Here is a 282,816-nt window from a genome sequence, read left to right as displayed (position 1 = left end):
CAGGTGGAGATCTCATTCAAGCCTATATGATGGAGAGGTGTAGCTAGCAAGAAAACCGGTATGAATGTGTATACTTATTTTTTATAAGAACATTTAACTTGAAGAATGTATTTTAATGATATTAACTTTTTCAATTTAAACCATCAGCTCCTTTATATAATTAATATATATATATTTTAAACATGTTCTAAAGTTTTGGACGTCTAAAGCAACGCGTTCTTATATAGTTTGTTCCTATCAACCTAAATAAAGTAAACAAAAGAATTTTTTTTCTGCGTCTATGACATAATTTTCTCTCTTTCTTCATAAAAATTCCCTGTAAATATCGCCAGGGTATTTTTATTAACTACATTTAATATAGCCAGAATGTCACCAATTGTTTCCAGGACGTTTACCTTTGGGACAAACCCACACTACACAAGAGACTCTGGAAACAAGGTTGAGAATGCCATGTGTTCAGGAGTAGTGATATAAAACACGTGTGCAGTAAAAAATCACACTTGTTCTCTCCAACTTATCATACATCAAAAACTGCTAAGAAATATATATCACGTACCGTACGTAAATTACAGACCCCTGAACATAAAGATGAAACACGAACCACGGTGGCTTCCTGTTCTCTTATATATCACATTAGCCTACTTAATTTTTAGGTTTTAACATACATTCAAACTTTATTATTGACTTTACAGGAATTACTTCATTACATTTTAATTTCATGCTTTCCCCCTTTCTGTTCCAAAATGCAAACGATGCATATTTCAACATAAAACTGTCTTCAGAACATTGAGTTTATGAAAAGTCATCTGTATCTCGACAATTTAACAACAGAAAACTTCTTGGGATAACCAGAGATACGTTTAGAGACAGTCCACTAAAAGCTTTTTTATTGATTTTTGACCCACATTCACAAATTAATTAACATATCAACTAAAATGACGTAGGCTAATTTAAACAGCTAGGGGTAATTTTTGTCCATAATTAATTAAAGAAAAGCATAAAAAGGTTAATTTAATCACTAATTCAATGATAACGGTCATAATAAAACGTAACGTTCGTCATAATTGCATTAAACGGATGCGCGTAATTTATATTGAGTGGAAAATAGAGATCTGCGTTTGTATCATGAGAGTTAAAATGCAACCATCACATAAACATGCAATAACATCATCTCTTCTGAGGTTGCTTTCTGTGGTAATTTAAAATCTTAAAAACCAATCTGGAACAGAGGTATCAACAGTAGGCTTATGAAGTTCATTATGTGGTCGTGTATTCGATGTTTAAATCTTCTATATTTGTCATAAAAGAGTTTTCTCTACCGTTGGCTATAAACCACCATCGATCTCAGGATATGTAGTATTCTTCAATATAGAGGCTCGCACCAGCTTCATCATCAAATCAAAAAAAAAACACTACTACAGCCCCTGGGATTGAGATTGACTATGAACTTGTAACTTGGACCCATATTATTTTACATTTCTCCACAATTGAGTCTTTGTGTTTGTTCTAAAAAGGAATTGCGAACAAGGTGACATTCCCTGAAACGCGCCGAATGTATTATCGTATTTTTCAAATGCAGTCATAAGAAGATAGCTTTAAGTGTCATTTTTTAATCAATTTAATCAGTCATATCGGTCATATTTACATAAAGGACAAGTAAATTGATTTGACGTTTCATATCACGCCGATAAACAGAATTGACCTGATGATCTTTGTTGAAGTTTACATAGCTTATGATGATGCATGACACTGTTTGCACTGTCCTTAATCGACCGCCTCTGATGGCGATCTGTTACCAGTAGGCGTTATTATTCGGATTTTTTGTAGGGAGTAGAACTTTGGTGCCAACTTCGGTGCAATTTCATGCATTGTTTTTGCGAGGCAGAAACAACGTTACTCTTGGGATGAGGGAGAACATTTTCACCAACTCGAGCATGTATGTTTCAGATGACTCTCAATCTCCATCAGTTGCTACTTAGGGACAAGTTTCCGACGGTGGTTGCTTGATAGGCGAAAGTAACACAGTGAAGCCGGTCCTACCTAGGTTGCTATTTATTTGACATTAAAAAGTTGTCTGGCGGTCGCACCGGCGTGAGTATGATAACAACCACGTAAACGCGATGCTAATTTAAAGCGGTTTGAATTAATACACAAGTATTTTTCAGTGTGTGCCGAGAAATATTTTTCACAAGCAGCGTATTTGACAGATTAAACGCCCTGGGTTCTTATTGAAAAAGCAAGAAGTTAACAACGGCCATTTTTGAGTGTGGGCGGGTGTTTAGAAGGGGCGTTTATTCTTAACATTTTTGCTATGACCACGTGAAGTTGGCCATGCGCCTTATTTGCTTGCGCGGTCTTTGATGTGTAAGGACGACAATGACATGACTAAACTTTGCGTGAAAACCACAGCTTTGTGATTTGAGGTCCGGTTTCGTTGTTATAATGGATTTATCAGAGCCTAATTACGCGGATTCTTTTTTGAAGTTGTTATCTGATAAAGAAGGAAAAACATACGCTGAATGCCGCCACCAATGATTATTTGTCTCATATACAGCACAAAGGTTTAAAAGGGAACAGAAAATTTCAAGGAAATGAAAAAGGAAATGGTAAAATTATTTTCAAAGCAGCGTTAGTCAGTACGTTAAACACAATAAATAATCACATACGTTGTTAATATCTTATATATTAATTCCCTTGCGTGACTAAAACTGTGAGTCCACGACACGGAAATCACGGGTTACTTTCTTATGACGTGGCTGTACGCTAAAATTTAACTAAAAAGATTAGGGATGTACTTCATAGAAATCGCACATAAGGTGTAAATATATAACCCGCTGCTAATAACGATATAAATATATATACCCTTATGCCAAAAAACTCTATGTTAGCATATATATATAGGTATCGCTACATATGAAACGGTATTAGATATTCACAAAGCATACGGACTGTTAAATGAAGTTCCTAGCATAAAACGGAAATTGTGTTTACGAAAAAGATGGCTGTTCTTTTTGAGTATTCTCTACTCTTTCATTCAAAATAAATCTTTAAAAAAACATTTGAAGAAGAGCATGGTTTTATAAACTAATCATAGCAAGGTTCTGTAAGGTTTTTTCATGTTTTATTTTCAGTTTTGATTATATTATTGTTGCCAGACATGTTTTATAGCTAGCATCATAAAAGCCAACCACCACCAACAACTAGCTAGCTAGCTAGGAATATATATATATGTAGCCATGTTCTTTATACCTAGCTAAGTCTCCAGTTTATATTTAAGTGACTAGCTATTAGCTGCTGTAGCTAGCTAATGCTAGCTTTAAACTAAAGATTCCCAGTATATATATTCCCACAAAACCCATCAAACGTTATTAACCCTGAAGATTTTAAACATTTTCCTGGTTTTTTTTGGTTTGCGAAGTTCTTTTCCTCCAAATATTCTGAAAATAAAGTTCAGAAATTACTTATTTTTAAAATGTAAATTTAATTTCTTTCAAATTGTGGTTTTGACATTTTCATGTAAGAATTTGTGGGCAAACCCCTTAATCAGCATGCTAAAAGAACTGACTTTTCTTAATTTAGAATTACTAAACACAACCATTTTCTTACATTTAGTGTAAACTTTTGTGCGTATGGCTTATATTTAATACACCAAAAGAGCTACTTTGTTGATTTCAATTTTATACTCTTTGTAAGCTATTTTTTTCTTCTTTTTGACATTTTGAATTAACTTATTGTTGTAGAAGGCATATAATATACATGCATATAAAAAAATAGAATTTTGCAAATTTCTGTTTTACCACTCAATTTTTACATTTTATAAGTTATTTGGAACAGAATGGTATGAAATAGACCAAAATACCTGATCTTAGTTGTTTTTAATTTACAGGCTGTGTCTGTGAAACTTTAAGGGGAACATTTGGTTGAAGACAATGGCATGACATATACTGATAGAACTGATTTTTGTTGTGTTAGATGTTATATCTGAACCTTTTTGACATTTTATGTTAATTTTGCGAGGAAGGACCATATATATATACACAGAAGAAGAATTCAATTTTACACCTTGCAAGCTTTGTTTTTCTATATTTCGTATAAATTCTTACTGGGGAGGACTCCGTGCAATATATCGAAATGACTGATCCTTCTCGATTTAAATTTGATGTGTTCTAAATCGTATATATATAGTTTTGGAAATTTTGTGTAAGATTTAATGGGTAAGGGCTAGATGCAATGTGTCAAAAAAACTTTTTTTGTTGAATCAGAAGCACTCCCTACAACCATTCTTTTTTTTACAGTTTGTGAAGCTTTTGTGAGGAAAGAGTGTATGCAATATTATCGAAATAACTGATTTTTGTTGCAAACTGTTTTTCTTTGGCATTTTGGATTAAAATATTGTTTTAGAGGGCATATGCAGTAGATATATGTACTGAAATAGTGAAATTTTGCAAACTTTGATTTTGTCGTTACCTCTCATTTTTTACATTTTGATTAAACTTTTGTGGGAGACCGTCGGTATGCGAAGGACCAAAATAAGAGATTTTAGTATTATTTAGAATTTGTATTTTGTGTTGCAAAATTGGTGCAAAAATTGACATAAAATGAACTTATATACAGATTGATTGCTGTTGTTTGACTCATTATGACTTATATATATATTTTATGAAAATTTGTGACAGAATACTATGTGAGATTTGAAATTTTGTTTACTTTATTGATGGTAAAACAGCATGCAAATTGCTAAAAGGACTTTATTAATTTTAGGTTTAAACACCGTTATTTTGTTGGCATTTTGTCTAAAGTTTGGTGAGGAGGGACTGTATGCAATATATCAAATAATGTTTTATTGCATTATAATTTGTCCTTGCAAATCCCTTTTTTTACACCTTAGATAAAAAATTCTGTCAGAGGCACAATTTATTGTTTATTTTTCACATTGTGTGTCAACCTTTGGCAGGGTTTGCAATAAACTAACTGATTTTAACATATACAATGAGAGATTTGTGTTTGACATTGATCAGCTTTTTTGTATATATGTGGCGTTTTAAGTGATTTAAATTTTATGGGTGAGATGTATGTTGAAATGCTTTTGGAAACTTCTTTCCGAATAATTTTCGCATTTGTCAGATGGTCAGAGCAAGTAATTTTAGTAGATTTAGATTTTAAATGTCACATAAATACTGCAGTTGTTGAAAACCTTTAATTTTTTTGGTCATTTATATAATAATGCAGATGTAAGATGTGCACTGCTGTATTGTTTGTTTTTTGATGGACATATATCTGCTACATAAATTAAATGGAATACAGTGGATTCTTCCACGGGAAACAGCTAGTTGAGTTTTTAAAAGCATCAGTAATGGAGTTAAAAGCGCTGCAATGGTTTCAAATAACATTACATGCGCGTTCGATTTTCCTGATGCAAGCCCACAACAAATAGATATTGGAAGATCGAATCGATGGGAACTTGTTGTATTTTATGTATGTATTCGATTTCGTTGTGAACGTCTCAAGGAGGGGTCTTTTATGCTTGAAAACATTTTGTTAATTCACAAGAACATGCAGCTTAGCTTACCTCCTGTGTGACAGCAACTTGATTGCATTTGAAAGAGCTTGAAAAGTTGCCTATGATTACTTTTGCTAGGTTCTTAAGATTTTTGACTTGCTAGTTATGATAAGCATGGTATCATACAATTAATAATACGAGGTGCTGTATTCAAGGGTTTATCAAGGTATGTGGTGATGTGAATATGCCCGATCATGTGCAGGTGTGACAGAAAGATAAGCGATTAAGCTAAGAAAGCTTAAAATGTAAAATCTTGATTGTAGACAATATCAGTATTTTAGTTGGTATTCGTGTGACCTCCCAAGCTAACAATTCCGTTAAAGACAGCTATATTCTTATCATCGCGCTCATAAATATTTACGTCATAAGATATAAACAGAAGTGCAGGGGTACTGGGAAGCAAGTTTGTAAATAAAATCAAAAGCGGAAAAAAAATAACGTAAAATAAAAACACAATACGTAAGGCGCATTTCAGCTTATTCTTTAATTTAGGCCCCTATACTTTTGTACATCAGCTCATGATGCACCTTTTAGCTAGACGCTCTTTGCTTTGTCCTTCTTTTTTTAAAAAGAACGCTACGGGTGTTCCATTGTGGTCAACTTAATTGCTAGTCCTGTAATAAGGACGGAAAACTTCAATTTGTAAAACAAAACTCAATCGGGGAAAACAAAACTCAAATGATTAGGCTTATTAATAAGACCCGGCTTTCCTATTCACCAATAGGAAAGTTGAATCTTATCAAGTCAAAAGCTGAATTAGTAGATAGGCCAATCAAATTGTTATTGTACTAAAAAAAAAGACTTATAAGTTTGTGTCTCTAATAAGACAGACACAAACTGCGTCTGGCTGCGTGTCAGGCAAGTGCAAAAATTATTTTGAATGAACTTTATTTTTTGTTTGTTTGTTTCAGAAAAAAATAGATTATAAATTAAAAAAGAACCTAAGTGAAATGAATATCATTTTTCTTGGTTTGTTGGCAGTGAAATTCGGAATCGGCTCTACATACACGTGGACATATCGTGACTGGGTTAACCAAGTGTTGAAAAAATGGGGAAACAAACCAAGGCGAGTCGGACAAGGTATGCAATTGTATGACTGTGGTTTAATAAAAGCCTACTTCTTTTTGTTCATTTCGTTTCTTTACATTACGTTATTAAATCTAAAAGGTCTAAAAAAAAGAAAATCTCAAATATTCAGCCTCGTCCCAAGTCTTTTTACTCTTTTTCGAAAGAAATAAAGGAATAAGACAGTGCATTTCTTCGCGTCGCCTTACTCCTTCGCGTCGTTTTCGATAACAAAAAAGCGAAAAAAGAACCTGGAAACGATGTCGACATATATTTACACTTTCGTAAAAGAAAGATTTTGGGCTAACATTTTCAACCTGTCGCATTCGGTGCAATATAAAAGTTTGAATCGATCCTTTTTGCTTAACGTTCAGCATGAGAATAGGATTGATATCTTAGGCAGTTGTCTAGTTGAGCGGTTGCTGTGCTTGCACGGCTTCTGTAGCTCAATTGGAAACTTTAAATGCACTAGGACCCCTTCGCAGGACCCTCATTGATAACAGTTCCTATAGAAACTGAAGGGTAAATAATAGTAATAATAATAATATATTAATATATAATAATATATAAATATAAATAAAGAACAGAAAAAAGGGGGGAAAAGAGAGAAATAATGACCGTATTTACAGGCTCAGTGTAACGACTAAAAACATACCGTAAAATGCCATAATTAAGCGCAGCGCTTACCAACGGTGATAGTAGGACCTTGGTGCGCTTATCTGAGAGTGCGCTCACATACGGGTGCGCTTATTATCAAGTATAAAAAAAGGGAAAAGGAATGAATAGCTGAATAATTACTTCAACGATGTGTACTGCCCTATAAATTTCATATATAGTAAAATTGCTCTGCATACTCTAAAATCTCTCTCCTCCTTAATAATCCTTGAATTGATAATATATTTTAGCTGATATAAAATGCGAAACAAAAACATTCATGGCTGACAGTGGAGTGATTTACTCTCCTAACCATCCACTTCATTATCCAAACAATGTAAATTGTAAATGGGTTATCGAGACTCCAAAAAAGTTTACAGAGATTCATTTGCATTTTATAAAATTCAATGTCGAGAATCCGAAATGGTCTAGGATTTGTCTCAAAGATTACATTGAGGTATTTCAGTATACTGATGGAAAAAGAGAACGCAAAGGTAAATACTGTGGAAAGAAACCTGGGTACAATATTACCATTTATGGAAATAAAGCTGAAATTGTCTTCAAATCAAATAATCACAGAACAAGGAAAGGATTTCATATCAAGTGGAAAGCAATTTCAGGTTAGTTTAAGGGCACCTAATTGATCATATCAACAACATGGAAAATCTGGAAAATATGAGATGTTCGGTATTTTTCTATCCATGAGAGTTCTTTCATCTGTGCCCTTTTTAAATCTTTAAGTATTATATATTCTATATAATATTTTATATAATACTTAACGCCCCTATTTTTTTCACGAACCAAACATTAAGGCCAATATCAACACACGGAAAACGTTCCGCGGACCGGACCGGATCAAATCAAAACAAAGCTTTGCACATGCTCGCTGTTAGCTCATTACGCAATCGAAACAGAAAATTGTCCAGAGAGTTGAAATGTTTTCAACTTTTTTTCTAGTCCGCGGTGCAACTAACATTTTTGACCAATAACAAGCTAAAAAAAATCACGTGATATCAACAAATCACCAGCCTGCTCAAATAAAAAATCAACGTGCTGAAACAGAACGGAATGAAACAGCTTATTATCGTTATCCGGTCCAGTCCACGGAACGTTTTCTGGCCTTTATAGTTATTTAAATTTTCTTTTGCTTGTATGATCAATTTCATGTTTACTTTATTCATTCAAATCAGTCAAGCATTAATTTCTTTTGTTTTAATTTAAATTACGGTACTTGATTGGTTAAAATGTTTTATAAATTGGTTGAAGCGGGAAATTTGTGAATAAATTCTTTTTATTTTATTTCTGAAAAGACAGAGGTTTGATAGAAGAAAATAAACAATCTCCCTCAAACTATTTGTTAAATAAATTATATAGGTAAGAAATCTAAGCTAATAAAAGTTTTTTACCATTTAGGATGTGGTGGAGAACTTCAAGGTAATGCAGGAGAATTGCGACTTCCATCTGTTCCTTTAAACGACAAACGCGTTTACTGTGAATGGCGAATCGATACACCATCGATATACAATGAAATTGAAATCAGAATAAGCTCGCTCAGATTTGCGAGAAATTATACTAGCTGCAGGTAATGTTACCGTATGCGTTTAGTAAGGAAACTTCCTTGTTCTAATTTTTGTTTTATATCAAGCAACAAATCAATCATTATTTTATCCGGCTAAGAATGGTTCATTTTAGTTTTAATTTTATAGTTTGTTGGAACAATACGTTTTAAGGTTTAATCCTTCGTAATAAAACTTTACAAAAGCATTGATTTGCGAAAGTTTGTCAGATCTTTTAGTATATGTGGCTTATTTGCCATACCTGACGACAAAAGCAAAAATGTATGTTTCCTTGTGTATGTATGAATTTTCTTTATAAAAGTCTATGTTAAAAGTCTTAATATTTTTTTTAAAACTTTTTCAACCCTCTTCGACAAAAAGTGAAAAATTATTACTTTTGTTTTAGTAACGGTAATAAAACTTTTTATATCTCACCTCGTAATAGGAAAAGTAAAAGTCTAGTTATAAACCTAGAAAGCGAACATTAGTACTAGTAGCAGTGTAGTTTTTCCTTAGAAAAAAAATATACAAAGTCCCTGCGGGTCATGTACCCCAAACAACTTACAATTAGATTATTAAACTTGATGCAGTTGGAACAGTTGTAGAATGTCTTAATACGAACTCTATCAAGGTGAAAAAATTATTTAGATGACGTCACAAGGATCACAAATGACGTCATGCATACCTAAGATAGGTCATGCTACTGCATTCTTGATCTGGTCGGTATTTTAACCCTAGTACCCATATATGTCCTTAGCAACCACCTATTGGTAATATAAAAGAAATGCATTTTAAAACATTACATTAATTTTACATTAATCAAAGCACTCAAAATTTACGAAAATTACCTTTTGTCACAAAAATGCCATACTCCCTGCAAAGTATGTAAATTTCCATTCCATATTTTTGTCATCACAAGCCCAACTAGGTTAGCAAAAGTCAAAATATTTTAGCACTCAAACACGTGCCCAACAAATATTTATGCCCAGACAACCACCAGGCCGTGGGCTTTGTGTGTCCGTTACATTACACAAATGTTGAATTACGGGTATCCTATCTATTTAGACGAGGCTATTTATCAATATATGATGGAAATAAACAAGAAGTTGGGAAATATTGCGACTCCATTACGCCTCAAGTTATACGAATTAATGGAAATAAAGCGATAATCAAACTTAGGATATCTCGTAAAACGATACTTAACCAATTTGTAGCAGTTTGGCGAAGCTCAAAGAAAGATGAACTCAGCAGTAAGTTGCCTTATGAACGTCCTTTGCAACAACGGTTTGGCGACGAAGTTGCTTTATTTGATGAAATTTAAGCTTCTTAATTGAGTATTTTATAATTAATATTTTTTCTTTAGAAATTCAATGCGGTGTAGCAATGGCTGAGCACCACCGTCATAGACGACTTGTTGGCGGTGCACCAGCATTACGTGGAACATGGCCGTGGATTGCTCAGGTAAGTGGCTATTTGTGGCAAGTTGAAATTGGAATAAGTTTGTTTCGTTCATTATTATAACGATTCTGGGCAATACGAACAAAAAAGAAAACATAGAAAAAGAAACAGGTGGAGCGTGGGCTAATGGTTATGGAGTTCACTTCGCAATCACAAGGTCCTTGGTTCGGTCCACAGCGCGGGCATGTTTAGCAAGTGTCTTTACTACAGCTATCGGTCGACCATTTCCATATGAGGGAAGTTGGGTAGGCAATGCCGGTGTATACCTAATGTATACATTGAGGATACGGGACTCACATTAATGCGGTGTTTCACACGTTGAAGTGGTTACCCTGTATAAATATTCGGGATAATTATAATAAAAATAATAATAACAGCGAAAACAAAACTACAACCTCAGACTAACTGTATACGTCCTACTTTTCTAGTCTCCGTCAATTTTTTTGTGAGACACGTGTTAACGAGAAAGGTGTCTAGCTAAATGTTTAGATCAAATTCAGGGACATTCAGGGTCACTTACTGAGCAATATCGTGATTTTTAAGAGTTATGTTTGTTTTTTCAGGGTCTTAAATGAAGATTTTGACTCTAAAAAATTCTTTACACAAAAGACTGTAATAAAAATGCCATCATATCTGAAGTAATTTATCTATGAAATATCTCACTCAAACCTGTGATAAAAAAATAGTGGTTTGTACACCTTAATTACTAATAGTTCATTCCAATAGTTTTTTAAAAATTTGTCATCAAAATATTTTTAGGGTTTTTAGTTTTTTTAAAATCTAATCTCAGTTTTAGCGTTTCGTTTCTTCAAATTCAGAGATTCCAAGGTTTTCGGAGCCTGCTACCACATTCTAGACTTAATACGGGGTATTAAGTCTAGTATGTGGTTTATCAAGTTATATAAAAGAAATTAAAAAACATAACAAAACAAATTTTTATAGTAACAGATCATACGTCTTTTAAAACAGGGTTTATTCAGACATACATAAATCTTGTTACTAAGTTACGAATCATCCAGAGTGAAATCAGAGTGCATAACATAGTATAAAAAAGTGAGTTATATCGTATTTTAGATTCGCGTATTAGAAATGAATCGAAATTTCCGTTCGAGAACTGTGACATGTGGCGGGGTAATTGTTTCGGAGTGGCAAATATTAACAGCAGCTCATTGCTTGATCCGCAAATTTTCAGTTTTAAAATACGAAGTTCTAATCGGCGCCGTATCGGAGTACAATACGGAACGAAAAATCATCACATTCCGAGCAAACCAGATAACTACACATCCACAATACAATCGGAGTGGTAGAGGAAAACCAGTAAACGACATAGCTTTAATAACGCTGTCAACAAAAATGACATTTTCCTACGATATTCAACCAATATGTTTACCAGATTTAAAAAGCGAGCCTTCAAGTGATTGCGAATTTGCAGGCTGGGGAAAAACTGGCGAATCTAGTCGACATTCTCAACATTTGAACACAGTTAGAGCCACTACATGGGGTCATTGCGGGGCTTCTCCGTCTATCCTATGTGCGACATACCACGGTAAAAACAGCGGCGCATGCAAGGGGGATTCTGGTTCGCCTATCATCTGCAAAAGAAATGGAAGAAAATATTTAGCCGGTGTTTTATCTTTCGGCGCTACTACATGTCCATCTTCGGTGGATGGATACAGTGACGTGAGATATTACTTAAACTGGATACACAATGTTATAAATATGAAAAAATTACCACACAACAATTCATAAAAAAGGTTTTAGTTACTATTCTTATATATATATATATAATATAATCATGTATATATTTATTGTACACCTTTATATATTGTTACATAAGTTTGCGTACATATTTTTAAGGATTTCAAAATTTTATTTATTACGATACTTTTGGTGAAAGATATACCTTCTTCCGATTATTTTTCGCGTTTAATACTTTCGCGGAAGACCGTGTTAAGGTGAAATTTTCCTCCAACAAAATTTTTCGTGGAGCAAAAAATTTCCGTCAGAAGCATGAGCAGTTTTAATTTTACCGTTAAAACGTTGGATCATTTTAATTTTGGCGGAAAAATAAATAAATAAAATAAATAAAAATATATGCAACTTTGCATTTTTTTTTTCCGCATAAAGTCTTTTTGCATAATCGAATTAATATCAGAACAAAAGAATATTTAGCAGAATAACCAATCAAGTTGCAAATTTTATTAATTTGATTTGTGCTGTATATTGTTACACGACGCAAGGACGAATAACTTGTGTCGCTAAATGAGTTGCTTCCTCAATTTTCGGCGCTGGAATCTCTGACGGAACCTTTGGTAGTCGTGACAATTCATCTTCGATATCATCTAAACAAATTGAATTGCGCACATCACGTGACAAAATAATGGCAACAACTTGAATAATGCAACCTCAATAAACATCCGAAAAAGAATTAAACTTAGAAATGAAAACTCTACAACACAACAGTTTCAGCTATTTCGCGACCAAAAAAGTGGGCTACAATAGTTTTATACATAGAATCGGGATAATGTTTACATTTTGAGATAAAAAATACCTGATTTGCCAACTTCAAGCTCATTCAGTTCTCGTTCTAATTCATCCATATCAATATCATTGTTAAATTGCCTCAAACCTATAAAAAAACATTAATTTTATGCTACGGACTGCCTGGAAGAATGTGCGTATTAATCAACAGCTCTTGTTTAACACAATCTCTGTCATCACTTGGTCTGCCTGTTTTCCTTTTTAAGCAAGTAAAGATAAGTCAAATCAGGCTGGGAGATGCTTATCCGAAAAACACAATCAGGTTCCATAGACCCGATATGGGATTTACATGACATGAGATTTCAAACTGCTATAAAATAACGTTGTTCAGGTTCGGGTTTTTGTGAACTACACGTGCGCAATAACTTTCTACACATGCGCAATAACTTTCTACACATGCGCAATAACTTTCTACACATGCGCAATAACTTTCTACACATGCGCAATAACTTTTTTAACATGCCCAATGGGTTGTACACATACGCGATAGTTTCATTTCCTCCAATTTCGCCCAAAATGCATTATGAATTATATTTGGCTTATTTCTATTATAATATGTTACAAACACCAAAGAAAAGAGAAAGGAAAAACAGAGTATGGAGAAAATGAAATTTACTACTCTGTAGCAGAATTGATGGTAAACATATCAGCATAAATTTCATCACACTTTTTATCATAACAAAACGAATATTCCAAAAGCAACTTTTTTTCTATTAGCCTTTCTTCGAAAAATAAAAGCTGTTTAAAATTATCACAGTTTTTTTATTTTTGTTTTTGAGAGAATAATGTTGCCTCTGCTGTTTTGTTGGTTCACACTACAAAAACTAATGCAAACGTAGACAATCACAAGAAGATAAAAACCATTTTTCACATCTTCCGTCGAGCTTTTAAGAGGAATTTCACGGAGCGAATTATGAATGGCTAATAATTCAGCGGCGAATTAGCTACGAAATATCTTTTTGATTTTCATGTGGAACGAATAACATGGGACGAATTTAAAATACTGAATGTAAGCACTTCCTTTGGGTATTGAAAACCAGTTATTTTAAATTCTTTTCAGTACCGTAACGAATAAACGCCCACTTCTATTAAACGCTCCCCTCGAATAGAAGCCCCTCCTTTTCAGTCATTTTTTAAATAAACGCCCCTCTAATAGACGCACCTCCCTTATAAGGGGCGTTTATTCCAGGCGACAGTAAAAGTATACTTTCAAAAAAAGTATAGTTACTTACGTCTTTCTTAAATCTTAAGTTTAAGGTTGGAAATTTAGTTTTTCACTTTTGAAAATCATTCTCTTAAACATGTGAAGTGCAAAGAATTTAATACACGCCCCCTCTTTTAAACGCCCTCTCGAATAGACGCCCCAAAAAAATGTCAAAAAAATCTAATAAACGCCTCGGGCGTTTATTCGAAGCATTACGGTAATGAAATTTCCTGAGATTAAACACTGAATATTGCGTTTTCATTGGTTAAAAGTTTACAGCGAAATATTTTGCCGCTAAAAAGTAGGAATTTTTTCTACATTTCAGCGAGCGAATTTGTTAAAGCAAAATGAAAAGAAATAAAACTGCGTACGCTCAGATACATTTCGCCGTCCAATTCGCTTCGTGAAAATCTCTCACGCAGTGTTTTTCTTTGCATTTACGTTTGTGTCACAAGTGTGAACGAGCTTTAAAAACTTAAACATTACCTATACACTATATAGATAAGATTAAATGGTCAAGTTTTTTGAAACAGCCAAAAAAGTAAACGTAGCTAGTTATAATTACACAACGCCAAACAGTGTCATTTAAGCTTTAAAAGTCTACTTTAAATACCCATAACATAAGGAAACTACACATCAGAAGAAATCACCAAGGGTGAGCGGCATGGTCAGCATATGCTCAAAAATTTTCCCTATCTCAGCCTGAATATGCTTATAAACGTAATGCTTATAGAAAAAAGAACATGTGTATTTAAACACGACATCTCCAGCTTCTATCGAACATTCTACCATAGAGTAACAGTAACTTTACAATGAAAGTTTTCTCAGCTACTTTTTCATTTTTTTGGACAATATCATCATTATTACCTGTTGATATTGCTTCTTCGACATCGTTCCTTATTTCGTTAGCCTATCACGAGATAAAATAGAAATATAATCAACATAGAAAGAAAAAGGTTGGGGACAGGAGAAAAGTATTTAGTATAAATAATATGCAACCTCAGCAGTTCTTTCCATAACTTCTTCCACCGCATCTACTGTTAGTCCGTGTTTTCTGTAGGCGTGATTCAGCAAAGTAGCGCTCGAATCAAATGCATCAGTTATCTATACAAAGGGAAAAAAAGCATCGCTTAGAGTACGCGGGCTTATAGAAGTCATCTTAGTCACTTAGTTAATAACAAAACAGAACGAATGTCTACCATTTTATTCGTTTCAGATTCTTGCACAGTATGAAGATGTTCTTTGATTGAAAACAAAGCATCGTGCTTCAAATTCGCTGTTTTGGTCAATTTTTTCTTCTCTGCAAGAACTCTTTTAGCCTAAAAAGTAACAAGAACAAATTCTCAGCTGGGCATACGCTTTCGTATACCGTCAATTTAGCGTACTCGAACGCTCATTGGATATTGGTTCAAATCTCCATATTGACGTTTCAGAACAAGAAAGGAAAGAGAGACAAAGTTATGTGAATGAATTACACTTCGAAGTACAACTATTGATTTTTTAAACGTCGTGTGAAAGTTTGACGCGCGCACTTGGACAAAATTAGATATTTTTGTACAAGTGCGCCTACGATTAGAAAAAACTAGTCGTTAGTCAGCGGAAAAATCCACGGGTTTGCCCGTCCTTTTTATAACGTACTGCGTGCGTCTCGCTACTTGCGCAGCTAAGCTACTATTTTGCGTGACAGACGGACAGACGTATACGGGTATTATAATATAGACTAGTCGTTGCCCGTGGAAAAATCCACGGGTTCGCTCGTCCTTTATATTTACCCGTCGCAACAAAGTGGATAAAATATATCGCATTTGATATTCGTGTTTCCGTAACATCATTTTCTAACTGAGCGGGGGGGTCCGCGCAAAGACAGACAGACGTGCCCGTGGAAATATCCACGGGGTCGCCCGTCCTTCAAATTTACCCGTCGCAACAAAGTGGACAAAAATATATCGCATTTGGTATTGGTGCGCATTTTAAAAAATTCGAGTTTCCGTTACGGGACGCGGCTCTTGCGGACACAGAGACAAAATACGGCTATTATTAAAGAGATAAATAAATAAAAGAAATTTGTGTTTTAAGAATCTCACCTTGTCCTTTTCTTTGTTTTTTACATGATTTTGTGCTTGTGTTTGCAACCTGCAAATAAAATAAGACATTATCTAACCATTTAGGCTTCACCCCTTCTACAAGAACAAAAAACATCCCGAATATGATACTGTTAGTATATATAAGTTTTTGTGACGCAAATAGGTAACAGACTAACACCGGCCAAAAAAATGAAAATAGCTGGGTTTTTTTTCAATAATAGTTAGAATGAACAAAAATCAAATGGTTGGTTTTTTGATACGTAATATCATTTAACGAGAAAAATATTTAGCAAGTATAAAAAGCCGCAGATTATAGAGACGACAGGAATAAAGCCTTGAATAAAGCCCATACTGATATATCAGTTCAATGTTTCCTCATGTTCGTTACTTTTAAGCGTTCTATAAACTTAATCGTGTTAAACTCATTACACTCGAGAGAATTCACTTTCGCGGGCAGAAAATTGAAGGGCTTTTCTCATGCAAAAAAAAAAAAATTCAAAATGAAAATTTCGCAAATATAGCTGTTTTTTAAAATAAATAATAACATGCTTTCGAAGGTGCGGCGAAATTTCGTTACTTCGCGCAAGTAATACAGCACAAACAGCTCAACGAAATCATGTTTATTTAGCAAATGGTTACTTGCTTATCTGAACATCATACAGAAATAACAACCAGTTGCTCATTATAAACTGTTAAAAATATACAGAACATGCAGAAAGAATTAGATGAAATGTTATCATACGGTAAATGTAGAAAATCTAGCATAAAAATCACGCGAATTGGATTAAGAAAGACAGTAAACAAAAAAGATGCTAGGCGGATTGATATTCTTCGTTAGTTTCTATTATACACAAGGTAAGAGTCTGTTCAATGCAATAATGCTCCTTTATACCGCAGGTTTTCTCGCTTTAAAATGAACATTTAAAAAGCCAAATAATAAACGAATTCATTTTTTCAATATTATATAATGAAAAAGGAAAGTGAAAACAGATTGTGTGCATCACTTCGCATTAATGGTTTTAAAAAGGAAACATAAATAAAGCTAGAATCAATTCCTAGGGTTTATCTCTAATAAAAGAAGCGGGTACTAACAATCGAATGAATGACTGAATACAGGTGACTCAGAACTGACACATTTGAACCTTATCGCTGCATTGCTTACAAACGTACGTTAGAGAACTTCAAAAAAGTATACAGAAAAAAATGAAATAGTATATAGGAAATTATGAAGTTAATTTATAAATATTTTTCTAGCCACCATTGAGACAGTATTTAAAGAAAAGCTTTTGGATATTGGTAAGTTCATTGCTGATTTTTTTTACGTACTGTAAATACTTGTTTTAGGGCTGGGCCCACCAGAGGGGATGATTCTGAGGGCGGGGACTAATCAGAGGGAATGATTTTGAGGGGAGCAGCTAAACAGACGGAATGATTTTTGGGGCGGGGGCTAATCAGAAGGAATGATTTTAGAGCGGGGGTTAACCAGAAGGAATGATTTAAGGAGCAGGCGCTAATAAAAAGGAATGATTTTAGGAGCAGGGGCTAATAAGAAGGAATGGTTTTAGGAGTGGTGACTAATCAGAAGGAATGGTTTTAAGACCGGGGGCTAATCAGAAGAATTGATTTTAGGAGCAGGGGCCAACCAGAGGGAATGATTTAGGGGGCAGGGGCTAATCAAAAGGAATGATTTTAGAACTATAGGAATTATGGAAATTGTTAGATTTCCCAGAAAAAAATGCAAATTTTAGTTTCTTTAAAATGTTTAAAAGTTCAAAAAATTATATTTTTTTAGCCTGGATAGTTTGTAGTTAGGACAGTATAATAAACTCCTAAGGATACAGGACACTTCGTTTATTTGAATTGACTAGAGAAATTTTCTTTCGAAAATATATCTTTCGAAAGATCAAGAAATTATAGATGATATATTAGCTACATGAGAAAAAAAATTCCCAACCAAGAAAATACACCTTAACTTCACACTGTGAGTCCCCTCAGAAAAAATAACATTTTGTCACTATGCAGATATCGCTTTTCTCCAGTTTTCAAAAAAAACGCTCTACAAAAAATATAGCTACTTCTTCTCTGACGTATGCTTAAAAGTTACATTTTTTCGCTACTTTGAGGTAGTTACCGAAGTATCTCGCTGAAAACTGATATTTACCGCATTTCGTGTCTCGCTACTACTGCTGTTACCATTTTGCGCAGAGACAGACAAACGAATATAAAGAGAGAAAAAAATGTTTTCTCGTTTTATCCTACCTCCCGTTTTAGCTATTTTTTTAATTTTTTTTTTAAAAAATTTTTAAGAAAATCTTTTAATAGAATCAGATCTTCGACTGGAAATTAGGGATTAAGGGGTAAATCCTGGTTTGCATGCCCAGCTGAAAAATTAATATTATTGGACTACATCTACATATTTAAAAGAATTGGGGATTTTTTTCTTTAGAATGTGGCATTTACCACGGAAACATGCACAGTGGCCACAAAACAAACAATGAAAACTACAACATCCTGCAAGAGCAACATAAAAATCCCAACCACCTGGATTTAGACAAGACGTTAGTAAACAAACATTGGCCTTGGCAGGTTATCATTAAAGACAGTGGCGAATTTATATGTAACGGTCTGCTGATCAAAAAAAGCTGGGTACTAACAACAGCCTCGTGTCTAGGTAAGATTTCGAAGAGTTGCTTGATGTCAAATGTATATGTCACGGATTGTGCACACCGCCAATAATAATAACCAGATATATGAGCATTGTTTGACCAGCCTTTCTTTAGCAAACGGTAATGCAATAAATATGCCATTTAATAAAATCCCATGTTAGCAAAAAAAATTTCACGTCGCCCACTGTACCCGAAAGATAAACAGACAATGTTTATGAATCGTCTTCCGTAAAAAAATGTAAAAAAAAACGTAAATAAGCAACAGGCAAAAATATTTTTTGTAGAGACTTTCACACATTGTTTATCTTGGGTTCTTTTCTGATAAGCACAGCCTTTTATGGTACTCGGTGTCAAGTGTTTCTTCAGACTAACCTGGAAACAAAAGAAGCTAAGCAATTTATTATGTTGTTATTTAGAAAAAGCAGTGAAGCTTGAAATAGAGATCGAAGATGAAACCTATAAAACACAATCAATCTTTCAACACAGCGGCTTCGATGCATCGAGAACAAGAAAATTAGTGGGCGATGTAGGTATGTAAAAAAAAACAGACGCAAAACCACTGAAGAAGTCACTTGCGACAAAGTGCAAGAATGAACGTCTAAAATCTGTCATTCATATCTTTCAATACTAAGTCCTCGCTAACTCTGTTACATTTCGGAATCTAAGCTATTGGCGGTGCTTAGGGGAGAAAATAAATTTTCAGATTTGCAAAAATGGTCAAAGAGTTGATACTCAAGAAATTTACCAAATGAATTGCCTTTCTTTATTTTTTTCGTTTGAAAGTGAATCGAAAAATAGAGAACAGGCTTTCACAAACGTCCAGAGTTTTTATGGCAGGATAACTGCTAAGTGTCAAACTGTATTATATCATAGTGACTGGAGCTTATGGAAACTAGAACTTTTTCCATAAGCAATAAACAATCCCTCCTCTTTTATTTTGTGGTAACGCCCCTAATTTTACCAATGCGTGAAATTTCCTCTAAAGTAATTCTGTTTATTTTTCTTTGCCAGGTTTGATAAAACTAAGCACGCCAGTACCTGTCGAAGTGAAGGACACGATTACACCTGTATGTTTGCCCCGCTCCAAATCACAAATGAAACAAACCACAGAATGTGTTGTGTCATTTTTGTCGAAAGGGAAAAATGGAACGCAATCACATGCATCTGCAGGAAAACTTCTCAAAAATTCAGACTGTAAAAACTTCGCATCCAAAGTAGATGGCAGCACAGGTCCGCTGATGTGCATCGGGACCACAGATAAAATGCGCGATGATTGTAGCGACGCTCCCATCATGTTTTTCACGTGTAAAGCGTCTGGATTCTGGTCGGTGTTTGGATTAAGTAAATTTTGCAGTTTAGCGAAAACACCTACTTATAAGTATAGCTACGCTTATTTCGTTGAACTTTTGAAATATTTGGACTGGATAAAAGAAACGATTAAAAAGAATCACGGTCCACTGGAACAAATAAATTGATGCAACACCAACGACTTGTTTGTCTTGTTATAAAAACACCCAGGACTAAACGTAGCGGTTGCGCGCAATGCTTTATATATTTCATAAGGAGAAGATAAAGCGAGAGAAATTTGCCAAAGTAAAAAACCCACGAATTATTTAGGGTTATTTTCTCGAGCAGGTATTGAAAAAATTTAGCGCAGATTTTTTTTCGCGAATCCACAACCTGAAAAATTTGGGGAGGATAATTTTTGCGAATACAGTATTTTTAGCCGTCTAAAATAAATCGCACAAAAACTATTTTACAACAAGGATAGCATTGTTTTCTACGAGCGCTGTAAGTCCAATATACCATATTATTAAAAAAAGTCGACAATAAAAAAATGGAGAAAAAAAATTCGGCAAAAGAAAATCTTCTCGGCTAAACTTTTTCTCTGCTACGCTCACTCGAAACTGTATTTAAAAGAAGTTGAGCGCAGAGATAGATGCAATACTGTTTATTGTGTTCTCTTTATTACAAGCTCGTGAGCTTGTATTAAAACGCAAATGTGTCCTACAAGAATGGAAATTTTTGCCTCTCTGAGCACCGACACGGGAGTCGTCGTGTGTTCGAATCTTATCTTGGTAACTATTTTTACTTTTTTTTTCTTTTTTCTTTTTTAAAAAGATAAGACAAGTGTTCAAAACACTTGTTTAACTAACTAGTAAATAAAGGTGTTTCCACCAAACTTTTTAAAAGTGAATGTAGGCAGAATTAACTGAATTAATGAATTTCGCAAATTTTGGGGTTTGTGGGTTTGTGGTCTTTCTTTTTCCTGTCAGTCGGTTCACCCAAGACGGACCCATCGAAAATTAAAAGTTCGAGGAATTTTCCGTTCAGGAAGGTCTCACAAATCAATTTTGAAAAATAAGTGTGTAACAAATATTATTGCGTATCTGAATAGTAAAATATGTCGTGTCTAACTTCGTAACAAAAATCCCAATTTGATAGACAGCTTTTTGTAAACTTTATTCGCGAGGTTGTTTGCGTATATCATACGTCTTGTTACTGTTACGGTCTCATCAGATAGTGAATTAAAAAAAAACGGCAGAAAATCGGCAAAAAATGGTGAACGGCAAATACAAACACGGCAAAAAGTATAATCTGATTAAATAACCGACAAAAGTTGTTGGTCGAAAAAAAATTAGTCAGCAACTTTTTGCACTATTTTTTTTTAACTAATCAGATACTTCACCTTTCACATTCTGCGTCAATTTGCTTGCATTCAATTGAAAGTTTGGCAATTGCTTTTTTCAACCTAAACGAAAGATGAGTATAAAAAACTAATATCCATTACCACGAAACAACAAAAACTGTCACCTACTTTACTGTTTCAAAATCCGCCTCAGAAACAACATCAACAGTCTTCTGAGTTTTCTGTTTAAATTTCACAATCTAAAATAAAAAACAAACAATAACGACGCCTTTACTAAGAACCTCTTCTCCCTAACTTTGGTTAGGATTTAAATATATCTGCATGGTAAAACTCAGCAGATTCCAAACAACGTCCAATATAAAAAGCCTCAAAAGTCCTAGGGTGGAGGTTGAACAGATTCAGGGGTCAGATTGATCTAAAGTAGCCAAGCCAGGTTCTGGAAAAAAGTTATAAGTTTCTTTAAGAAACTGGTTTTGGAAGGGAGGCTTAATGTTTTTTACAAAATCATCAACGTTTCCAAATGTTTCTTAAAAGATTTTAAGCATTTTGAGTCTCGTGTTAAACACGTGTTTCTTATGTTACACATACGTTATCTGGTTTTCCTGCTAAAAAGCCTTTCTCCTTTCTGTTTAGCTAGGTTACATTTGCTTTTTATTTCCATGGCATACTTTTTTTGATAATATACATGTTATAACTTTGCAAAATGAAATCTTTCTTGTTTTGTTTCCAACCATCAGGCTGGAAATGTTTTTTATGAATCTTAGGTTTTTGATATTTTGAGTCTCATTTCTTAAATATGTTCTTTAAAATAAACCTTAAAAAACGTGTATCTAAAAACTTGTGTGAATTTTTTGCGTACCTTTGCAAATCAAAACTTAGGTATATAGTATAATATATGTTCTTATAATAACTTGAAAATATAATTTTCAAAAAAATATTTCCAAAATTTAACGCGAATTTAATATTGCCGACTGTTAGAGCTCACAAGCATGGAGTTTCTACGAATGGAAACAACATCGCACACGTCACAAAAATAAAATCCACACTAGGTAAATTTCATTTCCATTCAAACGGGTAAGTGACAACACCATGCAGCAAATAAAGAGAAAAGTCAACAACAGCTCTAACTTACTTTATCTCCATTCTCAGTAACTGCAACTTTACATTTACCACTGCGTTTTAAATAGCCAATAACGCATATAAGATCGTCTTCTGATATGTTTTTTCCACTTATTTTATACACAGTTTTTATCACGTTCCAAGGTACAATATTGTCAGTTTTTTCATATTTCACCGTTTTGTAATGAGCATCCAACAATGCAATAGCGTTCTCCTGTTATAACGAGAAACAGAATTGGCAATATATCTAAATTTGCCTATAAAATGTATGGAAAAACTAAGATTATATCGATACTAACAGATTTCAGAGCTTTTATAAAAATTCACTAATCACAATTTGTCAACATCCTCCTCAACTATCAATTTAATGCAAATTATGCCTTTCCCCTACAATAAGTTTACCACACTTGGGTCATATGAGACACAAGATTAATTTCACACATATAAGATACCTTGATCTGTTACGTAAACAAAAACAACACTGAAAAAGGTTGATTCCCCAAAACTCTCAGCTGCATTTAAGTCAGAATCATCCTATTTTATTTCCTAAATTAAGAAGTTTAAAAACATATCCTACAATGGAATGATACACTATAATCAAATTTTCTCCTTACCTCCAATAATTCTTTCATCACAAATTTTGTTTGCTCGTGAAGGCCACCATAAACCATTTTTCTCCAAAACCAACTTGTTGACTTGTGGGCTATGTTGTATCCCCATTGTCCCCAGCTGTCGTCAATAAGATATGAAAAGCCACTCATCAAACACAATTGACCAGTGTTGTAAAGTTCTCTTAGAACCACCATCAAACCTAAAAACAAGTGACAGGTTGAAGTTTTCAAAGACATTTTGAACCAGGTTAAAAAATTTTTGTACACAAGTCAAAGCTAAGCATTGCCATTAACACACAAAAAATAGTTTTTATTATAAAGGTCTTCGGTTATGAAAGTAGTGTGCAGCCCATTCAAGAAAATCATCTACATTGATTGATTGATTGATCAGCCGTTCATGTAGCAGAATTTGTGCAAGTGATTTCACTCGAACTAGTTTTTTGGAGTTTTCGACTAAAATAATGTGTTACTTTTATGTCAACAACTTTTAGGTCTACCTTTGACTCTTGCACTGCTGCACAGTGGAGCATTTTTTAAAAAGCTGCTTATAAGTTGCATAACCAGGCCTATCAAAAAGGGGAAAGTGATTGCTCTTGCACATGCAAAGACTCGTTATTCTAAGAAATGAGAACCTAGCTGAGCCATTAGCTCCCCCAATTTTACAAAAAAAATTCTGGCTAAGCAGTAGGAATTCATCTCACATGAAGATCAATGTTACCTTTCTTGTTATTTGCATTAAAAATAACCAAAATATATAAAAAAGACAAGAAAATAAATAAAAAAGATTTTTTAATAAAACATGCATTTATAAACTCATTCTATTTATTCAGATTGCTCCCTCAGTCTAAATTATTGTAACCTTAGGCAAGCGATTTATTGCTTGGGTGTTATTTTCTTATGGATAGGCTTGCTTGCTGGCGTCAGAAGAGCATGGTTATCCATGCTCATGTGACGCCAGCAACTACCTTGCTTGTGGACATCAATTTTCAGTTTTTTTGAGTAAAGTAAAGGAGTTGTAAAATTTCCTGGACTGCTATAAACAGCTAAAGTTTGTTAAAACAATGATTGCTGATTGACAAAATACATAAAGCTTTTTCTGTGAGAATTTCACCATCAAAATTTTCTCTTTTCTCTCAACTGAAATTACCACATGATACTTTATGATAAAAACACCCAGGACTAAACGTAGCGGTTGCGCGCAATGCTTTATATATTTCATAAGGAGAAGATAAAGCGAGAGAAATTTGCCAAAGTAAAAAACGCACGAATTATTTAGGGTTATTTTCTCGAGCAGGTATTGAAAAAATTTAGCGCAGATTTTTTTTCGCGAATCCACAACCTGAAAAATTTGGGGAGGATAATTTTTGCGAATACAGTATTTTTAGGCGTCTAAAATAAATCGCACAAAAACTATTTTTCTTTATATCAAAAATTAAACAACAAGGATAGCATTGTTTTCTACGAGCGCTATAAGTCCAAAAATACATAAAGCTTTTTCTGTGAGAATTTCACCATAAAAGTTTTCTCTTTTCTTTCAACTGAAATTACCACATGATACTTTAACTGCCAAAATTTAACAGCTTACTAAAATTTGCTGTAGCATGCACATTGCAAATGATTGGTTACAAAAAAAAAAATTAGGAAAAAAGTTTCCAATGCTTACAAAATACCATAGTGAACACACAAGAAAACATTGGGTAAACTTAATATATACTTGGATTTCTCAGAAAAAATACAAAGGCACTGAAATTAATTTTCTCAGATATTTTTCCTTTCTTTTCAAGAACAAGTTTTAGTGTAAAAATTTCTTTGTTTCTCTGAAATTCTTTCAGCACAACAGCCATACTTTCAGTCGCAATTCCAGCAGGCGTATTAATAAGGGGGGAGCAATTGCTCTTGCTCACGCAAATGCTCACCCAATTTTGAGAAATGAGAAACTAGCTGAGTTATTAATAGCTCTCCCAATTCCAAAAACAGTTATTCTGACTGAGCAATATCAATTCATCTCAAATGGAAATCAATGTTCTCTTTCTTATAATTTATAGTAAAAAAGAACCAAAGTATATAAAAAGTTAAAATATAAAAGACTTTGTGATAATATATCTGTTTATAATCATATTCTATATATTTATTTAGATTGCTCGTCCAGTTTAAATTATTGTACCCTTGGGGGAGCGATTTATGGCTCTGGTATTATTTTCATATCAATAGGCCTGTTCCAGACTCTGCATAGGTGTCTCCAGAATGGTAAAGTGAAATTTTTGGATTAGTGAATTGGTTTTTAACTTTGGTTCTGTGAAATGCACTTTTTACCAGCAGCTTACGGGTCTGCCTGAGCAGAAAAAGTACCTGATAAGTTTACCTGATTGGGTAATATTTACTTGATTGTGCCATACTTTTAATTGTAGCTCCTGCTTTTTCTTAACTAAAATTATTGCCACATGATATTCGTGACTTGAAGGATTTATTCAATCACTTATAGCTACCCCTCTTAGAAATTTGGAATATCATTATGCGCATTTTACAATTTACATTTTAATCGTGCTTGTATGACTCGTTTTAAGTGATGAAGGCATTGACACAGTTCCTATTTTACTACAGGTGATACAATAGCCAAACATACAACAATTAATATTGATTTTGCAAACCAAGGATGGTTAAGTGCAACATAGAAAGCAGTTAGCTACCAATTTCATAATTATTTACACAAATAATAAATACTTATAGGTGCGTTTCTTACCTGAAGGCGTTTGTTTACTGTCAGGATCACGAAACTTCTCCTTCAGTACTTCATAACTTAAGCATATATTTCCATCAAACCTACTTAATTTAGTAATTTCTGTCGACCAGAAATTAACTTTACTTTCCCAGTGCTTGGGATTAACATTTTTATCGGCAGGGAAAGGTGCATACAAAAATTTTATTCGATCTTTATCCTCCCTGTCAGTAACTGCATATGTGGAAGTAGCGTTCATTCCGAAAAACGAAAGCAAAATATTATCATCATGATCCGACCCGTGTTATCCCAAATTTGTTGCCCCTCGAGGTTTTGAATAATCGAGAATGGTCAAAACGGGTCGGCTTCTACCACCGCGGGTCAGGCACTTCTTTTCGTCCTGCGAAAGCAGTTATCACTAGACATGCCACTCTGCAAGTAGTATCCGTTATCTTGTGTTGTCTTGTTATTTGTACAGTGTTTTTAAGGCAGTTTTTTCAGCAGCGATTGATTGTTCCACCTATCTGATTGGTTAACGTTGTCAGGGGCGGATTCACACATTGGCTAACTCGGCACTCGCCTAAGGAGAAATTTAGCCTTCCCGCGCTTTCTAGAATCGTTACAATTAGATTCCGTTTTCACTTCACTTTTTTATATTATGTTGTAGCAGTGTCTCCTTCACGGTTCTTTGTCGAGTCTGTAAGATTTTTCCTAGTGCTACGGTACCGATTTATAATTTTTCCTATTTCATACTTCAGGCCTGTTCCAAGAGACTCCATAGGCTACCGTAAAATTTGGTAAAGTCGGCGAGAAGCAAATCTCGCCGACTGTGGAGTGCTTTTCGCCGACTTTGGGTAAATTTACGGCAGTTTTCTATAGGCCGAGAGAAAGTTCACCTTACAAAGACAATTGTTTATTTTAATCGTTGACCGTTGCATATAACAATCTCGGCAAGATAGGCTGAGATTTCCTTATTTCAACTGGCTTTGACTTTACAAAAATAATAGCATTAACTTGATGACTACGCTTTCAGGTACATCTGTTTACTTTTAATTCCATTGATCTTAAAGTAAGATACACAATTGCTTTCTATTGCTTTGGTAGCAAGTGTGAACATGAAACTAGTTTTGGGAGGAAAACTTTGACAAGACTTTATGATGTTTTGGTGTAAAATCTCGAGCCTCGTATCGAAATAATTCCTGGAAATGGTGCTAATTATATACAATTCGAATAAGAAAAAGGCATGGCTTTATTTAATGGATGAAATGACAAAAGTTTTTCACATTTTCACTAAAGAAGTTGTCTTGATGATAGACTTGAAAAATGTTTGTGATTCTACCAACATGGCGAACATGACTAAGAATATATACTTATTACAATCCTATCCAGATGGACACAAAAACGTGTAATAATGTAGTTAATGATATCTGTTTTTGAATGATTTTGTTTTGGTAAAAATTTGAAGTATTTATAGTAATTATTGCATACCAACTAAAAGGTTTTTTTAAGTTTGTTTCAACATTAAGAGTCTGAGCCAGAAATTGTTACCAAAAAATCCTGGACAAGGAGATTTCGGAGAATAGGAACGCAATGCACTTCTGCCAGAATTGTTTGCATGGTTTTCCAACAATTGAATCGAGGGACAAGCATTATAGGCACTGCATCGATCATGAAGGCAGTTAAGATCACAATGCCAACAGAGTCTGAAAATTGGCTATATTATAGGGATGGCCAGCAGCAATTCAAAGTACCATTTGCCATCTATGCAATTTTGGAGAGAGCCTGCTGGTGCCGGTGGAAGATGCCAGGAATACCAAGACGAAAAGGCTAAGCAAGCATGTACCATCCAGCTAGTGTATATATACAACCTTGGCCTATGGGGATGTACCAGTTCCTCTAACAGTCTACAGAGGTGAGGACTGTGTGACAAAGTTCGTGAATCACCTGAAGGATGAGGTGAAACGTCTCTACAACACACACCCGCAGCAGGACATGAAGCCCCTAACAGAGGTCCTATAAAGAGAACATGACGAGGCATCGAAATGTCATATATGTTTGAAACCCTTCGATGACAGCAAGAATAACCGTAAAGTCAGGGACCATTGCTACTATACAGGGAAATATAGAGGTGCATAACAGCTAACCTCAACTACAAGATACCAAGTCACATCCCCGTCATCTTGCACAACTTGTCGGGTATGATGCTGTTTATCCGGGAACTGGGTGAAAAATACCACACCTAAGACATTGGATGTATAGCTGAAAATGTTGAAAAATATATCAATTTTAATGTCAAAATCAAGGTACCCCTTGGAGGTATGGGATATGGTGATGCCGACACCTATAAGACTATAGAGATTAGGTTCGTAGATTCCTGTCAATTTATGGCATTCTCGTTAGACAAGTTGGCAAGCAACCTCATTGGTACAAACGCCGCAGATATGAAGTGTAAGCATTGTGTAGATACATGCCTGGAATTCCGGCGCATGGACGCCAAGTACATAGCAAGTTTTTGGTGCAAAGATTGCGACTCGAGTACCACCAAGAAGCTTCATCGGGACAGGGTAACGGCAAATGTGCCGTCTATGGCCAAATTTATCGACAAGGATGATGTCTTCAGGATGATGCTGAGAAAAGGCGTGTACCCATATGAGTACATAGATAGATGGCAGCGAATTGAGGAGTCGGAGCTACCTCCCAAGAAGACCTTTTGCAGCAAGCTGAATATGAAGGGCATAAGTGACAGGGACTATGCATACGCAAAAGAAGTATTACCCCAGAGGGTGATAACGTCACTATAGAGGAATACCATGACATCTTCTTGAGCATAGACGTACTGCTGTTGGCCGACGTCCTCGAGACATTTCGAGGTGTCTGCTTGGACAACTATAACCCATTTCTACTCCGCACCCGGATTAGCTTGGAAAGCAGCCTGGAATTTACCGGAATTAGGTTGGAGCTCCTCGCCGATCCCGATATGCTATTGATGTTCGAGAAGGGTATAATAGGGGGTATAACGGAGGCCGTACAACGGTATGCCAAGGCCAATAACAAGTATATAGGGGACCAGTATAACCGGGATAACGAGTCCTCCTACCTGCAATATCTAGATGCCAATAACCTATACGGGTGGGCGATGCGTTAGGACCTACCAACATATGGTTTTAAATAGGTATCGAACGTCGAGGCATTCACTGAAAGGCGGATGTGGAAGCTCGTTGAGGACAATAGGCACGCGTATATTTTAGAGGTAGATCTTGAGTACCCAGAGGCCCTTCACGACAAGCATAATGAGCTGCCGTTCCTGCCTGAACGAAGGACGGTCCATAAGGTCGACAAATTGATACCGAACTTAGAGCATAAGCTTAGATACGTGGTACATATTAGGGTCCTTCACTAGGCTATAAAACATGGGCTTGAGCTCAAGAAAGTGCACAGAGTGATCCGATTCAACCAACAGCCGCGGCTAGGGGGCTATATTTATCACAATTTACCAAAAAATCCATCACCTTCGACGACTATCGGCGATGCCTGGAAGAGGGCGTTCACGTCTACAAGAGCCAGATCTTGATCAAAAATAAGGGTCATAAAGTACACACGCAAGAGGTTAACAAGTTGGCAGTCAACAGGGCAGATGACAAACGTATCGTACAACCGGACCAGATTACGACGCTTGCCAGATGCTACAGGAGAATAAAATAGAGGTGTGCACACCAGTCGCTATGATCCTACCCTGTGCCATGATCGCATTTTGCTTCCTAAGATACAGACGTATAATAAAGAGAATGTCTGATATTGCACAAGTATTCGACAACGCCTCTGCAGAAACCTATAAGCGGATAGAGAAACCTATCGATAAGCGTCAGGCTTTAAAAGAGGCCCTTCGCAAAGGTAAAGGGCACCTTTTGCCAAAAAAATGTACCGAGGGGTTTGTTAACAAGGCTCCCGATGAGGCTATCGACAAGGTCCATACCAAGTATGTGCAACGGCAACTTCAGGAGAAGAGTGAGAAGACGGCAAGGGCACTGTCTACCCACGTGGTTAACTTGTAAGCAAATTTGATTGGAATTATAGTCCCTATAATCCGAGACTCTATGACAGATGTCGGGTATATCTCATGGTGTACTGTACCATTGGGAGGTGTTTAGTACCTTTGCTTGTAGCAGGCCATACGGCCCGGCATATAAGCAGGAAAAAACAGAAGGAGTTGGTGGTGAAGGAGGCGGATACTGTGGTGGAGGAGGAGACTGTGTTATAATAAAATGAGTGAAGAGGTACAAAAACAAGAGGAGATGGTCATTACAAAACCACCGAAGTATCCGGGAAGAGTTGCGGAGGGACACAAGCTAGCGGCACTGATGAAGAAGAGGAAGGAAGAAATGAAGCAACAAGAGGGTACTGTAGAGCCTGCAGTCAAAGCTTCTTCTGGGGCCAGTACCGTACGGTCGATGGACAGTGTCCACATCTATGGAGTTGGAGCGATAGCCGTGATTGCTATAGGAGTTGGTGTCTGGTATATGTTTAGCAGGGTGTAAAAATGGGGAATCCAACAAACCCCAAAACTCCGCACCAGAGCCCCAACAGGGCAAACATGACAAAACTCAGCCTATCCCCAGTATGCAATGAATTTTTTCAAAAAAAAATAATACTTAATAAATGGCAAGCAAACATGATGAAATATGGGTCCTAAAGAAACCATGATTTTTGACACCTTGTGGGAATCTGTTAGGCTGGTATCCTATACTATTCTCATAGCTATGGGCGATAAAAAGGCGTTGGGGGGTTCCAGACCGGGTGCTAAGATGGATATGAAGGACGGTCTTAAACTTGCCGGCTATATGAGTGCGGCGATTTTGTTCGACGAATATGCTATAAAACAAGGGTGGTATAAGAAGTCCCTGATATCTCCGAATTAGAGCGCATAATATTATTTCTATGTCTCACTGAGATATAGAAATATGGAAGAGAAAAAATGGATGTTCAAAATCCCTCCCCTTGAACCAGTTCAAGACAAGTGGCAAAGGCCAACTAACAAAAACATGCATTCCCTGCCTTGATCTAAGGAGAATTTCAAAGGGCCACAGCGAACGTCGTATCTATATGCAGCCACTATACGAATTGATAATTATGCTATAGGACCATATCCAGGCACAATTCTCGGAAGGCTATACCTGGGAAAATTTTGAAATGCACGTAAATAACAGGGTACGATTCAGATACGATGAAACGTAGTACAGACAATGAGCCAAGGACGAACGTTAACTCACCATTTTGTTGGTTTTTTGAGGGATAATAGAAATCCTTTAACTGCGGGGCTTTTTTGCTTGAAGCGATGAAATACTGATACATAGTATGATTTAATTCTCTCAGGCTTTTACCCGCTTTGAGTTGTAATTCCCTCTGCTCATCAAACCAGTCCAATTTAGCTTGCCGTTTTCGTATCCATTCCGCCTGAGCTGCATTGAGATTTTCAACAGCCTCATCGTGCCGTTTCCGTTCCGTCTCCCCATGCCCCTCAAGTTTAGAAAACAAGAGGTTAGTCCCGCTGAATGCGAGAGCATTTATTGCAGCTCCAGCCACAATAATAGCTATTGTCACCATATTTTTTTATTTCATCAATAATCCACACAGTCCAGCCTACCACCCAGGATATTCATCTGAGCGTCTTGCAGGAGGTATACGTAGCACTTAAATTCACAGGTTCCGTCAGCTTCCTTAGTGATGTGGAGGGTTATACCATCACTCAAGCGTTGCAGAGGTGTATCGCTACCATGTAGTATATCGTCCGGGAAGGTCTGGAAGTCCACAAACAGGGCACACCTTTCGTTAAAAAACTGTTCTATCGTGACACTTGAGTCGTGAGCTCCAAAGATGTTGACGATCTGTTCAAGGTGATCCTTCAGAAGCATATCATGGCTGCATAATTTGTTGGGCTCTCCCTCAACCGTAATGCTGATATTTTCAATTTTTGGGTTGTAAAAATTTTCATTGACGCCGGCATAGGGCTTCACTTTCCTGGGAGTAATAGCAGGACCCCTTTAAACGACTTGGAGGGAGAATCAATCTGGAGGTTGTATTCTAAGTACTCTTTCATAGGGCAAGGCCAATATTGCATACCGGGATATCATGGCACTTGCCAGGCTTTCATGAGTGATTTTGTCAAATTCGAGCCTTATATTCGTAATCTTGCAGGCAGCATCAGCCGCCTTGGCTGCCGTAGACCCTGAGGCTGCCGTCCCTGCATCTTTGATAACGTCACCGTAAGGCGCGAAATTGACTATAAATTGTAACCGGTCGTATAGTCCTGCTGGGTAAAATGGTAGATCCCGGGTCAAATCAAACATCTTTCCAATGGGTATGGAAAACGTGTTCCCATAGGCCGCAGCAATGGCCTTTTCTTCATCTGTCCCCACGTGCCCACTGGCACTTACCTGTAAAGCCCTAATGGTCCCTTCGTTGGGATTAATGCCCTCTAAAACAAGGTTGTTATCACGGTCAAATTTTGGCAACCACAAGTCCCGATATACGGCTAGGATATTGTAATCCAATATGTTTTGGACCTTTTTACCATTTAGGGTAACACGTAGGTTTTTCACCAGACTTTTGCCTATGTTCGACACGATCGTGCGCGTTGTATTTGTTCCTGTTATTGCCAAATGAAATAGGAGTTTGAGACTACTAGGGATCGTACAGGTCCTTGTTCTGGTTGATGGTTGATGGTGTATGCGAGATCTGGACACGTTGCCGACGTCCTTTAATGCCCAGTAGCTGCTTGGTTTCTACATAGGGATCCATCAAATTTTCATATGTATTCATTGTTGTTTATTTTATGGATGAAAGTGTTGTAAATAAATGGCTGAAATCCAGGATATGATTTTACAGATGAAAGAACATCGATATAGGTGAATATTTATCATAGCACATCCGTATTTCATTCTCAACAAAGAATGCTTCACCCCGATCAGACCTCTGATCGTGACGGGTGAGTATAAAGTGTGTAATTCATATTGAAGAAGAACTACTTTGTTCATCATTAACATAAGGATAAGGAGGATATATAACAATCAACGCAGCTACCTGGAACACCAGGAACTTCAACATCGGGACATCAGCAGGGAGAGGATCATGGCATTCCAGTGGGCGATGCCAGGTGGGGAATTTTAAAATCAAAAGTCGATGATCTATACACGCATATTAGGGATGTTCCGGGAATCGGAACACTATCCATGAAAAATTATCCTAATTTTAGTATGGAGGAAAATTGTGTTTTTTTTAAAGGGGAGGATATTACTGAAAAGATAATGTGGCAAGATCGTACAGGCTTCCTGGCCCCCCATACTGTCGTAAAAAATTTGAAGGTAGATATCGTGAGGGCTATGGGTTTTGAAGATTATACTACCGGATCACCCAACAAGGGGGGTATGGCAAGGGCCCAGAAACTTATACAAAAGGGGGAACATTTCAAAATGGATTCATTGGATGGGATTAGAAATGCAAGGATTTTCATAGACGAGTCGGAAAGACTTATTCAAGAATATGCTTTGGGGTGGAATATCGAAGGCCTTGATGAACGTGAGATAAATGGACTCCATCAGATATCACAAACTATTAGGGGCGCCCTGGAGGTACTGCAGGCAAGGCAGACCCTATTAGAACGGTGGGGGATAGATTGAAAGAGCTTGAGGAACGGTAGTTTAATTAAATTAAAAGTAATTTAAAGGAGACCGCCGAGGAATCGGAGGAAACGCAAATACTACAGATTTATAGCCAGCTGAGTTCCATCAAGGATATGCTAACGAAAATTGCCAAGGATGACACATCCTTGCTCGAGAAACTTAAGATTCTCTTTAAGGAGCAAAGTATAACCATAGCCAGTATAGTCATCGCTATTGAACCATTGATAAGCACCATTGTACTATCAGTTACGGGAAGAGGAGGTGCCGCTGCAGGTGCCGCAAGAGGAAGTGCCGCAGGAGGTGACGAAAAAAGTTTTGTGGAGAAGCACCTTGAAAGACTTGGGAACTTCCTGAAATACCTAGCGGGCAAGGCTGGCGTTGCATTGCCTGTAGTCATCGGCACCATAGTCTCCTTCCTCCTGAGGGCAGCACCAACAATCGTTGGATATGCCGCAAAACATCTGTATATGGCCATCGCAGCGGTAGCCGGCCTTGTCGTGCTATACGTGAAATAAGGCCTATCGTTTTAACCAAATATAGGCCAGGATGATCCCCACGCATGTTTTAATCATAACCATAATCTTGGTATCCTCGTGTTGATTTTGTGGGGATTGTTCAGGTATGGGGTCAATGTTGTGGGCCTGGGAGGTATGGATCAATGACGACATGACAGCCTTAGCCTTGTACAAAGCATTGGCATCCACACCGTATTCGCGACATATTTGGGCGTATCCGGAGGTTGAGTAGGAATTTTTGTACTGTGGGAAGCCATCATCATAGGGCATGGGTACTTTCATCCTAGCCAGGATACGACGCATGTGGTAATAGACATGGAATTTGAATATTGAGTTGATGAGGGGCACGGAACTCACCATGTGCTTGGTACAGATGCCTAGCCTGCTTTTGCGCAACGGGTAGCGAAATTAACCTGAATGTTCCAATAGTCCAGCGCCTGCCCTTTCCAACTCTGTTAAACAGGGTAATCAAGGTAGGTCGTTGGAACTCTGATGGCATATTTTGTGAACCTCGGAAAGAGGACGGAAATACGTGAGTCTGTAGACACGTGCAGGTCCTGGTGCTCCGAATTTGTAGCACCAAGTGGCCATTCTCCTCTGTTACTTTTATACTTTGCCGAGGGATTAGTATATATTCAAACAAAAGAATATGAAACAACTGTACATCACCGATATAGATAAACCTAGTATATTTGAGGATTACCTTGGGCAAGACACTTGTACAGCTCTGAGATCGATATCCATCAGGCCCGGATGGTTGAACCTATACAGCAGTAATGGCACATTACGATCAGGAAAGTGGGATCTGATTAGAGGGTGACTCGTATCGAGAGTATGAATGGATTGTAAAGGATCGAGGACATTGCAGCAATTGTCAACAGCCAGTCAGAGGACAAGATCAAACAATTTGTGCTAAAAAATGGATATTGTAGGCTCCGTGTCCGTGACGGGTACTCGGTGGTGATTCATAAGCCCCTGCAAGAGCTCTTGCACCTACCCTATGACCCCGCAAAAAGTATTTTATGAAGAGTGACTACGACGCCCTATATAGAACCGATACATACCATGATGGCAAAAAATCCAAAATTCTGGCCTTACTTCCCACCAGGGAGTTGAACGCTTAAGGGGATATGTTAATCTGGAGTTTTGCTACCCTGTCTACCTTCCACTAAAGGGCTCCACGGACCGTCTAGAGTTCATGCTAACGGACGTATATCACCATGAAAAAAATGTCACGTTTTTCAATGTAACCATGTGCATTCTGATAGAATAAAGATGAGCGATATCAGCAAACTTTACACGAGTTTGCCTAGTGCGCCTGCGCAAGGCCCCAATATGCAGGAGGAGAGTCAAGTATACAGGCTCAAAAAAATCGATGATATTGAAAAGCATATCTGGAATGAAATAAAGGAGCGGGACAAGCTTGCAAAGAAATTTAAGATGCATGGCACGTGGGTGCGCTTTTGCGACCACGGCCTGCTTGTTGTGAGCATGATTACGTCGGCGCTTGGCATTGGGGCTATAGCCTTGGGACTAGGGGTCCCCTTGGCTATTGCCATGGGGAGGGGCTCACTATTGTGGCCGGGATAGGTCAGGCCGGCCTTAGATATGCCTCAAAATCACTTGGGGTTAAGAGCAAAAAGCATGAAGGTATCAGGCTGCTTGCGGAGGCTAAATTAAACTCTATTATCGATATTATTTCAAAAGCTATGGAGAACGGTATAATCAGCGACTACGAGTATAGGCTAATCAGCAGGGAAAGGGAGAAGTATATGATACTAAAAGAACAAATGCGACAACGTTTCAACAGGAATGTGAACAGCATCAACGAACAGGAGCGTGGCCAGCTAGTTGCGAAAGGCCAGGATGAGGGCAGGAAGGAGATGCAGGATGAGATTTTAAAAAACGTTCGACCTGCACAGTATGTAAGCGGTACTTAGAGTCCCCGCCTGAGTATATACCCTAAGTTGTATATATTTTATAGGTCATGCCTAAAAAATATATGTTTTTTTAATCCTCAAGTAGCAACCATTCTTTTTTGAAGTCCTTATTTGCATTCTGTGGCATGTACATGGGGGTAGTAGTTTTTGCCTTGCACATATACCGATGAAATGCCCAGAATTGCACTGGCCTGGCATGGATCATTAAACGGTACCGGCATGCCGTAGAATTTGGTCGTTATTGCCCCATCATAGATTTTGAGTTTGGTATTCATATAGCTGTTCTTTTTTACAGGCTCCGTCGTCAATTTTTCGGAGATTAACTCTTCGATCTTTGACCAGATTTGACGATACTTCATTATCCAATCGGGATACTCCACGAAATCGAGGCTCATTGCTAGTGCTGCATTTGCGTTGTATTTTGTCACTCCATGCGGGGACCAGACCTCGGGCGTCTTTACCCTGACGGCTACCACGAGATCTCGTGTATGGTACCCTATAATATACCGATTATCCTTGCCCCCGTTACCAGGGATGAAATCTGATACCGTAATATAGTCTATATTGATATCATCGATATCTGTGAACGTAGCGGCAAATGAGTAGAATAATTCAGGTTTAACAAGCTCATTTTCAAACTTCAGCATTCTGTTTATTGTATATTTTAAACAACTTCAGAGAATTGCATGTCATTGTACATGCACAGTCACCCCCGGTATATATAATATATTCATAGCAGTAGCAGCACAACATTTTACCACTTACCACAAACCTACGTCCGCAGGTACATCTGTCGTATGCATCGAGTACCCTTTCACAGTCGTTACACTGTTGCATTTATTTATCACAGCTACAGGGACGATCATCCTCTAGGTCATCAAAACGTTCCCATATATCTTGAATCTTCTGTTTATTATACTTTTTCCTATACTCCTCTTGTACGCATGCTAAGGTTACAAGTGGTAGGGATAGACCAATGGCGGTAAGGAAGGTCATGAATGACATACTTTTCAAACTATACTGACAGTTAATGCACATTTCAACCTCGTTACACATATTCGAGCGCCCAGGGCTCCTTTTCAACAGCCTTGCTGCACATGTCCTGCGTTTTGAACTGATCTGGCACATGCTCGAGTAGCTAGGGATCCCTTTCAACAATCCCATTCCACATATCCTGGGTCCTGAACCTTTCTGGTATATGCTCAAGAATATGGAAATATTTTTCAATAGCCTTGTCATACATGTCCAGCGTCTTGAACCGATCCGGTACATGCATGAGCATCCCGGGAACTTTTTTAACGGCTTTATTGCACATGTCCTGCGTTCTGAGCCTGTACGGTACATACTCGAGCATATGCCCTGCGTCTTGAAACTCATTTATTATAGCAGTATTTTACGACATCTGTTGTAAAATAACGTCTTAGGCCAATGCCATGAATTCCTTTTGCGTCAAGTCGCCCCCAAATCTGACGAGGCGTCCACACCCGGAGCAGGCCTTCCTTTATATCGCCTTTTTTACAGCCACAGCGAAATTTCATGCGCACTATCATATAACTTTTGCTCTTCCACGTAAGCCAAGCAGCACACTTCTCCACAAAAGTAGCCTTCGTATAAGTACTCGCCACCATCGCTTTTTTTCAATGTTTTCTTTGACATGACAAAAGCCATAATTCGCTGTATGTTTTGTACTCATCTGTGGAGGGTTGTATCTTATTGGGCACCTGACTTTGTCGCATAGTTCTACGGAGCACCAGTAACAGAGTACCATTTTATATACGTTTCAAGAAGTACCGAGGATTGCCGAGATTTACTGCACATGCGTTGGATTTTAGGGAATTTTCCATGCGCGTAGAATATTATGGGAAATTGCGCTAGAAAAATTTTGGACCTCTTATTCTACCTTGATGACGCCACTACATTGTATTAATTAATGGGGAATAATGATGGCTAGGCATGGCATGGTACCGCATGGTACTGGATCTGTTGTTTTTGACCGTCCGCATAGAATATTATGGGAAATTGTGTTAGAATTTTTTGAAGTATTCCTTATTCTACTTTTGATGACGTCACAATATTGCAGTGATTATTAAGATTAAGTCTTGAATTCCATAGATTATTATGGTATTGTGCCAGATGGTACTGGATTAATAGGGGCTGTGCCGGATGGTACTGGGTTAATAGGGACTGTGCCGGATTTCCTGCGTGAGTGCGCGTTTTAGGGGCTGTGCTAGAAGGAACATTTCTCTATCTCTGCGCCCAGACTCCTCAAACCATGGTGGTATCAACCAAGCATATAACTGGCTTTTTTATTATAATGAATGTGCTTTATAAGAATAAGATAAAAAAATGCCTTAACCGGAATAACACAATATATTTTTATCTAAAGTATGTGTAGTGGTCCACTACTCACAAAATTTTTCGAGAGTTATTAATTACTAAGAACACTTGATCTTTTTTATGACCGGTAAGTCATTTATTCATCCTTGCCCCCGGGGTTTTCGCCGTCATCCATTATATTTCGAAAAGGCCAAAATGCCTGGGGACGAGGGTTGTCATTTATTGAAAAACTTTAATTATCAAAATCGACCTCAATCAATATTCCGGACCAGAATCAGGTCTGGGAATTTTTTGAGTTCATGGAAGAGAAGTGCTTCTTACTTTGGAAGAGAAGTGCTTCAGACGGAAGAGAAGATCCGGGAAAAAAAAGAAGAGAAGTGTTTTAATTAAGAAGAAAAGTATTTTTGTTAAGAAAAGAGGTGTGCCATGGAGGCCATCGTACTTGTAACCCCTCGAAGAAACTTCTTATTTTAACAATTAAGATATAACAGAAATAACAATAGCATTATTAAACTTCATACATATGTGAAATATAGCATTGAAAGATTTCGAAGTCAGGGAAGTAATAAACTGACGTTGTTAGGATCAGAAATGACGTTATTTCCCTTGTACCCAAATTCAATTTAACAACACAAGTATGTAAAAATCTTATATATTCTTACATAGGTGTCCGCAGTTCCAACATTCAAAAAAATACCCATACTTAAAAATGTAATACCCTCTGCAAAGTACAAAATTTTGTAAGGTAAAGTTACAAGCTTTTACACCTGCCAGGTAAGGCAGGGCTAAAGCCTAAAAAGTTTCATTAACCTTGCCCTTGAGTTTTTGTGGTTCTTTCATAATCCAAGAAAGAAATTTCTTTAGTTTTCTTATTTTGCTCTTTAACTGAACCTTTATCGTGTGTTTCAATTAACAAGATTGTACTTGCTACATTGCTGCATTCAAAAAATTCAAGATCACTGCTAGCATGCTGTGTCATTGCTGATATCAGCAACACGCAAGCATTAAATCCACCCATGGAACATTAAACAGTACCTGCAAGAAAACCGTACAGTGATGTCTTGAAATACTTCGATTAATAGTTGCCGCTTTACAAATATATAAACAACGACGTGCTGTTAAGTGATAATGGTTAAAGTAATGTCCAACCTTGTCCACAGGATTATTTTTTTTTTTCAAGTTTTCTTATAGTTTTGGGTGCCGTGGTCGAGATTGTTTTTGTAAAAAAAAATTTTCTGTCACGTTCTGTATTTGCAATTTATTTACTTTTAATTTGTAACTCGGATTAAACACGTTAAGGAAATCAGAAAGATATTTTCAGCATAATTTTAACACATGCAGCAGAAAAGTTGAGGATGCTACCTTCTTGGGAAACATGACGTGGGTTTGCAACATACACAGTCAGTTATATCCCGCTGGTACGTATTAGAAAAAAAAGCATGTCGCAGGAAGGACATTAACCTTGCTCTTGTGGTATGTGGCAAGGACGCAACTTCCTCGTCTCGTCAGGTTAAGGTTAGCCAGAATCTGTCTCGAGCCTAAGACCTTGCGTAGCTGTGAAAGAAGTCATTTGTTTCTGGTGACAGGGCTTAACCCTATTCGGTCCGGGGGGGCGGATTCCGCCCCCCCCCTGACGATTTTTTTAATAACTCCTGATTGCTTTCTTATATGGCTATGATACTTACTGAGTTTCAACATTTATCTATTAGACACCTGCATGCTAAATGTTTAGGTCCCATACCTTTCAGAGACTTTGATATTGGCCATTACTCGAAACTACCCCTAAAATCTCTATAAAATCCTTATAATGGGGAAAATATAATAACTCCTGTTAGAATTATCCTTAGAACTTGAAACTTGCAACACAACTTTGTTTCATCAAGAAGAATCATTTTGAATAATTTTGACACGTGACTAATCCGATTTCCCGATTTTGTCGGATTTTACCCGAAAATCGGAAAAAACGGATTTTCGGGCAATTTTTGGCAATTTTTTATCCGATCCATGTAAAAAGCGCAAGATATGTTGAAAAATTTATTTAGCTTTTAGAAACTTCAAACAGAATGTAAAAGTCGCTCTAGAACAAAAGTAATTATATTTTAAGCAGATAGTGGCATTTTTAACAATTTTTAAGCTTCTGATGACGTCACAGAAAATGTGCTGACGCAAGCAAAAATTTATTGCCGCCATTTTGTTCCTTTTATGACGTACTATAAGTGTGCCAAGTTTGATTCAATTTGAACAATCCTATGAAAAGTTATTGAGGGGGGGGGGGCGGAATCCGCATCCCCCCGGTCATAGTATGTTCGAAAAACCCCGGACCGAATAGGGTTAAATGGTTGATTGATAACAAACCGGTTATAAAAAGTTAAGGTAGTTTACATATATTTCTGCATTCAAAATTACACAAATGCTGATATCGTGAAAATATAAAATTAAAAATAAACTGTAGAAAGACTTTTCTTGAAACTTTACTTTTTGCCTTTGACATACTTAATGTCAGTACCAATGCGGATGACATTCTAAAAAAATACAAACAATGTTGATCAATGGAAATCTTGAGCAGGATTCTGAATGTATTATATAACTGATGATTCATTGGAATGAGTAAGTGTTTAATTTCTCTAGTTCTATTTCTTGTGACAAATATTAGAAGGGGGATAAAATCAGATAAAATAAAGAAAAGACGATTTTCTTACCTTTTCCAACTTCACGTCAAAATTAGTGAAAGCAATTTCATTCACTTTTGGTAACGGAAATCCCTTTTTAAGGATAGCTGCAATAAGAAATAATAGATTATATTTTTATTTAAAAACTTGTTAAACATAATATTAATAAAATGCTGCACTTACGGTTTGCTTTCCCGATTACTGTGGAGTCAAGTATTATTTTGACGAGTGGTGAATCTAATGGAATCTAAAGAAGGCAAATGTTTCAGTAGGTTTTAAAAAATGCCCACAGTTCAATGGTTTAACTTAAATATCTTACTGTTATCTTTCCAACATTTGATGATAAAACCTTTGCAGCGTAGCTATAATAAATTCACACATTAACTTTTTTATCTGACGTTTTTGCACTTTTTCCAATCACAGATTTTGCTGAATATGATTTCCAAACTAAAACCCTTAGGGTTTCAGTGTGAGAAAGTTTATAATCCTTTGAGACTCTCTTTAAAAGTAAAAACCGAAAAGTGTTATACATATTTTCATCTGTTTAAATGGTAAATTTCTATAGCTTAACTGACTTTTGATACATGTGAAAAGAATTTATAACAGCAGATTGTTGATACATACTCAAATGAAGATATTTTTCCACTGATGTTATCTCCCTGGATGCCAATCGAACCCGTTCCAGTGATATCCTAAAGGACGGAACAAAATTACTAATATTTTTTAGTTAGTATAGTGAAAACGCTATCCAAATGCAAAAGTCGTGTCTTACGAATCTGGCGGTAAAAACTTGGATGATTTTATTTGATTTATCTTTTACGTTGAACTGTGCATATGCATGTATGCGCAGTTTAAGTTGATCCTTTGCAATTTCAAATGTCGGAGGTTTGTACGATTTTAATTCTAAACTCATAGGTGCGTTTGGATACAATGATTGAAGCTAAAAAGTAAGAAGAAGAGAATACTTTCTTTGGGAAAGCAGTCACAATTAGAAACATTTCTACAAAGCACAAGATCTTGCTTACCTTTGGAAACAACAAAGCAAATTTTCCTGTGTTTAACATACTCTTCAAGGCTTGTGGAACCTATAACATAATTTTTTTAATTTCTACATACAAACCAAATGTGTTATTACTGCTGCTGTTGTAACGTTTAATTTTTCATAAGCGAGGGAACGTTCTACCACAAGGCTACCAGTCGGTGTCACAACAAAGACTCTCTACAATTAATAAGAGGAAGTCATTTTCTCCTTTACCTTTTCGTCCCATGCTGCAAATGATTCATCCAAACGTCCAGTTTTGTTGTACACTTCTCCAGCACTGTTCAAAGTATAATCTGTTATCCAAAAGTAAATCATACGGTTGTGATCGCTTGAGGTTGAAAATGTGGGGATCACTGACTGGGTTTCTGTAGGGTCTTTGACTGATTTGAATTCACCCTAAGTGAAAATGTTTGTAGTGGGGATCAAAAGATTGGATTATTTTAATAAAATCACGATGTCACAACATTGAAACATGGTGTTACATTATTTTAGTGTTAAAAACCTAGAATTTCGTGACAGACCTTCAAGTAAGCATCCATGTATTCAGATGTGAAAGCTGGTGCTTTTGTTAAACGGTAATCAATTTCGGCCCATTTATCAATTTTCTTGACAACTAGAAAAAAAAAGGAATATTTTTTGCTTTGCAACGAATCATGGACAAAGAATACTTTTTATGACAGCCTGTTATTGTACCTGGAAAGGTTGCAAGTTCACTTTTTGCTTTTGTGTTGATTTCTTTGGTAGCCATTTTGCAGAGCTAAAATATATTAGCAATAATTTTTAAAAATACAACCATCAGCGCGTAGGAAATTCCAAAATCCATTAAAAAATAGACAGACAGTGAGCATTACAATATCGATATTCTTAAGTTATAGTGCCACTTGAAATGAAATGAATTACCAGATCTCCAAATGATTTTTTCAGTTTTCTTCCCACTATTTTTCTAAAGAGGTTGTATAGCCATGATTTTCCTCCCCTGAAATGAATATCAATATCGCTGACGCCTGCAGAACATTTTTCAATTGAGATAGTTGGTCGACCATTTGAATCTGAACCTAGAAAATTAATTTTTTCTGGCAATATAAATGACATATCTTTGTTTTTAATATTTATTTTCATATAATGTTTTATTAATTCTTTTGTTTCTATTTAGTTTTATTAAATAGTTTTTCAGTCGCTAATATTTACCTATGTTCAAGGTCATATCAAAACGGATATTTTCCGCTTTCAAATCGATTCCAATAGTGTCGCTAAACTTGAACCACCCTTTTTTGTATTTGTACCACAATCTACCATTGGCTTCCAATGTTATGCCAGACACCTGGCCCCTCATACCTGTACCACTGACTGGTATTAACTCATACTTTTGAAATACGGCTGTTGTAATTCGCATGCTGAAAACAAAGCAAAGTATACAGAGTTGGGTGTTGCTTAGAAAAAATTCTTTAAAACCAAATAAAAAGGAGATGTCTTACTTTTGAACATTGTATTCCAAATTACCAGATTTTCCACGTGTGTTAATAACATCCTTCTTTAGATCTTCTTGCATAATCTTAATACCAACGTCGACAGCTAAACAAATATGGTAGCAGTTACAAAATTTAAATTCTTCTGTAACTCATTTTACGATCGTGTCATCTGTACGTTTATTTTATATTTACAGCACCCAATATTAAAAGGTAAACAAGTGATAAATGCGGAACAAAATAACAAACTAACAAATGCCTTATTGAAGAAGAACTACTTTGTTCATCACTAACATACTGCCAAGCAGTGAGCGGGATTCGATCGGCGGTCCCCAGAACTGGGAGCCGCAGACGAACCCACTACACTACGTGCGGCAATATGTTAGTGATAAACTCAGATTATCCGGATGGTGTGTATACATATAGGTGAATATTTATAGATGTGCTATGATAAATATTTACCTATATGTAACAAATGTCTATTAAGAAAGGTTTGTACTAAAAAAGTTTGACAAATTTAAAATTATCCTTCCTCCCTCCCTCCCGTCCTCCAGGAGAAGGCTTGACGAGTGTTACACTATGTTTTCATGATTTCAGTTTCTGTATTTTTAAAAGCAAAAAGAAGTCCTGGGGAAAATCACATTAAGTGTTTAAGAAAAGTATACGTAAACCTTACACAAGTAAGAAATTTTCACTAGAAAACTTCGAGAATGGTCGTCCTCGCCAAAACTTGGAAAGCATTGGTTGTTTTTGTAGATATCGGGTTTCTTTGAAAGAATGTAACTTTATCCCTTTGAAAAAACCCTTTAAGGTTATGTTGCATGGCTACAATACTAACTAAGTTTTAATATTAATCTATTAGACACCTGCACGCAAAATGTTTACGTCCCAGAGGCTTTAATATTGCCTATTACTTAAAACCACCCCTAAAAATCTCTATAAAACCCTTATAATAGGGAATAACTCTTGTTAGCATTGTTTCATCAAGAAGAATCTTTTTGCATGTTTTGTCACGTGATTAATCCGATTTCCCGATTTTTTTGTATTTTATCAAAAAATCGGAAAAAACCGGATGTTCGGGCAATATTTGGCAATTTTGCCTACGATCTATGTAAAAACCGGAATATATGTTAAATAACTTTTATTTAGCTTTCAGAAACTTCAAATAGAATGTAAAAATTCGCTCTAGTACTAAAGTAATTGAATTTTAAGCAGATAATGCCATTTTGAACAAATTTCAAGCTTTTGATGACGTCACAAAAAATGTGCTGGCGCAAGAAAAATTTTATTGCTGCCATTTTGTTCCTTTTGTCATGTAGTATAAGTGTGCTAAAGTTATTGAGCCCCCTCCCCAGTCATAATATGTTCGAAAAACTCCGGACCGAATTGGGTTAAAGGAAAACTTTAAACCCCGAGCCACCGTTAATATATCAAATAAGAATTGTTGTTTTAGAATGTTTTTTTAACAAAGGACGTTATTAAATATCTTACGAAGTTGACATAAACAGCGAAAAAGGTGAAAGCTAAATGTTATTGCAACACCACTTTTTGACGTCACAAACTATTTTTGAAACTTGAAACTATAGCAAATGGTGTGATCTTAAACTCTCAAAAACAAAATAGAAGTTTTGACATTGTTTAATTTTTATTTCAACACAGAGGGTTATTTCGCTTTGCACGACAAAAAAAATTAAAAACAGACCACACAAGTACCTAGGTCTTGCTTCATAAAACACGTCGTGGAGATGTCACGAGATAAAAAAGGGTTAAAATTTTAACGGAAATTAAAGAATAAAAGTCAATCCTTTTTAGGTATGGGCTTCCTGAAGTTTAGGCAGTTGTGAGAAGGAAGCTTAGAGTGCAACACTTTTTTCATAACAAAATATATTGTTTAGAATAGTTATATTTTGACTGACGTCAGCGCTACGTTTGCATCGGAGACTAAACCTAAAGAAACTTTTTCCTGATTCATCACAATTAAGAAGGTTTTTAAGGGAGTTAAAATTTATACTTCCCAGTAGAATTTAAGTTGCGTTTGCAGCGCAAAGTTAGATCAACGTTAGAGGTTTATGACTTTGAACACGAAGTAATTAAAACGAAATCTATTTACCATAGAACATTCCTTTCTTTGTCAAGCGTAGTTGAACGCCCCTTTTTTGAGATGACGCCCATGCTACCAATGCAAGCAAAGCAAAGACAAATTTTAACCAATCCATGTCACGGCAAAATGTAACTGATACTGTCCTTGCTTTAGTCTTCAAACACTGAAGTTTTTATTTCTTTCGTATTAAAAATATTATTTTACTTGATTTCAACAATGCACTGACGATTTCTGCGCTCCACCGTTTTTAAGTTCATTCGGAAATACGTTGATAATTTTAATATTAAACTAATGTATCCTCTGCGTGAAGTTACATCTAACGCAGTATCTGAGGAGGAGAACCGTCTCTGATACTCTCCTTTCTATAACTCAAGCATTATGAATCATTTAAATCATATAGAATGTGAAAGAAAAACTAATTAAAGTTGTTTTTCTTGAACAGAATATATCGAAACCACTACATCAATACGTCTTTCACTTTACTTGATTCATTAATTTAAATCTTTCATTCTCTATTTAGATGCCTTGTTTCGCGGCATATGAGAAAAGTGAGACCCGATACCCTATGTGATACCCGAGACCCTGACACCGATACCCGAGAGCCAATACCCTGATACCGATACCCAAGACCCGATACCCTGATCTTTTTTTTATTAGTTTTTTTCGGCGATGTTTTATTTCAATAAAAATCTAATTTTTTCGCATTATTTTCTTATTTTTTCAACCTAACATATCAGAGATGATATGTTAAGTTTATTCGAAGCAAGACGTACGTACGTTCGATCGAATGAAATTAGTGAGGAAGTCCAGATTAAGCATGTGAAAGTGTGTGTTCGATAGATTGAATGGGAAAGGAAAAAGCAAATAGTGAAGTTCATATGTTTAGTGAAGTAATAGTAATTTTAAAACGCGTTTTTATTATATTTTACATTCAATTACAACTACAATGGAATCTAGGTATGTTCTCTTTTAAATAGAAATTGTGTTTCGAATAACAGAGGCTATGTAATCTCACCCAATTTTTCTTCTAACAGTTACATTGTGAAAAAAGTGAAGTTGATGGAAGCTAGTTATTTTCCACATTCTTCAATCGCAAAGTGGCACTTTTTTGCCAACAAATGTTATATCTAGCATCTGTTACGATGCCAAATCTTGATGGAAATAAAAAAGAAAGAAAATAAGAAAGAAATAGCGAGTCAAATTTTCGTTACACAAAAGTACCTATAAACCCGAAGATTTACCAAATCAAGAGGTACAGCTTGCTGTTTTACTGACTTTGTGAGGCCCCCACCTGGGATGGCGAAAATTGTGAGTTCTCCAGCCTCTGGGTATAAGGAAAATGCGTTATGTTGTAACTTCAATATTTCTGGTTTAGGCGATCTGATGCTTGCATTGCTGAATCAGATGCTTGATAATGAGTTCCCTGGGGATCCCATGCCTTGATCTCGACATCCGTGATTTGTAAATCAAATCCTAACTATACTTTATCAAGTGCAACAGAAACTAGCATTGCAAAGCTAAATTTACCAATGTCGTAGTTATCTGCACAGATAATACTTAGATTTGTTTCTTACCTGACAGCGTATGTTTATTATCAAGGTCACGAAACTTCTCCGTCAGTACTTTATAACTTCAGCATATATTTCCATCAGAAATTAACTTTACTGCCCCAGTGCTTGGGATTAACATTTTTATCGGCAGGGGGGAGGTGCATACAAAAATTCTATTCATTTTATCTTACCTGTAAGTAACCTCATACGTGCAAGCAATGTTTATTTTGAAAATAAAAAGCATATTTTTACGCTGTGAATCTGGTTCCGACTTCCTGCGTCAGCTTCTTTTTGTATCTGTAAGGCCCAAAAATCAAGTTTAACCAACCTCGTAGGCACCAGATCACAACTAGATTGTTGAACATTTATGCACATATGATTTTTCCTCAAAAGATACTTCCCGCATCGAATAGACTTTCTTTATAACTGATTTAGTTTCAACCAGCAATGTTCTCATTCTCATTCTCATGCAATTTATCATCAACTGGCGACACAAAAATCGAGATCCTGGCTAGTATGCTGTGTCGTGTGAAGCATTAAATCCACCCCAGAAACATTAAACAGAAATCGCAAGAAAACCTTACAGTGATGTCCTGAAATACTTCGGTAAATAGTTATAAACATTTAAACAAAAAAAGCTGTTGAGCGATAGTAGCATAAAATTTCTGTTTCACACTTTCCAGCCCCATCCATAAACCTATCTTCTTTCTTTAGCGAGGCTGCGCTTTTTGAGAGTCAAAATTGATTTAGGTAAAATTCCTTGTTTTTGGTAAAATTCCTTGTGTTTGATATTCCGAATTTCAAATTTATTTACTTTTATTCGCAGCTTAAACCCAGGAAAACAGCTTCTTTTCCTTCTATTTTTTTTTTACTAACTTCTGAAACATACCGTGGAAATAGGATGGAAATTTGGTGACATTTCATAAGTTTTAATTAGCGACACAATATGAAGTCAGGTATGCTGTCATGGTGACTTATCGATAATTACATGGTTAGGTAGTCTTTTTTGTGAAATATCCTTAAAGTTAACCTCTCGCTTTTTAACAATTTAAGCTCAAAACGTTCACATAACAGTATTTAAGAAAAAGTTTTTGTTTTTTTTGCCTGATCTAATTTCTAAGATAGCATTGACACAAAACGAACAAGGTAAAAGCTACTTGCATGCAAATTCGATCGCCATCTTTAATAAGAGCTCCCCCCCCCCTCCCCCTCCCCCCATAAAGCGGCAAACATTACATAAATTTTGATGTCATTACCTTGCTCCTCGGCAAGATGATGGAAAATTCAGAGGACCTATTTTTTATACAATAGGTACCCTATGAGTTTTTATGTTTTTTAAAATTTTTACGTTAGGTTTCTTGCTCCATCCAAAAATAAATCGCTTAAAATAAGTTGGCTACCTGGTTTATAGATTATACTAGTACTTTTGAAGCAATACATGTTCTGGAAAGTAAGTTGTTAGGCTGACCAAGATCTTGCTTGAAACTAAGACCTTCCTAATCAGTCGTGAAAGAAATCATTCGCTTTTTGGTGGTGAGACTTGAACATTTGACTGCTTTTAAGTCAGGTATACCAATGCAAGGGAATTTTTAGTTAGCTACTGTATTTAAAAGTACACAAACACTAATATCGTTAAAATATAAAATTAAAAATAAACTGTAGAAAGACTTTTCTTGAAACTTTACTTTTTGCCTTTGACATACTTAATGTCAGTACCAATGCGGATGACATTCTAAAAAAATACAAACAATGTTGATCAATGGAAATCTACATCATATATGATAATATCAAGAGATGTTGTATGACTTTTATGACTATATGACAAGCGTCAGACACTGTTGCGCTACATACAAGGAGTAAATGTAGCGTTATTTGAGTTTTATTGCTTCTTAAATCTATGAAACAAAAATTTAACGTATGAAGACGATTCTTACCTTTTCCAACTTCACGTCAAAATTAGTGAAATCAATATCATTCACTTTCGGTAACGGAAATCCTCTTTGAAGGATAGCTAAAAATATACAAATATACTATTTTTTATATGTATATATGTATATATGTATATATGTATATATGTATATATGTATATATGTATATATGTATATATATATATATATATGTATATATGTATATATGTATATATATGTATATATGTATATATGTATATATGTATATATGTATATATGTATATATGTATATATGTATATATGTATATATGTATATATGTATATATGTATATATGTATATATGTATATATGTATATATGTATATATGTATAGATGTATAGATGTATATATGTATATATGTATATATGTATATATGTATATATGTATAGATGTATAGATGTATAGATGTATAGATGTATAGATGTATAGATGTATAGATGTATAGATGTATAGATGTATAGATGTATAGATGTATAGATGTATAGATGTATAGATGTATAGATGTATAGATGTAGAGATGTAGAGATGTAGAGATGTAGAGATGTAGAGATGTAGAGATGTAGAGATGTAGAGATGTAGAGATGTAGAGATGTAGAGATGTAGAGATGTAGAGATGTAGAGATGTAGAGATGTAGAGATGTAGAGATGTAGAGATGTAGAGATGTAGAGATGTAGAGATGTAGAGATGTATAAATGTATAGATGTATAGATGTATAGATATATAGATGTATAGATGTATAAATGTATAGATGTATAGATGTATATATATTTATATATGTATGTATACATATAAAAAATAGTACATGTGATTTTTATTCGAAAAGTTGTGAAACATATAGGAGCTGCACTTACGGTTTGCTTTGTCGATTAATGTGGATTGAAATATTAATTTGACAAGTGGTGAATCTAATGGAATCTAAAAAAGGCAAATGTTTCAGTAAGTTTTAAAAAAAGTCGACAGGTTTAACTTAAATGCGTTGTTAATATCTTACTGTTATCTTTCCAACATTTGATGATAAAACCTTTGCAACGTAGCTATAATAAATTTTTCACATAATTTTTTATCTGACGCTTTTTCGCTTTTTTGCTTTCTTGCAATCACAGGTTTTACTGAGTATAATTTTCAAAATATATGATTTTTTTGTGAGAAAGATTATAAACTTGCGAGACTTCCTTTCAAAGTAGAAAAGAAAGTGTGTTATATATTTGCATGTACGGTAATGCACAATTTCTGCAGCTCAATTGAACTTTGATACATGTAAAAAGAAGTTATAATAGATTGTTGAAGCATACTCAAATGAAGATATTTTTCCACTGATGTTATTTCTTTGTATGCCAATCAAACCCGTGGCAGTGATATCCTAAATACGAAACGCAATTATTAAAATTTTTTAGTTAGTGTAGTGAAAACGCTATGTAACTGTAAAACAATGACTTACAAATCTGGCGGAAAAAACTCGGATAATTTTATTCGATGTATCTTTCACGTTAAACAACGCATGCGTATAAAAACGGAGTTTTAGCTGATCTTTTCCAATTTTAATTACCGGTGGTTTATATGATTTTAATTCTAAACTTATGGGTGCGTTTGGATACATTTCTTGCAGCTAAAGAATGAAAAAAGAAGAATTAATTCTAAATAGAGAAAATAATCACACATCAGCAATACAGTATAAATGGAAGATATACCTTTGGAAATAACAAAGCAAATGTTCCTGTGTTTAAAGTACTCTTTAAATCTTCTGGTACCTATAACAAAATCTTATTTTGATTCTTACAAAAAAAGAAAGTGTGTTTTAACTGACGTTCTAAAGTTCCAGTTTATTATTAGTTTTATGAAGGCTACTTCGATACGCGACACCCATATTATCACTAACTGTTGTTATAAATATTTAACCTAAGATAGCCTATCAATCGTTATTGCTGCTGTTATCAATAGAGTTCTGCGAAGCGTTCCACATTTGAAACGACTATTTCAAGCGTACAATCGCAGTAAATGCTCCACTAGGCAACCACCTAAGGTATCAATCTTATTTCATGAATACTAAGCAGAAAATATTGATTGATTAACACTGGTATAGTCTCTCGTATGACCCTATCAGGGCTTGAAACCTCGACTTTCTGCACTAGAAGGGAAAGTTTATCACAAGTCTACCAGTGAGTACCAAAAAAGTGATGATAAAATGGTTATAAGTTACTGTGGAAAGTTTATCATTTCTTGAACATGATAGTTTAGTAGCGACGTTTCGGGAGATCCTTCTCCCATGATCGGGCAAAGTAAGATGATGTTGCGCATATATTTATATGACGAGCTGATAATTACAGTTAATTACGGTAATTAACATTTTCAGACCTAGATGTAGGTAACTACTTCTTCTGTAGGGCTGGTAACCAATTCTCAGAAAGTTGATACGATGCTGTTAATGTGTTTGTCACGTTCTACACTGTTGATGGTTTCTTTAATCTTCCTGGCCGTTGTTCTGGATTCTCTGTCAATGATTTTCTTCTCATCCCAATTAAACTGATGACTTCTGATCCAGCTGTGGTCCGCGTTTTCATTTTTCTTCACATCTCCGTTTCTCACTGCGCGCATATGTTCTTGTACTCGTTGCTTAAACTTTCTTTTTGTTGCGCCTATTTACACTGCATCACAATCTTTGCACGGGATTTCGTAAACAACATTGCTTTGTTCTTCCAGGTTTATTTTGTCTTTTGGTTTAGACAAAGTGCTTCTTAGGGTGTCTTTAGAGTTAAGAATGCATTTGATCTTGTGTTGCCTTAAAACTCGATAAATGATAAACTTTCCACAGTAATATGAATACTGAACAGACAAACCGAAATAATATCTTCAATAGTTAAAAGTTGTTTGTTCCTTTACCTTGTCGTCCCATGCTGCAAATGTTGCATACAAGCGTCCACTTTTGTTGTACACTTGTCCAGCACTGTTTAGAGTATAATCAGTTAACCAAAGGTATATCATACGGTTTTGATCACTCGAGGTTGAAAATGTGGGCATCAGTGACTTGGGTTCTTTAGGGTCCTTGACTGATTTAAATTCACCCTAGAAAGTGAGAATGTTGCAGTTTATCAAAGGATTTCATTATTTTAATAGAAACATTTAATGGCAGTATAAATCTAAAATTTCATGACAAACCTTCAAGTAAACATCCATATGTTCAGACGTGAAAACTGGTGCTTGTGTTAAACGATAATCAATTTTGGCCCATTCATCGATTGTACTGACAACTGGAAAAAACATAGAACACATTTTTTTTGCTGACAACGCATTGCAAAACAAATTTTTATCAATGTCTGTGATTTTACCTAGAAAGGTTGCGAGTTCACTTTTTGCTCTCGTGTTGATTTCTTTGGTTACCAGTTTGCAGAGCTTAAATATAGTAGCAAAAACTACAGTATTCCTTATTACGTAGATCCACGGAAACAGTGAGCATTGAAATACCGATAGCTACTTTTGGAATTATAGAACACGTATTCATTTACCAGGTCTCCAAAAAACTTTTTAAGTTCTTGTCCAACTATGTCTCTAAATATATTGTACAGCCATGCTTGTCCTCCCTTAAAAAGAATATCGATATCGTTGACGCCTGCAGAACACTTTTGAATTGCAATGGTTGGTCGACCATTTGAATCTGAACCTAGAAAAATAATAGTTGTGCAGTATAAATGACAACGAGCGAGGCTGTATTACCATTACACTTTATTTTATTACAACTATATTACAAAACAAAGTTTAGGTATAAGGAAAACCGTTTTAAGCAATTTTCTTTAGGGGAAACAAATTTAAAGTTTTTCTTAAAGATATTGATAATAACTATATAGGTTACAACTTTTGGTTAAGAATATTTCATCTTTAAAACTAGACTATCGCAAGACATAGTCAATACTATAGTGTAAAAAAATGTTTTTTGGAAAATTCGCGTCAAAGAGTTAGCTAGCTATATAAAAAATAAAGGAAAATAGGATTTTTTCTAACTTAAGAAAGTCGTTACAAACCTTATACAATAAACATTATTTTTTTCCCTCTGCTAATGATTTTTTGTTGTTGATTTCATTTGAATTTTTTTCGCCTTAAAAGACGAACTAAGTCCAGTGCATAACCAAAGAAGGCGAAGTATTTTAAAAACGGAATTTCTTTATCATCAATCTTAAAAATATCTTTTTAGTAAAAGAACTTTGTATTTACTAACCAGTAAAAAAAAATTGTCTATTTGAACAATAGACTGTCATTATTATTGTTATTGATGACTGCTAAGACAGGCAGAGTTGTTTGGTGTTGCTGGGATTTACCAAACTCCAAATAATATTCATCCGTTCAATTGTGAAGTCAAAAAAAATTTTCTTCGATTCATCAAATTCGAAAACGCTGCTTTGAGAATTCAGGCATGATGCATCACGTGTAATGTCGGCTATTTATTTGTTAAAGAGGCTACAAAACAGACTGTATAGTTTTTACTTTAGTGATTTACACGAAAGTTGAGCTATTTGCAGGGGAAATGGGTTTATGAGCAATAAGGATGAAAACAACATCTTTTTAATTCATCTTAGATATCACGTTCGATACGCAAGTAGGCCAGGCAGAGAGCGTTGAAGAGTTGCTAGTCACATTCTTTAGCACAACCACACAACGAAATAATTCACGTCGTGGACGTAGGCCCCGAAATTCGTGATTAATGGCCTTGCTGACGTCAGCATTAATTAACACAATTTAAGAAATTTGTATTTATCAAATAACCTAAGATCCGAAGTCCTAAGTCCACTCTGAACATTGACAAGTGAACATTGACAAGTGAACATTGACAAGTGAACATTGACAAGTGAACATTGACAAGTGAACATTGACAAGTGAACATTGACAAGTGAACATTGACAAGTGAACATTGACAAGTGAACATTGACAAGTGAACATTGACAAGTGAACATTGACAAGTGAACATTGACAAGTGAACATTGACAAGTGAACATTGACAAGTGAACATTGACAAGTGAACATTGACAAGTGAACATTGACAAGTGAACATTGACAAGTGAACATTGACAAGTGAACATTGATTTCTAATATAGAATGAGCCTACGCAATTACTTATGGTGGCGAACTTCGAACTTCGTTGTCTTGTCCCAACATATTGTAACCAGGATTGTAGCTAGTTATTTCTTCTAAATTCTGCACAGAAACATACCAAATTAATGCACAAAAAGCCAGTTAAAGAAACAACAATGACTTTAAAATCTTTTTAAAAGTACTGATTACCTTCTTAAGTTTATTTATAATTGCATTTTTAACAAATACACTCCCTAGTCTTGCATTGCTTCCCCATCAAAACATATTTTTGATTTTACTGTTTTGTAGTGCATTTTGCAGACTGCATCTGTATTTTACTGCCAAAACAAAAGATATCGAAAAATAATGTATCTGTTTCTGGAAAATATTAGCTATTGAATAGTAAAAAATCATAAAAAAGTAATTTTTCATTAACAGGTTGTCTATATTCTTGCAACAAAGTGGGTATAATTTCTTTTACCTTAACCTTCTCAAGTAGTCTGGTTATTACACAATGTTATTCAGAATCTATGGAGATGGAGATGGAGAGTAACATCAATGACGAAGATCTTACTTGAGCTGTTTTGCAGTCCCTTTGATATGATAGAAAAAAGACTATTATAGGTCTATCTGAAAGAGCTCTTGCACTAGAATGTCTATTTAAATAAGCGTACAGAGTAAGAATTATATATAGGGTGCAAAAGACAACTTTGAACTCAGAGTTCTTGTCTCTTGATTTGTCCCTTGTATGACGAAAAAAAACAAAAAAACATACGGTCAAAGTTGCTTAAACAGTTTATTTACGCAATTTCAAAATGAAAGACAGTAAAACCCCTCCATTGCAAACACCATCGGAACTTCAAAAAATTGTCCGCTGCAACAATAATATTAGTTAAAAGAAGAAGCAACCATCCAAGGAAACCTGGGTGCTTTAGAAAAAATCATTACGAAGATTGCAACAACAATGTTACAAAGAGAAATAGATCACTTTGAATGTTTTTTAGAAAACTTTGGTTGAAAAATCTGAATAGCTTTGTGAAGAACAAATGATAATTTTTCATTTCCGACAATGTATTTCACATGCCGGAAATAAATAAAAAAAATTTAATTAATACAAGTCTATTTTAGTTATAATTTGAACAAAGCAGAGTTGCACTTTACACTCTACTTATCTTCTAATAAGAAATACGGGAGAATTGTAATTCTTTTCTTCGTTGCCGGCACCTTAAAGCTTTAGAAACTGTCATGTTTACCTGGTTTCTACATAGAGTAGGACGTAGATTTATTGTTTTGCAAACAAAAGACACCTTTTCCTGCTCCGAAACCCCTAATATATTGATGCATATTTTTTGTGGTATAATCCTTAAAGAAATTTGTACATACCAATACTTAGGATAATATCAAAATAGACATTTTTAGCTTTAAAATCGATTCCAATATTGTCTTTAAACATGAACCATCCATCTTTGTATATGTACTTCAATCTACCATATGCTTCCAATGTTATGCCAGACACCTTACTCCTCATACCTGTACCACTGACTGGTATTAACTCATACTTTTGAAATACGGCTTTTGTAATTCGCATACTGAAATTCAAGCAAAGTGTACAGAGTTAAGTGTTGCAGAAAAACGATTCATTAAAATCTAATAAAAAATGCGATGTTATACTTTTGAACGTTGTATTCAAAATTACCAGTTTTTTCACCCGTGTTGATAACATCCTTTTTTAGATCTTCTTGCATAATCCTAATACCAACGTAAACAGCTAAAATGCAAGAAAGTAGTTGTAAAATTTGACATCTTTTTGAACCTCTTGAGGATCGTGTCATTTATTAAACCGAATACTCGAGCATCAGACAGGAAGGTTGTTGTTAAGCAAAGAACATGTTCAAAAAAGGTATCTGCTTAAAATAAGACAATTTTTATATCATCACACGCATCAATGTACCAACCAAAAGTCAGTCTCTGTCAAATCCTTTGATGACATGAAGCTACTTCGCCCCTCTTAGATAAGGCATTAAGTCTAAAAGTCCACCACTATCTCCCCCAGTTGTACGCCGATTTTATGCAGCAGCACAACTAATTCAAAAAATGGAATGGTAAAAAAAGGCTGCAAGGTGAATAAAATAAAAAATTGACTAATGTCAATTAAAGGCAAAAACAAGTAAGCAGAATTCATAAAAATATTTATCCTGACAAAAATGGTATAACGAGACCCGAGGACATTTGATGTTTTACGTTTCGCTACATAAAGTTAGATCTTGGAGGAAAGAATACGGAAGGAGAAACAACTTCATTTCTGTACGCTTTAAATGTATTGAATTTTCTATTGTTTTTAATTTCAAAAGAATCAGTGCGTGAGGTGCTCGACCGAGTCTTTTTCGCAAAAAAATGATCAAATTCCATATTCTCCTTTAATAGAGGCTAACTTTTTCTATTGAAATCTGACTGTAACACGCTGCAGGCACGTGATTATTGTATGGAAAGTGTGCCTAATATAAGTCGGTAAACATTGCTGTTAAAAACTTCAACATTACGTTTGGAAATAAGCGTTTAACCATGATATTAACCTATTTTTGCAGGCTTGAGTATACCACTTTGATCATGAAAAACAATATAGATAGATATGCGCCGGACGAGTGCCGACAAAATGTGTGCTGGATTAATGTTTATTCTAACTAAAGAAATAACTTCTTATAACAGAACGTCGTTTTAAAACGAGATATAAACTTTTTCTTTTTGTTTACAAAAGTGTCGAGCATGTGCTTCTTCGCTAATTATGTTAACATAAAAACAAAAGAAATTTTACTGATTTCAATATGGCTTCTTGTTTTGATAATATTATCAAATTCATCATCAAATTAACTTATTGTTTTTATAACCAATCATAGTTGCGAATTGTTATTCACGAATAATTTAGTCACACAACCGCCAAAATTTCAAATTAAGTTTCTATACAGACACCTGCTAGAACCTCACGCAGTGTTTCAATAGAATTAAAAGAGTTGTTTCTCCTTCCGTATTATTTCCTCCAAGGTTAGATTGAAAATAAAGTAACGAAAATGGAAACTTTTTACCATAAAACATTCCTTTCTTTGTCAAGCGTAGTTGAACACCTCTTTCTTGAGATGACGCCCATGTTACCAATGCAAGCAAAGCGAAGACAAATTTTAACCAATCCATGTCGACAAGAAATACTTCTCAGGCTGCCCTTATTACACTTTTCTCGAATATAAGTATTAGTTATGCTGGTTTCTGCACTCCACTGTTGAAGTTTAATTACCATTTACGTTAACAACTTTAATACTAAGTTAATGTATGCTCTACATAATGTAATACCTAAGTCAGTAGGTAAGGAGGAGAGCCTTCGTTGTCAATTGGTCTCCTTTTATAACTCCAATCATTTTAAATCAGAGATTAAAATGTTAAAGAAACATTAATTAAGGATGTTTTATCATACTGTACTGATCTTGAGATGAATAAGAAAAAACTTTCACTTGAGTTTACTTTATTGACAGCTTAAAAAAGGATGTAACAAGGTTGATAAAATGGTAACCGAATGGTATTAGTGCCTAATATGCACATAAAATGGATGCCTGAGATGTATACGACGATAAAAAATTCAAGCAACCGAATGTGTACGACGTAAAACAGCCTTACTAGTATGCATGAAAAATACTCATTGGCTAGTCAATCTGCACATTTTACAGTTGCCAGGTAACATCTTGTTCGTCAACAAAAATTAATTTCCGTCTGTAAGCAGTGGTAATTCGAAACTGGATGAAATTAGTAATGAAAAAAATGCGTACCAAGACAGAAAATTGTGGATTAAGTGTTCCTCTGACAAAATTATTCGTCAGACAACATATGCGTCACCAAGTGAGAACTCTTTTCCGGCGAGAATATCTTTTTAAATTCCTAAAATATCTTGTTTAAGTCATTTTCCGTATACGAGTAGGTAAAAATCTTAACACAACTACAATCCTGGACATAATATTATTGGAAAAGGTCGATTTTTGGCTATTTCTCGAACTGGTCAAATGAAATCGCCTTGTCAAAACTCTGCAGCCGGCAGGCTGCAAAAATTTTGCTTTGGGAGATGTGTAGGCCAGGTAAATAGCGTCGAAAATGCGCTACGCATTTCGGAACAATCCATAGGACGGCGCGCTAAGGTGCTAAAATTCCGGGAAACGGGGTGTGCTGACGTCAGCAATAATTAGTACGGGTTAAGAATTTGAAACTAACCAACTAACCTAAAATCCGATCATTGACAATTGAGCTTTGTAAAGTTCGTAATGCTCGATTTATATGTACTTATATGAGAAAAATTCATATTAGATTTATTTAAACTCATTTTATTTCTAGTGAAGGTTTAATATATTAGCCGACATCTCGGCCGTGCCAGACAGCCCGGGTAGTCGGACCAGCTTGCCTCATATAATAATCCTCTTAGGATCTCGTCGAAATTTTTAAACCTAAAACCATTGCATGCGCTTGCAAGTCGCATAACATGCACAAACCAATCTACCATTGAGGGTGAAATTTTAAAGCAAGAAGATTTTGTTGACCAACTTTTTAACAAAATTACAGGAATGGTGACACATCCGACTTGTAATTAGTTAAATTGCCAATTTAGCTTACCTTGGACGGAGTATTTTAAACCATTTAGAGCCATCCGCTATCCGTGGACGTCTTTGTGCGCCAGACATGCAAGCTTGACAAATTTTTCCCGACCCTGTAACGTATAATATTCAGAAATTTAATTTTTTTTTTGGTATTTACACGAAATGAGCACACAGCATCGCAAGGTTGGTGCTCTGCAGCTGTTAGGCTTCAAATGTTCCACTTCAACAGGGGTTAGCTCAAGTATCCAACGTCGAAAATGTACTAGTTGCACTATCTACAATGTCCACATGATGGACCAATATGCGCTACAACTCAAAAAGTTTCAAAATACCGTTAAATTTCCTATGTCTTAAGTCCGAAGTCAGTCCTAAATCTAAAGTTAGAACTGAGTACTAAGTTACCCTTCAACAGTGAATATGTTTAAACAAACCTTAACAAGTTAGGTGTGCAATTTGCATAGATAGAAACGGCGTTCTTAATTACGTGTGGTTGCGATCTTTAAAATTTCGCGTTCTTCCATTATATTATGACCTAGATTGTATCTCCCAGCGGATAACTTAACATGCTTACTTTCTTTCGGAAGGGAGGAAGAGCTAAGATTAGAATAACAAATGCAAATTCTTAGTACTCAATTACTAAATTTTACGTCAGTTCAATTTAACCTAGTTTATACGCGGTAATAAAAACCCGTGCATTTATTCATTTCTCAAAACACGAAAAAAAGTAAAAAAATTCTTCGTTTGGATGAGAAATTCTCATTGTATACACCCTCTACAGTGAAGGACCTCTCACAACAATCAATCACCTACAACGAACTATTTCCTACAGAAAATCATCGCCAACAATAAACCAGCGTCTGCTAAAAACCACCTGTTACCGCAAAATATCTTCCTTACCCCCTTGCAAAATATTATCTCTCATGTATCAAGCCTCTTACAATAGCCACAATGAACCAACTCAACAACAAACTACTCACAACCAGTCTCATTCTCAGAGCTCTTCTTCGCTTTCTGGTACGTGTACTTGCGCAAAAGAGCAGTACACCTTTTACGCGAGCCAAATATCGTTAACCTGCGAACAAGATTAATCCACAGCGGCAACCACCCACAATAACAATGAACTTCTGCAGTTAACTATCGCCTGGGGGCCCTAAGACTTTTATATTACGTCGCATTATATTTTGCTTATTTGTGCTGGTAATGTCAATAGCTACCAGGTTCATGCCTCTTTGCATTGCAAATCTTGAAGTATGGTACTTCAAGATTTCAAAATTTAACTGTACCTGCCTGCTGCAAACTTTAAAGAGAGTCAGAAGAATTTTTAATAATGCCGAATTTGATTTAAACAGTGACAATATAGAAAAAAACTTCTGTCATTATTGTTAAAGTTTGTTTGTACAATCAAAATTTTTCTAAACAAACGTTTTACCGCAGCAACGACCTTTGAGTCAGATGAAATACGTTAGAATTAGATGTTTCATCCGCAGTTATGTTAAATAAAATAATGGTGTGTAGCATATCAGAACGCTTTAGACAAACAGATATTATCTGACCTGCTAGTTTTACAGAGGACTATCGCTGAAAGAAAAACAAAAAAACATAATGAACTACAAAAAACCGACGAAAACAACTTCGAGCTCAACGAAAAGGTTCTACTGTTGTAGTCAAAAAAAAGGGGTGATATAGATAGAGCAGGACTGTTCAGAGAGTATTATATTTTTGTTTCATTTCTTGGAGCTCGTAATGGCGTTGCTAATTTAGTTTATTGTTGTAGAGACCTCTCTCTCTCTTTCTTTTGTATGTTTACTGAGCAGATCTTGAAATCAAAACATTCTATGTAATAGACAGAAGATTCTGTTTTTATGAATCAAGTAAATGTAGTGTCAATAATACCTTTTTTTCTCTAAATTTATTTATCCAATGCGCTGCGATAAATAAATAAAAAATTCCAGGATATGCTTGCCTATACGAAGCCTACTTACTGTGCTGAAAAAATCTGTGATGTTCCCTTCTGGAGATACGGTACTAGATTCTTTTTCAAAATTTGGGTACAATTTTAGGTAAACAAAAAATCTGAATTTATTCTCAGTTTCCTTTTTATTCTGAAGTTATTTTTAGCAGTATGTTACTCCGATTTTTGGCCCCGAGGCCAAAAATAGGACGAAACACATGCATTTCAGATTTTTTTATATTTTTTGTATTTCTGATACTATTAAGAACGTTACGTTAATAATTAAAATAATTTGGCTGAAAACTAACACTTTTTTTGTTTTTAACATAGAACCACTATTACTGCAGAATGACTACAGTTTGATTTGCTAGTAATTTAAGTTTTGGGAAACCCCCTTTCTTATAGAGTTGATTGCAAGACAAGCTCGTTTAACAAGATTTCGATTACTCAAAATTTTAATTATAAAATTCATTATTATTCGATGTAGCAAAACATTCTTCCGTGATTACTATTCTTTCACGCTAATTAGATTAGGGAGAATAATTGTCGCTTTGCTACTCAGGAATATTTACTGAAAACTTGAGTGCTATAGAAATGTGAGGGTAAAATAAGTGTGGAAAAATTTAGGGAGGGGTTATTTTGTAGTAAATTTTACTTCACTCCCTTTCATGGTTTAATAAGTGGGCACGTATCCTCAATTATTACATACAGAAAATTATGGTGACCAGTATCCCTTTAAAAATCCGGATTTCTATTTCTGGACTATATATTCAATATTTTCTATCAAATAATTCATGATATTCTACCCCTCCTTTTAACGAATCAAAACTGCTTATTGCTAATTTAACTGTTCTTTTGCTTTCTTTATGATCAATTTAATGTTGACTTCAATCATGCATATTGTCGAAACATTAACGTCTTTTCTTTAAATTGAACTATACGTCTGAATAGTCAGATTTATCCACCGCAATAAAGACAATATTTAACTCGGTTGGGCCTCGTAAAATATTGTTGTAACATCGAGTGGACAAATTCGATATTTAGCAAAATTACAGCAATATCTGCCAAGCATAATACACTTGAAAAAATGATCTTTGACATTTATTTTTAGAAATGGATTGCGGTAGGAGGACACCAACGTTATACATGTTTGAACTTGACGCTATCCCCCCTAATTATTAAATAATAAGCAAAACTAATTACGGTTTCATCAGGGAGTCACAGTGTAAATCGTTAATAATTGCGTTTTGATGAAAGTCAATTTGAATTTATGTGAATATGTGTTTATTTAAATATTTAATTCCCTTATCCTGCAATATTGAATTTTTTTAAATCTTTTTTCGATTCATGTGGGAGCCTTTAGTTCTAATATCGTTGTATATTAACTGTCACTGGTCAGTAATTCGTCAGTTCAAAGCAGAACACTACACCGATAACATCAAAGCAGTAAAAAAGGTGAGCTACTTCTTGTTGAGTTTGAGCTAAAACAAAAATGCGTTTAAAGTGTAATGGCTCTTGTTTCTGGCCTTCTTTTAAGTTTGCCTGCTATATTGATTCTAGTACTCTCTTTTAGATGAAGTCGATTCATTTAGTACTGCTTTTTGGTTTCGTTGCCGTTCTGTTTGCAGGTAATATACATGTCTTAATATTTGTAATTCGAAAATACTAGCTTTTGTTGTTTCACAGGAACAATTATTTGTTGCTAGTAAAATAACATAAACATCAAGTTTTTTGTTTTTTTTCAGCCCAAGATGGAGTCGATGACAATGATGATTTTGAATTAGATTCATCACCAAGAGGTTTGCAGAAAGATACTATTGAAGACGCAGACACAGAGGAAATTCCCGATGAGAATAAAGAGGAGGAAGAAGATTCAGATGATACAGAAGAAATTGATGACGATGACAATGACGGGGTAGAAGACAAAGAAGAAGAAGAAAAAGAAAACGACGCATTGCCGCTTCAACACGACGACAGCATTAAAGAGAAAGATGAGTTTGCTGTAGAAGAAAAGTCTGGTATGTTCTATACTTTTTGTAATCTTTAATAATTACATAGCTGTTTTCTTTTATGACGGTATATTTTTTCCTGTATTAAAATTATTTCATTTATTTCAGATCCGACGCCATTCTTGTTCTCACGGCGAAGATATTACCGTCGCCGTCGAGCTATGTTGCGACGAAGATATTACCAGCGTCGTCGATCTTTCCTGCGTCGTCGATCTCTACTGCGTCGTCGATCTTTCATACGTCGTCGATCTTTCATACGTCGTCGATCTTTCATACGTCGTCGATCTCTCATACGTCGTCGATCTCTCATACGTCGTCGATCTCTCATACGTCGTCGATCTCTCATACGTCGTCGATCTCTCATACGTCGTCGATCTTTCATACGTCGTCGATCTTTCAGACGTCGTCGATCTTTCAGACGCCGTCGAACAATTGGTTGAATGAAAAGCTTGATGTTAGGAACGCTTGTTTTTGTACTTTTTAAAAGTAATAAATAATCTTTGCTACATGTTTCTTATGAAGCTAACTCCTACAGTGTTACAACGTTATTTTTACAGTATGTCCTAGATTGACTCCATTTTTGCAGGTATAAAGATGAAATTTACAAGCCTTAATTACGTCAATATAATGTTCTTATCAAAACACAAAAAAATGCAGCAGCAAATCTGCTTTTTTCAGACAATCAATATAGAAAGTGTTGCGGAGAGGTTGCCAAGGCAAAGGCATTAAGCACGGCAAGGAAAGGGCAAAGGCAGGCAAGGAAATAGGAAGAGGAATCAGGAAGGCAGGGGTAGGCAAGGCTTGGGATCCACAGGCAAGGACAAAGTAGGCAGGCACCAGAAAAGGCATAGAAAGGGTAGGCAAAGAAAGGCACGGTCAGTGCTGGCAAGGCAATGGAACGGCAAGGCAGGGGTGCATGACTTTAATAGAAAATCTCCACCTTATATACTCAATATGTCTAAGTTAAGTATCATATTAGTCCAGGAGTATAGAAAATATTGAGGTGCAAATGTTTTAAATTCAATATCTCAAAAAAAAGTCTCAAATTTATCTCAGGTCAATACACAGTGAATCATAGCAGAATTATGTGCCATTACAAGTATTTAAACAATCGGTCATAACGACATATCATTTTTTGATAAATCTGAGATTAACTTGATTCCAATGACAACAACATTAAAAAGTCAAGATATAGAAATAATCAGAGAAGTCTTCGAGAAATGCAAAAAAATTATTAAAAAACGCCTTTTTTGGTTTCTTGTGCCTACCAGGTGTATCAACACAAAACTTTTTACCATAAAGTAGATCTATTACAAAAAACAAAGCACTTTTGGGCTCTATAAATGAAAGTGATAAATGTATGAAACTCCCCCCTCTACGACTCAAAGATTACCTATTATATGAAAACCTGGTTGTTGTAGGTGCAAGATAATTATGTTTTTCCTAGCCCTGTCCAGGATTTGAACCTGGATCTCTCATTTATAAGAGTGTCATAGCCATTAGACCAGCGGGGCATAAACATAATTATATATACAAAACTTTACAGGTGAATATTATATACACTTAGGAATTTACAGCACACAGCCTAGATAATTAAACTTTTGAGAAATGCTGGTTAAGCCACAAGTTACTGTGTTACCTGGCATAAAGCACTTGTTGAAACAATTAATACAAATTGTAAACTGTATCACACATTCAGGTGGAGCGCCTTAGTACAGGTGTGCACTATATCATAAATCGAGTGAAACACACAACATTTAAGGTGTGTCGGGTGTATAATTATACTTTTCAGATTCACAAAATATATATTTCCTTCAACTTTAGCTTGAATAAAAACACAATTTACATATTGTGCCATGTCATAACGAAAACTGTCAGCAAGCTTTTTTTTATTTTTCACAAAATGTTCCCGGTAAAACTTAAAATATATATGTACTTTAATCTGTGGTGCGCCATTAGTATAGGTAAACAAAAACTTTCAAAAAAACTTTAGCACAACTTTTGTTAAATAGAAACACAGGTTATAGCTTGTCGTTAACACTAGGCTGAGTGATTAGTACAAATATACTATGGCGCACATCTGAAAAACTTTGGTTCAAATAAACAGACAGTAAACACCCTGTTGTTATCCTACACAGCTACAACAATCATTCAGCAATTTTATTTTGCGGAAAAGTTTTTGTAACATTTAAAAATAAAAACACTGTTCAAAACCTGTTTTTACGCTCCTAAAAAAGTATTTTACAAGTTCACGTTTATATAGGCTGCGGGAATTACAATGAAAATTCATTACGTAAGGGTATATTCAAACTAAGGGTGACAATTTCTATAATAAGAGTTAGTAAAGGTTTCAAAAGGCTATTGATGTAACTTAAAATAGGTATGAATAATTAAAATAGTACTGGTGCGTAGTGCATACATAATTACAATTTTTAATAAAATCTGTAAAAGTATATACATATTTACAAAAGTTTTTAAAAAAGGACGTAAAGAATAATAAATTGAAAAGTTCTCTGCGCGGTCGAACTATTACAAATACAATTACATTATACTAACAGTAATAAATTAATGTAGCCCGCTCCCTTCTTAGTAATCAAAGCGGAGACACTACATCACAAATACAAACAGTTGAATTAATTTAGATATATACGGAACATAGGTACTCTAACAGATAAATAGTTTACAAAATGAAACTGGAAAATCTCTCAGTAAAATTAGCATAAAGGTAGGTTCTCCTACAATATGTCCAAAGCAATTAAGCTTGGTATAAATTAGGGTTTCAACACTGCGGTGGAGACCTAAGTACAAATTATCCGAAACACCCAAAAAAAAAAAAAAAAAAAAATAAAAAAATAAAAAATAAAAAAAAAAAAAATAAAAAAAATAAAAAAAGTAAAAAAAATATATAATAAATAAATGCAATTAAAAGAAAAATAAATTTATTTAAAGACAATACAAAACATAAACGATACACTGGACTGAACGTTAGTAATAATCATTCACATTTCGTTCGTTAAGGCGCGCAAAACTTTCAAGCTTATGTTGCCAAAAGGACTCCTTGCGCCTCAATGAATCCACAGTGTCAGCTCGGTCAATAAGTGTAAATGACCAATCTTGGCAACCATTATGACCATCTGAAGCAAAATGTGAATGGAAAGATTGTTGTGGTACAGAAGAACCTGAACTATGCTTCCGAAAGCAACTCTTGTAATTATTGAAACGAAGGCGAAACTTGGTACTTGCGCTACCTACATATTGTATATCGCAGGTTTTGCATTCTACCAAGTAAACAACCATTTCGGAGTTACAGTTAAGGTCCCCCTTCCTTTTATCAAATTTCTTGGACTTGCTTTTGTTCCCAAAAGAAGAGGTAGTGTTTATGTAGTTACATACATCGCAGCGTTTAGCACCACATTTTCTGCACCCGTTGGCTTTCTCCCTGATCTCAGGTAACTTTGCCCGCACAAGAAAGTCTTGCAAGCTTTTCCCCTTTTTAAACCCCACAATAGGTACATTGGAAAAAACTTTTCGATGTTCTTCATTTGGTGTCAAAAGCAAGTGTATTTTAGATAACGTTCGCCTAATATTCATCGATGCTGGGTGGTAAGTAATGTTAAAGGTGAATTTATTATCATTATTCCTAGTTTTGATAGTGTTCAGCAAGTCATCTCTCTGAATTTTCGAGCCCTAAGTACTTGCTTTCTCACCATCTTACTACTGTGACCTCTATTCTGCAACCATGATTCCAGCTCATTACACCTCTTATCGAAAAACTCTCCCTCTGAACAAATCCTATTAAGCCGAAGTGCCTGACTATATGCTATACCTCTGATGGAATGAGGAACGTGACAAGATGAAGCCTGCAGATACTGATGAGTATCAGTAGGTTTCACATATAGGTCGGTAATAAGGTGGTTGTCTTTGCGAATAACCTTTACATCTAAAAAATTAACACTATCTCTAGAAAATGAAAAATGCTCTTCAAACCTTCTGATTGTATCTTCTACCTTTGACGGATCTCCTTTCAACAACTTTCTTAAGTTCTTTTTCTTCTTTTACACCAGAACAGCTTCTTTCTTTTCCAGATGCACAACTAGCTTGACCCACCATTCACAAAAATTGTCCATATCAACAGTAGAGGTCATTTCATTCAAGTCTTTCCAAAACATTTCTTCAAATTTTAAAAGTTTATCAGCTATACCGAGACAAAGCGTATCCAACAACTGACATTCCGTCGACTTTATAGTACCTTCCCAATTAGCCTTAAAATCATTGTCATCAAAACTGATAAATGGATGTTTATCGATAGTTAGACCTGCTGGGCTCACATTGTGGTAAAGATAATATTGCAAGGTCGGAGGAAATTGATTTGTCGAAAATTGATGATATGTGCACTAAGGCGGATTGTATTAACGGTAGATACCATGGTAAGTTTGTTAGTCCAAACGTTGTAAATTTATCATCCAGAGAATTGTCTAGGGCTGAAATTTCCTTGTTGTCTAAGGGTCTTAAATTTGTTCCAACGCCAACTAATGTTAATAAGGCGGTTCTTAAAGAGGAACTCGAGGTTTTTGGTTGAAGACTTAGGCTTATGTGGCATTTTCGCAATAAAGAAAGGGGTGCAATTAACCCTTTCCGGTCGAAATCAAGGTTTAATCCTAAAGGAAAGGATTTAGGTATTGAAATGTACTTTAGGAGATTAGAAGAGGAGATTTCAGCCCTAGACACACAATTAAGATATTCAAATTTGACGAGAGATGAGCGTCACGCTTTGTATACTTTAAGAGATGATACTTCGATAATTATCAAGAAGGCTGACAAAGACTCAGCAGTCGTAGTGTGGGACAGGTCAGACTACCTTCGGGAAGCTGACAGTGAACTTAATGATAAGAAGGTGTACGAAGAGGTGCAAGGAGATGTTGTCAGTCCTCTTGTAAATATTATCAAGTCACATCTCAGTAAAGTTAAATTAAGAGGTGATGTTAGTAACGAAACGATGAAATATTTTTGTTGAAAATCCGAGAGTAGGAAGATTTTATTTGTTACCTAAAGTTCATAAGCGCCTGCAAAATGTTCCAGGCCGACCTGTTATTTCTAACTGTGGTTACTTTACAGAAAACATTTCGTCGTTTGTAGATTATTATCTACAACCAATTGCAAAAACAGGTCAAGTCATTCATTAAAGATACGAATGACTTTTTAAGAAAATTGAGAAACCTTCCTACTCTACCGGATGATGTTTTACTCTGCACGGTCGATGTTGTAGGACTTTACCCTAATATCCCTCATCAGGACGGGTTGGCAGCTTTGCGTAGGGTGTTAGATGTTAGGGAGGATAAGAGCGTCTCCACAGAAACCTTGATGGATCTTGCGGAGTGCGTTCTCCAGAATAATGTGTTTAAACACAACAATAGGTTTTTTAGGCAGTTTCAAGGAACGGCAATTGGTACAAAAATGGCCCTTTCATATGCCAATATTTTTATGGGTGATTTGCAGGAGCAGTTTTTGGAATCCTCAGTGCTCAAGCCTCTTGTTTGGTGGAGATGTATTGATAATATTTTTATGTTGTGGCAGCATGGAGAGGACAAATTGATTAAGTTCCTTGAACTTTTAAATAGTTGCCATCCCACCATTAAGTTTACCCATTCATTTTCTAGAGATAGTGTTAATTTTTTAGATGTAAAGGTTATTCGCAAAGACAACCACCTTATTACCGACCTATATGTGAAACCTACTGATACTCATCAGTATCTGCAGGCTTCATCTTGTCACGTTCCTCATTCCATCAGAGGTATAGCATATAGTCAGGCACTTCGGCTTAATAGGATTTGTTCAGAGGGAGAGTTTTTCGATAAGAGGTGTAATGAGCTGGAATCATGGTTGCAGAATAGAGGTCACAGTAGTAAGATGGTGAGAAAGCAAGTACTTAGGGCTCGAAAATTCAGAGAGATGACTTGCTGAACACTATCAAAACTAGGAATAATGATAATAAATTCACCTTTAACATTACTTACCACCCAGCATCGATGAATATTAGGCGAACGTTATCTAAAATACACTTGCTTTTGACACCAAATGAAGAACATCGAAAAGTTTTTTCCAATGTACCTATTGTGGGGTTTAAAAAGGGGAAAAGCTTGCAAGACTTTCTTGTGCGGGCAAAGTTACCTGAGATCAGGGAGAAAGCCAACGGGTGCAGAAAATGTGGTGCTAAACGCTGCGATGTATGTAACTACATAAACACTACCTCTTCTTTTGGTGCATTAAGTTTAAAAACCACTCGTGCTTTTTGAATAGTATTTCGTTGTCTCCAAGATTTCCCTGCAACTTTACCACTACAGGCTCCTAAGTTTATCGCCCGTCCTTTATATATCGCATTTCGTGTTTCCGTAAAAGGACGCGTCTTTCACGGACAGACAGACAGACGACGACTATTCTTAAAAAGATAAAACTTATAAACGCCTCAGCATTAGATATATCAGTGAAATGTTGGAAAGGAAACACCTTTTCGACTTTTAAAGCAGGGATATTCAGCTCCTATGACACGACAGGATACCTGGTACTCATGCATCCAACTTTTCGAGTAAATTTCTAATAACTACTATTCCATAGTAATCAGGGAAAGGCGGCACGTTTTGATGTGAATATTTCATTAGTTTAAATACACAGTTAAAAAAACAAAAAAATTGGATAATAATAACTTTTTTCATTCTTCTTTCTATGGAGAATCAGCGTGAGAATTATTTTTAAAATGTTCCTAATTATTTAGGAAATCCCAGCCTCATATCAATACAACTATCTAATTTAAGCCACATTTTTTTCACTAGTAAGGATTAATATTGATTCTTATGATGTCATAATCTAAAAAATTATCCTTGTTAGGTCGAAAAATTAACAGCTCTCAATGTGGTTGTGAAAGAAAAGCAAAGATCGTCTCTATCGTACTGATAAATTAAATTTGGCAGAGTGATGAGCGCAAACTCAATTCCGCTTTTTAAATGTATATGGACACAAAAAAATGAGTCATGTTTTTTCTGTCTAATCAAAATATTCAATCGAAATAAATTATAGGTATAAAAATGCTCAAAAGTTTACAATTAAATAGTTTTTTAAATATTATTTCCATAAAAGACATGCGTGATATAATCAAACATATACAATAATATAGAACCCATGGAGAAGCAGAAAAAGAATTAAATTTGCAAATTAAAATTATACATGGCGAAGAGAAAAAGTAAAAAATGAAACTTGCTAATTAAGCTTTACGTCAATCTATTTATTCTCCCCCGTAGATGCTACAAGTATAAATTGCTGTTAGTTATAAAACATCTTGCGTGAAATGCATTGGAGTTCTTTCTCTGTAAAGGCTCGTTTCCATTTGACTTAATTTTCCGCTAGAACGCAAAAAGCTTGAGTTTTTCTGTTTGCTTGTGCGCACTTTTTTCCTTAACTACTTATGTTTATTTCTACTTCATAATTTGGATCTAACAAAAAGAATTCTAACAAAAACAATCCACTGGACATCTTTCCTATAATGAAATGCCCAATCGTTCACATAATTTTCAAAACTAATTTTGATAATTATCAAATCTATTAAATCTGCTCCTAATATATTGTTTTCTATAACAATTTAGTTTATAATTTCTTTTAACCTCTATGTAGTGACAAAATACTATCATAAAAGAAATCTCTATTAAGAAGAATGAGAAAAAACGAAGAATACGAAAAGTATTGACGGTAAAAGTCTGAAGTAGGGGGCGTAACCAAATTATTAGGTTGCGACTTATATTGACTCGATTACTCAACATCTATTTTTAATTTATAAAGATATTTATGAGTGAGAAATTGGACTAGGCAAGCAAAAATGATAGATATAAAGTTAAAATAGAGATAGGGAAAATGTTAAAAGTGTTTTTTAACATTTAGAGTCGGTTGATTCTTTTTTCACGTGGATCATTTCAGTGTCTTTATCAATCCACAACTTCTCGCATCCAACATATCTACAAAAGAGAATTAAGAAATTGCACACACTTGCCACTGACAAAGATATAAAAACAACGAAGCGGTCCTGTATGTTAACGTTGAATCACGGTTAATATTTACGGATACTCTAAAGCCATAAATTTACTTTTAAAAATGAGATTACAACCTCTTAGACTGGGTGAAAATACATCTTTTGCAAAAGACTGCCATCTTTACCATGATCAACAATTATTATTAAACCTTTTTGAGAGGGAGAGTGAGAAGGATGTTCTCCTCCTCTTTTGTTAGGATGTGTACATTTATACAAGGCACACAAATAAGATGTATCCTATTAGCCACAGAAATCTTTACAGGCTTTTTTCTGCTTTCTTAAAGATACTAACAAGTAATTAAAAACAAACAAACATAGCACAGACATCAAGAAAGCTCACCTTTCTGTGTTCCACAATGGATTTACGGTTACTTTGGTGACATACCACGCGTTAGTTAACCAAGAGGTATGCACAAGTGTGAATTCAACCTTTGAAATTTCTCCTAAATCCTTATCCGTGTGTATGATCAAAGATTGAGTTTCGCCTGCTTTAAATAGACGGCTATAATAAATAATTATGAAGGTAAATGAAGGCTTACTAATACGAGTTACTTATATTTTTTAATTACATGCAAGGCCTCATCACAAGATGACTGTAAAATGTAATTGCATTCATAATATGCTCAAACACTCCAAAACAAATTGGGTACAAATGAATACAATATTTTTTTATAAAAAAAACTTTCGTTTTTCCCTTGCAAAAAAACAAACTAACCTTTCTGTTTCAGTATCAGCAGATGCACCTTTCATTCCATACAGTTTTACTTGAAGTTTTGCAAATGTACCAGAAAAAAATTTAGTGCCAGTAGTTACGGTTAGGAGATAGTGATGACCTGAAAATAGGACGAAACAATGCCGAAGATTTGAAATTGAAATTTCCTTTTTTTTAGTTTTAAGATTTGAAAAAAGGAAATAGTTTTTATTTGTACTATAAATTTTGAATCTGAAAAATAGTGTTGTTGTGGAAAGTCACAATCAATTTTTTCTAGTTATTCAGCATTTTTAAACAACATTTGTACCTGAGAAAGGGCGTTCAGCATTTGTCTTTAAAAAGAATGTTCCACTTGTTTTGTCAACGTGAAATCCCATATTGTTAGAAATGATTTTCCCATTATTTTCTTTACATGTGCCTCTCTTAAATCCTTCATAAGTGGAACATTGGTACGCTTCAAAGGCATCCTTGTTTAGTATGGATTCAATAAAATACTCAACAGCTCGGGCGTGGCTACATCCTAAATCATCAAGTCCTCCACCGCTTGCTAAAAGATCTAAAAGAATTACGTTTCTGTTACTTTAGAATATGCTGCTTCTTCGTTGATGATCCTAAATCTTTGGGTCAAAGAATAATTACATTGGGAAAATCACAAGACTTCCACAAAATACATTTTTTTACTAAATCTGTATACCTAAAGTTAGTCGTTGGCAACCAGGCTGAAAAAAGCCTCCGTTAGGATAGAAATCAATATTTCCAATTGCTTTTTTAATTCCAAGTCCTGCAAAATAGAATGTTCTTGTATCTGTGTGAATGATATCTACAAATTGAGCATCATCTTTATCTAGGCGGGAATCCTTTTCAGCTTTTTCAAAAAGAGGTCCAGCTGGATCTAAACCTAGAATGTAATTATACGTAATTATTAAAAGTGGACAGACGTATAATAATTGCTTTCACAGCCAAATCAATTTAAATTTCTAGAGTAAACTTTAAATTTGGAAGAATCAAACATAAAGTATTAACAAAGAGGTCTATGGGTGTGCACATATCCTCTACAATTAAAAAATATATCGTACCGGTTATTCTTCCTACTAGAAGACCTTCTTCTCTCAAGTTCTTTCCTGCAAATCCAACTAAATGTGCACCAAGACTAAACCCAATCAAATGAATATCGGAAGGTTGCAAAAGATCTTTCTGAGCCAGAAGCTTTTTTAGCAAGCTCGAGATTTCACGTCCTAAATGGAGATAAATATTTTAGATTTAAATAGTACCAATATTATATGTTGCAAGAACATTGTACGCTCTTAGCTCGCTCGCGCCTTACCACCAAAGGTGGAGAAGTATAACCGTGGCTTTTATCTTTTACTTGGTGCTACATATTAGTAAAACAGCTCTTCATCGCGTTTTTATTAGGTAATAACAGAAGTAGCGCGAGGCCAAATACTTTGTTTTTGAACTCACCAACTAGTCTGCTATTGGCAACCGCACTTGGGTATGGAGGTGCAGCCCCATTTTCCCAGTCAACCACGATTATGTTCATGTCCTCCACTCTCAGTAAAGCATTAACCATGGGTTGTATCCACGATTTACTTGAGTTTCCTATCACAAAAAGACAACTTTGAGATTCTCTTTCAAGGATAACAAATCAAGAGTGCGAGGGAAGGGGGGGAATTCTTTTATTATGGCCGACAATTTCACAGTTACGATTAAGAAGGACGGTATTTGGAGTTGAAAATATTGTACTCAGAAACGGTAGAAACATGCACAGTTACATGATGGAATTACTTGGACTTAATCTTAGATATTTGATATCTTACTTTCAATATGTTGTAATAAAATTCGCCATCTTCAAATATACTTTAAAAAATATATATTTCATTTTATTAAAAGTAAAAGCTTTTCGGCTTACTTTTAATACTTACCGCGAAAGCCATGACCAATTACTACCAATTTCTTCCTATCTACTAGAAAAGTTTCACTGCTCTTCTGTACAAGATTCAATTGAACAGGTGAAGGAGTGCTTCTTGTGTGCAACCAAAATGTTGTGTCCAGCGAGTCGGTAGGATTTGGCAATGTCCCATCTGTTTCAGATTGCATCGAGAGGCATTCATATTGTTGATGGCAAGCTAAATCTAAAAAGTAATTAAAAGGCGTGTTTATATTTTTAGCATATTCGTTGCAAAGAGATAGAAAGCTTGAAATATTATAACTGGAGGAAAGCGCAATATAAAGTTTTTTAAGCATTATCTCTGACATTCAAACTAAAGTGATATTTCAGCTAACTAGCTAATAGGGTGTTAAAAAATAGGAAAAAAGGGAGACATTTTCCAGCAAAACATCAAAACATACTTACTCAAAAGTAATCCAAAAAGAAGCGAGAAAATCACTCGTGCACTTGCCATGACTGTAGTTTATAAATGTTGATGTTGAAAACGGTTTGGTTGTGTTTTATACGTTTTGGAAGGTCAATTTTTATTTCGCTGTCACGCATAAAAGAGTCAGATAAAAGAAGCGTTAGACATTAATTTCGTCAGAGGAAATGATAAGGCGATATTTACTTGCAATTAGCTGGGATATCTTATTTCCGCTGAGAAATCGTTACCGTTGATTAAATAATTAGAAGAAGATGTCCTTGACAACGCTGATGCTTGATTGTACTGCGTAAGATGACAGTAAGCGAATTATAAAAAATAAAACCAATATCTTTGTATCGATAGCAAATTGTATTTTTTCATTTTTTATATGTAAAAATTCCATTCTAGAAAGTTTGGACCGGTTTAATCCTTTGTAAATCTGGAATGATACGACTTATCTATTTTAAAACATATTATCTTTGATGTTTCGTATGGTTTTCTTAATGTTTAACTTTGGATAAGGTGCAAAAAATCAAAATTGTAATCGAAATAACGATTGATTCGGTTACATTACATTTGCTTTTTTTTGGAAATGAAGGCGTGAGAAGTGGCAGTATGTGAACAGACTGGTTGCCTTGTTGTACAAATTTTTATCTAAGAAAAACCCAGCCTACATTTTGCTTTTATTGCAGTAGGTAGATCTCATGTGCGAGTCATTCCAGATGTTTTTAAAAATGCAAATCAATCCTTTCTGCCAATCATCCTATCACGAGATTAGACAAAAAGTATAAGGGTTGTCTACTTAAGTAGTTTCTGTACCTTGTGGTTTCGTGGCTTATATAGGAAATTTAAATGCATTAAAACCACTTGAGGAAGCGTCATTGATAAAAAAACCAACAAGCACTGAAAATATGTCCATGGCAAGAAACAACAATAGTGGGGAAAGAATTCATTCACCGTTACATGAATCCAATCTGTTATTGAATTTATTTAACTTTTTTTTTTTGAAACGATAAAATTGCTGACTGTTCTTGTCATGGTGGAGATCAGCATACAAAAATTTGTGTGTGTGAAAACTTTCAACGTGATTCGACCTTAGGAAGTACTGTGTTGGTGGGCATATCGTTACGGATGAGGCTTTCTTAATTGGTTGCAACAAAGGGCAAAGGTTACATAGATTAAGAAATCGTCGTTCTCGTAGCGTTTTTGTTAAACGGTATTGCTATATGCCGTTTTCTCTAAAATTTTTTAAAGATGGCCTCTCAAAATAAAAGTATGGGCAGTGCAAAAGCTTTCTTTAACGCTATTAGAGTGCCCTTTTAGAAAATGTACTGCGAAATTGTACCGCTATCGTTAATGACCCATTAGGCGGCCCCGGCGCTTATTTAAAATTTTGACTTTTAGGGTGAGCGCATGTTCGAGAGAAGTGGTAAATCGAGAGGACCACTATAACAAAATATCTCATTTTTGCTTTTTTTAAGGAAACTAACAGAAGATCCGGTGGAATCTCTTTAAATCGGAAACCATCAGTGTAGAAAAATCTTTCGCTTTAAAGAAATGCCCGCTTTTCAAAGATTACAGTTTTGGGCCGAATTTTGACCGACATATCACTGCTTTAGATGGTGTCTGCTTTAGCAGGATTCCGCTGTATATTAAGGAACAGGTATAAATGAAATTTCTGTTCAAGTGAATACATGAAGAAATTAAGAAGCGTTCTCAAGGCGAACTACTTAAAACAAATATATAGATATAAACAATTTTGAGTTAAAAATTCATGCTGTAAATGATTTTAAGAAAAACGCAGTTTTTAAGTAAGGGGGCGTGTTTTCTAATTTCAAAAATTAAATAAGCTCCAACTCTAGTAATAGATTAAAATAAAGTTACTTGGGCGCTTATTCAAAAGGGGTGCTTATAAAAGAGATAAAAAAGGGTTTGCGCTTATGCCAGAAGAGCGCTTATTCAAGATTTGGCGATTAATCGAGCATTAACGGTATTTGCAGTTTGTAACTTTTCATCAACTATCAGCATTATTTAAGCATGGCATAACTACATTTGTTATGGTGATTTGTGTAAGAAAAGTATTTTAAATGACATATTTTAACTTTTTTTATGCTCCAAACCTCTTTACTTCATTATTATTTTCCGATGTTTTACTATTTTATTCCAATTTTTACCATACTTCTTCATTTTGTATTAAAAAACAGTGGTGTTCAAATTTTCTCAATTCTAAGCCTAGCTATGCTTGTAAATGTTGTGCTTATCAAAAGAAAAGAATATATACTTCAAATTCAACATTCATACTTATCACATCGCCAACAAAAAACGTTTGTGAACATTTTAATGAAGAATGCAAGGCAAAATGTTTACCCCCAATTCGCAAACCTAATCTTATTTTCAGTCTTTAATTCTCTCTAAAATTTGGCAAGAATTCTGGTCCTGAATCTGCATAAAATACCATTTCGTAAAGTTTTTAAAAATTTTCTTGAAAATTGGCCTTTCCGATCCAATTCACAACCTTGCTTCTGTATCATTATTATTATTACTATTATTTACCCAGGATAGCCTCTTCAGTTCCTAATAAAACGGTTATCAATGAGGGTCCTGCGAAGGTGTCCTAGAGCATTTAAAGCTCCCATTTAAGCTACGGAAGGCGTGTAAGCACAACAGCCGCTCAGCTACACAACTGCTTACGATATCGATCCTATTCTCATGCTAAACGTTAAGCAGAAAGGATTGATTCACATTTTTATAGTCTGTCTCATCACTCCGCCGGGGTTTCAACACAATACCTTCTGCGCTGAAGGTAAATGTTCAGTCCGTTAACATTCATTAATCATATTCTATCATGTTTAACTCTTTTTTTCGAGCTTCCTGTGGAAAGAATGAGGTGTCTAAGAAGAACATAATTTCTTTTAAGATTTATTACACTTGTTGTACATCAAAATGGGATATAAAATGACAATCTTCTCCTTAGTATGTCTGCCTTTTCATATAAAATGGAATATTATGTAACAGTAAAAGACTGCAGTTAAAATGTGTAAAGTATTTATCGCCATGTTAAGTACGGAAAGAGGGATTGAGAATGAGACAAGACGAACACGTTCTCATAATAGTGTCCGTTTGAAGTAAATCAAGCTGGGGTGAGATTTAAAAGTATCATTATTCATCAAGATTGGATCTAGCGTTGATTATCACTGAATACACATTGTCACAAAAGGTCGAAACAACAAGGTGGGTAAGGACTATGACACTTTCTGTTGTTTAAAAAAATCATTTTTAGACAAATCACATCAAGTTTATTAAATTATGCTTGATGATTTCTTTCATTTGGTCTCTAAAAGTAAGTAACACCTAAGATTCTTTACCCATTCGGAGAACCCACATTGCATGAAGTCTTTGACCGTCTGGCAACTCACATTTAACTTGCTTTACCAAAGATTTCGGCTGGCTTTAGAACAATAGCGGCTTCCACCATAAAGCTGCCATTACATCAGAGGTGGAAGATGTGAATATCCAAACTTCTTTTTAAGGAGAAAATGATAAAGGCGGTAAAATTATTTATCTTCATTAGAAAGAATATACGTAGAGAATTAGTGACTGACGTAATTTCTATCAGTTGGGGACCAGACTTTACTGGAAACTGAGTGTTTAAAATATTTCATTAGAATAAAGATGTCCTAGGTTTAGTACAATATTAAGAGTTTTATGCGTTCTAGATATAAAACATACAGACAGGTAGAAAGTTTCATCAATCTAATTTTTTTTTAAGCTTGTTTGCAGAATCTATTAGTCGCCATTTGTTTTATACAACTTTCGTTTCTGAAGGACTTAATCTATGCGCACTTACAATGAGTATCAAAACATTGTTTGCTTTGTGGGTCTTAAAACATAAAGCTAATTTTTGATTTATCAAGAATCAGGACATGCTCACTTGTAAGAAAAAAGCAATGCTTTAAAAAATCTATTCAAGGCAATGTAATTGGGGATAAATAAAACACACTATCGGCAATAACCAAACCTGTGTATCTGAAAATCAGAATTTTTAAAAGATTCTTTAAAGACTTCTTTATATACATTACCCTCTTTGAATTATTTATTATTTTTTATAGCTATGGTTCTTTGTGAAAATCGCAACTAGATGAGAACTTATGTTGTAACATTAACAACGGATGAATTTAGTGTTTTATTAATTTTTTCTGTTTTTCTATTTTGCTTCAAATTATACTTTCCTCTGTATTTTATTTCTTACGACAATATTAAATTAAAAAATTGTAAATATTGATTAAAAACATAACTTCACAAAATAAATATTAAGCAATTAATTCACGTTTTTTCTCCTGTGTGTATGTTCTCAAAACAGTGAGACGCAACTCAAAAATAGTGAATGAATGCATATATCACCGTTACCACAAAGCATTTTTTTAAAAAATGAATTGGATTGATATATGGACCGTCCTAGCATGTCTGGTTGGAATGTTTTTACATATATTTGGAATTTCCTACCTCCAGCGTTTTAGTTTAAATGGAGCGAAAACCTATATTTTATTTGTCAATCTTTCTATTTGCGATATCTGCTTCAGCTTTCAAAACTTGCTCTGGATAACAGGCGAGCATGTGTACTGTAACAGATTGTTGTTGTATGTCACAGTACTTAGGTTTTCTATCAACATATCGTTTTATCCCAACATGTTTTATCTGGCAACTGAGAGACTTCTTCAGGTGTATTTCAACGAGAAATACGAACGCTCCTGGTTTGCTAGATGGAAAAGTGGATTCTGTATTATTGTATGGGTAATTTCAGTCTTGTTCTTTCTATCTTTATCTATATTTGCAGCACATCAACAAATTCAAGTAGCGACGTTAACAGACCTGGGAGATCAAATCTTATTGGGATGCAATGTTTTCATGATTGATATGATGTTGATTTATGGATATATATTTCGAAAAATAAGAAACGATCGTGAAGATGAACAATATGAGAATATGCAGCAGAATCGTCGAAGTAATGATACTATAATACCTTTATTGGTTCTTATTACATTTGTTGCATTTATTGCAATCCCTGACATTGTGGTTGCATTTGATAAAAAAATGTTAAGCTATGCTCGGTTTTTTTGGAGATGCAATGTGATTTGTGACGCTCTGGTGTATATTCTACTGCGCAAAGATGCGAAAAGACGCTGCCACTTTTTTCTAAAGACTAGTCCAGCTGTACAAAGGGACATTGCTATGGTGGAATTTAAGAATACATATTAAGCTTGGTTGCTAATAAATTCTTTGAGGATAGAAAAAAAAGCAAAAAAAACAAATTGAACAGCAGTTTTTGTGAAACTTCCGTTGCGTCGCTTTACTGCACATCATATGACTCCCTTAAATTCGAAACTGTGACTGTCAAGCAACTGTTGTACTGATTTTGATAGAATCTTTTATCATTATCAATTAATGTATACACGTGGTATTTCTTTATTTATAAAAAACAAAAAATACAAAAAAAATTATGAAAAAACTAAGTACTTTCTGAAATGTATGTTTTACAAGAAAAAATTGAAAGAAGTTCTATCGTGGGTTACATAGTCCCTAACTTGATCCGCTAAATGGAAACCGCCCTACATCGAACATTTTTCTCGGGAACGGATGTAATGAAGTCCAAACTCCCTTAACAAAACCTCTTTGTAGCGGACATCACTTTGTAGCGGATTTCACAATGTAGCGGATTTCATTTTAGAGCCCCAATCGGATACTGATCTCTCTATAGCGACACGACTAACAATTTTGGTAAAAAACTTTTTTATTTTTTTACGTAATCGTATAAATTATCTTTGCTAACCAAAAGCAAAATCTCACAGCTTTCTGAGCTTGTTTTACTTTTTTTTTATAAAGATGCATATTTACAATATATTCTCCGAAGACCAACTTCTTGGAACATGTTGTTTTTGATTTCATAATATCCGAGTACCCCAGAGTAGATTTTGGAGCTATATAATTTCGGAAAAGCCTCTATGTAGCACACGTGTCTATAACACACTCTTTTTTGAGACTTAAATTGTGTCCGCTATGAGAGGTTTTACTGAAGAAATACGACAAATGTTTTTCAGAACTTTTTTGAAAATTTTGTCTTTTATCTTTGAAAAATGTTTTTTTGTTCATGTTTTTCAAAAAGTAAGGAAAATAAAAAGTATTCGGCTACATGACCTGGTAAACCCTTATGTCTTTATAACAATTTTCAAACGCGTTCGATAACCTTGGATGGTCTTTCCAACGTGTTTGAGCGGCATGAACAGACTTTTAATTTTTTATATAAGGTTTTGTACAATTTTAGAACTTTTTTGCTGAAAAATATTTACTTTAATTTAAATTTCATTTTTCTTTAATTTAAAACTGAATTTTGAACCCATAAGACCGAAAAGAGGAGGGATTTTGAAGTTTTTTTTTGAAAGAAAGTGAAAAAAACTCAAATCATAAAGTGTCTGACAAAGTTGTTCGGGTCAGTTTTTAAGAGTCAATCGCAGTATTGTTTAAACCTTGGAGGGATTGTCCCAGTTTAAGGTAATGTTTATATATTAACCCTTCCTAGAGCATTTCTAGAATAATTTTTTTAAGTTCACACATTTTTTCACGCTTTCAAATAACTGCCCATGCTCGGATAAGCGACCAGGTTGATAGTTACAGATTTAGCCAAATGCCAGGGGTCGATTTTTTATTCATTTGGGTTACGCTAGATTTCGTATGAACTGGAATACAATGTATGTATACACAGTTGTTTCAGCAAAAGAAAAATCCTTAGATCTGCAGAGCTCTTTTCCGTGTATTCTGCGAGGTTAAGAAAAGAGGTTACGCCTTGGCTATTTTAAACAGATTGCGTATGTTGCAAGACGTGTGCAATTAGGCCTGGCACCAAAATGTTCACATTGCTGCTGAATATTTTTGCTGATAAAGTTGTTTAATGGAATGGAGCCTTAGGGCTCCACTAATATTTGCAGCAGGCGTTTCGGAAATAATAGTAAATAGAAAATGTCGAAAGATAACGAAATTGTAAGTCTTCCGCTCTTGATCCTTTCGAAAGAAGGAGCAGCGCATTACATCATAAACGTGACATAATATATATAGTTATCGTTTTTCAACACAAACAAACCCTTTGTTTCGCATTGAAGATAACTTTAAACAATAAATTACGTGCGAGAGATTATTTTGATTTCCATAGAGGGGTGCTCGTCGTAGTCAATTGTTCCAAATTCCAACTTATCTAGTTAACCATTTGCACTTTTCAAGCAACCATAAAAACAATTCCAAGGCAGATGGTATTTTTGGAAATATTAAAGAAAAGTATTTAAGCCACAACAAAATTACACAACGGGGAAGTATAAAACACAGAAAATAAAGCAATTGAATTTTTTTCATTATAGTTCTGTCAATTGGGAAGAAAGAACATTACGATAAAGAATATCTTCCAAAAAATTAATTTTTTTTCGCACAAATTTACTCGGCTCTTCAATTTTATCTTCAATCCACTCATAGACGGTATCATTAAAGTAATACCAGTTCAAATCGCTAACAGCCTGTTTCTTCAAAGTATTCATTATGACCAAAGAGCTCCTCAGATCTTTTAAAGTTTCATTTAAGTAAAAGTAATTTATTCGGTTGTGCTTCACATAATACGGTCGTGTCCACCCTTTTTCTCGCACTGTTGCCCATTCATCCCACCCAACGGCTTTTTCACGCCATCCGACCAAATGGAACACTTTATGGCCTTGAAACCTTCCATCCTGGGGTGTTATTTTGCGAGAGTACTCGTAAGTGAGTCGTATTGGTTCATCAAAATGCAAATATGTTGTTATCGATTTATGCAGATCCCTGTCAAATCTTCCCTTCTTTAAAACTGCCAAGCATAATGCAAGTGATGGAAGTCCTGCTGGGTACAGTTCACACAATGGTGCGTTATGATCATGCCTTGACCATCCCATTAATGCAATTCCGTTAATTTTTAACTTCTTTGTTTTTAAATCTGTATATATCTTTAACCATCCCAACGTGTTGTCTATATGATCTTGTATGGGTACTCTGTTCTCCCAGGGCATGCTTGTCCCTTTATAAGAACTAGCAAACCATACGTGTTCGAATGTCTCGTCATAGCGGTCCCACATATCTTTGGGAAACAATTTGTCAGGGTTTCTTTTATAGCTCCATATCATTGGTGTGATAAAACGGGATAACAGCTTTAAATTGTCCAACGACCACTTTCGGATCATGTCATCCCAGATAATGGCTTGAACTTGTTCGTCTAGCTCTGTTCGGAATGTTCGAACGTATTTTCCTAAATTTGTCAAAAATCGTGCATAAATCTCGTGCACCTTTAAATCATTCGCTTTACAAAGATCACATGATTTTAAAAAGCGAACTTGTTGTGCACCCAGATGAATCCACTTTGCTTTTGGATGAGATCCCAGTATTTGGTTTATCATCTCCTTCACTAAGCGAAGTGAACCTTCCTTAGATGGACAAATATAAGCCGTGGACATGTTAACCTCTCGAAGATCAGCGTATCTTGGGTGTTTCAGCGCAAAATCCATGTAACTAAAAGATGGGATATAAGGAATCACATCCAATTGCTCTTCGTCAGCTGCTTTCAGGATAAGTTTTATCTCTTCCTCGCTGTAATGATTATTTTTAGCAAGAGGTTCCAGCAACCCCTTCCATGGAAACATATTCTCATATTCCAACATCACCCCTGTACCACCCATGTACTTCACCTTTCGAATTATTCTCACCAGAAACTGCACTGTTGGTGGTGCACCTTTGAAGTCGAGATGCACGATTTTATTAGCGTCGAATCGGTCAAATTGTCGACCATTTATTTTTGCAATTTGATCTCGATGATCTTGCTCAATAGATATGACATCTTTTACCACTTTTTCTATCGTGTCCAACTTTTTTCCAAATGGTAGTAATTGATCCTTTTCCTTTATGATCAGTTCTCGTAGCTTGGTTTGAACTTTGTAGCACTCGACTAGCTCAGAAGCATGTTTATTCTTCAGCATTAGTTGTTCGTTATTGTAACTTTGTTCCATTAGCGAATATTTCTTGATTCTTTCTTGCATTGCCTGAACCCTTTGCTGTAACTCATAGATAGTTTCTTCTTGCTTGTACACAACTTTTTTGCAATCACATTCAGGTTTCTAAAAACGAAAATTGGTGTAATACTTGGCACTCGATTAAAAGTTTCCTACTCTCATAAGTGCTACAGTGTATGTTGTTTTTCTTCTTAGTTATTATTGTTGTTTGTTTGTGTATTGTTTGTTTTGTTTTTAACATTCTTAAAACTTGCTAAACGCCCAAACGGCAAAGAAATATAAAGCGACATTCAAAAGTTACAGAAAGTTTCGATTTACATGCAGATAGGCTTATCTTAACAAATTGAGAATCAGTAAAAGAACAAAACCAGATTGAGAAATGAAATTAAATCGTTTAAATTTATGTCGCAAGTTTTTCTGCATTTAGAGGCTCAGTATGTCAATAACAGCTTTTCTCACCATCTTCGTTGTTGATATCAGTGGTTGTTGGTGAAAACAGGTCCAGTAGTTGTAAAATAACACAGCATAGCCAATAATAATAGGAAACATTAGCGTCTTCCACCCACACATGTTGGGTAATTTCACCATATCTACCTGCACGAAAATATAAAATTATTATTTCGACCAAAAATAAGACTTGGTGTCTTCTAAAGCTTACTCTAGTGCTCTTAGAAGCGATAATTACAAAATCTTACGTAAAATATATACATATATAATTACCCTACCTTATCAGGATGTACTTCTCATAAATTAAAGAAATTTTTGTATCTGTTTTGACGATATTACAACGGCAACAAAAACAACAACAACAAATGAGTTGTGTTGATCACAACGACTATGGTTCTTCAAAACTTTTAAATCACTTACAAACTGCATAAAAACATTATCATTAAGGTTTCATGGGAAACTAATTATATTCTGCTTACAGCCAGAGCTAACAGAATCGCTTTAATTAAACAGCACGACGCAGAAAACAATTACATTCAATTAATATAATGTTTTTTCATAAATATTTTACGACTTTAATTAAATATACAATAAGCGTTAATTGTGGAGTAGGACTTCCAACTTCTAATGATATAGATGAAACACTGGTGTGAACACGTAATGAACTCTTCATTGTTTGGCTAATTTACATCAATTGGGTAACTGCAATGTTTTTCAGCATTTTGTTTCATGTATTTGCTGCTTGTCCAAAGTTTCAAATATTGCATACGTATTTGTTTCAGCTACAGAAAACTTTGTTATTAAGATAGAAAAATTACACACTCCATTGTACCAGCCGATTGTTTCCGTATCATAGATATATTGGGGTAAGCAGGCTTCTCTAAGATAACTTTCTAGATAGTACGACAATCGAAGGCAGTGGAAATATATATAAACATATACATATAATACAATGTTTTTTTTTTCTTTCACCAAACTCTACATTTTTTCACTGGATTCATTGTGGAACCAACTGGGCAGTTAAAAGCATCTGAAAACGATTTTAAATTTGACAACGGTCCAATGATTCTAAGAAAATAAAACTTTGACGTATAGTTGTTGCAATAAAAAGTTTTTTTTATATAGGGATGAAATAAACGTACCTGTATTTCGCAGGACTGTGGTAATCAATTTTTAATGCTCGTTTTATATATTCTTCCCGATATGCTCCACACCAGACCTTAAATTATAAAGAAACTGGAGTTTTATTCAAATATAATCATCTATAAACATTTTCCAAACTACATATTTTAAAAAATGTGAAATTTTGCTGCTTTGATTTGAAATCATATCCAGCATCATTGACTTGGTGTGTGTATAAATTCTTAACTTAATCCGACATGAGAAAATGTTGTTTTTGTGGTATTAATGTCATAGTTGAAAGCTTTTTAATTTTCACCTCGTACTGATAAGCCTCCTTCGAGTAGAGGTCGGTTAGTTTAATTTTAAAAAACCTGTAGCAGATTGCTTTGTTTGTTGTTGTTTTTTGCTGTAAATCTAAAAAGTCTACAATATATCAGGTTTAAAGCCAAGATTTCAAGTATCATTTCATGAAAAAGTGAAGAAAAGTTGCCGTAAAGGTTTATTTATCAGTTTCAATTTACTGCCATTAAAAACACGCTATTATAAAAACGTTATATATCCTTATGCTCCAGAAACAGAAATAGTTTTAATTGTAATTTTAAAGGCCACGGTCTTTCAAATATAGCGATATGTTTTGCATTACCTGTCCATGCGACACAAAAAGTAATTGATCCATTGTTAAAGGGATTCCAGGAAGTTTCTTCTCTTTTCCATGCGTTCTTTCCCATTCTTTGTAAGCCTAAAAAATCAACATGTTTTACTAAACTCTCACTTTCATTTTGTATAATAAAATAAGTGAAACAGTAAGCATACCAAATATGCAACTTTGATTCCACCATTATCTGCAATATTCTCACCCAACGTCAATCTGCCATCCACCTATCATAACAAAACATTTATCATATATCGGTTTTTTCTTTGAACTCCATTGAGATTTTGAAGTACTAAATATACTGGCATCAGATTCTTTGGTGACATCCTTTTTTTAAATCAATCAACAGCGATACGTGTTATTTATTCAATCAAATTTCGCACAAAGAGCTTGATATTGTTCGACAGAGAGAAGGTCAGCATTTTGTTACCAAAAGCAGTTAACGTGGTCAGAATGACGAAGATTTGGTAGAGTGCATACTTATGACGAGGGATAGCTTAACCTTCACTAATACAAGAGTAACACTAAGATCAAACCTACATTTATCCCGTACATGCTGTAGTTCGAGTACTGATCCATTATGCAGTCAGATCTTTTATAGAAAGCTTTCGAACTTTCATCTGTCCACCAATTTTTCTTTTCACCGTTGCCATCAAATTGTCTCCCTGTGGAAAGGAAACGTGTTTGGTGTAAAAGGCAAATGAAATTAGTTGTTAAAAGTAGAAATAAAAGGGTAAAGCTGGTTAAGAATTTTACCTAAGTCATCAAAAGCATGTGTTACTTCGTGTCCCACCACCAAGCCAAGCGCCCCATAATTTAACGCCCTAAAGATAGACAAGAGTATTTCATTGAATGTTATCCCTTAACCATGGTTCTTATGTCTAAAGTCAATTGCAACATGCTAACATATCTTACATTGGTCCTTTGGTATCGTAAAATGGAACATGTAATATACCAGCCAGAAACACTAGAAGAACATTAAGAAATGGTCAGCACAAACCTACAGGTGGAGATTAGAAATATGTCGAAAATAAAAAGCTTTACCCATTTTGTTTTTGTTCGGATCAAAATACGCTTCGACAAGTGTAGGTGGTAGATCGTAGCTGAAAAATATAAAAAACCGTAATAAATATTTTAGAACCTATATATATATATATCTATATTATAATGCCCGTATACGTCTTTCCGTCCGTCTTTCCGTCCGTCTGTCTGTCACGCAAAATGGTAGCTTAGCTGCGCAATAGCGAGAAGCACGCAATGCGGTATAAAAAGGACGGGCGGACCCGTGGATTTTCCACGGGCTAACGACTAGTCTATATTAGATACCCGTATACGTCTGTCCGTCTGTCATGCAAAATGGTAGCTTAGCTGCGCAAGTAGCGGCACGCAGTGCGGTATAAAAAGGACGGGCAAACCCGTGGATTCTTCCACGGGCTAACGACTAGTATATATATAATCATGTAAATATTATGTATAAAAAGTACAACATACTTTGTTCTGTCAACTGCCTCGTTTAACAACTTTAAGTTTGAAATCCGCTTTTGCTGGTACATTTTAAGAGCATTTTCAAAATAATACCTTCGATGCACATGAACCTAAAAAGATACAGAGCATTATGTATTAATTTACTGAAATTTTCTCATGCATCAAACAGAAATGCTATGACGGTGTGAGCCACACTATCTGTCTTCTTTTCACTCTTCACAGTTACGTAACATCAACATACGTTTTTGTACTTCCTGTTTAGATATGTTTCGTTTTTCACATACTGAGGGTAGCCAATGTTTTTCGCAATTGAATCAACCTGTAAGATAAAAAGACAACATAGAAAATACGTAGTCTGCAAACGGTTAGGTAGATTTCTGCGAGTTTTACTTAATTTAGCACCTTCTCGAATGCTTTAGCCTTTGTGCTTACATCCATCCATTCAACATTTACTAAGTTCTTTTTAAATTCTCGTGTTATGTTAGCTACAATCTCCGTTGCCTAAAAACAAAACAAAACAAACATTTTAATTTCTTTTACCTTGTTCTGCATTGCCATATCACAACAATCCCTGTAAAAATCTCACCAATCCTTTATCTTCATCTGTTAAAGCTTTTTCTACATACAATGAAGCTAAACCAAACTCCATAGTTTGTTCAATATCAATGATACATTTTTTCCATCTTTCCGGTCGTTCCTGTATTCCCATTACTGCACGTTGGAAGTTATAATCAGCTTCACGAAATGGTCCTGACACATACGAGCCAAACTTCCATACACAAACCCATATGATGTAGTCTTTGACTAATCTAAATTTGTTAATGATTCATAAAGTTAAGGCAATAAAAAGGATGTATTGAGACCCGGGCAAGAAATAATATTTTGTTGACTTACTGATTAGGAGTTCTTGCAATAAAATCATTCAGAGCTTTAAAGAAATCAATCGAACGGATACCAATATTTGTATGTTCAGTCATCTCAATGCCCAATGGTGAAAAAAAGCCTTTCAGCACCTGTATCCAGTTTATCTATAGATAATTTAGAAAGACAACTAGATTTTGTTGAACATGTTCCTTCATGCGCTATATTTCATGCACATTTAAAGAAACGTTTGCCCTACCTCTGTTCCAACATAGTTCTGGAACCTTTTTATTGTTGTTAGGTTGTATTGTTGCATAACGTTTCGAATAAACGAAGATTCCAATGTGATCTAGACAAATATATATTACCTTAGGCAGGCATGCAATGATATATTCAATGTTTTTATTAGTAAGCCTAGCTGAATACATCTTACGTTTGCTAATTCGATTTCGAAATCCATCAGTTGTTTCAACTTTTCCGCAGCGTCTGATGACGGGCCAAGCAATGCAACGTAGTTGGTTTGAAGTAACTTGTATTTTGTACGCAGCTGAAAACAGTTATGTAATTGAAGAAAGTAGACATGTTTCACATTGGTTTATAATACGTGTTTTGTGAAAGCATGTAAATATAGTATTGTTTGGTGCCGCGTTTATTTCTATTCTTTTACAATTATACTTTTTAGTCTCAATTTATAGTTAAAAATAACTTAACGTTTAATTCAGCTTACTCAAAAAGTTCTTCAGTCTGATCAAGGTCTTATAGGCTGGCGATTTTCATAATTTGCTTTTTTAAAAGATATGGTAAAATTAAAAAAGGTAATACTTTTCTTAATTATTAAAAACCATGAATTTCGACTGCGTCCTCGTGGGTTTTTTTTTTTTACATTAACACCATCCTCAAAAACTACGAATAATCTGTGGACATAATGCTTTGATGCTTCGTATATTTAAATAAGTGTTTTAATAAACACCAGGTTTCATTACATCACGATCAGAAAGAAGAATTACCGATATTTGGACTTATTATAGAGGTTTTCAAATATAAAAAGACTGCTCAAATGTTAAAAACATTGGGCAGACTTTTTTATCAACATTGAATCCATTAAAAAAAACGCTTTTCATTGTCATGCAAAAACATTTCGTCATCACTTACAGCTTTAGAGCGGGCATCCTTAGTGATATAAATTGTCTGGTCCGCTATCGGAAGATCTGGTAGATTCAGCTGAAAAAGATCAAATGAACAGATTAGTAAATGCATAGTGAGATATCTCAGTTTTAAATCTAGATTTAAATTTGAATATGCGTTTCACAAAACACTTTCTTGTATCTACGTCATATTGTAGCCAGGAAAATATGTACAGTGCTAGGCACTTTGGAAAACGGAAAAAAATCAGTTTCTGTCGGTAGTTTCAAAGAGCTAAAAATCCGATAACATCGTGTTCCTACACGTGCTATTTCAAAACTAGCAACGGTTAAGTTCAGTTTAATGTTATCAACAAAAGAATGCACCTTATCGAATTCGTTTGATTAAAAGTGTCAAGATTTTGTTAAAAAAGGCTCCATAAATTAAATACTTCTTTCAGGTGATCACTGTGTCTCATGGTTATTTATAGCTGCTTGATGACGTCAAGAAGGTGATCAGGATTAAGGAAGAAAACAAGTCAATATGTTTAGGAAAGATCTCTTGGTATAAAAAGCGATTCTGTTCTAGCGATTCAGCGATTCTGTTCCACCCTTTCAAAACTGCTGTTTTAATATAATGTCATATAAATAAAATTAAGATAGGATACCTTCTTAACTGTTTTTCGGGAAGATATGAACCTATATATTATTTTGATTAGCCTGTTAAGCTCTATCTGTCCCTTTGTGGCTGGAAGAAGATGGGCAAAAACAAAAATTCCCTATATCATAATCTCTCGTCTGTAGTCTTCGAGCACCTATATGACATACCCTGAGGTTTTAGTTACTAGTGTAAGAACTGCATATTTGGGAAACAACTTTGAGTGTATAAGAAATGTTGTTAATCCTGTCAATTATGTAAAAGACAGCTTGAAAAATAGTAAAAACATTAAATGCCTGATGAATCTTTGAAAAATGCAATCTCAAAATAGCATTGGGTATACCCAGTGAATACAGCAGTAGCTCGAAGTTAGTTTGACCTAAATAAGAGACTGCTGAAATAAAATATTTTCAAATATTTTTCCATGTAAGCTGTTTATGAGTTTACAAAAACCATCTGCTTCACTTTTTCCACTACAACAGGAAGAAGTTAAGAAATGTTACTTCTGGGAGAAAATTGATTGAATATTTGAAACCCCCATCGACAACTGGAAATGAAATAAAGTCGTATTACAAATAAATTCCCTGTTAGAACAGGTTACCTATTTATGTAGTACTTGTCCAAACCGAGAAGTACCCCGAGAGCTTACACGTAGGCTAATTTTGGGAATATAATGCATGTTTTTGGAAATTGTCAATTGGAGACTTTATCCACCACGCCTTGAGTTTAATGAACATTTGAATAGGCATGCGACGAGAATCGAATAAACCGTCATAATAGAATCCTTTGCAGTAAAAACCTGAATATTAAGAATTTTTGCTACATCCATTTTGTTTAGGAAAGGCTTTTTTAGGGAAAATATATTGAAAGTTATTGGTTAACGAATGAAATTTGAAGTGCATGTTCAAAGAATTGTTCTTACAATTTAATTTAACCTTGTTGGCGTCACAAATCCTTCGGTAAATCCTCTTTTGTAAAGGAATATCAATCTCACATTATAACATAAACATGTTGTCAATTAATTTACTAAGATTCTTTTAAAAAATTCATAATCAAATTTGAACCAAGTTAACCTTTCCAATCAATTAAAAATGTATCTTAATCGTCTTTGTTCAATTTTTTTATTTGCGTATTTATTTATTGTTTTTTTTCGGCATTTAGTTAACTTAGCAATGTAGTGTAAGCTCTATGCGTCATAACTACCAACCTGCTCAAAGTATTACTGCGTTTTAGGGCTGTCAGAAGGTAAAACATATCTTGCTTTAGAGGATAGAAAATAGAGTTTTCGTAAAAACACCTAATGCGAAGTAGTGCAGTTATATTGATGACGTTTTAGGTTTTTTTGTTTGCTTTAAAAGCATTATATTTGGCGACCTGAAAAATACTTCCCCTCATGTGACATGTCCACGAAAGTCGTTGTTCAATAGCAAAACACAGCAGACACAGCAGAAATGATTAATAGACATTGTTATACAACATGGTAATTGATATGAAATCCAGTGGAATGCTGGAACCAATCAAGTTAATAGTGACTTTATGAGACAAGGACGGGACTATTTGCAACGATGTTGTCAATTGTCAACAAAATTTATGTCATATAAAAAACGCGCCAAATATTGATCACGAAAAAAATAAACAAAAACAGCAACGTGAAATAAAATCAAAACAAATAAGGTTACTGTCAAATTTGCAAAAAAATGCGAAACTGCACAACTAGCCGTTGAACACAGAAAAATAAAAAAAATCTTATATTCTCTCTTTCTAAGTGCTTTTTCCATATGACATTTTTACATCGTAACGTTTAACATTTTACCCACATCCTCAAAATGGTTTTTATCAATTCAAAGAAAGAACAGCAACTTCGTTTTTTGGGGTTTATTTTGATTCTCACGCATTGAAAAAATATAATATTTTCATAGTCCCTAATATTTGATCTTAACCCTATTCGGTCCGGGGTTTTTCGAACATACTATGACCGGGGGGGGGGGGCGGATTCCGCCCCCCCCTCAATAACTTTTCATAGGGTTGTTCAAATTGAATCAAACTTGGCACACTTATAGTACGTCATAAAAGGAACAAAATGGCGCCAAAAAAAATTTGCTTGCGTCAGCACATTTTCTGTGACGTCATCAAAAGCTTGAAAATTGTTAAAAATGCCACTATCTGCTTAAAATATAATTACTTTTGTTCTAAAGCGAATTTTTACATTCTGTTTGAAGTTTCTGAAAGCTAAATAAAAGTTATTTAACATATCTTCCGGTTTTTACATGGATCGAATGAAAAATTGCCAAAAATTGCCCGAAAATCCGTTTTTTTCCGATTTTCGGGTAAAATCCGACAAAATCGGGAAATCGGATTAGTCACGTGTTCAAATTATTCAAAATGATTCTTCTTGATGAAACAAAGTTGTGTTGCAAGTTTCAAGTTCTAAGGATAATCCTAACAGGAGTTATTATATTTTCCCCATTATAAGGATTTCATAGAGATTTTTAGGGGTAGTTTCGAGTAATGGCCAATATCAAAGCCTCTGAAAGGTATGGGACCTAAAAAATTAGCATGCAGGTGTCTAATAGATAAATGTTGAAACTCAGTAAGTATCATAGCCATATAACAAAGCAATCAGGAGTTATTAAAAAAAAACCGTCAGGGGGGGCGAAATCCCCCCCCCCCCCCCCCGGACCGAATAGGGTTAACGGGCCTTAACTATGGCTCCTTCTACATTTGCTCAAAATAAGTCTTTCTTTTAATATCCTTATTTTTTTATGCTAAAGAGGAAAATAAAAAATGAAAATGGTTTTGTGAAACAAACAAATTAAAAAAAAAAAAACACACACACAACTAACAATGTGTTGACTCGCTCACCTCAAGAATGTGCTGGCTTGAGTTGACATCGTTTACTTTAACGATTGCTTTAAACAACGGTGAGTTGACTCGATCATCATAAACAGATAACGTAAAGTATTGATGACTCAAAATGATTAAGGACGAAATATCGAGACTATTTTCTCCTGCTTGTGTCCAGGAATTAATTGGAGACCATTTCCCAAATTTCGAGATAAACTTGAGCAACGGTGATTTGCCTCGCTTATCAATTAATTCTAAGTTTTGACATGATTTATAAAATTTTAGAATTTTACTTTTGAATCCTTTGGCTTGTTTAGCTTTTTGTGATTCAGTTTCAATGATGTCCTTCAGATAGGTATTTTTCTGCAAGTTAAGAAGCGCCATTGTGTCTAATTTTGGCATGGAAGCTGGCAGGGGATGTGTTTGGTCCCATATTCCGCAAGAATACTCATGAAAATTATCACAAGGATCAACGGAGAAGTTCATTGATTTTTTTAAGTTTTCTGCAATAAATTTACATTTCTCAGTGTTGCACACTTCATCGCTGTCTGATTTATTTACATTATTTTCCCCATTGCGTTTGCTCGAATCCACCTCGTTATCTTTAGTGGAAGCTTCAGTTTTGATTGACGTGTCGTTATTAGACGTTTTTGTTTCATCTCGTTTTACAAAATGCACCACAACGAAGGAGATTACAGCTAGCAAGATTAACAACAGGATGGCTGCGATCACACAGTAAATTATCAAATGCTTTTTTTTCCTCTCTTTTTGATCTTTGCTTGTATGACCACGAAACTTCATAGTTAAACTATCTTCAGGCCTATACGTTTCGTCAATATCAAATTGAGCATGATTTACAGTAATGTTATTTAGTTTATGTTCTTCTGTGCTGGAGCTACTGTCAGATGACCGTTTGCATGATTGGTTGAAATTATGGTTCTTTTGTGGCATTCTTCGTTTGTCGGTGCTTTCAAATGAATATCGCGTAAAACATGGATTCAAATAAAACCTCATATGTGGTAATTTCAATCAACTCGGTAAAGTTCCTTATCATAGGTTGAACTGTATTGTTTTACTGACGATACATAAACGAAAGATAAAAAAATATTAAGTAACTTCAAATACCTGATGATGCACAACGTATTTTAAATTGACTCTTCTCTTTGAGCCAAAAGGATAACGGTCTTAGTCTTAAATTATTGCTATTATCGTTATTCTTATTGATTCTAGTATTAATATTGATTATAATTGCGCATTTTGATAATGACGAGAAAGATAGTAGTTGGAGATAAAGGTCGTGTTTTTGAAAAAGGGCTATTGCTTTAATTGAATCAATGATTCACTCGAATATCTATGTACGTTTATAAGCCGATCGTTGAAAACTTAATTAAAATTCAAATATACAAGAATTAAATATCCAAAAGCAGTATTTTTGTAAGTCTCTGGTTTCTACTGCGTATGGCCATGGAATATACCGACCGGTTTTTATTTGCAACACTACTGGAGCTGCATCATTTGTGCTTTTTGAAAAGTTGCAAATAGAGAATATTGTACATGTAAGTAGAACAAGTGAACAAGAGAACAAGCGAACAAGTAAAGAAGCAAACAAGTCATCCAGCAAACAAGTAAACAAGAAAAGTAAACAAGCATACAACTAAGCAGCTAAACAAGTAAACATATAAACAAGTAAACAAGTAAACAAAAAAACCAGAAAACAAGTAAACAAGAAAACAAGAAAACAAGAAAACAAGAAAACAAGAAAACAAGAAAACAAGAAAGCAAATAAACAAGCAAGCAAGTAAACAAGTAAACAAGAAAACAAGAAAACAAGCAAACACGTAAACAAGTAAACAGGAAAACAGACAAACAAGTAAACAAGAAAACAAGTAAACAAGCAAACAAGTAAACAAACAAACAAGTAAACAGGCAAACAAAGAAACAAGAAAACAAGTAAACAAGTAAACAAGCAAACAAGTAAACAGGAAAACAAGTAAATAAGTAAACAAGCAAACAAGTAAACAAGCAAACAAGTAAACAAGCAAACAAGTAAACAAACGAACAAGTAAACAGGCAAACAAAGAAACAAGTAAGCAAGAAAATAAGTGAACAAGAAAACAAGTAAACAAGTAAACAAGTAAACAAGTAAACAAGTAAACAAGTGAACAAGTAAACAAGTAAACAAGTAAACAAGTAAACAGGAAAACAAGTAAACAAGCAAACAAATAAACAAACAAACAAGTAAACAAGTAAACAAGTAAAAAATAAACAAGCAAACAAGTAAACAAAAACATATAAACAAATAAAAATAATAAACAAATGAACGAAAAAATTGTATTAACAAATAAATAAATTAAGAACCCTTTACAACAGGAGTAGGCAAGCAAAACATTTAAATTACACTCGTGTACCGCGTACCATGAACCTTCGATATCGAGTTCCTAAACTCATCAAGCTGCATACGGCTAACGTTATATAGGCTCAGGGTAAAAACAAAATTTTACTGTTGCTTCCTGGAGTAATAAACGCATATCGGAAAATAGAAATTAATAACTTTTCATTTGATCATTTTTTTGTCTTTCTAAACTTATATTCTTTATACAAAACGTAGCCTAGGCTAATTACAACCTTAATCCAAGGACTTTTTGTATCTCTTTCGATATGCTGAGAAAAATAAACTCACGTGCTGCTACGCCTTGACAACTACATACATAAGTCCCGATGCTCTATACCACTGCGCTATTTCTAATAACACGAAGATATAAATTAATAGTATGACTTCGTTGCAAAAGTTTTTTTATATACTAATCTACTAAAAAAGCCCCTGCGGATGCAAAATTGATTGCGCCATGATCAGGCTCTTGGTATCAGCAGGAATTTCTGCCAATTAATTAACTGCCAAAGTAACGAGACATAAATAAAGTGCAGTAGCATGCAATCAGGATAACTCATTTTATGCTTTAATAAAATGTTACACGTGAAAGGTATTGATGGAACGCTTAGAACAGCCAAGATAAAATTCCAGCACATGCACCTTGGAGGATTTTTTACTTAAAATCAATAACACAGTTGTAAGTACCCTACAAGCTAGCAACACGTCAGCATAATACAAAAAACAAACAAATTTTCCCAAACACTGCCACTATCTTTCCATGTCAACAAAGTACAATTTAATGATAGCAATTTTCTCATGACTTGCTTATTCGGTGGTTTTTTTATTAACAATTTTTTTTTTAATCTCTTAATGCTATCAATATATCAATCAGCTCCTTTATGGAACCTTAAGTAACTGATAAGGAACTGAATACGTCAACACATTTCAATCAACCCTTCAGAAACATTCTCAAACTGATTAAATTGTGTGTTTACGGTGATTCGTAATTTAACTTTGCAGGAAGAAGAAGAAGTTTGTTATGTGACAATGTCATTACGTTATTTTTCTAGTGTCAGAATGCAGGGAAACTTTTGTCGTATACCGTACATTTATATTGACGTTTACGTATGTCTGTCAGGTTAAAAAAACAAAAGAGGTAGTAAAATCGGGCTTTTAAAATCTCCGGTGCATAGTTTTTTCAACAGTTGTTTCGTAATATTTGGAGTAAAATATTACGTAACGTTGTTTGCACGCTTTTATGTACACAGCTGCTGCTTATCTATGGACATATAGTTATTATCAGATTTTGGTTTGCATTCAAAGCCTTTTACTCGTTATATCTCTCTCCTAAGTAAGTGGTTAACAGTGAAAACATTTTGTAAGCGATCAGCGACGATCAGGATAAGATTGAAAAATCCGGAAATCGTGAAAGAACTTTAAAGAAAAGCTGTAGTCTCTGTTAAGCTTTCAATTTTCCATCCTCAATTCAACTCTTAATCCATTTTGATCATTCCTCTTTGAGACACATACCTTATGGATTAATTTTAATAAAAAAGATTCTTTATACATTCACTCAGTCACAATTACTAGGCGTCTAGGCTTGGATCAAAAAATCTAAAGGTGTAATTCTTTTTTTACGATCGTATTGTAGATAGGTGGACTTCACGGAGTTTTTATGATCATTTTAAGAGATAATTTTGCATTATAAAAGGGTATAAGAGCACGGTAATAAGTTATATATCTTATTTTAGTCGTGTTTGTTACATATATGTATCCCTTTTTTAAGCCTTCACTTTATTACATATTCTTTTAGTTGCGCAATTCATTCATAAAAATATTTATTGATTTCCATTTATTGACAAAAACAAATATTCTATAAAACAAAATGAATTAATATTCTCAGATTGTTAATGATCTTGCACTGGTATTTGCGTGTTAAAATTTAAGTGTACCTGCGAAGTAATTTGAAATCCCTTTCCTTAACTTCCATCAATATATTGTATGTCATTGCAGTGGTATTTATCATACAAGCAATAACCAATTAAAATTGTCTTCTTAGAATACGTACCTGTGTGAATTAATAAGATGTTTTTAATTTAAAGGATTTTTATCTCTTATGAGCAACAAGAGTTTTAAAACCAATTTAAGGATTCTCCAATTACTTAAAGGATCAAATCATTTTTCAAAGAAGTCTTGTTAGGGAGATTGATTTTGTTGCTAAAATGGAGATTGAAAATATCTCTTTATTGTCATATAAACTGTGATTAAGTTAATGTCAACCTTCATGGGATATTCAGATTTCATGTTAGAGAAATTTTATACGAGTATTTTTACAGTTGCTGCACTTAGAGAATTGTCCGATTTCAAACTTAGCAAGGATAAAAAAAACTCCTTATTTTACTCTGCCGTTTTGTTGTTTTGATGTGTTTTGCAGTGACACTAGTAACAGAAATTATTGCTCCGCTGCATTTAGAACTGTTCTTCTAACATGATAATTTTTCTATTTTTTTATAAATTCATATGGCAATTTTAAAAAACTTTGTACGTTTTTACGGTGTGTGGAAGCGAAAGCTGTCGAAAATTAAGTAAAATAAGTTAAACTTGTCGTAAACGCTTTGTTTTTATTTATCGTTAAATCTATGTATTTAACTAGTTCTTTTCTTCATTTTCGTCAAATATTTATGAAAGCGCAAACTAACTTGGACAAGCAAGAAAAATTGTATTAAATTATGCAATACAAGAAAGCTAACTTTTGCTGTACGAATTATTTTTGTTTTGTAGCTACCAAACAACAATAAAACACGATAAAAATTTTATCTCCACTTTCACATCTTAATCTGCAACAGGCAGATATAATTCCTGATTGACGTCTCGACAGATGGGTGGAATAAAAATACGTTGGGCAATGCAACTATTTATTGCAGGTCATGGAACAGAATTACTTTTTAGAACATATCGTGCGGTAAAACATTCGTGATACATTGACGTTTATAAATTATTCTACTACTAGGCTACTGATGCATGCGTACACTATCAGTAGTATCATCTGGTTTATTATTATTTTCTAAGGTAAAGGAGAATTCACAAATATGTTTTACAAACTTTTTTTTTTTAACTATACTACTCTCCCTGTGCATGCTGCTAAAAGTTTTTTTCCAGATGATTTCTCGATCAATCTAGTTACAAAATATATCAATTTGAATAACAAAGCTTAAAACATAGCTATAAACTAACAGATGAGTTCTCATACCTTGTTTTATGGTTTACCGCAAACTTACTCATTGCACAAACCACGCCTGTTTCTCATAGTTAAAAGAAAATGGTCCTGACATTATAACTTTTTTCATATATAAAAAAACTTGTTTTTCAAGCATTATTAACTTTTCCATCTGCGGTTAATTACATCAGGACAAAACACCATTACGTAAAATAGAATGAAAAAAAGGACGATGATAAAAGAAGTACCTTTCATAATAAAATAACATCAAAAAATGTACAATTATTTTTAACAATAGAGACCCTGTGATTCGTTGAAATTTAAGAAAGTCATCTGCGAGAGATGTAATTGTGGAAAATGGAGGAAAATAGATAATGAAATAAACAAAACGTATCTCTCGCTTGATTAAATGAAAACACAAAAACATTGCGACTTTAATTATTGTGAAACTTTATAGTTAAGAAAAATTATTAAAAAAAGAAAAACAATGCAACAAAAAAGATAAAAATATTTTTCTTGAAAATTAAAAACAAAGGAAAGTTTAAAAAGAAAAGAAAAACAGGAACTCTGTTGTTAACTTTTTGAATTTGATACTGACATCCCCTCCTCTTTTAAATTAATGCAATAGAACTATTCAAAATATCATAGTATCATTCGCATCATAGTTTTACTTCGTGAGAGATTTTATACATTATGGTACCTGCGGAGTCTTGAACATTCCCGTTTAACTATGTATATATATATTTTTTTTATAATACAAAACCTTTATACAACATTTGAAGTTTTAATGTTTCTTATGTTTCATTATCATTTCAAAATATATGAAGGCAACTACTGTAAAAAAAGGTACAACGCATCTTTCTTTTTAAGTCAACTTCTTTGATATTATCATTGTTCACAACAAAAACTCTTTTCATCCAATACTAATCTTCCAAAGTCAACAATTGGCTCACTTTACCATATTTGACATTTTTTCACTGGGTTCATTGTTGAACCAAGGGGACATTTAAAAGCATCGGAAAATGCTTTTAAGTTTGACAAAGGACCAACAACTCTAAAAGAAGAGAAGAACTATTTATAATAAAGTTTAGGGAGGTTGATATAAAATAAGGGCAAAATTAACATCTATGGGGTCTTGTTATAATATTATTGATTTCCTTTGTTATCCTTTGACCGTAATTTAAATACATTGCCCCCTCATAGCATCAACAATAGTGTTCTAATCTGGTTTTCCTGTTGAAAGAGCCAGTTTACAGTCAGTATAGATTCAGGCGAATGCAATATTGTAACTCAGCCCTTGCATTGTTTTCAAAATTAAAAAGATTACCTGTACTTTGCGGGACTATGTGGACCAAACTGCAAGGCTCTTCGTACATATTCTTCTCTGTATGCTCCACACCAGACCTACGAGAAAAAAGAACATGCTACTTATTTATATACTTAACTTTACTTAGGAAAAAGTACAAAAGTCTGGTCACTTTGTGGTTGCTTATAACCAAGTCAAGAAATACTGTTTATAATAATCAGTGGAAGTGATTCAGGGGACAAGAAATCGTTCAAATGATTTTGCAGGTGCAAACATTAAAATTCTAGAAGCAATGTTTTAAGAATTTCAAGTATAAAGAAAGACACTAAGACTAAAATTACAAATTGTTTTTTTCGCCGTAGTAGGATTTTTATCTAAAAGAACATACAGAATTTACAATAACGATGTAAAAGTTTTATTTACGAAAAGCCTCGTGTATTTTTATTGTAAATTTTGTATGTTCTTTTATATACTTAAATTACAACTTTTAAGTTTTTAAAATTACCTGTCCATGCGAGACAAAAAGTAATTGATCCATTGTTAAAGGGATTCCAGGAAGTTTTTTCTCTTTTCCATGCGTTCTTTCCCATTCTTTATAAGCCTAAATGTGGTAAGAGAAAAGAATTATCGCAGATCAAATGCTCTGAGTTTTTGGTACATTTGAAACCATGGCGTGTTTTTCTTGAAATAAATTTGAAACCATGGCGTGTTTTAATAATTGGAATAATAAAAAATAATAATTATCTCAGATTAAATGCTCTGAGTTTTTGGTACATTTGAAACCATGGCGTGTTTTTCTTGAAATAACTTTTTTATTTTCTTTCTGAAAGTTTCGCGTTTGAATTCAATCAACTACAAATTGTATTTATATCTTCAAATTTGTTATGTTCATTCTATATCTTTCATTCTATTTCTTAACCATTGTTAGAAGGCCTTACCATATACGCCATTTTTATTCCGCTGGTGTCTGCAATATTTTCTCCCAATGTTAATTTTCCATTTATCTAATAATAATAATAAGATGAGATTATTAGCTCAGATGCACTTCAAATTTTTTTTTATAAAGCAAAGGTCTCACTTACATTTATTCCATACAAGCTGTAATTTGAGTACTGTTCCACCATGCAGTCTGCTCTGCGCCGAAATGCTGCAGAACTTTTATCTGTCCACCAATTTCGTTTCTCGCCATTCTTATCGTACTTCCGCCCTAAAACAACAACAATCAACGTATGTACAAATGAAAAGTAAATATGTTTGCTGAAAAAAGTTTTAGAAACCTGTATCGTCAAAGGCGTGTGTCATCTCATGACCAGCTACAAGTCCTAGCGCCCCATAATTTAACGCCCTGAATGAAACATAACATATGATTATAATTGAGTTCTAAAAAGACAAGTTTTGTGCCGATTATTTCCCCTGAGAAGTTTTGTGCTTGCTTTTTTCTAACTTTTCTAATGGCAACTCAAAAACTATAAATGGATATTCTTACATAGGTCCATTGATGTCAAGAAACGGGGCATGCATAATACCAGCCAAAAATACTAAAAAAGAATTTAAAACTACAATCTTTAAACCCATAATTTTTACTTGTTGTTGTTGTTGTTGTTGATGTGTTTTCGTTGTTATCTTTGTTAATGGTATTAATTTTCAGGGTGGTACAAATTGTTTTTGAGAGTTATTTTCTTACTCATTTTATTCTTGTGGCGATCGTAATATGCTTCCACCAGAGTTGGTGGTAAATTATACCTAAAATGATAGTGAAAAATAATACGTTAAAGTAAATCTGTTGTTGAGGCAACGTCTAGTCAACATCGCTTCGATGTTGCATAGAAATATTCTCTCAATCAACATCAACTTCATTTCAACCCTTCAGCAACCACTATAATCAACGTTGAATATATGTCGTGTGCCCGCTGGATAAATCGTAACAAAAATTGCACATTCGTTTATTGAATAACGCGTGGATGCAAAAAAAAAGAATCATGGGATCCAATATCATATTCAACATGCTTCTTTGTATAATACGACCCATTTTTTTGTTTTGGGACCAATTTGTTTATTGAAACAAATTTTGTTGAAGATGGGACATTTGTCCTGTTATTTGCTGGAAATGTTAGTCATAATCACATTTAGTTTCGAATTTTTGTTTTTAGAAGTGTCAAAAAATTATGAATCTTACGGTGTACAACTTGACGTGTAGACGGGATAACAAAAAATGACAAAAATCCCGTAGCAGGAAAACAAAACCTCGCCCATGTACTATCTGCGATTTTGAGGTCATTCTCTAATGGACAACTAATAATTGCCAATAAATACTTGTAACTACATTTTATGAAAGAGGTTTAGCTTTAGTCCAATGAGACAAACACCCTCAAAAAAACACAGCAAAAATGATTTTTATTTTACTTTTTCTGTGACAAGTTTTCATTCTGAAAAAATCTAGGTACTTACTCTTTCCGGTCGACTGGTTTTTTCAATAACATCAAATTTAAATTTCTTTTGTTCTTGTACACATCTAATATATTTCCAAAATAATCTTTTTCGCTAATAACCACCTAAAAAGCATTTACGACCCCTCAATATCACAAATTGTGAACACACAAGAAATGATGTTAAAAATAAACGCTTAAACGTACTTACATTTTTATATTTTATATTCAGATAAGTCTCATTTTTAACATACTGGGGATATCCAATATTCATTGCCATTGCATCGACCTGTACCATAAGAAGAACATGTCAAGCTTCCATTGAATTCAGGAATGCAAAATATTGCTACTAACCTTTTCAAATGCTTTGGATTTTGTACTCACATCCATCCATTCAATATTTACAAAATTCTTTTTAAATTCTCGGGTGACATTAGCCACTATCTCTGTTGCCTGAAAATGTGCAGTGATAATTATAATAACTTATTTGGTCTGAGTAGACAATTCTTGTAAAATTCCACATGATTTTGACTGCAGCAGCCTATCAAGATACCTATCTTACCAATCCTTTATCTTCATCTGTTAAAGCTTTTTCTACGTACAATGAAGCTAAACCAAACTCCATAGTTTGTTCAATATCCGAGATGCATTTTTGCCATCTTTGCGGTCGTTTTTGTATTCCCATCACTGCACGTTGGAAGTTGAGATCAGCTTCACGAAAAGGTCCTGATACATACGAGCCAAACTTCCATACACAAACCCATATGATGTAGTCTTTGACTAATCTAGTAGTGTTAAATAAAATTAGTGAAAGTAAAACAAGTATGTATTGAGCTCCAGACAAGAAAGGCAAATCACTTACTGTTTTGGAGTTCTTGCAATAAAATCATTCAGAGCTTTGAAGAAATCAATCGTGTTAATGCCAATAATTGTATTATTCTTCATCTCAATGCCCAATGGCGAAAAAAAGCCTTTGATTACCTGTAGCCATTTTATCTATTGGAAAAAATACAGAAAAGCGCCTGTTAAAAACTGGCTGTGATGTATCTTGTTGAGACTTGCTTGTTTAACTCTTTTTGGCCGTCCATGTTCCAGGAGTAACTAGGTAACAATTATGATTTTTGTTTTAGGGAAAACGCATTTTAGGTTTTTTTTTATTTAGATAATCAATGAAAGGACGCACCTTTCTTTAACTATGTATTTAGAAATCCAATGTGGCAAAATATATAAAAAATTTGAATAGATATTTGAAGAATTCGAGTTCAGCTAGTGAGTAAAACTGAAGATTGTCTTTTAACTGCGCAGCATACCTCAGTTCCTACAGCTTCTGCAAATTTTTTTATCGTTATTAACTCTGTCTTTACATCAGGGCTGTTCTTCCGTGTAAATGGAGACGTTATCTAAAAATGATGCAAAAGTTTTATTTCACAATTGAAGAACACTCGAAAAATGGTAACACCATTTTAATTGAAAACTTACGTTTTCTAATTCGATTTCAAAATCCATCAGTTGTTTCAGTTTTTCCTCAGCATCAAATGACGGACCAAGCAATGCAACGTAGTTCGTTTGAAGTAACTTGTATTTTTTGCGCAGCTGAAAATGATCAATATTATAGTGTTTTTATAGGATTTTTTTTCTCGGTAAAATTTCTTAAGGCAACTGAAAATTCATCCCTTTGTCAGCTCGAATTATATAACCATTTATATTTAGAAAACACTATGAAACACTTTATAAACAATTCAAGATCAGCTCACCTTGCCTGCTGTACCAGCTATGGGAAGATCAGGATAAGCTAGCTGTAAATAAAGAAGAAGAATCAAAATTCGTTGTATTACTTCCCGACTTCTTCGAAACAAATAGAGCCGACGAAACTGTTTTTAACTGCGAGTATTCCAAATAAAGTCCCACATTGTTGAGCGTTCATAAAACCTGTTTATAGCAAAAGAAATAAGAGATATGGCCCCTGGGTTTCTGGTTTTGCTGGCCCATTCCAAATTATACTGTTTATGATGTGCAGTTGTATTCTCAAATAACATTTTATGAGTTGAAAACAGTATGAGAAAAACAAATTTATCCAAGTACTCTCGAATAACAATAAAGAGAAGAATACGGCCATGTGTTAATGCGCCATTTTGATTTTAATATTTCTTTATTTGAAAATATAAGAATATCGATATCAAACTACAAAATCTCAAAGTTTTTTTTGTGTGCCAGGGAAATTTATACATGGATAAACCATTTTCAGGGCTTAACTACGCTATGGTTTTTTTATTATTGTGTATTCAAATAATCGACAAACAAGAGGTTAAAGAGTATAACATTTCTATTTTAGGTTAAGTTTCCACTGTAAATGAAATAGCTTTTTAGGCACCGAATAATCCAGGTGGAAAAAATGTATTCAAAAATTAACAATTGGAGAGAATTTTGAAAATGATAAAACTTACTAATCAGATGGTTCCGAAGAAATACGTTGTTCTGTGTGGATTAAGCCTTCCTTAGAATAACAGGTGAAGCGTAAAAAGAACATATTGAAAACACATTTAACTTGTTCTCTGAGTTACTTAAAAATTTTTGTTTTTTGAGAATCATTCTAGAAATTATTTTAAATTTTATGGTGTATCCTGAAGTCAGCAAAAATCATCTTTTGTAGCATGCTCATATTACAATGTGCGCACCTGAACTCACTTACCTGAAAAATATGTTGGTTTGAGTTGGCATCGTTTACTTTGACCATTGCTTTAAACAACGGTGAGTTGACTCGATCATTATACACAGATAACGAAAAGTATTGATGACTCAAAATGATTAAGGACGAAATATCGAGACTATTTTCTCCTGCTTTTGTCTCAGAATTAATTGGAGACCATTTTCCAAATTTTGAGATAAACTTCAACAATGGTGATTTGCCTCGCTTATCAATCAATTCTAAGTTTCGACATGATTTATAAAACTTTAGAATTTTATTTTTAACGCCTGTGACGTTATTAGGAAGTGAATCGATTAGCGTTTTAATGTAAGAATCCTTCTTTATTGTAAGAAGTCCGATTGTATCCAATTTCGAGAGGGATGCTGGCAAAGGATGTACTTCACTCCAATGTCCGCAAGAGTACTCATGAAAATCATCACATGGATCAATAGAAAAGTTCATCGACCTTTTCAAATTTTCTGCGATCAGTTTGCACCTTTCTGTATTACATTCTCCATTTTGGTATTCTCCTTTGCTTTTCTCTTCTTCCTTTTCCTTTGTCGAATCAGTTGTTTTTGCGTATGTCTCGATGTATCGTGTCTTTTTATTGCCTTGCTTATTTTTAGCGTTTGTAATTGCATACGTGGTCACACATGCTAAAATAAGCAACAGGATAACCGACACAAAGCATAGTATTACTCTCAGCTTTCGCTTTCTTTTGTTTTTATCAGGCCGACCAGAGAACTCCATGTTTAAACTGTCTTCAGGTTTATACAGTTCGTCTTCGACGTGAAAGTTTTCGTGGTTTACTGAATTATTCAGTTTTCTTTCTTCCATACTATCATTGGACGACTGCTCGCATGATTGGTTGAAATTATGGTCCATCTGTGGCATTCTTCGTTTGTTGGTTTTATCAAATGAAAATCTCGTAAAACATGAATTCAAGTAAAACCTCATATGTAGGACTTTCACGTATCTTTAACCAAAACAGTTTTTTTTCCTGTCTCTGATCAAAGCATCCGTATATTGCAATAATCACGATCTAAATCAAGATATGTTCCTAATTATATTCTAGTAAATTCTGATTTACAAGCGTTATATATGCTATATATACAATGTTTATGTTTCTATGGTGAAACAACATGTTGAAAGTAAAGTCACCTCAAAAGAGTGAATATTTGGGGAGATTACCTGGTAGGGACGGTGACTTTTTACAAGACCATTAATTGGGTATGACGTCATATAGGAAAATTTAATTTAAGACGGTTCATTCATTTTACAAACAAAAAAGCTTTCGATTTTTTATTTGATTGATATGCTATCTGGCTGATTGACCGATTACTTAATTTAAAATCTTATTGGTTTCCCTATTAAATACATATTCAGGCGTCGTAAAAAGGAGCTACACTCAGTCTTTTTGCACCAGAGTTCTAATAATAAGTAAACCAGGACAGAGGTTGTTGGGAAAGATGTAAGGAAGGAAATAAAGCTAGATTAGCTAGTTCTAGGAAAAAGTAATGTTATAACCGTGTAATATTTACTGGTAATTATCTAGTAAAGATTGTTTTTAATACTTAAACTTAATTCGACTTTATAGTTGCTAAAACATACCTTAAAATGTTTTCTGAGCGAAAAATCAAATAATTTCGTTATCAAAATCTCTGCTGAACACCACTGAAATTGATATGCCTAAATTGACGTCCCTAAATTAATGTATCCAAAGCGATGTACCTAAAGTGATGTAACCAAATTAATATGATGACCCCCTAATGCGTAGATCAAATGCATAATTTTCTTGGAAAATATGAAAAAAAGCTAAAAAATGTCAAAATCAAAGTAAATCCGTTATTGAGCTACATATCGAAAAATTATATGTAGCTTCTTCTGTCTATTATTGTTGCCTTCAAAGTAGATATGGCATTTTGCGAATTGTAGGACGGTTGTTAAAAAGAGCTTGCTTATAAAAAATACACATGTAAACATTCTATACAACAAAACCCTAATATGAATACAACGCGCTCCGTTACAACACGCTCTGTTACAACGCGCTACAACTACGTTACAACAGGCTACGTTACAACAGGCTACGTTACAACAGGCTACGTTACAACAGGCTACGTTACAACACGATACGTTGCAACACGCTATGTTACAACACGATACGTTACAACAGGCTCTGTTACCACACGCTACGTTACAACACGATACGTTACAACACGCTACGTTACAACACGATACGTTACAACACAATACAGAACGAAACGATACGACCAACCAGTACTACTTCTTTTATATGTTTCTTCACTTTGGAAAATAATATTAGCAACAACTATTTTTAAAGAAAAAATATTTTAATAAAAATATACTGTTTAAACAAAGGGATAAAAAAATATTTATCAATGGAATGCATTCTTGATACTCTATATTCTGTTACAAAATAAATAAAGATAATAAAATTCATTTTGTTGATCTCAGTAGAATGTCAACACAGCTAGAATGTCATTGGAGGTAAGCAAATGTTTTTATCGTTAGCAACACTTCAAACTCACTGTTTATAGTGACCTGTTTACATTGGATGTTGCACGACATCTAACGTCCCCTCCACATTTGCTATTTATCTTTTGTTGTGGTCACAATCTTCCGATTAGGTAGAAGCGCCCTACACTGCTTTGTGCAAAATGGTGCCCTCTTATTTCTTTTCGGTGGAAAAGTCCAATTGAATTTTCAGCCGCAGTTCATACTTCTTCCATCGCCTTTTGTATTTCAGAAGAAAAAGTAAGATTGTAAAGCCTTTAAAAATTTATGTTGTTGCATTGTCCACTTTTCGCAGCAAAGGCGATGAAATTATATCGCATTTGCCATTTGGTGTGTTCATCACTATGAAAACGCGCAGGGACAGAATATGAGAGTCATAGATTTCTCGCAAGTTATGGTTGCAACTTCATTCTCAGTCTTTTTTAGATGTTTTAAAGTCAATGAATGGAACTCAAGGGTTGTTTATTCAACAACAACAAAATCGTGAACAGCGCAAAAAACAAACATGACTGAAATGAGAAAAACAATGACTGAGATCAAAGAATTGTTTTCGTCCTAGTCATACGTTGAAAATGCGTTGCATGTTAGATCAATTTTGTATGTTCCTACCTCATAGTTCCCTATCCTTCATCTCATTGATAGTTGAAATGATGTCAAATATCATTTCAATCTATTTTTCTACCATTGGAAACTTTACGAGAGTGAAGGTTGACAATTTATTATCGGCTAACACGTTTTTTATTCCCTGAAAAATTCAAATCTGCCTGCAAATACTTTTCACACAGTCTGTTTACAAGCTACATCAAACATGTACTTTAACATAAGAAAACCTGTAAAGGAAAAAAACTTGATGACGATAGCCTTAATAAAAACCAGGTAGTAAATTAGTCTGTAATTAGTTATATCTCACCTACCCAAAATTCAGGTTAGCCTTCAGTGAACTTACTTTGTGTTAAAAAGAGCTGAGGATCAAAATTGTTGATATCATATTTAAATCTATAGACATGTAAATTAATTGCATCTGCGGTGAAGACAAAAGAACGAAAAAGAAGATGAAAATGAAGATAGATTATCTAGGATAGAAAAATCAAATCTTATAAGTCGAAGAAAAATACATGAAAGAAAGAATATATAATAAAGATATAAAAGAATAACAATAGAAAGTTATCTCTTTATTCCGGTAACGAAGTAAATCATTTTAGTTCCACCATGGTAAAAAAAATAATTATAATAAAGATGGAATCTATTGAAAGAATAGTTTAAATTACAGAATATTTCACCTGTATACATTATATTGTGCATATTTTACAAGTCAACCTGGAAATTCTTTGCTACTGATCTAATAAGATCTCCCATTGATTCTTAGCTGTTTGCTGGAACCTTTGATGTCAAAGGTTCCTGCATCGTCTGAATTGGTTGGAGAAAGAAGTAATTCTTCACGGGTATGAAAAATGCAAGCGTCGTATTTTTGTTGTAAATGGTGTTTAACGGGTTCGATAAAATGACAGATCTCTAATTTTGTAAAAGATTTGAGAAAAAATATTAAATAAAGAAAGTTCCGAAACTAAACTTTCGGGTTTAAAAAATTTCAGGGGAATTTAATTTGGCCCTTATTCGAAACCTTTCTCAGTCCTGTGTCCATGACTTCTCTGGTCTTCTCGAGACAGATATGAAAAGCCTAAGAAGCCTTAAGATGTTGAAGGGGGGGGGGAGATGGGAGATTTACATTTATAGGGCCAACCCCCGAAAATTAGCAAATTTTCTGTATTGGGAGACCTGGGTAAACATTACCCAGGTCTCCCAAGATTAAATATTTTTATTAATAAAATCTAGTCGATAAAAGATGACTAAATTTTTCATCACAAATTCTGTACAACAATGGCTGGTTTTGTTTGACCGGAACTAAAAAAAACCGTGCGACAAAAACTTCCACAGGGTAAGTACACAATTCTTTCGAATTACAAATTAAGAGTTGCAACTTTGGCAGAGGCTTTGGCCAAAGTAACAAAATTTGAGTTAATCTGACCGTCTGTGTTTCTACATTTTAATTTCAAATACCCGAGTTCTAGACTTAAACCATCGTGTAACTCGCACCTAATAAATCACACGCACTTATGGATGAATAAATGTCGTTTATAGAACGGCTGTCAAACCCATTGTCATAACAAATTTCAATTTTTTTATTACAACCTGTTGCCATGACAACAGAAATCACAAACAAACTCCAAAGAAATTCAATAAAAGCTTTCTATAGCTTAAAACAGCTTTCAATTTTATGTACGCCCTCAGGGAGTACTGGTTTGGTTGCCTGTTTAATGTTCCTGCAATTACCAACCTCGTTCCCAGGGCATTTTGCCTTGTTGAATCCGAAATAACGGCTCAGGGGCCACAAGACCCTGGGGACAAGGATGGGCAATTACATTACGATGAGCTTTTTTAATAAAACAAATTTCTCTTCAAAACGAAACCTTTTTTAGAGAATTGGGAGTTTGTAGCATAACGATGGCAATACAATCGCAACAACCAGAAGATATTTTTGAGAAATCTAGTATTTCGCACAAGAAAAACAAAATTGGGATAAGGACGTTGCAACTAAGGGAAATTAGCTTTCTTTGGAAAATAGATGGTGGACGCATCAAGGGGAAAACTGAATGCAGAAAGAATGTGCGGAATTTATGTTTGCAAGTCTGCTTTGTATTTGCAACCTAAACATTTTTAAGAACGGTCGTTCACATTTTTTTATTTCGCATTTAACCTTATTACTGACTCGTTTTTAATTTTCCTGTAAATTCAGTATAAATTCAATCAATAAGTTTTTTGAAGTTATATTTCGCAATTTTTAATTTCGCATTTGCAATTTTGTATTATACTATGCATCTATATTAAAATGCCCGTATACGTCTTTCGTCTGTCACGCAAAATGGTGGCTTAGCTGCGCGAACCCGTGGATTTTTCCACGGGCTAACGACTAGTCTTTTATAATACTCGAGGTCTTATTCGCGAATTGAAACTTTGCAATCTTTCGAGCTCCTATGGGCAAACTAAAAATTCGCAATTTTTTGTTACCAAAATAATTTCTTTTCTTAACGCATTGCGAATCTCAAATTACACAACAAAATAAGATCGCAAAAGTATAACCTCGGAAAGTCGCCAAATTAAAGAATCTTTTCGCAAGTTTTCGAGTTTGTTCTCGAGTTTGTTTTCAAAGAAATAACTGCCCTTCGTAATAGCTTAAATTTTTATTTATTTATTTATTGCTTGTTTTTTTGTCCAACATATTTCTTATTATTTCTTCCTTATTGCAGTGTTTTTACGTTACGGACGACTAGAGAAATTAAAAAGCCATGATCATTTTCGCAAATTGTAAATTTGCGCAATTAAAAATGCGCTGAAGATTTAATTTACAAGGTTGTTAAAGTAAGATACAAAAACTTACAATTAATTTTCATGAGAATTTATAATCCTTTTGAAGTAAAAATATTACATGTGCAAAAATCACCTAGGATATTTATTTACATAGGATGGAATTATATCGTGACAAAAAAAAATTTAATATAAAAATATAAAATGTTGACGTATAACATTTAATAGTCAGTAAACCAAAAAATATAAACAAATTAAATAGCTGCTTTAGCCGGAGAAAAAAAGAAGAAGAAAAATATTTCCAAGAGTTGCGCAATTTCCTTATTTTTTTTTTAGCGAAATATTGTTACATGTTTCCATCTGCCCAATATAGTGCACGTAAATGATACAAATAAACACGCAGTATGAATCCACGAACAGAGGAATCGAAAAAGGAGATGGTAGACTAATTATGACTACTCATTCAAAAACCGGACTGTTGATAACCCGGTTGTTGCTGTTGGTAATAGCTCTGGTTTTGGTAAGGTGGTTGTTGCTGGTAAGGTGGTTGTTGCTGGTACGGCGGTTCTTGGTAACCATGCTGATGGGGTTGATATTGCTGTTGATATGGAGCGGGTTGCTGCTGTTGTGGATAGGTTGTTATAGTGGTAATAGTTGTACCAGGTGGAAAAAACAAATTTGTCAACTTAAAGCCTAACAAAAAATATATATATATGAAAAATAAAAAAGTAATGACAAGATAATGATAAACACTCGACAGTCACATCAAATAAAATCAATTTATCTGCCAATAAAAAAGTCCAGGTTAGGCCTAGCTACATCTACATAAAGAAATTCTCTATACAATAGTCGAAGACCTGTACTATGGCAAAACTAGTGTAAAAGACCACCAAATGGCAAGGGAGAGAATAAAGAAATAAAAAAAATGCTAGAAGAAACAATAAAAAACAATAAATTCTGCAAATAAAATCCTACCCATTTGAATTGGACCTTGGTGGAAGGTTACAGGAACAGCTCCACCCACTTTACTTTCGTGAATACCCCTGAAAAAAAAAACATTTCCAAACAATCAAGTCAGTGATACAATTAGGTTGATCCAATACCTTACTGCTTACCCCCCTCCTCCAGGTACCCATTAAATTTTGGTGTATAGAGAGGAAATATTCTACTGCTAAATATAAAGGATAGGTTTAAAAAGGAATTTTGCGTCTGTCTCTACAAGGAGACCTATAATAGAAGGAGGGGCAGACCTAAAGTAGAAGGGAGAGTAAAATAGAAGGGGGGGTAAAATAGAGGACTAAAAGAAGAATTATCATAAATGTTTGATTTGTGTTCTAGATCAGAAGAGAATGACACATTATAGAACAACTACTTCAGTTTAATGGTTAATTTTTTTACTGGTATTTTGTTTTGACAAGCACCATTTCTGCTTAAATAAAGTTAAATTATATAACTTTCGCTTTAGAAGGAAAAGCTTACCAACTACTAACTAAACTTTAAACTTTGCAGTGTCCCGTTGCTTTTCTGTACAGCAGTACTATTAAATACAGTTTTGAGACACTCACATTATAAATTTCTTGTATATGATATACGGCAATGCCAACAAGAAGAAGAACGGAAAACAAATGCACCAAAGAAAGACCATAGTGGATGTATCGCAATTAAAACATCGGTCAGCACAGTTTGGCGCTTCGATACCATTCACTAAATATATATCGCATTTGGCTGCCCATGCTGTCGATTTCCATTGGTGGTCGACATGCTCATGGTTCATGAACCATATCCGTAATGACTCACTCAAGGATATCTTGATGAAAAAAAATTATTATATAAGAAGCAGTCATATACTTTATGACACTGACACAACTTAGACTGTTCGATCAACGAACATACAGACACCTGCAATCTTACACGTTAAATGTGTGACATCACTGAATACAACTATGCTTATAAGGATTTTGTTTTAAATCAAGCGAACATTTGAGATATATATACAAAATATCATGTCACTGTTGTCAGTAGCACCTCCCCGGTTTTTTCCTTTTTGTTTTTAAGAACAGGATTTTATGCCTAACATTTTACTTTTATCCGTGTTTAAATATTCATACCACTTTCTACATGTTTGTAAACACACCGACTCTTAAGTTTCAAATCTTGAGCTACAGCTAAGTTGTCTTTTGACAATAAAACAACTTCAATTTTTCAAAATCGAGGTTTTAAATCTTTGATTGGGCTTTAACTTTAATTTATAGTAGGTTAAATTTGTATATATATATATATTTAAATTCAAGGTTTTAATGACATCTATAATTTAATAAAAATACTAACAAAAATTACCGTAATACGAAATTTTTTTCCTTCGTGCAAATACCTTTCTGCTTGCTGAAAGCCATTATTGAATTTCTCTGCAATTTGTTGGTGATTTGTGTTCACTAAGACAACAAAATCTTCTGTATATGTTTCAGTGGTATATTCGCCGTCACCCTGGCTGCCACGCCTACCTCCATCATAATCACCTGTATCATAACTCTTGCCACATTTAGCAGTTGTAAACAATGGCTTGCTTCTGATCAACTGCTTTACCTCCTCCAATTCTGATAAATTTCGAACCTTTTTATAAAAAAATGAAAAGTTGATGGCTGACTTCAGTTTACAGTAAAAATAATTAATAAGATAAAAATCTGTTAAAAACGAGGAATTTGAAAAAGAGATTATAATTCAAATCATAGAACAGGCCTTTATTAAGAAAGCAAGCCAAAATAATATACCAAATCCCTATAACCTTAGTAGTCTTTGTGAAAAAAATTACATATAACATACATAAAACAGTTAAATGATTCAATAATTCATTTGTTTCTGATATAAAATATAAGACAGTCCTATAAACTATACAATTAAATTTTGCATTTATATTTTTGTTTACTGACTATTGTCATCATCATTACAAATCAATCAATCAATCAATAAACCAGAACAAACCTGCAGATAAGTGCTCCCACCATCAAAAGATTTATCATCAACTAAAACAGTCACTGCATTATCTTCACACATTGTTTTATTGGTGCTTGGGTTAAGTTTCCATCCTGCAGGCAACCCTTGTTGAAATGCAATCTTTTTTTCAATAGCAATTGGATATTCTGCCATATTGATAAATCTTAAAAAAGAACAAAGGTAAAGATGATAAACATTAAATTTGGTTTAATAATCTATAAAAAATTATATGGGCCTCATATATTCAGCATGATATAAATGGTTAAGGTAGGAGAAACGAACACAAAAAAACTGCTTCAAAGGAAAATAAAAGGCTCAGTACAGAATCATGCATTAAAACAATTTTTTAGCCACTTAAAATTTAAAATTCGAATCCGCATTACTGAAAAATCATAAGTTAGACCCTATTTAAACTTTGTAACTTGAGACAAGCTAATAAATACCATATATAAATAAATCCACCATGCTTGCTATACTTACAAGGCACATCAGGCTATGTGGAAATTTTGCTCTAAGTTCTTGACACAAAATAACATCAAATGTCAAACAAAAGTTTATAATTATGTAAAATTAGACTTAATTGAGAGTCCTTAATGCAATGATTGGGTAGATAAAAACTTTCTGGCTTTTTAATTTTGGTAATTCGACTTATATATAGGAAATATCTATGCTTGCTTTTAAATTGCTTCTTTTAAATCCAAGTTTAAATCAGACATGCCCTGGTGTCATGAAATTCATCTCTAATATTACTTCCATAAAGTGTTTCTCATATAATATGTATGGGCTTTGTATACATTACAACTTTACTTTAGCCTATGCATTGTAGAAACATCACAGCCTGATATCGATTAATTGGAAAAAATTGAATCCCTATACACGTTGTGTTTTTTTATAAGAAAAATATAAGAAACAAGAATAATTATGAGCAAATTTATGGATGCTGGTTGTTTACAATGCAAGTTACAAGAATGTATCAACAAAATGTTGACTTTTACAGCTTTTAACTGGCAGTTTTACATAATCTTAGTTAACACAGTTATCAGTTATAAAGAAGGTTTTGGTAGTGGTAGTGTGACAAAAAAAAGTTAAAAAATGCAGATTTTAAGAGCCTATCTTTTGGCATATGTTAGCTAGCCAGCTAGCTAGCTACTAAACCTCTAAAACTTAGCCACGTTTTTAGAATGATGTGAATACATTTTTATTTTACTGTTTCCAAGTAAATTCAGAACTAAAACTCAATACAGTTTACTAATGCTCAGTGGTACTTCATATTACTCTGATCATTTAAAAAAATTGAAATTAGCTTGCTGGTAGCTAAGCCAAAGTAGCAAGCAGCTAAAAGGTACAACCCTGGAAAAACATATTGTGAATATCATTTTGAGCTCTCCATTCCCCCAAAATGTAATTTTGACAGATGTGAAACCAAAAATCTTATTACAAAAATCTTATTACATTACTACCCATGCATTTTATGTATGAAACTTTTGCCATTTCGATAGATAATTTTAAGTTCAATAAAGTTGCTATTAAACGTAAATAACGTAAATAATCCACAGTTAACATTAAAATTTTAGTTTTTATATTTGCGATTAATTATTTCGTTTTGGCATGTTTTTTAATAATAAATAAATAATAATAAAACAAAGGTAGATTGCCCTATATAAATGCAATTTTACAAGATCTTTGGTTTCATATCTGTCAATTTTACAAGATATTTGGTTTCATAGGTAGATTGCATTTTGCAACACAAAATTCAGCAAACACCTCACTATTTCTGTCCGCAACAATTACAGTGTCCTTATAGTAGTGTCCTAATAGTATTTCAACTAAATTAGTACAAGTACTGTAACCAGTCTCTAAATGGTCCAATATTTTTACCATGTTCAGCATCTTTTTTCTTAATAGATTGTCGACAGATGGTGAAATATAATTTTTGATAGATTATAAAAACAAATTTAATGTTTACCATCTTTACCTTCGTTGTTTTTTAAGATTTATCAATATGGCAGAATATCCAATTGCTATTGAAACTATTGGTTGTTGTAATTATGTAACTGTCACACTCCCTCTGTCACTACTCTCTCTCTCTCTCTCTTACTGTCAATAATTGTACATTTGTATCAAGCATTGTGATGGTTAACCTTAATACTTACAGATTGTAAGTAATATGAATCAATAGTGAATAGAGTTTATCATAAATAAAGTAAAGTCTTTTTTATCCAAAACAAATGGAAATTAAATTAATATACTTTTTCTTATAAGAATGTCTGGATTTCAGCTGAACGTGCTTAATTTTAAATCGCTTTAAATTGCTTACATGAAATCTTGAAAATTAATCTCCCAGAATTGTACGAATTGTTTATTTACAGAAAATAATCTCGATGAAATTATTCCAAAGTGTCGATTTCTGAAAATATAAAACCAAAAATTTTATTTTTGACATTACAAAAAGATTTCACATTATTTTCACTCATCAAAGTTTGACATGACAATCATTTTGTGGACAAAATTTTACAGAATTTTTTTTCCTATGCAGTACGTCAGTAACCATTTTGTGTTTTTTTCAAACAACAATTATGAAATTGTTTTGTGAAATGATCCTCTCTCAAGGAAAATTTTTTTCTTTTGACCAAGCAAAATCACTGGACAATTTCATTTGCCTGGAAAATACAAAGATGGTAACTCTCTGAATTCAAAATTTAAAAATTAGTATATCATCCCTTTTGTCGACCTTATTTTTACACTCAATAACTGGAGACACAGGATATATACACGCAACATCACCAATTTTGGTAAACAGCTTGAAATTCTCACGTTTTTTTGGAACATGTCAGACAGCCAACTAGCTAGCTACTCATAGCATTATATTCAAAGCTAGCTATTGCCTAGCTCATTTAATACCAAGAATAATAAGCATTAGAACGGCCCAATGATGCATGCTATCATCCCAGATTATCACCAAATGTTAAAAACAATCTGTATGAAAAATTAATTTTGCAAATATTGCAAGTAAACAAACCATATCTGCACTACTTCGCTGCAAACTAAAAATTTGCTCATAACTAATCTCGTTTTCATGTTATTCCGTATTTTGGTATGTATATCCCGTGAAACGAAAATGGATATGGAAATAGGTCTATTGAAGATGTTACAATCATCACTAGGGAGTACGTAGTTTTATCATGTTACTGTACCTAAGTTCCCTATGGGAATAATACACAACACAGTAAACCATTAATAAAACAAACACTCAATTTACAAGGTCATTGCATTTGTACTGCAGACGAGTTAACTTTCGAACATTCCATCACATAGAATTTGAAATTAAGAAATTAAAATAGAAACTTTGGGAATAAAACATGGAATTCAGCCTACAAATAAGAAACTTTTGGAGCTAGGACCTTCTTATAAAATGAAAAAAAAAACATAAACGTGTAAGCTACAGTACAGTCTGAATGTAATCTACCGTGGACGCGAAACTCGCATGAATAGTTACACAGAATAACATTGCGATAGCTTTTGTTTTTTAAGAAAATAATTGCCTCGCTAATAAACAATAACCCCACACAATGGATTGTTTAATCACAATAGGTTGCAAGATCAAATTTTTATTTGCAGTAATAAAACATATCTACACATTTCGTGACCTCCACGATTTTTATTGCCAGTATAATTTAATTCTTTTTCTTTTCAAAAAAGTCTTTCATTAAAGTTAATTTTTTTGTTTCAGGTATTTGCACAAAATGTTATTTGTCTAGAAAAGTTAAATTTGTCTGCAGCGATAGAAATGCTTTTTTAGATTGCATTTTAAAAGTTTATAAACAAAAAGCAGCGATAGAAATGCTCTTTTAGATCGCATTTTAAAAGTTTATATAAACAAAAAGTGGCGATAGAAATGTTTTTTGAAATCGCATTTTAAAAGTTTAAAAACAAAAAGCAGCGATAGAAATGTTTTTTAAGATCACATTTTAAAAGTTTAAAAACGAAAAGCGGCATTTAATAGTTGTGAACAATGCTTCTCATATGTTTCTTAAATTAAACTCGCTGGAATCTTTTTAAGTAATTAAATCAACAATACATTCTCACGCAATGTGTTATAAAAGAAAGATTTTTATTACTTAATTACTTCACGCTAATACTTAAGGGAATAGCTTATCAATACTTTTACACAATGCATCTCACTGTTACAAGAAATATAATTGCTCCGATATTTCTTCGCAAGCGCATTGTTTTTTAACACTCAAATATAAACTCGCAAAACCCTTAAGGGATTTAAATATGGCAAAAGACAAACAACTGCCGTCCTCCACGCAAAGGTGTGAAATTAGCATGTATGCAGTAGATTACATTCAGACTGTACTGTATAAACAAATTTACAAAACAATAGATTTTGCAATCTGTGTCTGTATTTTGATAGGATTGGCCATGTGGTTCTCTCTTCTTTCAGCTATCGACAGCCCTAAGAATAAGGCTAGTTTTAAGGTTTTTAGTCACTTTTTAAATGGCTATGCCTCCAATCAGGTTAATGAGAGAATTATTGAACATTCTGTACACAGATGTCACACTGTGAAAGTCAACTGTTAGTTGGGTGAATGAGCATTGATAGTTTACTCATCCACAGTGCCCAGTTACATATTTATAAGAAAGTAAAATTAGAAATCAGGCTTGGATAAGTTATTGGAGAAACCAATTAGGAACTTCAGTAGGATCTCAAAGCTACTAATGCATTCTCACAACACCTTGTATACTGAGAAAGTTACTTTAGCCCTTTCTTTGTTCTCTACAAAGGTAATTAGAAAAATTATTCTATGAATTTGCAAAATATGGATCTAAAGTGGTCTTCAAATTAATACACATAACTGTCAATGTTTTGTAGCATTTTAGATTTCACCATTATTAAGAATAAGTAAAGTGGACTAGCAATTGTTACTGGAAAATTCTTAAATAAAATTTCCATGAGATTAGCCGAGACCCAGGTGTTTCGACGAGATACACCCCAGGTGAGTTAGCGTTTCAACAAAAGAAATATACTTCAACATTATCTGTCATTGTTGTTGTTTGCTTTTATGTTGTTGCTTCAGAACCATAGCAATTAAGCAAATACCATATATAAATAAATCCAGAAAAATGTTGTATGCAGAAATCAAGATTTATCAGAGAACCCTATGACAAAAACTTAATAATCAGGGGAGGTGGGAGAGCCTTATTATAAAAAAACAAGCTAGCTCTCGTACTCTGTGTGGGAGACCGGGTTCGATTCCTCTTGACGGCGATTCATCATGGGCGAGTGAATGTAACCATAGCCCCGGGTTAACCCAAGCCATGTGAGGGAAATTGGGAAAATGGCACACTGTGTGGGCCATTGGATGTTACCGGGAGTTGTCTAGTAGACACGGCTGTTTCAGCTAGCGAGATTTCGGAAACTCAGACTGCGCATGTCAAAAAAAAATTTAAAATAAGGACTGGGGCGAGTTGCGCTTAAAAGTAAACAAATTTTAGGGTAGCTAGCACCAGGTTTAATAGGCATTTTAATCACATAAACCAACTTAAGGACTGGAAACTAAGTGGTTTAAATAAAATATAGTCCTATACCAATAAGATTAATTCAAATACAAAGCTATTCGCTTGTTGCCTAGCTAAAACAAAACAAAAACTTTCAACCTCCATTTTGAAGACTGTGGACACCATGCCAACTTAAAGCAAAATATTTTCAGATACGAAGTTATCCCACAGATAATTTTTATAAAAATCATTCCAAGATAGTTACGAGATACGAATAAAAAAAGAACTGTAGGTGTATCAGTACATTACGAATTGATATTGTATCAAACATTAGGTACTTTTTTTTCAAAATTTTTGTTAAAGTTCAAGATGGCTACTGGGGATTTACACCTAGCTCGGTTGAACAAGCTGTGTCGAATATGTGGAAACACTCTGCCTGGACGATCACATATTGTCCAAGAGCACATAAAGAACTTGGACAGTATTTTCAGAGCTGATTTTTATTCTGATCGGGCAGGCATTCACCCAAAAAAATTCTGTCACTCGTGCTTTGCTACAATAAGTAATGTCCTAAAACGTGACTCAGCTACCGCTATTGTGCCTGTTAAATGGTATACACATAAAGACACCGAGTGCAAAACATGCATATTAAGTGCACAAAAAAAGAGAGGTGGCAAACCTATGAAAAGAAGGGGCGGTGGTAACCCAACACACAAAGCTGTGGATTCCGCAGAAAAAACTTGGACACCCCTAGAACTTAATAAAATTTACAGAAAAACCTCTGAACTTTTTGACTATAGTGGAAACGTTCTCTCAGACATAAATATCAGTGAAGGCAACTGGGAACATCTGATTTGTGCTTTGTGTAGCAATATTTTAAAAAGGCCATTAATGATAAACCAATGTAACCACGTGTTTTGTGCCTTGTGTTTAACAAATTGGTTGGAAAATTCAAATAGATGTCCCACCTGCAGCATCCCAACAACACCCGGGGATGTCTCGCCTGGTTTGTGCATTTCCAGGATTTTAAACACACGAGTTGTCAAGGGAACATGTGGTTGTTCATTTAAACTGCTGTCTGCACAATCGCACACATGCTCTCCAGCATTGTCATTTACAACACTAGAGATGATGCAGTTGAGCCCTTCCAAGCCTGTACCGAAAAAGGTAGAAGAATGCATTGCTCATGTGGTTGGAATAAAAATGCAGCAGTCAAACTTGCCGAATAAAACTGTCCAATTGCCCAGTGGAAGTTCACAAGTAAGATTACTTATGTATGGAGTGGACTCAGTAAAAGTGATTTGACATTGACTTTTTTTAACAAGCAACTGATTTTCAAACGGCTGATAAAGCAAAAAATTTTGATCTTAGCAATTTTAAGGCTGAAATCAAAACTGAAAATAAGTTGCTTTTGTATATGTCTATATATGTGCATACCTAGGTTATCATTTTTTTACAATTCCAGTGAAATGTTTCTTATACACATTTTTTATACAAAAAACAAGCCATAATAAGAACAAGACAAATTTTAAAATGTTCAGAGTAAATAATTAAAAATAATAATAAATATAAGTAAGTGGCTAGAGGGGTCACAGAATATAGGAAGTTTTGGGGGTCAATAAAAACCATTCTATATATTAGGAGATTTACTAAAATTTTGATGTGCCCACCCTAAATGCTAAGGCGTCTACATCGTTAAGTGATCTTATATAAAAAATGTGTATAACTACTTTATACAAAAATACAAAACTATGCTATGTTATATTAAAAATAATGTACACATAATTGTCTGTAACAATATGATAATTTTAATAGTAATATTACATTTTACATAAAACAAATTAATAACATATGTTCCATATTTTAGCCATTGACAATAACACCCATTAGAATTCCTCGCAAGTCTTCTGATGAAACATGTGAAAGGAATGTGCGGAAAAGAGCAAATACAGCCAAGGAGTTAATCCATCTGATGTCTGGTGAAGAAACCCAATCTGTCACAAAACAGACCACAGCACTGCTAAAGTCTATGGAAGAAAGTGACAGAAATACTATCATTAAAAATTTGGGTACAGAAGTCATTATTCCAGCCAATCACATCACAGCAATGAAATCAAATTTAAACATGCCATGGAATCAACTACGTGAAATATCACGTTGGTTGAAAACATTCAACATAAAAATTGAATCAGAAAAAAAAGCAAGAAGTGTCGCTGCTGAATGGGTAGGCCAAGGACTGAGAGTTGAGCTGGCTCCTCTCACCAAATTATCAGTTGGAAACAGGGTATCCGTTATACCTAGGCCCTGGGGGTATCTGTATAATGTAGTTGGCCACATTCTGTATCAACTCAAAAAGCTAGAATGTCACAATTTACTTGTAAAACATAGTTTCATTCCTGACAATGAGATCCATGTTAAAATTGGTGGAGACCATGGAGGAAATAGTTTTAAAATGGCATATCAAATAGGCAATGTTCTAAACCCAAACAAGAAGGAAAACACAATAATGTTTAGCATTTTTGAAGGTAACAAACATTAATGCAATATATTACAAATATGAAAAAAAAAAAATTAAAACTGGAATTTCCAAAATTCTATGCATGTGATGTCTAATTGTGATCTAAAGTAGAAATGATCTAAGTGATCTAAAGTAGAAATCAAAACATTTTTTATATTTTTTTTTTTAAATTAGGGAAAGACACAAGAACAAACTTAAGAGTCTGCCTTGAACGGTTTCGACCACAAATAAAAATGCTGCAACAAGTCAAATATAAAGAGTCGATATTCCGTGTATTTATGTATGGCGACTACGAATTTCTGTGTGCAATGTATGGTATAACTGGTGCAAATGGTAAATATTAATTACTTAAGATCTGGGGCAAGTTGCTAGTTGATAATCAAAATTAATTAATTTTTGACCACAAATAAAAATGCTGCAACAAGTCAAATATAAAGAGTCGATATTCCGTGTATTTATGTATGGCGACTACGAATTTCTGTGTGCAATGTATGGTATAACTGGTGCAAATGGTAAATATTAATTACTTAAGATCTGGGGCAAGTTGCTAGTTGATAATCAAAATTAATTAATTTTTACAGAACTTTTTTTGCAACTTCATAAAGTTCCTGTAGTTTAACAATGGGTTTTTACTACGCAGATATGGGAAATGCATAGTTAAAAATGGTTTATTTTTAAAAGTTTCTAATAAAATATGTATACTTTAACATTTGTGTTTAGGGCGTCACAGCTGTTTGTTTTGCAACATTACCTCAAAACTAATGAACATCCCAGTGTTTACTCGCAAGAAATTTAAGAAAAGGTCACTGGCGACACTTGAAGAAAATTTAGCAGATTTCCGTGAAAGTGGTGGGAGCCCTAAAAATGCGAAAGAATTTTATAATGTCATTGACAACATATTTTTTGACATACCTATTGATCAAGTATACATCATATTTTTATGCTTTTCCACTGCAAGTTGATTTAATAATCCCAAAATAAAATCTATATAAACACCTAATTTTAGGTCTGTATTCCTGGTCTTCATATTTCCTTGGGTGTATATCAAAAGATGTTTAAAATGTTTGAGTCTTCTTGCCAAGACTATGATGTAAAAATAGCTCTGCTGTTGGCAACAGAAGACAATGAACTGGATTCAGATTATGGTGACTACATCGAAGTCCTTAAAGAAACAAATGACTTGCAGCAAAAGCTGGAAGATGAAAAAGCCAAATTAGCAAACCAGCAAGATCAGTTAAACTGGCTTGTAATATCTGGTGGCTTACAACGAAATATACTGACGTACGAGAAAAGTATAATAAAAACTGAGAAGAAAATCACAGAATTAGAATTAGAAATCTCAACCTTGGGAAACAACAAAAGAATTTTAGTGGGTATGATCATTTTTATTACCTAAGTAATTTTTTGTGATATTCGCAAATGTTTTTTTGTCTGGAAATTCCAAGAAATTTAATTCCCGAAAAAAAACTTTCCAAAATTATAATTTTCATTCTGATCTTATGATGCAAGCCTTATATTCTCTCCAATCTAAAGCTATGTTTAATAGTTTGTTCATCTTATTTTAGGTGTTGGTCCTTGTGCTTCTTCAATAGATAAAACGCTGCAAAAAATGGGTGTTGAACGTCAGGCCTACCATGGCCAAAGTTTTATCGGCAACCATGTACATAAATTGCTAAAGGTTTGTTAATACTAACAATAATGTAGCAATTTAAAAATAACATATTTAAAGAAAATTAAAAAAACAATCTTGCTCTTATAGAAAGAAAACATCCAAAATTTAACATCCAGCATTAAAGAGATTGTTGCAGCACAAAAGCATGATGACCAGCTTATTCACAGTGTGAATTTAGAAATGGATAAGTACGACATGTTATTTACTTACTTTGCAGAAGTTCATAACATTTACAATTCGGCAAAATATCTGTCATGTGAGGAAATACTGGCTTTAGGTGAGAAACTTGTTCCTTTTTTTAATAATAAATAAGTTTTTTTTAAAATTTCATGTGCCAAAAACAAAACAAAAAGAAAGAATAATATACATATAGTACATAATTCTAGAAATTTCAATTAATAAATTCATGATGCATCTGCGAACTAACTGGCCAAAAGTTAATATTTCACCAAAACTGCATATGCTTGAAGATCATGTCACTGAGTTCATAGCAAAATGGAATGTTGGATTTGGGTTTTATGGCGAACAAGGTAAACAGCCACTTAAATTTGTAACCTGGTAACACCAAAATTTGTGTTTTTTACCAAAATGTGTTATTTTTCAGAAAATGTGTAGCTAGCTAGCTTAAATGTCAAATTATAACATTTTTAAGGTGGAGAAAGCTTGCATCATGAAATCAACAGGATGTCGAGCAGGTACAGCTGCATCAAAAACCCAGTCGAGCGGTTACGAAATACATTAAAGCAACATTTTGTTAATGTAAATCCTGAATCGAGCCAATTAAAACCAAAAATTAAAAAAAGAAAAATTGCACGTGAAGAATAACTTTTAGACTTACAGCTTAGATAGCTAGTTATATCTTTAACTGCATATTAGCATTACTTTGCAAGCTCCTTTAGTCTTTGCATTATTTCAAAGGTGGATCAGCTGGTCTAGAAAGAAAAAGAATTGAACAGTTAATTAGCTTACTACATGCATAGTTCATTTTTATTTGACTTTTTGTCGAGCTTACGTTAGTAGTGTATGAGACGCAGAAACCTTATTTAGAGTTACAGAATTGTTTATATAGAATGTTGTTTAGTGTTGTTATTCTGTGAAATATTAGCTTAGTAAACTACAACAGTTTTAATGCCTACAATAAATCATACAGTAGATTATGTCAAAGAGGGAGTTAAAATTTTCTGGTTTTACACTAACTTTTATTGCCAGAATTCAGCGCTCTAGCATTCTTTCAGAAGTACTGATACAGTTTTTTCGTTTTTCTTACCTTGTAGATGAGCCTTTCAGCTTTCCAAAAATATATAATACACCAGCCACATAACTTCGCAACGTCCACAAAACCAAAAATTAGTTGGAACAAGTTGCCATGTTAATTTTAACAAAAAAAAGTATGCCTTCAAAACTGCCACAGTATTACTCCAACAGCATGCTTGTCGCAAAGGTAAAAGAAAGATTTAGCTTCCAGCGTGTTAAAATGCTTTAAAAAACTAAATTAAATCCACTGAAATAGATTCTATCATGCAAAAGCGATTTCAAAAAGTTAGTTACTTATTTATCATGATTGTTTTTATTTGCGCCCGCCATCTTGCGCCTCAACGTGGCCGTAATTATTGACGCATGCGCAGTCTTAGTTTCCGCTCTGAAACAGCCGTGTAGAGCGCGGGCTCTAATTGGGTCTGCGCAATGAGCATTAAATACTCTAGGACTCTCCATCTAAGCCATGGCCTCTCCTGGAAATAATAGACAGGGTATATCCCTCGATATTTGGAGACTAGGCATGTAAAATATGCACATCTATCTATCTATCTATTGCTGAGATTAGAGACTGACTCAAGTTCAGTCAGTTGTAAACAAAATCATCACTGTACAGTCACGCCGCCCACTTGTTGATTAGAGTGATTCCTTGCTGGTCCGCAAAGTCAGTTAAAGTGCGTGCCAGTACCATTCTTGTCCCCAGGGTGTCTTAGCGCCTGAACCATTATGTACAAGGAGAACAATTAATTAATAGAAGGGGCTAAATAAAGGGACTAAATAAAGGATTGGGGCTAACTAAATAATAGAATTTTAAACACACTAACTATTTTTTCAGATAAATACATAATGTTAACTTCATCTGTGATATCATCATCTTTATCTAACAGAAGAAGTTCTATGATGGACTTGTAGTGCCTGGAACAACACAGCCCGTTGTAAAAAAGAGAACCATATAGATATGTTGCAAACGAAACTTAGGAAGAAAAATTAAAGCTGCATATGGATATCATTAAATCAACGAATAATATCAAATTTTTTCGACTACTTTTACTTTTTTATTTTATTTTTACTTTTTTTTTATTTTATCTTATCTTATTTTATTTTATTTATTTATTTTTATTTTTTTTAGGGGGGGGATAAATAAAGGGAGGGGGCTAAAAAGAGAAATCACGGTAAATCTCTTTTTTTCTTATATCGTTGCGGTCTGTTATATTTTCATTGTTCAAGAGTAGATGCAAAAATAAAACATTACTTCACGCCTCAATTATCTGTAGGTAAAAAATATACGTTATTCCAGGAGAATAACGAGGCAAAAAATTAACGCGAATTTAAAAATGCACCTTAAATAAATACCCCTTAAAAGTGTGATTAAATAATCAGGATGTCAAAAAAAAGTTAATAGTTAATTTGAAACTCATCATTGAAGAATAAATAAACGTTTCTAGCAACTGCACTAAAACTCTCTCACATAAACACGCACATACTTTGTTCCTCTCGTTTTATTAACGCAAAAAAATTTTGCATCGTCCTATTTTTATTAGTAGTTCATTTTGTTGATGTTTTGAAGAAAAGGAGAGGAACTTTTTGTTACGTCAATTGAGCGACATCTTTTCCTCTTAATAAAAATTGGCAGATACTTAAAGTTTAGAATGATCTCGAGAAAGTTACATACGAACTCTCCCTTTTATGCTAGTCCCCAGAGATTTTTGAGATAAACCTTTCGAGGTTTTAATTTTAAAAAGCTCTGGGGATGAAAATAAGTTTGATTAATTCCCTTCCCTTATTGGAAAAAAAATGCAGCGAAACTTTCGTCAGTCAAAATTATTCGTCGTACGAAAACTCGTAGCATTTTGCCTTTTTAATTAACTTGATAGCGGCGCGTTACGTTATAACGGCTCGGGGATTAAGAGATCCTGGAAACGAGGATGCAGAAAATGCAATCCAATAAAAATTAGTCTTAAGCTCTACTAATTTCATAGTTTTAAGTCCTTTCCTTAACAAAAAGATCTAGTAAGATAAAGACAGGGCTTTATTTTATTGTTTTTTATTATAAAATTATTCTGTTTGTTTTTTTTTAAAAAAAAAAGAAACGTGTACCTTCTGTTTACAGTTTTTTCAATGGCCTTGTCTTTATGGAAAATTTTGTTCTTTGTTCAACAACACCCACAAAACCACTTGTTTAACAGTCTCATGCTTACAATGTGTAGCTACGTATAAAATTAGAAAATAATAATATATCTTTGATAGCGACAAACTGACAAGAGTACAGACGATACTATTATCAACTATTTTGTTAATTTATAAAACAAATAATCAGCATTCTCTCTTTCCCTTTCTTCATTATATCTTAATTTTGTTCACCTACCTCATTATATTACCAATAACTATTCTCGTCCCTAGAGCTCTTTGAGATAAACCGTCTCAGAGAGCTCTGGGAGACGAGAATGACTAATAACTTCCTTCCCTCACAACAGTGACGGTAAGGATCCCGTTTTAGAATAAATTTTCAGTGGCAATATTAATAAAGAATACAGGAGTCCTTCCTAAAGAAATTTTAAGAAACACATCCTAAAATTTGTAACATAAATCATAAAGAAAAAATTCTGATGTGATGAAAGTTCACGTCAGTGCAGGAAAACTCCTGTCAATAAGTTGACATGACATGCAATATTTTGTCATAACAAAGATAACAAACATTTGTTTTAGCGGCAGGTAGACACTTTCAATAAAAAAACAAACTTATTTAGGACAGTTGTTGAAAAAGTTTTTAGATCATCATTACATGTTTTCACGTTAAATAACTCGGCTTTTTTTTAACAACTCCGCATCTTTTTACCAACTTAACGTCATTTCAACAACTCGCCATCGTTTTAACATCTCGGAATCGTTTCAACCACTCGCCATAATTACAACAATTTTTCGGAGGAAAATATGAACTTGAAGAAATTTACCCAATCACATTTGTTGATTTTAAAGAATGAATGATATAAGGGTTGCTTGAAATGATTTGGAGAGAAACGTTAAAAAATATTAGCAAGAAATAATCCGAGAGAAGTATCATGTTGATAAAAAAATGAGAAATTATCGGAGTTGTACCAAATAACGTCCGCCGAGAATAAAAAACTCCGGGAGAAATTTAAAAATATTTGTCACTGCACAAAATTTAGTTATATTGAAGAAAAAACTACTTTGTTCATCACTAACATACTGCCTTGCAGTGAGCGGGATTTGATCCGCGGTCCCCAGAACTGGGAGCCGCAGACGAACCGACTACACTACGGTGCGGCAGTATGTTAGTGATGATAGTTTATCCGGATGGTGTGTATATATGGGTGAATATTTATCATACCACATCCGTATTTCATTCTCAACAGAAAATGCTTCACCCGATCAGACCTCTGATCATGACGGGCGTGTATAATGCGTGTAATTCATATTGAAGAAGAACTATTTTGCTCATCACTAACACATATCTTAACACAAAATGCCCCTGGACGAAATCGTTCCGGCAATTGTCCTGTCCCGGAAATATCCCCGTGTCGGCAATCGTTAACAAACATTTTCGCGGTTTAATCACTTCCTTAAAAAATTTTCTAAACAGCTCTGTGTTATAGTACAATCGTGGTCACAATATGTTGGGACAAGACAACGAATTTCGAAGTTCGCCACCACAAGTAATTGCGTAGGCTCATTCTATATTAGATTCACACATCTTGAACTTGTTAAAGTTCACTTGTCAATGTTCAGAGTGGACTTAGGCCTTCGGATCTTAGGTTATTTGGTAAATACAAAATTCTTAAAATGTGCTAATTGTTGCTGACGTCAGCAAGGCTATTAATCACGAATTTCGGGGCCTTCGTGGTCCCCGACGTGAATTATTTCGGTGTGCGAGCGTGCTAAAGAATGTGACTAGCAACTTTTCAATACTCTCTGCCTGGCCTACTTGTGTGCAAAAGTGGCGACTTTGCAGCCTGCCGGCTGCAGAGTATTGACTATTTGACTGTTTTGTCCATATTTGGATAACGAGTAAAAAACTGCCTTAGTCTCAATATTTTTGTCCACGATTGTAGTGTGGGTTATATATGTCCATTAACAATTACAAAGTGTGTTTTTGACATATTTTTTATATTTTTTCTTCTAGTTTCGTTTATAAATTTTCGTGTAGTAGCTGCAATGCTACTTATGTTGGTAAAACCAAACGACATCTTAAAGTGAGGGTGTCCGAACATATAGGTATCTTCCCGCTGACCGGAAGACGTGTTGCCAAGAAACAAGACACTGCCGTAGGAGACCATATGATGGAGTGGGATCGCCTCGTTAAATTTAATGACGTTTCTATTGTTGTCAAAGAGGCACACAACTATACACTTGAAATAAAGGAAAGTCTTGTGATGCAACGGGAGAAGCCACATCTTAACAAAAACGAAATGATCTCTCTAATATATTTATTTATTTAAATTTTATTTGCACACGTTCACGATTATTATATAGTTTTTGTTTTTTCTTAATGATTCTTGAAGTTGTATATATAGAGAGAGAGCAGAATTGTAATTGTTAAACGCTTTTGCTGAACAACTTCAACAAAACAATACTACTAATATTTAATGGCTATTTGTCTAATACTAATTGTTCTTATTTGTTCGTGTTCGCAAGAAAAGTTAATAGGTTTTTTTAAACTTTTAGTTTGGATCGAAAAAGATTGGAACGTAAATTTTTTTATCAATCAAAACAGATTTCAAAATAACATCATTTTTTATATTTTGACCCAGGACAAATGTATGTATACACAAATTTTTTTAGATTAGGGCAGACACCTTTCTAAATTTAAATTCGATTTACGAGGCTATATTGTACAACGGGCTTTTAACACTTGTGGGGGCGAGGGTCGCCTTTGGAGACGAGGGGTGGGGTGGGGAGAGTGGGAGCTGGGGTGAGTGGGCAAATAGCACTTGAGTTGGAGAGCGCGGTTATTGTTTGTTTTTCTGAGAAGCGAAATCAGGTACCTAACTTTAAATACAAACATAAAGACTTATTGCTATTTCGGCACCTACGCTTCAGGTCACGGGACACTGTCATACAAACAAAATACTCTCTTCTTTCGATTTCGAGTGAGATAATGTGCTATTTGAAAAAAAAAAGTCATGTGTAAACAAATCTGTACATGAAAGTGTTAACGAAGAAGTTTTAAGGGTGTGAATTCTAAGTTGTATTAATATAGCTGGTGAGGACTTGGTAATGAATGCATTACTTCTTGTGGTTGCTCATATAGAGATGAGGACTCCCTATGTTAGTGTTTGAAAGTCATTCTTTGCAATTCACGTTTGGCACACAGCATAACGTTTTGCTAATCGGCAACATTGTTATTTTAAACATACTAATTATTTTGAGGTCCCTATTTTATTGTAAAACTGAGAGATGCCTGAAATATAGCAGTGAGACATCGTGGATAATCTTTCAAAACATAACTACAATGTTTGTTATTCAAAAAATTACTGTCTATACTTATATAGCGTGCATTTCTCTATACACTGATTTGTCAATACATAAATGCTTGTTCCCTATAGTAATATATACTCTCAGAGCATTTTCACAAACTTCTTCACTCCCTGAAAGTGCTCAAAATCGTACAACTTCTGAAAAACACTTCTTGAAAAGTGCAAAAATAGGAAAAATTCCTGAACAGTTCATGGAAAATAATTATTTTATTGTGGATTTCAGTCATTAGGCTAAAAAAGCAGAGTCCTTAGTGGTGGGGATTGTGATATATATCATAATTATTGTGATATGTTTGTAATTGCAGAGTGACCACAAATTATTAAATTAACTTACCTTACAATAAGTCAGAATTTTGAGTTCAGCTCCAATTCCATCATTGATCTCTTGTGACAATATGTACTGTGCTAATGGTATGATTGCTTTAATGATAAGGTTTGAACAGGGATATCCTGCTACTGTTTTTGTCCACATTGCTCTTAAACTTTTCTTGTGCCATTAGCTTAAATTTCTTGTAAGTTACTAAAGTGAAAAACATAGCAAAGGTGGTCCTAGTGAATGTAAATCTCCCATTTGAGCTACTGAAGTTCTACGAGTACAGCATTTCAGACCTATACCACAAATATCAATCCTACTCTCCGGGTAAACGCTGAAGAGGAAGGAATATATATGATATAAACTGACCAGGGTGTGATCTCATGACTTTTGTACTGAAGGCAAACGCTGTTATTTGGTCTTTTTTATATGAACTAGAACAATTATTTTTATGTATTTTTCAGACTGATTTTTTTTCTTAATACTAAGAATACAACTTTAGAATTTAGCCTCATTTTGTTCTTATTTTGGAATTTTTTCCCATAGTTTGCTCTGAAATTTAAGTGTTTATATAAGAAAATTGAATGTTTTGCTGATAATCAAGCTCTGTAATTAATGTTCAGGAACAATCGGAGCAACATAGATACAATTCAGTCATCATTGTAGGTGCGAAAAGAAACAATCTCAACCATTATGGTAGCTTAAAAAAGAGTTGTAAGAGAATTTTTATTCAAAATGTGTACCACAAGAGCCCAAGTAGGTGGGCAGGCCAACTCTCCTTTTTTCTATAAAGTAAGCCTCAGTTACTTCCTTCGCCTTTTTGGTATCAGTGCAGAAATAATCCTGTGCTCTTCCTCACAATGCGTTGCACATTTAGTGTGTGCTTTGCAATGTTTTTAAATTATTTTGAGTGCTCATTTTGTCACTAAAAAGCTACTTCGTTGCTGGTTCTCTGGTCATTCCGTAAAGACTGGTGGTTACCTATTTTATCCCTTACAAAGTTAGCATTGTTGGGAAATTTATCGTGAAATTTATTAACCCATGTCTTTTACAATTATAAGAAGAGTGAATTTGTTTTTAGTGGATAAATATTATGTAGTGCTTAATTATTAATATTTTCGCTTGCAGAAAATAAATATTATAATGAGTCATGTGTTCGACACTTCCATCTGATGTTGGGCTTGATCATATTCTAATAAAGTCAAAAAAGATTGACTTGAAAGTATCCAGGGAAATTGTAACACAATTAATGTATCAAGAAAAAAATAAAACAGCTACTGTTCTTCCACAGCCTGTAAACGACCCATCATATTTTATTCCTGTCATTGATGTAATCGATTTATTTTTTGAAGCTGAAAATAAATTGTGGAATCGGTAAGGTTTTACTTTGTATTGATTTTTATTCAATTCTCTCAATGTTTGGTGCTGCCATTTTAAGAATTTCTTGTCTAAACTGTGGTAATTCATTATCCTTCTCACTATTTAATATACAGTATCCATGATTATATATTTCTAGAATTGTGAACTCTCCCTTCCCCATATCTCAATCATTTGACCAGAACAGTTTAGCATCTACAAGCTCGTTCAACTTGCTATCTTCTTTTAATCAAGAAGCCAATCAGTATGAAACAAATGTACATAAACTTATTGGCGAAGCATTTCTTAGGTAAGTACAATAACTTTGCCTTTCTAAAATAATGAAATATACTTCTATAAAGAAACAACAATTACCCAACCTTTATCGCAAAAAATATACATTTCCGAAAACTAAATAACCACAAATATCTGACTGTTAGGGCTTCTCATGCTTATATTTTAAATTCTGTTTAGCCAAAATTAATTCAGTGTTTTTAGTAAATCACCTAACTTTTATTTGGTATTTTTATTCTTATGGTGCTAGATGATACATTTGTTTCTTCTAAAAAATCTTATTTATCAATGTCAAAATAATATAAAATTTTATTTTTATTGTTCATTTTTTACAACGGTTGGCTTTCCTGAGAAAGATTCTACCAAGGAACCAAATGTATTTCTTAGTTTTTCATCCTAAATTATTTAATTTCCATTTTATTAATTTTTTCTTTTGCATATATATATACAAAAAATTACTTATCAGCCAGTTTTTAATAGAGAAGAGAGCTTTTTCATATTGCATGACTCAAAAGTTTATCACTCAGGTGTTTTGCCTAACGATTAAATCCTGTAAATAGACTGGGGCATTCTAGTTGCATTTATTCTTAGAACCTTTATTTTAAAAAATCATAAGTTATTATCTGAATCAACCATCTTTGTATTTTTAGACATGGTAAATCAAGCCAGGCAATTCATGAATTTTTCATCAAGCTTGAGTATGTGCAATTCCTACTTGTAAAATCTGTAACTTATGTAAAGTTATGACATGTGTTGTTTTTTTACATAGTCCAAGGAGGTGCTGTGTTCATTGTCGAGAGGTCAGTGCTAACATTCCTGGACTTTTGAGGCGGGTGGTATGTTGTTATCTATGTATTTTAAAATATAGTTCTTGGTGGCGTTATTGAGTTTGTGAAAGTTGTAGGTATTTGTATTAATATTGAAAATCTGTTATTATTGGCACTATACTGGGACTAAGGTTGTCTAAATTCTTTCATAGACCTTATGCTTAAGGAATGTCATGCACCTGATGCTCAGGGCATCTTATCTGTCTCATGTGCCTGATGTTCAGGTCCCAAAAGTGCCTGTAATGTATATCCTGGCGCTCAGGATATACATTATTGTGCATGCTGTGGAACATAAAGGAGACACATTCCTACTCAATCCCCAAAAGTGTTACAAATAGTCCAACGCGTTAGAACGTGTTGCATCTAATCATTCCACATGAAATACATTGTTTTCTATCAATATTGTGTTATTACTTTGGAGCCCAAAACAATTAACTGTCAGTTATTATTTGTACAGTTCTATTTTATTGACTTTACGAAGTATCATTATAAAATGTTCCAGTCTCAATTTTATTATGTTATTTGACTTTTAATGTAAACAAGTCAGGGTGAGAAATATATATTTGTGTTGGCTTTATCCAACAAATCAAACAAAATAACTTTGTGCAAGGTGTGAAAATTAGTTAATGTCAATGACTTGATAGTATGATAACTTGTAAACGGGTCAATTTTGTTTATTTCCACTAGAGTCAAAGTGGCGTCAATAATACCAAAGAAGGCAAAAAAGGTAACACGTTTTATTTTTAGCTAATTCACATGTAATTGTTTTATATACTTTTCTTTGTTTAGTGTTGACATTGATATTATACCTAATTATGTGTAAATTGTGTTACATTTTAAGGTCGATCTTCGCATACAAATTATCCAACACAAAGACAAAAATATGTGCACAAATTAAGTGAAAATGTAAGTAAGAAATAATGTATTTTTCAAAAGAAACTTGAATTATTTACGCACTTCTTACCAGGTAATATTCTTATGATAAAATGTTTGACTCAACAGACTAAATATTGATGAATTGTTTTTTAGAAAGTTGTATCTTTTGTTGGCTATTGTGAAAATCACCAACAAAAAAAACAATTTTAATCTGTTTTTTTATAGGAAGAACGCATCTATAGACATGCTTTGCATTGTGCTTCTCGTCCATTCCTATCATGTCCTATCAAAGAACCATCAACAACACCGCAGCAAATTGGAAACAGGTACGTACACCTGTAGAAATGTTTTACGTTTTTTCTTTATTTATTTTTGGTTTTTCTATTTAATAAAAACGTGTCTTTATAGAAGATCATTCCCTCGGAAACCTTCAACAAGTTCTCCTATTGACAATGTTAATATCGAGCAGAGTATGCTATTTGCTACCCTTGCCAGATCATTCCAAATTAGCCCAACTCTTCATGATAAACTTAGAGAGGAATTAAGAAGCAAACGAGCCCAAGACAAGGTATGACAGTCTAGACACACTGTAGATAGAAAAAGTCTTTGTAGTGTTTAGTGCAAAAAATAAAACATTCACAAAATTACACTTTAATGATCCTTTGGTATGAATAAAATTGTGAATCTTTGTGTAGTGAAATTGCCCTTTTTTTTCTCTCTGTGCTAAAATTTTAAGAATTATTCTTGGTAACCTAATTGTAGGGGAAAGATATATATTTCGCTTATTTAACCAAATCCACGAAAATTAATACTAGGTATATTGGATAAATAATTATTTGCATTTTAATTTCACTGTAAACAATAAAAACATAAAGATAAATAAAAGTTATGATTTGACGATCTCTAGGTTATGAAAGACGATCTAACGGATCAATTATATCGACTAGAGGCAAATGATTGTCATTTTTATCAACGTCAATTCTTTGGAAACTCAGATTACTATGAAGAGTGGAGATCATTGGAGCTGGAACGGTTAACAAAGTTGATTAACAAGTGGTGCCCAGATTTTAAACATATAAAAGCATATAAAATTAATGCTTTTGATGCTCATTCTGCTTTCACCATTCTTGCAGATAAATTCTTAAAGTATGAAACATTTGTTTTATCCAAACATTTCCCTATGTTTTTATACCACCGAATTAGAATTTTTCTACGAAAAATGAATTTTCTTTTTCAATGTTCTATAGAATGGATTTGGATGAGAAAATAGATAGTGCAGCTGCAGATAGTAGGACAAGAGCATTTACGTCAATCCTAACAGCTGTGTCACAGAAGTTATTAAAAGAGTTTGGCCTAAGATATGGTGTTGGTGAACTATTTCGTAAAGTTACCATTTTGGACAAAATGATAAAGTAGGTTTCGCAGTGTATGGGTTATACATTTTGCCCAAACAGCTAGTTGTTATATTTTTCAGCTGATGTGTCTCTTTCTCCCTTAGGCATTTAGATTACACTGACTGGTACTTAATATCTTTGAACAATGTTTTAATGAAAACCATGGAATACGTTGAAGAGAATTACAGACTTTTAGTTAGGAAAGAGGTTTGTTCTGTCTCCCTCAGATCAATGGGTTAATTATGTAAATCTGTGTTATCGAGTGTTTGAATCTTTAACAGTGTATCTAAATTAAATAGTGAAGCAGGGATTTAAAATTTTTTTCCTAAGTTAATGAAAAGAGGATCAAATCATTACTGTACAAAATCTAATAATTCGCCACCATTAATGGCATACTTTAAATTAATACTTGTGTTACTTGATTTCCTCTCCTTTGATGAAAAATGTCTTCCTCTTTTCCTTTCCTCTAAAGAATTATTTGTGTCAAATTTTTTGTTTTAGCGTCAATTGATCGAAGATAGTATAAAAATACTGCACAAAAGTATTGAATATGGATTCCTCAAAATATACTCTTTGTATCCAAAAAATATTTCTGAACATGGAGTGCAGTTGTTGTTGATTTTATTGCAAAAAGTTTTACAGATAAAAGTCTACTTCCAGTTTTGGGACAAAGAAGAGAATCCTAACATAAATGAGATGCTTGAGCTTTATAATAAGGTAATGATACATTTACTGTATTTCCTAGCAAAAAATTTCCATGTGATGCTTTAGGCAGCTTTTAAATGATTCATATTAAAGTTTAAACATATACGTGTAAACAGCCTTTCAACTTAGCTGTAACATTCATTAAAGTGCTCTTAGTCACAAAAGAAAAAAAACTTTAGATTACTAATATACCAACCATACCATTTCAACAAATTTAAAAAATTGCAATTAATACAACATTTTGAAAATGCAGTAGCTGTTATACCACAAAAAATTCTAAACTTTCATTTTTTACCACAGCCACCATCATGTCGTCATAAATCTTTTATTTTCTTAATTCTTATAATGGACATGTTTTTTTAAACAAATATTTGCTGAGAAATTTCTTTAAAAGTTTGTTAAAAAGTTCTTATTTCCATATGTCAAATGGGTTACCAGAGAACAACAGGGACTTCTATTCAACTGGTCAGGGATCTAGTTAACGTAAAATAAATGGTTCGCAACTTGTTGACATTGCGACCCGTTTTTCATCAATTTGCAAATCAATTTTATTATAAATTGGAGCAAGCAACGAATCAAAATATCCTTTCCTCGAAACAACCCTCGTGTGATTATGACTTCAATCTACCATATTTGAAAGTAAAATTTTTATGTGCTGAATACCTTGCGGAATGACTGAACAAAAATATGTATTTACTTATTCGCTTGAATTTACGTTGCAGACTTGTATATATAAATATTAAATAATAAGCAAAAACAAACATGGTGCATTAAAGTTGTGGCATGCACACAATGTCTTGACTGCTTACTAGTTGTTGTTTTTATTTTTTTAAGAATATATTAAAATTTTGATTCACATTTTTGATGATAATTTGTGTATGTTGGGCCGCAGTATTCAAAAAATAATTCGCAATTAGCGAACTGCGAACCGATCATTGCTGGTTGAAAGCAAGTATTAATTTGAAAATTTTATTATTAACTTCGTGTTTTCACTTTAAAAATCCTGCTTCAGGGAAACTTTTGCAAGCAAAAATTTCTTTTGTTGTGTGGAAAAGTTCACACTTTTTTTGTTGAAAATTTTATATCTTAAAGCTTAACTCCCACTTTAGAACAACTTAATCTTAAAACACTCATACAACATTCCTATTTAAGAAGATAAAACAAACAAGGTAAAACAAACTACTTGAATGCAAATCTAATTGCAATCTGGGATAATAACTCCAGTGTAAGGTGGCAAACAGGACTTGTCTTGATAGTAGTTTTGACAAAACTAAAACACTGTATCCTGTAATAATAATAAAAAAAATAAATCAAAGTAACTTTGATGTTATTGCATTACTTGTTGCCAAAATGATCGATCATTAGTAACATTTTGTGTTTTGTTGCTCCATCCAAAATTAAGTCTCTGGAAACAGAAAGGGTGTGTGTAATTTAATGCTCACTGTCTGTCTGTGTGCCAAATATGGTTGCTGCAAGTAGTGATGGGTGATTTCTCATGTTTGTCATTTGTTTTAAGAAAGTATTCATGCATTCTTTTTGTTTGCCAATATATATTTGCAAACAATGTTTTTCCAGCTAATGTATAATGTGCTAAAAGCTTTTGATCCTAAAATGTGCATTGTCAATATTTCCCATTGTCTGGATATAACAATATGATTTGTGAATAGTATATACTCTTACCCAGCTTTCTGAATGAATAATAAAAAAAAAGCATGAGTGCTACCTGTATTTACTACTTTGAACTCAGCTAAAAAATTTTTGCGTTGTATGCTTTTATCAGAGGCATGTTCAATCATCTAGTTATCACACAATTTATTGGTATATTTTATCTACCGATGCAATTTCGTTCTTTAGTCTTTAAACTTGTAGTGCATTTAGGCAACCTGAAGTGTTTAGTAGGCCCCACTTCTTAATGATGCAATCCAACAAAAGTCCCACAAAAATTCTCTCCTCCCCCACTAAAAGCGTCTCTAATTTGTAATCACGCAACCAAAATAATTTTATGTCATTTTTGCACAACAAAAAATTTAGATATTGCATTATGTGCTTTCATAGATTGATAAATTTTTTTCAGAGTATGTATCCATATACATTTTTTGTAATAATTGTTGTTGATGGCAACTTACGCAAATTTAGAAATCCGTGTGTACATCCTCTTATATTGTTTGTTAAAACAATTAATGTGTGAGATAAAATGTTTTAGTCAAGAATTGGCTTGAGAGATTTAAAGAATAAGGTTTTTTTTTAGTTTAGACGAAAAACATCCTTTTATTTTAAAAAACTGCAACAAATTAACTGAAAAAGGGAAGTTTGAAAATTTTATTACAGCCATTGTTTTTTTTGGATAAAAAAAATAATTCGCAATTAGATTAAATGAGTGAAATGTATATTATTTAATGTACACTACATACATTAAATAAGTGATTAGTATTAAGCTATGACATACATACATCCGAAGAAAACAAAAGGTACGTTGACGTAATCGGAATAGTTTGTGTATGGAGATGGAATGCATTTAATCAATTTGTGCATATACAATTTGTCTGCCCAATACCATAAAGCATCATATTTTTTGGCAATCCTCAGAGTAATCTTTTTAATTTGGGGTTGCAACACTATTGAAAAAGATACTTTTATATTTAGTAAAAATCGTCGTTATTGTTTTTAGTTGGCAGTCGTTGAAAACTACAAAACTATAAAGTTAAAAGCTGAATTGGAATGTTATAAAGATGATGATAATTATGATTCAATGCAGAGTGCTAATACTTTACGTTATGTGCTACAAAATATGAAGAAATGTCTTCAAACATTTCAAGACTTGTGTTCAAAGTGTCCAATGCTTGTTGAAAAGTAAGCTACAATATTAATTATGGTAAAGAATTTTGTAATGCTGAGTAAATATGTTTAGGCTTTTTAAGGAGTGGCAGTAGTTACTTACTTATGAATCAGTATTATTGGGTGGAGACTGTAATTGACCACTATCCTGGAGTATTGTACTTCTTTTTTTAGACTGGAATTTTCCGTTTGTATTGTATATTTTATCTGTCTGTTCATAAAACTATGTCGATACTGAGTATTTTCTGTGAATTTTTTGGAATCTGTGCCTTGTATTTAAACTTTTATTGCTTAAAAAAGTCAGCATATATTTTGTACCATAGTAGTGAAACCATATAGCCATCTTTTGTATTTTTTATTGTAGATGCCCCAATATTATCAACAATGTGGCTAGCAACCTTTACAAAGAATTTATGAGCGATGTGAAAGAATTGTGCTTGAATAACACTAAAACAATACAAGTATCTCAAATTGACTATGAAATGATGGGCCTTGCTTTTCGTTTGCACACATTAGACAAGGATTGGGCTAGATATATTAGGCCAAGGTAGTTTTTCAGATTGTTTTATTTTTGGCACTCATAAATTCCTTTTGATATGTAACATGTAGTATCAATTAGTGGTAATGCTTGATTAAGTGTTTAGTGTACTTACACATGTTTCTATTTTTAAGGTGGGGTTTTTGTTACCAAGTAAAGAGGGTCTTTTGGCCCTCAGGTTGGTTGCTTCAGCCCTTTTTTTTTGTTACAAAAAAGTTCTGGCATTGTGAACCCTACTTGATATTTTGTATTTTGTTCGTCAGCAGTGCAGTCGACACAGACAAAAATTCTCTCTGGCATACTATAGCGCTGTTTAAACCTAATGTACGTTATTTGAGAATAATTTTGCAAAAGTTTAACTACAAAGGTTACTAAGTGAAGAAAAATGTTCAGTGACTACATAAGAAGTCTGAAGTTTGTTAAAAAAGTTGCTTAAATTTTGGCCCAATTTGAGGTTTAGACCATTAGCAACTGGGTTGCGTGTATAAAGAACAATGTGTATTTATAAGACACACCCAAAAGGGACGTACCAGGGGGTATATTTATTTTGTCCCTTTAAATTAACAGTTTTTGTATTTTGGTTACTAATAACAAACCTATGTACTGCCATAACGCACTAATTCTAACAAGCATGCCTTTCTAGTTAAAAAATAACAACAACAATAAATAAATAAAAAAGGAAGCTTTAAGGAGTCTTCCCTCTGAATATTAAAATATATTCATTTATACATCCAATTGACAAAAAGTTGAAAGGAAGTGTAAATTAAAAATATACAGTAGGATTTTTCATCAATTATTTTAGTGAGCAAAAATGGAGAATCAATTATAAGGTTGTACTTCACGTTGTGATCAGAGCAATCACGGAATACATTTACGAACAGATTCCAAATTACATTATTAGTGACAAGCTGCAAGTGCTCGACCTTTCGGAAAATTTACCTTCCCTACCTGAACCTGTGCCTGCGATGCTTCAGCAACCAACACCTCGTAAAGTTCAGCATAGCCATTCTTCTGCATTCACAAATGGTAATACTTAATATTTTAGTTTTGACAAAAGAGCCACATTATTTAAAGTTTGTAGAAGGTTAATTTTTCTATTATTATTATTTTACAGTGTTAACGCTTCGTAATAAATTGAGGAAAGGTTCAGCTATTAGTATAGAAGGTAACATGAAAGCTTATTCTGACCCTGATTTATTGAGACGAACTAGCATAGACATAGACATTGACGAAGAAGTCTCACCAGATATATTATCAACAGCAAGCTCAAGCTTGCCTCCTGATCATCATGTTGATGATGTTTTAAAACATGGCGAATCTTTTAACAGTGACATGGTGACAGATGGAAATGATTCCACGTTAAAGCAGGATGTCATTTTGGAAAACGAAATAGAAGAGCTCGCAGAAAGTCTAGTTAACAATATACTTGTAAAAATATCTAGCCCAAATCAAAATTTAACTGACTTTCTATTAACAGAGAGTATTGTCAGTGACTTGTTAGAAGACGTTGTGGAACGTGTTGCTTCTGTCTCGAACCAAGAAGGTTGTGAATCAAAACAATCTAGTGCAATAGATAAAACGGATTACACACAGGTTTATGTCCACTTTTCTCCTGTAGTGGAAAATGATTTAGCTAATGAGATTCAATTTGATGAGAATCCCCACAACATCGGCGTGGTTCGGAAACGCCCTTCCTCACAACCTCTATTATGGGAGTCAATGAAAAAAGGAAGTGATATTTCTGGTTCTTTCGCATCAAGGTATTCCATGGATGGCCCAATCACGGACTCTCCTCATGCCCGTTCTTATCCAAAAGATTATGTGTTTTTTACAAATGCTGCACCAAATTCTCACAAGGCAAATAAAACTGGAAGGGAAAGCAATGTTGAAAACAAAATTCAAAACATTTCTAATAATATCGAAAACAGTAATTTATCACTTATCCACGAAAAACAAAGTTCTAAAAACTCAAATTCCTCCGAACATTGCGGTTCTTCGAAAACTAAGGCCAATCATGAGCCTTCCAGCAAAGGAGCCCGTTTTGATCCTGATGACAAGTTAATACATTTGCCGAGCAATGGTTTGATCATGACAACAAGTTCCTTGACTGACATTCTTACGGCATGTGCCAGATTGATCTCATTCTCCACGACTGTGTGTAAACTTATCCTACCATCATCTGATGATAATAATAATAGCCAAGCTCCTGTTGGAAAAGAACTACAGGAACATTACGAAAACATAAGGAAAGATACATTTTCAAAAGTAGCGACAGTAAGTTGTTTATTTTTTTATTCATTATAAATCTCTGGTAATTTTTATGAAAACTAACTTGAACGTATATTAATATAAGTGAACCTGACCATTGGCTTCCCCAAATGCTCACTTTTGCAGCACTTTGGTGGCTAATATGCAGGTGTACTTATAATAATATACCTCACATACGCACTGCTGTTCCTGTAACATAGCCTGAGAATAGAAAAAGATGAAAGTATTGTAGTTTTACAAGCTGTGACTTTTTGTTTTGTTTGTTTGTTTATAAAATTATTAGAAATACTGTACAGTAAAATAAGTACATCAAGTTTGTCATTCACTCATGCCATTACCTTTATAACCTTCTCATTAAATATTCTTAATATATATGAAAATGTCCTAACATCTCCTCAAATTTCTCTTCTATAAAAACGTGTGGCGACCATGATAAAGCACAAATAATTTAAGACATTTTGGAGACATCTTAAAATCTCTGTATTACCTCGTAAAATAGAGCTTAATAAGTATATTACCTCATAAGGATACAAATTTGGGTCAAATATTCAAGATAATTAAAAATACAATCCTTGTAACATCAAATCAGCATTAAAATTAACACATGTCGATGGTTTTAACAATGAGTAGCAAGTTAACAAGGTGTATAAGATAACAAATGATGAAATAGATCGACCATTAACTCGTTTTTTTTTTAATTTCAGAGCGTCAAAGATATTTTAAAGATGTACGTATCAACATTGGTTTCTCTCGATGTTTGTGGCTCGAAATCTTTTAAGGACAATAATAGATTTGATAGTCATGTAAGCACTTTTGCCTTTGTCGGCTGTAACTGACTTTAGATAGCTTTTGATCAATGTTAGGCTCTACCAGATATATATTACCACCATAAAATTTATTTTGCAGCTTTTACAAGAAGTAAGGAAAAATCGGAGTGAAGGAATTCCTGGTTGCCGTCATTGTCTCACAACAAGGAATGAGGAAACAGGTATGTATGTGCTATATTTTAATACTTTTTGTATATTTATGTATTGCAAAGTTACAACAAAAACTATCAGGCTTTAATGTTATTCTTCAGATGATGAACCCTGTGTCATACTGAACAGACTGATCTACGGCTCTCTGGGTGGTTGGGAACTAGTCACTAAAGAGGTTTGTCATCACGTTTTTAATTGTTTTAAAGCAGGGATGCAACCACGCCTCTTCAAAACTCCTCAATTCTGCTCAACTCTAAAAATGTCTCTTCAAAACTCTCTAAATCTCTTGTGAAGGTAATTTTTTAATAGCTTTAGCCTCAAATATGACTCTATGGGAAGAATGGCAACTCTCCAAAGCAACTAAAATTTAAGTGTTTGATTAGATGTCTGTCAAAATCTATGTGCTACTTTGCTAATTCATGACGTATCTGAGATGCACCTTAGTTTTTGGATTCAAAGACAGCGTCCACTCTTTCAAGATTGTTAGAAATTGTCAGGAATTTAAAAAAAACATATATGAAAAGCAAAATGTCAGGGAAATTTAGTTTTTTTATGAAATTTCAGGAAATAGATCAGAAGTTTTAGGTTTGGATGTTCAATTAAAACTATCTTTATTTTCCAAAATATTGGCAAGAATTAAATTTAATTCTGTTGTAAAAGAATTAGCACTAATTCCTAAGAAATTTGTTCTAGTAATATGTTTGTTATTAAAATTTGCATTTTTGAGGTAATTTAAGGTTCTTATAGTATTGAATTCCCGTCGCAAATAGCTGGAAAGTGAAGAAAATCTTAGAACTTGTAATAAAAGAATGTCAGAAATGTCAAGAAAAAGAAAAAGAAAAAGATAATTTGATTGGACATCCCTGAAACGAATTGTTTAAAATCCGGTTCGATTAATTTTGCATAATTTGATTGTGTGTGAAAAAGAACCCAATGTGAATGATTTTTTTAGATGTGCTTTCGAATCAACGATGTTCACAGCCTTATCAAACTCCTTCCATGCATTCAGAAGAAAGCAGCAGAAAGTCTGAATGTTGATATAAATTTGTTGCTGCAGAAAAGAGATGCTAACAACGAAGATGACGCTTCGTACTGTACGTACGGTCCAAGTGATACACCAGGTATATCATGCATGTATAACTACGTAAGCCGTATGATGCATGTGTTGCTACATAGATCATCTATATGGCGAATGTGTATATATATAAATATACCATCTATATCATGCATGTGTAACTACACTAAAATCTATATCATGTATGTGTTATTATTACCCCACTGTTGAGTATTTTCGAATGTTTACGTTTATTCGAACGTTCTCGGAAAATTTGATTGGTTTTTTTTTCACGTGACCAGTCTATATGACGCCGTATTAACCGACATCAAAACAAAAACAAAACAAGAAAGTTAATTTAAAGTGGTAGAAAAATGTCAATTACTCCTTGTTTTCGTCTGGTAGACGATAGTTTATTTGACGATTTAAATGAAATAGACGAATTCATAGGAGGACAACAGTCAAAAGCTACAAAATATTGTAATACGTTTGCAGCAAACACCTTTGTCAGGTATTGTCGAAGCTTTCAAGAATATAGACCACCTCATCTCATACCACCAAAAGAACTGAACAACACACTGTGCAAACTATTTATTAATGTCAAACAAAAGAACGGAAAAGAATATGAACCTGACTCCCTTACATCACTACACCGTGGCTTACAAAGACATCTAGACAGTATGAAAGTTCCTTTTAACATCCTCGTTGATGATGATTTTGAAAAGTCCAGAAAAGTGTTAGCAGCAAAACGAAAACAGTTGACAAAACTTGGGTACGGAAATAAACCAAATGCTACAAGGGAATTGGAGGAACATGAAATTGAAAAATTATACAAGACTGGCTTTTTTGGAAAACAGGATGCACTCACACTGCAAAGAACAATGTGGTGGGTTATCTCATTACATTTTGGCTTTCGTGCAAGAGATGAGGCCAGAAAGTTGCTTTGGGGAGACATTGTGTTGGAAAACGATCCAGAAAGAGGGGAATGTTTAGTTTTGGTAAAGGAAAGAGGTACGAAAACCAGAAAAGGAAATGAAAAGGAAGAAAAAAGATTTTTCTATCCCACTGCATATGCCACCGTAACGGAAAGATGCCCAGTCTCCCTTTACAAAGAGTTCAAAAAACATCGACCGGAGGAAATGCTGATGGAAAACTCGCCTTTTTTTCTTACATTGAGGCAAAAAATTGACTACACAAGAGAAGACAGTTGGTATTTGAAAACTCCCCTCGGGAAAAATAAAATTGGAGAATTTTTAAGTTCCAAAAAACACGGGCTTACAGGCAGAAAAGTGGCAAATCATTCCGTTAGAAAAACATCGATTGGAAAGCTTTTGGATGCAAATGTCCCCGAAGTTTATGTAGCCTAACACAGTGGTCACAAAAATATTGATTCGTTAAGAAATTACAAATCAGCTAGTACCACTCACCGTTACAAAATGTCAAACATCTTGAGCTCAAATAATAACCAACTTGACGTACATAACCAATCGACAGCTCTTAATACTTCCAGTTCCACGCAGTCTTCAACCCTCTCTACATTTTTTTCCGGAGGAAATTTTAACAATTGTACATTTAATTTTAATACGAACACTCCACCAGCGAAACGACAAAGAATTGAATTTTAAAACTGTTTTGAAAATATTCTATTTTTAAAAGTTGTGGATCGAATGTCTGTGTACGTTCGAAATATAAAGAAAGTTACATGGTTTCCACCTAAGCCTTGTTTTTGTTAAAGACCCTTGGACTCTAAAACCTTTTTTTCATTAATAGTTATGAAATAATCAGTGGGGTATAATAAATGACTTATTAACCTTATTAGCCTGTCTATACGGAAAATATAGACCTCTGTCACTCGCATGGACCTCACTGCGTTCGGTCCATGACGTCATGACCTCGGTCTATATTTTCCCGTATAGACCGGCTAAACGGTTAATAAGCCATTATTACTACATAGATCTTCTCTATCGCGCATGTATATATAGTATATAGTATATATACCATCTATATATAGTATATATACCATCTATATCATGCATGTGTTGTTAGTACATAGATCAGAGTTATCACGCATGTATACGTAGACCATATATATCGTGCATGTATCACTAATACAATAATGACCGATTACCCCGGGGCTGTACCGCAATATATCGCCCGAGGTCTAGACCGAGCTTGCGAGATCGGTGCGATATTTTTATTACAGCGTGGGGTAATCGGTTATTATTGTATTTGTTAACCTTCTAAATTAGATAAAAATAAAAAAATAAGAATTTTAGTTTAGTGTTCTTATAATAATATAATTCACTAGCACTACTTTTGTTAACACTCGAGGTCAAAATTCGAAACAGTCCTGTCCAAAAACAAACATTCTATTTAGAATTCGAAAGTCCCTATGTTATAGAATAAAACTTTGTAAACAAAACATCACGATGTGACACGTACAGAATAATATGTAAAGTTGAATGCGCCGTTAAAATATAGTTGGCTACAACGAATATTGAAGTAATTTTAACTAGCTAACTAGCCAAGAATAACATGGGCTTCAAAGAGTTTTATATTGACTCGGTAATCACAAAGCTGAAGGAACGAATCTGAAAATGAGAGGAGGCGTATTTTTTATGATTTCGTCGCCTTGTATTTAGTATTTTTGATAAAACTGGAAATTAGATCATCGTTTTTTTATGGACAATGTAGCTAGTTAACTAGCCATGTTGAAGAAGCATCCAGACAAAATGTTGGTGAATCTGGTTATTTTAAGTGTTATACTTGACATTGTTTTGTTTCTATCCTATAAAAATGTTTTTATCGATAAATGTATTGTAGGAGTTAGATATATAATCATTTCCAATGCTTCTTAATTATTTTTTTTCGTGCTTGTTTACATTTTAAGCTACCATTTTTCTTGACGACGGGGCAAATTTTTTTTCCGTACACGGTAGGCAGTATCATTGACCGTGGGCAGTATCATTTTAACCGTTGGCAGTATCATGCCGAAATAGCCGAAAAAATCAAATCAAGATGGTAGTTTAGCAGTGCAGAGCGGACGAACATAGTGTTTACATTTTGTCTTCTGAGTAACCTTGTAATGAATATAAAGCGCAGAAGCTATTCAATATCAGTTGACGATTTTAATAGTTATGTTAACATCTTTTGACATATTTCTAGCTTCTTGGTTCCATACTCAAAACTCTCTCATCTTGTTGTTTCTGAAGTTTTGTACATAACAGACACAGTTTGTTTACAACTCATTTTCTCACTGTTGCTGGTATTGTTATATTCTTGCTGTGTGTTATATCGGATTATACATATCTTAAAAATATTCATTCATTTTTATAGTTGCTAGCTAATACTTGAAAAATGTCTGCAACACTTAGATCGTTTCGTTCCCGTTTTATAAATGTTGAAAACACTGATGAACTGAAAGCTGTAGTATCAGATATTCTTCCTTTTAATGAAAACGAATTCAAGATTAGTAATATACAAGGATCAGTCAAGAAATTTAAAGCTGTTGTTGAGTGTACCATATCTTCTGAGGAAGAGTTTGTGAAAAGCTATCAATCCAACACAAATGAAACGTTGAGAAAGCTAACACCAAGATATACTGGTGAGAAAAGCCTGTATAAGCAATTTACATACTTCAGATGTCATCATAACACACGGTATCAAGCGACAATGAACAGTAAAATGAAGATGAAATGTAATCCCAGTCAGAGATTCAAAAACACTGATTGTCCCTTCAGCTTGGTGCTGAAGTATAAAAAAGAAGAAGGTGATAACAATTGTTTGCTAGAAATGGAATGGACTCATAATCACCCAGTAAATTCTCTACAGTCATTATCCTTTAAGGATATTAAGCCAGATGTTGTGGCTGAAATTACTCAGCTATATGAAAGAGGCTTCACTCCTGGGTTAGCTTATCGAGAGATTTGGACCAAAACTAAAAAGTCGTATGAAAGTGAAGTAGCTTTTCACAAGTTCATCTCTGACCGATCAGTGTTTCCCAGACGCACAGATTATAATTATTTATATACAGAATATCATCGAAAAAAATATGGAACACAAAACACAAGTACAATGTTTGAAAAGTTGAATAGTATGTTCATTAAATGCTTTCGTATATTCTATTTTTGTTATTTCAATGATACATTTTATGTATTTTTCAATGTTGATGTCAGTTTGATAACGTATATATAGTATATATTCGTGAAATTTTGAAATTTTGTTATATTTTTTAGCTTTGGTTGAGCAAGAAACTCTCAAAGATTCGGATATTGTAATAAAAGCTCAGAAATTTGATGCTGAATTCCTTTTGACAAATATCGCAAGTACATAGTACGCAATTCTTGCTGTGATAGTTGAACTCCTTCTGTCGCGTGAAGGTTTTCTTGCATTTTGCGCAAATCAACGACTCAGTTTGACCACAGTCATCTTCTTCTCGCTTCTTTTGCCCTTTCTTGTTCCATTCCTACGATGAATCAAACGTAAAATTTGAATTAATCTAGTGTATAATTTGAAATAATATGTCACAGAGATCTGAGTACGAGGTTGTTATTCACTCTGAGTACGAGGTTGTTATTCACTCTGAGTACGAGGTTGTTATTCACGTGTTCCTACATTTGAACGTTTACTGTATGATATTTGCCTTGTACATTGTATATTTTGTGATTAGTTAAAAAAAAAAACTTAAAACGAACGTGTTATTTTTAACACAGACACACCTTTCTCGAAGCATCGTCAAGTGCCTTCCATCTTTCTGATCCAATTTTACTCATCTCTGCCAGTTCTGGCGGGGCATCATCCGCAACAGTCGCTTCACTCATTAAGGTGTTCTGAAGGAAATAATGTTTCGATAAAATCTGTGAGCATTGTTTATACGGAGTTGACTCATGACACAAAAGTAGGGGATTGTACTTACCACTGTTTCGCGATAAAACAAATGAAAGCCATTTATTTTGCTGCTTTTCGTTTTCTCGTTGGATGCTAAAACAGACAACAAAGTTTCAAAAGTTGATTATATTTTGGGTCTTTACGCATATAAGAACAACCTTGGTATAAATGCTGTAGAATTCGATGGTGTGAAAAAACCTCTCACCAACATTGAAATCAATATTCTCTTCTGACATGTTGTAAGTAATCACAGTGAGAAAAACTCGATCAAAAAAAACTTATATAATCTTTGAGAAACAAGCATCTATCTTAGTATATAAAGATTAATGGTACTTACCAGCTACTTTCGCTTCGAATAAGTTATTCCACACTCATATTCTGTATTTCTCTTTGTTTTCGGTCAAGTCAAAAGTTTCCACGGGCATTTGCGGTACAAACACTTGAGCATGTCAAAGGACCGGTTTCCGAAAAATATTGAAAAAATTAATAGATACTGCCAACGGTTAAAATGATACTGCCCACGGTCAATGATACTGCCTACCGTGTACGGAAAAAAAATTTGCGACGACGGGCAATACCGCAAAAAATCGGCGCGTCGTCAAGAGCGCTAAGCCAATCAAAATGCCTAAAAAGCCGTATTGCCCGCTGGAAAAATCCAGACGGTTAACAATACATAGGAAAGGCTTATCGTCTGTGCATTAGAGCAGGTTTATCATGCTTAATGCACCTTAAATGTCCCAAAAAAGCTGTCGAATTTAAAAAGTTTATTTGCACATTTGATTACTTTCACTTATCCCTCCTAACTAATCAAGCGATTCTTTTGACAATACCTTTGCAGATGAATGATATTCGACTATCATTGTGTGTTTTTTTAGTTTGGTACCCATCGTTTCAGCAACTTTGTTTTGATTTAAAAGCTGCGGAGGAGTACATGAACAAAGTTCTCCATCTACAAGTTAAACTTTTAACTTTTCGAGTAAGTAGATTTTTTATGAATGGTTGATTATTACGTAATTTTGGTTGTGACTCGTCATTGATTTCTGCTGCAATGTCACGAAGGCGTTCAACAACACTGCTAAATCCAACGCAACTTACGCGTAAATGTTTGAAAAGTTGCTAAAGTCACACATTAATTCAAAAAACTAAAATAAAAAAAAAATTGTTTTGTTACCTGCGTAATCCGTTTTGAGAACTTCACCTAATATCACAATGCGCGCTTGAAAGATATGGGTGGCTAAATTTACTCCAGCCGAAAGGCTCAGGAGCCAAAAAACTTTATAGTTATAAGGACTTATGTAGTTTGTGAATGTTTACACTTCACGTTCTGCCTTGATTGTAGTTTAATAATTTGTTTAGGCGATGGATGTATTTAAAAAGCTGTTTGACGCTTTATTTCCGCTTCCATTGCACGAGCGAACAATAGAACAACACATGTCGACTTGCATGTCTCACCTGCAATCACAAATGAAGTTCTTTCGCCATACATTGTATCCCGAATGCGTTTCGATGGTGACGTTGGAGATTTGGAAATCAGTCTTAGAGGTAGACGTGGTCAAACTTACTTGGCGTTTCGTTCGTATTTTTTAGAAACTAGAAACCAATTTATTGAGCGCTAAATTGAATAAATATGATAATAATAAAAAAATGCTTTGTAAGTTATTGGTCTAAATTTAGTCTTTCCCCCTGGGAAGAACATCAATTTTCTTTGATTTTATTCCACATCTATAAAATCATTTTTTGTTTCTTTAGAAGTTTCATGTGTTGATCGACGAGCTTCATGACACGAAAGACGATCCTCGAATGAAAGGAAGGAAATTGCAGAGCTTACTAATGGTAGGTGTGACGTCAAATAATTTGCTTGGGCGGCATGGAAGTAATCTAATTATGTTTAAGTCATTCGAACAAAGTGCATGATATTAGCGTGCTTTTAAATAACGCAAATTTTGTCTATTTTACGGTAATTGCTATGTAACGCTATTCTCGTAAGGTGTTTTTCTCATTAGTAAATAGAAATGAATAAATTAGTGGATATATGAACGGGATGTTCAACGGATGATTAAATGCACTAGTCATAAACCAGTGAAATTCATTCACAGGAATTCATTAGTTGGAAAAATTTGCAGGAATTCGCCCGTCAGTACTTACAGTACCATCTTTGGCTATATATAACTGAGTGAGGGAATAAGTAAGTAGATAAATAAGTCAGTGATAATATGAATAAATAAACGCGCGATCAATGAATGAATGAATAAACGAGTGATCAATGAATGAATGAATAAATATACGAGTGATGAATAAATGAATGAATAAACGAGTGATGAATGAATGATTGAATAAATAAATAAATAAATAAACGTGTGATCAATAAATGAATGAATGAATAAACGAGTGATGAATGAATGAATAAATAAAAAATAAACGAGTGATGTATGAATAAATGAATAAATGAATGAAGGAATGAATAAATAAATAAATGAATAAATAAAAAACAAACAAACGAGTGATGTATGAATAAATGAATGAAGGAATGAATAAATAAATAAATGAATGAACAAATAGAATGCGTGTTTTAGTGAATGAATGAGCAGATGAATCTATATTCAAGTAAGAAATGAATAGAAAAAACGCAACTTAGCGGTGTGTGATTGGAACTATACAAATTATTTTGCTACAAACATGCTACTTATCAAAAAAGTTGTTTTTCAGATTGCTATGAATCGAGTGATGGCTGGGCAGCAGTTACATTCGTTGTTTTATAACGAAATGGTGAGTTCTAATTTTGTAGCAACAGTAGTAGTGTATGGGTATCTGTAGCAACGGTAGTAGTGGGTGGGTATCTGTAGCAACAGTAGTAGTGGGTGGGTATCTGTAGCAACAGTAATAGTGGGTGGGTATCTGTAGCAACAGTTGTAGTGGGTGGGTATCTCTAGCAACAGTAGTATTGGGTGGGCATCTGTAGCAACAGTAACAGTGGGTGGATATCTGTAGCAACAGTTGTAGTGGGTGGGTATCTGTAGCAACAGTAGTAGTGGGTGGGTATCTGTACCAACAGTAGTAATGGGTGGGTATCTGTAGCAACAGTAGTAGTGGGTGGGTATCTGTAGCAACAGTAGTAATGGGTAGGTATTTGTAGCAACAGTTAGTAGTGGGTGGGTATCTGTAGCAACAGTAGTAATGGGTGGGTATTTGTAGCAACAGTAGTAATGGGTGGGTATTTGTAGCAACAGTAGTAGTGGGTGGGTATCTCTAGCAACAGTAGTAATGGGTGGGTATTTGTAGCAACAGTAGTAGTGGGTGGGTATCTGTAGCAACAGTTGTAGTGGGTGGGTATCTGTAGCAACAGTAGGTGAGTATCTGTAGAGCGGAAATCCTTTAGGGCTCACTACACCTCACTACAACTGGCACCTTTTTAAGAAACGGTTGAAATGACCGTTTAAATCTGTTAAGAAACCCCCCCCCCATGTAGCGACCATTTTTAAACATCTTTATTGCAGGCGTTTTTTCAAGGGCCCACTTTACTTTAAACCGAGCTGAACCTCAGCGGACATTTTAATGTTAGGCCATATAAGCAATTCTTGTAAGGAGTTTGTCTACACTCCCTCCTATAATCTGCTGAATAACCTAAAATTTGGACTCAAAATATGAATTCTTCTTTAAATCTCCTTAAATTGTTTATCCTGACATCTGTTATTACTTTTTATGTGACAAAAATTGAGCATTTGTTTATCTTGCAATAGAACTGATAAAAATTATATCTACATAATTATTGCAATTCGAAATAACCAGCTTATCTGACATTGAAATGAAGAAAGGTTTGATTATGAATAACTTCTTTTCGTCCAAAAATAGTGGCCAAATCTCCTTAAATCAGAAGGCTATATTTTGAAATGTTTTACGAATTCAAATTTGTTAGGAAGAAACCAGCCTATTTACTATAGACCATACCCTAACTCACCAGAGGAATTTTTTGAAGCAATATGTTATATCATCAACTTCCTCTGTCCAAGTTTAACATTACTGAATTACAATGTCTAATGACACCCAAAGTTTTGAGAGTGTGAACTTTTATTCTGACTTCTAAGTCATTAGGCTAAAAATTTACTTTTTAGGAACATGAAACATCAGCTTTTCTGTCAGAAATATCGCTTCATTATGAGCGCAGTAATATATTTTAAATTGTTTCCCTTTTCTTTCAGCGCACCATAACATTTCGCTTATCGTTATTTCATATGCCATTGGAAAAACTGCGTAGAATTTACGATACACTTCAAAGTTTCGAGGTAATATGATTGTTACTCTATTTGCAGGGTTGCTGCAGAACACAGGAAATCTGAAAAAAGCTCAGTTTTTGCTACCGTAATGATCTGAACAAGCGCCCTGGGCGCTTATTAAATGTTTGGATGTTTTGCATGGGCGCTTAACTGAGGGAGGGGTGAGGGGGGCGCTTAAAAAATGCTGGGCGCTTTTAAACTTTTCCTAATTTTGTACAAGTTAAAGACAATAGTAATTTTCAATTTTTTTTTCTTTTTTCTGAAAAATCAAACTGAACAAAAGATGTAACAAAATAAAGTTCTTTCTAGGGTTCTCAATATAAGAAAGTAAAATTTTAAATAAGCGCCCACTTTCTTAAGGTAGTTTTCGATTAAGCGGCCCCTTTTATCAGGTGGGCGCTTATTCAAGGGGGCGCTTAATAAGTGCTGGACGCTTATTGAACTTTGAGGAAATTACGTGGGTGCTTATCTTAGGGGGGTGCTTATCTTAGAGGGGTGTTAAAAAAAATACTGGGCGCTTATTCGGATCATTACAGTAAGTTGCAAAAATGTTAGGATATAATTTTGGATTGCTAATGAATTTCAAATGAATCGCAAAAAACTGACATACAGTTGCCGCTCGATATGTGAACCCAGGATAATTGGAACTTTCACTAACATAACTGGAATTTTCACTAACATGTTGAAGATATTTCCCCCGGTTTCTTGGATTTGCCTTATCAAACTCTCTTGATTTTATCGGATAAGTGGAACTTCGCTAATTGCAACCATTTTCTTCGGTCCCTTGAAAGTTCCACTTTTGGTCCCTTCTTATTTTCGACAGATTCTCTTGGATAAAAGTTACTCTAATGGGATTTTAGAATGGTCAGAAAATTTTGTTTTATTTTTCGTGGCAACTATTTTAGAAAAACAGTTTTAACCGTAACTTCTTATCGATTTTTTTTTAAAAATTTTTTTGCTAATTACGACATTTCCAAAAAGTTTTACTCGAGATTGACCGTAAGATATTTACACATGCAATTTTTACGCAAAGCTGCTGTATGATATGTACGTGAAAATAAAAGTTTTTGCGCATTTTATTTTGCGAAATTTGATATATGCAGAATATTTCTGTCTATAGTGCACGGATATTATAATACTGAGTAACGAGGATCAACGTTTCATAATGCTGTTTTTTTAAAACAAAATGATTTACCCGAATGTTTAAGCAATTTTTGGCTTTTTTTATGCGAATTATGTAAAAACCGAAAAATGTGTCTGACACGTTAAACAGAATGTTAAATTTCCCTCTAGAATTGAATTTTATGCAGATAGTTATTTTTTATAAAAATTTCAACATTCCGATGATGTCACAGATAAAAGTTCTGATAAAAACAAAAATTTAATTCTTCATCTTGGTCCTTTTTATGACGTAATAAGTGGACAGAAAAGGGTTAAGGTGTACATGAAGCAATTCCTTGTATATCACCCATAACGAGTTCGCGATAAAAGATGCGCGATATAATTTTATATCGCGCGAATATTTCATAAAAGATACATAATTTTGTATAGCCAAATCCATATTTAATGACTTGTTCTTTATTCCAGGTGCACCAAATAGTTCGCGAAGCATTACACGAACCTACGTTCGAAGAGTTAGTTTACACCATTAACTTCTCGCTTAAATCTCTTGGGCGACCAAGTTTTCCTGGAAATGCATTCACTGATTTGTTGACAAAAAACGAGGCTTGGGTAGACCGCCTGAGCATGCTTTTTGGTTTTAACATTGAACTTAGTTCATCTAACAGACTCAAGCTTATTGGTGAGTTGCTGCTTTTTTAAAAAACATATAGTTTATAAGAACATTTAGGGTGTGATAAGGCTAAAAATTAAGAACAATTTAAGAACATGCTGACCCTTCTACCAAAGCTTAAAAAAAATTCTAGAAAATCAAAGTAGTGTTGCGCCGCTTTCTAGTAATTACATATGACAATTTTTCGACATTATTTGCATTGCAGGCGTGTTTAACATAATTAACCTTCCGTCACCTGCAAGCGAATAGCATGTGGTTTTCACGCATACTTTTTAATCATGTTTCAGCAAACAGGTTTCTTCAGAAAAATATCATGAAGCGTGTCGGTGAGTCGAGGCGTCATTTTCACAGAAGGGATCACGTCAACGTAGCGATGTCGCCCCATCCTTCCGATCCTAAAGCGTCATACCATGCTCCAGTTAAGGTTGGCGGTCAAACTATTGATCTTATACAAAGTATGTTTATATTTATTTTTATTTTTATTTCTTGCGGTTGCAGGGCACCAAATTATTGCAGGAGTTCGAAATTGTGCTAAATTTTATTTGCTTTGCTAGAAAAACCTGTTTTGTATTCTAGAAGACAATAGAAGAAAAACCGGTTCGAATCGTTCCTGGGAGAATGATTTCTCCACATATGGTTCCACATCTTCTTCGTCTGACCAAGATCGCACTCCTGTGGCCAGTGTGGAGAGTTTTACCGAGGATTTCGTTTCTTCTGAGTATGTGTTTTATACGTTTCAAACTGAGTCAGGTCCTCCGGATGTTGAAGTCGTGGGTAAGCTATACGCTATCGTGCGTGCGGAAGGGGAATGGATTATTAATGCAACTAAAGAAGATATCATAGCCATCTATAGATATGCTTATCGCACGGAGAGAACTAATGAAATTACAGCGTTTTTTAGGAGTAACGGTATACCTCGCCCACATGTGAGAAGTCTGTCATGTCGCTGGTGATATGCTTGGGTTACCCTAAAAAATTAACTTAACGCCTTGGGCGCTCATAGGAATTCAATTTCTTCCTGACTACACTTTAAAGTGACTTAACATTTATAAGAGCTGCAAAAATGGGCGGTTATTTCAGCTTTGGCGGTAGTTGATTTAGTATTTTTATAAATATAAATTTTCATACTCTTTAAAATAATTTAAGCAACTTGCAGGAAAATTTAAAATTTTTAAAGCGAAGAATCTAAATAGCGGCAGTATTTTTTGAAAAAAACAAGCGAATAAATTCAATAGGAAAAAAAAATGCTACAGAACTTATTTTACATGTAATTATTTTTAACACATTTTTATATGTAATGTTATTTTTTATTTAATTTTTTATTTTTATTTTAAATTTTATTTTTTTAAATAAAAATGAGTTTGCTTAAACTTAGGGCGAGCTATGTTCTGGAGTTTGCATGGCTTGTTATTTTGGCAAATTTTTTCATGCATTAAAAATTACAATGCGTTAAAAATTGAAGGATGATACTACCGTTGGATATTTCAGTTTATACTTTAAGTTGAACTTGTTTTAAAAAATTGAGAATTCGTTAAACTCCCTTGCATGAATTTTGTTTTCCATTTATTATTCAAAAAAAAGTTAATTTAGTCAGTAAAATAAAAGTGACTAAATTTAGCGCAAGTCATTATATAAAAAATTGTGCCTACATTTTTTAAAGATCTGGCAACTAGCGCAAAAGAACCTCACAAGTTTAATTTTATTGTTTACACGAGTAATATTTAAATTTAAATTTTGTCCTTATTTCCATACTCAGAGCTCTTTGAGATATGAGCTCTGTGGACGAAAATGGTTTATTTCTCGTCAAGAATAACAATGACAATAAGTGCACGTGACATGGTGACCAAGGTCATGGAATGTCCAGAAATTTTGCTAAATTTCCTCAAACGGCCTTTGCCGTTCTGAAAATTAAACTTGAGTCTAAACACACTTTTAAGAACAGTGTCGACATATTTCCCATTTTTTTAAATACAAAGTAGAAATTTGTTTAAATGTAGTTTTTGTTTAATGATTTGAAAAGTTGTGAATAAAAGAAAGAAATTTTATCGAATTTTTGATTTTTGTGATTAGTGGTAGCTACCCCGTAATAATGTGGAATGAAAAGAGGGGATCCTAAAGTCGTATTTCCATCCAAGAAAAACACGGACAGAACAGAATCATTTAATAACAATAAATAATAACAATAATAATAAAAATACACGCTTTTAATATTATACTCTATCAGGATATTTAGGATAGTTGAGAATATGCTAAGAATATGCTCATCAAAATTTTGCTTGCATCCTAAATGGAATATAAGCTGGAAATTTTTTTTTACCCAATCTAGTTGTCTGTCTCAGTTAAAAAAGGCTGCCTAATCAACATCACCTTGGGGTGGTTTTTAACACCAGTTTGCATTCTCAGATTTTTAAATCTTAACCGTGCTAAGAAAATACTAAGAATATATTAGGATGTTTTTGCCCAAAAGTTAAGAATATTATACATGTTGAAACAAGAAGTCAATTCAAAAAAATATTACTGTATTTTAATGTGTTTATTCTGCTATTTATTTCTTTATTCTACGGATTGATTCGTTTCGTTAAGAGCCAGGACATTCAGTACATTTTTATTTACTACCGAGAAATCGGAATAGTTGGTGGAAAAATGTCGAATTTTCTGCGATCAGAATACTGACCGCGCTTTTTTTATTGGTTACTTCAATTGTTCTTTGCTCACGTGATAATTTTCGAGAAATACTTTCTTCTTTATTGTTGTGGGTGCGAATGGTCTCACTCACACGAACAAACAATTAATTCCGCTACTATTTAAGAGGGTGAGATGTGATAACGCTGGCTTTGTACTTATTGGTTGATTTTAATTCGGGGTTTGCTCTGAGGAATTATTTTGTGTGTATAGGTGGATGTTAATTTGAAGGATTTGCTGTAACACATTCATTTGCTTCTAAGCTTTCGTATGAGGGGAATTAAATATAGATGCAGTACACTCCCGATAACTCGAACCCCCAATAACTTGAACTTCCAGTAACTCGTACTGTTTTTAAATTCCTGTTGAATCCACTAATACTTTCTCACAAAAATCACTCGATAACTCTAACATTCGTTAAGTCGAATCATTTTTCCTGCCCCTGGTCAGATATTGCACTGATAACTCGAACTTCAGAGAAAAAATGAAAACAATTTTAGTAAAAAGTTACTACTTTTCTTTCAATAATATAAATTGTTCCTCCAAAGTTGACAAAAACCTTTTTTCTCCTGTAAATTGTAAAAAGCACGGAAATTGTAAACCCTCGCCATACTGTATACTCGAAAAAAGCTTAGTTACCTAGTCTATTCCGTTGGCAGAAAACGTTGAATCAACTTTTTCTGTTTACTTTTTAAAGTTTAAACGCTCTTAAAAGATATGCGCGACTTTACGACGACGGTTAGCAAGGTAAATCATGAAGCTGTTTAGTTTAAATACAGCTTGCCGGGGGCCAAGTCGGCGCAAATTATATTATTTTATGTAAACAGGGAACAAAAGAAGCGAGATGTCTTCCCCTCCTCCCATCTCGACACTTTTCCTTCAATAAGCTGTAAAAAATATGGAGACAAAAAACAAATTGTGAAGTGCAAAAAAAAAGGGTGCTATATAGTTAACAAATTTTTCTTATAGCATAGGAAATGAAATTATAAGTCTGAACAAGCCGACATTTTTAATCTTGAGTTGAAAAAAAACTCGATTGAAATTGATATATTGATCGCATTTGTGATAAAATAAAAATTTTCGTGTTACACCTGCAACGAACCTGAAAAGAATTAAAAACATCATCACAGCAGTTCTTTAGTTCTTCGTAAATATGTATTGTTGTCGTGCGAAAGAGATGGCTTTGTTCGCAAAGTTTTTATCATTTATGGGCAAACAAAAATAGTTTTTTTATGCTGTTCAAAGATTTGTGTAACATCATAAAGTTTGATTTAAAAGTCAGATATACGGCTGTAATATATATATATATATTTTTGATTGTATGTGATAACATTGCGCAAAAGATTTTTATTGGATGGATTCTGAAGATTTAAAGATAAAAGCCAATAAATGTGTTCTTTTTCATTTTTCCCGTGTTTAATACGCCGAGGAATACTTCCCGTTCCCTCCATTATCTATGTTAGTCTAGATTTTATTTTAAAAAACAGCAAGAGTTTAAAAAAAAAGAATTTTGATAAAACTTGAATTATGTTACGTTAAAGATGTTATTATTATTATTATTATTTTTTGATAATTATTCTTCGCAGGTGGAAATAAAAAATTATCAAGATGTCAAAGGACCAGTATATCAAACGTTAAAAAAGACCTACAGAAAAAGATGCTAACAGAGACTGAACGCGTCTTATTTTCTGGATGTCTTTCCATCATTATCATCGTTGGAGGAACCGCAAATATTTTTGTATTATACGTACTATACCGCGAGAAATCTTTACGAAGAAACATAGCAATTATCTTCATCATAAATCTAATAATTATAGATCTGTGCAACATTATTTTTGTTATGCCGGTTTCTTTAGCAGCAGTGAGCTCACAGAGATGGCGAATCAGCGAAGGGCTAAAAGATGCTACTTCTTTTGTTGCCCTTATGATAGAACTCGTCTCAATGTTAGCATTAGCCGCAATTAGCCTGGATAGATTAGCCGCTGTGATGAGACCACTGGTTTACAGGGCAAGAATGACTGTAAATAAAGCAATGCAGTTAAACTCGTACATATGGTTCCAGTCTATAGCCTTTGCGTTTGTTCCGTTACTGACGACATGGTATATTTTTAATGAAAGATACAAATCGTGTACGCTCATTTCGTACAGTACTAAAGTTGGTTTTTACGTGTATATTGTCTGCCTGATTGGTTTTAACTTCGTATTTTCTCTTGTTGTAATACTAGTCACATATTTTTACATTTTCCGAGTAGCCAGAAGTCATAGCAAAAGAATAGCACATGCAGTCCTGCCAAAAAGCATTTTTAGCATGAGTAAGACTAAAATCCGACGCGAAAGTTTCAGACACAGAGAAGTTCGTACCGCATGCAAAATATTGTTCGTTACCGGTGCTTTCATCGTTTGCCACGTACCGTACGCCATTATACGTATAGTCGAGTTGTCACGCCAAAGAAATCATTATAGCTTACCGCACACATTAACTGTAGCATCCAAGTGGGCGTCATACTCAAAAAGCTCCTTTGATCCATTCATATATTGTTTATTACAAAAACGATTCCGTAAAGCTTTCATGAAACTACTTTTCCGTAAGCATAACTCTACCAACTTGAAACGTTCGCTGCAGTCGGAGCGAAGAAGCACAAGAGAAACAAACTGTGAAGAAGCATGGTTTCGATACAATTCGTTTACGAAAACTAGCAGTACGTATAAGTCTAGAAGCCGTTCAAATTCTGACAAAGATAATCCACCAGTAGCAAGTGAAAACAAAACAGTCAACCGGGATTCCGAATGTTGAGCCTGGTATTAGATTTTCACACCGTCCGCATGTATTTTTAATGTATTACCTTCAGTAGTTTAAACTTCACACTTATTTTTCAATTTCTTTTCCAGGGCTTTATTTTTTCCTTCTGATATGTGGCTAGCGCGCATTTTGGAAACAAAAAAGAAGCTCTGGGGTCGAAATTGAGACGAAATATTAATATATCGATTGTTCGCGAAATTTAAAAACAAATTAAATTCGTCCCTATGACTTTTTTGTTTCTTCTTTTCGTTTCTTTTTTTAATGGGATGATGAATCGGAAAGGTGCTGGAAGTAATTTCTTGTATTAAAAGACTTTTGTATGTTTAGAAAAAAGTTCTACTACTTCTGAAAGTTAGCTAAAATTAGTTTATTTTTATCATATTGCATCCGCAAAAAGTTCAAAATTTGTTTTCCGCAAAAATTACTCCACGCTAAAAATGTAAGTGTTATCCGCAAAATTAAATTCTTGCTAAATACTTGTGTTTGTGACGCGAAAAAAACTTGTGAATTCAAATAAGGTTCGTTTTCGTGTAAAAAATCTTACGCAAAAAGCCGAAACATAAAAAATAATTTATTCGGTAAATCGCATACGAGGTATTTTGCACAATAAAAGTCTGCATCCATTACTGTTTCAATGTTAAGTTGATGATTATGATGAAAAAAAACTTTCGCGTCTTGAAAAATATCCATGACTTCAAGTTACAAAAATTTCGCGTATTACTGAGTTATACTTCGAATTGCATAAACGTTCGCAAAAATGACCAAACAACGCGGAAGTTTTTGTTTATGAGGTATGGCATCCGCGAAATTTAATCCACTTAAGACAAAAAACTGTCGTATCTATTTTTTCAGGGACGCTCATTTAAACGAATTTAACAACAACTACAGTAGAGTCTCCATAACTCGAACCTCTATTACTCGAACGTCTCCTTAACTCGAACGAATTCGTTGGCACCGTGAAAGTTTCCTAATAAACTCTTATAAAAAACCTCTACTACTCGAACCTCCATAACTCGAATGTTCCCTTAAGTCGAACAGATTATTTTGTCCCTTGAAGGTTTTTGACTCCATAACTCGAATTTTGTGGCATTTTGAAAAAAATTGATAAGTTTTCCTGATCATTTAACTCTTTATCATTTTCATATTTTAATGTTTAAATGTGTTGTGGGCCTTATATTGTTCAAATGCATGATTCGAATGTTTTGTTTGTGTTTCGAACGACAACGCTTTCTTAACCAATTTTCAAAAACAGAATTTCATAGCAATCTGACAATGGCGTCTGTGGCAGGGTCAAAAAGAAGTAGAGCCGATAATAAGTCCTGTAAAATAAAATACAGTACCCTCAAAGAGCTTGAAAAAGGAACTGCTCCAAAGCGTTTTCTCGAAATTTGGGGAAGAAATGTTGGCTTCCCGTAAGGACTTAAATAAAAACATCAAACGAGATTATGATGATACTTGTAAACAATCAATTATAACTGATTTTTTTCAAAAAATTTGAGCAAAAAACAACTAAAACGCTCTGTTTTTGTATTTCACCAATACCAGAACCCCCAATAAGTAAGACTACGTACTTAATATACTGTTTTTGTTCATCTGGTAGGCAGATAAGGGAAAAATTTTGAAAAAACTTGAAAACCTCCACTACTCGAACGTCTCCTTAACTCGAACGGTTTCCTTTTCCCCCTGGCCGTTCGAGTTATGGAGACTCTTCTGTATTGTCATTAAGATTTTTCCTTCCTTTAAGACGAAGTCAATCCTGCTAAATAAAGGGAGCAGCTTTATCGGTTATTTACGTTGCTCGAATTAAACATTTGTATTTTTCTCGTCGAAAATAGATGACCGCCATAAATTGGAAGTTCGCAGTTGATTATGTCCTGTTTCTTTGTGCTAGTGCTTAAATGGTAAGTGATTATATAATAATATAAATATAATATAAGAACAAAATATTGCTACCTTGAGAGTCTTGATAAGCAACAAATCGACATGCTATACCCAACCAGCCTTTGTTTTTTTTTGCATTTTTTTAAACCTGTGTTTTAAGAAATGAAAAATACGTTTGAAAATTTTTCCCGCCTCAATCGCTTTAAAATTAACCAATCAGGTATGGTATAAAACAAAAGAAATTGATGCTTGAACGATTTAAATTAAATCGAATATGAAAGATGCGAATGTTTGAAATCAACATGAAATTGATTAATTCTATTAAAAATATGTATGGAATATTATGAATTATTCTATTGGGTAGGCGGTTTTGCCTATTGAATCAGTTGAATTTTTGAACTTATAGTCTGGTGTTCAGGGGGAGGTGTTTACAAAATTAATAACACAAATAGAGCAATATAAAAAAATGAGATATTCCAAGACATTATTAGTTCCAAAAGAAAAAAAAATTAAGGTAAAAATTTATTGTTTTTTTTTAAATATATTTCTTAAAAACAGCTGTTGTTTTACCAACTTTAAAATTAATATAAGCTTCCGCATTCTTACTTAGAATTGATATAAGCTTCCGCGTTCTAACTTAAATTTTCGAGACCTTTTTAGACGTTTATTCGACCAACCTCGATCTCAGCGAACTTCCCATTATCCTAGATCAATGATGTTGTGGAAATAACTTTCGCTGACGTGTGCATATTTAAGAAAGGAGAGGGGTGTGCGGGTGACTAATGCATAAAACGCGCTTAAATTTAAGGATGTTGGACCAATTTCATAAAGAAACGATATTAAATGAGTTTAATTGTAATAATTTTCTTTTAATGACGTGTACCACAGCAGCCTCACTCTCATGTTTTATAAATCAGGGTTTTTTTAACATAATCAAATTCCACATCAGTTTATCTTGTGTCATTTTATTTCATCAAAGGCTGTCGAGGTTGACTTTTAATTTTAATTTTTACACGTGCCAAATGTCCGGATATGTTTTCGTAAAAACAATAATGTCTAAACAGCTTTGCAAATAGCGACAGGGCAACCGATTTTTTTGTTAGGTAGCTAATTTCTTACTACCACGCTCTGAACAAAACAAAAATAACCATCAACTTTCTTTGCGACTTTGTTTATCACCGTCTCTACCTTGAAATATAATGTTCCACTGCCCGCTTCCTGGTTTTATACCACCCATAATATACGCAGACGGACTTGCACCCTTCCAGTCGTCCAAATTACCGGGCGGCTTCGTTGAATGTATTTTCTTTCCCTCGCTTGTGATAGCGTAGTTAAAGTTTATTTCGTTCTCCAAAGCTGCAGTGAGCTTATCTTCAAGATTCTCTGCAGTAACAAAGTCTTTGCTTTCTTCCTGTGTAAAGTAGAAACATTAAAACCTTTTAGAATGAAGGAAGTTTAAAAGAATATATACATAAAAAAAGAAAAAATTAGTTTATAATAACTTACTATAATACGCAGTACAAGTTTTGTATTTCTTTTCTTAATTTCTTCTTTGAGAATTTGTTTTTGAAGAAGTATTTCTTCCTCTCTCCTTTTTGCTTCATCTTCATCAATTAGTTTTTGCAGCTCTCTGCGTACAAAAGAAAATTATTAACATAAATCCAACAGCAACGACGACGGCAACAACAACGACAAACAAGAAACACAAAAACAACAACAACAAAATACGACAGCAAAAACGGTAAAAAATAATACTACGACGACGACGCCAACGACGACGCCAACGACGACAACATTTAACGAAAGCAACAATAACAACCACAACGACACCAACAAAAAAACAACGAAAACAAAGCAATGAGTATAACAAAAGCGACAATAACAGCAATAATAACGACAACAACGAAATAACAAAAATACAGCGTACCTTTGCCTTCTCAGTTCTTCGTTACTTTTCGCTATGATAGTTAAATTCTTTGCAGCCTGTTCCCGTTCAGCCAATTCACGTCTCATCATTTCTCCTTGTATGTCGTGCTTTCGTCGCTCGTTTTCTTCGATTTCTATTTTGAATTTATTTATAACATCGGCAAGTGCTAGCTTGTAGGGCTAAAAAGATAAAAGTAAAAATATACAACATTCCACTCTACCGGATGAACTGGAAAAAGTTTTTTAAGGTTGGGAAAACATATGCTTTTTAAAGTTACTTGACTGGAAAAGCTGAAAAATATTTTACACTCATTGATCTATATTGCTTTCATTTTATAGTAATTTGTTAAAAACAAAAAACCAAATTGTAGCATCCGTATTATCCTTATCGATATTGCTCAGGCAAGTCTTCGCAAGATTTTATGTACGTGAGGTTTCGTAAACGCTACAAAACTTGAAAAGACGTCCGTGCACGGAATCCCGTCCTTGTGCCATCTTGACTATGGCGGATAAAGGGTTCATAACTTGGGCTTCTAATTTTGAGGTGATCAATTTCCTTCACTCTTAAATTAAGGCCTTTATGGATTGGGATTATTGCTATACTTGTCTGGGATACCATATTGGAGGCCACGCACGTTATTTCGTGTACACCATTAGACAGTAACGTGGCGCACGCTAATCACCGTGCACGAAATTCATGAAGCCTGTCAAGTTTGAATGCATCTCTCTTGATAGTTTTACGTTAGAATGTAGTTACCAATATGTGGACCTTACAATTGATGCAACATAATTTAAATAAAAACAAATTAAAAAAAAAAATTTAACCATTGGAACACAACTTCAACATTTCTTCTTACCTCCGAAGTGCTTTAATGAAAAAAAAATGTTTATTGGTGATCCAGCAAACTTAAAAAGCCTTTTATTAATTGGAAAGCAGAATCAGTGTTAAATAAATGTGCTAACCAAATTCTGATGTTGTGACGATAAACGTACATGTGTTTGCATCCTTTTATACCTTTTATACCTTCATGATTTCCAAGTCAACAGTTGACTTGGAAAACTTTGAGGTGGATCGTTCAACCCGTGTTAAATCGTGAGAAATTTATTGATTTTACGATGACGTCACATAAAAAATCCTCATTTTTCACAAATGGTTGGTTTGGCTTGGACATATGTCAAAACGAACGAATAAATTACCTCTTGTTTTTTCATGCTTTCTTCTCTCTTGCGCATATGTTCCTTTAACTCCTCACCTTGCAAATTTCGTTTGCTCATGTCTCTTACAGGTTTTGGTTTCCGTCGCCATTGACATGCTGACAGTGAAAAATAGCGGTGCTTTACATGGCGGTAAAGATGCGCCTTGGCTGGTGAAGCCATCGTTCTAATATTATGTTAATTTATGCAAGTGAACATCTGAAACATAACGTATGCAATGTTAATAAAAGGATCGAATCGGAACAAGAATAACTTCAATTTGATTGGCTACTTATTTTTTTATTTTAACTTTTAGTTTCGATCGTAATGGAAATTTAATTAACGAATCAGATTTTAAAAATCACAAATTTCCGTTTTAATCCGTTCTGGAATGGAAATTTGCCTTCACAGTGGCAGTGTCTGCAAATAAACACACTCACAGGATGAAGACAATATCAGTAAAAGATATCTATAGATGAACTATAAACAACGGGTACAAAAAAAGTATTAGACATTACAACTATAGGTCACACACATAAACCACTGCAGGAGTAACCTTGTGAATAAACTTATAAAGCAGGGCAACAAAAAACAAAAGTTTTTGTTTCGACTTAAATTTATTTGCATACAGAAGATATATAAGAAGTAAAAGAAGTAGTGTAGCGGTGCATACAAATCACGAATATACAAATTAAAAGTATATAGAGGAAATAAATAATGTTTTTATGAACAAGAAATATAGCAAAAATAAATAAATAAAAAGCATAAACTAATTCGCGAATATTTATTGTTTATTCGTTATTTTCACGTCTTTTCATGGCGTAAACGCGAAAACTAGCATTAGAGGAAAATAAAGTACGAAGTTCAATTAAAAGTCGAAATTTATATAGATCATACTACCACACTAACCATAGAATTTAGTTCCTAACTACAATGGAGTAATGAATTATTAATTCTCTAAAAGTCATAATCTAAAACCACTTATAATTCAACTAGAGTGGTGCAAATACTATCCCACGACCACGTCTTTTCCGCCACTTCCCGCAACTTCTTCGCGATGTTTTTATGGTGCTCCACTTTTTCTGCGCTACTGAGAGCGGGCGGGTACAAATAATCCAAAGCAGTGAATACTTTCTCTGGTAGGACCTGAAAAAAAAGCATGGATACAGGTTTGGTAAACCGTATAAATCTTCTTAGATCAAGCATCACAGAATATTGTTTGACGAGTGCCTACGATATTCTAATATTGACTGACGCGTACTATTTACGATATTCTATGTACGCACCTTTAAGAGATTTGCACCGTTGGATGTTCCTAAATCACCGCCTGGAACAACAGGGATGTTCATCAGAGCTTCCAATTCTGGTTGTGTTTCCTTAACCTTGTCCAAAACATCTTTGATACCAGAATGGTAAACACAGAGAGGTAAAACACCTAGAAACAATGTTTTCATAACAAGCTTTATTAAAGAACAAAAACACACGACAGTACAGCACCAATTCATCTGCTCAAATACCAACATAAAATTCCTTTACGCTTTATGTAATACTAGCAAGATATTCTGAAAATACTAGTCTTTTAAAAACTGTAAAAAATAGATCTTTACGAAAAAAAAAAAGTTTTTTTAGTCACTTTTTTAAGGTTTTAGCTAAGGTAAAAATGAGTCTTAGTATTCCACGTAGCTGACCACACTAAATAAACATATTCAAACTAAAGCATGTTAAAACCAAGCTTAATGATATAACAGCACAGTTAAGAGACTCAGTCTTTCTCAGAAGTTTTATAAAATTGTCCTTTAAACTTTGAATTTAGATCTTTTCAGGAACTGCGATTCTTACCTGCAGCCAAAGCTTCAACAGTAACCATACCAAAGGCTTCGTTGGCTTTTGAAGCGACGATAGAAATTGAAGCCATGGGTAGAAGTAGGCCAAGCTCTTTATGGTTGAGGCAACCAGTAATCAGAACACGATCGGCTTGTTCCTGAGCTGAAAAAAAAATCCCATGTTACAAAAACACGAAGCTAAATAATAAATAAAATCTTAATATTCTTAGCACTTTTAACCTCATAGACACTCGAAATTGCGTTCCGTGGCCACATATATACTTACTAATCTGCATAAAATGCTCATCAATGTCAATGCTAGTTTCCAAGAAAGTGTGACCTTCCTCATCAGGGCAATGTCCTGCAGCTTTGAAAAGTTCCTTGTTTCCAGTTACCATGCAATGCAACATCAATTCCAAATGTTCACGGTATGTTCCGAAACCAACCAGTATCAATCGTAGTTTTGGGTGTTTCGCAATAAGACGGGGGAAGGCCATTAAAATTTCAGCAGTACCTACAAGAAATAAAGGACGGACATTTAATCCACTGAATGTTACCCAAACAGCCATTTAGCAAAAGGAGAAACCAATGGTGCGATTAAACGCCCTACTTACTTAATAAAAACATTGAAGGAAGGCATTTATTCGAAAAAAAAAGTTTTTTCAAAACTAATTTTTGGATATGACAATTTATAGTAGTTACGATTTTGTCAATAAAATGACTATGAGATCGGGTGAACGCCCTCTTTAAGAGTTATTAAAAGTGTGGTTAAAAGAGAGGCGTTTATTTTAAGTTTTTAGGGAAACTTTAAAGGGGTGTTTATTTCAAGTTTTTACATTAAAGCAGGCGTCGACTAAGGGAAACTTTGAAAAGGGTTGTTTAATTGAAGTACTTTGAAAAGGGTTGTTTAATTGAATTACTACAGTAAAAAACAGATTAGTACGTATATGAAGAATGTTCAAGGTACATCTGCGTGTCCACTCTCTACTAACAACAGACCTTCGATTATGACGATCGTACTAACACACACACAGCTTCAATCTTCAATGTTTACCTTTAGTGTACAAAAACTTTCCAAAGTAGGTAATGATGGGTTCATCCTCAGCGATTTTTGGGAATCGCGCAGAAATATCAGCATCGACTACGCGCTGATTATATGTTTCACTTAACTTAACCAATTCGTTATGAAAATCAACGTTCCACGCGCCTTTCTCTGGCAGCTTCACGTTTGATACAACACGACCGTTTCCTTCCAACTTGATATGCTCTTCACACTAAATTAAAATATTAGGCTTTAAAGCACATGTTACAAGGTAAATTCTTACTTTTAAGTCACAGTGTGATAACACGCTTAATAAACAACTTCCAAAAGCATTAAACTTTGACAATTTTGGTGCTATTAAGATATTGAAATCCTGACAAAGAAATGCTTTTTTCTGATTTCTGCCCAGACAGGCAGTAGCTTCCTATTTTTTGTTTTGGGTATTATTTATTTTACACAAAATAAAACGACATCAAACAATCTTTAAAAACCTCCAAAACTTCAGGTAATCTAAGTTTTTTTAGACATTTTTGCGTGCAATTAAATTTTGTGCAGTTCAAGGTTGTTGTTTATGTCATCTAAACTCCAGAATTATTTGCCAACTATAAAATTAGGGGTGATCGAAAATTGCGACCCACAATTAATACATTCCTCAGGATAGAATAACGAAGTACACAAATAAAATTTTGGTAGCCTAGTAACCGCACTCCCTCTCATCACCAAAAAAATAAATAAGACCAGAACAATTATACATAAAAGATAAAACAATCCTTAAAGGGAACCCAAGGTATAAAATAATGTTGGACTTATATTTTAGAGCTTAAAAAGTTAGCTAACAAGTCTTTTTAAATTTTTTAACTTGTGAGCTAACTTTTTAAGCTCTATAATATATCATAAAACATCATTTTATACCTGGGGTTCCCTTTAAACACATTGACAAATTCAATAAAATTAGAATAGATTGCTTTAACCAAAGAATTCTAGATCATTCATTCCAAAATCTAATTGCAGCATTTGTTTGACAACTCCATAATGAGATTAAAAGTAATTCCAAAGTTTCTAAAACAACTCAAATTAGTTTTGCTAAGCATAAAACTACAGTCAAAATTTCACATATATATTACTGTCCATAAACACTTGGCCACAGACCTAAAATTTTAACACTAAACACGTGTAAAAGAGATTTTGACAATATTTTTGGAGGAAATGAACAGTTTTTACAAATTAAACCGTTGCTGATATACGTACACTTAATCTTTTTTTAAAACGTGACAAAAAAAGAAACTAAAAATGTATGTCAGGCAACAATACTGGGAGATTCTAAGAGAAATCGATTTGGTCCATATTTTGGGAGATTTTAGGAGGTGTGGCCACCCTGGCATTAAAAAGGTGTCTTTAATCTCAAGCAAAATCTTAACAACTTTTACATTCTACAAAACTTCAGCCTTTAAAATGTTATTATTTATAGGTCCAGGATTAGTAATTTTTGTGTTTGCTCCAATTTGAATTTTTCCTTATTTTTTTTATGCGTCTTATATTCTTTTTGTTTACATGAAAGTCTAAAGCACTGTTACGGTTATTTCTTATACCAACCCCTGTGATACTATAGGCAGTTGCAAAGAATCTATATTTTAGCGAATCAATGTTGCCATTAACTCAAAGTACACGACATTATCTTTTCCTAGCTTTCCCAAAGTCTCGTAAACCTACTTTTTATGTTTTTAAAGTTTTCTTAAAAACCCAAAATGTCTCCAGGTTCTTTAAAGTACAGGCCACCCTCCAACTTATACCAGTGATAAATGCTCAGTAGTTGGATAATTAATATCAAATGTCATGAGGTAAAGACTAACCGCTTTTAAAAATGCTGTTGTATTTGATTCAATACTGGTGCACAAATCAAACACGTCTGGGTTCATACCAGGAGGCACGATGACCAATTTATCGGAAAGGTCTAAATCTGGAAATGTTTTCAGCACCTAGAAAAACATGGAGAGCTTATAAATGTATAAATGTATAAATGGGACTATATGTCACCACAGTGCAGCTGAAACTAAAGAACAAGAAAGAACAAAATGAAAGAAAAATTATGCATACCTGATCAACAATGTGTTGAGAGCCAGCAATCACTTTGTTACATTCGTTAATGGCTTCAACAGCCAGTGGGATGAAGCGAGGATGTTTCTCCAATACGAAAATAATACCACTGCCATGAATCTTGATATCAAACGGAACTTTCTTGGTGCAACCTTCTAATGCACGCTTTACGTTGATTGGCTGTAAAACAGCATGATTGGACAAAATCTTATCTGCACCCCACATATCGATGACTTTGCGGATAGCTGTAGCCATCATCCTGATATGCCTACATGGTAATTGTTATTTGCTTTTATCTACTTTCAAATAGTACTGTTAACAATAAAGGTCCTGCAAAGAAGATCCTAGTGAATTTAAAGCTCTCACTTGACCAATAACGAAATGCAATGTTAGGATAGTAAAGTGCAAAAAAAGTTTTAGCAGAGCAGTAATTTTATTAGAAAACAGAAAACCAAATAATGGAATTAACTTTTTAAAATGGGGTCATTCAAGAGGTACGTTTTCGTCTTTAGGGGCAGAAAACCGCCTGACATTTGCATTACATTATTAGCGTGTGAGGGGTGACTTCTTGTTCCTTTTTTAAGATTATATCAAAAAGTCCTTTGTTTTGTTTATGCAATGGAAAAAGGGGAGGAAATCTTCAGTATGTACAAATAGAAAACAAAGCTAAAGGGGTAGTGGTTCAAAATGATGAAGGCACTTTAAATGCCCACAATGCCAGATTTCCTCAGTCGCTACAGGCAGTAAAAACATCCTACCTGTCAAGTTCTTCTTGAGTGAAATCAGGAATAATTTTCACATCATAGCCTTTGTATTCATCATACACCAACAAGGGAAGTAAGTTGGCAATGTCAGGAGTTATCACGCGGATGATTCCACCTTTTGGAGCATCAGCTGGAAGCTCGTCCTGATAAAAGAAACAAAGTGATGTTAGGCACCAAGCTTGATTAAGTGTAAAGAACATCGGTTTAGTTTTTTTTAAAAAAAACTTTTTTTGAAGGAAAAGAATTGCTAATAAACTTTTTTGTCAGAACCTGGTTTATAAGCAAATAACTTGACTAAATTTAAGTGAAATTAAAGTGGCCTTTAAACTGAGAAAAAAAAAACTGGTAACCTCGGTTTGAAAATTATTTAAAAAGTAAAGTTTTTGTATTGGTGACTGAGAATGTTTTTAAATTTGGTATAGAACAAATTTTAGAAACAAAAATTAAGAATAACTGTGTATCAGTTTTACTGGTTTTTAAATAGGCTTCAGTTGCATAAACTAGCTTAATGTTGTATAAACTTGGTTAATGACCATAAACAGAAGCTTACTGACACATACAACAGCAAAAAAATAAGAGAGAGCTACAAACATAGACCTTTGTTTAAGACATTGAGAGCTGCACATCACCTGTTTGAATTTGTTGGACATTACAGACATGTTTGAAATAAAATAAAAAGAACAACAGTACTTACATGTGGTCCATAAAATTCATCCACCCATTCTAGGGAACCACCATCGGGATCTTGACAGAAGATAGTGACGGAGTGTCCTTGTCTTTTCCATTGTTGTGCCAAGTTGGCACAGTAGACGTTTGAACCCGTGCCAGAAAGAATACAAAAATGAACCAAAATGATGTGTTTACCCATTTTTTACAGCCTACAAATATTTATACTAAAAAATAGAATTCTGTGAAGATTAGCTGTAATATTCTCACTTGTAATTACATATTCTCACTTGTAATTATTTGCAAATGCTTTGTGCATTAACAAAGCATACATGAGTCTTGTTTCTATGGTAACTCATAAGGGTATATTCACATGTGACACCTTAAATAGATTTGTTTGTTTAAAATTTCATCTTGGTGATAACAAACTAATTACCAGACAAAAAACAAACAAACAGACAAGCAGATAGACAAAAAATATAATCAATTGGACAATACTTTCACTACTCTTTCGAAGAAGTGATATCAAATTATATAAAAGCTCTTAAATGATCTTTCAAACATCAGAACTATTAATTACACTGGCTAAAGTAATCTTTTTATAATGTTAACATTAATTAAATGTTTTATTGATTAATCCACTTTCTGAATAAATTTGAAACTACTTTTGAATTCTTTAGTATGTTTTATGCTGTACTTGGACAAAATAAATAAATAAATAAATAAATAAATAAATAAATAAATAAATAAATAAATAAATAAATAAATAAATAAATAAATAAATAAATAAATAAATAAATAAATAAAACAAATATCGATACTTTGAGAATGCATATTAAGAAACTACGTTAACCCAACCAAACTTTGTCACAGAGACAAACATTAAAAATAAAGTCAGATAAATAAAGTCTGATACATGTGTACCACTAATGCTACGTGTACCACTCTTAAATTTACATAATTTTATATCTGACTATCTATCTATCACAAGCTGTTTTTTTTAAGAAAATTACACATATTTCGAATATCACAACATTAAAAAACGATAACAGAAGTAACGCTACATCCAAAATTAACAATAACAAACATCACCCTGCCATGGTCTGTTTTTTTGTTGTATAAATACTAAAGTGCCTTATAAGCATATAACACACAGGAAAGAAAGTAGACACTGGACAATTTTACCATCCCAAATCTATTTCAATACCATCCTGTTACAGGACATTGGAAATGCAACATAAGGACAAAAAAGTTGGATTGTAATATAACATAGCTGAGGTAATACTTGACTACAAAGGTAACATTTTTGTCTGCTAATATAATCTTCTTCTTAAAAACACTGAATCTTCATAAAACTAAATCTTTGCAAGAAGATTTAAAAAAATCTATCAATGAATAAACAAGAAAAAGCATAAATATGCAATATCTTTTTCTTGTGTTACTTCTTTATGAATGGAAAGTACATGCATATTTAAGTAAAACTTAATTAAGATATGCTAAGCAATTAACCCAAACAAATTAAATTACAATTATGTGTCCAAAAGTAGATTATAAATTGCTTTGTCGTTTCATCAGGAATGTATAAGGATGCAGGGAAAATTGTTTTTCCTGTCTGACTTTATACGTCATTCAGAAAATTAAAAAAAAAAATACCAGAGAAGAAATTGTGATATTAATGAATAAAAATACTATGTTCATTAAATATTAAACACAACTGATCAGAATACTTCTTAGTAGTTTAATAAAGAAAGTAAAACATGACCACATACTCACAATCAACAAAAAAGTGGACAAGGCTTTTCTTATGTCCAATGTAAACTTATAAAAATAACATCAACAATAACAGTTCTAAAAACCACAAACTTGTCACAAGCAGACAAAATAAACATTATGAAAACATAACACAAAAGCTGTAAATAAAAATGTTTTTAAATAAAATATCTAATATTATAAAAAATTCTATTGTAATAGTTTCACTTATTAAGTAAAGCACCAAATAATTATTTTTTAAAAGGATAAGCGCTAAAAGGATATGTTTATTAGAATTCCTCAATTCTTGTTACATATTCCTTCCTTTACCCTTCTGTATGTCTAAGCTAATAAATAACAATCAAACTAACCCAATCTCCACATAAAATTTTTAATAAAAAAACCAAAAAACAAACATAACGTTGACATTTTTATAGTTCTGCTAATGTTTTGCAAATACCGTCCCATGACCATGCTTCCTCAGCAACCTTGCGTAACTTTTTACCAATCTCTTTACGATGTTCAAATTGATCAACACTGCTCGAATTTGGTGGATATAAATAATCCAGTGCCTTTAGAACTTTCGCAGGTAAAACCTAAAAAGTACAAAAAGTGCAAACTAAAACGATAATACATATCAAATAAAAATTAAATGTAACTTCTGACACAAGAGTACAAATTAACACAGACAAAAAAAATTATGACATCGACAGTGGCAATGTCATTTACGTTTCATACATAGCCTGTAAGGATTTCCAATTAAAAACCAAACAAAATAAAAAACTCTGTAAAATTGTTTATTCTATCCATGGTAATAAGAATTAATAAAAAGATCAGCAAACAAACAAACAATCAGCAAAATCATGTAAAGAAAAATGCTATTTTTAATAGAATATATTTAGTCAAAGTCTTATAATAACATTACTACCTTTAACAATTCTGCACCATTGGAAGCACCAAAATCCCCTCCAGGTACAGCAGGAATGTTCATAAGGCCCTCCAGCTCTGGTTCCGTTTCTTTTAACTTATCCAACACATCTTTAATACCAGAATGATAAACACACAAAGGTAAAACACCTAGAAAAAGAGAGTTACAGTTTTACATCCTGGTGCATCATTTGCCAAAAGAGCTAAGGCCAGTTACATGCAGTTATGGTGCTAAAGCCAATTTTTTATTATGCAGTGTTATTATTTATTGTTGTTATTATTTAATTTAGGACTTAAACATTTGAAAATTCAGAAAAAAACACACAATGCTATTCAATTTTTATTAAAAAAATAAATAAAAAAATAACAAAAAGAAATCATGAAAGGAAACATTGGCGGATTTAAAATTACAATTTACAAACAACGAACAGGCAATTCAAATCATGTTCATAAAAAATCTTCTTTCAGTTGATTTATCATGTTAGGTTGTTTTAACATTGTAACAGTGCCATGACATAATAAATTAAAACTTTTTTTAAAAAAAAAAAAAATTTAAAGATGTATAATTATTATAATTGTTATTAAAAAAGCAATGATTTACTATGAGTGACAAATCATATACAAGTAATCTAACAACACAATTTCTATTTACCAGCAGATAAAGCTTCAACCGAGACCATTCCAAACGCTTCATTAGCTTTTGAGGTAACAAGGGAGATAGATGCCATAGGCAAGAGTAAGCCAAGCTCCTTGTGGTTAAGACATCCAGTAATTAAAATGCGATCAGCCTGTTCCTGACCTTAATAGAGAAAAAGATGAAACTACAAACTTCTGCAGTTAAGATCTTGAATGTGGTAGATATTGCCCTATTGAAACTTGTTTACTAGCCATCAACAGGGCATAGCAATACATAAGGATAGTGGCTGAAGATGTTAAGCATAAAAAGAAAAACTGCACACTATTAGGAAAGGCCTAGAAAATACATGGCTAACTTGATTCACATTACAGTACACTTACTTAGTTGAATAAAATGTTCTTCGATATTTATGCTAGACTCTAAAAAAGAATATCCCTGTTCATCTGGACAATGAGCTGCAGCTTTAAACAACTGTTTATTGCCAGTTACCATTGACTGAATCATTAGTTCTAAATGCTCTCGATAGATTCCAAAACCAACCAAAATTAATCGAAGCTTCGGATGTTTTGCTACCAGCTGGGGAAAGGTCATCAGAATTTCACCAATACCTGCACACAGGAATCAGTAAAGTTAAACTAACATTATCAATTACTAATTATCAAAATATCTTGGTATGTGTCTAAGGTAAGAAAAGCAAAATAGTAAGAACCAAACCTTTGGTATACAAAAACTTTCCAAAAAATATAAGAATAGGTTCATCCTCAGATATCTTGGGAAATCGCTCCACAATATCAGCATCAACAACACGTTGATTATACGTTTTGCTCAACTCCACCAACTCACTATGAAAGGCCTTGTTCCATTCACCTTTAGCTGGCAATGTAACCTTTGATGCCAAACGACTGTTATTGTCCACAGAAATATGCTTCTCACACTAGAGAAATTGCAAAAAAATATACACAATTACACACCTAGTTTAAATGCAAGAAAAATTCTGGCCAGGGATTTTAAATTTGAAGAATGAATAATAATGAATAATGCTTTCTTTTAAATATCAATCACTTTGGCACATTTGTGGAACCATTATGGAATCACAATCCTTTTTACTTAAGTGTGAAATAAACGAATTAGCACCTCTGTTATTAAACATTCCTTAACTAATACTGTGGTAACTTAGAAGCCAGGAGGGATAACAATGAATAAAACTATATTCATTTTATAAATAAAACAAAAGATGCTTAACCTCTTTTAAAAATGCTGTTGTATTTGATTGGATACTGGTGCATAAATCAAACACTTCTGGATCCATACCAGGAGGAACAATTACCAACTTCTTTGAAAGATCAAAATCAGGGAATGTCTCGTTTACCTATACATTGGAAAATATACTGAGATTAAAAGATAAAAAAACATGGATAATAACAAAGCAACAGCATAATTCATAAAATCATACAAACCTGGTTAACCACATGCTCTGTACCAGCAATTACTTTGTTGCATGCATTGATAGCTTCTACAGCTAGTGGCATATACTTAGGAAACTTTTTGAGGACAAATGTAATGGAGCTTCCATGTATTTTTATGTCAAATGGTACATTTGTTCCCTCCAGTGCTCGTTTGACATTAAGTGGTTGCAAAATAGCATGGTTTGCTATGACTTTATCACAACCCCACATATCGACTACTTTCCGTATGGCTTTGGACATCATATTCACATGTCTAAACGTATAGGAAATAACCAAAATTATCTACTCACATTAAACTCATACTAGCTAGTAAATGCTTTAAACAAAGTCGGAGACAAAACTGCCTTAAGATTATTGTTAGGCATTTTTTATAGTATAATATATATATATAAATAAAAATTATCACCTGTCAATCTCCTCATCAGTGCAATTAGGAATTGTTTTTACAGTGTAGCCTTTATATTCGTCATACTGATACACAGGCAGTAAACCAGCGATGTCTGGGGTCCAAACCCTCACTAAACCTGGAGGTGGTGCTTCTTTTGGAAGTTCATCCTTAAACATACAGCTATGAAGTAATGCTAACAGCTGACTTTATAATACTTTCACAGAATTATTTCATCACATAACATGTACTTACGTTAGGTCCATAAAATTCATCCACCCAATCATATGAGCCAGCATCTGGATCTTGACAAAAAATAGTGATTGAATGGCCCTGTTTCTTCCATTGTTGTGCCAAATTAAAACAATATATATTTGAACCAGTTCCACACAGAAGGAAACCATGCACAAGTATAATATGTTTGCCCATATCTAATCAGTTATTCTATGTGTTGTAACTTTCCTAGTAAAATAAAATAATATAGGTCTATATTCTTAAAAGCCTACAACAGAAAAACACTGACACACAAATAACACATAAATCTGAACACATGCTAAAATCTTTGATCTATTGCTACATTTTTTGAGAAATGTAAACAATAGATTTTTATAATTTTCTACTATATTTAATAAAACATGATTTGTTACAGAAAAACATTAAAAAAAATTAAGAAAAAGTATTATACAAATATCCCAAAAAAGTATTAAAAATAAAATTTATTACATAAATGCATATAAAATGTTTCAAACAAAACTATTTTACATACTTTTTTGAAAGCTTTTTCTCAAACAACATGTCAGATAATGTCAAAAGGAAGTTAAGTATTGGAAATTTCATACATTTTTTAGTAGAATGTAAACAACTTTCACAGTATATATATATATATACTTGTATATACACCAGACATTAATACAGCAAAAGTACAAAAAACTTTTCACAAAAGCTGCTATGTACAATCTGCGTAAGCCAGGAATGCGCTATCCGCTTAAAACCTGTATCTTTCAGGTTAATAATAAAATCACAGGCATCAAAACAGGGAAAATGCATTTATAAATTTTATTCACAAAAACAAAAATATTTTGGATCAAACAACGAGTTAATATTTAAAAATTACAAATATATAACGGTATTGATCTTGTTACTTCATATCGTTAAATTAGACTAAAAAGCTGTTCGTGGAAGTTAGGAGACTAGAAACGTGCCATTATATTTATACCTTTTTACAAGCTCGTGAGCTTGTATTAAAACGCAAATGTGTCCTACAAGAATGGAAATTTTTGCCTCTCTAAGCACCGACACGGGAGTCGTTGTGTGTTCGAATCTCATCTTGGTAACTATTTTTACTTTTTTTTTTAAGACAAGTTTTCAAAACACTTATTTAACTAGCTAGTAAATAAAGGTGTTTCCACCACACTTTTTAAAAGTGAATGTAGGCAGAATTAACTGAATTAATGAATTTCGCAAATTTTGGGTTTTGTGGGTTTGTGGTCTTTCTTCTTCCTGTCAGTCGGTTCACCCAAGACGGACCTATTGAAAATTAAAATTTCGAGGAATTTTCCGTTCAGGAAGATCTCACAAATCAATTTTGAAAAATAACTGCGTAGTGTGTAACAAATATTATTGCGTATCTGAATAGTAAAATATGTCGTGTCTAACTTCGTAACAAAAATCCCAATTTGATAGACAACATTTTGTAAACTTTATTCGCGAGGTTGTTTGCGTATATCATACGTCTTGTTTCTCTTAATATGTTAACAGCAGCTGGGTATTTTTCACTGAAAAAACTCATATCCAGTACACTCCAATAAGCATTCATAACATTCATCAAGAGAATACAAAGAAGTTCACTCAATTTTACAGACAGCAAAAACTGATGTGCATCAGTTTTTGCTGTCTGTAAAATTGAGGTAAATGAGGCATCAAAATCCTCAAAAAATTACTTGCATGCATTTTTTTCGAAAATCAACCATATTTAAATGTAAGGTTATGTATACAAGCACTCAGAATCTCAAGATTTTTTTCTTTTAAGTGTTGATGGATACTTTGTAGATTATCTGCCGAAATTTTCAAAGCCGGAAAATTTTTCCCACGGTGCTTTTTTTTTACCTGGAATTTTGTGAAAATTCAGGAAATTCTGTGTGGGTGGTACTTCGGAAGGTCATATTTTGAAACCCCATCAAAATAAAATGATTAAATTTAGATAAAATGATGGAAAAGTATTTGTTCTAAAAGAAAAAATAAGTATGGAACTTATCTCCCCTTCATATTTGAGTTACTGGAGCATCAAAATACTAAAAAAAACATCTGAAAGCATTTTCAAGCATTTTCTGATCCATAATGGCGAAATTCTAGAAATTTTTTAATATCAGTTTTGGTTTCTTTAAAAAATATGGATGGAGTACTATGATATTATAGACTTTCAGAGACATTGGGTGTCCATACATAAAATTATGGCATGCTGAAAACAGAAGATTTTGTTAATATTGAGAAATGGCCAGAATGGTGAAAATTTCTGAAGGTCATATCCTGGAAACCACTCGAGGTAGGAAGTTAAAAATTTCAGAATTTCCATATCTTATTGATATAAAATTACGGTGAAAATTTCAAGAAAATCTGTGAGGGTCAACATGGAAGCATTGGTTAAGTTGGCATGGAATGACCCTGCAGCAAAAGTGATGAATATCGACAGTTAAAGAAACATCTACCTAAAGAAATTTGGTTTGACATAAAAACCACTCTAAGAACTATTTTAACCAAGATACAATGCAATCTCGAATGGAATGGAAATAATGGCTTTAGTAAAACAAATTGGAGAAAAGGTCAACTGATATAAAGAACAACTAAAAGTAATTGCTGCACAATACACAACCTCTGTCTGTGTGCATTTTCTGTTCTGCCTTCATGTGTATCATTTAGAGAATAATAGTTAATATCATTTAATTAAATGTTGGAGGAATATATGAAGGTGTGAGTGCAATACTTTGACAATATCATCTGGTATCTTTGACAAGCCTTTGCTAATATTCTCAAAGTTTTTAAACCCTTATATCTCCCTTGTTCATTGAAAGTACATGGCCTATACGTTATTTTTATCAAATTTTACAATAATACTCTTCACAATGGTGCAACGGGTTAACAAATTCTGATAAAAATCTTTTTGTGAGTGTTAACAAGAAGTCTGCTGACATATCATCAAAATTCTAATTAAAAGGATCTTTTCCTTCTCTTTTTCTTCTTCTGAGATATCTTATTTCAGGAAATTATTGAGGCACAAAATAAACGCATACTTTGATTAGAGTTTCTACTTTTCAATGATGTCTATTTTTTAACAAAACTTTGAAAATAATTTTTGCAAAATAACTTTAATAACAGGTTTTTGTGGATGAAGGTATTTTTAGCAGGAAAAATCCCCTTTTAACCATTAGCTGGTAATGTTATAGGGAATTCTTCACAGGAAAATTCCTGTGAAGAAGCCCTATTAGCTATTGTACAGTTTCGACTTTTTAATAACCTGCAACGCTGTTTTAGTCTTCTACAGTCTAGTTTTAACAATTTGCAATTAACTAACAGTGCCATATTAACCTTCTATAGCAACAGCAACTTTTAGTGCAGCAAAAGTTCAAAACAAAGGTTTCTAGCACACAAAAAAAGGTTGTCTTGTAGCAAATTTTTAAAATTCCTAACATTTTAAGGACATTTCTACATTCAATATATCCTTTAAGGTTTACCTCCCACTTTAAAAAAGAGTTCATCTAATTCTGTTTATACTATGCTGAGAATTAATAATTTAACATTTACCGTATTTTCCGGTATATAACCCGCACATCATATAACCCGCAGCTCAGCTTTTTTAGGTAGTTATAAACTAGATCCTATCAGATAACCCGCACCTTCGTATAACCCGCATAAAATTTCAATCAATGTGTTTTAACTACCTGCACCTTTGCATAACCCGCATCGTGTCAAGAAAAAAATTTAGCGCATTTTTACTTACCCTAATCATTTTATAAACATGTGCCTGTGTTTTGTTTTTTTTCATGCTGGAGACAAGTGGGGGAAGTTTAAAGTCGTGAACCCCAAACACCAGAACCGAGTGTCTAAACTGGCGACTCTCTCAGTCTTAACTTCCTTGTCTTTGATCGCCAAAATGATAATGAATTAAAATTAATTTGACAAGTCGATCTTCTGCTAATTCTGGCAGTACTAAATCAGACAACGCTGTTTTCTTTTTATTTGCAGACATTAGTTTAAGCCAATAATAACTCTTGCTCCCTGCGAATAAACAAACAAACAAAAAAAACCCATTCTATCAGGTTATAAACCTAAAGTAAAATCTCTGTTTTTTATGTATATTTAATTTTTTTTGGCATAAAAATAAACAACATAATAATTATCACGGATTGTCTGTAACAGCGATGTACGGAACGTTCTTCTCTAATGTTTATAGAATTTTGTTATTTATTTATATCTCAGTAATCACAGTGTGCATGATAAAATAAATGGCGCCAATAAGGCGGAGATAGTTGCGTGTGTCTAATTAATTGTATTTTATATTTATTTTTGATATTTTTAGTGGCAACTGTTGCTCGAAAGTAGCGAAGATAAAAAAGAAAATTATATTTATACTTAAATTTTAACATTTTTCAATATTTTTAACAGGAATTAATAATTAATTCCTGGGCACTAGGTTGTGAAATACCTGTCAATTAAACCTAAAAATGATACCTGCTATATTGCTCTATTACCAGAAGCAAATCATTTCAATGTACTCAATGTGATTGCAAAGATATAAATAGATTAGGATTACATTCAACACAAAAGAAAAATGATCTCCAAAATTGTGTTTCAGAGAGAGCTCATAATATTAGCACTGGCAATCAATAGAAAGTTGAAGCAATTTCACTGTGTGAAAAAAATTAAATCACGTAGTTGAAGTAAGATTATGTAGATATAGGATTGCACATGCAGTTATATTAATGAACGCATTTTATCCCGTTGGTACTATTTTCTTCATTGAATGTATAAACATTAAATTTCACAATAAATAACAGAAAATATAAAACTTATCACATAACCCACACCACATTATAACCCGCACCAACGGTGGAAGTCGTATAAATCAACCTATAACCCACGGGTTATATACCGGAAAATACGAAATTAAGTAAAATTCAAAATAACAAAGCAAATGTAAAGTCACATTTTCTTGTGTTTACAACATGCTTATTCGTCAAAAGCCCCATTTTGTGGTATTTTTTTTACGGATTTACTTGCAGTTTGATGTCATTTTTCAGATGGCCCCTTGAACATGTTGCCACAAACGAACTTTAGAGTAAGAGAAGAAGAGTAAATTATTTTAACTAAGTTTAATTTGTGTGTGAACTAATTAACAGAGCAGACACTCATCCAAATCGAGTTTTAATATAAGATGAATACTTTTCACTGGATGTTTTTGATCAACACTGGCAGAGGAAAATTTTAATCTCAGTCAATTGAGTCCTTGCGTTTGAGCATAGGTCCTAATCACATCTTGTTGCGTGTTCTTCTTTTATGTAGGGCCTCTCTATTATATTGGTACAATGCAGGAATTTTTGAGCTTCTATTTTGTTTGCTATACTATTTTCTGCTTGCTGTTTGTGTGAATTTCAACCTCAATCACTGGGCATGTAAAGTTCTTTTGATATCAAGCCATCAACATTATTATTCTGAAGTTGACAACCCAAAAGTAGCTAATTTTTGTTATAAATCACATAAAAATTTAAACTTCTGTTTAACCACGTAACTATTTTTGTGATTACAAAATTAGCGCATCACGCATTTTAGTTTTTTTACCATGAACAAAAAATCAACTTCCAGTGGCCTTACCAATGGTGGTCCTAAAGTAAAGTAAAAATCCTTCCTGGATTTTTTGTGCATAATTTATCCAGCTTTCTATTACCGAAAATTTCAATAAGCCAATAGGAAGCTTTCGGAAAAAGAGACCACAAACGTAAAGGCATGTATTCGAAAATTTACTAATGAGATATTTGTTTTTAAAGATTTTTGTAGATGTTATAAAAATGTGTGAACTAAGTATGCAGAAAAATGATAGAAGTGCGAACTTTTTCTTTATGCTGAATATGCGTGCATGCATTCAGACAGAAGTAGACAGAAGTCAGAGCTACAAGAGACAGCTCATATGCATACTCCTTAACTTTGATTTTTTTTAATGATTTATTTATGCGACAACATTTATATTATATATATATATATTGATGGTGAAAGTAAACTATCTAAAAAATATTATTATGCATATTTTTATGCGGGAGTTCCATATCATGCATAATGTTTACAAAAAATATGCTAAACTCATTTTGCACATATTTTCTCGAAGGTGCAAAGAATATAACACCTCTGAAAAGGCTTTTCTGAAAAAAGGGATGATTCAAATATTTTCACGGAATATAAAATATGTCATTCTAAAGAGAATTTTTTTTTCTATATGTCATAAATTTTTTGCAAGGTGTTACGACAATCATAATCTATTTTTTCACGAGATGGGATAAGAAAATGGTTGTTTGTTTTCATTTTTTTTTTCTCTGAAACCTTTTGCTTGATATTATTATTTTTTTTATTGTGAAAGTTAAGGTTGGGCATGCACATAGAACAACTAAATAAGTTACAGTTGTCTAAACAAGAAAAATGGTTCAGACAACAAAAATATTTTTGATTTAAAAAACAAACAAAAAATAATTATTCATATTTAATTGTGTTATTCCCTCGTGACATTAATTAAGTGATTTATATGTTTAGAAATGTATCATGACGGTCACGATATGGATCGCAAAAGTCACAATGCATCCTGAATGTCAACTTTCACGATGCTAAAAAAAATTTACTATCGCAACAGTTTCGTGAATCGTGCGCGACACACTTGATACGCAATCCAGGATGTTAGGTGTCCTGATTCCAGTACTATATATACCTCTGTTCTCTACACTATAATATTGTGAACGGTGCCCACCTCTTCTGAAAGAATAACAGTTAAGATTAATGTACAGATATGAAAACAGTTTCCCTGTTGAGAAACAGTTTCCATATAGCTACAGAAACTTTTTTGTGTGTAAAAATAAGAAACAGTTTCTGAATACAAAAACCAATTTCAGTTTTCCATCCTCCACAAACTAATTTTTTTATTATAATCTTTTGACTATTAGAAAGCCCTACCAATAAACATAAAAATATTATATGGAACTGGGGTGTACTTCAGAGGGGTTCTCTACTACTGGCGTTCTGATTAAACTTTCCTGTGTATTACACATATTTTACCTTTCCCCTAGCCAAACAGTTTCCAAAGTCGAAAACAATTTCTGTTTTACAAAAAAAAAAAAAATGGTTTCCACATTCAGAAACTGTTTTTCTTTTTTCTGAGTTTCATTACATGGAAACTGCCCCCACCATATTTGCACCTTATCAAAGAACTGAATAAAAGAATAAAGGCAAACACAACACAAACATTACAAGTTAGTCACTAAACCCTAACATATTTTTCAGAGTTGGAAGACTTAGAGCGACAAAACAATATATTATGCTTGTTGTCTCCCAAAATTAGAACAGACCATTATTGTTGTTTGGGTGGAGCTTTTTGGTGGCTTTAAAATTCCAATTGAGTGACAATAGAGCCCGGAGGATCCCCTACCCTACCTAGTTAAGTTATAGTTGGCAAAATAAAGAATAATGAAACTTTCCTGCTTGTGTTTTAAAATATGTCTAGGACGAAAAACTGTGATCTGATTACCCTCGGCCTTTAAGTTTCAATTCACGTTGTTCTTTCTGTTTTTTCGGACGGCCGACATCTTGGAATATAATAATGGCTGCCAATTATAGAGCGGTGTAAATTTGTCACGAATTTAAGAGATTGACAGACCTGGCCCCTAAATCGGCCGTATATGATCAACAAAGAAAACATTCGCCGAAATACCTCACTCAATAAACCCATTACCACAAGGAAATTTTGATAAAGCTATGTGGTGTTGTTTGTGACATTAAAATAAAAAAATTAAATACTGCATTTAATTGTAGAAAACCTTGTATCCATTTTGCCGCTTACGGGTGCACCGTCAGGCACTAAAGGCTATACTTATGTATATCTTTCTGACAAACCACGGATGGGACCGAGCGACCCGCGGCATCAGGTAGCGATGTATGAATATGGAAGAAAGGAAATGCAATTTTTTTTTGGTTTCTGTTGCTTTTTTACTAATGAAATGTATAAGGGCACTTGATACACCCCAACTTCTTTAGAGTTTATAGGGGGGCACGGCCCAAAGGAACATTTGCAAAGTTAGTCACTTAGTTCTTTCAATTTCCCTGATTTTTCCTTTTAAAAGTTTGAAACACAAATTTAAACATTATATAGCTATGTAGAGCTAGCTAGCTAGGAATGCAATGCAATGTTTACAAATGTATGGATTTTTTGTATGCTAATGATGGTAGAAAAAAGCAGAACTGCCCTGGTTGTAAACACTATCCTCATTTAAAATGTTTCCCAGCCTGTTTGTAAAATGGGACAGAATTGTTACCAGAGGGCAGTAAAAATGTACTCATTTGTGTACACTCATACATTTCATTTATAAATTAAAACTTTTATTGCATGCCTTCGGTCATGATATATATAGCTTAATTTACCTACAAACAGCCATATTAAAATGTATACAATCAAAATAAGAGGTTGAAACATGAAACACGTTTCCTGCATTGTTTTTTTTATTAATTTGAGTAGGATGTATATAATTGACACCTAATTAGAAGATGTAGTGTATTTATATTGTGACAGCATATATATAAAGTTTTCCCTTACACAACACCGCACAATTATTAAACGTTTCTGGAATGAGGGCACAGAAATCACCCTTTCCATCTGAAACCTAAAATGCATCCAATGTTTCTCTTGTTTTCTATGTTTAGCAATGTTTAACACTAAGGCTAACTACATGCTTTATTGCAAATGTATGAAGTTATATAATGCTCTATGGGTTAATTTTAGCAAGTCTATATGGCTTATAATTATGTATAGTAATAATTATGTATCCTGATTTTTGTTATAACAACACATAGACAAGACCTGGATCAAATATTGCACATGTTACTATTGATAAGAGACAATGTATCTTGTCTTATTATGGTGCTTTTATAAAATAACTTGCCTTGGTTCATTGTCAGAACTAAGTACTTTGCCACTTTTATTTGTGCAAGAAAGGGGCACAAAAAGGGCTTTTTTGTGAACTTCGCTGCACGAAAAAAAGAAAGTGCACGAAATAGTTCGAATTCATTATGACAATCTTTAGGGGTAGTTCTCTGTTTATGGAAGCTCATTATGCAGAGTACAAAGAGAAGCTTTTTTCAGTAAATGATTGCATATAAGAACTATTTAATATTTTATGAGAGTCGACTTGATGTTAAATAAAATTTGTTAAAAGTCAGGGCATACCTTTGACAGAAATTTGTATATAAATGCATCAAATATTTCTAACATCACACTTAAAGACATGTAATCATCGAAAATTTGACAAAACATTTGTTTTACATGTGTTTTAAATTTTTGAAAGAAGTTTTTTATTTGTCATTGATTCACTTCTTAGATTTTTTGATAAAATATAAGTTGTATTTAAAGATTTGATAATTTGAGGGAACGTAAAAATAAAAGGGTGTGCTAAATACCATTTTTCAAGGGTGAGCGAAAATTAAATGGGAGATAATAAATGGGTTGAAAATAAAATGGATGCTGAAATTAGGAAATTTATGTACTCTTTCATCCTGTTGTTTTTGAAAATGGGTCTATGCAAAAGGAAACAAAATAGTAGGGAAGCTGTTAGTTGAACATGTATATGAAAGGGCTTATTAAGAGATAAAAAGATTCCTGGTCAAACATTATTGTACAGCATGCTAAGCAATGTGTAAATTTATACAAACACATGGAAAAACACTTTTGGCATGCATAATCTCTCTGTTGTAACTTTGTTTACATTTTAAATCTGCCATATTAATTTTCTGATTTTATTTTATTAAAAATGGCAGACAATGCAACCTGATATGATTTTGTTTTTAGAAAGAGATTTTGATGTTAGATTACAGCTCTGTTATTTTTCTGTTTTGTCCTTTTCCCTATTTCTCTCCAGAAACAAATTACACTGGTTAATTTTTCAGTGTTTGTACTAGCAACATTTCGGATGTTTATACACTTATTATTAAGTCTTCTGTATTGTACAAAGTTATACAAAACATATTAAAATGTGTTCAAACTATGAATAATTACTGCCTATTTAAATAAATCCAACTGCACTAATGTCATGTAAGATAAAATTGGCTCTCTTTGAGTGGTGACTCTTGTGTGTAAAAATACTCAAAAAATTATTTTTATGCAAAGTAAATAGCTACATGTTTCTTATTTTAAAAGAGATGACAATAGTTGCTATATGTTGTGTCCTAAAAGTTTCTTGAGTAAATAATGAAAGTCATTATATAAGTGTTAATTCCAAGCTCAGTATAAATTTAAATCACAGCCCAAGTAATGTTTCCATTTTAGATTGCTCAAACACAATCCAGCAACAGAATTGGTTGTGTCACCAACGTCTGTGTTGATATAGTTGTGTATTTGTGTTTTTTACTGCAACCAGAAAATAATACTCATTATAGGCAAGATTGTGGCACTGTTTATAAAAACAATTATAGAGCTTTTGTGCCGGAAAATTAACATTACTAAAGCGAAACAATAGGTTTCATATCAGGCCATGTTAATATAAGATATAACAATCTGTTTCTGAGAATTTTGCTCTTTTCGTTTATTAAACAAGGATACTTGTTTAATAAACAATGAAGAAGCAAACATAGAATAGCAACTTATACTGATATTTTAAGATTAATCTTGCCTGTTCTTTATTAAGAGTAACCTAACACAACACACACAAATTTATTAACCTTACACAGACTGTTTTAATTTTTATTAGGTATTAATCACTTCTGAACTAATCTCCTGCGAACGGTCACGAACCTGGATTACTGCTGGTTTTTAACAATCTTTGGACTTAAATTTAAAGCTAAGGAGATATGCATTCCAATGATAAACTTATTTCTTCTTAACCCCTTATATGTTTATTGCATACTTGTATTTAGAAACGGGTTTTTCCACATCCTGTGGAAATTTATAAGTATTACGTGTATACTGAAATATTAATTTATAAAAATCCATAGAAAGGCAATAAGGAGCTAATATTTCCTTGGATTTTATGTTTATTTGCTGACCTGCATAGATTTTTGATATGTAATCACAAGATAAATTTCTCTTGCCTACACTTTACATTGTGTTGTAGATTTTAAAAACTATAAATGTCAACTGTTCGGTAAGAATGCTTTCACCGGAAATTAATGGACTTGTTAATAGTGGTCAACAGGTTAGTGCTTTAATTCAAATGTTCTGTAGATACACAGGTTCGTAGCAAACAAAAACATTTTAGGATCCATTTCATGGGTGGGACATGTGATACCGTGTACTGGATAGGTTGCCAAGGTTTCATCTAAAAACATGGAAGTTATGCATTATAAAATCTCATAATGGTTGTTTTTATTTAAAGTTGTATTTGTTTTTCATTTATATTAATCCTTTAAAAATTGTTGGAGATTGGTGGAAGTGTTGGGCAATTTCCCCTTCTCTAAACCACATTCCCCTTCTCTAAACCACATTCCCCTGTTTTTACTGAGCTGAAGTGCCCGGTATAATTAATAGGTGAGGCTGGTTTTAACTAGCTTCACCTATTAATGTTGTAATTTTTACTGTGTTTGCTATATTTATCTTAGAATAGCGCCAACCACTCTGATGCGACAAATAACTCACAAGATTCACAAATGTGCGACTGGCAACGAACGATGACGTCACAATTGAATAATGATAGTAAGTATTTGGGAAAAATAGAGATGGTCTGTGGTAAATAAAAGGTCTTCACCACAGTGATTGTTATATTTTCTTTGTTGATTGATGTTCGAACACATTGATGCTCGTCGTCATAAGTTTACTAGTGTAAAATACAATTTGATGGCCAGTCTTACTAAAATCTCCTGAATAACCTAAAACTGAAGACCATCCTAAAATGTCCTAAGTAACCTAAAATTTGGACCCAAAATATTAATTTCTTCTTAAAACTAAAATTTTATGCGATAAAAATGTGTCTCCCTGCGTTATCAAAGACGTCCTTTTTACGAAAAAATAGATCATGGTGAAATTAAAAACGGATTTACCAGAAGATTTGAAAAAAAAACGTGGATGAATAGGAATAAAATTAGAGATAAATAATTATAAGCATCAATGCTGGGCTCAAAATACTTATAAATTTAATGCGTGTAAAAAAGTTGTATATTTAATTATCCTCCATGTTAATCCTCGACCAAAAACTTCCTAGGTACCTCAGAGCAACAGGTATATGATTGTAAGCAACATTATTCTTTTTTACTTACCTCGCCATCAACAGGCGTGCAACCAATTAAAAATAAAATGAAAAATATGTGTACATAGTTCTTGTTTTTAAATTTTCTTTTTACTGTACTATATACTATCTGTTAATGTTTAGCATCAAGTGGAAGTAGCAACGTTGCTGAAAGAGTGAGGAGTGCATTGAGTAGCGTCACTGCGTGTTCCTCTTTACATTCACAAGGAGAAATGAATTCACTGCAGTCACCATCACTGGCTGCTGTGCCAAATATGAGCACGGACACATCGTTAGACAAACCACCGCGGGGTGATAAAAACAAAATGAAGTTGAATCCAACCTCTTTACCTAATATAACAGTGAAAAAACGATTTAAACATTCTCGCCCGATGCTACCTAGTCACGGTACTCCAGAGAAAAAGGTCAAAACAGGTCTAGAGCAAATTTCCGAAAATTATGTGACTTCTGTTATCTCGACCTTACAGAATGCGGCTTGTACGTCAGGTAGTGGACATACCACTACGGTCCAATTTTCGCCAAATACGAACAACGTAAATGCTCAAATGTCGAAACCGTACGTAGCCGTTACTACAAGTATACCGACACATAAACCAACTTCACTTATCGTGTGTCCTGCATGTGTCAGCCCACAGACAGTTTCGATCGGTAATGGTTTCTATAAGTGTTTAACATGCAACAAGACTTACATGCCCGTGCACAGAATGAATGTGTCAACGCCGGGCTTGCGTCCGAACGCGTTTTATGGCATGTCGCCTAATATGAATACTGCAAATTCACCTTTACTACCTACTCCTCCATCACCCTTAACGAAAAAACGCGGTAAAAGTTCTAAAAACCAAAAAGCGGAGACTATCGATTTAGTTTCCAGCGATGAAGAAGAAAAGCCGTCCCCGTCAGCCGCACCCACTGCACCTACAACGACGACCCCTTGCACCACATCATCAGCTGAACATGTTGGACTGGCAAGTCGCATGAGGCTACCGGGAGGTGCTCTTCCAAGTCGAACAAACACGTCCACGCCACCACCGCAACCCTCGCCGTCTCCCTCACCAACTCCTGCAGCGACTCCACCGTTGACTGGCGAGTACAAGTTTCACTGCAAGAAAGCCATGTTTGGAGAGCTATACGGTCAAACTTTGGCGCCAATTCGTGTTGCGGATAATCGATTGTACTTGAGTTTGGAGTGCATAATTTACCGAAACAATGCACCGATTACCGAGAAGTATACGTTGTCAGTTGGACAAAATGACGTACAGCAGGTGATGGTGTATTTTGGACGTGTGCCGTCCTTTGTTGCTATCGAAACAGCTAGTAGATTTGCCGAAGTTGCTTGTCGTCGCATCGGAAGAAATGTGTTAGTACCAAGCTCGTCGGACCCTAAAAAGCGCCATATAATTCTAGCTTTGGTATCTGCATTTAAAAACGACAACGAGGCCGCCGTAGAAGTAGGTTATTTGCTTTCCTGTCTCTCCCCATGGACTCGTGTTAAGTTGCTGGCTCTTGAAGAAGCAACAGAGATTATAGCTCTCGCAAATTTAGACGTCGACCAAAAGGAACTGAGTTATGGTACGCAGCTAAAACACACAGGGCCAGTGGAGACTCTTCTTATATACCCTTCGCCTCCTAAAGCAGGTGGTATACCTGTGACGAACGAGGACGTAGCTTGCCTTGCTGAGGGAACTTACCTAAACGATATCATAATCGATTTTTATTTAAAGTATTTGCTAGAGAGTGTTCTAACTCCATCACAGCGAGAAAAAACGTATATTTTTAATTCATATTTCTATAAAAGGTTAACCCAGAAGCAAGGCTCTAAGTCTACGGCAAAGCAAATGCATGCGTCAGTTAAGAAGTGGACAAGAAACGTTGACATTTTTGACAAGAACTTTATTGTTATTCCGGTGAACGAGCACTGTCATTGGTACTTAGTTGTGGTGTGTTTCCCTGGCAACCATATGGTCAACACAGATGATTTGAACGAAAAGGACGAAGAGGTGGATGAAGACGAGTCTGCGGATTTTGTAAAAGAAACGCCCCCTGATAAAGCGGTTACGTCTGAAACAACCACCGCCCCCTCCACTACCGTGCCTGAGAACAGCGAACCGAGTAACGTCGAGGTGTTGCCTTCTAAAGATCAGAACGTAGCAGCTACCAACAGTGGAATGATCGAAGATAACACTAAAGGAGAAGTTGTTAATTCTAAGGATAATCCGGCGACGATGGGTGTTTCGTCAAATATGGAAAATAGAGATTATAGCAAAGACGAAACTAAAACGGTTCCAACTGAATCCAGTGAAATATTCCCACCACCCACTCCTGAGAAACCGAAAATTGTGTACCCGCAGGCGAATGCAGTGGATGAATTTTTACGTCCATGCATTTTGATATTTGATTCTTTAGTTGGGAGCGGACATAACAGAGTTTTTACAAATCTGCGAAACTATATAACTGAAGAATGGTCGAGTCGAAAACCTGACGAGCCGCCGAAAATCTTCGATAAATCCACCATGAAGGGTTGTTATCCGAAAATACCTCGACAGAACAACGACTGCGACTGTGGCGTTTTTCTTTTGCAGTATGTGGAATCTTTTTTTACGCAACCCATTAAAAGTTACCGGTTGCCGATTCATTTGGAAGAATGGTTTACGTTAGAACTGGTTTCTAAAAAACGAGAGCAAATCAAAGAGCTTATCAACACTCTAGCTTTAGAGTATAAAAAAAATTCTGCGCCAAAAAAATGATATTTTGTATATATTGTTTACGTTCTCTTGTTTCATGTTATTTGATGAAAAAAGTAGCGAAGTGTTTTGTTGTGTAGAATCGGTTGCCGGTACTTTAGTTGTTATCGCTGTTTACAAATTGTGTTTCATGATTTTAAATTTGAAAAAATAGAAGGTATAAATTTTAAAGTTCATCTTCGCACTGCTAAAACGATAACAGCATGCACTATATAAAAATTAAAGAAGATTTTTCGCGTAATTTGTTTTGAAGATTTTTTTTATTTATCTCGTGCATGCCAAAATTTGTTAAGCTATTATGTCTGTGTTTTGGGAAATTTAAAAATACGTTTGTCCTGAGAAGGGAGTTATGGCATTGATCAGGAATGCGAACAACAGGAGCGGAGTGAAGTCATGAATACTTTAGGCGCAAAAACTTGCGTATTTTGCCAAATTTGGGAAAGTTTATGTTATTTTTAATGATTAAGATTTTATTTTTAAGAGCATCAATTAGCGAAAGTTAGTATTCGCGAAAAAACACGTGAAATTTTTTGTTTTTTTATTCCAAGTGTCAAATTATTTCATACAAAGAGAGTAGAAATTTTTTATACTTTGACTTTTAGCATAATCCTCGAAAAGTTTTTTTTCCGCAAAATCTGTTAATGGCTCACTCGCTATGTCTGCGAAATTTTCTGCACGAATAGAGAGAGCGCGATGTCGAAAGTGAAAAAACATGAAGGGGGAGCAAACATCTTTTAGAATGTTTCTTCAAGGTTTTAAGTCAAAATATTCACATTCAACGCGCTGAAACACGTCAAAGAGTTTGCGGACTGAAACGAGGCCCTTTCTCTTTTTCCCTTTTAGGACCTTCATCCCCCGAAGTTGTGAGAGAATTAATGAGACGCCGTTAAAGGAATAGTAAAATTGATGCAATTACTAAGACCAAAAAAGCCCAACCAAGCATTCCAAGTCTAGTTGAAGCAAAAAAAAAGTATAGTATGCAAACAGGCAAATATTTACCGAGTTTTTTTTAGCTTTATTTTGCTCAGTGCCATACTCGTCGAAAACGAAACAGTTCAATCCTCGGAGCAATGTATGTCAAAAACGATTTTTAGATGACAAAAAAACTTAAAAATGCTATAATAAAAGCCGTTCTGCGTTTGTTGCTAGTAGCTGAATTGAGACTTTTAAACAAACTACTTTAGTACTTTGCAGGCAAATTCGTGGACTAATGTGCAATGTAATGTTAAAAAGGCATTTAGTGTACCGTGCTAACTTTGTCGAAAACGCTGTGGCATATTGAGATTGAATCTATATTCTGGAGCCACGTGTTGTTTCTTATTAATATACGAAGTTAAAATGTACCTTAAGTTGATTAATTTTCGTGGAGATAAATATTTACGCATTTTACCTATATCCGGCGAAAATTTCTTTGCGCGATAATTCTGGAAAAAGTCAGTTCGTGAAAAATCGTTTGAGATAAAGCGTAATTTTTCCCACTTTCTAACTATTCCGTTTCTCTGGCGACACTATGTAAGCATTTCTTTATTACGTTTCCTACTTTTTTGAACATTTCGCGAATATCTTTGCAACCCATTGACCTTTCCACCAATTGCTTTACTCGGTTATGCTTTTATTGAAGATATTGTTTCGGTTTGTCTGTTCAGTATTCATATTACTGTGGAAAGTTTATCCTTTCTTAAACTTTCCCCGATGATGGGAGAAGGATCTCCCGAAACGTCGGCTACTAAACTATTATGTTCAAGAAATGATAAACTTTCCACAGTAATCGGTTATGCTTGTATGGAAAATGCTATATTGTGAAAATAATTCCTTGCAGAATATCTAATGTTGGTCCATTCGCGAAAAAAAGCAAGTGTTTGGATAAAGTAGACCGATTCGCAAAAATTTCTTTGTGAAATATCTGAGATTGACTTTTTTAACCTTGCAAAGTTAAGTCTTTGCTAAAATTAATCAACACAGTAGTTGTTTTGAAACCAAAAAACAAAAACGCAGTGTATGTCATTGTCATGCGGCAACGCACCACAAAGAAATGCGTTCTTCCTTTTGAATTTAGATTTGGTGATGTCAAGATTGCAAACGAAAATTTCACTTTAAAAGCATTTTCTACGAGAAAATAATGTAAGTTAGTTGGTTAGTTGGTTATGTATCTTTCTTTTTTAGCTAACAGGAACAGAGAAGCTATTATTACCAGCTAATCAAATCCCGAAAATAACTATCATTTGCAAGCTCGGAATGAGCAGATTTCAGTATGGGGACCAGGTTACTTTTTCTGTTGTACTATTTGCTACTTTTGCACCAAGAAGGTTCATACTTTCAAAAACATTTAGAATCTGGTACATTAGGTGCAAAAAATTTCAGACAAACGAAATTTCTGGAACTATTGAATATCAACGTATGTACGTCCGAAACGACCTCAAATAAAAATGTTCCCTAAAAAATTGTTTTTTAAAACAGTTTATGAACATATATTATCACTGTCACTATTATCATGTCGTAAACTTTGTTATGTGGCTCCATTTTTCCTTCTTTGATGATAAGTTTTATGACTTCGGTCCAAAAATTAAAAAAAAGTCCAAATTAGATTAGAATATTTTTCACCCGCAAAACTTGGTCTGATATTTTTTCACTGAATGTTTCTCTTTAACTTAACATGATTTAAATGTTGGCGAAATTTCAAACAACACCAGCACAGGCAAATTTTCAAGGGAAAGCAAGACAAAATGCCCTTGAATGGACCTGACGCCAGACGTTGCTTTGATTTCGATGGTTAGTATACAGAGGTGACGTCATTTAGTTTCTTTTGATTCATCCAAGAAATTTTCGTAACATGTAGGTAATAACATAGAAAATGACAAATTGACTTCCTTAAGTTATAAATTTTGGAGAAAGTAAATTTAATAAATCTGTAAATCGATTTGTAATTCAGCACCTCTTTCTAAGCACCTCTAAGTTGTGTTTGATGTTATCGAGGCATTAAGTTTATGTGAAAGTACATAAAAATGCGAACGGATGTGTTTTTTCTGCTTCCCAATATAACAACATCAAATATGGTGATTTTAAATTGCAGCCAAAACAAAAGAAAAAAAATGGATCAGTCAGTGAAAATATATTTTATTGAAAACTTGATACACATTGAAGGAGTATTAAAAACTCAACACAAAAAAAATAATAAAATAAATTTTCAAGTTGATAAAACTACGCAACCCGCGCATTATGCGACTATAACCACAATCCATTGTGTCTGCTTAAATTTCACATGCGCCGGCGCATAAGGATAGCTCTCAACCGTTAAGTAAAATAATGCACAGGGGACTGCATTAAATGATTTAGATTTTTAAAATATTACTGTAATACACAAAGTAGTTCAGACGAAGGAGCGCTTTGGCAATCCGTTCAGGTGTAGAACGCAAACGAGTTTGTTTTTAAGTACGACTGCATTGTACATTTCGCAGTGCACAAAAATTGGTCATTATATACAAATATTCACACTTTTTTTTATATAATAAATAATAAAACGCCATAATTTGAAACAACCTACTACGAACTACATTATAAAAACAGGAGCAGCTCTCAGTATCTTAAACCTGTTCTCCTTCGCATGGATTTATCTTCACTCCAGGACTTCGAACGCTTCGAGAATTTCTTTAGTTCCTGTGAAAACTGAGGATCTAACATCTCGCGGTATACTTCAGGTTGGCAATAAGTCTAAAAGAAAACATTTGTGCATATAGGCGTACATATACACCTATGCATCCAGCCCTATGAGGCAAGCTGGTCTGGTTGACCGGCCTGTTTCGATTACACGATTTATTTATGGAAAAAATTCTTTTTTTGGTTCAGCCTGGATGCTTTTTAACTTGAAAGAAAACACCGTGAAAAGCGATTGAAAGTACCTACATTGTTTTTATAAAAAAAGGCGCGTAGCAGATATGTCAACTACTTCATTATACCTTTACTAAGAATAAAACGTGTTTACACAAGAAGCAAGTCGGTCTGCCCATAGACAGATAAATAATTTAAGCTGACAAAACCGGAAGAAATAAATACGCTGTCATTTACAATCCCCTTATCACGACTAGCAAACATACATGCCTTGCACAAGAAACACGATACTTTTATGAGATACTTAAAACATACCAAAAATAAGTAAATTCATCTGCTCAAAAATATTTTTCATGAACAAAATAAATTTTCAAAAAACATCCTTTGAAGTGAAGAGGAACATCCCGTCTGAACCGACGCAAGTAAAAGCAACTTGGGTGAATCAAAGTAAGACGACTTTGCTTAGTCCTTTCAAATTGAGCAACAACCCTGCCGTAAAAAGGAGGGAAAAGTGTAGTATATATAGTATACCTTCTTATTAGCGAAAAAATCTTTGTAGCCACCTTCTAACAGATACATCTCCGGATAGTAGAGCTTCGGGTAACAGTTTTGATGCACGTCCCTGTCTTGATTGCGGAGGAAACGACACCTAAAATATGTTTAAAAAAACGAATATAAAAAAGTGTTCAGATTTAAGACAGGGGTGGGACAACACCCACACTCGGGCTACTTCACCTTTTACAAAAAAAACAAAAAAAACACACAGAATAGACCAGCCTCCCCCCCACCTCAATACCACTCCCAATACACTTAGATTACTAACAGTAGAATTATTCAGTTTTTAAAGTAACCAAAATGGAAAATGTTGTTCGGAAAACCGCTAGGACCTTAAAATTTCGCAACTCTACTTGAAAAAAGCAAAACGGCCCTAAAAAACAGTCTAAGCAATGGTAATCTAAGATAAAATTGACACGGGATAGCAAAAATAGTAACGCATCACTTACATGGCTGGTCCACGCTTCGAAGAAAACTCGCAATGAAAAACAAAAATTTGTCTTTTATCTGGATTGCATTTTGGATTTTGAAGAAATTGCTGAACGAGCTCTGGTTTCTCGTATATATTTAAAGCTCCCTAAAAAAACGAGAAGATTATTATTTAACATCTGAGAAAAGATACTACATAATAATTCCCAACATCTACCACATCAATAGAAAATCAAATAACTACTATTTCTATGATTCTCACCAATCAATGATACTATTCAAAATCAGGAAAAAAGAGGCAAAAGTTTCGAAGAGACAACATTTAAAAATTAAAACATGTTGCAATTCAAGGGCTTGTTGCATAGACAAATCTTTATGATTTGTGACAATGGAAGATCTATTCCAAATTTTTCTTAACCGGACCAAATATTGACGTTTCTCTCAGGCTATTTCTCAACGTCAAATATCCTGACCTTCCTCGACCATGTAGATTTTGAGACACAGGTAATACAATAACAACATGCATATAACAAAATTGCACCTTGATATGGCCTCCTTCATATTCATATGGGTAACGAGAATCAATGATAAAAACCTCATCGATCACGTGTTTAAAGTCACCATCCATCACGCTTGCCAACTAAAAAAAGAAATTTTAATAAGCCTACGATTCATGCTCGAATTGAAAAGATTTTACGAAGCACGTGTTGACAATTGACAAACACAATACACTTTAAGGATCAAAAGGTACAAATAAACTTACGGTTTCTGGGGAAATCCCCTTCAAGTCAGGATGTTTAGATTCTAATGTCGGTAAACAATATTCCTAAATTTAAAAGCATATAACTGATAGGGTAAATTGGTAGCCAACCTTAATAAAGTAATTTGATTTATCCTGGCCTGCAAGATAATTATTATTCATTCACTTAATTGTAAGCACAAAAGAACTTACTCTAGTCTTGTCTCCAATTAAGTTCTTGTTGTCCATGTCTGAAAAGGAACAAAAATAGTAGGTACCATTTAGAAGTATGCATTAACATAAAACCAACATTTTATTGAGCTCACAGAGAATAACAAATGGAAATCATTCGCAAGAAAATAATTTACCAAACAAGGATGTAATGTCAACACTGGGTGATTTAGTAACATGTGTATCAAATGATTGCGATCGAAACAATCCTCTTGAAGGTAACGGTGCAGTTAGTATCTACAATATTATAGCAAGTTGTAACATGCAGGGACAGAAAGAAATATTAGTTATATTAAACAGAAATAATATAAAAGAATTACTTTTTGGACAGGTGCCATAGCATTAACATCTAAGGTAGACTGACTTCTGACAAATCTTAAAAAGAAAGAGAATTTCACCAGGAGAAAATAACAATTTAAACAAAAAAGAAAAAAAAACGTTTGCTATTACCTTTGTCTTTTCTTTCTAGAAACAGGACTAGGACTGTTCTCGCATGGGTTGTCTCGCTAATAAGAAAAGAAGGTAATTAAATTCAATAAAGTTGAGATTGACCTGCTTATTCAAAATTAGAAAGTCAATTTGAACTTCTGCATGATCCTATACCTTGATTGAAAATGATTTCGACCTTGTTTTTCGGATAGGCACTCCAATTGGTTTTCTAAAGACTGGCTGCAACATAGAGAAAATAAATTAGAAAATTACGATATATGGTTAAGTTTCAGTACACAGAAATCTTTCAATATTTTATCATTATTTTACACACCTGAGGAGCGCAGTTTTCTTTATCTTCTTCTGGAAACTCTTTCGACACTATAGGACCCGCCATCAGTCCCATTAAATTTGTTGGAACGCTCGATGATAGATTTGAGTTCATACATTCTGAATCTTTGGAAAGTTCATCAAAAAAGCCATCATCGTCGCTACCTTTTGACAACTGGCTTTCAAAATTATGATACTGCATATCGTCAAATACATCCTAAAATGATTTTACAGTAGTGAATGCCTAATATGAATACATGAATTGATATTGTTAATGTTTAGAAATACATGTGGCACTGCAAAAGTTTTTAATGTTGTTGCCATTTTTAAGGATATAATAAGGTACGACTGTGTTAGCTGTATACAGACCAATAAATTGTTTTTTTAGAAATTTCAACTAGATATTTATTTTTCGTTGTTTCAAAACAAAGAAGAAAATGAAAACAAACATGCAACAACGTACTGGAGGAGCAGAATTAGATCTTCCCACATATTTTCTCTTTAACTGAAATTTGCAGTCGTCCAGTTCCGGAAACTGATCAGACATTTCGCACATGGACAAATCACTGTGATTTTCTTCTGCATTGTTAATAATTGGCTTAAATGGTGAATTCTGTGGTGAGTTTTGGTCATTAAAACTTAGTGGTTCAAGGGGTTTTCTAGTCATAACCTAAAGTAAGTAATAAAACTGCAAGTACAATAACTGGTTACAATAATCCAAGAAATAAAGAAATCTGAATTTCTTATTAAAAACCATGCAGAGAATATCGGGTAAATATTAAAAAAAGACTGAGAAATTAAGACTGTGATTCTCAATTGGTAATTTTAAACTTCATATGGATAAACACGGTATAAATCATGAGAGACCGTTTAGTAAAGCTTAGCACTTATTGTATGAAATCAACTTACTGGAGATGAAAAGCTACGTCTTGCCATAATCCGTCTAAAAAGACAAGATAAGGATATAAACCAGGCACTTTGCTTATAACAATAGACCAGTTTTGTATGATAGGAATGTATTCATTTTCCTATGATGTGGTCGAAAAAGGTAGTCTCAATTTTTTTTAACATTACAGAACAACGCTAATATGTTTAGATGGACCTTAATATCATTTTAAAAATTAACTGACCCTTCCATTGCACATTAAAGTCAGAGGCCTAATAACTTGAAAACAAGTGGAAATATTTGATGTCAACTCCCTACTAAATAACTAGGGACAATCTTGGCCCACACTTAGGTCAATTACTCAAGGCTTGGTTAACGCAACCACAATTTTACTAGCAAATTTAGTTATTTTAATTTTTACAAACTTTTAATATTATTAGAGTATGAACTCCCTAATGAATGACTAGGGAAATCTTGGACCAAGATTAGGTCAATTACTAAAGGCTTGTTAATTGCCTTTGAAACGAAAACATTTGGAAAAACAAAAGCCCAAAACCCCAGTTTCAATTGAAAAGTAAAACTGTTTTTGTGTTTATTTTTTCTAAAGGCCTGGTTTATGATTTATTTTCCTCCTGCTGCAAAGTACAGTTTTTTGCATTTATGATGCAATATTTTAAGCATAATTTACCTGGCCAAAAAAGGCATTTTTTTAGATAAACGTGAATATGAAAGTGGGTTTGCTTACAGAGCTCACTAGAGTTGTAAGTTAAGAAACAACACTGGAAAACTGTTTTACATCACAGCTATATCAAACAAGCTAACAATGAGGGACACTTTGACAGGTAATACTATTTATTAAAATGTTTAAAAACGTCTTCTTTTAAATATTTTCAAGTTCTACTTAAAATAGAAGTATTTTTTTCACATAACTAACATTCCAGAGTGTGAAAGGTCAATCTACGAAAACCAAGGTCAAGTAAAATTCTTTTTTTTCTCCAAAAAAAAAACCATCTTCTTTCAGCAAGAAAAGTAAAAAAAAAATACACAATCTTTTTTTACAAGAAAGCTGTTTTTTGACCTAAGCCTTAATTTTTTAGCAAAATGCCTGAATATAGGCTGGAATTTTCTTTATAAATAACAACAATATTTTATCACAAGCTGTAAATAACATTATAGCTTTGGATTTCATTTGACACATCTTTTATTTTTATTAAATAAAAGAGACTTCTTTTGTTATTTTTTGGATAAAAAATTGTTAGGATGTATAATTGACTGTTGTGTTTTAAAATTATGGTGAATTAGTAACTGTAAAGGTAAATATCAAGATCTCCAAAAATTGAATTTTAAACGCTAAGGCTAGGGATTTTCTTAAATTTTTCTTAAGATTTTAGGGTTGTTGAGGCTCATTTTCCTTTAAAAAATGCGTAGTTTGAAGATCAATTTCTTTTTTAAAAAATTATCCATTTTTTTTCATCTTTGTAATCTTAGACTGTAATCCTAATCATAAATTAATTTAATCTTTTTTTCATACTTTTAATAAAAGCAACAAAAACTTAACATTTGTTGCACTTAAGATTTTTTGTAAGGAAAAAAAGGGCACAGAAAAAAAATTACACTATTATATCTTAAGTCTATTTTCATGTTTTGCAAGCAGTGAAAGTGTATCAAATATTTTTTTAATTAAAATTGAAATGCAAAAAAATTCCCTTTAGATCCCAAGTTTCTTTTGATTTGTACTAAACTGAACACATGGGTATATTATTAGTCATCCATTATCACCTGGTGATTTGCACAAACAAAAACCTGATCACAGCTTAACTCTATTGTTATCACACCTTTCACTAGCTATTTCTCTAGTGAAAATATAAAAAGCTTTGTTGTAAACTAATGTAAACAGTAGAGGCTGTTTTCATAGAATTGTTCAAAAATGTATCAAGGTCATAATCTCAGCTGCTTTGTTCATTAGAGATTCATAATAATTATAAAATGAATGAGAAAGGTACAAAATGTATACTAAAAACTGCTATTAAGTTGATCCTTGATTTGTTGTTAAGCAACATAATTGCCTTTTATTTTAAGTGCATTCTTTTAATGTTTTTTTTATTATTCAGGCTTAAAAATATCATTTTTTGCAAATTTACATCATCAGCATAAACTTTTTTCCTCTAATTCTTATATGATTGGTCCCATTTTCTTACAGCCATAACCACAAGGAAGCTCAAAAATTATTGTCAAATTAATGGTACTTCCCATTCTCATCGTATTCTCACTTATAAACATAAACAACAATAGTTAGTAAAAATAGACCACATATATCTCAGCAATAGGAAGTTGTTGTGGTGTTTTTAAAACTTTAAAACAGGAAGCAAATTTTCTTCCAACTCAACTGTGGGTGTTTGCAAAAAAAGTATTAAGAACTATCATTCACCTTCGCATATTAAATGAATTTGCAGAAGAAGTTGAGCCTTTTCTTGCCCTAAAAAAATTATATTTTCAGCTCAAAAAATATTGTTTGTTTAAAAATTAGATCAGAAGAAAATGTTATTCATACATACCGTATGTTTTCTATTGTTGGTGAGTCAAAGTCCGGACATAGTGTTAATGGTGATTCCATTCCTTGTATATCAGCTAGTGGAGATCCTATTCCTAGTTAAAAACATAAATCATAAAGTTAAAAAACATTTCTGAAGTTTATACAAACATTCCTGATCTTTAAAACTTTGCCCCGTCTTTTTAAAAAAACATTTGATTATATAGGGGTTCTACAAGAGTAGCATTTTACACCGGTACATAAAAATATTCTATACATAACATTATAGTTACCAGACTCTATCGATTCAGTAACAGAATTTGCACGTTTTGGTGTAGGCGTTCCATTTTCAGACAAGGAAAGCCGGCGACGTGGTGTTGACATTGAACTATAAATATAGTTTGTAAAATATAGATGAAAAAAGTCTCAGTGAATTAGACTTTTACTATAATAAATGTAAAAAACAATGACATACCTTAACTCTAGATTTACTGAAAGTTCAGTCATCGGAGACATCAAAGATCTTTTATCATCACTTCCCATCGAAAACAAGTTATTGCACACTGAATCTGGGAGTTTGATAGGTACAAAACCTAAGCTTCTACGACGATCCATGATTAATGACAGATAAATTAGCTATTTTCTAACAGGCCAGCTGTTTCAAAATTTGTGGATGATTTTCTAGAAAATTATTTTTCATAAAGACATTTAAATACACATAAAGCAAGCAATTGTACAAATGCTTGTTTCCACACATAATGAAACATGACATTCAGGCCACGGAAATTTACATATATAACAGTTTTGTGCCCCTCACAAATCTGAAAATACTGGAAAATTTCATAATATTGTGATCCAATGTACTCTGTCAAAGTATGAACAATTGGTTGTGTGTAGATTTTTTTTACCCTTGCAGAGTTTCTTTAATCTGAGTATACAACATAAAAAGATGATTCTTTCATTTAGCTCTGTACTTGCTTCAATAAATAAGGAGTAGAAAAAGCATTCTTTTGGATGAAAAAGACAATGAAAACAACTGCTGAATGAGTTATTAGAATCAAAATAGAAACTTTACCACAAATAATGAAAAATTCAGAAATATATTTTTTTACACAAGCACAAACACATTTTTTAAGTTTTGATGGATTATGTTAAATCATTGGTATATAAATAAAAAAAAGTTTAAAAAAAAATAATAATAACTATATGATATATAAAAACAGCAAAATTTAAAGCACAATACTTTATATAAAGCAAGGATGACACAATCATTGTAAAATTTACATTTTTATTCAAGCTGTCATAAATCATTTGATTTGTCTTCTTTCACAAGAATATCATTGCTTTGCTTTTTTTTGCTTGTATTAAGACTAGCAAGAGATAATGTTTTTTGGTCCAATGGAAATATACCAGCTAATGCCAGAAGTCTTGAAACAGGTTTTGAAGTTGAACAACCTTGACTCAACCAATATTTAATTCTGTCCATATTAAGTGCTACGAGTTTATCATTTCTGCTGTTTGGCAATGGATCATATGTCCCCACTTGCTCATAATACCCTCTGTTGCGTGCAATTCTTCTTTTTGTAGCCACTATGTGAAAAAACGGTCGGTTTGGGCATCCATAATACGCCAAACGCAGAGTAGTCACAGGCTTTCTCATTATAAGCTAAAATATATATTTCATTAAACACAGAGGATACGTCATTAATTAAAGTGACTGCTGAAATTATGTCGATTTCAGTATGGTAATTTCAGAACATCGCATTGTGTGGACGTATAAAAAGAAAGTTGGAATCGAATGCCCCATTATGTAAACTACAGCGCCAAATTTAGACTTGACCATTATGGAAACTTTTGAATGATCTAATGAATATGTAAAAACAGAGAATAATTACTAGATATTCTCAAGCATTGAAGTGGCAAAACACCCTTTGGGAGCGTGAGACGTAAAAATTAAATTGTTAACTTGCTGTAAAGGAATCGATTTTGCATTTCTTCTAGGACGCGTCACAAAGCAATGCACTTGTGCATCTAGGCTAGTGAAGAATTTTTTAAATCCACGGAAACGAAAAGTCTTACCTTTGTCTCGCTTTGTTTCTTTAAATGTATATGAAATAACCCGACTGTAACATGGGCCAGCAAGCAAAATCATTTGTTTTGTTTGTATAGTTCCAAGAATTTAGAATTAGAAAGCGATGTTGTTGGAAAACTAAATTCAATCTAGGTCTTTAAGTTTTTTTTACTTTTACTTAACTTATGTGTGATTTGATTTTAATACCATCAAATAATTTTGATAGCTATATATTTTCACAGAACACTTTCATATATTTCATCAACATTTACTTGTAGATATGCTGACACCACCTTTTTAACGACGATATACGAGAACATGCAGCTTAGCTAGCTAGCTAGCTACTAAATGATGAATGTTGTTATATATTTGGTTTTCTTTCAACAAGTATGTTGTTTTTTCATGTTTAGAAATTTATAATTTTTATAATAATGATAATATTGCATACAGTATAGTCAAGGAAAACTTTTATTCAATGTATAGAAAGGGATGCAGAGAGGTTGCCAAGGCAAAGGCATTAAGCACAGCAAGGAATCTGCAAGGCAGGAGTAGCCAAGGTGTGGGTGGTACAGGCAAGGGCATAGTAGGCAGGTCCAGATCATTATACAGGGTTGCAGAGCAGGAACATACAGGTCCCTGTGTAATATGTAATACAATATGAACTTGTTTTCAGAGCGTATAAACAGCAAACATTTTGCGGCATAGATTTTCTTAGGTTTCTATAATTAAACACACTTTTCCCTTTCCGGGGTTTTTCTGTTTGTTTAACAAAAAAATCTAGAAAAATCAGAGAATAGGCGTTTAGTAAAAAATCTTAAAAACATTTTCATACAAATCAGAAATAAAGGTTAATTGAGCAATGTTATGTGCACTCTTATAAAGCATTCTGGTTATTGACCTGCATTGCAGTGTCTTCAAATTTGATAAATCGAACAAAACAGATAAGTTGAACCAAAGCATGACGTAACAGACAACATTGTTTTTCAGGAGCTTTTTTCTTGTTGTACAAACAGTAAAAACAACAACATTTTTTTACTGTTTGAATATGTTTTTTTCCAAGTTAAATTATAAAGAAACTGAATAAACAGAAAAAAGTTGTGTTTAGCTTAACAAAAACAGATTTAAAGTTCCTCTCCTCCTAACAACTGATTTTGTAGTTTAAAAATTTTTAGCAACAGCTAAACGTTAGCAACAGCTAACGTTTTTTTCAGGTTGCGCAATCTGTAAAGTAGATGTAAAGAAAGAAAAAGCAGGTTCGGACGAAAAGGTTCACATCAATACGCTTTTGGTTAAAGATGATTTTTTTTATTTTCACTATTTATTTGTATCACAAAATTCAAAAGAAAATCGCTAAAAATCTCAAATAAATTATCTAGCTAATCCATACTTATCAGAAATTACAAAAAGCTGCAGACTGAGTCAAAGCTATCTTTCCTTGCTTGTTTAGCTAACGTTGCCTCTGTACAAAGACTAATCAAACTTTATTTGAACTACTAACCTTGTTCAACATTCATTTTGAGATGGTGCTATATAATTCCAACCATATGTTGTATATTGTGACATATTGCATGAGCTGTTGTTGTTGCCTAACATGACACCAACTTAACTTACTCATATGAACACACAAAAAAATTCAGTTTGTTTTGTTTTTCACAGTTTTATTCAAATGATATTTTCGAATAGGACAGTGTTCTTAAAAATAGACACCTCGTTCCCGGAGCGTAGAGCAGGCAGGAAAAAATTGGGATAACAGAGACTGAGGGAATTTGACTTATCGAGTGCAAAAAGTGACACTTTCATCCAAAAAATTTTAAATAGAAAATAGAAAAATAATACACGCTTAAATGCCAAATGGGCTCCGCTCGCTTCGCTTAGCTCTGCAAATATTCTGTTGCAGTATAATTAGTATGCAACTTCAGTTAAATGCCAAATATAGATTAAACGAATCACAGTGTAACTATGCTGTATTATATTAGGTGTGAATCTAGCCAATTTTTTTTCTATTTTAAAGAAACAATGCTGAAAAACAAAGAAAACAATGAAACAAAAAAAAACAATGCTGTGGGTCTTGGTGTGTTCTGTGTCATAGCTTCAGAACCTTTTGCTACTAAAACAAGTTTTATGTACACTATGAAACATTTAACAAAAAATACTATATTGAACCCACCACAGGATACAAATATACTTAGTAACTATAAAATAAAACAAAACAAGATAAACAAAAGATTTTAACATTCTTCTATTGTCTTTTTTGGAAGAATGCTCTGTTTTTCGTCAGACAGTCTGCCAACTGTTTGTGTGTTGAGACGTACAAAAGTTTGACATAATTTTCGTCCATTACCATCTCTTTGATAGACGCCATATTGATACATAAGCGTCTTTCTTCAACCATGGTTGTAGAGTGTGCACTTGTATATAATGACTTGTTTTCTGTGTATGCATGGATCTTAATCTTGGATTACTGGGTATGGTTTGGGTACAATGCTTCAAGCAGGAAATGTGATAAAAAGTAGCAAGTGTCTAATGCATCAACCATTGAAGATGTTTCAGCTGCACGTGTACTTCTTACTACTCTTTTTATTGCGTTCAATTTCCATTGTATAGGGTGTGCTTTGTTGTTTGAATCAACCAAAAATATAACATACCCAGCTATACTTTTTCCGGATTGTAGATTGCCAAGAGATGCGTCACTGAAGCAGTACAGCTTACACTGTGTTAGATCTTTCAAAGCAGCAAAGCAAATTCGTAGACTTTGTTTTTTCACATATCGAAAGACTTTGTTGGTTCTCAACAAGTGCTCCATTGATGGAGCACTTGTTGATGTTTGCACTCAATGTACAAACATCAAACAAGATATCTGGGTGTGTTTTGCAGGCAATCCAGTTTACCTTTCCTACCAATTTACAGTAAAGAGAATTTCTTCTTTGTTGCAGAGGCTCTTTTTTCCATTTGACAATCACGAGTCAATGAAATAGATTCGATAAAAGAGATACAGTCACCTTGTTCGACATGAATGTTATCTTCGTTTTGTTTAACATTTAGACCTACATATTTAAAAATATTTGCAGCTGTGATGCCAACTTGAAAAGCTTTACAAAGTTCTGTTATAACCTCTGTTTCAAAAGATTCAGGTCCTGCCCATAAAAAGTCATCCACATGGGCAGGTATAAAGCCAGAAACTTAGTCCCCTTCAAACCAAAAGAATACACTAAAATCAGTTGAAGATCTCATGCAATTAAATTTCTCAAGTTCTTCTGATACTGCAAAATACCTCATCCTTGCAGCATCATTCAACCCATAGACACATTTATATAGTTTCCGCAAAAGGTTCTTTTCAAATTTTAGTTTTATATTTCTCGTAATGCATATGTCTCGTAATGCATAATTGTATGTATTGGTCGATTGTATGCTCCTTGGTTTGAGCAAGATTACGAAACTCTCGCCATATGTCAAACGCATCTTTTTGTAATGTTTTTGAAATAAATAAATTATTTTATCCCATCTTTCTTCACCACTAAACTCATCAGTACCTAGTGTATCAAAAATCTGATGCCGTATTTCACTTCCTTCTGGTAAATGTAAAGCTAGCTGCAGACCATGGACATTTTTTAGTCCTGTTGCACTACTTGTTGCTAATTTCCAAGCTTTAACATCACGGAACCACAATGAAAAGTCTTTATTCTTCTCATCCCAAACCTCCTGATGCCATTGTTTATAAAATTCTGTTATTACAACCACCTTCTGATACCATGAAACGTTTAACAAATAATACTATATTGAACCCACCACAGGATACAAATATGCTTAGTAACTATAAAATAAAACAAAACAAGATAAACAAAAGATGTTAACACAGTAATCCACAAAGTTGTTTTCCTCAACAAAGTTGTGACAAAAGAAAATATCAAGCCGTTTTAAGGTTTTATTTAAGTGTTATTAATACATCTTCTTCCTAAAAAATATTCTTGAACATTTTGATCAGCAGAATTGAGTTTCCTCAGCATCTTCTCATTGCGGTAGCTAATAAGTATAAGAAACATTTTTGAATGTTGCAAGTGTTTGCTGCATTTTCTGTACAGAAATGCGAAATCAACGATTGAAAACAGGCACATTATTTATTACATTAGTTACAGTTATTCCGCTATTGTTTTTTAAACCAATCAGCTTGATTTCACAAGAATTTAAACCAATCAGGATACTTTAAAATCATAAACTTTTTTAATCAACATGTGAGGCGAAGTAAACTCTTTTTGTCAACTAAAGTCAATTTTATTTGAAGAAATTAATCACTAAAAAGCTGATAAAGCTAACAAAAACAAATGATTTGCTTAACCTGTTCAGTATAGAAGAATTTTTATCAACATTTTAAAACTTTTTGCTAACGAAATGTAATAAATTTTGTCGGCAGTAGTTATCAGTAGAAAAGATACCTATCTCTCTTCCCTGCTCGCATCAAAAATATTAAAAAGGAAAAAATGATGTATAGTAATAAGATAAATGCTAGAAAACATATATATATATATAACTAAGTTCAACACAAAACTGACTGAAAATTGCTTTTCTCAGTCCAATATTTTGCATGTTTTGATTAGCTAAGATTATAAACAAACATTCTAGTCAGAGCAACAAATAAAAAGAAACACATAGCTTAGCTGTTACAGAAAAAATTTAACAAAAACAACTCACCTTAAAGCTATGCTATTGTGCAGCGATCCTTGTTTGATTTTACATAGGCATGAAGATAGTACTCTGTGGATTAATTTCTTTGGATTAAGCAAAAATCAACAAATCAATTTTGTTTTTGTAGCACGTCAGGAATTTTCTCTATTAATTTAGCATATATTTCATGTATCTCATCAGAATTTTTCACATTCGGAAACCAACTTCACACGCTCTCACAAACTGTTGCAAGCCATGTTGAGAACTGAAGGATCCTTATGAACATGTTTGACCGATATTAAAACCAAACGCCTATAATCTTTATCATTGCATAGAAACAACCTTGAAAATTTTTGTGTGCTATAAAGTCTATTGCTATGCTTAAACCCTCACAAAAAAATGTATTATAGTAATATCTAGAAACAACCTTGACAGGGTTTGTGTGCTATAAAATATAGTCAAACCCTTATGGAGAAACATTCCATGGTTATACCTAGAAACAACCTTGACAGGATTTGTGTGTTATAAGTATATGGTTACAATCTGACATGAAATAGGTCAGACAAACATCGGTTAATTGAATTTGCGTTGCGAGATGTGATATAGTCGATAAGGCAAAGCAAACTAAGAAGTAGATTTTCGTTCCCGGCATTGTGGGTATAATTTGAAAACACTGGGATTTATTTGGGAAATTATTTCTTGTGTACAACAACGTAATATTTAGTTTTTTTTACTATATACATCACATGGATTGACGTAGTCTAAATCCCTGTCTGTATTTTTTAAATGCTAATGTATGGCTTTTATTCCCTGGTTGCATCATCTTTTGTATTTTAGTAGAAGAACTATATATCTTGAAATTTATTTTGTTGATAAAACCATGTTTATTCAGCGAAGGGTTTAGATATAGCATGCTTTCAGTCAAGGCATAGCTTATGTTGCCTGCAAACAGCCATATTAAAGTGTATACAATCAAAATAAATTGTGTTTATTTAATAAAATGTTGTTTCTTGGGGAATTACTTTAACCTCCTTTATGCTTCGTTTTAACATCACTACAATTTGTTGTCATTTTGCCGGTATACACAGTTTTAGTTAAAAAAAACAAGATGAATATTACAGTTTATATTTAAGCAAGGAAGTTTTCACGTAAAAACACGTGTTACCTTCATCAATTTTTTTATTGCCTTAAAATAATTGTAGTTGGTCATACATCCTTGCTTCTCAGCACTAAAAGAAGATGCAAATTTCAGCTCAAGTGTGTCAATTTTGAAATATTTTGCTTTTAACAGTTTAAATAAACAATTTGCTGCTTAAGTTAGGACATAATAGAGACCTAAATAAGAGGTGTAGTTTATTTATACTGCAACAGCATATTTAAAAGTTTTCCCTGACTGCTATATTACAAGGGTGCTGACTCACCATAGAACGGCAGAAATGAATGGGGACCTTTCCAAATTTCGCCCGAAAAGCCCCTATTCTTTTTAAAAATTTTAAAAAAAGAGCCCACCGAAACTTCTGACTATGTCAGAAAAACAAAGAGTTTATGTCAACATTACTTTGTCAGTCAAAACAAGAATTGCGTAGGCTAAATATCCCTTTTATATTGACAGAAGTGTTTGTTAACACTTTATTGACAGCAAAACATTGAATCTTCTATCCCAAAGTTCTGCACATAAGTTTCACGAAAGACATACTGGCAGATATACATACTGTGAGTTTGTAGAGATAGTTTGTTGGTGTAGAGTTTTCAAAAAGGCTTCATTTGATACAATTTGATTAAGAAATATATAGGTAAAATAAAGTCACACAATACTGTAATACGTAAGGTTGATTTTTATGTGGCTGTGTCAATAAAATTCAGAGCGCTGTTTTCATTTTGAGCAAAAAGTTAAATTATAAATCTTTTTTTTACATAGGGACATCTTTAGGTATATATATAATATATCTGAAGATGTTACTATGTAATGTAAAGCTTTGTAAAGAATAAAATATTTTATATACGTGTTTTATATATATTGGTAGTCTGGTATGAAATGTTGTACACATGGAGAAAAAAACTAATTTATAAAATTTTAATTTAGTTTTTGGAACTGAGAGTGACAATCCATTGTTTCTTGTTTTCTTGTTGTGGGATTGTTTTTCAAAATAATTTTTGAAAATGTCACAATTCATTTTTATTTTCTGAGATTTGCCCCGTCTTTTTCTCTTAAAGGTTTATCACAAATTGATTGTTCATAAAGTAGGATTTAACGATCTCTAAATCTCAGTTCATCTCGATTTTAGTTATTTTTGTTTTATGTGCAACATATATGACTGCATCGTCTCCATATTTTATCAGTTCTGAATGTTGAAGATGTCCCAGAGTAGACTACTAGGAGGTTCCACAATGGACTTACCCATTACATGTGGCTCCCCACCCAACATTTAATGTGCAGAGTTTTTTATGCACAATTTCCTACGATGTGATAGAGTGACTTAACATGTCAAATGCTTTGGATAAATCAATGTATTACACCAACAAGGTTTCCATTATGCTTTTCATATATTATCTGTCAAAAGTACTATAGCTAATTCAGTGCACCTCCTTTTCCTGTAACCAAACTGACGTTTTGAGAGAAGACTACTGCAGAAAGCACATTGAAATGTTTTTCTTACACCACTTTTTCATGAAAGAACGAAAAAATCACTTGCAGATTAACTGCATAATTTCTACCATGAAGGACAGAAGTTGTTATAGTCGCTATTATATCCACTTTTATGTATCGATGTAACTTTTGCAACTTTCCATTCATTGGTTAGCAGTCCTGTCTTATACGGTAAATTTATTAAAAAAGCTAATGGACCAGATATATTGCTAAAGCACTGTTTTTTATTATTTTTGGAGGTAGGTCATCACATCCAGCTGATTTATTTTGTTTCTTTACAATAAATGCGCCTAACATATTTAAATTTAAACTTACTATTGGTCTCTGAACTTACTATTGGTCTCTGCGGTTTTTTGCATAAAAAATACCCCAGAAGAAATGTACCAATCTTCAAGTATCTTGTAACATTTGTTAAAAAATACAAAAAGCACTTGCAGTCTGTGTTTTTTGATTGTCGGTACAAATCCAGTAGTTTTTGAAAGGTAGATATTCTGTATGCACTGGGAGAATTCCTTACGATATTTTTTCTTTGCCTGCAGTACTTTGTTGCATTGGTTTTTCATCCTTTTATAACATGACCAATCATTTTCTCTTTCCATCATGGTATGCCCTTCACTCACTTGTGGATTTTCAGGGGCATGCTAATTAACAATGGTGGAAACTGCTTGTTTAAGAAACTACCATGCCCTCTTTACTTCAGTGAATGTCTCCAGGTCCCATAAAAGATCAATAATATTATTTATTTCAAGTAATTTATGCAGGTAAGTGTTTGGTGTGGAAATTTGAAATTGTTAATCTTTCACACACATGCCATACAATCATAGTCACTCAAGCCTAGCAGAAATACATTGGATAACTGTACATTTTTACGTTCAAAATCCATAAGTGTTTTTATTTCTTGCGTTATTCAAGTTGGGTTTTTAATTAGCTTTATCGAACCTTGCATGTTTTCTAAATATTTGTAAATGTTAAATTATCTTTATAATTTTATTTTCAGGTTTTGGCATTGACATCTCAGCCACAGATAATAGCCAATAAATTTGCCAAGGTAAGTATGAAAGATGTATAGATATATTTATACATTTTATTTAAAACTCAAAGTTAAATACCTTGCTACAAGAGAATGAATGGAACACAATTGATTATTAAGTTGAAAAACTTTGCAGGATCTACTTTTTTATCAAATAAATTAGATATAGAAGAATAAGATATTCAATTTATATATGGATAAAATTTTAAAACATACAAAATTTACCATGTATGGCCATAGATCATCTGGTGGAGCTTGGGAGGAAAGAAACAAAGCTTGTAACACATATCCAATAAAACCAAATTAAATCTTATCAAATTATTGCAGATGTGATATAATTTAAAAATACGTCAACAGTTATGTTGGAAATGCCAAGTGCTGATGCAAATTATTATAAAGGCTGGCATTTTTAAAATTTAAGCCAATAAAAGTTAAAGTGACACCACAACAGCGTGCTACAAAATAGAAAGAGAAAAAAAATCTTGAGTAAATAGTGGAATTTCTGTAACTGAATGCCTATTATGCTTTTTTACATGTCTTAATATAACTTAGGTGTACAAGAAAGTGATTGCCACACGATGGTGATTTTACTACTGACCAGGCCTGCTGACAGACTTTGTTATCCAAGTACGATACTGCAAAAACTCTTAACACCCTAGTATAATACTCCACAATATATTGGGGTATTATACTGGGGTGTTAAGAGTAAAAAATTGAAATTGACTATTGAATTGCAATTTCATAAGAAATTTATCATTCAATAAAATGCTTTATTAACATTTCATATTTTCTTCCCCAACATATTTTCCAAGCCAGCTAACAACTACTGAATGAAGTGGGCTAGCAATTGGTTGTCTTATTGACTTAGAAAGGACAAATAATAAAAACTTGCAGCTAGTTTATAGCATGATAAGAATTTAAAATATCCAGGTTGAATACATATTTTTAGATAATTGATGAAGATGGTAGCAAAGCAGAAGTTAAGGTCTCGTTCAAACATAATGCCACTTCTTTGCTTGATGCTTACCAGGTGCACATGGTTGATATTGTTTACGGAATGTATATCGTAAATATTGAAAGTCAACCCAGTAATGCATTTAAAATTGAAATCAAGAAATTGGCTGTTGAGAGTCAAATTTCTGCTAACTTAGCAAGGTTAAATGGTAAGTTTCTCTTCTCCAAGAAAGGTTCCATCTTTTTAAAACTATGCAGTTTATACACCGTAAGGTTAGAAATAAATTCTTTGCTTGTAGCGATTTTGATTCAAATGTTGTAAATTTATTACTTTTCTTTAAAACTGAGATAAACTTTAGTAAAGTAATATTTTCAGATAAGTTCATTTAATGTATGTATGTATATAATGTTTAAATGTGTTTGTGAAAAGCGGGATTTTCATTTATACCCTCTCCAGTTTTAAAACAAAAACAAAAACAGGAAAATGAAATAGCTTTTTTAAAGTTTGTGTGATAATATTATTAACTGTCAATGATTTTTTCCTATACCAAAAAAAGTATTATTTTTCTTTTAAATGTCTACTGGCAAATCCAAAATAGTGATTTTATGCGATGCAAAGCTATAAAAGTTTGAAATCTTTCTTTTTGTCTAAGTTTTGCTTTTGAGATTTAATGTTTTTATCACATTTTGGTACAGTTTCATTGTTAAAAATTATGTAGGTAAACTTCAAGTGATTTTTCGTTTTTTCATGAAAAATAAAGTAAGAAAAACATATTCATGTGCTTTCAAGCTTTACAAAGCTTACTTAGATGATAAACTATGACAAAGGTATAAAACAAAACGAGGACCCAAATTCATTTTTGACTTTCATAAGTTCCCTAAAACAACAGACAGAATGCCTCATATAAATATCACACCTGTGTTAGCAATAGTTAAAGAATTGAGAGATCGTGCCAGCTGTGATCTACTAACCAAGGCCTTTCCTGTAAATTTTTAGGACCAGAATTGTTGGAAGATTTTTAAAGGAGTTCAAGAAAGCATTTGGGTTTGAAAAGTTAAAAAAAGTGCAAAAAGGTTGCCATATATTAATAATATAAACAGAATCGTGTTTTTGCACTAATTTTATGCTCCAAAAATGTATGGTTTTTAGAATTTTTTTCTGAGTTGTTAATTTATTTTTCTGTAAGATGTTAAAGCTTTTAAGTAAATAAATTGTGCTTAAAATGAATTATTTCTTTAATTTTTTGTAAAAATAAAGTGCTATTTAAAACTGACGGGCATTCAAACATTAGAAATTTTTAAAGCTGGTTTAATTTATTATTTATGTTAAATGTTCATGCACATCGGGGTTTTTGAACTGGTTATTGTGTATAAAATTATGTAGACGTTTTAATTTGATTGGTATATAATAATTGGTTAATTGGTAATAATTGGTTGATTGGTAATGTTTGTGACGTAGGAAACATAATTCTTGTTTTGCATGATAGCCATATATATTTCCCCTTCTAAGACATGACAAGGTTATGTGGTATCTTTTTTGTAGTTGGTTCCACAGCAACACTAATATATCATGTGCAGTTTACCACAACAACAAAGGTAATGTTTATAAAGTTTTTTGTTCTTCTGAAAAATCTCTTTAAAAAACATTTTTAATTCAGCATGTGGACAAACTGAGTTTTTAGCGTGGAATTAATTTAGCGATGAAGAAAAAAAATGTGGATGTAATTTGGTGGTAGAGAAAAAAGAATTTGGCATAGTTTTATTTCGATTTCAGACCAAAAATACCAAACTTTTCACAGTACTTCAAACTTTGATATTTCGAACTTGGCATTATGTTTCTATGCTATTGTGTTTTATCCCAACGTTGTTGTTACTCTCAGGTTGAATCAAGCTTGTCAAGAGCAAAAGTGACATGGACAAATGGACAGGTACACTCTGTTACAATATGATGCAGTGTAAAGTAGTATTTGTTTTTTTAAAAATATTTCCTATTGTTTGTAGGCAAATAGTTCCATATTGGGGCCAGCATATACTGACGTTATATGCATTAAAAGAAGTGTGAAAGTGAAGGAAACGGTATGTATGGTGGTGTTATTGATAAAGTGGTATTTACTTCTTTGTTAGGTCTTTTGACAAAGAGAGAATAGTGTTAGTGATCCATTTTTAATGCAGCTAATGACAAAACGTTGTGTAGGTAAAGTTCTGCAAACACAAACTTTAAAAACTTTGAGTGTAGCCCTTGAAAAAAAAGAAAGTTTTACTACATATATTACAGTTTTTCTAAAATAATAGTAATAATAATGTCCTATCAGATCTAATTTTGTTATTATTATTGTTAGTTTATATCAAATTATGGCTTCATTATTTTGGGCATAGTGGTGGGTGTTATTTTGGGTACAATTATTGCTGCTTTCATTTTGTTTTGCTTACGACGTTATCCTGCTACTAAAAAGGTAATCAAATCCCTCTGTCAGTTTGTTGGTTGATGTTGCCTTTTATTTTTGTTTCTTTGTTGTTTTGTTGTTGTTTTTTGTTTGTTTTTGTTTGAGGTTGGTGCAGTCCTTTTGGCAATTTTTTGCATGTAAACCAGTCTCAATGAAGTTGGACAGCATGCACTCTTGTTATAAAACTCAATTTAACATTGTTATTTTTTATTTTCATTCATGTTCAGTACATTTTGCATACCAACGAGATTGCTGATTGGAATTCTGATGTTGAAAGAGCACAAACAATTATGGTTTCTCCGGCATATGATGAAATGTTTCATGAAAAAGATAACGAAGAAAAACAGAATAATGGTATCTTTGGTAGATTGAGAAGGTATTAAATATGAGTATTTAAATTTGAGCATTAATTAATCTGAATGATCCTCATAGACTTAAATCTTTAGTGAATCACAACATACTTTAAATACTGGAATAAACCCGTGGTGTTATTTTCTAGATATGATCTGAGGGTGAGAACTTAATGACAGGGGATGAATTATTAAAAGAAGGTCTTAATAAATTGGCAACTGTATCATATAACAGAGAAAGCAGTAACTATTTGAAAATATTTAATGTGCTGACAAACAAATATTAATCCTAAGTAGAATTTTTTTTTTATTAGGTATACTTTTGTCAGTCAGTAGCTAGGATAGTTACTATCCTATGGGCGATATCACAGAATGAATTCGTCCCTCTAAAATAAATATCGTACTCTACTCTGATAATTCCCATAGAAATGTGGCGGCTTATTTTGTTTGAAATTCCTTTTAGGGTGGGAGGCTTAAAGGAGAGGGGGGGAATCAAATATTAATCGTAATATGCAAGTTGCTTTGTTTTTTAATTTACGTGTATCCATCATTCCCCAATTTGTAGAAAGAAAGATGAGGAAGATCCATTAGATTCAAGCATTGTGAAGGTGATGTGGAGAAGTGATATGTTGCAAGGAGATATGGAAAGTGTGTACCAAAAGTTGGATGAGTAAGTCTATAAGTAACAAGCAACTCCTTTCTTATCAAATAATCAACTGACAATGTTGTAAAAAATCCTTTTTATCAGAATTCCATCTCATAGTACCATTGTATACCTTATTCGTACACATTTGGCGCAGAGTTTGGTGAAATTTTCCATTTTAGTCACAAGGTTCCCACCAATATTATTTTTCTTTGTCATCAAATTAATCTTCAAATTAAATACACATCATTTTTAATTGTTTCTACCCTTGCCAAATTAAAGGGAGGTTTTTGCTCAGTTTATTATTACGTTTTTAAATCTAGTTTTTGAATAAAAATCATATGTATGTAAAAAATATTTGAGCTCCTTTTGTTCTACATTGCCAAATTTAATACAAGCCAAAAAAAGTCATTTGCTCTATCACCAAATTAAATCTTTGCCTAAATTTGTATAAATGAAATAGGTTTGTTTCTATTATTGCTATCATCTTCTGATAATTCTTCTAGCAGTTTAAATCTGTAAGTTTAAATACTGACTGAATCAAAATTTCACTTTATCTAGGTCTGCATAGTTAAACTGCAAGTGTTAACATTATAATGTAGAGGGAAACCTCTTCAATTTTTAATATTTTCTAACTTTTTTGTTGTAGGTTGGACGGTCATCAGTATTTGACACTGCTAGAGTATTCACTAAATACATTTATTTATACTTGGAAGATTGTCTTGCAGAGTAATATTGACAATTTACATAAGAACACAAATATATCATTGGAAGAAAAAAATCAGGTAAGTTGATGTACCTCGCTGATCATTATGACTACAGCATCTAAATGTTAAGTCTGAAATGTTAGGCATTACTGTAATACTCGTTATTATTATTATTCTGAATATTTATACAGGATATAGCCACTTCAGTGTTGGGAACACTGTTATCAATGTGGGTCCTGTGTTCGGAATGTATACATTAAGTATACACCGGTAATACCTACCCAATTTCCCTCACATGGCATGGGTTTACCCGTAGCTGTGCACTTGCTAAACATGCCTGCGCTGTGGACCAAACTACAGACCTTGTGTTTGCAAAGTGAACTCCATAACCACAAGGCCACATAACCCCAATAACAGTGATGTTAGAACATAATATTTTGGTAATCATTTCTTCTGTTTTTAGAATTTGAAAGAGCTACAGAAGCTCTTTACTCCTTATATGGATACACTACAAGAATATCGTGACAAGAAAAGCACAACCTTAATATTGGTGTGGATACTTTGATTTTTAGCGCAGATATATTTTTAATGTTTATGACTTTCAGGGATTGGTTTACGAAGTTACTGAAATTTAAACCCTTTTATAGGATACTACAGCAAGCACAGCATTAAAGATCTATTACGCCGGTAGTAAATTTTATGAAGGTATATTGGATGGAATTAAACCGAAATTAAGTCACATGGCATCAAATAGGACAAAAGATCATGTCGTAGTGAAGGAACAACAGGCTAAACATGAGAAAGAGTTGCAAGAACACACGGAGAAAATAGAAGAATATAAGGAGACAGTAAGAGAAGCATACAAAAATTTGTTTACCAAGTGGCTGGAATGTTGTCACCACATTTCGGGTGTTTGGTTAGAAGAACATCTTTACAACATTGTGAATTGCCAGTTACTGGTTAGTTTAACTTTTTTGTCGACTTCAATACTCCTTTAAGTTGTGTATTTTTAATGTTTGTTTCCTTTTCATAGATTTTATATCAAGATTTATTTATGTTGCTGAACTCGTGGATTAATAATTCAGTCATTAAAGAAGTTGATTTATTAAGAAGGTTTGGATCTATGTTAATTTATTTTTTAGCAGGTGACCTAGAATCTCATAGAAATTGCTCCCTCTCCTGGAAACTCCTACATTAGAAATTCCTATTTCTTCTTAGAATCTTCTACATAGACAAGTCCTGTTTGTAGATAATGTATTTACTTCTTACAATCACCATTAATTATTGTTACTTTCTGTCAGCTTGTTATGTATTTCAAGATAAATATAAGTTGAAAATGCAAATATGGTAATCTTTTTATGTGCATGTGGTAAATATTTCTTAATGAGTAAATCGTAAATCAGTATGGATGTTTTTTATATTTTTTTCCTGTGTTATAGAAAAAGATTAATATCGGAGAGTGTGGATAAAGAGTTTCAAAACGTATTCAAGTATGAGCTTGAACAATTGACTACTTTCTTGGAAAACGTTAAAATTAAAATTGCAATGAAAGAAGAAAAGAGATGGTTGGTGATGAATGCTGAAGTGAAGAAAGAAATGGTACACTGAACATTATTTCTTCCATGTTGTATATTACAAAAATAGTAATTTGTATCTCTTTTCCCTAAATTTATTTTCTTTTTAAAAATGGTGTTACAAAAGAATATATATGTGACACGTTATAAGCAGTTTTATTTGCCTCAAGAGAACTAAATATTTATGGAAGAAACAATTCTGTAATACAAAACTGAGAGAGTGCAAGAATTTCATATAAAGATTGTTCTCGTTATTGAGGTGGAAAATTTGAGAAATACCAAGTAGCAACTTTAAAACTTGTTTTGCGCACAACTGTGTGAAATTTTATTAAAATTTAAAACTTAAACCTACAAGGGACCGGAAAAAAGAGTTATTAAATGTTCCAGCTATCAAGTCGTGATATTTTGGGCTTTGGCTACAAAGGAAAAAAATTGATCTAGCTAAATTCTTCCTCTAGGGGTCTAGTTTTGAAAGCGTAGTGTTCTGAATAGTTCGACTTAGCGAATACTTGAGTTCAAAGGAAATTCAAAATAAAATCGAGTTATTGGAAGTTCGAGTTTCATCAGCCGTATATTATACAGAGATTACATTGCAAATTGTAAACAGACTGGAAAACTTTAAGATGCCTAATAAAAAGATAAACATTTGGAAATTCAATAGGAATGTAAAGCATTAACTCCATGTTCACCTCTTTCCATTAGCTAATATGGTAGTTCTTACTTCATGAAAATCAAGTTTTGTTGATTAGTGGTGGCTATATGCAAAAATGTCATTTGTCAAATCTATTACAAATTATTTCCTACTTTTTAGCATCAGCACTACAAAACCAACACAGATGAAATGCAACACAACGAAGTTATGCAGTATCATACAAAAGAAGATAAACCTGCAAAGCGTAGGTGGTATTTTTATATTATGGTTGAGTGTTTTTCTGAGTTACGCCCCATGTCTCTTTATTTTAACAAAAACATCAAGGTGTCTGCCAGACCTTTTAAACCTTAAAATTAAACGAGATGACCTTAACGTCAGACTAGGTAGACTTGAAATTCTTCGTATATCATTCTGTAGATAAAAAAAAAACTTTGAAATCTTGATATATTAATATTTTTAGCCAAATTTCGCTTCTTTTTTTCATACATCATCTTAAATAAGTGGTTGTGTTTTCATTCACTCTCTTTTTATTACTTTTGTTGCTTGGCATTGCATTTTGGGTGTTCTTTTTTTACATTTTTTTGTTGATTGTACAAGGATTTCAGGAAAAATACTTTAAAATGTATAAAAACGCTTAGAGGGAACCCGAGGTATAAAATGATATTATATAGAGAGCTTAAAAAGTTGGTCAACAAGTCTGTTTAATTTTTTGTAAAAACCTCCTTTCGTGCTCAAGATATTCACATTTAAAAAATTTCAAATTTAATTATGTTGTATATAAATTATGATGTCAGGAAATAGAAAATTTTGACATTTTCCATCAGTAATTTTTAACCTGTTAAGGGATGTGCATTCAAACATTTTCAATGCATAGATATTAAAAAGGTGAATTGATTAACATCAATTTTTTTGCCAAAATGGCACTAGTTTACTTGTCCCATGACTCTTAATTTTTTGCTGCCGACCCCATAACTTATGATCATGTCGGTTTCCAATCAAATTTTGTGAGAAAACATCTAGGTCCTGTAAAAGCTTGACTTGTTAAACGATGATTGGTAGCACAGCTGCATCCAGGTTATGGTACCAACTAGAATTAAAATTCATTGTTTCCCCATTGACAGTATAACTTTAATACAAAAGTCTTAGGGAAATACTTTTACTTAAGGATACCGACATGTTCATCTAAAACTCTTTGATGCAAACATTGGACAACTTCGTTCAATGAGAAATAATTTTGATTAGACAAAAAGATGGAGGTATGCAATTTGAATCAATGTTAGTTATTCATTTGATATCATTTGAAACTTTTGGTTTCTTTGTTTTAGCAATAGAGAAAGTAATTAATGAAAGATTCGAACAGTGCTTTGAATATGCTGATGTTGCAAAGAATAGCTCACATGACTGCAGCGAGGTAAGATTAGAGTTATTTGGAGATACGTAGTGGTTTTATTGTTAGTAGTTTGTGCTCATATATAGGGTTACAAAAAGAATGATTCAGAATAAAAAATTTTATTTGAAAATTATACCAATCCGTTCAAAGAAACGACGCACATAAACATTGAAAAACACTGATAACACTGAAAACAGTGTCGGAATAACTTCTTTAAAAATTTTTAAAACTTCGCAGTCTGGTTTTTATTATTTAGGTTATATTCTTAAACTTTGTTTTTTTATTGAATTTCAGCGCCCGAAGGCGTAGGAAATTCTTTAAAAACCGTCGTTTTTTTCTTTCGGAGCATTTTTTGAGAAAAAATCGACCCTGGGATTTCGCGTTAGTCCGTCACAGATGTAAACTTCGTACCCAAGCTCCTTAACTACTGGGAAGTACGCTTCAGGCCAAAATTGGTATTTGTTTTCGACAAAATTTGGCACAGTTAACAAAAAAAGTATGCTGAACATAATGGTGACATAATAAATTTGATTTTTGTCACCTAAATGTCATTTTAGGCCAAAATTGGTCCAAAAATTAGAACTACTTTATTTTCAACAAAATTTGAAACAGTTAACAAATAAAGTATGCTGAACATGATGGTGACATCAAAATTTTGATTTCTTCTTACCTAAATGTTATTTCAGGCCAAAATTGGTCCAAAAATTAAAACTACTTCATTTTCAACAAAAATTGGCAAAGTTAACAAAAAAAGTATGCTGAACATAATGGTGACATCAAAATTTTGATTTTTGTCACCTAAATGCCATTTTAGGCCAAAATTGGTCCAAAAATTAAAACCACTTCATTTTCCGCTAAATCTGGCACAGTTAACAAATAAAGTATGCTGAAAATGATGATGGTACAAAAGTTTGATTTTTTGTCACCTAAATGTCATTTCAGGTCAAAAATTATCCAAAAATTAAAACTGCTTTATTTTCGACAAAAATTGACACAGTTAATAAAAAAGTATGCTGAAAATGATGTCAACTAATGCCGTTTAAGACCATAAACGTTTCAATCGCAAGACTTTCAACCATGAATGACAGGCTGTATTTTTTGTTAGCAATTTCTTTTAAAATGTGAGTTTACTATGACACGTTTCGTTTTGTTTGCGTTTGTTGTAAGATATAATGGCACTGGTGTGCTTTATCTTCAGAGGTTCATGCACCAAACCCCTTCGAATGTTTGGCACAATAACACAACGAATTAGCAGGTTTTCATCAAATATTTTGGTAGCGCGCGAAAATTCTTAGAGCCTCCAGGGCTTCTTGTTTTGTTTTAAAAAGAAATCATGTCAATAAACTGCTATTTTTTGTCATTTTTTCACTTTCTAAAATGTGTGGTTGACATCGATAATAGACCCTGTCGTATAATCATAGCCTTCACATTTTTAGAATCTGTTGATAATTCATCATAATTTGGTTGAAATGATGAAAAAATCACTCAACGTCTTTCTAACCAGGATGAGGACACATGCTCAAGAAATAAACCGTATGTTGTTACTTCAAACTGCTGATCTTCGACATATATATAAACATGAATAGCATTCCCTTCTCATAAAGTTCCGAGACTTCTTCCAACTAATTTAAAATTGTACAACATTTTCCAAGCCATATCTTGTTGACGAGAAACGAAAGTTTTATTTTGATTGCCACAGTAATCTAGGTGACCAATCAAACACGTGATTTTGATCTTCCCATGTAGATACTTAATAAGCAACCGGCAAACAACAGTTGAGCCTGCGAAAAAAAGGGTTTTTTAAGCACCTAGTGAGTGTGATATATTTACTTATTTGTTTTTAAGGAACCAAAATGGACATTCCAGAGTTGATGACAGACACTGATAGCATATATGCTGAACCAGTTGAAATGCGGAAACCAGACGAAGTGAATTATTTGAACGAAGTTATTGGTAATTTGGAAGCAGGGTTAGATGAACTGACGACAATGCTTTTCACCATGAACGAAGAAAACAAAAAAAAGCTTCAGGTAAAATGAATGTTGATGTGGCTTATCAAACTTGTAAAAGAAATCAAGCCTGTCTATTAGTCGTCAACAAAAGTGTTTGTAACATATTTTTTTTAGAATAAGAATCAAGATTTTCGAACCTACTATGCCGACTTGCTGATGAAACGGAAATCGGAAGTGTTGGATGTCGTCAACCAATCTCACATCCTGTTTAAGTAAGACACGATTCCTAGTGAACTTTCTTTTAATTTCAGAAGTTTTTCTTGCCATCTAAGTGTGGGGGAACTTTTCAAATTCCTATTCGCCTTTAGGTCAATCATCCAATGCTATGGTCCTTTATCATGGACCAATTCCGATTTATTAATCGACAATGCTCCAAATTTTTGTGCGGCTGACATTTTGAAGAGGTATACTGTATGAATTGCTAGCACTCTATGCCAACTTTCTGAACAATTTGTACGAATATTTCCTTGTCATAATCAAGTCGCTATGATTCTGCAGCTGGACTTTTATGCATGTCTTTTGTTTATTATACTGCTAGATCGTTTAACCCGACTTTAATTCAAGCCATATGACCTCGCAGAATTCGATGTGTTTCAAATTTTATTTCAGAGGAGGTTTTTAGCCTTCGCCTTGTCTGTGCATAAAACGAGTGGGAAACCTTAGGGTACCCTATGTTAATTTTAATTAAATACTGCTTTCCTAACAAGCGTTCATGAAGCATGACATTATTGTTCATGCAAGCATTTCTTTCCAGGTTCTCTTCATCAGATGTCATTTTTTCTATCAAACCAAATCAGCATATGGAATGGATAAGTAATGAAAAAAAGGTAAGGTAATGAAAAAAACCTTCCTTGTCACGTGATGTTGTTGTTGTTTATGTTGTTATTGATCATTATTTTTTTGCTCAGGTAATTTCAAGTCACTGGTCAATCTCGAGGAAAATTCACATGACTAACAAAATCATTAACAGTGAAATAACTGAAACTTACAAATTGGCTATGGTAAGTGTGACCATGGGTAGATTGTATGCAAGAGTTGTAAGAGCATTCGCAATAGCCATATTCTCCTCTTAAAATAAAAAAAACATTTTTTAAGTAACGTATTGGAAAATATTTGTAGCGTTATAGCTCTTCCAGAAATTAACCTGATCTTTTTTTTCAGAGATGTTTAGCTGATACCATGGAAACAGGTACAAACAATTCCACTGTACAGAACTTCACGAAAGATCACTTCTCCAGTTTGATGTACCATGCAAAAGTGGTATGTAATGAGTAACGTTTCTATCTTTTTGACACACCAGTTTTTACCACAAACTTTCAAACGACATAAAATCTCTCGAACTTTGGCTGATACTTATATAAACTCTGAAAAATAAAGGAAAATTGCTTGAAAAATCCTAATCATATGTATTGCTTTTAGCCGACTGCTCTTAACATCCCCAGCACAATTATTTGTTTTTTCAATAACTTTTTTAACGTTTTAAGTAACGTTTTGTTTAGCTTCAACATGAGGAACAAGTTGTGAACATATCAAGTCGCTTTTTGACAAAGTTTTTACAGGAGTTGCATGAATCTACTAACGATCTTCCTACAAACACCACTGAAAGCATTGCGCTGTTCAAAAAGGTAAATTGACGAAATAGCCAGGGGCTATATTACGTATGTTGCATTTATAGTTAAGTTGTGTGATAGATCTCGCACAGTAACAGAACTTTTTTACATTTTACGATAATAAGGCAAATGTGCTATAAGTTAATTTATAACTATGGAGTTGAATATCTCATCTCCTGGCTCTGACTGTATTGTAATACGCGTTTATGCCTTTAAGAATATGTTTTGTAGGAATGTTAGGTTGGGAGTTGCTTAAAATGTGAGAACAATGTAATCGTCGAGATGATTCTCCACAGAAAGAAGAATAAAAAAACTTATTATTATCAATTTTTTTTTAATTTTTCAACTGTGTATCTAATCTAATGAAACATCACCATCACAACATGCTGCCTTTAATCACTATGTTAATTTTTGTGTCACTTCACTTTATAAAAATATACAATACACGTGTATAAGAATATACTATGAATAATTTCAGCCTGAAAGAAGGAATATTTTAGCTTGCTCTGGTTTTTATCATTATTATAAAAAACGTATTATGTTAATTATATAGAATCATACGACCTTGTTATTTTAGACAGTTAAGGCATTGTTGAAAACATCAAGACAAGAAATAACTCCAGCAGCCGAAAAAAATTTAAAGGTATCTTAACATTGCTGTATTAGGTATGCTCATGCAGAGAACTCAGCTGATGACATCATTATTGACATATTTTCCATAATTATCCTTAATTGACATTTGTTGTAGTTTGTATATACATAACGATTTAATGCGAGAAATATATTTTAAAGAGTTTTTCACGTTTTCTATTTCACATAAGTGTAATTTCTAAAATTGGAAAGGTTTTATTATTTGACTGGACTAAGGATGCTTTGGTTTATGACTATCAGCTTCTTTCCTCTTAGGATCATCTGCTACAAAAGTTGGAAACCTATGTCTCCATGTGCAACCTGTTCACACCTTCTGTGAACGGTAGGCTGCTTAAAGCAGTTACTTTCAATCCGGAACAACTGGCCAATCATTTATTTGAATTGGGAAAACATTTTCAAAAATTGGAAGAGAAAGTCACTGTAGCTAAACGTGTCGTTAACGAAGTGAGTGTTGGTATGATTTGTAGGATAGGTTCGGGAGGGGCAACGGGTAAGGGGAGGGGCAACGGGTGAGGGGAGGGGCAACGGGTTTGGGGTAGTGGTAGAGGTGAAAGGTGGGAATGAATAAGTTGGGAGTGAGGGATGGGGGATGGTTGTGGACACTTTGAAAGTAACCATATTTTATTTATTTGTTTAGAATTTACAATTAATTCATGCTCTGTTACAACAAAACGTTATAGAAGAAGACGAAATCATGCCGATGTTGAAAGAGCTAGCTTTATTTCTGTACGTTACCTTCTTTTGTAGCGGTTGATGAGAATATCAAAATAGTAATAATACATCAAATTGGGTATTATGTTGTTTTTTTTGTAAAAATCTCTATAGATCTATTAAGGGGTAAGGTACTTATTTATTTTAGTGAAAAAACTTTGCAACTTGTTAATGCTAAGAGATTTAAAAAGTAACGAGGTCTTTTCAAATATGTTACAATTTTTTGTTTGTTTTCTTTAATTGACAAATATAAAAAGCGTTTTTTGTAGCATAATCACTGAACTCTCTAATGCATCGTTTTTCACGGCAGCCGAATTACTGACTTATCGTGGTGTAAGGTGACTTGTATTTTATTGTTCTGTAGAACTTCAGAGGAGATTAAAGATATCAGTAATCACATACTTGGTGGAGATAAAACTAAAAACTTTCAAGACATATTCAAGTCAGTCTCTACTTCCCAACTTAACATTTATTTTACGTTACAGTATTTTTTAATATATACACATGTGTTTTTCATGCAGTTTTATGCTAACTGAGCAAACAAAAGAAGAAAAAGAAGATGTTGATCAGGACAATGAAAAAAATGGTCATCTTCGAAAGCGAAAAAAGTAAGTACTGATTGTCAAGAAATATCATGTTTAGTAAGTTTTTGATACATGTGGCTACTTGAAAGAACCGCCACTTTATTTGAATACCGCATAACTCGAAGTATCCCGTTCTCGAACTTTTTTTAATATTTTTTTACAAAAGCTGCCGGTTAACTCGAATACCGGTTAAATCAAATACCGTGTAATAACTGGCATACCGTGTTATAACTAGAACATGTCGTTATTTTGAACATTTCTTTAAAAAATTTTTTAACTTTTAAAATGCTATTGATAAAAAAATGCCAGTGTATTCTGTGGTCGACAAACGTCGCGTTGCCGCCCCCAATATGACTTTAGAATTTCTCCCATTAATGAGGTTCTTAAATTTTTTAACGTTCGTAAACCCGCCCTACGCGCCCGCCACATGAAAATTAACGCCATAAAGTGCGTAATAACAGCTTATAAGGTAACTTATAACACTGCTCCTTAATTGTAGATCCTCGAAAAAGTTGTCAACGAAATCAACTGAGAGGTGACATGGAAGTTATGCAATGCGTATTATCGATACGATGCTATCTGAATAAGATACCGTTGTCAATTAGAATGATTTGATACCGTGTCGTCAATGACAACTGTTACCTCTATTTTTTCTTCACGAATCGTGATATTGCCGATTTTTTATGTCTGTATATTTTGTATATATTTGGATTTATCAACTTATATATTTAATATTTATTAACTATTTATTATTTGTTGTATTTATTCTTATTTCTTCTCTTTGTATATGTATTTAAAAAGAAGCGTGCTAAAAACCGAATGAGCCATGGTGGAACTTGCATCTTAAAGAAAATTCATGCCATACGTCTTTGTAGAACTTTCTACTGACTCGGGTTGTTAATTCATTTTTGATGGTGTCATAAAAACTTAGCAGAAACTATTATTTATGGACAAAATATTTCTTAGACTCTTTTGGAAACAGGGTACTTTTTAAAAATTCGATCGTAAACAAATTTTTTTATTTATGCTGCTGAATTTTCTTGTATTTTTCCTGAAAATTTTCATCCAATTCTTTTAACTTTTAACTTAATTTTCTGTGGAGGCTGTAAAATGCTGAAGACAAATCCGAAGTCTATCTCTTGGAATACTCGCGTAATTTTTTATGAGAGTTTCTAACGATTAATATATTTATGACTGCCAATTTTTTTCTGAAAAATTGATGACACCACGAGTTATTAGACATTACTCAAAACCACACAATTAATCCCTTATATGAAAAATGCTATTAATCCTGTTTACATAACGTTATGAGTATAAAAATGACAAGTTGTTTATGATATTAAAATATTTTGGTCAAGTTTCATCTGTTTAATCCGATTTTCGCGATTTTAAATTTTCCAAGGTTTCCGCAGTAATTTGTAATTTTTTTGCAAAAACTGGGAAGATGTGACCTAAAGTCTTTTTATGACTAGCAGAAAAACAAAAAAACAAAAAAATATTGAGTAGAAGGTTCTCAAGCGCGATTCAGTCACGCAATTGTGTGCAACTGCTGATGACGTCATGCAAAAGAGCTGACGTCAGCTAAAAAAATAATTATGCTGATTTGTTCGTATTTTCTTATAAGGATTCTCAAAGATTTCTCATATGTATTGGCGTATCGAAAATTAGGGCTGGGGCGGGTGGTTGATTTTTTTTTCTCGCTAAAAAATACCAAATAAGGTTAAAATGGTCTTACCTGAACTTAATTTTATGCTTTGACGTAAAACGAAACTTACGGAGGTACTTTGGTTACACAGTACGGCTTATCCAGTTTTTTGTTATTACACACCCCTTTTTATAAGAATTATCAAGAGTCTTTTTTTTCTTTTTGATATTAGCCATGTTTTTAAAAAAAAATGTAATTTTTAACAGTTTCTACTATAAGTGTTGTCGATTTTTTGAACAATCGTTTAAGAATCCCCTTTAAGAATTATTAAAGGAGTCTCTCCTTAAGCCAAAAAATTATGATTCTTCTAAATATATTTGTAAATAGCAGGCTTTGAGGCTGTGAAGAGGCTAAAAAGAATTCCATTAATTTCTGATCGATTTTAACTTTCAATTTTCTGAGCTGAGTTCTTTCAAAAGTGGTTTCACGAATATGTTTTGCAAGTCCTTTTCGACGTTTTATGAAGTGGCAATTAAGTTTCGAATGAGCAAATAAAAATAACAAATTATTTTATTGTACTTTAATTGTTCTTTCAAATCTGATTGATCTTCGATAGTTAATATTTTTTCGCTTATTAGCACAGCTGGTGGTAGTGTGTTGGTTCTTTATCTAATTTATCGCTCGTTTCGAGAAAATATATTTATTCAATATGTTTGTATAGATGGCAGCCACTTAATAAATAGGCGAAAATTTAATTATTTTATTTGTTCTGTCAATAATAAATGTATCTTCGCTTTAGTATTATTTTGTAATGTTTTTTCTTCGCGTGGATTACAGTTAAAGTAGGGGGGTTGGGTGGCTGGAGTAAAAGGGGGGTGTAAGGATGGGGGTGATAATTTGGTTTTATACAGATCTGATAGCAGTTTTTGGCTGATTTGCACGTCCTTTTAAAATATTCATAATAATAATAACCCAACGGACAAGAAGTATATAAATGACTAGCCCTTATTTCTTCAAAAATATTTATTCGCTGCAATGCTAAAATGTATTTTTAGACTCTCGCAGGAGAGCGCGCACTCCGTGTTTTAGGTTATAAAAAAAACGGGAAAATAGGGGATATAGCTACGCAGTAACGCCTATATATTGCATGAATCTAAAATAATACTGCTATGTACAGATCCCTAATATAGCGTCGTCGTCTTGCGCATGCTTAACAGTGTCAAATCATAGTCATAAGACTGGTCAAATTGTACACCGTTAATTTCACATTTCATAAGTATTATTCATATTTATTTCAATTTTTTCGTCAATATGATTCATTTAACAACAATTTTAATCGATGTATCCACCACCCTCAATATCCAAGGAAAAAGAGATTAAGGTTAGGTACGAAGTTGATCTAACCATGAAGCTTCTGTGTTTGTTGACATATCTGCTCATCATACCTTTAATTTGTTGTTTATTTTTATCGGCTTAGTAACGGTCGTAAAGATTGAAAGAAAATTTGGCACAGTTCTGTTATAATTGCTCAAATAAGGTGAAATATTGACAATGATAACTATTGCTTGTGTCAATACCTTTTCTCCATTCATTTCATTCAAAAAACTTTTTGTTTTAGCAACTCCAATTGTTTGCGAATGCCAAACTTGGGGCACCCAATGAATTTGATAATGTTGGATCGAGTTTTTATGAATTGATTTTAAATGAATAACTTTAAGTTCGAGTTGTTTTTTACCACCCCGAACGTGGAGTTTTGTTTATTTAATGTCAATGTTTGATAGGTCATATACTCCCACGTGTTATAATTGATTAGCCAATAGAATTTTCTTGATTGTTTATGTTATAACGTTTGCCACAAATACGCATAATTAATACCGCCTAGAATTTATAAATTAATTTTCTTCTAATTATTTCTTCTTAACTTTTTCTAATTAATTCTAATTTTAATAACTTATTACGAATTGACCAAAATCGTTTGCGTAAAATATTTATGGCAAACTTTGCGAAGTGGGAGAAAATGTTAAAAAGTCCTTTTTTGTGGCATTTCACGCCTTTGGTTTTATCTTTTTGAACTAAGATAAGTAAATAGTCCTGGGATCGAAGTTGTGTTTTGTGAAAACAACCCAAATATTTTTTAAAACTGTTTTACAATCTCTGCATGTAACGGTAACAATATTATGTAGTTATAAAAAGCGTTGCTGTTTATCACAGCTAAAGCATTTCCTTATTAAGGTGTAAAAAATGTCAAAAATAATGAGGGTCCACTAGAGATCGTTAAATGGAAAATTTCAAATATACATTCGTTATAATTTCCAATTTTAACATTTTCCCATGCATATATAGTACAGTCAACATCCGCTATCCTGATGACTTCATTTACTGAGAGAAACATGAGAAAAAAGCGTCACTCGATCGCAAAAAGAAAAAATTAAAAAAAAACATGAAAAAATAAACATAACAATAATATGATAAAGCAATTTATTATTTGAATAAGAGTGGTAAAAAACGTTAGTAATATCATTTAGATATGTGTTTGGCGAGTTTCTGCACGCTGTTTAACGTTTATTGTTTGTCTCTTTTGTCTCAATAATGACGGTGGTATTTTACAAAACAAAAGTAAACATTCGAGACAAATACTTCTTATCTTTAAATAAAGACGCTTTAAGGGATAGTCAAATATTTTTGGCATACAAGTGAGATTATTAAGAACTATAAAACCTCTTCAAGTTCAAGTGGCTTCCTCTCACAAATATATGTGCGAAACTTGTGATGATCATTTGTTGAAAATTCTCTCGAGAGGACAGCCGGGTGGAGGAGAATTTATTCTTTATAAAAAAAATAATAAACACAGATATGGAAAATTATTATAAGAATAATGTAGAGCGCAATCAATTCTCATCAAGATTTAGTATTGAAAATATTTTAAAAAAAGATGTTGATATTTTAAAGAAAACAATGTCCAGTTCAGAAAATTCTTACCACGAAGATGACTTGTGCGAAAGCTGGAGGCGAGAAGATTTCTCGTGTCGGAAAACTTCAGAGAACTTCTACAACACTTTATACCAATACAGACACCATGAAACCGAGCACTGGCTAAAAAGAAACCATTATCAAAGACCAAGATCTTTACCGTTGCTGACGTCAGCATATAACAGTCCGTTATCACCATACTCGACAGATGTTGAAGTTATTCCGTCGCCGTCACCAACGTCATCTTCATGGTCGCCATCGGAAATATTTAACCGACAAACGATGGAATCGTGGTTTATGAGCAGAGCGCCACATTCACCAACGCACTTTTCACATTATCCAAGACGACGAAGTCCTGACCGTGGATCTCCTTACTCAAGAAGTTGGAATTCCTCCTTATCAAGTGAACGAGAAGGTGATTCTTCTATTTTTATTTTACTTTCCGTCTAAACATCTTTTTCTTACAGCTCGTGCAAACTCTTAAATTAATTGTTCTGTTGTAACCGCCAAAGTTTCTCAATTTTTGTTCTCCTATATGTTTTGGACCTTTGAATAGAGGTTAATTATAGCATATTAAATAAAATATGTCTGGTTTGGCAAGGGTGCTTTATCGAATTTTTGTCAAACTTGAAAAGATGATTACAATTTTTAAGGAGAATAGAATGTACTAACAATCCGTATGAAACGTGTGAAATTATCTTCTTTTTTTTCATTTTGAAATATTTTAAAAACATATTTCATAAAAAAATCTTTTTTTCTGTATAATTTTTATAGTAAAGTGATCATTTTTTCTTGTTGCAAATGTGTGGAGAGGGCAGTGAAAATTCAAATTCTTCCCATTGCAATATTCGATTTTACTTTTGTAATTGACCAATATATGGACAAAATTTTCAAATAAATTGAGTTTTGAAGTGTTTACAACACCAATAACTCGAACTCAAAGTAACTTTCACAAAAATCACTAAATAAATTGATTAAAATTGTTTTCCTAAAAAACAAGAACTTTTCGGGAAATTGATGATTCCAAAATATGCACGGTTTATTATCCTTTTGTTCGCATTAAATCCTTAAATTGTCATGAGAGTGCTCTCCGCCGACGAGAATATATAGTTCTGTTCTTTCAGACAGATCTATAACACTTTAAAAGAAACTTTCGTTCAATTCGATTCTTCAAAATAGAGAAATTTATCATGAATTAAATTGCACGATAAAAAATATTATTTTAAAATAACTTTTTTCACTGTTGAGCAGAGAACTTAATGAACCATGCCTGAAATTGAACAATAATGTGACCGATGAACCCAAAAGCAATAATTTATGCTTGGTTTATATAATAAACAAGTTATCGAACTTTTTCTCGAACCATACAGTCATATTTTTTTCGTTTTTGATTTCTCATATATTTCACTCGCTCGTGAGATATGCAAATGAACAGCATAAAAAATCAAAAAAATTTTCCAGTATTTTTCTCAGCACAGTGCGATAACCAGTAAATATTATTATACTTTAAATTGTGATTTTTCATACTTCATACTTCATTGGTAAGGTCAGAATTTTTTTTGTAAAAATCGATAAAAAACATATTTTTGATGATTGAAAAAGTCTTAACTTAGTAACAAAGATAAAAGCTATCTTTAAATTTCAAATTTCCTAGACATTAAAAATGAAAGTTCTTTGCATATTTTTTGTTATTTTGCTTGTTTTTTTTTGTTTTTTTTTCCAAAACCGCGCCCCAAGGTTACCTTAGTTTTTCAATTATTCCCGTTATTTTTTTTCTGGATAAATATGTCTCAGCACAACTCAATGAATGAAGGGGAAATATTTCTTATATTATATGCACATAGAAGTAAAAAGATAAGTAATAACAAAAACAAAGTTATTTAAACCAAAACTGTGAAAAATAATAACATGAAACAAATAGTCATCAATATAACGGTCTTCTCATAAGACATAAAACGCGTAATCACGCACTTAAATATGGCGCGCATTCAAAGTAAATATTTTGATGTTAGATTTAATGATTTCTTGGAGACATGACTATCGATTGTTTATAAGACGCCTAGATAACATGTCAATATGGGGAAGCGAATTTGAAACAATTTCGAGTAGGCAAATGCCATATTATATATATAACGGCGCGTGCCAAACTCGGTCGAGCGTTATAAACGTTATCACAGTTGTTTATATGCCGAAAACTCGGTTTGTTTTTGATCTTGTTCTGCAACATATTATGTACGTGAAGTGGCCTGCGGTGATACTTTGTAGATAACTTCAACTAATCAACCGCGTTGTGAAGTGGTGCAGAGCGATAAGAGGATTGTTGTGAACAAGGTCATTCAGAGAAGAATCAACATCCACTTGAAGGCTTCCGTTTTAACGACATTCTCCAAATTCCAAATGACTGTGTTTTTGTTTGTTCTAATGTATTGACTTTAGTTTGTAACACCTCATTCTGACGTCAATAAATATTAAGCAAGGCAAACAATGGATAAAAACGCTATCAATACTTTCGATGAGTGATCGTTTCCTTAAACCGTTCTTTTAGCGGCTTACACTCAGCATGTCATTGAAATAGCGCGCCTTTTGTATAGCTAACCTATTGTTAAACTGTCACCAAAACAGATGAGACTGGGAACTAAGAACTCTCGCAACAGTAAAATAAGTACGTGATTTTTTTTTAAATCGGTCATGTTAATGCTGAAAATGACTTTTTGCTATAGGTTACACCACCCATCTTTTAAAACCGACATTTCTATCGACGACAACCGACGACGAGATTGATGACGAAAACCGTAAGGGCGGTCAAGTTCGGTTTTCGCATACCCAGTCTTCTGAGTTGGAGAGAGTTTTCAGTATACAGAAGTACATATCACCACAAGAGCGTAAACAACTTTCAAGAACACTTGACTTGACAGAACGACAGGTAAAAACATGGTTCCAAAACAGACGAGCCAAATGGCGAAGAATTAAACTGGAAGATGAGATGAGAGTGCGCATGACTGAAAATTGTTTGACTCGATTAACCGACGATCATGGGAATGAGAGTGCGCGTGACCGGGACCTGTTTGACTCGATTAACTGACGATCATATTCAAAGTTGCGCTGGAAAGGTAGTAAGAGAAACCAAGTAAAACAAATTTTTTTTGAGCATTTGTTCGTCTTTGTAGATATAATAAAAAGATATCCTATAGTGTTTGGTCTACATTTACATTAGGTAGGCACAATTTACACTACACTTATTTTATGACATTGTTATTTAACAATTTATTTTCTTACTTGTAGAAATATTATTCTGGGAATAATGCTTGCTGATATTTTTAATCATAGGTTTTAATGATGATCGAGTCAAAATATATTTCCGTAACCATGACAACTTTGATATAGTTTCAAGTTTTTTGTCAAAAAAGAAAATTAAAATATGAATTATTTTCAACTTTCTATGAAACGAATTCACTTTTTTGCGTGTCATGGATTTACGAATGCCTCTATCTTTGTACGCAAAAACTTAATTTTATTTTAACTGCGTGTGACCGTGGGTATATTTTTCATCCTATGGATGGTTGTAGTTTTTATATATAATTAATGTATGATGAACATAAGGAGCTGGTCTTTTATTGTACTGTATATATTTCACAGAACAGTCATTATTATGCTATTTTGAGAATGTTTTGTCTTTTCATGCCTTTTTAAAGTTTTAATGCCATCAAATCGATCGACCTTTTACCCCCTCCCCCTTCCCCCAACTATCAGCCAACTCGGTAAGCGCATCATTTCTAAAACTTATGATTTTACTATTTACCTGAACTCATTCCGAGCTATTCAAGTATTTCAATATTCCAATCAAAGCTTACTTGACCTTTACAGTACACTTCTTTCGTATAGAAATGTCCGCTTGATATTATGCCTCGTTCAGGGCATATTTTTCCTTTGAAAACGAGGTCACTAACACGTGTCAACTTTATAAATAGAACAAAATCAGTTAAAAGATGCGAGATCGTTTCATATTTGTCAAAATATATGACACTATTTGAAATATGATAGCAAACTTATGATAGCACTCGTTGTATCCGATAAACAACACATTATTGACATTGTTGTTGACACCGCAATGTAGAGCATTCAAACGTCACCACCTTCATACATTGACAAGAGACACTTATCTGCTACAGTCTGATCTCTACGAACACTTTCATTTGGAATACCAACACGCATGTGGTTAACAAAACACTGCGAAACATTTGCGGTGGTCATTTAAATGCGAAGCCAACCTTGATTTCAAATCTATTGCACTTATGATGTAATGACGAGACGGCTTTGCACGGTGCTACGCCGTCAGCATATCAAAGGCTCTGAAGAGCCCCAAGGGCAAGTTTAACGTGGACTAACACAGCCTTAACAGTTTTATACGCCTAAAGTTAACTTGAATGCACCATGTGTTAAAATATTTAGGTCTTGAAAATGCTGATGTTCTGTATTTTGCATCCTTTTGGAGGTTTCTTCAGTCATCAGAATCTCTTCCAGTAAAATTTTAGCAAGCATTGGTTCTGCTTGACGGCTGTCGTGTTTTAACCACCCTCGTACCCAGGGTATTTTGCCTTTTTTGTTGTCATCTCTTATATCGTAAAGGCAAAAACCCCTGGGGACGAGGATGTGTTTTAACGACTCCAGCCGTGTATTCCAACTTCTCGACCTTGTAGGCTAAGAACGGACTGAAAAAATAAAAAATACTTTATTTCAACGATCAGCAACAGACGTCATGATTGTAAAACTTCAAGACCAAAGAATCGTGTTTACGTTTTGTTCGAATGACATTCGAATCAGTTAAGACTCTCTTTACGTTTACAGAGTCAAAACAATGCAAAAAAAGTGCTTGTGTCATATAAAGTTCTAGATACATGTTGCGACGTTCGAGTTATAGAGAGGAAATACCCGAAGAGACCAAAAAAAAACGTTCGAGTTATGGGGGTTCGAGTAATAGAGTTTTTTCTATGAGAGTTTATTAGGAAATTCCCACCGTACCAGCGAAATCGTTTGAGTTAAGGAGAGATTCGAGTTATAGGGGTTCGAGTTATAGTCCAGTGTATTAATGTTATACTTGTAGCGTAGGAAGCACACACAAACATTCACAATGACAAGTATTTTAAAAAGAAAATAACCAAAACGAAAACTTACTCTTGACGAAAAATTACTCTTGGTATATTTTACCAAACAAATCCTGAAAAACAAGGAAGCGATAATTGACATACATATTTATTATATACTAGTCGTTAACCTGTGGAAAATCCACGGGGTCGACCGTCCTTTATATATCTATCGCATTTCGTGTTTCCGTAACAGACAGATAAACAGACGGACGACGGCTATTATCATTAATCATCCTACTAGCTAGTTTAGCTACAGCACATTGTTTTTATTCATGTCAGGCTGAAATGTTATATGTAGCTGCTGCTTTGATTACGTAGCTAAAGATAAGAAACCTAGAAAACAGAAACCTTTTTAGCTTATGTTAAAAATGAGAATTGTTTTATTACTGCAAAATAATTTCGAAGTGGCTAATCGCCCGTTGCGGCAATCAAGTGCAACTGGGGTTTTAGTGGAGGGCGTTGCAGGAAGCTCAACGGGCGTCGCCCTAAAACTCAACGCCCATTAGCGCCCTCTAGCAGTTAAAATGGTCTAAAAATCAACTCCTGAAATTGTCCATCCTAGTTTCAAAAATTGTTGCTTTGACGCATGTACTACCACAACAGATAAACTTGTAAACGAAACTTATCCAATTAATTTTTTTATTGTGTCAATATCCTAATGTCAACTTGCTGAAAATGCCTATCATTCAGCAACAGCACTAACTACTATTTCTGGACTCAGATGTGCACAATCGTCTGATATTTATATAAAGAAAAATAATTTTAGATAGATTATCTCTTATCAACTTCTAAGAAATACAACCGATTAATATACAGAATTCTTACAAATTATACAAATAAAGACCTACAAAAGTCTTATAAATGAAGTGAAGGAACTAATAATTACACTCCTCAACAGGTGGGGTCAACCATTATTTAAGACTAGCTTAAAAGCCATTGTGTTAAAGCACTACTTTAAGGAATGTGGAAAGACGTTTTGTGGTTCAGCTTTACTGCAAAACATTTGCACTTTGTGGGGATAAACTTTTTTTAAAAGCCTGAATAAAATTCTTCTCAAAACACTCTCTTCCCTTATAGTAGCAATTTTTCATATTTTTTGTTCACCATGGCATAAAAAGTTGGTGTTGGTGGACTTATTTTTGCCATCAACAAGGATTGTTTTTACTCCTACAATAGTAGGTTATGTTGTAAAGTACATTACACAGAAGATATACATCAAAAATATTAAATAACTGATATAGTGACAAAATTAAAATATAGATAAATTCTAGCTAAATTCCTAAATAAAATTTTAAATAAGATCCAAACTGCAATAAAAAAAGTCTCTACTTCTCGAAAATTAACACAATTCTTTCAAGTTATTGCACAAAGCTGAGCTATTTTAAAAGTAGACCGCAAGATAAAAATTAAAAAAAAGAAATTTAGCCCTTAATAACCGTCAGGAAACAGAATATATATCTATATTATAATACCTGTATACGTCTGTCCGTCCGTCTGTCTGTCACGCAAAATGGTAGCTAAGCTGTGCAGGTAGCGAGACGCACGCAATGCGGTATAAAAAGGACGGGCGAACCCGTGGATTTTTCCACGGGCTAACGACTAGTTAATCAAAAAATTAAATATCTTATATAAAAAAATAAAAATAAAAAATACAGACAAGATAAGTTTGAGTTAGTTGAGTTCCAAACACTAAGTGAAAATCTTATTCTACATTGCAAAAACTGTACACGAACATTTTTTTAGAAAAACACAAGGTCTTGTAAAAACTCCTTATCATTGTAATGTACAAAATTGATTTGCAAAATTTAAATAAGCAAAGGGACAACGAACATGAAACTGATAAACAAATGAAATTAAAGAAAAGTGAGAAATAATTGTTTGCGTTTGGTCATATGTACAAGTTGTGATTGCAGGCCCGTAGAAAACAAAATCATTTCGCGGAGGAGTATGGGGGTGGTGGCGTAATGAGTAGTATCAATTATTTCGATCAGTCCTGAAGGGTGGAAAAATGGACTGTTAGGCCACTTAAAAACGATGCAATTTTTTTTTCAAGTAAAGAAAAGTATTAGTGTATGTTTTATTTTCGTTTTTCAAAGTTATCGAGGGATAGTTGTCACAGGCCTGAATTTTGGTGAATTAAATGCGCAAACGTTTTCACATCCTATAGTTTCAACCATGCAGTGTAACAAAACAATTTCTTAACATACAACACAACTTCTTGCACAATACAAACACAAGTATAGCTATTATTATTAACAATGGTGCTGCTAATATCACGTGATCTGCCCACACGAAGACCATAGCGATAGTGTTAATGCCAGGTACGCTTGATTGATCGTTCATGTAAAGAAAAGAAAAAAATGAATTTTCTATGTTAATGAATATCAAACAGCACAATGAGGCTGTTTCAAGATGGTTCAAGATTTGCGTGCGATATGGTAAAACGTACAGATGATGCAGGAGACACCCTTGCAGTAACAGTAATGTGAAAATCATTCGTGAGATGGGATTTACGGTGAATGCACACAAGCCTGCTAGAACCATTCGTCGACCAATCAGAACAGCTTCCCAATTTAATTCGCTATCTTCATGTAATTTATAAGGACCAAAGAAAATTTCTGCTATCTTGTCGATATCATCTTTGTTGTTGATGACGTGCAATGTTTTGTGTGTACATAGCGATCGCAAGTAGTAATAAAATGAGATTGGTGGAATGGCGAATGAAAGGTAAAATTGTCTCAAATTTATTTGACTTCTTCGTAGTATCTTTACAGAAATGTGCACAGATACTGTAAAAGGAATTATCCATAACGCAGTAAAAATCAAAATGCAATATTGCCACCACGTATAGCATTTGATATCTCCTTGAATGTATAAATAATTTTCATTTCTTATTGAAACACAATTCAACATTCGAAAGCAAAATGTATTTACTGCGGTGTAACCTAGCAAAGTAACTTGAATTGAGCAAGTGCGTATGTTCTTCATAATTTTGTAACTTGTCGTTCCACTGGTCAAAAACGTTGGGTTTCTTTTTCTTTTAAAGAGCTGAAAAGTTTTTATAATTGCAGCTAATAAAAGAAGCAGGATGAAAAGAATAAAGATATTTCCAAGTTTGATCAGTGATTTCGACAGTGCATCAAGATCTTTTGTTGGACAAAGTTTTGATATGTTAAATTGAACTAATTCAAAATTGAAAATGTTTAATATCGATTTTTTTATTACTGTTATATATCCGTGATTATTTTTTTCAGGTGTGGGGATTTCTAATAGTGATTGTATTTGGTAAAAGAAAAATATGATAGATTTCAATCCAGAGGTGTAAACATCTGTTTTACTGCCATCATTTTTTGTGTTACCATTTTTTCCGGACTGGTTTTCTTTCTCTTCATAAAAATTAATTTTTTTCGTATCCTCATCTATACTCTCTTCAAAACGTCTGTATCGATACAAATCATTAATAACTCCTGATTGCTCTTGTTTGCATTTTAATTTTCGCAGATACTGACATAATTTTTTTAATATCGTTTTAAAGTACATCAGAAACACGACATAAAGTATTCCATACGCTAGATACAAAATCCAGAACAGCCACTGATTACACCCTTCATTCTTAACACAGCCATTATTAAAATAATTCAACCTATATCCCCTTTGGCATGTTCCGCAAAGTATCCCTGTTCTTTTTTTATTACAGGTATTGTATGAAAAACATTTCGTTGTGGTCTGAGAACAGCAATAGGAAGTAGGACAGGATAGAAATACTATTTTGTTGTCACTTTCGACATATCCCCAAAAATTCCCCTTGCTCACTATTCCATGTTCACATTTTCCACCTGGGGGGCATTGAAAACACTTAAAATCTGATTTTTTATAGACAAGGCCATTACCTGGTACCGTAATCTGATCTCTTGTTAAACTATACATCCCTTTGGCACATGTGCGACACTGGAATGAAAATAAACGGTAATTTCTCAATGGAACGACGCCATAATTGTACGGACAAGATAACGACAGATTAATAAGGTGATTCATTCCACATACTTTTTTATTGTCACAACGTATCCCGTCCAGTATTGGGACATCGAGACTAGTGTTAGTTATAGATACTGATACGTTTGTATAATATACACGCGCATTTGTATAAATTATTATTCCGTTAGCTAATGGATTGTCTGTTGTACCTGTAAATTGTACTGAACGTAAATGTAAATTCAAATTGTACAAGATATCTTCTATTTCCGCGTAAATGCTGCCACCGGAAATGGTAGCTGAGTTATTAAAAAATAATGATGATTTGATAAAAGATTCATCTTTTCCCTTAGATATATATATGGCGCCCCCAAAGTCTGCAGTGTTATTAAAGAATAAAGAGTGGTCTATATCGATGTTCAAACATCTCTCAGCATATAAAGCACCACCTTGGATGGCTTTATTATTTCTAAATGAAGATTTGTTAATCCTCACTAAAATAGCTGAATATACTTTCACAGGCGAGGATTGAAATCTTGAAAATTTGCTTTCCTGCAATGATATTATTGGACATTTGTATGACATAATTCCATATTTTTTCATTTTATGCGAATCATCTTCTGAATGAAAAGATGAGTTGTATATTTGAAATAAGTAGTTTTGTGAAGTTTTAAATCTAATTATTTGATGTTGTTCAAGGATAGACAAAGTTGGAATAGAACATATCATCGAAATTCCCACCGGACATTTGAATGTGCTATGTTTTACTCGTATTCTCGCTACTTTAGTTGCATGCCATTCAATTATCGCTCGTTTTTCACTTCTGTTACCAAGGAATGCGCATGAGTCTATAACAGCATGCAGATTGCCAACTTCATAGGTGCTAATAAGCCGTGTATACTTCAAAGAACTATGCGATACATGCATTACAACAAGTTCTACAGTACCGTTTGCCTGTATTATAGGTGAAGTTGCATTCTCAAAGCTGCAGTTGGTGATAGTAATATTAAAAGATGAACTGTATTGCAAAAGTGATGTTCCAACAAAAATTATCTTCTTAACTTTTAACTGAGTGTCTTTCTTTGATAAATAAAATAAGTAATTTTGTTTTTTGTTTTGGTTTATCATCTGAATGACTGGTCGGAATTTGTTGCCTTTATAATTGGCCATTGCAATGTCATCTTTAAGGATAACTGATTGATTTACATAATACACATATGTTTTATCCGTACCCCCGTCCAATCGCACAGTAGTTGCTGAAGTGCGAAGCTTCTTTGCAGCGAATGTAAATGTATTACAGGGGTTTAAATACGTACCACAGAGAGTGTCATCTTCACCATTACGTTTGGAGACGTAAATGTCCAAATAGGCTACGAAGAAAGAAAAAAACAATGTTTTTACTAAGGTATAATTTTATTTTCTTAGGAATGATGTAAAGATGGCATCAGAAGAACATAGTCGTTTTGTGTTGTCCGAATTATTTTAACAACTTTTTATATAATGTCTTATATAATATTCATATTAATTATATCCAACATTAATAATTGAAGTCTTCTTCAAAGTAAAAAAATAGCAAAGCATGTTAACATCAGCGATCTTAAATTTGAAACAATCGTCATTTTGCTTCTCCACTATACGTCAGTTTCATCACGAATTTTCCGGCAATTATAATAAAAATCGTCGTTAAAATCACCTAGTGGAGATTCGCCTTTACGTTTCTTCGCCAATAGTTTACGAAGTTAATTTTGGAAGGTTTTTCCTTACAGCTGCCAATTTCATTTATGTTTTTAAATTCTTATTCTAGCTCTTTTTGTGCTATCAGATTTTTGTAACGCGTAACCCAAAAGCTTTCGGGCAAATTTTCCACTGTAGACATTATTCCTACGAAGCTAACTGATTTGATGAAAAGTGCATTAAAGGTGATTTATAAAATTTATTTTTTCTGTTTAAGTCCCCATCATAAGAAAGCCATCCATTTATGTATAATGTTCCTTCCACACTTCACAGATGATACTTGGTTGGAAACGGTTTTTGACGATTTGTTAAAGTTAGTATATAATGGTTTTTTTGAGGGTGATGTCATTTTAATCAAATAATTTGATGCCTATTTTAAAAAAAATGGAAATCACTTTATGATTTGACTAGACTTTGTAATGTTGAGCATGCTTTGCCAGAATAACTTCAATCTTAGACAAATTGTGTCTCTTTAATTTCCCCCTTCCCCCCAACTTCTATGTTGAATTTTGAAGGTCAATCACTATTTTGGCTGCGACACTAACCTTGGGAGGAAGGGGGTATTAAAATTTAAGACTTGTCCACTAATTTATGTCCAAGATTGTAGATACAGATTTCACGGGTACAAATGCTGTCCCCACTCTATATTTATTGTTTTTAGTGTTGAAAAAAAATAACTTATTTCCTATTGCAAAAAAATGGCAAAAAGAACAAAATCTAATTTATGACAACCTTATCTTCAGAAATTTTTGTTGTGACAGTTACCAGTCTATTGAATACAAATAAATAAATAAATAAACTCTGTACTTACCAACCTCCACGCAGAGTATTGCAAATATGATTATACGCACAAACATTTCGATAGTCTTCTACTTACTCCTGCCATTTTATTCTACGTACGTGATACAGTTATGTATATATATATATGTATATATATATATCCTAATGTAGAAATTTATGCCTGTACTTATGTGTATGTAGAACTTGTATCTGTAATTTTGAAATAGTTGTATGTAAATTTCTTTTGGCGAAAAAAAAAAAAAAAAAAAAAAAAAAAAAAAAAAAAAAAAAATTGCCATAGTGGTAAGTCTTGCACATAGGTTTTAATATTTGAATTTAGATATGTTCAAGCTTTTATAGCCACTAATACTGAAACCAGTAAATCGAAAGATTGATTCATGTACGATAATTAACATTTCTCGTAAAAAATAAGAACGCAAAATTACATCATGTGCTACGCTAGATCTAATAATGTGTCACCTAAGAAACCATTTATTTGACCTGATTACGTTTGATGGAGATATTACGTAAATAATAAAAGCTCTTAAACTATTTTGCTACAACTTCTTTTATTTGCAATATTTTTCAATAAGAATACCTTATCGGGGAAAAAAATCGGGAAATAGTGACAAAAATTTTTTGCAAGACTTTTTTCCCCGACTAGTACTTTTACCCGATTTTTTTAAACCCGACTAAGGGTGTTTACCCCGACTTTTTCTTTATCCTAAATTTTTTTCTCATTGTTACGACGATGAAAAACCTTACTTATGATGAATGACTTCATGAACAACAGCATATATGATTGGAACTACACTGGATTAGTTGAACAAAATCAGGAAGAGGATCATTTGACACAGATGCTGACTTCACAATTAGTGCAAAAAAGAACGTAATTGCTGTGCACTAGATTTTTGTACTTATTCTCGTAGTTGTTTTTGTATGAAAAACATACATAGATAAATAAAATAAATTGATTCTAATTTCATTGTGAGGTTATCTACAGGAAATCAAAAATTAGTCGGGGAAAAGTGACTTATTTTTCAAAAGTGACTTAATTTTTCCCAGCCTGAATTTTAACCCGACGAAATTTTCCCTTGACTTTTTTTCCCCATAAGGTGTGTGTCTCCAACTAATTAGCGTTTCTTCAAACTTTTTTTATATACTCAACCATTTCGAGGTGAGGTTGGGTGGGTGGGTGCTAATAAAGGGTGGCATAGCAAGTAGCCACGGAAAAAATCACATTTTAATGTCATCTGAAAGACAATGTTCATGAAAATTTGTAACTAATAATATTTTTACAACTATCATATACCAGTTTTTGTGAACCTTTGTAAAATGTTAAATGGCATAAATTTGGATCTTATAATCATATTCTTATAAAAATTCACAAAGTGTTAATTTAAACAGTTTGGCTAACTTTTGTCACTTGTTTAACTTGCTTTCCGCTATTTTCACAATTCTAATCCGATATATATCGGATTGCCGATATATTTCATTCATCGGATTGTTTGGGATTTTGTTACAGCTTATCCTTCTTCTTTTTTTTTGTGAAAAAACTGGAAAATATGTTACAAACTATTTACATCACTAGAATATTTACCAGACGTGAATTAGATTGGTAAGGATAATTTCCCCTAATTTAAAAATTACTGATGTCACCACGTAAAAACGCTGACGTCAGCAAAAAAAATAATTCTAACTTATTAATTTTGGTTCTTACCACACTGCAAAGTTTTGCGTTGTAAGTATCCTCTATGAGAATTTATAAGCGGTCGAAAAAGAAAGAACCAAAAGCAAAAGCAAATTGAAGATTAGAACAATTGGAATTATAAAATGAAATTGTAAATTGAAAGTAATGATAACTGTTCGTTTTTAATTTTAGATAATATTGTGATTAAATAAAACCACCTGATTAAACTATTATAAAGTTTTCTCTGAAAAGTGAGAATAATTTTTGGACTTTCGTAATAAAACAATTGGCGTAAGTCATTTATTTGAAAATAATATTTGAGTTACGAAATTCCACACTGGACGCGTGAAAACTATGTTATAGACTAGTCAGTAGCCCGTGGATAAATCCACTGGTTCACCTGCCCTTTTATATATCGTGTTTCGTGTTATCGTAGTACGACTTTGTTTTCTGCACACAAAGAGACAGACGGAATAGATACTATCCTAAAAGGGTGACCTAAAGTTAAGCGCAGGTTGATCACTTAAGTGCAGGTGGACGATATGTTACACAAACAGGTTGAAGAATTTGGTACAGGTATGTGGCATGTCATAGTGGAGCAGACCAGCGGAGCTTAAAAAAATAACTTACTCGCAATCCTGACTGAAATAAAAACACCGGCTACATACAACCTGTCGTTACCCCGCTATAGAAAAATCGTTCGACACTTCTATGCAACAAATTCTCGTTTAAAAGTTAATCGTCAACAATACACAGGAATGTGGGCTTAATACAGGCAAACCATGACGCATATGCGCGTAGGGTGTTTACAGTGGTGCGTCTTTATAAGGCGATTCACAGGCAAAAGCCTGTCGTTACCTGATCTAGGTAAAGCAGCTACCAATTTTTTTTTCATTTGTTGGGAATAAGTTTACATTAAGTTTTAAAAGTAATCTTGAGTAAGAAAATGGTTGTATATTACCTAAGTTTAGTAACACAAAAAGTAGTCTACTTTCACTTTTTTTTAAATAATTCCTGAAGTTCCATATCTTAGAAGTGCTAGACATCTATTTTAAACTTAATAATTATCTCTCGCAAAAGTCTTGGAAAACAAAGTGCATTAGCTAGTTAGTGTAGAGATGCAAATCCTTAGGTACAGAAAACTTGCAGGTTCCTGCAGCCAATTTAACTCGTACTTAATTTTGCGAAGTCTTTTATCCTGGATTTAATACTTCTACGTAGTCACCAGTAATACGTCCTAACCAACGAAAGAAATGAGTTTATTGACAACACTGGGGTAAGCCCTTAATTGTTATAAAACTTAATTAATAAAGAATTATTCACGGGAGTAAAGTCAGAAAGTAATCTATATAATAAAAGATTCAGAACTCTAGCAACACTGCTTTAGGAGCTACATGTATTTCTTTAATTTTCGATCTGGTTGGTTGCAGGTTGCTTAGCAGAAATTGAAAGCAGTTTAAAAAATACGAAAATTTTTACCATCGACAATGGTTTTGGTTTAACGTCAATAAAAAATAACTTATTTGGTTCATCAAAATCAAGAGAAAATGTGTTATGGTGTATACACGATTCTCTTGAAGAGCACGGAAACAAGTTATACACGTTAAAATCAATGTAAGATTTTTACTTCATCTAACCTTTGGACTACTTCTAACTGCCATATCACCTGAGGATCTAATTGTTAATTTTCTTTAGCCCATTGATGCATGAAATGTATTTTTACCAGTTAGGAATAAAAAAGTCGGTTGTATCTTATTCAATTTCTAGGAATATATTAGTTTAACATAATTTACATGATTTTTTACAGTTATCTTGCATAAATCCTTTATATTCTTTATGTTTACAATATCCAGCTCGTGTCCAGTATCCGCAGTTTCCACTTTTGTTTTTATCATTGCATGGTGGTGGTGGAGGTTTGTTGCAAAGGTTGCAGGATTGTTTGCAATTTCCTTTAACCCATTGGTTTGTACACCATTTTGTTAATACTTTACAGAACGGATATAAATTGCTGCAAGCTGAAAAAGGAAAGGTCATAGGTTAAGGTCACACTTATTTCCATAAAACACTTTTGCAATATAGCAACCTTATAATAACTCACCAGTAGGAGGGCGGCTCGTGACCACGGGTCCTCCTCCACATTTGTAATACTTTTTTAACTGTTTAACATCGATATCACTCAACCCAACTCTTTGGCCTAATCGTTCTGAAGGATTGCTTTTAGAAACTATTGTTTTTTGACCATTTAAGCTGAATGCGTAGCTGAAGAAGAAATATATAAAATTTAGACAAGTTGTAGTGAACCACCAAACACGACTTCTCTGCTTAACGACTAAGCTCTGTATCTGATGAATCTCGACTTAAGGCTAATCGAGAGTTGGTACAGCAGAAAATTTAACATTGTGTTTACGTTTCGTACGATATTTAAACCCTATGAATTTAAAGTACTCAGCTGACGTCGCAAATGGTTAGCAAGTACATTGCAAATCAATTAGAATGTAAAACAGATGTCCAGGCAATTCTTAGTCTCTTAAATAATAGGTCAAAAAAGGGTTGAAAGAGAAAGTACTTGACATGGTTGTTGTATAAGTTCATCTTTTATCTCAGACTGTAGCTTATCACAGGGGAAGTATCCTAGGAACAAGGTTGTTACAAAGTAACATTTTTTTCAATTTTGATCATAATTATGGTTTTCGCAAAAAAGAACAGTCCGCAGTACAATGGAAGGGAAAACAATTGACATTTGTAATTGATTGGAAGGATGATTGTATTAATGCAATTCCTTTTCTGAGGTAATTTGTTGTAAGACTTTGTAAATTGAACAAGAGTTAAATGCATAGTTAACGTGTTTTTACTTACTTCCCATAATGCATTACAGATCTTTTGTCATAAGGCTCGCCAAGAGTAGAGGCTTGTCCAGCTCTGTACTTTTGAAAGTTGTACCAAACAGCTATAATATACCGAAAGAAATACTCACTTCATGTCTACTTTAATGTCAGAAATTTTAACAGAAAGAAAATTCACCCTTTTTGTAAAACAGCGAATTTAATTTTCCACTAAACTTGGATACACCTATTGTGTTATTAACATTTGGGTTTTTAAAATTAGATTCAAAGCAAAATTTGCGTTTTGTGTGGACTCGACTAAACTTTTATCATGAAAAAAATAGAAAATCATATCAGCAATATCACTAATATCACTTTAATTCATCAAGTGCTAAATTTAATTTTGCAGTACTTAGATACTTTTCAAACTGTAGGTAAACCATCCCTTACCTTTGTTGATGTTGTTCCAATTAATAGTAATATAATCATCACGGTCCCTTCTAGATTGTTCGTGGTAAAATCCTAACGCGTGCATCATTTCATGCACAGCCACGCCTTTAGAACCACAACCTCTACCCAATGAAATTTGTTGCCTACCCCGTTGTCGACCAATGTAAGAGGAACACCTGCAAAGTGAGTAACATCTTATTAAATTTCTACTTTTGTTTAATCTCACAGGAGAAGAAACACGATATAGTACTTTTACCCACCCTCCTCCGTGCACGAATTCGACATAACCGCCAGCTTGTCTGGCAAGTGCCGCGGTGTATGGTTTAAACCGAATACATGTTTTCTTGTTATATTCATCAATACCTTGCTTCACAGCGGATTGGTAACCTGGGTAAATATTAATGACATATATATGATAATCTTCAGGATTTTTTTCTCCATGCTTACTAGGATTTCCACTGTTATTTTAAAGACGATTTGAGCATAACATATAAGCGATACTCACTGAAGCCTCGTCCAAATTTGTATGGTACCACGCCATTTGGCCACACTCCTCCAGCAATAGCATCAAATGTGCTCATGCCAGCCTCAGAACGAATTCGCATTTCTTCCATTGTTTTTTGCAGTTTATCCGTCATGATAATGTCGCCTTCGTATAATTCTGGATCTAAATAATAGTTATATATTTAATGACTTTCATGATCTTCAAATTATCTGCAATTTGCATCTTGAGTAGTTTTATATTCAAAGACATTAACGCACTTACCTTTTCCCTTTGAGCTCCCTTTATTGGTTTCTAAACAAAATCGTTTTTAATAAAAAACACACTAGATACCCTGGAAAAAAGTACAAATTCTAGTCGATTGAACTTAATAATATCTCTTACTTTGAAGGAAATCATTGTTACTTATAATTTTATCCATAACATTGTAGTCTTCCTCCGGATCAAGAATTTGAGGTGCGGGAGGCTGTTTTGCGAACGCTAAACATTTAAAAGCATATTATGAACACAGAAGAAAATATAATATGTATCCTCCCTGAAAGAATGCGATATAATTTATAACCATTACTTTTCCTCTCCAAAAAACTGCATCGTTAAATTAGCGATTAATGAGATTGAAAACTTACCACTCACGAAACATGCTAGCGTTAATATTAATTGCATTTTTATCATTTTCACGTTCTTTAGACGATATTACTTTATACTTCTATAAAATAGTTGGGACTGTTATATATATACTTAGTCTCAACTGTTTATTTTTCACATTATTTAGACATTAACATCACGTTTCCTTTGTTCATTGTTTATTAACGATACTGAATAAGGTACAGTTTTAAGACGTAATAGGGTGGCTTCGAAACTTACAAGACAAAGGCGCTTATGTATGCAGGATTTTTGAGCTAATGTTAAGTCCAGTGACCTTGCTTGAACTTTTGCTGATTAATCAAAAAATGGAGGTGAACACATTTTTTAAGAATTATTAAATCCGAGCGCTCAATTTGATTGAGCTATTTGACGTTATTACAACTTTTGCTGATTAAACAAAAATTAAGAAAACGCCTATTGATTGAAGGTAAATTATTTTGCAGAGGTTTTCAGAAAAGAGAGAAAAAAATCCGGAAGAAAACGACAGGAATTTTGTTGAATTATACTTGCAATACACTAATTCATTCTATTATACTATCATTGGTTTGTTTCCAGACAGTCTCCTTGGCATTTTATTTGATAATTGATACAGTCTGACAAGATTAAAGTCTTTGTTCATTGAAGAAAGATCCAAAGGATCAAATTAAAATTTTTTATAAAGTTATGCCTGGCGACTATGCCATAATTATTTCAATAATAAAAAACAAAAATTAAAATTACCTAATCAAATTTCCTGATAACCTGATCGATTGATTTTTAAATCCGTCCCTTTATTACCAGAACACTTTTTTGCTATTTTTACGTGTGTTAATTGTTAAGGTGTAAGTATTAATTAACCACCCCCTCGCTTCACTTTTTTCAAAACAATTAAGGCTTTTTAAAGTGTCAAAACACAGCCACAGATCATAATGTTAAAAATAAGGGAAATTGGACTTGAATCGAAGTCATTCTGAATGTCTTGCATATGAGGAATCATGTTAACAGCCTCCTGACTATATGATCAATGATCTCTAATACATAGCAATGTAAAACACTTTATAACTCGTGCTAAATTTTTGTCCCCAAAAAGGCACTCTTTTATTACTTTTTCATAAAACTAAGGATAATGCATAATGACATTTCTGATTTTGCGTGTCAAAGATTTTGTTTAATCATTTATTTTTTTTTTATTCTTTTATTGATTTGGCTTAATTTACCATCTCTTACCATCTAGCTATTTTTAGCTCCAGTGTTAGCGATTTAGATCTACTTAAAGAAACAGTTATTTTCAAAACTGTCTTCAGAGCACCCCAGGCGTAAGTAGGACAATATTTTAAGTATACATCATAGTAAAAAAAGCTGTTTTAGGGGTCGCAGAGCGTTTTTAAAGGGAACAATTTTTATTCGTCGGCCAAGCATAATGGGCAATTTTTTTTTTGTTTTTATAATAAGAAGTAGGTTTGATTGCTGGACTAAACATTGTCTATTGAAAGAAGTATATTGATATTTAACATGTTGACATAAGAAACACTTTTGTGAGTCCACAAGTAAATTACTTTTTGTCTTCTCGTTTTAACAAGACATGTCACTTCGTCAGAATTATTTTACGTGATGTGGATGTCCAACTTGTGACGCAACGTAAACAAATCTTAGTTTATTTTCTTTCCGATATCTGCTAACAACTTAAAGTGAAAAGAAAAATACTGAAAAAGCGGTAAGGCTTGACGTCAAAATTTAGGGTATTGTTTATGAAGAGAAACTTAACGAAACAGCAGAATATTTTATCCTCGACAATGCGAGATTGTTTAGAACAAATGACTCACTCACACTTGGCAGGGTATAAAACCACGAATTCAGTACACATACTTCATACAAGCAAATCTTGAAGTAAGACATTTATTAACTATTCAAAGAAAATGGATTCAAGAATATGTGTTGCATTTATGGTAGTTTTTTTTGGATATGGTAAGTAGCTTTTAACTTGCCTTCATTTCAAATCACAGAAAAAAATCTGTAACATTTAAGAGAATTTACCAATTTGATTTTGCTTCTCTCAATCTGTTGTCTTTATACATTTCTAGCTCTGACAACCAAACCACCAGAGCCTCCTGCAGACGCTGTGAAAGATGACGATGATAATGTTTTGGATAATATCATCAAAAGAAATTCTCCATTGTTATGTACGTGTCTTTATTTTTGACCGTATGATTTTTTATTCTTTTCAAGTCACAGAAAATCACCAAAAAACCAGGAAACTTAATATTTCTTCGTTTTTCATTTTTATAGATGGAAACAAAGATGCATTCTCTGCGAACAGTAAGTGTGTAGTTTTTACGATATTATTAATAACTAGCTGGACTCCGGTGGTAAAATCCACTGGTTTACCCGTCTTATATATAATGCATTTCGTGTATCCGTAGCATGACGTTTTTTTAAAGAGATGATTAAGCACTACACAGTTAATAAAATTTGTTTTGTTATAGAAGTGGATCTATTCGAAGGAGACATTGTAATGACAAAAAAACTGAAAAAAACAATCAACGAAATGCGTGTACGCTCTGCAGCTGGCATGAGCACATTTGATGCTATCGCTGGAGGGGTGTGGCCGAATGGGGTGGTACCATACAAATTTGCACGCGGATTTGGTAAGTTTATTTTTAGAATGTCATAAATCGAACGTTAAAAAAAGTGAACACAAAACGCTTATAAATTGGTTAGGTAGCTTTACCCACTTCTGTATTGATTTATTGATTGACTGATTGATTGATTGAGCTTTTTAAATGCTCAAAATAGGTTATGGATCAGCCGTGCAGCAAGCTATCCAAGAATTTAACGCAAAAACCTGTATTCGGTTTAAACCATACACTGCAGCACTTGCTAGACAAGCTGGTGGCTATGTCGAATTCATGCACGGAGGAGGGTGAGTCAAGTTTCATAGCCAGACTGAGACAATACAAGTGGATAGTTTGCCATTGAACCAATTAATAATAATTCTGCTCCTATTTCAGATGCTACTCAATGATTGGTCGACAAAGGCGGGGAAGACAACAAATTTCATTGGGAAGAGGTTGTGGTACCAAGGGTGTGACAATCCATGAAATGATGCACGCTTTAGGATTTTATCACGAACAATCCAGAAGAGATCGCAATCAATATATCACAATCCATTACAACAATATTCGCAAATGTAAGTGAGTTAGATTAGAATCCAAACCAAACTTTTGTGATTGTTGTTATAAATTTAATAATTGCATTTTTTGAACATGCTTCAAACCCAGCTCTGTCAGAATAGAATAGGTTTAAGTTGCATGCAATGTCTTAGAAGCAAAACATTAAAGTTGTTTTTTTTGCCATTTTTTAGCCATGTGGTATAATTTCGACCCCTACAGAGCTGGTCAGGCTTCAACACTTGGTGAACCTTATGATAAAAAATCTATTATGCATTATGGAAAGTAAGTACGATCTACAGAATCGCAAATGTTTTCCTCTCGCTTTGCGTGATCCGTTAAAGCAATACAGTGTATTTCGCTTTTTGTGCACGGTAACAACGAGAGAGATACTGCAAATTACGAGATAGCGACATATTCTTTGAACGTTAAATAACAATTACGTTTAGTTACGCATTCAGCATTAATGGGCGAAAAACAATCGTTTCAAAAAGCAATCCAAATGAGAGACTCGGTCAAAGAGTAGGGTTAACAACTATTGACATCAATCAATTAAACAAGTACTATAAATGCCGTGGTGGTCCAGTTGTAACCAACCCACCCCCTACCGGTAAGCCATTTTATAATCCCGAAAGTAAGCTGTCAATAAATTTATACAAGTAGATTCAAGTTGAGCTTTACTTGACGTTGTTTTATTTTCCATTTCAGTGTGTAAAAACATGTTCCCATTTTGCGGGGATTTGACCAGCTACTGCAGCAACCGTTGGGTGGTACAAAATTGTAAACAATCGTGCAACCTCTGCAACAAACCACCAAAACCATGTAATGACAAAGACAAAAGTGGTAACTGCGGATACTGGGCACGAAATGGATTTTGTAAACATAAGGAATATAAAGGATTTATGCAAGATAACTGTAAAAAATCATGTAAATTATGTTAAATTATAATATATATTTTTATTTTTTATTCAAAATTGCTTAGCTGTTATCTCACGCCCTTTCAAACGCCCCACGCCCGTGATTATCCCTGTATAAATAATACTATATTCTCTCTATTTGTTCAAAATGGCTGCCCTGTAGCTTTAATTCGAGTCCCCTTGTCTGAGCATTTTCATTACTTCATATTAACAGGCGCACATAATGCACGAAATATTGATGCAGGAAATATGTACGACGAACGGAAATCTAAGGACTATCAAACCGATAAAAATTTTTCACGGGCGTAGGGGCTGGTACCTATAAAGTCATTTCCGAATATATTGTATCAACGTGTTTTATTCTTATGCTGGCAAGAAACTCTAGAAATAATATGGGAATGTATTTAAATTGACTTTTTGAGAAAGGCTAAAAAAGATAGGAATTAATTGAAGAGTTTTTCTGGAACATGTTTACTCAAGCTGCAATTTATAAGATTAATCACAAAAAAAAGAAAGCGCGATTAGTTTTATGCTATGGCTTTAAAATACGCCGATAATCTCTTTTGTTGCAATTCATACAACGATGTATTGTTATAAAATTCCCATTAAAACGAACTATACCAAAATTCGTTTTCCAGTTAATAGTTTAAGGTAAGCCATGCTTATCTTATTTGTGTGAAGTTGTTATTAAACTGTTAGATTGAATGCAGGGTAACGTGGAGAACATGTCCAGATAATCAGGGCTGCCTTGCATTTTTATTACCACTCATGTTTTGTGGTTTGATTGGTTCATATTTTCAATGTATTCTTTTTTACTGAACTCTCATCACAATTGTTCACATTATGACAGTGTTCAAAGTAAAAACAGACAAAAAGAACAAATAGGAAGACTCGATTAAGTTGATTGGCATTTAAAGAAACATCCCCTTGAAGCATTGGTGATGAATTTGCTCAAACAAAATAGAGACTGTTATTATCGGCCGTGCTTGTTGAACAGTATTTAATTTTTTTACGTAAAAACAATCATAATATTATTGATCATAAATAATCGAATTTTTATGATACCGGTGTTAAGTTTTATAAATAAGATTTTATAACAGCATGAATCAGAAAACAAAGCATTTTCGAAGCAACGGCAGAAAAAAGAACAGTAGAAAATGGGTAGATGTCAAAAAAGAGGGCAAACATAGGATTATAAATATTAGCAATAATTACGATAAATTAACGAGACTAAAACTAAAGTTTGATTTTGATAGGCGGCCTAACTGAGCGAGTAAGCAGATAATTTTGATCTTTCCAAGAAAGTCAACAAGGAACACTTGAACTTGAAAAAAAGATAAATTTTTTGTTCTTATAGAAGAAAGTGCGAATATAAATCATCAGAGATAAAATATAAAAATCCAATATGTGTGTGTGGAAACCGAAGAGCCTATTGAAACTCTTGGTAGGGCCATAAGACAGGTACACATTTGATAGAAATGTAAAAAATGATTATTAAGAATTGTTTAGGGCAGGTTCTTATGGTGAGAGCTGTGAACAAAATTCACAAATTCATATTGGTCATATCTACAACGAAGATATTCAGACAATGACACTTTTTGTGTTTTTTTTTAAGTTGGCAAAAAGCATCAGCTAATGAATTCTTTGCAGCTTGTGGGCTGCAGAAGTACTACTTTTCAGATCCATAGGTTAGGTAAGCAGCATTTAAATTGTGCTCGTCGGAATAAACCATGTCGGGGTCCACAAGGCGCCTAAAAATTTAATGCGCTTACGTCAGCAACAAATAGCAGAATTTGACACATTTTATTTAACCCCTAACATCCTTAGTCCTGCGTGTAAGTACAGGTATGACCTACATAAATACTTGCAGAGACGAACGTTGAAATCTTTGTCTGCCTCAATATATATTTTACGGATGCTTATAGATAATATAAAACACTAGCCGTTAGCCCATAGAAATTTCACGGTGGTTTGTCCGTCGTTCATATTCTTAGCATTGTTATTGTGTGACCTTTTCCGCCTGTTTACATGAAATAAAAAAATCTGCTTGGATGGAGATTATTACTATAAGCAGGATTATTATTACACTTTTCATAACAAAACCCCCCGGTTTTTCAATGTTTCGTGAGTTTTGACTGCCTGTTAATATGAAATAGTGGAATTACTCATAGGGCAGGGTACCCCTTTTGACCCACAAGAATGCAAACAAAGGCCATTATTATAAAGATGGAAAAATCAAGAGGAATTGTTTGCTGCTATATAGAAACTCTGTATGTACAACTTTAAGGCACTGACAGCAACTGACATGACTCGTCCAATTAAAGTTTTAAAATTCAATTTAGAAAAACATACTAACTTACTTAAAAGATTCGTCGTCGTTTAAATTAGACTTTTCAGTTTTATCTCAATGTTATTTACTGGGAGGGTCAGTAAATATTGCAGTATAAGAGTCTCGTCCCCAGGGTTTTTTGCCTTTTTGACATCGCGGCCTGTCAAGTAAGCGCTAGCGGTTTTGACATAAGCAACAAACCCTGGGGACGAGGATGTGAAATCACATGTCGTAATTTGATACCACATTTCGCAACCAACACTGCGGTATAAAGCTTGCCAGAAAATTATTTTTGACTCTAACCCACATAATTTTCCCGCCTTAACTCTAACACAAAATTCATAGAATCAGTGGTCATTTCTGGTGTTATATACCATATGGACCATTAATCAATTTTCAGACAAAATAGATAGCTTTCCATAACTTGAATTTCAACTGTGGTTAAAAACTGAGAAAGAGACCTACATAGCTCATGTAATGTGAAACATTCGCATAATTCAATAAAAACCTACTTCTAAGGAGTTATAACGGTTCACCCGTGGGACCTGGTTATTTTCGTGACCCTTAGTCAAAGAGCTAACAAGAAACAATAACAACAATGAAAACAAGCATTTTAAAAAAGAGTCGCTAGTTCGTGAACAATACACAAAGGCAACTTAAAAAAAATAACACTATTTATTCTGATGTGTATCACGTATCTGAAAGGATCCGGTAACCACAACGGAAAGTGAAATTGTACACTTCTTTCGAAAGATACCGTGTAATATATATTTACCACTGTTACGAATACAAAACAGTTTAACTCTTCTGTTTAAGGTCTGGTCTTTTCAAACACAATTTTCGAGTAAAATCCAAAAAAAAAATAATCTAAATCTGGGTAAGTCAAGTGTTGGAAATTTTAACATTGATATCCCGTTAATATTTACCGCTCATTTTGTGACAGGAGTAGTTTGAGTAATAATTATTCCCAACGTTTCTTTATTCGCCCTCTTTAAACCGAAAGAAAATACAAATGCTTACGGGTTAGATTTGGTATTGGATTTCAAAGCAGCACCAAGTTTTCGCAACGGCAGCAATCCAGCAGGGCGGCGGCAGCAATAAACGCTATCAAACACGTGACTATGCAGGCAGCGTAAACCCTCTTTAAGGGAGTAGTATTGTCTTCGAATCCTGTGTAATAGCCACTGTCCAGTTTAAGAATGTTTATGCTGCGTATAAGTATAGATGATGTCGTGTTTACTCCGCGGTTTCTCTTATATTTTCTTCTTAATGTCTATCGACTTTTGCTTCCTTTCGTTCTTTCCATTGGTGTTGACAAAAAAATAAGAAAGATAAAATCATAATTTAGAAATTATTTTTATTAGTTATCTAACTTAAATCATAAGTTTACGACCGCTGTGTACTGCTGCATCAAATCCCAGAACCTAACCAACTTCAACATACGCCTTTTATAACAACCTCGATCCCAGGGCCTGTAGCGCTTTTTGATATAAGGATTTTCATCCTTATACAAAAAAACGCTACATGCGCTGGGATCGAGGTTGTTTTATGCGTATTTTGGATTGAAAAAAAGCGCATGCACTACGATGTCACTTTCAGACCCGTCGGGAAAACATTTGCCGACTAAATGGCGAACTGTCGTCAAATAATCCTATGAGAATAAGACCTATGATTCTTAGTGACCCGCAAGCTTGGCAAGACGCTGCCTAACAGGTAAAATACTATAAGTAAGAAAGTTTCATAAGTCTGCCATTTTGAAATAAGGTCACCAGGAGACGGCGAGGGCGAAATTCGGCCCGGCTAGATTTAAAAAGGGTTAAGAATGTCGATACAAAGTAAAATAACACAAATTGATGGCAAAAATACGAGCGAGAAAATTAAACACGTGAATGTTTTCCCAAACATTTTATTCATAAATTCATGTTACCTACCGCGCCCTCAAAATTTAGTAAACAGATTTTTTATCGTTGCTTGAGAAATAGAGAAATTTACACTTTAGAATGACTTTGTTGATGTTATAACAGTACGCAATTCATGGCTGAATAAATATTATTGTTACATGACTATGACGTACGCAAACGTATTATGATGATGACTTCGAAACATGATATGATGGAGAATGCGAAACAAAGACAAGGCAAAAACAAGACAAGCTTTGTAGTAGACAAGCCAGGGTGTAACCAATTTTAAATTCACAATCGTCAGCATTTATTACATCTATAAAAACATGGCCTAAAAGTTAAATTTTATAGTATATGAACATCAGCATGGGAGCTACACTATATACAGTGTTATTTTTTATGTTACTAGTACATGGTAGGTAATTTTTTACGATCCCACGAAAAAAAATTCAAATTACAAATTTTATAACTAACTTTTTATAGCAGGGATCATTCATAAAAATTATTTTAAGTTAGTTGTGTCTATATTGATCATTCACGAAATACCAAAAGTAATCAGAATTTGATCACAGGCATGAAGATAGTGCTTTTGCTAAAATGCCATTTAAATAATTTTGTTTTAAAACTCACATGCCCAAGCCAGGATTTTTATTACTGTTCTTTTTGTTTATCTAGTGAATACCAAATCACCTCCCAAGCCGAAATTGAGCAGCGAGGCGAAAGATGATGACGACGAGAATACTTTTGATCATATTATAAAACAAAACGAAGCCCTCAGAAGTACGTATAATCTTTTTTTTTTCTTCTTTTTTTTGCGATGCAGTCTTTATTTTGTAAACATCCTCTCTCCCGGTGATATTTTTGGTGCAACACATAACGGAAAAAAATAGTAAAGAAATATAACTGGTAATAAAAAAACAACTGCATAAACAACAAATTTTTTTACTATCGATCTTAAATGAATCACCTTTTTATCTATACTTGTTAAAGATTTCAGTTAAAATTTTGGAGATTCTCTTCTGCGTTTAAGGTCGGTAATACTTGAGCGTTTTAATTGTTGTGTGAGACAAACTTAAGTAGGTATTATCTGAATCAGGTCTGTTAGTGTGTGCAAATTCGTTATATCTATCCACCTGATATGCTTTTCTCTGAAATTGGTAGCTATTTTGAATACGTGACAGCATTTTCAAGTTTTTGAACTGGGCTCAGAGCGTGTAAATCTGTCGATGTTTTTTTATTCCTTCGAAATTGGTAGCCATTATGTAATGCGTGAGATTTCTCAACAGTTTGTTTTAGGCGGGAATTTACACAAATCCTGTTCTAGATGTTAAATACTACATATTTGACTTTTAGTTTCAGGAAACAAGTTTTTGAAGACATATATCTTTGATTTTAATAATTTCTTTTTTATAGAAATCAACAAAGATGCTTTCTCATCAGGACGTATGTGAAATATTTATTTTGATAAGATATTTCCGCAAACTATCTTTCGTTCCATTTGTAGCTACACTAATTCTTATTTTTTTACAGCTGAAACATTCGAAGGGGACATTATCATGACAGATAAACTACAAAAAACAATAGAAGAAATGCGAATTCGTTCTGAGGCTGGCATGAGCACATTTGATGCGATTACTGGAGGGGTGTGGCCGAATGGAGAGGTACCATACAAATTTGCACCAGGTTTTAGTAAGTATTTCCAATATTTCCACTAAATAAAGTGGAGAACAAATATTTTTTCTAAATAATATATTCTGAAATGAAAATAATAGTTTTAACATGTCTTCCAAGAACTGGAGTAAGCCTGCATTTATCAGGTTAAAGAATTTGTGCTGTTATTCGGGCATATTTCTCTTTAGAAAAGTCCACTAAGTTTCTGATATTAGGTTAAAGTGTTTTTATCGGGTTTCGGGTATCGGTATCAGGGTATTGGGTCTCGGGTATCGGGTATCGGGTATCGGGTCTCGGGTATTATATAGGGTATCGGTTCCCACTTTTCTCATATGGCCTGTTATTCGTGCTTAAAAAAGGCTAAAAACGCTTGAAATAATCTGCAAGCAGTAGATAAGCATTATATATCAACATCTTTTTCAGGTTACCAAAATGCTGTATATCAAGCCATCAAAGAATTCGAAGCTAAAACCTGTATCAAATTAAAACCTTACACTGCAGCACTCGCTAGAAAAGCTGGTGGTTATGTCGAGTTTATGCACGGAGGAGGGTGAGTCATTTTAATGTCCATACTATTTTTTACATATTGAAGAAGAACTACTTTGTTCGTCACTAACATACTGCCTGGCGGTGAGCGGGATTCGGTCCGTGGTCCATAGAACTGGGAACCACAGACGGACGCCCTACACTACGTGCGGCAATATGGTAGCAATGAACTCAGATAGCTGTTCTGTTGAGAATGAAAAAAATACCGATGGAACGATGCCGATGTGCTATGATAAAAAAGTGTATACACACTATCCGGATAACTATTTGAGTTCTGCCAGGCAGTATGTTAGTGATGAACAAAGTAGTTCTTCTTCAATATGACTTACACGGATTATACTCGCCCGTCATGATCGGAGGTCCGATCGGGGTGGAATATTCTCTGTTGAGAATGAAAAATACGGATTTGCTATGATAAAAAAATTCCCTTATGTATTTTTTAGATGTTTATCATATGTTGGAAGGCAACGAGGAAAACAACAAATTTCATTGGGTAGAGGCTGTGGTACCAAGGGTGTGGCCGTGCATGAAATTATGCACGCTTTAGGATTTTACCACGAACAATCTAGAAGGGACCGTGATGGTTATATTACTATTAATTGGAATAACATTCCAAAAAGTAATTTTTTTAATTCTCCATAATAACACCCACTTTGTCTCTGCGCTAACGGACACATGAAATGTTTATGCACGAAATTGCAAATGCGATTTATAATATTTTTACCGATTCTGCACCCGCAAAGCATTACTTTATGCCAAGGGTGCACGAAATTGTACTCATGGGTTTTTTAAATGTCGACAACCAGTAGCTAGCTACAAGTTGAAGTCTATTATTTATAAAGGTTTGAATGTTCACTCGAATATCTTTCATTTAATATGAAATGCATAGCAGAATACCTCTCTGGTAACTGTAAAAACTACAACATTCAACATTATAGATCTATGGTACGCGTTTCAAAAGTACAAACCAGGTGGAGCGTCTTACTTGGGTGAACCCTATGACAAGCAATCTGTAATGCATTATGGGAAGTGAGTAAATCCATATTGTTGCTTAAGAAATTTATTTCAAATCACTAAATTCAGTGTAGATTTTTATTGTTTTTAATTGATTTATTTATTCATTTATTTCCGCAGCTATGCCTTCAGCAACAACCGCCAAAAGACAATTGTATCCAAAAGTAACCCAAACGAACGATTGGGGCAAAGAAATGGTCTCAGTCCTATAGATGTAAATCAGCTAAATAAATATTACAAATGTGGAGGAGGACCAACAATAACAAACCCTCCACCGACAGGTAAGGCAATTTAGGTTATTGGTTGAAATTCTTACCCTAAATTAAGTGTGTCCATTTCACATGTTTACCATCTTTTCTTCAGCTTGCAATAATTTATATCCGTTCTGTAAAGTATTAACAAAATGGTGTACAAACCAATGGGTTAAAGGAAATTGTAAAGACTCCTGCAACCTTTGCAACAAACCCCCTCCACCACCATGCAATGATAAAGACAAAAGTGGCAACTGCGGATACTGGACACGAGCTGGATATTGTAAACATAAAGAATATAAAGGATTTATGCAAGATAACTGTAAAAAAAGTTGTAAATTATGTTAGAACTTAAAAGAATATGATTCTGTATATTAACTATTAGTTTTAAGGCACTTCGTCTGTTTTATTAGTTTCATTGACACTTTGTACCCAAGTCATACACATATGACAGCGGTACCGGTAAGCTGGATATGCAAAGTGTTGTTGTGTTGACGACAACGTTTTATATTGAAAAGAACTTTAAAAACACCCAGACTAGTGAATCGCAAATATAACAGAGAAACGCACAAAACATAAAAAAGTCCTCTCCAGATTTTTTAAATATCTTTTTAACTGGTAATAATTGTAATCGAAGTTTTCTTTCAAGTATTCCGCATATTTGCCAAACCAACTGGATATATTGAAATGTGGTTCAAACCACCTATTCTTAATAGGGAAACTGCTTGTAGCTACTGTTTGAATTTTAATGTGTTTTTAGAAGTGAATATAGTGGACAAAATATTTTGAGACATTTTTTGAGGAAAATTTCTTTACTCCTTCATTCCTTCTCAATGTTGTGCATAGCCGCATTTAATGGAGGTTTTGACAGCTTAAAGATTATGACACGGTTGCAGCTTACAATCTGAGCAAAAATCACGCCTTTGTTTACATGACCTTCATACAAAGAAAATTGACAAAAAATTAAGAAGAAAGAAACACCCCTGCAGTTATAAAACATGACTTTTACTTTCCATCTTAATTTGAAGATGTGTGCCATAATTTGGTCGAAAAAAAAGGACTTGTAATTTTTGGACCAATTTTAACTTAAAACTTTTAAGGTTGAATTTTTTTTCGATTTTACCATAATATTTGGTTAAAAAATGAAAACGATGCCGGTCAAGACTTAACAATCCACCGAGAGAATTGTTGCATTCTCTTTTCTCTTACCTTTTTCAGAGATAGCTTAAATAGTTTCAAAAACACTCTTTTCAACATTCTAATAAAGTAAAGTTTTAGAATTTTAATAACGTCTTAGCCAAGCTGGAGGTGTTAAATTTCAAAGTTTTTTAGTGCGGCTCAACAATGATGAAGCTCTCCTTGGCCACTATATATTGGCCTCTCCACTTCCAAGAACCGTTAAGAAGGAAACTGTTTTCCAACTTTGTAATTTGAAAAGCGTTTACAAGCGCGTTACAATCCTTTACAATCGTGTTTAGTTCAAAATTTAGCACGGATAGTGCAATGTATATTGTTCGTGAGCTTCTCTATTATAATAACCGTATTTTGTCTGTGTGTTCAAAAGGGTTACCGCGTCCTGTTACGGAAACACAAAATGTGTTATATAAAGGACGGGCGACCCCGTGGATTTTTCCACGGGTTAACAACTAGTATAAATAGATTGGCACAAATATTTTGAATGCAATTTTTTAAATAAAGAATGAAGTATAACGTATTAGAAGTGATAACAAATAAAAGATTTTATTTACTAATACCAGATATTTAATTAAGATTTCAATCTATATCCGAGGTCTTATTTAAGCGGATAGTCGTTTCTTTTTTCGTCTTCTCTTTCTCCTTATTCGGTTGATTTTTAAAGCGATAACAGTAACGTTGCGAATTTATCATTCCAAACTATCAGGACCTATGACAGATCTGTGAAATTGAATTATACATCACAGAAATGCTATCGCTAGCCGTAATAATCGAATATTTGACTTGATACATCCAATACTTTATAAAACTTCATGCCATGTTTGGTTAAGACAGGATTATTCCAGTTACCCAGGCGACTTATTGCGCGACCCATAAATGTCGTGTAGAAAATAATGACATCGTCATTGTAGCCTTAGGAGTTATTGTGTTTATGTCTAAAAAGTTGTAAGACGCAGAGAAATAACACTTTCCGCGTTTCAAAGTCTATGAAATTGCTAAAACGCGCTTTTCCAGCACCTTTATAAATCAAGTGTTGCGTACTATAGCCACTATTAACTGAACACGGGAAGTGTTATAAAAGCGTCTAGGGTCGCACTCTCCACAGAAAATGTTTAAATTAATATTAGGCAGAGAGAGGTTTGGGGACTTTTGACGAACTAGCTTTGGTTTGACACGCCATATTGAGATGCAATGGTTAGCTAAAAACATAAAAACGATGCGTTGTTGTCAAGTTTTGGTTCTTCTAATTATAAGAGAAAAAAAAAATGATGATATTCGCGAAAAATGTTTTCTTCCTAATGAATTGATTTTTGCGAAATTTTTTACGCAAATATTGTCCCGAAAATACAATTCGGAAAAGTTTTTGACGCAAAATTTTGCCATTTTTATTCGCCTGCCAAAGTTTCTACACGTAGTATGATGTTTACCTTACTCCTATTAGCCAATCACGTTCGACATGTTTTTTGTTTTTATACATCCCTTTTGTCTTTCTTTTTTTTTTACTTGCGTACTTTAACCTGGCTGATAAGAAATTTGAGTTCACATAATGCATTCCTTGCAAAGACAACATTAATAGGAAAAGCGATCATCCTTTTTAAGATAAAGAACGAAATTTCAAACGATGCGTACGAAAGTTATAGTCAATGTAGACTAGACTTGTGCCTCCCCCCTCCCCCCTCCCCTCTGTAACATGTTCTCTCCAGTCCCTAAATGACTGTTCTTGCATGTTCATTGAAATATCCAATAAAAAGAAGAAACAATGCATAACACATTCTTACACTCCTCGCTATTGGCTACGCTACACAATTACTACTTCTACGTCACCAATTTCTTAAGTAAGATTATTTGAATGGAACAAAAAACTATAGTGCTGATGATCCAGCCTCAGTATTTCTCTTAGAACGTTCGTTAAGGTTTCATAAACTGAGCCTTACTAATTCTTATAAAGAAAATTCTTACAAAAAGTGGATACGTTCACTTGAATACAACATATGGCATTTTTCTGAAAGTATTTGCAGAGTTGGGTGTAATTATTTTTGAAAAGAATATATGCCTTTTACTTTTTCTTCTAAATTGATATAATTGAGTTAGTGGAAGTGCACGGACTCACCGCTTTGCACATTTTAGATTTCGCCCCACCTCTTCACTTCCACCTGTCACTGCCACAACCCTTCCCCCTCTTCCAATACAACCCCCTGTTTCAGACTTAAGAACGTATGTAACAAGAACTAACCTTGGAATACTTTATAGCTTACGCAGCAAAAATCAAGATGACTCAAAGATTATTTATCGATTAGAAAAATTACAATCCAAACAAATTGAATTCGACAAATATTTAAGAAAATGTAAAAAATATAAGAGCCAGTGTAATATCGTGCCGCATGACGTCATACAATGAGAAAGGATAAGTGTGACTTTCTGTCATAAGATTGAGTCTCAGAAAAGTAGTAAAATGCTTAGCTGTTATTTTTATTTTACGTTATTGACACCTGTTTTTGACATCAGGATGTTTTCTTAACCTCGATCCCAGGGCCTATAGCGTTTTTTGATGAGGCTCTGGGATCGTGATTGGAGGTTTTCTGTGAAATTTTAATCGAAAAAATAACGCCAATAAAGTATGTACCTTCCCCTTCTTGACTAATAAACCCTTTTCTTCATGTTGAATGCCTGTTTACGTAAAATAAAACAACGCGCGGGAGAGTGGCAAAATAAATATTGACGTATAACACGCTGAAGTTGACTTACATTGCGGGACTTGTGATGAATTCAAAGTGAAGATGTTTTGTTATTAAAATGAATCTGTTGACTCAAGATTAAGTCCAGACAATTAGCTGAGCGTATTACGAAAACTGCTCACGTAATTGGTTTTGCAATAACCTAAGCATGTCATAATGGAGAAGAAGTCGGTTTGTAGAATATACAACAGAGAATCCCGATTCAACAGTCTATTATCTCCGCAATGTTCAGCTTCGTTTACGCTACCATTTTATCTAATATCAGACCTATATAAGATGGAAGCATGAACTGCATCTAGTAACAACTAAAGAATCTGACATCATGAAGGACATGCTTGCAATTTTTTTAATTCTGTTGGTCTCTGGTAAGTTTCTTTAATTTGCTCTCTTTTCTTAGAAAAATGACCCTTAGAATGAAATATCTAGAAAAATGTTTTTTGTCCAATCACATTTTAGCTCATGCATCGGCACCACCGAAGCCGGCGAACGATTCTCCAATAACCACTGGCGAAGATGACCTAAATGTTTTAGATAAGATCCTTCAAATTAATGGAAAGATAAACAGTAAGGCGATTCATTCGTTCATGTATAATGAGTTTTACATTTTTTGGTGTTGTGATAATATGTAATTTTCTGTTTTTATCTTTATGTAGAAAAGAAGCAATCTGACTCCGTGTAAAATGGTAAGACGTTTTTTTTAACTTTACTTCAAAAAAGTTATTCTATAGCTAACGCAAAATATAATAGTGAGACAGGGTGGCAAATTGTGAATTTTAATGTAGCAAGTAATAATATACGATATTTTTGTATCAGGATAATACAATTTGAAAGCTCACTTCCCAATATTCACAACAGACTGATGAATTGCATTTTAGGTTATTTGATTATCTCTCTTAAAATCTCACAATGTCATAAAGGTTGCTGACGCCAGCGCGGCCATTTTCCTTCAATTTCGTGGCCTCTGACGTGACTCCTTAGAATGTGCGACATGCTTATTTGAAACCCTTCTTACCTAAACTATGCATCTGCAAAATTAGCATCTCTGTCAGCCGGCTGTGGAGATTTTGTGGCTTGGTGCTATTGTCTCGATGTTTTTGTGAGGTATTGCAGCTTAACGTATCATCATAAGTAGTCTAAGACATCAAAGTGTAATCCCAACATTTTTAGCCACTATTTTGATTGGAACTGTCTCAGATAAATGTTTTATTAATTTTAGATGATGAAATATTTGAGGGTGACATTAGAATGACTGACAAATTAAGAGAAAACATTCGCGAAATGCGCCTTCGAGCTCTCAATGGTTTGGCACCATTTGATGCAATCCGCGGAGGTGTGTGGCCTGGCGGAGTAGTACCATACAGATTCGCACGGAATTTCCGTATGTATAATTAATTCTTGTTCTGTTAATCCGTCTTAACAGATCTTTTGGTTATTTCAATTCCTAAAATTCTAGCTTATAAAAGAGCTGTTTGGGACGCAATCAAAGAATACAACGCTGAAACCTGTATTCGGTTTAAACCATACACTGCAGCCACTTGCTGAAAAAGCTGGTGGTTATGTCGAATTTATGCAGGGAGGAGGGTGAGTTCAAAAAACGCTGTTATGTTCTTTAAGATCTGCTAGAATTCGTGCAATGGCGTTAACACGTCCGCTCAAAGAGATAATATTATTCACGGTAATATATTGTACTACTTAGTTGTTCCTCTTACATTGGAAGACAACGAGGAAGACAACAAATTTCATTGGCTAATGGCTGTGGTACCAAGGGCGTGGCCATCCATGAAATGATGCACGCTTTAGGATTTTACCACGAACAATCCAGACTCGATCGAGATAAGTTCATCACAATCCATTGGAATAACATTAACAGGAGTAAGAGTCAAACAAAGTTTTGCATTTTTGTTTTTGATTATGTTTTTATCCATGCTAAAAACTGTTGAAAAAATCGCAGGCTTTTATGACGAAGGTAACGTAAGGTGACACATGTTCTTCTTGTGTTAGGAATGTGGTTCAACTTTGAAAAGTACAGAAGCGGGGCTGCTAGTACTTTAGGAGAACCGTATGATAAGTCATCCATCATGCATTATGGGAGGTAAGTTCTCATTTTATTTACTTTGACACATGTTCCTTTTGTGACACATCTTTAATAAAGATGTAGAAAAAATTGAATATAAAAAACTTCTTTAATGTAATTAAAATGTATTTCAAATCTTACCATTTCAGCTACGCGTTCAGTATCAATAATCGAAAAACCATTGTTTCAAAGTCCAATCAAAATGAGAGATTGGGACAACGACAGGGATTGAGCAGGATTGACAAAAACCAGTTGAACAAATACTACAGCTGTAAAAAGACTGTGACTAAAGTAACGGAACGGCCACCAACAGGTAAACCACTGTACAGTCCTCATGATGCTCGAATAAACATCAGATGACAATTTCTGCACATAACTTTATAAGGAAATGAGATCTATTTACAACATGCACACAAAGTCGCAATCAGTAGGAAACCTTCCCACATTTATTTCAATTCCCATCCCTCATTTATTAATTTAATAGGGTGAGAAAAGTGGTGAACTCATTTTAAACACCGAAAAATAGACTCCTGACCGTAATCAATTCCAAGCAACACATTCGATTGCGGGAAGCTTGAAAAATCGACTAAACAACGATATTGATCTGTAGTGATATGTCATTTGAATAAGTGAAGTTTATGAAATTAAGCATGAAAGTATACATATTTTCCATTTTTTTACCCACTCCAATTTGTTCCAACCTGCGTTATTACAATTTTCAATATACTTATCAACCACCTATTTCATTTCTTTACATCTTCTGTACTCCGGACTAATTCAAAAATTTAAAACTTCTGCATGCAAATTCTTAGATTTCAGCTTACGTATTTTACTTTCGTTTCGATTTTAGCCTGTCAAAACATGTATCCGTTTTGTGGCGTGTTAGAAAAATGGTGCTCAAACAACTGGGTAAAGGAAAACTGCAAGAAAGAATGCAAGTTGTGCAACAAAACTCCATGCAAAGACAAGAGCCGATACTGTCGAAGCTGGGCAAGATCTCAGTATTGCAACCATAGCAAACACACAGCCTACATGGTTGCAAACTGCAGAAGGTCGTGCGGTTTGTGCTCGTGAAGAAACCTTTATTCTTAGTCCTTCATGGCTGTATGTAAACATCGTGTATTTTATGTAAAAAAGATAAAAAGAATAGCAATGTAAATTGTGATTTTTTTTATGTGTTCTTAAAACAAGACTAAAAATTCCATAAGAACAATAATAACACTAAAATAGCCTGAGAATTAGGAACCAAATAAGGACAACGGTCGTTTTCACTCAGTTGCAGACTATTTGCTAGTTCATGCTGTTTTTCGATAAGAAGAAATAAGTGATAAAATATTATACACAGGATTGTAGGAATGTTAAGAACTAAAAGATAAAAACAAATTCAATACGAAAAAACACGATAGATCAGGGAAATTGGCAAATCGTTAACCTAATACGCCAACTTGTCCGAAAAACTTATATTAAAGCTAGTGTAGTCTTAAAGTTCAGAAAAAAGGGTTACGCGGAGTTAGCAAGAACAACTCCTATTTGAGAATGTTGGATTGAATCTAAGACATGAAGTCCTAATTTACCCTTATTTGGTCCGCGGTATTTCGAACATATTATGAGCGGGAGGGCGCATGATTTAGACAAGCTTGTCCAAATTGAATCAGACCTGGGCACACTTATAGTACGTTATAAAAGAAACAAAGTGGCAGTAATAAATTATGCTTGCTTTGAATTGTCGCCGAAATAAGCACTAAATATTCCAGCTAATACACTACAAATCTGACATATTATTTAGGGAAATGGCCGTTTTCAGGGTTGGTAAATACACTGCAAAAGTTCTTCTTTTTCACAATATCCACATTATAGAGCAATCCGCAACGCGGTTTAAGGTAAAAAAAATTAGAGAATCGGACGTAGTGACGTCAGCAGGAGTTAGTATGGTTTAAGATTTTTGATCTAAACAACTAACTCCTAGGTTTTATGTCATCCACATTAGCAAATAGATTTTCACGTGCGTGTTACTTACATAAAAACAGCGTTCTTTATATCTTGTGGTTATGATTTTCGAAATTCTACCAATTCTCCAGCTTCGTTCCCAGGACTTTTTGTCTCTCATCGGCGCTACGCTTACTGATAGGTCTGACGAAAAAAGCCCTGAAGGAGGCTGGTTTTATTCCGAGCCGTGATTGGTCGAGAATTTCACCTAATTATCCGAAAGATAAAGCGTCACTCGGTCCGTGAAATATTCTCGTTGAAACTAACTGTAAACAATAAAGATGGCCGACACTGTGCAAACATGTTTTGTATCAGAAAAAAATATTTGAAAAATACATTTTGGCAAGAAACTTTTATGGCTTCAATTAGTGTTAACTAGTTAACTCTCAGTCCAGATGTGCTTGTATGTAACTACATGCTACTTGTGCTCAAATTCATATTAGCAACTGACCAAGAGATTGTCTAGAGCTAGCTAGCTAGTTATAAAACAAGAAGTGTAGACTTATATATAGTTACAGATAGATAGCTACTAGTTATTTATTATTATTATTACTACTGAATATCAGAATACAAAGTAAGCGCAGTTAGCTACATCAACGCGATTGGATGTATTTCCCATGCTAATTACACAGATTTTACATATTGCAAGAATTCTGTTAACTCTTAAAATGGTAAGGGATTATATATAAGATAAAAACACAAAGCTATCTATACATTTATATATATAAAATTTCTCTTTTTTTATTCAAGGTATAGAAGAATGGCTAAGCCAGCTACTCTTAAGAAGATTTACTTTCGTAATACTTCCAATGATGGAAATTTTGCAGGTTATGTGCCAAACAAAAACAAGGTGTGCAGATTGTGATCCTGCGAACATATGAGTAATGGATTGCAGAGATATACCAAAAGGCTGGTAAACTGACTGACATGCCAATTATCGACAAAACACCATTACCTAAAAACACAGCTGAGCCAGGTCAATCATATTCTCATACTGTGTTTACCAACGAAGATCCAATGAAGGACATGAAAATAATGTTTATAGCCCAGTCGTTAGGTGTTTTGACCTGGAAAAAATGATATAGAGCTGAAACTTAGCACACTTACTCCATTTTATATGTAGATTACCAGAAAAGAAAGCCCCATTGATAGCATTTGTAGAAAATGAGATATGCGCCATTTTAAAAAAATTTTCAGAAAACGAAAGTTGGTAAATTGAAAACTAATTAAACTATTGAAAAGAACTTTCGATTTGGAACAAAAAAAATTATTACAGCAACTTACAAAAATCATTATTTTGAGTGTTTTAAGTTCTTTTTAACCAGGTAGGTTAGTGGGGAAAATTAGATATATAGATATTTAGATCTATTTTTAGTTCATTTCAGTTATATTTTACTTATAAAAGGTCAGAAAATAAGTTTGCTTTATTTATATCCCAGACTTTTCGAATCATTTAGAATTTATCGAATTCCAGTTTCGAATGTTTACGTTTATTTAGTGATTAAAAGACTGTGCATGTAGAAAACGGAAGATATGATAGAGAAGGTCCACATGATTTCTGGAAAAACAATTTTAAGAGCATTGTGTGCACATTTTCTTGCCGAGTCTGCATTGGTGACAATACTTACGGAAGAGATTGTTGGTTGCAATGATGACTTCTCTATGAACTTCAAAGATAGAAAAGAAATTGAAGAGAAGTTGAATTCTGATTAACTTACAACTTTTGGTAGAGTGTTTGATAAAAAAACCAATACTCTCTCCTCGAAGTCTCGAACCGCAAAATTGTGGATATCATACTTAAAATACATTGCAACAATCAAGAAGTATATCATTGCAGAAAGGACGTCTAACTGGCCACTCCATCTCGAAGCTACCAAGGAAATGTTAAACTTGTTTGCAGCCATGGGACATATTAATTATGCCAAGAATGCACAACTGAACCTTCAACAAATGGTTGCCCTCCAGCAAAAAAATCCTTGGCACCATCAGAAATTTCAACTTGTGATCGAACAGGCTCTCATGAGATCAATCAAAACCAGAGGAGGACTTACCAGAGGGAGAGGGATGAAAGATGATGTGCGGAACCTTTGGGTTCTTAGCTTGAATTCCAGCGCCTTTATTTATGAAGCAATGACTGGCGTCTCTGGCCTTACTGTCAAAGCAAACGAGCAACAAGTCGAGATGGGGGCGTCAAGATGCTCCGAAGATTATACATATTGCAAGATCTTCATAGATTGGCTACAGCAAAGATATCCGTTTGTTTATGAAGACACAAATCTTCATTCGCTTTCTTTTGGCTTGATGTCTGATGAAAATGATTGTATCAACTGTGAAATTGCGGAAAAGATCGGAGAAATGAAACAAGCAAAGCTTGACAACCTTTCAGTAGTTGAATGCACAATCAAGCGGAAGGACCAGGTTAAGCCCATCATTTCCTTGCAATCCAAAGTCCAATTGAATAAAGAATCTGTCATAGTCAATCCACCGATGTTGTTCACACGATTGGTATCCATAGCGCAAAGGAAAAAAGAAGACATCGAAGAATTTTTTGCTTTCGAACTTACACAAGAGCCAATGTCCCTCTTTAAACATGGCTTAATGAGAAAACCTGACAAGTCCTCATTACGTAAAGCTGTTATGAACGATGATAAAGCAGTGGAAAAAAATCAAATGCAAATTGATCCTTTTTTCGTAGTCGATGGTGAAGCTCCAACGGACTCTATGCAAAAGCATAGAGTCCGTTAGATCAAAAATTCTACTTTTGATGAACTATTGCAAGTTTACGTTAGTTACGTTCGACGGCACTATAAATCTTGCATTGTCTTTGATCGATACGATGGTCCTAGCAAACTTTACCAAGACGGGAAAACAGTGAAGATTTGTGATGGTGATGCTGATACAACAATCGCCGCAACAGTACTAGAAGAAGCCGAAACAAACAACCAAAAAGCCGTTGTAACAGTTGCCGATGATACTGATGTTGCAATGATGCTTCTATACCATTGGCAAGAACAGAGGTTGGATAAAGCCTGGAACATGAAAGTTGTCTGTCAAAAATAGAACCCTATCCGACAGCATATTCTTTTTGTGCATTCGTTTTCCGGCTGGGACACAACAATGGGTGATGTTTGGGCAGACAACAGAGATGTCAAAGAAGCTGCCATCAAAGCGTTTTAAATAATTTACGATGGTAACGACTTGACTGATTTATGCAAACTTTGGTGAGTTTCTTACATAGTATAATATAACATTTTTCACAATATAAAAGGTTTTTCTTCATTTAATCTCAAAGTGTATGAAAATAGGGTGTTGATCAGAGAAGACTTTAGATACAGACATTGCCACCAATGCTTCCTTATCATTTTTGCAGATACCGGAAATATCTCGATATATGTTGGAAAGGGTTTGAGTTCATCTACAGGTAATGAAGTGGAAGATGTTAGAGGAAGAAGAGGTATATATAAATTTTTAACCACACAAGTGTTCAAGCAATGTCAGTTAAAGTAGCAATTTCTCAATTTTTATAACAATCTTTTGTCTTATAGCTTAAGCAAATTGATGCAAGCAAATGGGGCTGGAAAATTGAAAGTTCTCAAATGATGCCAATAAAGACAGATAAACAAGTCGCCCCTTATAGCCTCCTAAAAATCATTAAATGCAACTGCAAGGCTACTTCGAAGTCACCCTGTTCAACAAATTTGTGTTCGTGCAGAAAACATGGTCTGAGCTGCATGCAGTCTTGTGGAGAATGTCACGGTGAAACATGTGAAAATAAAGAGGTCCGCTCTCTATAATTCTTCATTTTTAAAGGCAAATCTCTTCTAAGGAAATAGTTTAGCAAAAAAAACAGCCTTTGTCTTATTAATCACTCTTTTTTAGGTATTCGATGGTGATAGTAACGTCGTAGATGATTTGGAAGATGAAGAAAGGAATAGAAACATTTTTGATATATTTGATGCATTTTGATTTCACATATTTGTATACAAATTTTTACTTTTTAAGATGGAAACTGTTAAAGAAAGTCCATGACTTTAAAAATGATGATTTTTGAGAGTTAGGTTGATTACTTTTTGTTCTAAATTGACTGGTTTTCGAATTGACCAACTTTCGTTTTCTCAAAAATGTGGAAATTCACCATTTTTAAAAATGGCGCATATCTCATTTTAATGCTATTGATGGGCTTTTTTTTCTGTTAATCTACATATTAAAAGGAGTAAGTGTGCCAAATTTCAGCTCTATATCATTTTTTTCCAGGTCAGTGTGTTTTTTTACTTTAACGACTGGTCTATTAGTGGTGATCAGCTGACACGAGTCCGTTTCGCTGGTGCGAAATCCCTACTAGCTGGGAATCACACACCAACAGACCGGTTGGAGCATTGTTCCCCTTTCAAAGCTGCATCTTTACTTCAATATTCATATGCTCTGCCTTACTCAGCAAACTCTGTCAACCAGATAGAAACGCTGAAGTATTTGAAAATGAATAGAAGGAATCCAACACCAGGTAAAGTGTTAGACTCATACGAAGGTAGCGAAGATCAGTTTTTAAGTGTTGGTAGAGCATATTTTGTTGTAGCAGCAATGTTTTTTTTTGGAGATGGATACATTGGAAGATAAACCGAAAAAAAACATCTCTTTCCTAAAAATTTGGTGCAAAGAGGTAAAAAAAGAAGATTTTAACACTTTACTGGATAATTTTGTCGATCAATTTGTTCTCCAGAAATCAATTGAAGATGGTGATCAAGTGAAAAATTATGGTCTGTGTATCATTTTCTTAACTAAAGAAGGAGATGGTGACAGAAACCTCATTAATCAAAGCTTTTGTTGTCAATATTTCGATCACTTGGTGCATACAGTAAATATGCGATAGAGATGTTTGTAAGCATTGCACAAGTAGAATGCTTGTTGACACCTAGATTGTTTGAGAAGTTCAAATGCGGATACTTTTCAAATTGAAGAGGTGGAGCAGGGCAAAACATTGAAGATGATCTATCACAAGAAATCAGTAATCGTTTAGGAAAACACATCGTGCAAAGAATGGGAGCAAATAAAACAATAAAATCCATTAGCAAAATGTGCAAGGCTGTGAGCCGTGTAAACTAGCATATTGCCGCACGTAGTGTAGTGGGTTCGTCTGCGACTCCCAGTTCTGGGGAGCGCGGATCGAATCCCGTTTACTGCCAGGCAGTGTGTTAATGATGAACAAAGTAGTTCTTTTAAAATATAAAAATTATCTTGTTCATATTTTTTAAAACCAAAGAAATTTAGAATAAATTCCCTTAAGCACAGATCTGTTTTGCAGAAGCACTTCATGCTATCGTCAACATTATTTTTATTAACAGCAATATCTGCATTATTGTAATACAATGTTGCAGTTTAGTTTTCCCCACGCCTTCCAGCTCGACCAATTTCTTGCATGTAGGATTCAACATTGGCTGGACGCGTTATGTGGATAACTTCGGTAACATTTGGTGCATTAACACCCATCCCGAGTGCTGTGGCTGCAAACACAACTCTAATAGTCGAATCTTGTTTTGTAATTTCATCTAAGATTTCTTTCTTCATTTTAGATGTTTGAGGAGCATGAAATTGACAGAATAGTTTTGTGTTATTTGGAGTTACTGTTTGCTGAAATAACGGATAAGCATAGCCACAATATTAAAGCTTCATATAAATGATTGTCATGGGATAATCATTTATATGAAGCTAAAACATTGTTAGGGTTATTAATTAGTTCTTTAGCAATGGGAACTAAAGTATCATCATAGCTTCTTAAGCCAAAGTTGTTTCCGCGTCTTGGCAATTTCTTTAAATATATATATATATATATCCATCTTTTCATTTTTAACTGGGAAGAGATCAGCAAGTAAATAAAAAATAATTGATTTTCCAAATCCAGTGGGCAGAACTGCCACCACATCATTCCTCTTTAACAAAGCTTCCAAACATATGACTGCTTTGGTTTCAGGCGAACCTGAAAAATGTAATTATTTAATGCAAAAGATATTCGCTTTAAAATATCAATATACTTTAGAGCCATCACTACCTAATTCTTCAAGGTCCAGTCTTCCCTAAAAAGTTCTATTTCCATCGATCACGATAAAATCCAGACCCTAATAATTAAATTGAAACTCGCTTATTGAAAACTAGGAAGTATAAAATTCCAGATAAACAAGACACGAGTGCATTAATTAAAAATCTGCGAAAATCAAAGATTTTTAACCAGAACGAGACATGAGTGCATTAATTAAAAATCTGCCAAAATCAAAGATTTTTGACCAGCCTCCACCAGGGCCATGTTCGTCTCGCCGTCCAACATTCAAAAAGAGAAAATTTGGCCTGGGATCGAGGTTGCCTAATTCCCATTATATTTTGTTTGGTGTTACGTAGTATTTAAACGCAGAGTCTGGTGGGTTGAATGTATGGTCACAGAATGTTTAACAACTGAGAAATTAGTTACTGCAAGGTGTCATCTCCTCCGATTCTAAATCTTGACATATTTTTTTATTTACCTGAAAAGAAAATGCTCTTATTTTAGAATGAGTAGACCTTCGTTGTTTTGAATTTTATTTTAATTGTCACTACTCATCGTGCCCAATATTAAAGAAATTCAGCATCCACTTGGCTTTCCGTTAAATCAATACTTTTTCTCATGTCAGTGGTGGGGTGCATTCATATATGCCGTTGCCCTTCCATTTCATATAATTCCATCTTATACTCGGAATAGAAGACTGCTTTTTTTTATTCACTCACTCTTTCAATCCTATTTTAACATCGGTTTACTTTGAATAACTTTTCTTCTAGATAAGGTATAGGTTAGACGTTTTATTTTTTCCCTATTACGAGAAAATGTGGCAAGTTTTATTCCTATTACGAAAACACAAGATTTTTTGCATTTTGTAATTTAAAATAATTAATCTTCAACAAAGATCTCAAATTTTGGCAACACATGTTCCTGTATTTTTAATGGTTGAACGCCATTGCTTCTGCCTTCCAATTATCACCAAGAAAAGGGTTTAAAATACAGTTTTTAAAGTCAGTAAAATATTTATACGTATTAGAAGTTGCAGTTGTAGAAACTTGAATCTAACTTTGGCATTCTTCTCTCTTATGTATCGAAATAGATGAACGAGGTAGAGCTGGAGGTGAGGTGAAAGTGTTCTTTAGAGGCAAACTTAATGTCAGTAGCTCTCCCTCCTTAAGCTTTTTTCGATCAGAGTAAATCCACTTCTGGTTAGTGGTGAAGTATTAATCGCAAATCCATAGCTTTCTTTTTATGATCTTTGTCGTCGATTTTAGCTTGTAGCGCGCTGTCAACAACAATGAGTTCTGCAGCTCATCTTTTTGTTAAACTCGTTGCTTTTCTTCAGTATTTTTAAAAAACAGTGACTCCAGTGTTTCTCCTGGAGGTCGAACAAACCATAAATAGCACAATTTTCGCCGGGCATATCGCAAGATAGAAGAGAAAAATCAGTAAAAAAACGACGCAAGCATTTAGTACTTGCCGCCATTTTAAGATGCAGGGTTAGAGGTATAGGACGAGTCGAAATCGCAATGAATGAGTTTAAAGCAATAGGCCATTGCTATTTTCCAGACTATCTATTTTTCGTACGACTATGGAAAAATTAAATGTCAGTAGATATTGAACAGTTTCCAAACGTGATATATGATCTAAAGACTTTTTAGTATTGATACAAGGCAGTAAACAAGAAGTATTCACAGAATAAATCCAAATTGGGTAGTGCCCCTTTCAATTAACTTCAGTAAAGATTAAAATGTTGACTTAAGATTTGATATGATATGGCCTTAGGATTGGTTAAAAGAAATGTAACCAAAAAAAAGTTCCAATATCATCACACTTTCTGTGTTCCAGAATTTAGCCATTTTCAGAGACGCCACGCCGATGAGCAGTTTTTGACAGCATATCAGTTTTGACTTAGAAATAGGTCAGATAAGGTTTAACAAAAAATTATGCTATATGCCAATAAACAAAAAATATATCCACGAGAAATATATTTTTGCCAGGAGCGAATTTTGCCTAAGTCCAAATCTTGGTTAAAAAAGAAAATATGCCATAGCACAAATTGTGAAAGTAAGAATTATTTTTATAAACTTATCTTGTAGTGCTAATTTTTGTCGTTTCGCCAGCCTGGATGCACGTTGTTGAGAACTGTTTTTTTTGTTTTTGTTTTTTTTTAAATAAATTGTAAACCATGGGCGATCTTAGGTAAGATACTGATTCAAGTTCCCAAGTTTTAAATGAATAAAAATCAGGGGTGGAAGAAATAACACCTAAAACGTCCGTGGGTTTTCAACTACAAATGAATAGAATTCTTAGATCGGAAGAAAAAAACGCCTAAAACGTCCATGGGTCTTAACTTCAAATGAATGTGATTCTTAAACAAGGAAGAAAATCGCCTAAAACAACAGGGTAAGTTTTAAATAATTCTCTGTGAGGCCAAGGCGTGTGCCTTTTTTTCAACTTTCCCTTGATCAGGAGTACACTGTTGAAGAAGCTTTCAAGTCAAGGCCTGAATAAATTGAATAGTTGTACGCAAAATTAAAAGAAGAAATTCTGGATTCGGCTGCCTTTTTGGATACTGTGAGGATTGTTACTGAAACCTTTATTCCAACCTCCGCAAAAGACCAATTTATTGCTTTGAAGTAAGTAGCTAGATAATATTAATTTTTGTAGATTTTTCTGTCTTGAGTATCAGGTACTCTGTCTCAAAAAACATTATAAGTTATTAAGCACAACCACTGATTGTTATTATATATTTTTGGTGATTAATGAGAATGCTGAACTAATCTTCAGGGTTGGTTCGACATTTTGAATATTTTCTAAGCGAAATGATAACAACAAACATAGAAGTATGTGTCAAATAAAATGCGTGCTTTAAACAGCATCAGGTTTTGATGAGCTTCAAAAAGTGCGATTTTGAACTTAATTTTGGTCCCAAATCCTCAAAATAAATTCCTCAAAAAATTAAATAAAATACACACAACTAAACTGCTTGGATTTCAAGTAAAGGATAGACTAAATAACATGATTGTGTGTTTATACATGGACAACAATCAGGAACAATATGCTACGTATGAGAGTAAACAAACTCGCCGTACGTATATGTGACGTAAAATGCCAATCTCGCTTAGCTCTAAGATTATATATAAAATTTTGGTTTATTGAGACAAGTGATTCTTTGCCTTCAATAGCACATTATCTAAGTGTACATTAATAATTGAAGCAGAAAATTCTTTAGCCACCGAAAGAGTTTGCTAGAAGTTGAAGCTACAGCATTAATTCGGCTTATTATTTTGAAGTTAAAATCAGTTTTAACAGATTCGTTGTTGTTACAGAGTATACAGTAAAATGATATCCTTCTGGAATGTCTCAGCATTGCTATTCTGTATTGTAACCATTAGCAAAGGTGATATACTGCGACTGAAAGCTTGTAACAAGTTTTATGCTCTTTTCGATGTGGTATACGAGAATTCTTTGCTGTCGAACACAGTCTATTCCTTAGTTGAAAATATCAGTCTTCATCGCTCCTTGATAATGTGCATACAATATCCAAAATGTAAATCATTCAGCTACATGAGTTATTATTCACAATGCAGAATGCATCACTCTAGCAGCGTTGACAATGGCACAGCTTTAGAGGAGGTGATTGGGTGGGTGCATTACGAAACATCAAAATTTGACCATAACGTAGGTATTTTTTTGTAAGGGTTCCCTTTTTGGAAAAAAAAATGACATAATGGGCTTAATTTTCCCTTTCTTTTTTTGCTACTACCAACGCTGGTTTGGAGGTGTTTAAAATATTTCGTACGTTAATTCTTAATTTAACATAGTTGGGTCCGATCTGTTATAAAAAGAAGCCATGTCAGTTTGGAAGATGTGTGGACACGTGTGACAGCAAAGGCTACAAATGTATTGAATGCAAAGGTAAATTAATATCACTGCTACCATTTTCTTATTCGTCCTTTTTTAGTAAACGCGCTTCACACAAATTGTCAGCAAAATAATAAGCAAAACCCAATTTTTTCCCACTGGATGCGCTCATTTGGCCAGATTTTGATCTTATCGAGAAATTGAATTATTTTGCTTTTAGCACTATGGTGAATTATTTTTTCAGTTCAGAATAAAGTATTATTTTGTAAAAAATAGTTGAATAAGAAATCTAAATAAAGTCGGCTTGATCCCAGGCCTTTTTAATTTAACGAAAATTTATTTTTAAAATTTTAACTTTGAATTATCTCATTAATTATGAAAGATTATTTAACGATTTTTGTATTGATTGTAATCTATATTATAATACCCGTATAATACCCGTATACATCCGTCCGTCCGTCCGTCCGTCCGTCCGTCCGTCCGTCCGTCCGTCCGTCCGTCCGTCCGTCCGTCCGTCCGTCCGTCCGTCCGTCCATCCGTCCGCAAAATGGTAGCTTAGCTGCGCAGGTAGCGAGACGCACGCAATAAGGTATAAAAAGGACGGGCGAACCCGTGTTTTTTTCCAAGGGCTAACGACTAGTTTTTCTCAAAACTACAGCGTGCACTTTTCCGTTTTGGATTTATCTTTCTCTTACCCTTTTAAAAAATAAAAATAAACGTACGACGATACCAACGTTTTATTAGCGATTACATGAGATTGGCATGAGAGTAAAAATACGATAAAATTAACCAGTAGTATTTTTGAGGAAATATCTGCACGACTAACCGCATGAACAGAAGCGAAAAAAAAGGAAATTAATTAAATAGAATTATAAATGCATCATTTTACAGGCGTCGTAATTTACCTACCCAATTTTCGTTCCGTTTGCATCCTTGCCCTTTTGGCTGGTTTTTCGTGTGTACATGCGTACTGCGCGAAGGGAAAAGACCACCGTCACATGTTACGCGTTCGTTTTAAAATATATTCCTCCAAGATAGAATACAACATTTATATCTAACTATAAATGTTTTTCTCGTTCTAAAAATATGCGTTTCAAATTAATAGGGAGTTGGACTCTGTTAAAGCGCAACGCTTGCTTTGGAGCACGTGCAAACATGTTTGCGACATTCACAGTACCTAATGATGCAGTGATCACCGATATGAAAGTAGTGCATGTTGGTGGACCAGGCGTAACCTGTTATACTGGTGCAATACCCACAAAGTGGGGATGCGACGGAACGAACCATTACGTCGTAGAAAATATAGGCGTGGTAATTACAGATGATCAAGACAACACACTCTACCCCTCCATGGCGCATCATGTAAATTACGGTTACTTTACCATACCAGGGTACAACGCCAACTCCCCCTTTCTTGTTTTCAGTGAAGCAAGTCACACTGTTTATAAAGGACAAGAGCTTCGATTACAGTATGGTGAAGTTGTTTACGATGGAAACTTGAGTAACAACGGTGGTGAGTCATGTGCTGATATTTACGCAATCATGTGTGACAAATAGATAAATAATGCACGTGTAATAGATGAATTCCAGCGTGACGTTATATGTTTACATTTCAGCGGTAAACTCTTTAGCTCTGACATTTGCGTGGTAGGAAAAAAGATGGTAGGATTTGATGAAGAGAGGTCTTTGGATTTCTTCTGACGGAAAAATCTATTGAGGTTTTAAACTATTGTCGAGTTTAGATTGATGCCTTTTGATTTATTTGCATTCATTTAAAGCCGTAACAATACCTTCATGTAACAAAATAGACTGAAAATTACTTTGCTTCACCTAGCACCCCCATCTTTTTTATTTTATTGCGACGCAGATACCAGAGCGGAAAGAGCTTACCGCTGAAAATGTAATCAAAGAAATTCATCAAAATTAATTAACATTAAGATGTAGCTACCTACTTTGATTGGTCAAGAGATGGACAAATGTCACAGAATCAACCTTTACAACGTTAAGTAGAAATGAGTGACTTTTTTTCTGGATTTAGCGCACACACTTTTTTTGCTTTTTATTCTTTATCTATTTTCTATTTCTAATTTTTTAGTTATTCTGGTATTTTGGTTATTTTGGTATAACTGAGAAACTTAATAGAAACTGAGAAATATTTATTAGATAAATCAATCGCCATTGCCTTAGCAAGGGAAGGCTAGGTTCTCCGATTGTATAAGCATTTCCTTATCAATTTCTGCTAAACCAACTCTATCAAGCGCGAGTCCGAGTTTCCATATTTTTCAACCTCCACCAAGTTACCAAGATTTTCCTATTTCCAAATCTCGTTTAGACATATTGAACCATACGATAATCTCTGAGCCTCCACAGTGAGCCTTCTTATGCTTGGGTTTTATATTATAGAATTTTTTTTTTTTTTATATATATATATATATAGTTATCACAAAAAAAAAAAAAAAAAAAAAAAAAAAAAAAAATCCTTATTATGCAATAAGTGCTGGCTGCTACGGTTTCAATGAGCTGTTTATTTCAACACAGCCAACGTTTTATCTCTAACGAAGTCTTTCAGAGTCGAAGGAGACCTTCCGCCGATATACAACTATAGCCTATGCCTTTCCTCTATTTAATCTATCAACAACCATTTAACAAAACCTAAATCTACAACTCTTATTGAAACCTAGATCTCCATGCTTCTTGTATCATTTTTGTTCTAAACTTTTTATTCTTATTGTTGTTATTATTATGTTATTATAGGGATAAGAACCATTGTATAATGGAACCCGAACAAATGTCAAAAAAAAAAAAAAAAAAAAAAAAAAAAAAAAAAAAAACTTGTTCTTTTTTTCTTTTATTACACCCACCACCGACGTTAATATCATAGTCATAAGAAAAAGAGATAGTCTGGTAATTCCGAACTTACTTGAGCATCTCATCATGCTTTATGTTCGTGTTCGTGTTTTTTCATTTGTGAAAGATAAATGCACAAAATTGCATCAAAACAGAAAAAAGCTCGATCTCTACGCACTGAAATCAAGAAATCTTCAAGCAATCTTTCAGATGGACATTGACACTAAGAGTCCAGAACAGTGACTATAAACCTGTTACAACTGCTATTTTTATAGCAACAAATTTTAAAACAATATTATTTTGGCAGATGGTATAATAAATAATTATGGAAGTCTAAAATAAGGTCCAGGTAGTGTATATAGGTTTTAAGGTATTTCAAAATATTTTTTATTAATGTTTGTGTTAAGCAGAAATACAGTGCTTGTTCTTGCTTATTAAGCCAATTTAATGTTTTTTATAAATGTGTGGCTATAAAAATAACCGTTTTTAGTTTCTTCTTCCTTCCAAGTGTGTTTAATTGCTCTTACGGCATGGCACAGTTTCAATATCAATTTCATGACAGTTACCAGCTATGGGTCGGAAAATCTTTTGTGTTCTAATTGTGTTGTCGTTATAACCAAAATCACGGATTGATGGGTTATCTTTCCTATGACCAATTGCACGTTGACGACCAAAGTAGTTTTCAAGGGGATCTTGACAAAATCTTTCTGTCAGTACATATGGAACTCCATTATTAATTAAATACTGGATTAATTCAACAGTAGAATGGACAGTGATTTTGATTCCTTGGTAGGTTTGCCGTGAAATAAACATATTTGCTCTAGCATTATTCGTAAAATTACCAGGCCTATCAGCAATTGAATCCTTCCATGTTTTGAAATATCCTAGAAATGTTTCAGTCAACCATAAGAATCTTTCATCATCAACAGATGTGTAGGGTTTAAGAAATGGTTTATGTTTAATTGCTGCTTCTTTGGTATTCTTGACGTTAAGACAGTCAAAAAATTGGTCGAACATATTACAATATTTGGCAGTTGCATTAGCTTCTGGTGGTCCATACAATTGAAGAGAGTTAAAGACAGATTCGCTTAACACTTGTGCTGCCAGACGTACATTCATGACTGAATATGGTGTGAGCTTGATGTGGTCATTTGTTATTTTAGGAACAAGATGTAATCCACAGTCTAAGTCATCAAGGAATAACTTTAAAATATGGTTCCAGGTGATATAACTTCCATCATTCCACATACTTCTGGTACATCTTCCTGCAAGAGAATTACTCAGGCAATTGCCGGCTGTTTTAATTAGGTGTGGTGGATCTGAGATGAAGTAGATGTACCGTTCCTCATCCGCCATAACATTCAAAGTGCGGTATGTTACGTCCACTCCTGCATTAATGTCAGCTACACGGGTCATGTTTAGGTGCATATGGTACATTCGTCGGTTTGGAGATGCTCCATCACTTGTGACACCAACAACTTTTATGCCACATTTTTCCTCCAGTATGCCAACCGCTTTCCAAAAGAGAGGAAACAATTGAATTGATGTGACATTGGTAGTAGCAAAATTTGCAAATGAAAATTTTAAAGGATTTACAATGCTTCTCACAAGAAAAACTAAGACATGAGATGCAATTTCATCAACCTTTTTCAACGCAACATAATTTAGATCAATATCACCAAGGTCAACAAAACCGATAAGATCACCATTATGCTTATCCCACACAAGACTTTCTTGAATTTTCATTTCATCCATTAATAATATTGCATATTTCTCATGTGGTTGGAATTTGGAGACCATATTACACAATTCCTGGACAACGTCTTTGTTAAAACCTTGCTTTGGACGAATATAGTTCTTATAGTCCCTTAAACGACGTCTACTAGGGAGTACCAAGAAACCACTGTCTTTCTTATCGTCAACACGAATCTCATCATAAAAGGCGGGGGATTTTGCAGCTAAACCCAAGCAGTAACGAATGATCATAGGATGATAGCGAACACCAGTTTTCGATATTTCTGCTGCTGTTCCCAAAAAAATTTCATGAATGGTGGTATCTTGCGATTAGTTGTTGACATAATTTTTATGAAATCATCACCAAGATTTTACTCTTCCTTTAATTCTCTATTTTCCAACCGGTGATTTTAAAGGGTTTTTATGATTCGGTCTGGA

At 33.7% G+C, this 282,816-nt stretch overlaps 30 protein-coding genes, 2 long non-coding RNA genes and 1 pseudogene across 43 annotated transcripts in view; 17 read left to right on the top strand and 16 right to left on the bottom strand.

Annotated features, from left to right (window-relative positions):
- LOC130645487 (CUB and peptidase domain-containing protein 2-like) overlaps positions 1-12,209 on the top strand; it is a 13,705-nt gene extending 1,496 nt beyond the window's left edge. For 2 of the 3 annotated variants that reach the window (XM_057451491.1, XM_057451490.1), the window contains 7 exons: positions 1-58; positions 6,472-6,640; positions 7,531-7,899; positions 8,693-8,861; positions 9,901-10,085; positions 10,199-10,296; positions 11,368-12,209. The exon at positions 1-58 is cut by the window's left edge. In XM_057451491.1, coding sequence (XP_057307474.1) covers positions 6,511-6,640; positions 7,531-7,899; positions 8,693-8,861; positions 9,901-10,085; positions 10,199-10,296; positions 11,368-12,042 — 1,626 coding nt within the window. In that variant the 5' untranslated portion in view covers positions 1-58; positions 6,472-6,510 and the 3' untranslated portion in view covers positions 12,043-12,209. The remainder of the gene's footprint in view (positions 59-6,471; positions 6,641-7,530; positions 7,900-8,692; positions 8,862-9,900; positions 10,086-10,198; positions 10,297-11,367) is intronic. The other variant, XM_057451492.1, reaches the window with a different exon arrangement.
- On the bottom strand, positions 11,910-26,229 carry LOC130645488 (charged multivesicular body protein 7-like). The gene is made up of 11 exons (XM_057451493.1): positions 25,909-26,229; positions 23,172-23,368; positions 22,571-22,771; positions 21,607-21,677; positions 21,478-21,540; positions 16,123-16,171; positions 15,238-15,357; positions 15,038-15,142; positions 14,906-14,948; positions 12,845-12,922; positions 11,910-12,635 (listed from the first exon to the last, which is right to left on the bottom strand). The coding sequence occupies exons 1-11, from the start codon at positions 26,141-26,143 to the stop codon at positions 12,520-12,522; spliced, it is 1,278 nt and encodes a 425-aa protein (XP_057307476.1). The 5' UTR covers positions 26,144-26,229; the 3' UTR covers positions 11,910-12,519.
- Positions 16,170-20,397, top strand: LOC130645489 (kallikrein 1-related peptidase b9-like). Its single transcript, XM_057451494.1, has 5 exons — positions 16,170-16,977; positions 17,377-17,418; positions 18,569-18,793; positions 19,205-19,318; positions 19,800-20,397. Exons 1-5 carry the CDS (start codon positions 16,932-16,934, stop codon positions 20,261-20,263), a joined length of 891 nt encoding a protein of 296 aa, XP_057307477.1. The 5' UTR covers positions 16,170-16,931; the 3' UTR covers positions 20,264-20,397.
- A 14,481-nt stretch (positions 26,230-40,710) lies between the features above and the next one.
- LOC130645486 (lipopolysaccharide-binding protein-like) lies at positions 40,711-45,817 on the bottom strand. Its single transcript, XM_057451489.1, has 14 exons — positions 45,640-45,817; positions 43,539-43,635; positions 43,252-43,457; positions 42,964-43,118; positions 42,757-42,820; positions 42,585-42,676; positions 42,277-42,459; positions 42,047-42,106; positions 41,794-41,961; positions 41,646-41,713; positions 41,341-41,383; positions 41,205-41,268; positions 41,052-41,128; positions 40,711-40,874 (listed from the first exon to the last, which is right to left on the bottom strand). The coding sequence occupies exons 1-14, from the start codon at positions 45,743-45,745 to the stop codon at positions 40,824-40,826; spliced, it is 1,434 nt and encodes a 477-aa protein (XP_057307472.1). The 5' UTR covers positions 45,746-45,817; the 3' UTR covers positions 40,711-40,823.
- A 2,584-nt stretch (positions 45,818-48,401) lies between these two features.
- On the bottom strand, positions 48,402-57,485 carry LOC130645485 (lipopolysaccharide-binding protein-like). 2 transcript variants are annotated; one of them, XM_057451486.1, is made up of 14 exons: positions 57,266-57,485; positions 55,857-55,953; positions 55,569-55,774; positions 52,628-52,782; positions 52,451-52,514; positions 52,281-52,372; positions 52,005-52,187; positions 50,816-50,875; positions 50,566-50,733; positions 50,420-50,487; positions 50,119-50,161; positions 49,979-50,042; positions 49,115-49,191; positions 48,402-48,912 (listed from the first exon to the last, which is right to left on the bottom strand). In XM_057451486.1, exons 1-14 carry the CDS (start codon positions 57,369-57,371, stop codon positions 48,862-48,864), a joined length of 1,434 nt encoding a protein of 477 aa, XP_057307469.1. In that variant the 5' UTR covers positions 57,372-57,485; the 3' UTR covers positions 48,402-48,861. The 2 variants fall into 2 exon arrangements, with proteins under 2 accessions (XP_057307469.1, XP_057307470.1); XM_057451487.1 differs by lacking the exon at positions 49,115-49,191.
- A 163-nt stretch (positions 57,486-57,648) lies between these two features.
- LOC130645484 (uncharacterized) lies at positions 57,649-64,673 on the top strand. Its single transcript, XM_057451485.1, has 4 exons — positions 57,649-62,219; positions 62,338-62,392; positions 62,510-62,782; positions 62,882-64,673. The coding sequence occupies exons 1-4, from the start codon at positions 62,112-62,114 to the stop codon at positions 63,211-63,213; spliced, it is 768 nt and encodes a 255-aa protein (XP_057307468.1). The 5' UTR covers positions 57,649-62,111; the 3' UTR covers positions 63,214-64,673.
- A 2,840-nt stretch (positions 64,674-67,513) lies between these two features.
- On the top strand, positions 67,514-68,734 carry LOC130646297 (uncharacterized). Its single transcript, XM_057452471.1, has one exon. The coding sequence runs from the start codon at positions 68,135-68,137 to the stop codon at positions 68,732-68,734; it is 600 nt and encodes a 199-aa protein (XP_057308454.1). The 5' UTR covers positions 67,514-68,134.
- A 2,850-nt stretch (positions 68,735-71,584) lies between these two features.
- Positions 71,585-74,050, bottom strand: LOC130646060 (pancreatic lipase-related protein 2-like). The gene is made up of 6 exons (XM_057452197.1): positions 74,014-74,050; positions 73,482-73,691; positions 72,936-73,206; positions 72,636-72,814; positions 72,241-72,457; positions 71,585-72,138 (listed from the first exon to the last, which is right to left on the bottom strand). The coding sequence occupies exons 1-6, from the start codon at positions 74,048-74,050 to the stop codon at positions 71,850-71,852; spliced, it is 1,203 nt and encodes a 400-aa protein (XP_057308180.1). The 3' UTR covers positions 71,585-71,849.
- A 5,895-nt stretch (positions 74,051-79,945) lies between these two features.
- On the bottom strand, positions 79,946-83,845 carry LOC130645473 (hexosaminidase D-like). Its single transcript, XM_057451475.1, has 3 exons — positions 83,707-83,845; positions 83,441-83,575; positions 79,946-83,086 (listed from the first exon to the last, which is right to left on the bottom strand). The coding sequence occupies exons 2-3, from the start codon at positions 83,567-83,569 to the stop codon at positions 81,311-81,313; spliced, it is 1,905 nt and encodes a 634-aa protein (XP_057307458.1). The 5' UTR covers positions 83,570-83,575; positions 83,707-83,845; the 3' UTR covers positions 79,946-81,310.
- A 118-nt stretch (positions 83,846-83,963) lies between these two features.
- On the bottom strand, positions 83,964-97,899 carry LOC130645470 (endothelin-converting enzyme homolog). Its single transcript, XM_057451471.1, has 18 exons — positions 97,793-97,899; positions 92,190-93,246; positions 88,701-88,769; positions 87,982-88,095; positions 87,808-87,897; positions 87,582-87,715; positions 87,274-87,496; positions 87,090-87,188; positions 86,929-87,006; positions 86,694-86,797; positions 86,247-86,305; positions 86,118-86,169; positions 85,959-86,026; positions 85,743-85,867; positions 85,364-85,429; positions 85,194-85,289; positions 84,571-84,647; positions 83,964-84,496 (listed from the first exon to the last, which is right to left on the bottom strand). Exons 2-18 carry the CDS (start codon positions 93,183-93,185, stop codon positions 84,397-84,399), a joined length of 2,550 nt encoding a protein of 849 aa, XP_057307454.1. The 5' UTR covers positions 93,186-93,246; positions 97,793-97,899; the 3' UTR covers positions 83,964-84,396.
- Positions 97,891-107,672, bottom strand: LOC130645471 (endothelin-converting enzyme homolog). Of its 3 annotated transcripts, none has more exons than XM_057451472.1 (18): positions 107,627-107,672; positions 104,181-105,219; positions 103,246-103,287; positions 102,971-103,084; positions 102,802-102,891; positions 102,354-102,487; positions 102,054-102,276; positions 101,846-101,944; positions 101,703-101,780; positions 101,514-101,617; positions 100,750-100,808; positions 100,552-100,603; positions 100,343-100,410; positions 100,148-100,272; positions 100,004-100,069; positions 99,571-99,666; positions 99,087-99,163; positions 97,891-98,813 (listed from the first exon to the last, which is right to left on the bottom strand). In XM_057451472.1, the coding sequence occupies exons 2-18, from the start codon at positions 105,132-105,134 to the stop codon at positions 98,714-98,716; spliced, it is 2,481 nt and encodes an 826-aa protein (XP_057307455.1). In that variant the 5' UTR covers positions 105,135-105,219; positions 107,627-107,672; the 3' UTR covers positions 97,891-98,713. The 3 variants fall into 3 exon arrangements, with proteins under 3 accessions (XP_057307455.1, XP_057307457.1, XP_057307456.1); XM_057451474.1 differs by lacking the exon at positions 107,627-107,672 and adding an exon at positions 107,322-107,453; XM_057451473.1 differs by lacking the exon at positions 107,627-107,672 and adding an exon at positions 105,789-106,625.
- Positions 107,657-155,944, top strand: LOC130645468 (uncharacterized). Of its 4 annotated transcripts, XM_057451467.1 has the most exons (29): positions 107,657-107,666; positions 130,965-131,194; positions 131,337-131,486; positions 132,121-132,168; positions 132,240-132,306; positions 132,985-133,024; positions 133,139-133,203; positions 133,399-133,499; positions 133,582-133,741; positions 134,081-134,319; positions 134,421-134,585; positions 134,672-134,774; positions 135,069-135,284; positions 137,941-138,122; positions 138,472-138,654; positions 139,448-139,671; positions 139,760-140,919; positions 141,618-141,716; positions 141,820-141,901; positions 141,992-142,065; positions 142,843-143,011; positions 148,707-148,807; positions 149,188-149,373; positions 149,581-149,664; positions 150,538-150,597; positions 152,028-152,111; positions 153,690-153,903; positions 154,182-154,349; positions 154,471-155,944. In XM_057451467.1, exons 2-29 carry the CDS (start codon positions 130,971-130,973, stop codon positions 154,845-154,847), a joined length of 5,025 nt encoding a protein of 1,674 aa, XP_057307450.1. In that variant the 5' UTR covers positions 107,657-107,666; positions 130,965-130,970; the 3' UTR covers positions 154,848-155,944. The 4 variants fall into 4 exon arrangements, with proteins under 4 accessions (XP_057307450.1, XP_057307451.1, XP_057307452.1 ...); XM_057451468.1 differs by lacking the exon at positions 107,657-107,666 and having other exon boundaries at positions 130,820-131,194; positions 133,585-133,741; XM_057451469.1 differs by lacking the exon at positions 107,657-107,666 and having other exon boundaries at positions 130,821-131,194; positions 132,240-132,270.
- Positions 110,061-118,468, bottom strand: LOC130645478 (uncharacterized). Of its 2 annotated transcripts, none has more exons than XM_057451481.1 (6): positions 118,301-118,468; positions 113,055-113,229; positions 112,413-112,685; positions 111,641-111,882; positions 111,051-111,118; positions 110,061-110,768 (listed from the first exon to the last, which is right to left on the bottom strand). In XM_057451481.1, exons 1-6 carry the CDS (start codon positions 118,345-118,347, stop codon positions 110,539-110,541), a joined length of 1,035 nt encoding a protein of 344 aa, XP_057307464.1. In that variant the 5' UTR covers positions 118,348-118,468; the 3' UTR covers positions 110,061-110,538. The 2 variants fall into 2 exon arrangements, with proteins under 2 accessions (XP_057307464.1, XP_057307465.1); XM_057451482.1 differs by lacking the exon at positions 118,301-118,468 and adding an exon at positions 118,098-118,120.
- On the top strand, positions 120,953-123,822 carry LOC130645476 (uncharacterized). The gene is made up of 8 exons (XM_057451479.1): positions 120,953-121,093; positions 121,261-121,598; positions 121,807-122,009; positions 122,093-122,459; positions 122,652-122,764; positions 122,846-123,035; positions 123,145-123,288; positions 123,411-123,822. Exons 2-8 carry the CDS (start codon positions 121,499-121,501, stop codon positions 123,581-123,583), a joined length of 1,290 nt encoding a protein of 429 aa, XP_057307462.1. The 5' UTR covers positions 120,953-121,093; positions 121,261-121,498; the 3' UTR covers positions 123,584-123,822.
- LOC130645479 (uncharacterized) lies at positions 145,914-147,544 on the top strand. Its single transcript, XM_057451483.1, has 2 exons — positions 145,914-147,037; positions 147,180-147,544. The coding sequence occupies exons 1-2, from the start codon at positions 146,302-146,304 to the stop codon at positions 147,275-147,277; spliced, it is 834 nt and encodes a 277-aa protein (XP_057307466.1). The 5' UTR covers positions 145,914-146,301; the 3' UTR covers positions 147,278-147,544.
- Positions 147,664-148,340, bottom strand: LOC130645481 (uncharacterized). Its single transcript, XR_008982707.1, has 3 exons — positions 148,169-148,340; positions 147,860-147,924; positions 147,664-147,773 (listed from the first exon to the last, which is right to left on the bottom strand). It is a non-coding gene; the product is annotated as an uncharacterized LOC130645481 (long non-coding RNA).
- Positions 155,945-158,144: 2,200 nt separating the features above from the next.
- Positions 158,145-159,604, top strand: LOC130645477 (G-protein coupled receptor 26-like). The gene has a single exon (XM_057451480.1). It carries the CDS (start codon positions 158,234-158,236, stop codon positions 159,368-159,370), a length of 1,137 nt encoding a protein of 378 aa, XP_057307463.1. The 5' UTR covers positions 158,145-158,233; the 3' UTR covers positions 159,371-159,604.
- A 2,104-nt stretch (positions 159,605-161,708) lies between these two features.
- Positions 161,709-164,716, bottom strand: LOC130645480 (28S ribosomal protein S26, mitochondrial-like). The gene is made up of 4 exons (XM_057451484.1): positions 164,381-164,716; positions 163,185-163,363; positions 162,764-162,887; positions 161,709-162,668 (listed from the first exon to the last, which is right to left on the bottom strand). The coding sequence occupies exons 1-4, from the start codon at positions 164,558-164,560 to the stop codon at positions 162,408-162,410; spliced, it is 744 nt and encodes a 247-aa protein (XP_057307467.1). The 5' UTR covers positions 164,561-164,716; the 3' UTR covers positions 161,709-162,407.
- A 259-nt stretch (positions 164,717-164,975) lies between these two features.
- LOC130645474 (uncharacterized) lies at positions 164,976-171,020 on the bottom strand. Its single transcript, XM_057451476.1, has 9 exons — positions 170,795-171,020; positions 170,095-170,243; positions 169,337-169,604; positions 169,093-169,218; positions 167,255-167,474; positions 166,487-166,714; positions 166,217-166,363; positions 165,664-165,812; positions 164,976-165,523 (listed from the first exon to the last, which is right to left on the bottom strand). The coding sequence occupies exons 1-9, from the start codon at positions 170,966-170,968 to the stop codon at positions 165,359-165,361; spliced, it is 1,626 nt and encodes a 541-aa protein (XP_057307459.1). The 5' UTR covers positions 170,969-171,020; the 3' UTR covers positions 164,976-165,358.
- Positions 171,021-172,418: 1,398 nt separating this feature from the next.
- Positions 172,419-176,418, bottom strand: LOC130645475 (uncharacterized). The gene is made up of 9 exons (XM_057451478.1): positions 176,186-176,418; positions 175,952-176,100; positions 175,537-175,798; positions 175,323-175,448; positions 174,794-175,013; positions 174,460-174,687; positions 174,095-174,241; positions 173,444-173,592; positions 172,419-173,111 (listed from the first exon to the last, which is right to left on the bottom strand). Exons 1-9 carry the CDS (start codon positions 176,357-176,359, stop codon positions 172,947-172,949), a joined length of 1,620 nt encoding a protein of 539 aa, XP_057307461.1. The 5' UTR covers positions 176,360-176,418; the 3' UTR covers positions 172,419-172,946.
- LOC130645483 (uncharacterized) lies at positions 174,622-183,110 on the top strand. Its single transcript, XR_008982708.1, has 3 exons — positions 174,622-174,763; positions 178,354-178,472; positions 182,723-183,110. It is a non-coding gene; the product is annotated as an uncharacterized LOC130645483 (long non-coding RNA).
- Positions 183,111-187,249: 4,139 nt separating this feature from the next.
- On the top strand, positions 187,250-191,206 carry LOC130645469 (uncharacterized). Its single transcript, XM_057451470.1, has 3 exons — positions 187,250-187,359; positions 187,763-187,856; positions 188,530-191,206. The coding sequence occupies exons 1-3, from the start codon at positions 187,315-187,317 to the stop codon at positions 191,148-191,150; spliced, it is 2,760 nt and encodes a 919-aa protein (XP_057307453.1). The 5' UTR covers positions 187,250-187,314; the 3' UTR covers positions 191,151-191,206.
- Positions 191,207-194,241: 3,035 nt separating this feature from the next.
- On the bottom strand, positions 194,242-201,804 carry LOC130645466 (M-phase inducer phosphatase 1-B-like). The gene is made up of 17 exons (XM_057451463.1): positions 201,577-201,804; positions 201,395-201,489; positions 201,127-201,217; positions 201,000-201,047; positions 198,595-198,628; positions 198,149-198,355; positions 197,690-197,902; positions 197,530-197,595; positions 197,377-197,432; positions 197,247-197,301; positions 197,064-197,163; positions 196,909-196,946; positions 196,720-196,782; positions 196,498-196,596; positions 195,977-196,104; positions 195,504-195,621; positions 194,242-194,855 (listed from the first exon to the last, which is right to left on the bottom strand). The coding sequence occupies exons 1-17, from the start codon at positions 201,714-201,716 to the stop codon at positions 194,721-194,723; spliced, it is 1,686 nt and encodes a 561-aa protein (XP_057307446.1). The 5' UTR covers positions 201,717-201,804; the 3' UTR covers positions 194,242-194,720.
- Positions 201,805-202,145: 341 nt separating this feature from the next.
- LOC130645467 (28S ribosomal protein S16, mitochondrial-like) lies at positions 202,146-202,919 on the bottom strand. Its single transcript, XM_057451464.1, has one exon. The coding sequence runs from the start codon at positions 202,759-202,761 to the stop codon at positions 202,402-202,404; it is 360 nt and encodes a 119-aa protein (XP_057307447.1). The 5' UTR covers positions 202,762-202,919; the 3' UTR covers positions 202,146-202,401.
- A 294-nt stretch (positions 202,920-203,213) lies between these two features.
- LOC130645465 (uncharacterized) lies at positions 203,214-228,239 on the top strand. The gene is made up of 31 exons (XM_057451462.1): positions 203,214-203,325; positions 203,451-203,559; positions 211,476-211,526; positions 212,458-212,671; positions 214,006-214,058; positions 214,343-214,390; positions 214,464-214,538; positions 214,802-214,915; positions 215,134-215,282; positions 215,822-215,926; positions 216,549-216,684; positions 217,070-217,156; positions 217,254-217,565; positions 217,640-217,719; positions 218,046-218,205; positions 218,992-219,076; positions 220,158-220,243; positions 221,659-221,755; positions 222,068-222,252; positions 222,349-222,446; positions 222,543-222,638; positions 222,989-223,061; positions 223,143-223,235; positions 223,396-223,494; positions 223,734-223,859; positions 224,422-224,487; positions 224,751-224,939; positions 225,133-225,221; positions 225,571-225,648; positions 225,728-225,814; positions 226,290-228,239. The coding sequence occupies exons 2-31, from the start codon at positions 203,521-203,523 to the stop codon at positions 226,327-226,329; spliced, it is 3,210 nt and encodes a 1,069-aa protein (XP_057307445.1). The 5' UTR covers positions 203,214-203,325; positions 203,451-203,520; the 3' UTR covers positions 226,330-228,239.
- A 1,771-nt stretch (positions 228,240-230,010) lies between these two features.
- On the top strand, positions 230,011-234,060 carry LOC130645463 (hematopoietically-expressed homeobox protein Hhex-like). Its single transcript, XM_057451461.1, has 2 exons — positions 230,011-230,820; positions 233,126-234,060. Exons 1-2 carry the CDS (start codon positions 230,289-230,291, stop codon positions 233,485-233,487), a joined length of 894 nt encoding a protein of 297 aa, XP_057307444.1. The 5' UTR covers positions 230,011-230,288; the 3' UTR covers positions 233,488-234,060.
- A 1,481-nt stretch (positions 234,061-235,541) lies between these two features.
- On the bottom strand, positions 235,542-242,941 carry LOC130645462 (uncharacterized). The gene is made up of 2 exons (XM_057451460.1): positions 242,067-242,941; positions 235,542-240,891 (listed from the first exon to the last, which is right to left on the bottom strand). The coding sequence occupies exons 1-2, from the start codon at positions 242,110-242,112 to the stop codon at positions 237,719-237,721; spliced, it is 3,219 nt and encodes a 1,072-aa protein (XP_057307443.1). The 5' UTR covers positions 242,113-242,941; the 3' UTR covers positions 235,542-237,718.
- Positions 242,942-245,470: 2,529 nt separating this feature from the next.
- Positions 245,471-248,177, bottom strand: LOC130645460 (zinc metalloproteinase nas-4-like). Of its 3 annotated transcripts, XM_057451458.1 has the most exons (9): positions 248,126-248,177; positions 247,884-247,979; positions 247,764-247,793; positions 247,503-247,664; positions 247,258-247,384; positions 246,998-247,173; positions 246,582-246,672; positions 245,824-245,984; positions 245,471-245,740 (listed from the first exon to the last, which is right to left on the bottom strand). In XM_057451458.1, exons 1-9 carry the CDS (start codon positions 248,169-248,171, stop codon positions 245,505-245,507), a joined length of 1,125 nt encoding a protein of 374 aa, XP_057307441.1. In that variant the 5' UTR covers positions 248,172-248,177; the 3' UTR covers positions 245,471-245,504. The 3 variants fall into 3 exon arrangements, with proteins under 3 accessions (XP_057307441.1, XP_057307439.1, XP_057307440.1); XM_057451456.1 differs by having other exon boundaries at positions 246,998-247,384; XM_057451457.1 differs by lacking the exon at positions 247,764-247,793 and having other exon boundaries at positions 246,998-247,384.
- A 635-nt stretch (positions 248,178-248,812) lies between these two features.
- Positions 248,813-252,264, top strand: LOC130645461 (hatching enzyme 1.2-like). Its single transcript, XM_057451459.1, has 9 exons — positions 248,813-250,088; positions 250,205-250,303; positions 250,410-250,439; positions 250,607-250,768; positions 250,917-251,043; positions 251,132-251,310; positions 251,485-251,575; positions 251,740-251,900; positions 251,999-252,264. Exons 1-9 carry the CDS (start codon positions 250,040-250,042, stop codon positions 252,229-252,231), a joined length of 1,131 nt encoding a protein of 376 aa, XP_057307442.1. The 5' UTR covers positions 248,813-250,039; the 3' UTR covers positions 252,232-252,264.
- A 4,469-nt stretch (positions 252,265-256,733) lies between these two features.
- Positions 256,734-260,314, top strand: LOC130645459 (zinc metalloproteinase nas-4-like). The gene is made up of 9 exons (XM_057451455.1): positions 256,734-256,852; positions 257,113-257,217; positions 257,851-257,880; positions 257,968-258,126; positions 258,532-258,658; positions 259,098-259,273; positions 259,593-259,683; positions 259,789-259,949; positions 260,032-260,314. Exons 1-9 carry the CDS (start codon positions 256,792-256,794, stop codon positions 260,265-260,267), a joined length of 1,146 nt encoding a protein of 381 aa, XP_057307438.1. The 5' UTR covers positions 256,734-256,791; the 3' UTR covers positions 260,268-260,314.
- Positions 260,315-264,061: 3,747 nt separating this feature from the next.
- On the top strand, positions 264,062-267,081 carry LOC130645458 (hatching enzyme 1.2-like; annotated as a pseudogene).
- Positions 267,082-269,627: 2,546 nt separating this feature from the next.
- On the top strand, positions 269,628-273,842 carry LOC130645457 (uncharacterized). The gene is made up of 4 exons (XM_057451452.1): positions 269,628-271,129; positions 271,279-271,362; positions 271,454-271,687; positions 271,788-273,842. The coding sequence occupies exon 1, from the start codon at positions 269,790-269,792 to the stop codon at positions 270,651-270,653; it is 864 nt and encodes a 287-aa protein (XP_057307435.1). The 5' UTR covers positions 269,628-269,789; the 3' UTR covers positions 270,654-271,129; positions 271,279-271,362; positions 271,454-271,687; positions 271,788-273,842.
- A 2,802-nt stretch (positions 273,843-276,644) lies between these two features.
- Positions 276,645-280,483, top strand: LOC130645456 (uncharacterized). The gene is made up of 3 exons (XM_057451451.1): positions 276,645-277,614; positions 277,758-277,851; positions 278,903-280,483. Exons 1-3 carry the CDS (start codon positions 277,276-277,278, stop codon positions 279,352-279,354), a joined length of 885 nt encoding a protein of 294 aa, XP_057307434.1. The 5' UTR covers positions 276,645-277,275; the 3' UTR covers positions 279,355-280,483.
- Positions 280,484-282,816: the final 2,333 nt, after the last annotated feature.

The sequence above is a fragment of the Hydractinia symbiolongicarpus genome, chromosome 5, assembly GCF_029227915.1.
Source record: "Hydractinia symbiolongicarpus strain clone_291-10 chromosome 5, HSymV2.1, whole genome shotgun sequence".
Classification (NCBI taxonomy): Eukaryota; Metazoa; Cnidaria; class Hydrozoa; order Anthoathecata; family Hydractiniidae; genus Hydractinia; species Hydractinia symbiolongicarpus.
The sequence above is the reverse complement of the archived record's forward strand: the minus strand, read 5'-3'. Positions and strand labels throughout refer to the sequence as shown.

What these genes read in the sequence shown, in the direction of transcription:
- LOC130645476 (XM_057451479.1), top strand. Translation starts at nt 121,499, where the DNA reads ATGCTGCAACAAGTCAAATATAAAGAGTCGATATTCCGTGTATTTATG. An exon ending in TGGTATAACTGGTGCAAATG is followed by an intron (nt 121,599 to 121,806) that starts GTAAATATTAAT and finishes ATTTGTGTTTAG; the next exon opens with GGCGTCACAGCTGTTTGTTT. An exon ending in ATGTACATAAATTGCTAAAG is followed by an intron (nt 122,765 to 122,845) that starts GTTTGTTAATAC and finishes TTGCTCTTATAG; the next exon opens with AAAGAAAACATCCAAAATTT.
- LOC130645459 (XM_057451455.1), top strand. Translation starts at nt 256,792, where the DNA reads ATGAACATCAGCATGGGAGCTACACTATATACAGTGTTATTTTTTATG. An exon ending in TTTTATGTTACTAGTACATG is followed by an intron (nt 256,853 to 257,112) that starts GTAGGTAATTTT and finishes TTGTTTATCTAG; the next exon opens with TGAATACCAAATCACCTCCC. An exon ending in TCTGTAATGCATTATGGGAA is followed by an intron (nt 259,684 to 259,788) that starts GTGAGTAAATCC and finishes TTATTTCCGCAG; the next exon opens with CTATGCCTTCAGCAACAACC.
- LOC130645489 (XM_057451494.1), top strand. Translation starts at nt 16,932, where the DNA reads ATGCTAGGCGGATTGATATTCTTCGTTAGTTTCTATTATACACAAG. An exon ending in TAGTTTCTATTATACACAAG is followed by an intron (nt 16,978 to 17,376) that starts GTAAGAGTCTGT and finishes ATATTTTTCTAG; the next exon opens with CCACCATTGAGACAGTATTT. An exon ending in AAAATTAGTGGGCGATGTAG is followed by an intron (nt 19,319 to 19,799) that starts GTATGTAAAAAA and finishes TTTCTTTGCCAG; the next exon opens with GTTTGATAAAACTAAGCACG.
- LOC130645486 (XM_057451489.1), bottom strand. Translation starts at nt 45,745, where the DNA reads ATGGATTGGTTAAAATTTGTCTTTGCTTTGCTTGCATTGGTAGCATGG. An exon ending in TGATATGACCTTGAACATAG is followed by an intron (nt 43,119 to 43,251) that starts GTAAATATTAGC and finishes TTAATTTTCTAG; the next exon opens with GTTCAGATTCAAATGGTCGA. An exon ending in TTGCTTTGTTGTTTCCAAAG is followed by an intron (nt 41,962 to 42,046) that starts GTAAGCAAGATC and finishes CTTACTTTTTAG; the next exon opens with CTTCAATCATTGTATCCAAA.
- LOC130645475 (XM_057451478.1), bottom strand. Translation starts at nt 176,359, where the DNA reads ATGGGCAAACATATTATACTTGTGCATGGTTTCCTTCTGTGTGGAACT. An exon ending in ACTGATGAGGAGATTGACAG is followed by an intron (nt 175,799 to 175,951) that starts GTGATAATTTTT and finishes CTATACGTTTAG; the next exon opens with ACATGTGAATATGATGTCCA. An exon ending in AGAACATTTTATTCAACTAA is followed by an intron (nt 174,242 to 174,459) that starts GTAAGTGTACTG and finishes TTCTCTATTAAG; the next exon opens with GTCAGGAACAGGCTGATCGC.
- LOC130645456 (XM_057451451.1), top strand. Translation starts at nt 277,276, where the DNA reads ATGATATCCTTCTGGAATGTCTCAGCATTGCTATTCTGTATTGTAACC. An exon ending in CATCAAAATTTGACCATAAC is followed by an intron (nt 277,615 to 277,757) that starts GTAGGTATTTTT and finishes AATTTAACATAG; the next exon opens with TTGGGTCCGATCTGTTATAA. An exon ending in CAAATGTATTGAATGCAAAG is followed by an intron (nt 277,852 to 278,902) that starts GTAAATTAATAT and finishes TCAAATTAATAG; the next exon opens with GGAGTTGGACTCTGTTAAAG.
- LOC130645467 (XM_057451464.1), bottom strand. Translation starts at nt 202,761, where the DNA reads ATGAGAAAGCCTGTGACTACTCTGCGTTTGGCGTATTATGGATGCCCA.
- LOC130645457 (XM_057451452.1), top strand. Translation starts at nt 269,790, where the DNA reads ATGTTAAACTTGTTTGCAGCCATGGGACATATTAATTATGCCAAGAAT.
- LOC130645465 (XM_057451462.1), top strand. Translation starts at nt 203,521, where the DNA reads ATGATGAATGTTGTTATATATTTGGTTTTCTTTCAACAA. An exon ending in GTGTACCAAAAGTTGGATGA is followed by an intron (nt 215,927 to 216,548) that starts GTAAGTCTATAA and finishes TTTTTGTTGTAG; the next exon opens with GTTGGACGGTCATCAGTATT. An exon ending in CAATCTCACATCCTGTTTAA is followed by an intron (nt 222,447 to 222,542) that starts GTAAGACACGAT and finishes ATTCGCCTTTAG; the next exon opens with GTCAATCATCCAATGCTATG.
- LOC130645474 (XM_057451476.1), bottom strand. Translation starts at nt 170,968, where the DNA reads ATGGGTAAACACATCATTTTGGTTCATTTTTGTATTCTTTCTGGCACG. An exon ending in TGAGCATTTTATGCAGATTA is followed by an intron (nt 166,364 to 166,486) that starts GTAAGTATATAT and finishes TTTTTTTTTCAG; the next exon opens with CTCAGGAACAAGCCGATCGT. An exon ending in ACGGTGCAAATCTCTTAAAG is followed by an intron (nt 165,524 to 165,663) that starts GTGCGTACATAG and finishes CTTTTTTTTCAG; the next exon opens with GTCCTACCAGAGAAAGTATT.
- LOC130645468 (XM_057451467.1), top strand. Translation starts at nt 130,971, where the DNA reads ATGTGTTCGACACTTCCATCTGATGTTGGGCTTGATCATATTCTAATA. An exon ending in TGCACAAATTAAGTGAAAAT is followed by an intron (nt 133,204 to 133,398) that starts GTAAGTAAGAAA and finishes GTTTTTTTATAG; the next exon opens with GAAGAACGCATCTATAGACA. An exon ending in CGGTCCAAGTGATACACCAG is followed by an intron (nt 143,012 to 148,706) that starts GTATATCATGCA and finishes GTGTTTTTTTAG; the next exon opens with TTTGGTACCCATCGTTTCAG.
- LOC130646060 (XM_057452197.1), bottom strand. Translation starts at nt 74,050, where the DNA reads ATGCGTGACAGCGAAATAAAAATTGACCTTCCAAAAC. An exon ending in AATTGGTCATGGCTTTCGCG is followed by an intron (nt 73,207 to 73,481) that starts GTAAGTATTAAA and finishes CCTCGCACTCTT; the next exon opens with GATTTGTTATCCTTGAAAGA. An exon ending in TCTAGTAGGAAGAATAACCG is followed by an intron (nt 72,458 to 72,635) that starts GTACGATATATT and finishes ATTACATTCTAG; the next exon opens with GTTTAGATCCAGCTGGACCT.
- LOC130645479 (XM_057451483.1), top strand. Translation starts at nt 146,302, where the DNA reads ATGTCTGCAACACTTAGATCGTTTCGTTCCCGTTTTATAAATGTTGAA. An exon ending in AATGTTTGAAAAGTTGAATA is followed by an intron (nt 147,038 to 147,179) that starts GTATGTTCATTA and finishes TATATTTTTTAG; the next exon opens with CTTTGGTTGAGCAAGAAACT.
- LOC130645466 (XM_057451463.1), bottom strand. Translation starts at nt 201,716, where the DNA reads ATGGATCGTCGTAGAAGCTTAGGTTTTGTACCTATCAAACTCCCAGAT. An exon ending in CGAAATCATTTTCAATCAAG is followed by an intron (nt 197,433 to 197,529) that starts GTATAGGATCAT and finishes TTTTCTTATTAG; the next exon opens with CGAGACAACCCATGCGAGAA. An exon ending in TAATTGGAGACAAGACTAGA is followed by an intron (nt 196,783 to 196,908) that starts GTAAGTTCTTTT and finishes TTTTAAATTTAG; the next exon opens with GAATATTGTTTACCGACATT.
- LOC130645470 (XM_057451471.1), bottom strand. Translation starts at nt 93,185, where the DNA reads ATGAGGTTTTATTTGAATCCATGTTTTACGCGATATTCATTTGAAAGC. An exon ending in TAAACAGGAAGTACAAAAAC is followed by an intron (nt 86,798 to 86,928) that starts GTATGTTGATGT and finishes GTATCTTTTTAG; the next exon opens with GTTCATGTGCATCGAAGGTA. An exon ending in GAGGCAGTTGACAGAACAAA is followed by an intron (nt 86,306 to 86,693) that starts GTATGTTGTACT and finishes TATATTTTTCAG; the next exon opens with CTACGATCTACCACCTACAC.
- LOC130645462 (XM_057451460.1), bottom strand. Translation starts at nt 242,112, where the DNA reads ATGTTTGTGCGTATAATCATATTTGCAATACTCTGCGTGGAGGTTG. An exon ending in AATACTCTGCGTGGAGGTTG is followed by an intron (nt 240,892 to 242,066) that starts GTAAGTACAGAG and finishes CTTTCTTCGTAG; the next exon opens with CCTATTTGGACATTTACGTC.
- LOC130645485 (XM_057451486.1), bottom strand. Translation starts at nt 57,371, where the DNA reads ATGGATTGGTTAAAATTTGTCTTCGCTTTGCTTGCATTGGTAACATGG. An exon ending in TGATATTATCCTAAGTATTG is followed by an intron (nt 52,783 to 55,568) that starts GTATGTACAAAT and finishes TTATTTTTCTAG; the next exon opens with GTTCAGATTCAAATGGTCGA. An exon ending in AAAAGTTTTTTGGAGACCTG is followed by an intron (nt 52,515 to 52,627) that starts GTAAATGAATAC and finishes ACTATATTTAAG; the next exon opens with CTCTGCAAACTGGTAACCAA.
- LOC130645480 (XM_057451484.1), bottom strand. Translation starts at nt 164,560, where the DNA reads ATGGCTTCACCAGCCAAGGCGCATCTTTACCGCCATGTAAAGCACCGC. An exon ending in AAAGCATGAAAAAACAAGAG is followed by an intron (nt 163,364 to 164,380) that starts GTAATTTATTCG and finishes TTATCTTTTTAG; the next exon opens with CCCTACAAGCTAGCACTTGC. An exon ending in GAAGAACTGAGAAGGCAAAG is followed by an intron (nt 162,888 to 163,184) that starts GTACGCTGTATT and finishes TTTTGTACGCAG; the next exon opens with AGAGCTGCAAAAACTAATTG.
- LOC130646297 (XM_057452471.1), top strand. Translation starts at nt 68,135, where the DNA reads ATGGATCTTGCGGAGTGCGTTCTCCAGAATAATGTGTTTAAACACAAC.
- LOC130645469 (XM_057451470.1), top strand. Translation starts at nt 187,315, where the DNA reads ATGCTTTCACCGGAAATTAATGGACTTGTTAATAGTGGTCAACAG. An exon ending in TTGTTAATAGTGGTCAACAG is followed by an intron (nt 187,360 to 187,762) that starts GTTAGTGCTTTA and finishes TATTTATCTTAG; the next exon opens with AATAGCGCCAACCACTCTGA. An exon ending in GTCACAATTGAATAATGATA is followed by an intron (nt 187,857 to 188,529) that starts GTAAGTATTTGG and finishes GTTAATGTTTAG; the next exon opens with CATCAAGTGGAAGTAGCAAC.
- LOC130645460 (XM_057451456.1), bottom strand. Translation starts at nt 248,171, where the DNA reads ATGATAAAAATGCAATTAATATTAACGCTAGCATGTTTCGTGAGTG. An exon ending in AGGGAGCTCAAAGGGAAAAG is followed by an intron (nt 247,665 to 247,763) that starts GTAAGTGCGTTA and finishes ACTATTATTTAG; the next exon opens with ATCCAGAATTATACGAAGGC. An exon ending in TCTGTAATGCATTATGGGAA is followed by an intron (nt 245,985 to 246,581) that starts GTAAGTAAAAAC and finishes TTTCTTCTTCAG; the next exon opens with CTACGCATTCAGCTTAAATG.
- LOC130645471 (XM_057451472.1), bottom strand. Translation starts at nt 105,134, where the DNA reads ATGAGGTTTTACTTGAATTCATGTTTTACGAGATTTTCATTTGATAAA. An exon ending in AAACCAGTCGACCGGAAAGA is followed by an intron (nt 100,809 to 101,513) that starts GTAAGTACCTAG and finishes CTATCATTTTAG; the next exon opens with GTATAATTTACCACCAACTC. An exon ending in TTTTTGTCTCGCATGGACAG is followed by an intron (nt 99,164 to 99,570) that starts GTAATTTTAAAA and finishes TTTTTCTCGTAG; the next exon opens with GTCTGGTGTGGAGCATACAG.
- LOC130645477 (XM_057451480.1), top strand. Translation starts at nt 158,234, where the DNA reads ATGCTAACAGAGACTGAACGCGTCTTATTTTCTGGATGTCTTTCCATC.
- LOC130645484 (XM_057451485.1), top strand. Translation starts at nt 62,112, where the DNA reads ATGTGGGAGCCTTTAGTTCTAATATCGTTGTATATTAACTGTCACTGG. An exon ending in ACATCAAAGCAGTAAAAAAG is followed by an intron (nt 62,220 to 62,337) that starts GTGAGCTACTTC and finishes ACTCTCTTTTAG; the next exon opens with ATGAAGTCGATTCATTTAGT. An exon ending in TGCTGTAGAAGAAAAGTCTG is followed by an intron (nt 62,783 to 62,881) that starts GTATGTTCTATA and finishes CATTTATTTCAG; the next exon opens with ATCCGACGCCATTCTTGTTC.
- LOC130645461 (XM_057451459.1), top strand. Translation starts at nt 250,040, where the DNA reads ATGGATTCAAGAATATGTGTTGCATTTATGGTAGTTTTTTTTGGATAT. An exon ending in GAATTCATGCACGGAGGAGG is followed by an intron (nt 251,044 to 251,131) that starts GTGAGTCAAGTT and finishes CTCCTATTTCAG; the next exon opens with ATGCTACTCAATGATTGGTC. An exon ending in TCTATTATGCATTATGGAAA is followed by an intron (nt 251,576 to 251,739) that starts GTAAGTACGATC and finishes AATTACGTTTAG; the next exon opens with TTACGCATTCAGCATTAATG.
- LOC130645473 (XM_057451475.1), bottom strand. Translation starts at nt 83,569, where the DNA reads ATGGTGAAATTACCCAACATGTGTGGGTGGAAGACGCTAATGTTTCCT. An exon ending in TGATATCAACAACGAAGATG is followed by an intron (nt 83,087 to 83,440) that starts GTGAGAAAAGCT and finishes TTTCGTTTTTAG; the next exon opens with AAACCTGAATGTGATTGCAA.
- LOC130645488 (XM_057451493.1), bottom strand. Translation starts at nt 26,143, where the DNA reads ATGAACGCTACTTCCACATATGCAGTTACTGACAGGGAGGATAAAGAT. An exon ending in TGATGAAAGAATTATTGGAG is followed by an intron (nt 22,772 to 23,171) that starts GTAAGGAGAAAA and finishes TCGTTATAACAG; the next exon opens with GAGAACGCTATTGCATTGTT. An exon ending in AAAACAAAGAAAAGGACAAG is followed by an intron (nt 15,358 to 16,122) that starts GTGAGATTCTTA and finishes GTTACTTTTTAG; the next exon opens with GCTAAAAGAGTTCTTGCAGA.
- LOC130645478 (XM_057451481.1), bottom strand. Translation starts at nt 118,347, where the DNA reads ATGATGAATCGCCGTCAAGAGGAATCGAACCCGGTCTCCCACACAGA. An exon ending in AACCCGGTCTCCCACACAGA is followed by an intron (nt 113,230 to 118,300) that starts GTACGAGAGCTA and finishes TTCTTTTTTAAG; the next exon opens with ATTTATCAATATGGCAGAAT. An exon ending in CCAAGGTCCAATTCAAATGG is followed by an intron (nt 110,769 to 111,050) that starts GTAGGATTTTAT and finishes ATTTTTTGTTAG; the next exon opens with GCTTTAAGTTGACAAATTTG.
- LOC130645463 (XM_057451461.1), top strand. Translation starts at nt 230,289, where the DNA reads ATGGAAAATTATTATAAGAATAATGTAGAGCGCAATCAATTCTCATCA. An exon ending in CTTATCAAGTGAACGAGAAG is followed by an intron (nt 230,821 to 233,125) that starts GTGATTCTTCTA and finishes TTTTTGCTATAG; the next exon opens with GTTACACCACCCATCTTTTA.